The following is a 260,780-nucleotide window of genomic DNA, read 5'->3' on the forward strand; positions in this document are numbered from 1 at the left end:
AAATAGCAGAATATGCAAAGTACAAGTAAAACTTTGGCAATCATAACATGTATCCTTGAATTCAATGAAACGCTAGACCTGATCTGCGCTGCAATAAGCAGACTGTGTTTTGTAGATTTGGCTGAGCAAAAGATCAAATACGGTGTGTGAACCATGACACTACCTCAGACATTTTGGCCTAATGATGCTTTTTTGACTCTTTCTTTTCATAAAGTAATTTGGGTATTGTATATCCGTCAGAAAATGTAAATAAAGCTTGGGGACGGAGCCCGTATATGAACTACTGTACTGTAGAAGTGTTTAGAACACTCCATGATGGTTGTTTAGGTTTTGGCAGCCTGCTCCTGGGTCCCAGGTGATAGTTTTTGGTACCTGCCGTCATGAAGGTACGCCATAAAACATCTCGGCTCTAACTTTAGCTTCCCGCTGTGTTTTTTTTATGTTTGTCTGTCTCACTCGCAGCTGACATCTGAACCCTGAGAAATGTCTGTGTTTGACCACAAGCCCGCCTCAGTACCATCTTACAAGGCCCGAGCATCAAAGATGGCTGTAAATGTCTTATAGATGGGTGAGAATATGTGGGGGGCAAAGGAATGTAACATGTCAAAAATAGATACACAGGCGAAGGGACATATTTCTGAGGATCCCCTCATACGCCCTCCCCATCCACACACACACCTCCCCACTCGTTGTAATCCATTCGTTTTTTCCCACACTCTAATGATCCTTTTTTGAATGATTTTTTAAAATGGTTGTTATGGCTGTGTGTTTACACAATGACATTTAAATTTGCCATGAGTACAGGGGTCATCAGTTTATGGTAATGTTCCATTAATACTACTGCAACTCAAATTTTTATGTAAATTGGAGTCTATTATCACTAACATATGGTCACTGTCGCGTGAAAAACACTTATGTCCATTTTTTAAAATTGTCTTATTTTTACGTGAATGGTGTTTCCACGTTACAGACAACGTGGAAATTAAAAAAATTTCAAAAACTGGACATAAGTGTTTTTCACACGACAGTGACGACATGCAAGTTAGTTAACTCATTAACTGCCAGACATTTTCAGACCCCCTTTTACCATAACGTTTGAAAAAAAATTGAAAAATAATGTAAATAAGGTCCTGGGATTGAATGGCTGGACTGTGAAAAGATATATAAAAACGTTTTTGGTAGTGAATGACTTTAATTGATGGACGGCAGATATTGGCCCACATCACTCATGAAACAATGGCACTGAAAAGATAATGGGCTATATTTTTGTGTGCAGGGGTGGGCCAGACTAAAGTTCTGGCATTTTTGCAGACCCGTGCAGGGCCTTTTTCGCTGTGATGGGTGTGAACACACCAAAGCACTTTGAGTGCTATGGCAGGTCAAGGTGTGTAAAGTACATCTATAAAGGAACTGCAAGCAGACCTTCACAGGCAGATATAAAGTTGCCCAGGGAGATCACAGATACAATGTAGCAGAAATGTATTTTTAACTTTGGTTGTTAGGTTAACAATGTCTATGCTTATCTATTGCCCTATTTTTTTTTCCTGGCTGTGCTCCATGCTCTTCTTTGCTTGGGGCCCGCAGGAGGTGTTATGGTCGATGTTTTTGTTGACTTTCTTGAATTTAAGTTTTCTTTCATGTTTTTGTCATTTTCTCCCTGTGTCTACCAATCAGCTCAAGCCACTCGTGTCTCGTCCGGGTGTGCCTTATTGTCTCATTAGTTTGCTTGTATTTAATTCCCTGATTTCTTTTTTCTCTGTCAGTTCATTGTTGCTTTTGCTAGTCATGTTAATCTAGCGTTTCCTTTTATGGTGAGTGTATTCCCTCTGTTCATTTGTTACTTTGTTGATTTAGTCTTTTGATTGTATTACTGACCTTGTTTGCCTTTGGATTTTTTTGGTTTCATATAAATACTTTTTTCAGATTTCTGCACTCACACCTTGGCTCTTTGCTTCCCTGCATTTGGGCCCTCCAATTTTTAGACAAGGGGTCTACAAATGCACCTGGTCATGATAAATTTTGTCGCTGTCAGTCGTTGTAAAGCGTCTGAATGAAAAACAGCAAGCATGGTGGTAACCAGCAGGCCTTTTAATGCCGCATGACGGCTCATATCTACGTCGCTGCACAAATGATTTAATTCTATGCCGTACGTCACCTCAAAACCTCCTATGTTGGTACCATAGTAAACCGAGGACCCCCGAATGACCCTCATAATGCTACAGCAGGCTTATATGTAAAAGAATGCACTTTTATTTATACTACGTATACAGTATATAAAATAAATAGGCTTCTTGCCTTGATTCTAAAAACATGCATACTTCACATTCAGCAAATACTGTGTTTTAAAAAAAACACTCCCATTACTATATGTTTTTTTTTTTTCAGTTTAGAGTTAATGCCAATAAAAAAAGCAATCATCACTTTTGCCTTCATCCAGGCTGTTTGCTATGACATCAGTGGGCCTGTTTTTCTTGGACACGTCTTATCAGAACCATTCAAGCCTTATTGGGCTCTGTGTTGTCTAAAAGTGATGGATTTAAAGTTACGATGAAGAAGAAGTCCCCGTGGATTGCTTGAAGTCACATTTTGGCCCCATGTCCTCGTCATTCCCGCCAGTGGATTTTGTGTTTCCCAGCTTCTCCAAAGTGCGTCAGAAACGACTGGCCAAAGACTCACATTTTGCTCAATAATAATCAATTAATGGCGTAAACCGACTTGCTATGGTAAGCAGTAAAGGTTTTGACATGAACATGAACCCAGTGGGATTTTATGAGTGAACCTTGCCAGGAAACTCAAATGTGGGCAGTCATACGTATAGTAGTAGGCTGGCTTCAACATGAGGTTACACCTGAAAAGAGGCGGTGTTTTATTGCAAAGTACGCATTGGTAAAGTTGCTTAGTTAGTTGGCCCTCGTCGCTCTTCACTCACTGCTCTTCCTCACGCTTGTTTTTTCCTCAAAAAAAGGTGAGCTCACATGTTTTGCAATGCGCGCCCTTATTTTAGTGGGTCTGGAACCCGTTGCAGGAGGTGGCATCGCTTGTAAGAATTTACTAGCAAGGTTCTTCTGGTTCAATGCAAACATACCAGGTTTTATGGGGCAAATAAGGAAGGGGCCATGTTCCATCCTAAGGTTTGATTCCACTATCACGCAAGGAAGGAAATACAGTAGTTTTCTAATGAAAACATTGAAAGAGGATATTTATGCAAGAAAAAAAAACATTTTTGACACTGATATACTCCTGTAAGCAAAGGTAATTCCATCTAGGTGTATGTTGTGTTTTTTTTTGTTTTTTTTCACTGAAAACACTGTTATCAGTGCATTTTTTTTAGGAGCCTCACAGAGAGCAAACTTCACAGGCTGCATCCACCATTCAGAGTATGAAATACTTTTAGCATTTAGCCTACATTTGATCAATACGTTCGAACACACTTTTCTAATACATTCGAAGGAGTTTGCCGGTCAAGAATGTTTACTCCACCTTGGCAGTTCCACGCTTCCCTATGTAGGCTTGTGGTGTGTATCATAAAAAAAAGAGAGAACCAGTCAAGTGCGTGAAGTCATGAAAATCCCCCCCAATCGGTCAAGGCCCCCCGGGAGGGAAAAATCTTGGCCGGCCTGGCGTGCCTGCTTGTTTCAAAAGAACATATTTTTGCCCCACATGATTCCTGACAGAGCAGCTAATAGTCATTTCAAGAGAGTTGTGAGAGAGGATGTTTCCTCTTTCTTCTGAAATCAATCCAATTCAGTCCTTGCGTTTTTGTTGTCGTGTTTGTCTTTCTCAAATGTAAAGGAGTGTGAGCTGAACAGCACGTCATCAGCATCAAGTTGAACCAAGCTTCTAAAGTCCAATAATGAGCACCATTCAAAACATTACATCACTCCAGGAATGTTTTGGAATCCCATCCTGCCAAATCTTTCCCCATAGTAAACTTTCGACTTCTTTCAATAAAACGTTGACCCTGTGGCCTAAATAAGGTGTGCATCCGATTGATTAGTTGTTTATACTCTGCATCACTTTATTTTGTCTTGTCTATTTCTTACTTTTTCATTTTCTCCACAACAATTTGACATTTTCTCCACAACAATATTTTCTACATGGCAGTTGTCACACTTACACTATACATAAGATGTCTCTTAATTATTAACATACAATTGTTTAAAGTTAGAAAAGAGCATACAAAATAACCTTGGGCAATGAGCCACATGCTGCTTCGCCAATTTTGAAGACAAGGACATTATCTGATGACATGGAGCAGCTTGCTCTGGTAAAAATCCCATTGCAGTGACGTTTCCATAGTGTCATTAATATCGGTTTCCTCAGTATGGCATTGCCGTGGGCTTCTTTTGATTACGGGTGTCACTACCGGGTGGTAATTTGACAAGCTTCTGTCGATCTGACGTCTTCATTTTATCGTATTGCCTAGCCACATTTCTCCGAGAATGAAGATTTCAGCTGTAGACACGTCTGGACCCTGGGAAGAAATGCATTGAAAGTAGTTTTGTCCATATCCTACATCTGCAGAAGACAGCTGTTTTAAAGCTCCTACAAGCCAAATTGAATTTACCTGTTCATGTGCTAATCCTGTAAAAATAAAAAAATCTACAAAAAGGAATTGTGATCCATTTTCCCAAAACCTTTGGTGCTTGTTGAGACAGAACTCGGTTGTTATCAACCAGGAAATTTGTCTGAGTCTTACTGGACTCGGGGCCAAAACAAATGCTACCAGCTGGTGCCTTCTACTCAGTCTCGCGGGACGGTGAGCGCACACGTATCGCATCATTCTTAAGCCGATGCGCATTTCCCGTCCTCGCCTTCGGATGAAAAAGTGCTACGGAAACATAGCAACACATGGTTACAATTAGCATCAGGCATTTACTTGTCTTACTGTCTGTTTTTGTTACCTCTAAGCAGATGAGCAAGGGAGATGTTAGACTGGGGCCACAAGAGGAATGGCAACAGCAGATACTTTACTGTCTGGGATCAACTGAAAAACCAACAAAACTCTGACATCCAACAATTTTCACTTCCATTACCAAATGATTTGTTTGAGCTTTTTCAACCAGTTATGAAGCCCATCACAGTCCATAAAATGCCTTGTGCTGTGGCATACTTCATATTGAGTGACCTCTCAAAACCTGAACAAAAACAGTTTCAGGTGGCTTCGATTTATTCAGCTTTTCATGAGTTAAGGAAATACTGTGGAACCTCCAAACTTAAGTGCCCCAAAACTTGTACAGTTCTAACCATCAGTAAATGGAAAATTGTGAACAGGCACATGCACAGACATCAAGCCCCCCAAAAAGGGCACTCATGGCAAACATTCGTACAATCAAGAAAAGCAATTAGATTGTATTATGGTAATTTCTGTTAACAGCATTCAACACAGGCGATCAACCTATTTACAAATAGTTTGAACTGTGGCGGTGAATGGAAGCCACAGTGGATATGAAAAGTCTACACGCCTCTTTTCAAATGGCAAAAGCTTGTGCGCATTGTACAGCAAAGGGCAGAGCATCTATCTGATATCGAGACATTTGGGGGATTTGATGACTGAGAGGTTTTTTTTTGCTCAGCGGGACATAGATCTGACTGTCATCCGCATAGCAGTGGAAGGAAATACCATGTTTTCGTAGGATGGAACCTAGGAGCAGCGAATACAATGAAAACAGCAAGGGTCCCAAATAAGAACCCTGTGGAACACCATACAACAGAGTGGCAGAGCGGGACTCAGAGCAACCGAGGCTAACCAAAAGGTTACTGAGATGGGAAAGGGTCCGACTGCTCTGTACAATGTCTTTTGGGCATCTTCAGAGACTTGCCTTTATTTTTGTTTCGTTTTATTTTAAAGAAGTTAACTTGTCTTGACCGTTAAGATTTTTAAAATATTCATAAAATCTTTAGCTGTACAGTAGTGATGGAGTGAGCTGATGTTGCATTTTTAGGTTTATGATTGTCCAAAATATAACTTTGCACTAATTCACACGTCAAATAAAGGTAGTCTGACCATATGTCGGGCCTTAGGAACTCTGAAGTAAACATTCCTGCCTTTGATTTGTTGAATTCAGTGATACTGTACATACAGTATATACTCAGATTTGAGCACTTTTAAATTGTGATTCTGGTTAAGATGTATGCTTGGGCCACCTGCCTTCAGGTGACGTCACGAAATCTATCTTTGATGTGGTGTTTCACTTGGCCTCATCTGATGGTTTCATCTTTTGTTTTGTTGTTCTACGTGACTTTCCCCATGTAATCTTCCAATTAGCCAAGATGATGCAATCTTTTCTTACTGATTCCAGTTTTCCCCTTGAGGTTAGAAACAACAAGGCAAATGCAAGCATCTCCAATGACAGATGCATGAATATTTCTGTTTTCGGACACCGAAAGTTGGCTCAGTATATTTTTTAATCATCCATTTTCTATCGTGCCTGTCTCTCAGTCCCTCAGTAGGGTCGCAAGTGAACTGGAAGCTCTACCACCTGATTTGGGGCAAGAGGCAAAGTTCACAGTGGACTGATCACCAGCCAATTGCAGGGATTCTTAACCAGTGAATAACATTTTCCAGAGGTGGGCATTCCATCCCTTGGACGTAACGATCCGTCCGTGTGGGACCCATTTTGTGGATGTTTGGATGGAGGATGAGAATTCCTTTAAAAAGGACGGACCAAGCAAAGGACGGAGGTAGGTTTTCATCGGTCCCTCTAATCGTCCCTAAACAGGTCAAGTACCGGCTGACGTGTTATGTTGGGTTCTTTTGAAAAGAAAGACTGCCTTTCTTGCTAAGCCTGCACAACACCGGAGTTCTCCTTTTCATGTGTGTTCCCTCCTTGCAGCATTGTTCTCATAGACATAGTCTGCCCTCTAGTGGATGCCTATTTCACTGACCAGGAAGTAATGTAAGGATGGAAGCGCTTGCAAAGGACGAGGACGGACAGGGTTGGAGGACGATCATTTTTATGAATAAGGACGGAGGGTACCCAGGTCGTGGACGGAGGATGGAGGATGGACCGGCAAAAAAGTGTCCAGCTCTGCAATTTTCCAGTACGTCTGCTCTTGTTATGGGATTGTTCAGCATCCTCTCACCTCTTTCACCTCTGACCCACAGAATCAGGAGAGTGATTCCAGATGGAGTCAGTCTGTGTTGATGCAGCATCATCACCAATATTGCGGTGATTCAGTCTCATTTCGTTTTTGGCAAACTGTGGAGGGTATATTCTCTTGAAGTCTTTTTTTTTTTTTTTCAAATTGACCTCTGTCGTCTATGCAGATTTGTTATCAGAGCTGCCAACTGTTACGGATTGTCCGTATTTCGCTCGGGAAATCACTGGACCCAATCGCTCCACACGTAATACGGATTGTTACGGATATTTTCAAAAGTCTTGGGTCACATAATTGCACAAATAGGTTGAAAATAGGCCAAAAGAGTTAATAGATAATTGCTATTTATGTTTGACAATACACCAATTGCAGACGCGGTGTCATTCCGCTGGTAGGCTCCAGTGATGTAGTGCTCACGCATTCACAGTGGAAGCTAGCAGACAAGCCCGACGTTAACCAAAATTTTGTGGAAAGCATTTGTCACCATTAGAAAGAAATTTGATAGAAGTTTGTCACGTGTTTTATGGGCCAAATTATTGTGAGTTATTGTCAAATGCTATGAGGACACATTATGAATATATTAGTAAAATAATTGCTCATCGAGACTACCAAGGCAGCACTCTGTCTTCTTCCTCACAGTTCTAACGTTTGGGGTTTGAATCTTGGATCCTCCTAGCGTCCCATGGTAGTAGTTGTGTGTGTATAAATAAGTAATTTACCACTTATTTCCAAGGGCCAAGTTGAAGGTTTATGCCAAATGCTCCACACATTAACGTTGATCTCTCAAACACGCTGCAAAGTTTGGATGGACACCAAAGTGTATAGACACAACTCCAGTGGACATAAATATCTCAACTTCACATTCAGCCGCATCTAAGTGCCATCTAAGTGGGAATCCAAGAGCTAGCACGTTCTGTTTTAGCTGCGGATTCACTTCACTTCCATTCCAATTGGTCACGATTAGGGCTGAAGAATTGCTACTTGATTGTTTTTCCACTCTTTAAAGGCAACCCAGACATTTTATTTACAAGAAAATGTTCTATGCAGCCCCGCTAGTCCAAACACAGCATTCTGATTAATATTCTGTTTGTGGAATATGAGTCAAGCAGCAAAATCAGCAAAATCCACCCATTTTTGTCCATTTTGCCACTTTCTGTCGACTGATAATGACATCACAGTTGCTCAGGGCTCAGGTAACGACCAATCGTGGCTCACCTTCAAAATACAGGTGAGCTGTGATTGGTAGTTACCTGAGCCCTGAGCAACAGTGATGTCATTTTCTGTCGACGGAAGTGACAAAATGGCCCGCCCCCAGCAATGGCTAAAAACAGGTGGATTAACTCCAACTCCAACCACAAATGCAATATTTATCAGAATGCCTTGTTTCAACTAGTGGGCTTGCATCTTTTACATATTGTAAAGAAAATGTTTGAGTTGACTTCTGATTTTGCACAAAATGGGGTACGCATATACCAATTTCAGTATTATCTTCACATGAGACCCCCACGATGATTGCACCAGGTGTGTCTGAAATGTTGGCCAATCACGGAGCAGCTTGTATGGAGACGGGACACTTCTGTAGATTCCAAAGAGTGTTTGCGTCCAGTTAAATCTGGATTTCTGCTCGTCGTGTTTAAATGACAAGGGATCTGGATGTGATTTTCTCAAACAAGAAATATTGTGGCTGTTTCACACCACGTAGCAGCTCCCCCTTTTTCCCCCTGATATTCGGTAACATGAAATCTGTAAATTTATGGTTCATAAATCAAAAAAATAACCATGAAAATGAGCCGAAATCCTAAATTATCACTTAACAGCACTTAAAACCAATCCAGCACAGGGATGTCGGTCCAGCTCTTCCCAGCATGTGCGGTGTCAATATGATGACCCGTGTCATCAAGAACAGGCTAAGGAAACACATTCCTGCAAGGCAACCATATGGAGAGGAAAAGCAGTGGGTGGCAGTGACGTAAAACACGCTCAAATGAACAGAGTAGTAAGACCCTCGAAACAACATTCTCTTCTTTTCTGCCGTCGCTGTCCTTACAGCTTGCTCAATATCAGCCATTAGTCATTCAAAGGAATGATGATTTAAAAGCTTTCCACTTGTTTTTGTTTGCTCAGCACAAGATGTATTAGCGCTCATGTCTTTACATCTACTTCGTGGAAACAACTCGGACGTCATCGATGTGGAAGTTAGCGTGTCTCGCTCAGATGTTCTTTTGACTTTTCTGCGTCACATTACTGTTGAAGCTACACGTAATCTAATTGATGGGACAGTTTCTCCTGAGGGGGTTGTTTGATTCTGAACAGATGCATCCATAGCTGATGCTTTTTTTGTAATTAAGCATATCTGGATGACTGTTATTACAAACAATCTACTGCTTTCTGTTCCTAAGTGGTACAAATTAGAAGAGCTCTTTGTCCATAATGTGCAAAATATCTTTTCTCAGAATATTTGGAATGGTTTTAAAGGGCACTTTCATTGGATTCCAAACTAATATTTCTTAAGCAAGACATTTTGTATCATGCTTAAATTGTCTTTAATTGTTTTTTGTGTGTGGTGGCAAAGAAAAAAGGTTTGTTGATAACCATAGTCACAAAGCATATGTCTAATGGCTTTATGATGCTGGTCAACTTCAGATCTTCCCAAAAAGAGTCATGGGAATTGAATAATATATGATATATAAGATACCAAACCATATTGAGTCCACAACTTACAATGTATATTTTCCATCTGTTTTTTTTGTTTTGGAAGGAATGTTGCAAAAAAAAAAAATTAAATAAAATATATATGTAAAAAAAAAATATATATATATATATATATATATATGTGTGCGTGTGTGTGTGCCTGCTGTTACATTTTTTAAACTAATTAATTGCAAAACTTTCCATAATTGATCGCAATTAATCGCATTTTTCAACTACAATTTTTTACAAAGCTTGGAACCGATATTTACTTGAATAAAATCTTGGAATGACTGTGGAGAAAAAAAAAGTATATTTCGATTCAAAAGACTGCTCTAAAAGCTTTCTTTGATCCTTGAATACGATTCTTTTCCTGTAAAATACAACAGTTGAACGATACACCAAAGACGTACAACTAATATGGTATTTGAATTTGGCTGTGCAAAGTGTGCAAATTATTTTGGATTTCTCCATTGAGCCGTTGAGCAACTTTTTAAAGTAAAACTACGTAAAAGTCCATCTTTACGACAGTGACTCTCCTCTAAGTTTGGCTCACTGCTACAGGAAGTAAATAAAACTGAGTTAACTGAGTTAATTTTTTTTAGTGCGCAATGAAATTTAATTTAATCTCCATAGTTAATGCTTTATATATATATATAAAAGCAAGGCACATGAGCAGAGTTAGTCCGTTGATGCTCGGTGACATTGGTTTGAACTTTGAATTACAGTTGGTAGAACACAAAAACATGATCTAATATTTCACATTGTCGACCTCAAGTAGCTACCAACCATCCCATCTAACGATTGCACTAGTTCAAATGGGTTCTTGCTCCGAATTGGAGGAAATCCCTAATTTCATGGACATTTCTGCTATTTCAGCTAAACCGCCTCTTCTCAGAAACGGAATAATGCCCTCAATTGACACACATGTTCATGTTATGGTATTGAAATGGATTATTGTTTGGCACTTGGACTGGTAAGGAAAACGATTTAGATTATATCATTCTCACAACATTAGAGGCATCATTGCGATTTTTCATTTGCAGACTGAGTTTGACAGAAAGTTAAACTGTGGTTTTATTTGTACAGTAATGCTCCGTTTTGCTTGTGTGCAATGGAAATAAAATTATCCATCATAATACATCACCCACCCCAAAATCCAAATATCGGTCACCCACAAGTGAGGCCAAATAAAGCCAAACATGAATTTAATTGCTTGACACATAATCCTTCCTCTTACCTCATTTGACCTGTTGGTTATTCGTTTTTTCTTCCCTCAATAAGAGGAGACAAAAATAATATACTTTTCCAGTGGTTTGGGCTTTTTTCTTTTGCTTATGTGGAACCTCATTGAGTTAATGATGGGATTGATGGGATTGGCTTTGGCCGGATGAGACCCAGCCCACCGCTTTGGCTGTGTAGGTGAGCTGCTACGTGGAACTGGTGGTGGAGTAAACGAGGGGGCTCGAGGGCATTTGTGGTCATAGCAGATGTTGGGCTCATACAATTTAGGAAAGCGTCTGGCTTTTCATGACCTATACCAGCCAATTAATTGAATAACACAAGGTTTAGAAATACTTATAAATTGTACTTGTAACCAGGCAACATTACTACTCTACACACATTTGCGTTTTCTCTCCAGTTTTAATCTGATCAGAGTCCGGATCAAAATTATGAGCGGATGCAGTGTTTTCATGGACACTAAAAATGTTCATCTGATTAGGGCTTGCATGTTCATGCATCACACTTTCGAGCGGAACAAATTATTTGGACATGCGCAGATTGACCAAATATGCCAGAAATATTAGTAGAAGAAGAAGCCATAGCGACTTCTGTGTCAACAAAAAATCGCTCCATCCATTTCTATGTTATATGTTAGCGTTATTTTGCATATTTTTCACATTTGCTATGCTACTTTAAGTTAACACTTCTTAATGGAGCTGAAAATGTACCAGTTCAGCCTTATGCCCGCGATGACTTTTGCTCGCTCTGCTTCTACTAGCTTCCGGGAATAACTGTTACGCGTATACTGACGTTCCAAAAATGCACGGTAAAAACGCTTTGTTCCGCAATGTTGGAATAGGTGTTTTCATGCCCTCTGATCGGATTAAAAATCGACATAAACTGTCGTTGTTTTGGAAGGAGTGTTGCAAAATATATTGTTCGGAATAAAATTTTGATCGGAATGGGCTTGATCGGGTCGGAATATTTCCAATGGGGTGTGTACATGAAGCATTTTTTTTACAATCGGGCATTTAATCCGAATAAATGTGTCCATGTAAACGTAGCCATTGTGTTTCTGCATTTTGTCCTCGAGGTCAGAATGTAGCAAGGAATGACGGATGGGTAGAATATGTCCTTGTTTTTTTTGTTCACATCTGACCTTGGACTGAGCAAGATGAGTCGGCACATTCCAAGTTCAGCCTCGAAAAGGATGACACAGAGACACACTTTTCACACACTGCTTCATTCACATTATTAACCGCAAAGATCTCACGGGATTCTCCTAAGGCGTCCATATCCATGGAGAAAATATTTAAGTTTGGTGCCGTGCGACATTTTCAGAGAAGTCTGACGCACTCGCTCCGAAACACAGGAAGCACAGTTTTTAGCTTGACGAGTTGTTCCATATCAGTGCAAGTGTTTGTTAGTACAGTGCTGCCATCCAGAAATGGAGCCCTCACACCAAACCTCCAAAAGCATAAAGCTCCCAATGTGGCCTTCTCACCCTCAATGCCATGGTAATGTAACACGGCAAAACATGATGATCTCATTTGACTGACTGCTACTGGCTGGAAAAAAAAAAAAGACTTGGTGTTTCACTCTTCATTGTTGCCATGTCATTTAATTTATGCCATCTCCACAGTGTGTAGTGTAATCATATGTCAATTTAACTGCAAAGAAAATTCTCAGTGTTTTGACTTACCTGAATCAACCCAAATCCGGACAAGCGGCATATTAAAGTAACACTGTACTGTTAAATGCTATTTTAAGCCAGAAAAGTAAAGACTCGCTGTCATCCATGATGGAGCACGAGGCAAACGGACACTCGTGCCAGCTTGTCACTTAGCGATGAATGAATGGTGACAAATGAATGAGAAGAAATTCATCTTACCTTGGCAACTCACTCCGCCACTTTGCTGTGTTGCTTTTCTGCTGAAGTGATATATGAACTGTCAAATACTGTACATGGATGCCAGTGTGTGCAGCTCGTGTCTCTGTCCTTCAATGTTTGAGCAGCCCTGCTCAAACTAACTCACTTCCTGCCATTACATTTCGCTTAAAAACCAATCCCATAAATGTAGTTTCATCTCACACGTACACAATCTGTGATACCTGTGTCACAATAGTTTGTGAGTGGATGAAAAATCATTATTGTCCTATGATGAGAGAAACAAACAAACCCTTAATGGATGGAGAAATCAGCTTCTTTAATTGTCAATGGATTTGGAAAAAGTCAACCCAAAACATATATTTTTCAAGAATATGTTCTATGCAAGGCCACTAGTTGAAACAACGCATTCTGATAAATATTGCTTTTGTGGAATAAGAGTTAATCCACCCGTTTTTAGCCAGCTCAAGGGGCGGCCGTTTTGTCACTTCTGTCCACTGAAAGTGACATCACAACTACTCAGGTGTCAGGTAACGACCAGTCACTGCTGAGCTGTTTTCTGAAGCTGAGCCATGATTGATTGTTATTTGAGCCCTGAGCATTTGTGATGTCATTTTCAGTGGACAGAAGTGACAAAATGGCCGCCCCCTGAGATGGCTAAAAACGGGTGGATTTCTCATATTGCACAAACACAATATTAATCGGAAAGGCGTGTTTCAACTAGTGGGCCTGCTGGGAACATATTCTTGAAAAAAATATGTTTGGGTTGATTTCCACTTTAAATAACCTGTTAGGGACGAGAAAATATTGGTGCCATACACATCCAGTCTAATTGAGACTAGAGCGGTGATATTTAGCTCATGTGTTTAGTGTATATTTTCCCCAAAACATTTGGTCCCAAACCACAATCAAATGCCCCTGAGGTCATAAAATTGTAAATTCAACCAACATTTTCTGGAAAAACACACCTGGCCATCCCTCACATTAACAGGGGTTTACTTGTTTGTACATGTGCATAACTGTTAAGAAGGTTAAGAACGTCGTACAGTTCATTTCTATGATGGCAACAGTTTGACATATTATTTTTATTTCCATTTGCTCACAATTTGTTATTAACAATCTGTATGAGTAACAATTAGTATTGTTGTAATATTACTCTGTGGGCATCTTTCCTTTACTTTCATATGTTATCCTATATCTCGGACATCTATTGGACTAAATAAGACAGGATAATATTTACAGTAAACAAATCAGGCAAAAAAAATTCTGGGGAAGCATTACTTGACGTCATTGATTCACTGTTTTGTTTTTTACTGCAGACTACAATACTGCACTCGTGCTACATACTGCACTTCTCTGGCTAGCGTCTCCATGGCCGATGCTGTATGGGAATATCTGAGTGGCTTTGGGCCAAAGCCACCAAACATAATCAATGACCATGTTAAACACAGTAAAACATGCGCAGGCTCCCCCTGCTTGAGGGCTGTGTGGACGACTGGATGGTTCATTCTGAGGAACAAGTGTTTCTCATTATGCTGACTATTGTACTTGGCAAAGAGGCTATGCGATCTTGCCAATGGCAAAATCTGCTTCCCAGTGCCTGCTTGGAATACCATATATAGTTTCACCTGTTAGCCTGCTCACATAATCCAGTCACAGTCTCTGTTTTTGAGCTGCGTTCTACCCTGTGAATGAAATAATGGCTTTAAAGTGGACAGATTACGGAAAATTGACTTTTTGTTGTTTGTGTACAAATAGTTGGATCCACCGATCAAGTCTGCCCCTAAATGAGCAAATCTCACCGTGGCAAAAAAAGATATCTAGAATTCTTGATCTGTGTGGTATTTCCAACAAAGCATACACAGACACCACTCACGTCTTATACGTCTCCTTTCAAGTGTGGTAATGATGAATTACACGACTGAAAGGATTTCAATTTATTGCTGGCTTCTCAATAAACTTTGGATTTGGGTATATCGCAGGTAATGGATTATGAATGAAACGAATTACAACTATTTACCGATAGCACTTTTTATGTATGGCATAAATGGCATTATATTGATACAGTCCAAAAAATTTAGGGTGAATGCTGCAAAATTTGGACAATTTGGGGCTAACAAAACTATTGAGCAACATCATAATCAATGAAAAGACTTTGCAATAAGTTTAAGGGCCCTATTTAGAGGTGTACATGCGATCGGAGCAACAACTTGCTCACCTTCATTGTTATGCCGGGCGGACCGCGCCCCACCTCGCTGGATGTTCCGTCAGACCGAGGGCGTCCATTACACTCTCCCGGCACACCTGACAACTTGGTGACTGAAAGTAGACTAGACTTTAGACCAGGTGAAACCAGGTCTAGGTGATGTAATAAGATTTTGCTGGATTTGATCCAGGCGCAGGGAGACAGATTCTGCCCCTATACCACTGAGCAGCAAACAATTGCGAGTGTTTTCGAAGGCAGCGAATGTTGCGTTCAAGTCAGAGTGTGCCAGGGTTCATTCAATGTCGAAAATGTTCGCAAAACGTTTGCCAACAATTTTAGTGATTTTTCTTGTCGCGAATTTTTTTTTAACATATTCAAAATTTCCTTGCGACAAGAAAAGCACAGGCGAACGTCTGCCGGACGTCTGACGACAGTTTGCCGGACATTTGCGACCGTTACGAACCCTGACAAGAAAGCGCATTTTTCTACCTTCCCCAAAAGTCGGAAATGTTCGCCCCTCGGTGGGTTAGCATTTTAAGGCCTAGATACACCAATCCGACGTCGGTAAGTGTCGGGGCATCGGATTGCGCCGTCTGATTGATGTACCGTTGTAACATCGGAGCCCGTCAAGAAACGTCTGGTGGGCGTTTCAACATGTTGAATCGGCTTTGTGAGTCGGGACGTTTGGTCACTCTGATTGACTGTTAGCTAGCAAATCAGCGCACTTGGCAAGAACAGGAAATGACAAATGCGAATAAACAGTGAACACGCCTTTGCTGCCTTAATCTTCTTACAAGCCTGGGCCTGGAAAAATCAGCGTGGGCCTGAATATTTCTCTCACTGAGCACAATCCTCCTGTCCCGAAACATCGCATATTCAAATAAAATGACAAACTGAAGAATATGAAGTTCGGACAACCACAATTATGCCATTTTTAATATTCAATCAAATAAAAAACACAACAAAACACTAATTCAAAAATACTTAAATAATAATTTACTAACCATTAAAACAAAATTTTTTTTCATGAATCCCACTGGGTGGGCAGTCTGTCAATCTGGGTGGGCCTGTGCACACCCAGGCCCACCCATGGCTCCGCCTCTGCTTACAAGTACAAGAGCGAGGGTTGACAATGTAAGTATTTCACGATACCGTGTCAAGAACAGGAGGGTTTGCTTCGTGTGGGAGTTCATCGTGAGAGAAAAATATAGCTGAATACATTGTTTACGTTTTTCTAATCCGCCCTCAGTCAATAGCTTTCCAGTTGGCTTTTTTTAACCATGACGAATAGTGACTACCGCCGCCGATGGTATGGAGGGGTATTACATCTCACACATGCGCAGAAGGTACTTTAATGGTCAGCGTCGCTGTCTGTCCTTGCGGTATGTTTTTACAGCACGACGTGCCGACAGTGCCCTCATTTTACATTATCCGAAAGTGGAGATCGTCTTGCAGTTCCTTATACACGTACTTTGCACATGCTGATCTCCTGCACGTACTCCAGCGAGTCCATTATGAATCTGCCCTTAGACCGCACCCCTTTCCCACATTGCATTTAAATCGAATGAGGGGAGCCGCTTCAATTGGCCAGGAATCAAGTCGACTGTGTTCACTCCCACCATGGCACAAACGCCCATTCTTAACTGCGGCCGTCTACAAAAATACTCAAAGAAAGAAAACTCACAAGAGCTTATGGCTGCTCAGTACAATATCAGAAATTCAATGAATTACTTACATACATAAATTAATACAAATTAAAATGTATACTTTCCTGTTCCCTTCTGTTACATATCTGTCAGGTGTCTTCAAGGGTGAGAAATTTTACGTAGTTAAATTTGGTTTAATGCTTCAGTGGGAGTGTATGAATGCCATGGTTTAACAATCAAGTCACGACATAACCATTAGACGATGGGGAAAATTCATTAGCACAATGAAGAAATCGGATTGTGTGTGTGTGACTTGGCCACGCCGTGATTTGTAACGCAACAGGTTCACTCTGAGCGCTGTTTATGTAGGGCCAGGTTCAATATTTGAGGAGCACATGTGGGGATGAATGGTGGCACAGGATTTCATCACAAAGCTGTGAGGGGCGAGCCACCGGGGGGTCATTTTAACAGTAGTGTCAACACGGTCAGCTCCCACCTCTGTCGACTCAGCAAACAGTACGTGGCAGGCGTTCTGAAAGAGCCCGGTGGGTTTTTCTCAGAAGACCATTTGACGGTGCCAAACGGGCTTTGGACGAGGCCTCCTCTAATCGATTCTGGCGGCGGTGTCCAAAGTCGCCGTGTGGGGAGTGAGATCTGACAATAACGATGTTCACAAGGACGAGAGCGAAACAGCTGCTGCTGCTCACTTCAGCGAGGGTGGATTTAATTTGACATCTCAGTCCTGCAAAGGACAGTGAGATTACATAACGAAGCTGTAGACACGAACCATCTCTTCTTTGACGAGCCTTTTTAACCCCCGAGCTGAAGTTTCCACGCTGCCACTCAGGCCCACTCAGTTGTGAGCTGCAAGGTTGAGTCCAACGTGTACCATCAAGTGGCTTGGGCTGTCAGCTACTGCTGTGTGGGTTTGTGTTTGCCCAGCCTGCCTGTCTGTGGACATCCAACAAAGCTCGCACCACTCCTCTAACCATTCGCCTCGTTGTCTACAAACAAACACTTTCTATTCAGCAAGAACATTTTTGTCTCTTCTTCTGCAGTTCCTTGACACATGATGAGGGTTTTACTGCCTCTTGCTTCTCTTTTGAGACGCTGAACTTGACCCAGAAATTGCACTTCCCTCAGAAATTTGTCGAGGAATCCTAAAGAGAGAACTTCATTGCTACTGTTGTGCTGACTTCAGACCTCACAGTTGACACAATCTCACACAATATTTTTTTTTTAATCAAAAAACATCTCATCAGAATCTAAAGCATGATTGCGATGATAAGTGAATTCACATCCAATTAGGACGTAACCTGAAGCTTGCCTGGTTGACTATACCACACATTATACTGGGCAATAAGGGCAGTAAGAACACACTTGCTTTTTTTTTTTGTATGTGTAGGGTCTCTCGCATATTTAAAAGATGCTGAAAAAGTTTAAAGTCGGTTAGTGTGTTCCTGCTTAAGATACACAACTGGGTTGGTGTAAATCATATTTTTCTTGCCTTATCATTTAACTCAACAAAGCATTCACGTTCAAGTCATTGCCATTTTTTCTGGTGTTCCCCAAGGTTCTATCCTCTGCACCCATTTGTTCATCATCTTTCTCCACCCTCTCTGCCTTATATTCCATAAATGCAACATCCAGTTCCACTGCAATGCGGAGAAGAGCCAGCTTTACCTATTTACCACAGATGACATTCGAGCAATCCTTTCGTGGCTGACGTGTTGCGATCTTACAGCAATGCTGTGACATCATCTCCATATCATTTGAACTATGATCTGGAGAAGAGTTTCACAAACCTTTTCATCTTAATACTTTAATAACTTTCTTTCCCTACATGTAAATATCCATCACGTGTTACCATAACATCAGCATATCGTCACTGTCTGATGAAAATCTCATCCTCTCCACGTGCCATTTCAATTGGTTGAGTTAGTTAGTTTAGGTATCCTGTCTTTTGTCAACATGTCATGTCATGTCATCTTCCAAACCGCTTATCCTATATAGGGTCGCGGGGAGTTGCTGGAGCCCATCCCAGCCGTCAATGGGCGAAGGCAGACTACACCCCGAACTGGTCGCCAGCCAGTCGCAGGGCACACATAGACACTGTCACTGAGCGGGAATCGATCCCACGCTGCCCGCACACAACTCAGGCGTGTGTACCACTACACTATCAGCGGACATCTTTTGTCAACATGCTTTTCCAAATTATACGTTAAGGTCAAGTTTTGCTCTTGACCTTTTACTTTACCCTCCATTCACCCCCGCCCCCATCTCCACCTTGTCTCGGTCTGCTGGGGGTTTAATGCAAGCCATGTCAACCAAACACAGAGACACAGACACACCTACTGTTTACTACTCAAAACTTCCAACACACAAACTGAACATAGCTATATTAGATCAAATGCATTCAAAGTAACAGTTTAAGCGAAAATTCAAGATTAAAATGAATTGTTCATGGCTTTGCTATGATTTGCAAGACTTCAGCTCAGTGTGCATGGTATTAACACTAGGAGTACGAGAGCAGTCATTTTGACTGTTTTCAAACTTTTATGTGTTATTACTCCTGGCTCCTGGCTTCTTGACTTTTCCTAATTCTGTATATATTTCTTTACCATGGTGCAATTTTATGGTATTAAACAATATAAAAATTGTTAGGAGTCACTATTCCTTTAATTATGGCATGCCGGTCAATTTGACGGATGTACTTACTCGTTGCGCTGGGATGGCACCGCCGGGTTACTATAGCAACCAGCCGTTGCTTTGACTAACTCTGCTGGTCACCATGATTGATTAAAAAACAAATCTTATAGAGTAGAGGAGGCGTTACATCTGCTTCAAAATATTGACGAGTCTGAGGATGAATTGCCCGTCTGACACACAGCGAGTCAGAGTAACAAAAGTGCCCCTGCGCCGGCCCCTCGAGGAGCCGTGTCTCGTGTAGTATAAAAGGCTGTTAGATGTGATTGTCATGACGTTGTGGGTAGTGCATGCCAGACAATCGAAATAAATAAATGGATGAGCTTATGTGGTGCTTGTTGACATAATTAACCCCCCCAAAAAATAGTTCAGGTGTGCGATTGGGACGGAGTTGTTTTGAGTGCCGTACTTTGGATTTACTTCCACTTCTTCAAAGTGAAGTGCAGTAAAGCTGTTTGTGACATGCGTCTTTTTTCCTTCGGCTACAAACCAGATGTGTTTTATAACAGCTGACACGAACGAGAGAAAAACGCGAGAGCCATCATTTGTTTCTCATTCAGTTATATGACATAATTTACATTAAATTATACTCACAAAAGAATTTTAATAAATAAAATACCTTTATTAGACACTCAAGCAGTGAGTACTCATCATTTATGTCGATGAAATCATTGCTAGAGTGCACCAGAGCGCGTTCCGTCAAATTGACGGGTCTCGTACTTCTTGAAGTGTCAAAATCTTGGTGTTAAGATTTAAGTCGCGTTAAGTCAGCAAGTGTTTCATTCTCCTTCTGGTTTCATGATTACCAAGATGGAAAAGTGTGATGATGACCATAGAGCCAGAAATGGAACTTAATGCACTGTGACACATGAAAGGATCTGGCTGCTCAGAACAATATTTTACCAAGCAGATGTTAACCAATTGCTAGAACTGCGAGTGACTAGAGTACCTTGCCAACAGACGGAACATTTTTATTTTGCTTAGAACATTTAGTTTTCTTATTTCACAACCTGTTCCGTATCACTTTCTCAAACTGTGCAACGCAGCTACAAATTTCAAGAGGTGTTCTTATACTGCCTTCCAACATGCATCCAACTAGACTTTATTAATCTCAGCTACACTTAAAAAAAAACACATAGTCACAGTACGGGTCCGCAAACACCTTCCTGTACCCTCTTATGTGGGTTAAGTTTTCTTTATACTTGAATGAAGAAGAATGTTAAAATGTTACTTAAAACATTGGCTCAAAATGTATGTACGGTTTCCATGATGGCAGCAAATTGGCCCTAGAATTAATTCATTCAATTTACATTGCTGTGTACCCTCGGTGAAAATTTGTGCGGAAGTCAACCAGTGTCACGCATCTGTTATTATTAAGGATGTTGAGAGTGTCCAAGTGTAAATGTAAAACTATTCTACAGCTAGATTTAGGACAGGAGAAGCTTGAATGCATTGTAAGACCTCAAAGTCGGTTTCAGACTAATTCGAAACACCCAGAATTGATCCAAAATGGCTTTTTGGACAGTGAAGAACAAACAAGGTCCTTTCCAAATTGTTGTGACAAAGAATAGAACCCATTGATGGATTGATTGATGGTTTAATAGCTGTTTTTCCTACAAGAAGCTAAGAGCAAGCAAGTTTTAAGAGAAACTGTACCCACACCTGCTTCAGCCCCCCTTCCACATTCAAATAAGCGTCTATTTTCTGTTTATTTACTCAACATTGGTCTCATTCTTTACCCACAGACTTAGCCCAGGGCAGGTTTTCCAACTCTTCATAAAATTGGGTGAGCATGCATAAACACTCAGATGGCACTTTGCTTGAAGCCAGTATGCACAGTACTCCATTATTTATGACACACACATTTTTAACCTTCCCAAACCCTCTCAGCTTCTTATTTCTTTAATGTCCAGAGGAAAGTTTTGTCCTTCAATCCGTAAAATTATTTCTTTCACGTGGATTGATTTTCACCTCATTCAATTAAGAGTTGTATTAAAACTTTCAACCAAATTCCAAGGCCTTTTTCCCAAACATATATATGGTCCATGCATAAGTTATTTGAGTCGTCATCATATTTCCAAAAAATACCACTTGTCGCAATGTCAAAGCTAAATGAGAAAACACTGCTCCCTTGTGGAACCGTGCACGTATGCACACCATTCGGTACGCTTGCAAAGCTAAACATGTCTCCGTTTCTTCATCCGCGAAGATATTCATGCTCTGATTTTGATTGTTAGTTAGAGAGATATTATGTTTAATTTGCGGATTTTGCCCCCAAAAACATCACCAAAAATGTAGAATACAGTTTTGATACAGCTCTTGTTTTGAATCACAATTGAGTAAAAAAAATCAAATGTTTTCAATGACAAGAACATTTGACATCAAATAGGAATGAATGCATTTGTATTGCTCCTTTCCTCAAAACAGCATCAGTGCAAGTTTGGCCTTTTTTTTACAATTGTGACTTGTGTGGTCATGAGCCAGTGTTCGTGTGCTGAGTGTCACCGGGTGACTCTGTCCTAAACCTGACACCAGATTGAAGCCTCAACTGGTTAAAGCAGCACTGGGCGAGAATTCAACCTTAATAAAAAAAGATTCACAACTCTTTTCTTGAAACATTAACTTACAAGTAGTTGAATGGGACTTCTGTCATGCCCTTATGGGATCTGTATCATTTTTACTGGCACTAAGCAACTTTGGGGAGGATGGGAGCAACCCTGGCACACACAAAAAACACAAATGTCACTTCCTCCTTTTGCTACAAGGACGGAAGTCGATTTTCGCGCTATTGCCTGGGCCATGGCAGGAGCCCCAAAACAAACAAAAAAAACAAAAGTATTATTTAAAGAAAATTAGATCCATTACCTCAATGCTATTCATCTTACACAGCCACTGGAAATAAAATGTAATTCAGCCCAACTTGCAGGCCAGCGAGAGCTCAGGATTGGTTGACTTTTGTCAAAACACTACCACTTTTGTCCACATGGCGCCGCCATAATCAACAAAAACTGACATATGACACAGCGATGCTTTAACTGCACTCCTAGATTCCAAGCCCGAGGCCATAATTGACAGATTGAGCGACAATGATAAACCCCAACCAAACACAGGTGCGCAGCCTGGGCTGAGGGCTGTGATTGGAGGACAGGGGATATGAGTTGTGCTTTTAAACAATTCTCTCTAAGTCTGACAGTGAATTCAGCATGGGTGTGACTTGTCGTTGGAGAGCTCTGGAAGAACCGGGCTGTGCTACAAATGGAAGAGGATTGATTGACTTTGGACTGGCGGCCAAATGCTCCATGAGCTAAGTAGACCCAGAGAGAGGATTGGAGGGTTGAAACCCCCGTACTCGACTGTTTAATGGACTCCTTTCTCATTTCCTACATGATCATATCAGAATCTATAGAATTTTAAAGCTGATTCTTTTCAAACCTTCTTAAAGCGTTTGGCTGTTCAGTAAATGAGACCTTGCCAACCTGCTTGCTCTTCTCCCCCTCCCTGACCTACTGCCCATCTGCCATCCCTTGAAGCAAATTCCTGTCTTTTGTGTGGATTCTGATTTTTAATTATTCCTCACGTGAACCCTTTTTTTTTTTTTTCATTAACTTTTTTTATTTTATTTGTTTTTTAAACAAAGTGGCGCTGAGCACAGTTGCCAGCTGGACTGTCAGGACCCTAAAGCAAAGCAGTGGTCATTGAGTAGGTCTGTGAGGACAAATGTGGCACCCAAGAGCCCGGTCAAGATACCCCCATCATGCTAAATAGCGCCCCATTTCTAAAAGACTGGTTTTATTAAAACATCTTTTACACACAGGCTGTGGGCGTCTAACCTGTGTGTGCTCACGTGAGTGTTCTTTGCATACGTTCCAAACTTCCATGAGAGTCTACGGAGAGAGCTGACGTGTAATAATGGGATTGTTAGTTTGTGGGTATGTGTTCCCAGGGGGACTGTTGATTTGTTGCGCAACGCTCGAGGCGGGCGGAAGCACAGTGTAAGAGCTCAACCGTCCAATTGTATAGTTAGAATAGAATGAAACAACATGCATCCACAGTCTGGGAATATTTTGTCATTTTCCATGTGAGATGTCGCAAAATCAATGATATAGAGCAGGGGTGTCAGACTCATTTCTGTTACAGGCCACATTGTGATTATGTTTTCCCTTTGGAAGGCCAAAATGGCAGTGAACCTATATAAATCTATGATCATCTAATATTACTCATAATTTGGAAATCAGAAGCCAGTACAAAAAAAAATGGTGGTTCTACTGCTTTTTGATGTATTTTAAAAGGGGAGTTGCTAATTAAAAATGCTCAATGTTATTAAAAGTTTTTTTGTATTTTATCAAGAGACTTGAAGTCGACACGCATGGTTGTCTCGGCGGGCCACAAAAAATGACATGATGGGCCGGGTCTGGCCCCCGGGCTTTGAGTTTGACACCGGTGATATAGAGTATGAAGAGCTCATTGCAATATGACCAGCTGGAAATTTTTCTCGCTGGTCTCAGTTACGTTGGGGTGGCAGAGGAGACACTGTCTGGAGAGTGTTTTGAAGAAAGTTTATTTCAGACAATTGCTTCTGGAAAGGACATACTGTAAGTGATTGGGCATTTACATCCAATTTGTGCTGGAATTTCAGAGCACAATGATGTAGTAATGAGAGCGTGACGATGCATTCAAATGCATTGTTGCGGTTTCAAAAATGCTCAGCTTGAAGTTGACCCAGAAACAAATATCCTTGGCTACTAATGCAAGAAGCAGCCAAACTACATACATGCTTGTCCTATGACCAACCACAATTTGGCTTGTGGTATTTTATTTCTTTTTTTTTAAATGCTGATTTGAGCTATACGTTTCTTCAACATAGACGACTCAGACATCTTTGCAAATGATGGATTGTTTTTTTTACAATATGTGCAAGTACCACCTGTAGCTTTGTTTTTCTTTACCAATGCTATGATGAGCTGAATTGACATCTGGAATGTCACTCAGTGCAGCGCAGACATCCACCGAAGCCAAACTGTTAACATAAGGGAAAAAATTAAATTGCGTAGCCATGTTACTCAACCGCCATTGTAATTAACATTTACTTTGACACTTTCAATGCAACATGTCTGGCCTTTACTGAGTTTTTTTACAACAAGGTGGAATTCATTTTGGCTGAAACTGGACAACTTTATGTGAAATATTTAAATGGATACAATTTGAGTTTTTAGTTTGAAATACGCAGGATTTGTGCCATCTCTTAAATTCAGCTCCAGCTTCCCCAACTGGAGAGAGTCAACCTCCTCCTCATGTAAAGAAAGGCCAGGTATGTAGCTCCGCCCAAAAGGCCGATCAACAGCGTGGTGCCGGCGATAACCGGCGCATTCTTGCGGGCCACGCGGAAGGCCACCGGAAGCACGGCCGAGATCAGGATATTGTTGACGTGGCCCAGCACTCTCCTGAAGGCCGGCCGCTCCAGCACACGCTCGTAGTAGGCCTCCAGGTTGGCGCGGCTGCCGTTGCCCCAGTAGCGGCGGGACAGGCCCAGGAACTTGAGGCGGTGCAGGGTGACGGCCAGCGAGACGTCGGCCATGCTGAAGAACTGCCCGCACAGCCACGACTGTTGACTGTTTTCTTCTGAGAAACAAGATTCCCCTTCACTCACTTGAACGTCGGCGTCATTGCGCCGGAAGAAAATGAATGCTACCTGGTGTTTCTTCCTCTCTCCTCTGCAGTTCCGTCTCAACCTGATCCATCACGTTCTCCAGTTCATCCAGAAGCTTCTTCAGGTACTTCATGTTGTCATGGTCAAACAACTTGGACTGTAGACACCAATTCAACCACATTGTATAGATTAGCATGCATCTGACGATTACACAACTTTTATGACTCACCTTCAAGCGCCTCTGTTTAGCTATATAAGCATCTTTGAGCTCTGGGTTCTCCTCTGCCAGTTTCTTCAGCTCTGATTCTGTGTTTAGGATTTGCGCTGAAGTACAATAAAAAAAAAACAAATAAAAAACATTTCCGAAAAAGTAGTCGGAAGTAGCTACTTTGCATTAGGGGCAAAGGGCAGTACCAAACACATCCAGTAGATGATGCTGGTTTTCTGGTACACTCATTTGTACATGTTTATGGTCAACTTTTAAAACGCATATCAGGCAGTAAAAGAGATGACTTTAATCCCGGCCATTGTGGCTTACTTCGTATGCTTGTGGCAGCATAAGCCGGTATGTGCGAGTCCACGGTGATCTCGGGGTGGAGGATGCAGCCATGCGTGTAGGCGTCCATCTGGAGTGAGTCCAGCAGCTCTCTGTAGTGCTGCACTCTGTGGTAGTATGTGCTTCCCTCTTCTGGTATCAGCCTGGGAGTGCCCTCTGCAGGTGAACAATAAGAAAGTGAAACAGAAGAGAAAAATAATATGGAAAGCCGCTTGAGCATTTCTTGATGTCCAGCGTAAGGTCCATATACGGGGAGGCTGCATAAAGCCGGTTTAATTACTTGTACTAGTAAGGATAGGATATTGAATAAATGCTCCGACGGTTTTCCATAAAACACTGCAAGTTTGTCTTACGTAGAATAAACATGTGAGATGATTCCATGCTTACCAGATTTTTTTTTTCTCCACTTAAGCCATCAGGATAAAGCTATCACGGGTCGATACATGCCAAAAGGAAATGATTGAAAAATTAACAAATGTAACTCAAACTGAAAGGGGACATATTATGAAAAATGTACTTTTTATTAGGGCTGTCAAAGTTAAAGCGTTAACTATGAGATTAATTAATATTTCATAACGCACTAAAAAAAAATTAACTCAGTTTTATTTATTTGCTGTGGCAGCTTCCCTTTGCTTAGAGGAGAGTCACTGTCACAAAGACGGACTTTTGCGTAGTTGCTCGATGGCACATTGGAGGAATCCAAAATAATTTGCGCACTTTGCAAAGCCAAATTCAAATACCCTATTAGTTGTACGTCTTTAGTGCATTATTCAACTGGTGTATTTTACAGGAAAATGATCGTATTCAAGGATCAAAGAAAGCTATTAGAACAGTGTTTGAATCTAAATATACTTTAAATTTGTTTCCATATTAATTCCAAGATAAATATCGGTTCCAAGATTTGTAAAAAAATGTAGTTGAAAAATACGATTAATCGCGATTAATTATGTAAAAATGTCGCAATTAATTAGTTTTAAAAAAGTAATCGTTTGACAGCACTACTTTTTATTGTTTGTACAAAAACAGGAGTTGGGTTTCTGGATTGCCTGCGCACACATCAAGAAAAATTAAACAGCCAAGTCAATAAAGTAAAACAGTACATGTTGGCCCTGCGGTAGGTGCGGCAGGATAAGACGAGCGGCTTTAAAAAATAAAGCAAACTTTAATATAATTATTGCTCAATTGGGGTATTTTGTAAAGAAAAATGCATAATATGTCTCCTTTAACAAACATGAAATCAACATAAATGATGACAAAAAGTGCAACCCGGCATGACTTATATGAATGTGCGGTGGTGATTGTAATCTAACCGTCTGTGAAGTTGTGCTCGAGGTAGTCCGTGATCTGCGTGGGGTCACAGATGACGCTGTCTCCGTGAACCAGGACGGGCACCTCGCCAGTCGGATTGAGACGCATGAACCACGGCTCGTTGTGCTCGCTGAGTGGTAAACTCACGTCGTACTCTTCGCAACGCAAACCTTTTTCTGCGATGGCCAGACGCACCTGGGAAAAAAAGACGTTTTCATCTCTTAATGGAATCTGATGAGATCAGCGACACAAATTGACATTTTGGAAGGACAGAGCTCGATTTTGATAAACTGACATTTTAAGGTATTCATTGAACATCATTATTATTATGGTTGTTGGATAACTTGGCTGCATTTCTGATATTTCAGCAAAATGTCACATATTTAGTACCGAATGAATTAATATTTTAAAAACACTTATAGTCTGATGCAGTGCAGTTGTACAATGATCTACAGACAGGTCTCAGTTTATGACGGTCTTAATTTTCGATGGTGACAACGTAACACGGTTTTGTAAGTGGTCACACGCCCTCTAGTCTCTAACACAATAGTTAAGTCATAATTACAGCAATTATTTGTATGAAAATAACTCATCTAGGTCATAAACAAAACAAAATCAAAAGAGTAAGTGAGCTTGCTATCTTGTGCCACCTGACAACAGTCATATGCCGCTACGGAAACTAGCTTCGCTGCGCACCTCATTCCTAACCTCGAAAAGGCTCAATCACAATAAATATTTCCATGAAAAACACTTATAATCTATGAATATAAAATAAGCACATGTAAAATGTAGGGCTGTGGAAAAAAATCGAGTTGCCAATGTATCGCGATTTTCGGCCGCCAGATAGAATATCGATTTTTCAGCTTCTAATATCGATTTAATGATGGCAGTGTGTAACACTCCATTTTCTTTTTCTTTTTTTTCAGAGAAAATGTGCAAAAACACAAATAACAAATAGGATGTTTTGAAGCAAATGGTTTTGACTCAATTTGTCCTCTGATTAACATATACAGCAACTTTTCTCATCTCTACATGTAATTTTGATATTAACTGGGTAGAAAAAAATGACCCTATTTTGACAAATTAGTAGAGAGTTCAAGTATTTTTTTAATGCATACTCAAGTAAAGTACCTGCAAAAGCTACAGGCTACAGAAACAAAGTAGTACTGAACATCATTACTCCCACCACTGAATATTGTAAACAACATGGGAAATAATGACAAAACAAAAAGGCAACAACGCTGATGTTGGAATCAAACACTTTGAGTGGCAGAACACGATGACGAGTTCCATCCCGGAGGTCTGCGGAAATACCACACGGGCGTCTCCAATCTGGAGCTGTCCGTGGACGTTTGGTTCTGAAAAGGGACGCTTACCTTCTGTGAATTAAACGACTGCGTCCAGTGATAAAGTGTCAACTTTGGCTCGTTTGCTTTGGCGACGGCGTCACGCTGCTCGGGCTCGACCTCGCCCGAGTCCTTCTCCACAAGAGCCGTGTTCTCGTCTTGGTGTTGCGAGCTGTTCTCAGCCTCCATCTTTTCGGTTTGAGGGGCACAGGGGACAAGCGAGGATAAACAAGCGACAATGTGGAAGGTGACTCAAGACACCCTCTGCTGGTAGGGGGTGTTACTACACACCAAATTATTTTGTGTTTGTTTGCAATATATATTTTTTGATATTTTTAGTTTTTTTGAATGATTCAATAAAACAATACTGACTTTCAGTCATTACATGGCCAGATTTAATTTGTACTTGCACACTACAAGAACAATTGAACGAATTGTAACCTCACAAATATGCGGTTCGAACGTCAATCTCAGCTCCGGCCTTCATGTGTGGAGTTTGCTCGTTCTCATACTTCTGGGGATTTTCTGAAGTTGCTCCGGCTTCCTCTTGTATTCGAAAAACATACACACATCTTAGCACAGCTGTCCTCTTGTGCACAATTTTCCCTCACTAATAGTGAGTGTGTCAAAGTTGTCCTATTGTGCAGAATCAGTAGTGGAACGCAGTAATGGAAAAATAAAACGTTAGTCACAAGGTCAAATGTACTGGTGTGCTGAATTCTCCTTCTTTTGAGGACAAAGCGTACTTGCACATGGACGGACCTTAAAGCTGGCTATCAAGGAACCACGATGCAGTAAATACATATGACAGCAGATGTCGCTGTAGCCACCTGTAAGGGGCCCACATTCAGGTGACGTATTGAAAGCATACAGTACATAGTACTACGGTACTTATAATAATGCAATAAAAGACAAATAATCAGTCAGTATTTTTAAAGAAATTGTCCACGTATTTACTTTTAAACTTCTTAAATGTAGATATAATACATCTCACCATCGGACTTCATATACCGTCAAATAACATTTTGAGCGCAGTCATTGTACATTTAAATTCGGGAAATTAAATGGAAAAGCAAATTTAAAGCATGTGTGCACTTGGCCTGGATATGGCTTTGATATATTATTGTATAACATTTCAGTCAATCTTAGTGGAGGAGGGAGCGAGGCATCAGGGATGGGAGAGGAGGAGTGGGCGGGATCTTTGCGGTGACGTCGAGTGTGATTGGCTGTGTGACTCTGTCCAACGGGGGTATCTCTCTCTCCTCCCTCCCTCCCTCGGTGGCCAGTGGGCGAGAGTGGGGAGACCAGCCACACTCAACGAACAAGCCGGTGCGCGGATCCGGTAAATGACGCCCACCATTCATACCTTTACACTTCCGATGCCTATTTAAAAATATATATGTGAATATATGATGAGAGCACGTAAGAAGGAGGCTCACCTCGTCCTCACCATCATTCTCATCAATTTCATCTTCATCACCACTGTTTTCTCCTCCACCAGTCATCCTCTCCCATTGGTCCTGGACGCCCCTGCCTCGGCCGTGCCGTTCCCCCTCCAGCTTTGCATCTGAATGACGGGCGGAAGGTTCGACTTCGACGACGGCGGCACTTACTGCGGGGGTTGGGAGGATGGCAAAGCCCACGGACACGGCATCTGCACCGGACCCAAGGGCCAGGGCGAGTACGCGGGCTCTTGGTCGCACGGCTTCGAGATAGTCGGCGTGTACACCTGGCCCAGTGGCAACACCTACAAGGGCTACTGGTCCCAGGGCAAGAGGCATGGGCTGGGCGTGGAGAATAAAGGCAAATGGATCTACCGCGGGGAGTGGAGCCACGGCTTCAAGGGGCGCTACGGCGTCCGGCAGAGCCACAACACACCTGCGAGGTACGACGGCACCTGGAGCAACGGGCTCCAAGATGGATATGGCATTGAGACCTACGGCGATGGAGGTGAGGCAACGTGTTGCGTGAACGAGTGAATCCGGACATGATTGCGCATTGCACGATCGAACCGTTTGGCAGCAGGCATAGGCAAGTGGGGCCCGTTTGAAAACATTCGCAATATTGGGACTATTTTTCCCGTCAGGGGCTGTTTCGGTTTTTATGAAGTCCTCCGAGGTCTATCATATATATCTGAAAGAAAATCGGATGCAGCATACTAATCCATCGATGCATTTTCTATGTTGCGCTTGGGTTGACCTCATTAGGGTTGCAGGTGAGCAGGAGCTAATTTCAACTACTTTGGACTGGACTGGACAAAGAAACACAACAGCGCCCTGATTGAACAGTTTTCTATATCTAGAAACTTTCTAGATTTTTTTTTTTTTTGGCAGTGATTCCCAATCTGCCCTTGTTTTTTCTATGGCATCCGGTGTAAATAATAATAACTATAATGTTTAATACATTTAGTCATATTTATTAATTAATTAAGGGTTAGGCTCAGCAACAGGTGGATTTTTTTTCCTGAAATGTCATAGCTATAAATAATAACGCATGGAAAAATCCATATTGCGCAAGCTTTTATAGGTCAAACTTAAAAACAAAAATGGAAAATGTCTCCAAAATCAGGTGCTAAAAAGCACAACAACAAAAAAGGAAAAGACGGGTTTTATATCGTTCAAACAAACGTTTAGAGACACATAAAGCCATCTCTGACTAAAATTTGCTCTTGACCAGTGTAATTCTCTCTCTCTTTTTTTTAACATTCTCTCTTTTTAACATTTGTGTTACTGTAGATCTGTTTTCCCTACGCTAAAATAAAGAATTGCTGTGGACAAAAAAAAAAGCATAAATTGCTTTCTTGATGGTTCAGCTCAATCTACTGAGAGCCATTCAAGTTTAAAAGGAAAAAAGACTTCTTTAATCCATGCTTTTGATACGTTACAGATAGTCTCGCTCCAACATGTGTCAGGAATCATAAGAAAGCGCTTTAAGAATATAACTTTGTGTACAGGTTGCTGTTGCTGTCATTTCTGTCCGTACAACAACGGCCGTGGTGGTTTGTGAGCATCCACCTCCCAATCTGAAGCCGTATGTTGCGGAATGACGCCACTCTTATGACAGTGATAGTTCTGCGAGGGGCGGAGCTTGGGCAAGTCAGCTGATCCGCGTGGCTATAGAGAACATCTGGCTGTCTGACCCTCCCGCATCCTGATCACTTGATCTGCAGGGTCATCCGATTGAACCGCAGCACAGCGCCAGCCTTTTAATCTCGCTCTGTTTATCTAAATTCCAGTCCCGACCAGTAGATCGTTTTCGCCTCTGAAAGTGAACGTTATGGATTATTGCGTTGTATTTGTCGACAAGCTCCGGATCAGCAAGATTTTTCTTATTAGCGATTGGGTTTGTAATATGACGCCGCAGAGGAGCCACTAGTAGCCCATTGGGCTCGCAGCAACACCAAACGGGCTTAATGAAGCATTCCTCTCATTGTGTGTGACTCATAGCCTTTCCCTGTTGGTCGGAGACAAATGGGTAGCGGTGAATGCGCCCACTGTGAGTGGGGGAGTTACCGGCTGCCTGAAAATAGGCTCAGAGCTAAGTGATTCACATCCCGAGTGATCCTCAGTATCTTCATCCAACGACTTTGTTTGAGGTGGATGCTCAAGGAAACATTCCAGTTGGAAATAACTGTGCACAATCGCCGGCCACAACGTTGGGTGCACCTGCACAGTCTTTAAAGAAAAAGAAAACTTCCCTCAGTTTGGCATTTTATGCAATGTCTAAGTTTCGTTTGTTGCACTCTCTTTTCATGACAATATTGGTTCCGTTTAGTCAGTTGTTCATTGCAAGGAAATGACAGAAATGTAAAGCAAGTTTGGATTAACACTCTTTGAGAGGTAATAATTCCACACTTGTTTATTCTGACGGTCTCATGTGGCAAAAGAGTCAAAATACTAGTCTAAAAGTACAATGTGGTCAGGGGCGGAGCGAGACATATTTCAGTGGGGTGGCCAAGGTGAAACCACAGACAGAGTTACATGAAATTCACACATATCCAGAACAATAGACCCTTTTCGTTGACGTCATTTTACCCACAATGCTTAGCCTCCTGCCACCATATTCGAGGGTGTAAATTCTGATGTGTCAGTAATATTTAGGGATGTAACGATGAATCGAAAATCGATTTAAGATTGATTCGCCCCGATTGATCGATTCGATTAATCGAGAATCGAGTTGATTAGATGAATCCAGAAAATGATGTCATGAAACGTTTTGTCATTCCAGATGCATAGCACATTTTGAATGTGTAGATCAAATTATGCTTTTGTGGATGGCTGCAGAACCACACTAGTGCACAGAGACAAGAATGGTAGCAATCTTTAAAAAATCGAATCGAAAATCGTGAACGGAAAATCGCATATCGAATCGGGGCTTGAGTGAATCGTTACATCCCTAGTAATTGAGAGAAGAGATTTCAAAAATGCCTTTGTACAAATGAAGGCCTCCCTCGGATGGATGCCACTATTTTCTAGTGTCACTATTGGTGGAAATGCGCTACGCTTCCCTTTTAAAAGGTCAACAATTCAAAAGGGAATTAGTGTCATGTTATATAAGATCATGCAAAACGGATGGCTCCTTACACAGTCTGTGTACCTACTCCTCAGGCACCTATCAAGGCCAGTGGATGGGCGGCATGCGCCATGGCTACGGTGTGCGCCAGAGCGTTCCCTACGGGATGGCGACTGTTATCCGCTCGCCTCTACGCACATCCATGGCTTCCCTGCGCTCCGAGCAGAGCAACGGCACCGTCCTCCAGGACCTCTCCTCCCCGGCCGACACCCCCGCGGGCAACCGCGGCGGCTTCGTGCTCAACTTCCACTCGGACAGCGAGGTGGTGACGGGCAAGAAGAAGGGCCTCTTCCGCCGGGGTTCCCTCTTCGGGAGCCTGCGTCAGTTGCGTAAGTCCGACTCGCGGACCTCCATCTCCAGCAAGCGCAGCTCGGCGCGCAGCGACGCCACCATGAGCCGCATCAGCTCCAGCGACGCCAACTCCACCATATCCATCGGCGACGGCGAGCTGCAAGACGAGGACCTTCTCTTGGAGGACCACGTGGACGCCACCACCACCGAGACCTACATGGGCGAATGGAAGAACGACAAGCGCAACGGATTCGGCGTTTCCGAGCGATCCAACGGGATGAAGTACGAGGGCGAGTGGCTCAACAACAAGCGCCACGGTTACGGCTGCACAGTCTTCCCAGATGGCACCAAAGAAGAAGGGAAGTACAAAAACAACGTGCTGGTGCGTGGAATAAGGAAGCAGCTGATTCCTCTAAAGAACCCCAAAACCAAAGAGAAGGTGGATCGGGCGGTTGAGGGGGCGCAGAGGGCGGCCGCCATCGCCAGGAGTAAAGTGGAAATAGCAGCTTCCAGGTAGAGTGTTCTTCATTATTCCTACTTTTCCTCGTCATCGGCCGACAACCGAAAAGTCGGACCGGCCCAAGGCTGGCAACACTGCCTTGACCTTTATCCATCAGCGGCTTTTGTGTAGCCGCACCGATCATCCCTGCAAAAGGTTCTGTTTCTATTCTCTCCCCGTATCCCTCATCCCCGTTGTGTGAACTGTCCGCTCGTATCCACGACTGCGCCAATGGCGTCTCGTCGTGCCCGATGACACAAGTCGCACCCCCTGCCAAGTGTTGCTCTGATGCGGCATATGTGCTTTAACAGGTGGATGAGACGTGACCTTTTCATTTCAAAAAAGGGCCTCGCCCCCACTGGGACACGGTTCAATGTACATGCGCAGCATCGCTTTGGCATCCGCTGCCGTCACCGCATTGAGTTGTTAGGTTGAGGGCTCAAAGAGTGCAATTTGCGGAAAGGTATTGTTGTTGTTGTCGGTGCGCTTGCTGGTATCCATAATTGAGTTGCATATGCCGAGGATGAACCCATTCAATTTTGGTCTAGATTGAATGTTTTGGTTCCTCCTTTGTCACAACGGCAACGTCCCCTCCGAGCCCCGGAATTTTAAATAATGGCATGGTGCTGTCCTAACCAATTGACAGACAAACAAACATTAAAAAAATAAAAAATAAATAAATAATGCAAATTCAATGCAAAAAAATAAATATGTCAAGTCATGGCGAGCATCCATAGCATAAACTCATACTGTGTGCCGTATCAAATTGGGTCAAACTAAATGGAAATGTTCCACTTTCAAATCGAATAGTCCTTGAATCATTTTGCACCTCACGTATCGAAAATCGTATTATGTGGAGAGAGACACACCCCTAATATTTACTTTAATATGCTGAAAGCATAACGGCTAATGTCTAGAGTGAAAATGACCTGAAAAGTCTCCAGATGCTGAGTATTTCTACTTCATTTTAGTTTTCTTATCTTAAACAGCAGAATTTTAAAATATGACTTAATGGGGAAGTCAACCAAACATATTTTTTTTCCAAAATATGTTTTCTGCAGGCATTTGTGATGTCACATTCAGTGGACAAAGGTGACAAAATGGCCGCCCCCAGAGATGGCTAAAAACGGGTGGATTTTGTTGCTTAACTCATATTCCACAAACATAATAATACTCAGAATGCCATGTTTCAACTAGTGGGCCTGCATACAACATATTCTTAAAAAATATATGTTTGGGTTTACTTCCGCTTTAAATCATTGCTTGTGCCATTAATTTATATTTTAGGATACTTACTATTTGACCCTCGAACAGATTGATTTTTAAATGTGGCATTATTTCCTATGGGAAAATTTGTTTTGAAATTAGAACAGCGATCGAACGCTCAGATTTTGTTTGACATGTTTCACTTTATTTGTAATTAAACAGTAAATACAGACACTCACCAGCCACATTATTCCTTTCACCAATACAATTTGGCAATCGTCCTCCCTTTTCAATATATTGCTTATTGAACAAATACTTGATTTATACGTGCGTTATTTAAAAAAAAAATACTGAAGTCATGGTTGAAATAAAAACATTACACTCTGCACAGTTCTGCCGCCTCAGCCATTCTTTGCGAAATATAATTCACTTTGGCGAGTTCAGGGAGACATTATTCTGCAGATTTCAGGGATATAAGATGAGGGTTACATAATGCGGATTTAACATGCTGTTAATACCAAACCTTCCACATACTGTTTTTCCAAACAGCCAGGACTTTTTTGGATGATGTGTTGAGTATAACCTGCCAGAAAACTAGCAAAATAAACACCGCGCATTAGAATAAGGATGTAAAGCAGAAGCAGACACGTGACCCGATGCATGGCGTCAACACAGCAACAGTAGCAAGCCTTCGATCTGATGCTAAGTGTTTATGGCGGCTAGCAAGCGAGCTCCCTCTGTAGTGGAGTGAGTGAGTGAGTGAGTGAGTGAGTGAGTGAGTGAGTGAGTGAGTGAGTGAGTGAGTGAGTGAGTGAGTGATCAAATTACTGTGCATGTGCAGCTGCAAAACTCGATACGAGCTTTTGTTTTTTACCTTGTTGCGTTAGCTCATTTAAGAGGGGGATTGTATGGAGACGGGAAAAAAAGAGAAAAGAATAGAAAGACAGGCGGACAGACTGCGATGCTGTAAAGCTGTTACGTAAGACTCGTTATACGCCGCATGGCAGAGGATGCGCCCATATTGATCCATTTCTGGTCACGTGAACCTTTGACTATTTCCAGAGATTGTGGGTGGAGGGCATGGGAATGCAGCCGGACCACGGATTGATTGTCTTCTCAGAAAATATCGCCGATTTAAGGATGGCAGGTGGGGCGTTTGGAGAGCATGTCTGCCTCTCAGCAGTGGGTTTCAATTTTGGCTTGGGACTCTTTGTGTGGGGTTTGCATGTTTGCACCCTGCTTGCATCTTTTATTTGTATTAATTATTTTTTTGTCATTTTGAACAATCTTTTTTTTTCCCCTCAATATTGCAATTGCGATTTAATACACGATTATGTTTTTCAAGGTCCTCTTCCCCTTTCTTTTTATAAACATTAGCAACATAAAAATCTGTATTACAATTACTGATGTTGATATTGAGATTTATTTATTTATTTTTTTACATAAATGTTTTGGTCTTATCGGTTAACTTACGCTAAAACAAAACCAGTATACTTCAATTAAAGTTGTCAACCCTCTAAACACGTTGACTTAATGAAGAAACATATTTTTTGTATGTTCCCAGCAGGCCCTCTAAGTTGAGAAAAGCGGCATTCTGATTAATATTGCGTTTGTGGAATATGAGTTAAGCATTAAAATGCACCCCTTTTTAGCCATCTCAGGGGGCGGCCATTTTGTCCCTTCTGTCGACTAAAAATGACATCACAGTTGCTCAGGGCTTAGGTAACAACAAATCACAGCTCAACTGTTTTCTGAAGCTGAGCCGTGATTGGTTGTTACCTGAGCCCTGAGCAGTTGTGATGTCATTTTCAGTCGACAGAAGTGACAAAATGGCCGCCCCCTGAGATAACTAAAAACGGGTGCATTTTGCTGCTTAACTCAAATTCCACAAACGCAATATTAGTCAGAATTTCAACTCGTGGGCCTGCATAGAACATATTACTGACAAAAATATGTTCTGGTTGACTTCCCCTTAAAGTCTTTTAAGCGTTCACTACGACAACTTCAAAAATTCTACCAAAAGAGTGTGGCGTAAACACAAGTCAGTAAGTCATCAATCAGATTGCAGCAATAATACTCTAAACACATCTGTGTAGCTTTTCATGAAACAATGATATGTAAACATGGACTGCACTTTTGAACTTATCTAGACTCTTGTATAAATACACAGAAATTATAAAATTAAAACAGTTTTGCTTTTTTCTTCATATTGCTTTCTCCTACCGTACACTAGACTACTAGTTGTTTTTCCCCTTTGACATAACACAAGCATTGCCCACAAGGGTGAATGTGAGTTTGTCTTGTGAACGTTACCTAAGTGGGCATTCTAGGGATATTTTCCTTATTTTGTCAGATAAAGTAAAAAAAAAAAAAAAAGTCAGGGTACACGTGGTCCATCACTGTGTCCGTTCTGAAACAGGATGTGCATCCATTTGATTGCACTGTTTGCTTGGCAGCCTGGTGAAAGGTTAACCAGCAGCTCGCTTCTCCAGAGCATGAGCGGTATTTATATAAGGTTTATTTTGACCACCAAGTGCTCAACCAAAGGTTAGATTGTTGAAAAGCAGTCTGTGCAATGTTTTTAAAACGACCATGCCTTGACTTCTTAAAGTAGGTTGTAAGTCTTGTATATGACATGCCTGTCTTCTCTTTTGTGCTTTATACACAACTGACAGATGGTAATGTGAGACGACAACAAGTAACTAACAAAAAAAGGGCACTTAACATTAATTATTACAACTTTATACACTTTAAAAAATTGTATGTTGAATTTACAAAATTTTATTTCATCGAATGGCGTCACGAAATAAAATCATGTGGCTCCAGATAATTTTTTTTAAGTTCTGGATCCAGATGATTTTATTTTGCGGAACCACTTGACGAAATTAAATTGAGTAAATTCAACAAAAACTTTTTTCAGTGTAACACATACAATACGAATAAAAAAAAAATGTAAAGCAGATATTAAGCTTAAAAAATACAAATTAAATGTAAAACAAAAAGTGTAAAAATAATGTAGAAAAATAAAACAGAATATTAAATACACTGGAAAAAACTGTTGTGCTGAATTTACTCAAGTGTCAAGTGGTTGCACAAAATAAAATCATCTGGATCCAGATACATTTTTAAAGTAAATATATAGTCAGCTCATAAAATCTTTCACAAAATAAAATCATCTGGATCCAGATGATTTTATTTTGTGCAACCACTTGACGAAAATAAAATTGAGTAAATTCACCAAAAACGTTTTTCTGTGTAGCACATACAATACAAATAAAAAAATAATAAAAATCGGATATTAAGCTTAAAAAATACAAATAAAAAAAATTTAAATAAAAAAATGTATAAAAATAAAACAGAATATTAAATACGCTAGAAAAAACTGTTGTGCTGAATTTACTCAAATGTATTTTGTCAAGTGGTTGCACAAAATAAAATCACCTGGATCCAGATTCATTTTTAAAGTAAATATATAGTCTTGATTCAGATGATCTTATTTTGAGCAACCACTTGACGAAATAAAACTGTGTAACTGATGCATGGCATTTTTTTCAGCGTACAAACTGCTGATTAAATTCCAGTCATACATATTTACCAGTGAGTGCAGAGGAACCACAGTAGCTAAAGAGAAGGAAGACTGTAGAAATGTTCACTAAATAATTTACATGCAACTATAAAAAGTAAAACATTAAATAACTAATGATCTTGTTTATGCACCAGGTCAACAGACACAAAATGATAGTTTTGTTTTAAGAGTAAAACGCTTTCCAGTGTACTGGAACGTGTGAACTGTGAGAGACAAATGAGCTGGTCAAATAACCGCTTTAACATACTGTGTCAAGTCTGTTTCCAATCTTACACACACACACACACACACACACACGCACACATACGCAGCCTTGCAGTGTGTGTCAGCACAGTGTGTACTGACTAAATAAGGCAAGGCATCAGTTGACTTATCAGCACCAGCCAGGAATATATACACCACTGATATAACAGGCCGCCCTCTCTCTCTCTCGCTGTCATCTCTCCCAAATGTGATGTGCGTTAAGTACGTGTGTATGTTTCAACAAATATTTGGGAGATTGAATATAGAACAATGTAGCTCTTCTTTGTCGCCGCCTCTATATTTAACCATGCAAACGTCAGAGTTACATTAAGCCTCCATTTAGGCAGCGCTAACTTCTTCCTCTCCGAATAAGAGAGCGGTGAATACATTTTATCTTGGATGCAGAATGCGGTGTGAATGTGGCTTTAGAGCAGGTGTGGGCAAAGTATGGTCATATGCAGCCCACTACCTTCTTTAATTTGGTCCACCGAGCATTTACATGATGAAGTCCTGTAATGTGTTGCATGCATGGAGTGTTTTTTTTTTTCCCTAAAATGGTTTAATTAAAATGTGTTTATCCAAAATGTTCTATTCTCCATCTCATTAAATAATTTGATAATTTATTCACTGTACAGACTAACTCATTCACTGCCAGACATTTTCAGGCCCTCTTTTACCCTAATGTTTAAAATAAAATTGAAAAAAATATAAATAAATTCCTGGGATTGAATGGCTGGACTGTGAAAAGACGAGTAAATTTGTCAATGGCAGTGAATGAGTTTAATGAAAGATTTTGGTAAAAAAAATTTTACTTACTGTACATTGTAAATACAATACAATGAAATAAAATAAAAGAGTTGAGTTAACTCAAAATTCAAAGGTAAACAACTCTGATAAAGTTTTTAAGTTGGGCAATTCAGTAAAATATTTTAAGGTGTGCTGTGGTGAAAATTGGCTTTCCCGCATGTCACAACAAATTGTCCCCAAATTTAAAGATAGTAAAAACCAATCAGCTAATTGTTTCAGAGAAAATACTGTAATTTGCTTGCTTTGTTGTGCTAGCTAACAGTGTTGACATACATGTGGATAATTCATATTTTAAAGTTGTTACAACTTAAATTAGCCCCAAAAAATAGAAGTTGTGTTTCTTACACACTACATGCAACTCGTATGTTGTCGTGTTGTTTGATTTAAAAGTGCTTAAAAAAATACAATGAAAATGACAATTAGTATTTTAGTATTAAATTAAACTATTTTCCCTTTCTTTTTTAAATCACATCTACAAAGACTGATTAAAAAAAAATCATGTGTGGCGCTTGTGTACAAAATTTTGCCTCCTCCTGCTTTAAGAGGAATAGGCAGACTACATCCTGTAATAGTCGCCCGTCAGTCACCGTGATTGTGAACATTCAATCGAGTAGGAATTTATCGCATACCATCTGCACGACTAAAAAAAAAAACCCTCATTCAACTTTTTGGGTGAATTATATGGGGTCCTTTCCACCATTACTAGTGACAATCTGCAGCAAGTGTTGCAACAGAATTTTCTACCACATATTCATTGATATTCGGTTACAATATATGAAAGCTTCATTCCAGGAAGACTGCTGGGCTAGGTCGAGAGTGACGGTGATGGGGTTAGGTTTCACCAACATGCCATTACACTGAGTGGCTGTGGCTGGTCAATGTTCATAAGATAGTTCTTAGGGAATACTGGTGTGACTCAACCAGCCGCACGGGAGGATAATTGAAGGGCGAGTCATGTGGAGTCCAAGAGCGTTACAAACTGTTGTATAAGATTCCCTTGAAATTCCCCACGTGGCTCTTTCTTCTCTCTCTTTTTTTTTTTTTTTTAACCAGCTTTGATTAACGGCTTCCCCTCCTCTTTTCTCCGTCAAGCATGAAGCAGGAAGTTATGGTTTGTTATCAAAACCTGCTTCATGGTTGACATGTAATGTTACACTGAAAGAAATGGTGTGTTGAATTTACTCAATTTTAATATATATATTTATATATTTATATATTTTATATATATTTATATATATATATATATATATATATATATATATATATATATATATATATATATATATATATATATATATATATATATATAATTATTCTTTTTTTTTTTTTCATTTTCTTGGAGGCAAGAGAAGACCATTATAAAAATCTTTTTGCTTAAAGGGGGAAGTCAACCCAAAAATGTTCTTGACAATGATATGTTCTATGCAGCCCCCTAGTCTAAACACGGCATTCTGATTGACATTGTGTCATGTCATGTCATCTTCCAAACCGCTTATCCTATACAGGGTCGCGGGGAGTTGCTGGAGCCTATCCCAGCCGTCAATGGGCGAAGGCAGACTACACCCCGAACTGGTCGCCAGCCAGTCGCAGGGCACACATAGACACTGTCACTGAGCGGGAATCGATCCCACGCTGCCCGCACGCAACTCAGGCGTGTGTACCACTACACTATCAGTGGACTTATGTCAAATGTTGCACACAATAAAATCATTTGGATCTGGAGATTTTTTTTTTTATGTAGATCTATAGTCAACTTAAGCTTAGTGTAGCTGAGGGAAGTGAAGAAAGGACATTTCCCAATTATTTGTGAAAACCGCAGTAAGGTAGAAGAATAAGTATTGAAAAAGATGAATTGAAATGACACATTAGAAACACTTCTGAAGCGGTTGAAGACTTCTGTCACACTGGTGAACCACCACATTTTCTTTTTCAAGAATATGTTCTATGCAGGCCCACTAGTTGAAACAGGGCATTCTGATACATATTGCGTTTGTGGAATAAGTGAATAATCCACTCGCTTTTAGCCATCACCGGGGGCGGCCATTTTTGTCTTCTGTCGACTGAAAATGACATCACAACTGTTCACAACGACAAATTACAGCTCAGATTGAGAAAACAAGTGAGCCGTGATTGGTTGTTATCTGAGCCCTGAGGGTCTGTGATGTCATTTTCAGTTGACAGAAGCGACAAAATGGCCACCTCCAGAGATGGCTAAAAACGGATGGATTAACTCTTATTCCCCAAACGCAATATTCATCAGAAAGCCTTGTTTAAACTAGTTGGCCCGCATAGAACATATTCTTGAAAAAAATATGTTTGGGTTGCCTCCTTTAATAATGAAACAAAAAACAACAACAAGGAAATGCTAAATAATTATAATCAAATGTAAACGCTAAATGACGTTTAATGCCGACTTAGATATCCATCTTCCAGATATTCAACTATTCCCTGAGCCATTTTCTCTTAGGTACATTATTACACTAGCTCCTTGGCAGAGGTCGACACTCCACTAAGTGCTGTTGTTTTTAGTGATCTTGATCTTGTCTCTATTTTGGTGAGTTTCTCGGAAAAACGATTTTTACAAAGTAAATGTTCAGCACAATACAGGGTCATTTCTGGATTCCCGGTTTTATTTGAAGAATATGTTGCTCGTACAGACCAATAGCCCTTTATACAACAGCGCTTTTGCACCTATACAAATTGCAGGTTTATTTGGTACTGATCCAAATTCAGATTGTTTTGACCTGAACTGATGTTCCAGTTATGTAATGCACCTAATAGAAATAAATTAAAAGTTCAAGGTAAATGTTGTATAAATTGTGAGGTGCCGATGGTTTACTGTCAGACTCATTTTTATCACGGGCCTCATCATAGTTACAGTTTCTTTTGCACCGTGAACTATATAAACGTACGCCTTATATCATCCCATATACACAACAAATTGATGGATAACTAGTTTTGAAATGAGAAGCCAGTAAATCATTGTTTGTTCAGCTGTTTATAAGTTTATTTTAATCAATCAAACGTTATTCATACAACCCTTTTCATTCAAATAAAATGCAACACAAAGAGCTTTACATGAGTGAAAAACAAAGTGGGGATTGGTAACAATAAATGCATGCAATACTGACTTGCCTTTGCGGGCCAATTAAAATGCTGTTGCAGGCCGGGTTAGGATTTGACACCTGTAGTTTAAAGAAAGAAGCAAATTGCATGTCCTTCACATAGTAAGAATCCTTTTTAGTTGTTATTGCAATCCTAGAAAACGTCTCAAATGTTTACATCCAGATCAGATCGGATAATGAGCTTTTTCTTACTTGCATTTCAAAGCAAAATTCCTTTCAGTATATGCAGCCTCAAGCATCTGTTACATAATCTTTTTTGTTTGTTTGTTTGTTTGTTTTGTCTTTTTTTTTTTTTTTTTTGCACCTGCTCGCATGTTTCTGTTTATGCGTAACCCACCGGATTTGAACGCGGCCTGTCGATTCCCTTCAGCCACTCTGATTGGCTGGCTCGGCAGCCATCGCACCAGATGTTGCTGGATTGGATTATGGAGTTATTGCATCTCTTGCTGCTTCACAGTATTGCTTTCCCACATCCCTCCGTGATGCATGCGGCCCCTCTTGTAATCACACACACGCAGATTGTGCTCGGCAGATATAGTGAGTGCACGCGTGTGCATGCTCTGACCATGATTAAAACGTTCCTTAAACTCAAGTGGTTGCCTGGCAATGTGACCTTTCCTCTTCCAAGCAATGTAGCTAAGCAAGGTGCACGCTTGGGAGTGGCACTTGTTCAAATATAGACAATCAATGCTTGTGTGTGTGTGTGTGTGTGTGTGTGTGTGTGGGTGTGCGGGGGTGTGTGTGTGTGTGGGTGTGTTGCAAAGGCAGTGCACAACTGTAGACATACAGTAGGCTGTTGCGTGGGTTTTGTTCATTTGCAAATTCATTAATACACACCAGATGCCTGGTTGGCCCGCTTGCTCAAGTGTTGGTGCTGCTGGTTGCCATGGATACCCCATCGCTGTTGTCATTGTCGTTCACCAAATCACCATTTGTTGATTTGGTTCGTAAGTAGCAGAGTTGAGAGGAGTCTTTTTCCAAAACGCTGCTCATCTCCAAGCAGACGCGCGATGGAGATGAAAAATGAAGAAACAGTGAGATTGCTTATAATATCTCAATAACAACATAACGAGGTGCTGAGACTGGCCGGCACTGACTGTTTGCTACTTCATTTGACTCCCTCTTTAAATAGTTGAACTAAACACCATTGTTTTGTTGAAAACCTCGGTTCTCTTGCAGAATAAGCATCACAATTTCAAGTGATAAAATAACAGAAAAATACAGGCATCTTGCTTGAGCCCAATATGTCCCATTTGAAGCATGGAATTTACATTCTATTTCCTAAACACGTTCAGCAAACTTTACCCAAGCATATTTTTTTCAAGAATATGTTCTACGCAAGCCCACTAGTTGAAACAAGGCATTCTGATAGATATTGCGTTTGTGGAATATGAGTTAATCCACCCGTTTTTAGCCATCTCTCAGGGCGGCCATTTTGTCAGTTCTGTTGACTGACGACCAATCACGGCTCAGCTTCAGAAAACAGGTAGCCGTGATTGGTCCTTGTGAGCAGTTGTGAAGTCATTTTCAGTCAACAGAAGTGATAAAATGGCCGCCCCCTAAAATGACTAAAAACGAGTGGATTAACTCTTATTCCACAAACGCGATATTAATCTGAATGCCGTGTTTCAACTAGTGGGCCTGCTGGGAACACATTCTTGAAAAAAAATATGTTTGGGTTGATTTCCACTTTAAGCCTGTGGTCATCAATTTGCACTAACCAGACACAGCAACATGATGTCTTGCACAACATAATGAGATTCAATACACGAGCTGTATCATATTCTGCACAGCCATGCATTCATTTTCTGTTCCACTTGTCCTCATTAGTTTTGCTGCGGGATCTGAATCCTAATCCTAATACAGTCAATCGCTGGGCACATATCGACGAACATAGATTCACACCGGCAATTCAGAGTCTAGGTCGAAATTCAATGCCGCTTTTGAGTTTCTCAATTTGTCACGCAAGATAGTCCAAAATATTAGGAAGAGCTGTCAGTATGATGCAGCACAATTTGACTTCTACTTAGAGTTCGTTTGCATGGTTTACCCCTATCCTCTCGCAGTCGCCTCTTTCCCCTTCTGTGGTGTCATTAGCTGCATCAGCTGTGCTCATTTTTCACCAGCCGTGTTGACACAAAAGCAATGTGAATCTGTAAAGCTAGCAACATCCCTCCCCGATACGGTGTCGCCTTCTCAACAACACCGGCAGAGACCGGCATGTTTGCGAGCCTCGAACATGTGCCAATGGCGCCACGTAAAGACATGTGCGTCACACTCGCTTTGAGATCATTGACAGACATGCGGACATCTTTACTGAGCGGACATCACCATCAACAATCATAAATCTGTCTGATAGCTGTGTAGATGTTGATAGTTGTTGATTAATTTGAAGGCTAAATGGTTCAAGTGTGTAGTTGGGGTTGGAGGTGTTTTGTGCAAATACAAAAAAAAAAAACTAGATAAAAATGTCCATGCCTTGTTTAATTTCACACCAACAATGTTCTCCCTTTATTTAAGTTACCTTATCTCTTTGTAACAGCAATCGTCTCCCCCATTTAAATGTCTCATTTTACTACAGTGATCAGCCCATGTGCCCCTCTGCTCGTGTGGGACCTTATCACAGGAATAAATTAGGAATCATTTCAGTGCTGGTTTTGGTTAATCGCTAATAGCATTAGTGTGCTTTCGTAATCCTGAATTAGCATGAGATAATACCTCAATAATAGGCACGCATAGTATGCGGAAGAGACAGGGCATCTAATGAAGATTTACTACCGGGTTTCCAATTGTGTTGATTATGTAAACCACTGCTGGTCGGTCATTAGTTAAAAGGGAAGTCAACCCAAACATATTTTTTTCAAGAATATGTTCTATGCAGGCCCACTAGTTGAAACAAGGCATTCTGATTAATATTGCGTTTGTGGGATATGAGTTAAGCAGTAAAATCCACACGTTTTTAGCTAATTTAGGGGGCGGCCATTTTGTCACTTTTGTCGACTGAAAATGACATCACAGTTGCTCAGGGCTCAGGTAACAACCAATCATGGCTCAGCTTCAGGAAACAGATTTAGCTGCTTAACTCATATTCCACAAATGGCAATATTAATCAGAATGCCGTGTTGCAACTAGTGGGGAGGCTGGGAACATATTCTTGAAAAAAATATGTTTGGGTTGACTACCACTTTAAGCAGATCGTTATCATCAAGCCACTGTAAAATTTGAAGTGTGAATAAATTGACTCACATTTGATCCTTTTGTTGCAATATTGTACAGCAGTCTCCACTTGGCTCCAGCAGCCCATTTTCTTGCTAGCTCTTGCCTCCTCTGGAATAAAAATATGCCTGCTTACCCAGACCAATGCCAAGATAGAAAACTTCATTCTCCTCCATTGTTGATGTTCTGTACTGTATTTTCAATTGGAAAACTGTCCAGAGCTGTAACTGTTGAAATCTGAACAGTCCAGCCTAAAAAAATATGTGGAGACAGTAACATGGAGGGGCAAACAGAAGAACTCAGGCTGGAGTCTCTCAAAAATAGCAAACAAGTGTACGGGGTAGCAGGATCATAAAACTAGAAATACAAAGGCCCCAAAAAAACTGTAACAACAAGTACAAAGAACAGACTCACCACCACTCAGGTGGCAAGAACACTTGACAAGGATTAGACAAACAGACCAAATATAGGAGACACCATGACACACCTGGATAAGACAAGAGATGAAGGCTGATTGGTGGAGAAGGAGGGAAGGTACGAATAAAAGATAGGAAAGCACAGAACTCCAGATAACATGAAACAAAAGCAAATCCAAAATTTCAGAAGCACAAATCAAAAGCAGATCATGACATAAAATTGAAAGAAAATATGGAGTTGGTGTTCCCCTTTGCAACTACCACAACTTCCACTCACATTCTTGATCCTAGAAACAGAGGTGTGCCTACTCATGTCTGAAAATGTGAATCATTTTGTTTTAAAATGATATGCTCTGTTTATTCCTATTTAATTGTATCAATGTTCAAAAGCCTGTAATAACCAATGTAAAAAGCTTTCATTTTGTAGTTAGTTTGGGCAGCTTCCTGTACGACAATTATCAGTAAGGTTTAAATTATTGGTATGATCCTGTCACTTAATGCAAAAAGTGTATAATTATAGCAAAATCAGGTGGAAAAATTAGCTTTTTTCAAAAAATTAAATTTACAACTCCAATCCATGGACTCACTGTATTAAATTAGTAATCCTGCAGAAAATCATAGTGACTATTTCAATCTCCATCTCATGGTGCAACAGCACACCTTTATTTGATTTCTACAATAAGAAAATTTAAGTCATTCACTGCTAGACATTTTCAGACCCTCTTTTAACCATAGCGTTTGAAAAAATTTGAAACAAATATAAATTCCTGGGATCGAATGGCTGGACTGTGAAAAGACGAGTAAACTCGTCAATGGCAGAAAATGAGTTAAAAACGGTTGAGATGGCAGCTGTGACGTCAGTGGTCCTTAAAATGTATTATTTTCTTTCTTCGTGTGCTGTATTGATTGGTCGAGCGGGTCATGAAAGGGACAACAATGTTTTGAAAAGATATAGCCACCATGTCACTTCAAATCACATTATTTCAACATTATTATTTTTGTCCCTTTAGTGTATACTGGATGTGTCAATACCTTTGGGGTTTCTGATATCCTTTCACTCTTTTTCATGTCACTGAAACTTCAAGTGGTGTCTGTCCCTGAAATCTGGCGTCACGCTCTATGGAAATCCTTTTTTTTTTTTTTTTTTTTTTTAAATCTGAGGTGATGAAAGAGATTGATGGAAGTTAATGAAAGATTTTCGAGAGCTGATGTTTACCACGGTCCAGGTCAAGACTCATCTTCTGGCTTATTATACACCGGACCAGTCAGCATTCCACTTAGCATTCTGTACAGAGCGGAGATATGTGGGAAAGAAAATGAGATGGGAGAGGGAGGGGCTTCGGGGTGTAGAACTGTGTCAGCATGTGTGTGAGAAGAAGCATCTTCACATAGACCACAGTCCAGTTGATGAGTGATGGACTGAAGCTTAATGACATGCAAACTCATTGGGGCCACTTAAATATTTATGGGGGAATGCTCTGAGCAAGGACTGAAATGTAAGCGTAGAGTAAATTTAGAAATGCTCAGTGTGCGTGTGTGGGAGCTTGTGGACGTGTCCCGTGCGTGTGTGCCTAACATTGAAATGCTGCACCTTCGTTTGCTTGGAACCAACACCGGCGCACAAGCGGAGGGTGCAAGGTGCCTGCGGAGCTCAAAAGAAGACGGGAACAGGTGGCGCTTCATGTGCAGAAGCAAACTGGCTTCGGAATTCCGAGTGTACCCAGATTGTACAAGTTATTTTTTAGGCTTTCAATTTGTGCTTGAAGTTACGACATATCTAATGGGATTTCTATAGAGCGGTATACACTTAGCTTCATTTGTCAATTAGCATGGCTTCTCCGTCTTTCCTCGTTGTCCCTTCGTGAGAATGATTCTTGTCCGAAATGAAGCTTTTCGCCATTATGGAGGCGATGATTAGTGACTTAGCAACGACTCCACAAAGTCTTTAGCTGGACTAGGAGCCGGCTGAAGCTCGTTACCAGCTAGCTGGTAGCTTTTGGGGACGGCTCAGTGGTTGATTTTGCTACTCGGTGTGTTTTGATGAGGCACAAAATTTGGCTTTTCAAACTGCAATGCAAAATCGCTTGTTTTGAGTCTTGATTTGTCTAGTATTTTCTGTCTTATGGATACTTAAAATGCACAGTTTTGGAATGCGGGAGGTAGCTTAAGCATGTTTAAATCCAACGCACAAGGCAGACATGCTAACATACATAGCATAGGTCTACATAGGTTTGATTCTAAATGTTTGCCGTCAATGTTATACATTAATGGCCACATTATGCCGCCGCCCCTGTGTGACCTATATCTTTGCTACTGTAACAATGAAAATTTCCCCACTGTGGGATCAATAAAGGCATTCTTATCTTATTCTTATCTTAACCAATAATACACCACGCTGCAGAGATGGATGGATGGATAGATAGATAGATAGGTGGATAAATAAATTGATTGATTAAAGTCCATTTGAAACCATCATTTATTTGCATAAGTGAAGGCAACACCTTATGGCGATAGATAGATAGATAGATAGATAGATAGATAGATAGATAGATAGATAGATAGATAGATAGATAGATAGATAGATAGATAGATAGATAGATAGATAGATGGATAGACAACAATGGCAAAAAATGTTTTTTATTTTTATGTTTTTTTTTTCCTTGATAAATTTAGCAGATTATATTGGTAATATCAAATGGCGTTCAAATAGTAAAGTGGTGCGTGGTCCAAAATTAGCGAAGTATTTACTTACAAGTTGCTGGCCAGCCTGCTAGCGCTCCTCCATGCACCAGTCCAGATTTTTACATTTCTTTGGAAATGTATTTTAAAATGAATGAATCTTCCTGTGGATACGATAGAAAACAGCTAGAATCCATTCCCTTCATGTCACGTAGCCTATCCAGCCGGTGGCTGTATATTGTTAGCGGTTATCCACTTAAATCCAGGAAAGCTTGTTTGGCCAACTTTGAGAGCGGGCGAGTACTCGACTGGGCCGTCTCTCTCTCCCTGCATTAAAAATGTAATCCTGCAAAATAATCCAAATTTTTTACAAATGCACCTATAATCAGATTTTATTTTACTTTTTCTATAACTTAACAAATTAGCTACTTTTTTTTTTTGTATCCTGAATATATAACGCCGGTACATGTATTATCTCCAACGTCAATCATGAGTCGTCCCGCCTAAACTAGTCTGCTTTAGCACTGACACTGACATGTATGAGGCAGTAATTTGCAACAGGGCATCCAGACGACTCGAAAATACAAAAAGGGAGAAAGAATATTAGAAGAAGAAACTAGCTAGCTATGAGCCAGTCTGCTAACTACATTGCGGTCAACACACATAATGATCGGTGATTGAAAAATGAACAGTTTTAAGATTGACTATTATCAGGCTCAACCGAGTTTTCTTATCAGATCAAATAGGAATAATCACTCTTAACATGCACCACACTCACAGGATAATCGGTCCGCATAATCTTTCAGAGACCTCTGACAATCAGATGTTTGCTATTTTTTTTTTATTATTAGTGCGTTCTGACCAAAACGAAATGGAATTAAATTCAGTGATTCCTTTTCTTGTATTTAAAAAAACCAACAGGTCGCACATATCAGCTGATTGGAAAAAAATAAATCAGCGATAATGTAATTCTTTATCTGTGGTGTCGTACTTCTGGTTCCAGAATTTTACATCAAGTGTTGCTATTAGGGATGTCACAATATCGGCAATGTCGTGATATCGCAATATTAAAATTGCCACAATGTATCGTTCTCGTCATGTCAGATATTAATAGCAGCAAATATGTTTAAATGCCCAAGTTGTTTTCCATTTTGTGCGGTCCCAGCATCCTCTGGTGGTTAGTTTATTAGTGCAGTTTAATTTGATGCCACCTTTGTTTTTGTTTTTTTAATATGAGCTCTTTCTTTTTTTTTTTTACAATATTGTGATCTTTTATACAGTATCGTGAGCTTTATATATATCACCAGCCTCCCCATAATATCGTGATAATTATCATACCGTGAGGTTCATATCGTGATATTATCTTATCCTGACATTTGGATATCGTGACATCTCTAGTTGCCATGCGCCCAAATGGATGAACTTGTTTATTCCAAAACATCCATCGTGGGATACGAAGCATCGCCAGGGATACAACTAGCCAAACGTCATCATCCCTACTCTCCAAGTGTTCATGTTTTCTCACCTTCCGAGTCACTCTGCTCCACTGTGACTCCCATCGTTCTCTGCCTGTCACCTCCCACCCGCAGACATCCCGTCTGGGAGCCGTCTGTGTTGCTTCCGGCACTTTAAGACGCTCTACCTAAAGGGAACTGTTTCGGTCCTGTATGGATATATCACAGCCATGCTGTGTACACTCATAACACATTCATGCCTGCTCTTATACAGGCGCACATTTCAGAAATAGATATGAACATGTCCTTCGGCTAACATGTATGGCGGATGCTTAGTTGTGATGTAACCGCAGACATGTCTTCATTTTATTGAGCCTATTTTGCATTTAGTACAGAGCAGTGATTCAATTAACATGAACTAACTGGCATTCATTGGTTTCAATGGCATTCCCTGTGATTTTATTCATGGGGCGGTTGTAACTGAACCCCAAGAACAAGCGGATTGCGTTTGGTTATTGATGTGCCACTGTGTGTAGTCTAAGTGGTTGTTTCCCCTCCAGTCTTTCATCAGAAAAAAATAAATAAATGCCAGTTCTCCCAGCGTATAGCATGGCTGCGCGTGCTTCACAGCAACAAATAAAGCACTGCATGTTAAAAGGGCGGGTCAGTCAGACAGCGCTAAATTCTTTGGGAATGTATTTTTACATTTTCATCTGCAGCTGGTCAGTGGCGAGCTTCTCGAGAGACCCTTGAGTCCGTCTGTAAATACAGCCCGTGTGTCCTCTGTCTGTGGGTCATGCACCGACTTATTTCTGGGGAGGAAAGCGAGACCTTGGCATATGGCTCCTCATGCATTTTAATAAAGTGCTGCTCACAAACAGGACGTCCCTCAGTACAGCAAGTCTGAAATAGTCATCCGTCCATTAAGATCACTCTGACCCAATGATGATAGAGGGAGGGACCTGTGTGTGGAAATTAAATGACATATTGTATCGGTGCAGTTTATAGTTAAATACTTGATGATTTGTCCAGCTATTTTCCTCCACTTATCCTGATTTAGAGTCTTCAATGAGTCTCACGTATGTTTTTGGATTGTGGAAGAAAACTGAAGTAAACCCAAATGCTTAAGCATGGAGAGAGTATATACAGTACAATGCACACAGAAAAGCCAAAGCTGAGGTTGTAACTCAAAATGCTTCAATGTGAAGCAGATGCGCTAACCCCATTAGCAATAATTGCTTTTATTATTGTCATTATTTATTTGTGGATTGTTGTTATTGGACAACAAAGGACTCATGCTGAGAGGAAGATGGATGAGGGAGTTTAAGCAGGCTAGCCGGCACAGCTGCTTCCAGTGATACAAGTCTCCAGTGCACGATGACTCTCAAATCCACAGGCTTTAATTGACGCACTCTGTGATTAGGCCCCATCTTGGAGGAATTCCCGTGACACACGTGCTGCATTTTTGCACAGTGGCATCTCGCGGAGGAGTTTTGTTAAGATGGTCACGTTACGATACCTTTCAGTGCTAATACTAAGCTTGCATTGACCCCCAAAGATAATACTCTTCTGCCATTTTGGCAGTTTTGAGCATGGCCATAGCACAGTAGACACAAGCCAGGTTTATGTGATGGTTTTAGCCAGAGGATTTGCTACCACTCTTTAATGTTGGCATTAGGATAGATGTCTATTTTTTCCCTTCCATCAATGCCCACTGTAGAACATTTAGGAATTTGTCACATGCGTAGTACACGTTGCTGCAGACTGGATTACAGTTGGAGCATCCGCTCACTACATTTGGGGAGAAAAGCGCAAGGGATCGTGTTCGATAAAGTTGAGTTGGAATGAAACGAAAGAGCGAAATAGAGTAGCGCTGTTTTATTATAGCTTTTCATTGGACAACACGGGAGGAAAGTCAAAGTCAAGTAGTCAGGGTAGAGCTTGTATAAAAGTGTTCATGCTGGCAACAAAAGTGAGCGCACCCCTTCATGAAAATGTCCAAATTGGGACCAATTAGTTGTTTTCCCTCGCTGGTTTCATGTAACCCGACATTGTTACAGGGTATCATATGTGAATGGTGAGCAAGGTGTGTTAACATTAGCGTTACCCCTCTCACATGTTCGCATACTGGCCACTGGAAGGTCAACATGGCACCGAATGGCAAAGAAGTCTCTGATGCTTCTTGCGCTTCATAAAGATAGGCCAGGCTATGAGATGGTATTTACAAAAATGTGAGGGGTGTACTCACTTTTGTGAGGTACTGCATAAGGATGTATTGTGTAATGTTATTTAAACAACAATGCTGCGCTTCCTCTTAGGACGGCCCACGCCAGGACTAAGAGCGAGGCCGCAGACCAGGCCGCCATCTCTGCGGTACAAGATGCCGAAATCGCCAGAGCGGTTGCTAGGGAGCTTGCACCAAACTTCTACCAACCAGGTAACCTTTGAGAGCCTCTCTAAAAAGTATAGTATGATACATGCACGGTTGCCAAGTGTTAAAAAATAGTTTCCCTCATTATTTATTGTTTGTTTTAAACTCCAATTTCACTGATAGACACCCACCCCATCTGCAGATGACAAACACAAGCATTCACTTTTTGTGGAAATACGTTATGCACATTTTCAAGGAGATTTTAAAATAGCTAGATTGAGAGACTAGGCGGCAGTAACACAAGCAAGGACGCTCTCACTGTGCCATGACTTTACTTTTCATGAACGTTTTTCAAATAAACAGTCTTTATTTAGGTTTACAGTGCCTTTTTTACTGTGCGGTTTTGACTCCTTGTAATGGGAGCACAAAAGTGTCAGCTTCTGTGTTCCAGCACTGAAATGGCTGACAAGAAGTAATGAGGAGGGTTACAAATGTGCCACAATGTAGGGCTGTGCTTGTGCCAAAGACAAAGCTGAATTGTGCATGGAGGCCTTGTCTGTGCTCTCTAAGGCTTGTTCTTACCAGCTAGGGGATTAGTTGTTTAAATCTGTAGTCATCTAACCTGCCAAAAAATAAGTGTGAAAGGTTGTCGTTTTATATATATATATATATATATATATATATATATATATATATATATATATATATATATATATATATATATATATATATATATATATATATATATATATATAATTATTCTTTTTTTTTTTCATTTTCTTGGAGGCAAGAGAAGACCATTATAAAAATCTTTTTGCTTAAAGGGGGAAGTCAACCCAAAAATGTTCTTGACAATGATATGTTCTATGCAGCCCCCTAGTCTAAACACGGCATTCTGATTGACATTGTGTCATGTCATGTCATCTTCCAAACCGCTTATCCTATACAGGGTCGCGGGGAGTTGCTGGAGCCCATCCCAGCCGTCAATGGGCGAAGGCAGACTACACCCCGAACTGGTCGCCAGCCAGTCGCAGGGCACACATAGACACTGTCACTGAGCGGGAATCGATCCCACGCTGCCCGCACACAACTCAGGCGTGTGTACCACTACACTATCAGTGGACTGATTGACATTGTGTTTGTGGAATATGAGTTAAAGCGGAAGTCAACGCAAACATGTTTTTTTCAATAATATGTCGTATGCAAGCCCACTAGTTGAAATAAGGCATTCTGATAAATATTGCATTTGTGGAATAAGTGTTAATCCACTCGTTTTTAACTATCTCATGGGGCGGCCATTTGTCTTCTGTCGACTGAAAATGACACCACAACTGCTCACAATGACCAATCACGGCTCAGGTTCAGAAGACAGGTCAGCTGTGATTGGACTGAGATGGCATTTTGCTGCTTAATTTATATTCCACAAACGCAAATGTAATCAGAATGCCGTGTTTCAACTAGTGGGCCTGCTGTGAACATATTCTTGAAAAAAATATGTTTGGGTTGACTTCCACTTTAAGTAATAAAATGCACCCGTTTTTTGTCCATCACGGGCGGCAGCCATTTTGTCACTTGCTGTCGACTGAAAATGACAGTTGCTCAGGGCTGAGATAACAACCAATCATGGCTCCGCTTCAGAAAACAGGTGAGCTGTGATTGGTCGTTAGCTGAGCCCTGTGATGCCATTTTCAGTTGACATTAAGCGGCAAAATGGCCGCCCCCAGAGATGGCTAAAAACGGCTGGACTTCGCTGATTAACTCATATTCCACAAATTCAATATTAATCAGAATGCCCTGTATTTTTCCGAAAGCACTCGAGAGGGCATCCACAGGTCTGCTGCCATCTGGTGGTCAAATATAAGATAGCTTTTTTAACAGGCCACTCATTAACTTTATGCCAGAGGCTGCGGGCCCGTAGAAATTTGAACGCAGGCCTCATTTGGCCGCATTTCATACTGTGGCTGATGAGCTAAAAAAATCATGATCACTTGCACACTACAAGGTCTATATCAAATATTTTTTAGTAAGCCTATAATGATTAAAAAAAACAAAAACATACTACTAATAATGTTAAATGAATATTTTTTTAAGGTTTGGTTACAAAGGCACTCTTAGTTTCCGCTGTACTTACTGATTTTCATTAGATTGTTTTATATTCATGGCTTATGAGTATTTCTTCATACGAAAATTTACTGTAATTCTGATTTTGCGTTAAACCGAGGACCCCTGTCTTATCTTTTAATCCGTTTATGTTTCGCTACAACTCTTTAACTTCAAACATTATATTGTGCATGTTTCCCAGAAGTGACCAGTGAGTCCACATTGAGTTATGTATGTATCCCGTGCTGAATGCACATGTAAGAAAACAAGCCCATTCATTACACAGCGACTCATAGCTGTGTGTTGTCTGATGTGTAGCAGCGAGGTGTGTCTTCCCTACTCCCACTGTGGAAGTATATTTAGGCCTATGAGCTGCATGACCTTGGGGTTTTGCCAGAAGGCACCACAAAATAGTGAGTGACCAACACATTGACAATGGTACTCATTTGAGCGCGTCCCCTCCACTAAGCCGCCGAGATGCTTCGCTCTGGCCACAAACACTGTGGAGCCATTTGTTGTGTTGTGGAAACTGGTGGTCATGCCACGGCCGCAGAATGATCCACACATTTCCACAAGTCTATGCAGAGGGTGTCCTTGTCTTTTAAATGAGATCATGAATGAGAAGAGCGGACAATGTCATCATCATAGTGTGCAGAGCATCACAGAGGCCAAGAACCAAGAATGGCCTTCTGCTTTGCTGTTGGTTCACTTTGTCCTTTGGCTGCATGTTTGAGTGCAAACACACTCCCCTATTCTTTGTGTGCTTATATGACAATCACCTCAAAGGGAACACGCACGCTGGCCAAGCAAATAGAAACCAGTGAATATTCACTGTTCTTTCTTCAGTGGTGGTGTCATTGTCAGTTAATGTCATCTCAGGACAAGCTTTTTGTAGTAGCACTTAAAGTGGAAATCAACTCAAACATATTTTTTTCAAGAATATGTTCCCAGCAGGCCCACCAGTTGAAACACGGCATTCTGATTAATATTGTGTTTGGGGAATATGAGTTAAGCAGCAAAATCCACCCCTTTTTAGCCATCTCATGGGGCGGCCATTTTGCGAGTTCTGTTGACTGAAAATGACATCACAACTACTCATGGCTCAGCTTCAGAAAACAGGTGAGCCATGATTGGTCGTTACCTGAGCCCTGAGTAGTTGTGATGTCATTTTCAGTCGACGGAAGTGACAAAATGGCCGCCCCCTAAAATGGCTCTACCAAGTATCGGCATAGTTTTGGTCTCTTTTTGAAGGTAACACTTTGAATTTTTCTCCTCAAATGTCAGAATCTTTTTAAGTGCTACCGGCACTGAATTATGGAAGTTTGAATACATAAAAGAAGGCCAACCCACGGACGACCCACGACCTTCTATCGTCCGTGGGTTGGTCTTCTTTGATGTATTCAAACTTCCATCATTCAGTGCCAGTAGCACTTAAAAAGATTCTGACATTTGAGGAGAAAAATTCAAAGTCCAAAATCCAAAGCTATGCCGATACTCCAAATGGTTCAAGTACAGCATCAAATTTACTTTGGTGCACCTTTCGTTCAGGTAAAACTGCCAGGTGGAATGGCAAAGGGTTGATATTTCCACAAGGATGCACATTTAACTACATTTCCGGAAATTTGTGCCATTGTGGTCGTGTAGCACAACTTTCCTGCGAATTCTTTATATTTTATGTCGTTAACAGCTACTTTTGAGTGGAAATGTTCTCACTTTCCTCAGTCCCTCAGCTTTTAATGCTCAATCCTCTCGGGTAGCAACCAGGGCTCTAAACCCCTTGTTGTTTGTAATTGACATTTCAGACTCATGGCAGATTATCACCCACATTGGGAGTGTCCACTTCAAAAGGGAAAATAGGGTCACAGGGAACAGAACCCTGACCTTTATGATTGGTTCACACACAGCACCCTGGAGGGGAGCGGTGAGGGTGAGGGCGGGCCCTCGCAGTGACGTTAATTGGGCTATATTTGTTGCCAACGTGTGTTTGCCGCCGTCTGATGGAGACATAGCTGGCGTCCTTGTACGCTCAAGAGGACCACACTCCCCCCCCGCCCCACCCTCTGCACGGCTGACGCGGCACAGCTGTCCCTTCCTTCAGCCGGTCACCAGGGGTGGGGGGTGCCCGGGGTTGGGGGGGATCACGCTCCACCTTGTTTGACCCAGTCAAGGTACACTCAGCAATCAGGTGGCGGCATAAAAGATGGAAGATTACGAGCGGTTGCTGCTTAGGAGTCCAAGCAGCAGGTGTCACGTCTCAAATTGCGTGCACGTTGACGTTTGAGGATACCACGTGGACAAAAGTATCGGTCCACATTCAAAAGAAATAAAAACCAAAAGGAGATAATGAGTTCCTACATGAGTGACCGGATGTCCTCCTTTTCTTGGCATCCCAAAAATGAGATATTAAATGTATTAAGTGACACAGCAGTGGTTCTTCCATTGTCTGTGAGCTGGAGCCTATCCCGGCTGACTTTATGTGAGTGGGGGGGAAGGGTCGGACCCTAGACTGGTTCATATCTATCAACCCCGGGCTGTGCTGAAACTTACAAAAGTTGTAATTTGCCCGTACATTTCTGTATATAATCTTACACATTATCTATTTTTAATCTCACACAGTATTTATCGCTCAGCGGGAGAGGTGGGGGAAACGGAACGGATATTTCTATATAGAATCTTAAACAGTGTTTATCGCTCAACGGGAGTGGGTAAGTTTGCAGTCGGAATCGCTAACGGACGCTCCGGATTAGAGCCGAAATGGGCAAGACGAGATCGGTCTAACAAAAAACGAGTTTTTATTATTTTTTTCCCGTACAAAAATTGTTATACGGCGTACACGATTTGAAATGATCAAAAAACGTATAAAATACAGGGAAAACATATAAATTGACAGGTATGATGGTTATTAATAAATCAAAGACCACATATATACAAAACTACCACTCACACTGACAATGACATCTCCGGACAATTAGGCTGTTCCACTGACCTGACATGATGCCCTCCACAAGTCTACGGTGACAACTCTTGTAGCACGTCTCTCCAAACTGTATTCTAGTTCATTCCAAATGTTTTTGATGGGATGATAAAACCAAGTTCTTCCACATCAAATTCATCCAAGCACCCCTCTGTGTATCTTGCTTCGTGCTCTGGGGCACAATCACGCTGGAAGGATCGATTGTCCTCAATGTCTTGGTAGAGTGCGCAGTTAATGTGTACATGGCTCCTTTTTATAGATATGTATTCTATATGTATTCAGTCAGACGAACTGTAATTTTAGCAAATTAGATGGCTCAAGATCAGCAGTGAATGGCTTCATTTGCATGTGCAAATATATGTGTACAGGAGAATTATCCTGCCGGACAATGACATGTGCTCATCCGCCTATCCCCCATGCCCATCTGCCAGAGTGAAAAGGAAGAAGAGAAAAACTGAATCAGAAACACCGATTGCGATAATAGACAATAATATCAAAACCAATTTAAGATTTTCAAACCATATAATACAAGTAATGGGGGAGTGTTTGTTGAAATGGAAGTCAACCCAAACAGATTTTTTTTCAAAAATATCTTATAAATATTGAGTATTGCGTAATAAGAGTTAATCCTCACATTTTTAGCCATCTCCGGGGGCCGCCATTTTTTCACTTCTGTCGACTGAAAATGACATCACAAATGCTCAGGGCTCAGGTAAGGAAGGACCAATCACGTCAGACCTGTTTTCTGAAGCTGTGATTGGTTGTTACCTGAGCCCTGAGCAGTTGTGATGTAATTTTCAGTCGACAGAATTGAGATGGCTAAAAGCGGTTGGATTTTGCTTCTTAACTGATATTCCACAAACGCAATACAGTATTAATCAGAATGCCGTGTTTCAACTAGCGGGCCTGCTGGGAACATATTCTTGGGAAAAAAAATGTGATTGCGTTGATTTCCGCTTTAAGACTTTCAAACCGTATAAAAGCAATGGGGGAGTCTTTGTTAACAGTGAAGCTAAATTGATCTACATTGGTGTGTGGGATTAACCCCTTTTTCAACCCTAATTAATAATTCAATACAATGCGAAATGCACTAACATTAAAAACACAACACATACAATCACCTCACTGTGCACTTATATGATTGCCTTATACAGTACATTAAATGGACTTTAAATCAACAAGTAAAGGCCTGAATCTGTTGATTCAAACAATAGTTCCTTGTGTACTCAGCACAGAGCAACCGTGTATTATTTTGATTTTATTGATTTGACAATGTAAATAATATTATTCAGGCAAAGTAGCATTGTCCATGTCCTATTGTCACTTTAACACTGACTAATTTAAGCGGGAGGACGTCATGCAACAAGCCTGCTCTCTCGGGCTAACATGAAAGCAGCACAGTACAAGGTGACAAATTAAGTGTGATTTTTCACACATGCAGGTGGACATTTACATTCAGTTTCGGAGTTTATTCAAGGACACAATAAATGAAAATTCTCAACAAGTAGACTATTATGTGTTTGTGTGAAGGGGAGCATCAGTCGGAAATATAACAACTTTTACTGTAGGTTAACGCTGCATCATCCATATTAATACAATCATGTTTTTTATTGTCAAAATACAATCTCAATGTCAAAGACTGCCTGAGAAATGTCAACAACTTTGAGACATCACCGTTTTATTTAAGCGTAACAATGATCAGCCACAGTTTGCAGTTTTTTCTGTATATTTACAGTTAAACACTTGCATGAGGCAGGAGGAGTTAGATAAGAGGCCGCTGCTCTCCCAGTGTGAGTTCTTGGACACTAGATAACATGTTTTTTTTTTAAATAGAACTGGCATCAGTTCAAAGTTTGGTTATCTCCCAAGCCATCAGTGAAGTGTTCCGATTTGATGTTTCATTTTTTTGCTGCCGGTATTGGTGTTACACGTCTTATATTTCATTTTAGCTTGTGGAGAAAAAAAACATAATAGCAGTTATGTAACTACAAATGCATGGCTAAAGAATCACCAGTGGAAAATGAATCTCGGCAGATATCTTCTGGAGGTTCACCAGCACTTCATTAGACAAATGGAGAAAACCATGATTAGAGTGTATTTGCTCTCCTTAGTGAGAAAATTAGGACATTACTGTCAATCAAATGTTATTTGTATAGCACTTTTCACACATAAAAATGCAACTTGTGCTGTGCAATAAAAAACATCCAAAATACAACTTAAAGAGTGTAATCAACTCAAACTTATTTTTTTTCAAGAATATGTTCCCAGCAGCCCCACCAGTTGAAACGCGGCATTCTGATAAATATTGAGTTTGTGGAATATGAGTTAAGCAGCAAAATCCACCCATTTTTAGCCATCTCAAGGGCGTCCATTTTGTCATCTCAGCTCAGCTTTAGAAAACAGGTCAGCCGTGATTGGTCGTTACCTGAGCAGTAGTAGCAGTTGTTGTGATGTCATATTCAGTCGACAGAAGTGACAAAATGGCCGCCCCCAGAGATGGCTAAAAACGAGTGGATTAACTCTTATTCCACTAACGCAATATTTTTCAGAATGCCATGTTTCAACTAGAGGGCTTGAAAAAAATATATTTGGGTTGACTTCCTCTTAAAGTTTTTGCACAGGACTGTAATTACCCAACTATTCGATTTGTTGTTTAAGAAATTATACAATGACGATACGTAACTACAATAGAACTCAGTGGAACAAAATGCTGAAATGTAATGGTGGGGGATTTATCGTGTTTCAGTTCTTTCCGCCATCTTTTTGTGAATTTGCAAGCTATCTTCTAGTTCATGGAGGATGACCTTTTTATACAGTAGGGTGGATTGTTACACAGTTGCCATATTACAAAAAAAATACTTTAAATCGTCAGAACAAGTTAAATGAGTTTCTACACATAACCACATGCAAGATAACCATTTTTTCAATTCTTCGGACAGAGATGTCATCACCTTACGGATCAATGCCTTCAAGAAAATCCTTAGTATACCCTTCATGTTGCCAAATAAACACACCTGGCCTTTATTTCAGAAAACAGGGCTGACAAATGTGATTTGCATAAGCGTATACAGTATGCATATGTGGATGATGTTGTACGGAATCACCTTTGTCACTTGTGCAGGGCCTGACTACATAAAACAGCAGTTCAAAGAGCCCGTGGAGATTAAGGAAGTGCCCGTTGTAAAGAAAGACGACTCGCCAAGCGATTCTCCCCATTTCTACCGCAAAGGTACCACCCCTCCCCATTCCCCGTTGAATAGTCCTGTGGGCTCGCCTCCGCACTCGCCTCACTCCAACAAGAAGAAAGGCCATCACGCCAACAGCAACAGCCGCAAAACCAGCAAAGAGGAGCAGCCTTGCCGAAAAATAAGCAAGGAGGAGAAATCCGCTCATAAAACCAGCAAAGATGAACGCTCTAGCAGGAAGCCGAACAAAGAGGAGAGAACGTCCGTCCCCGACGGCCCCAAAGCTGCTCATATGCACATCGAGGCACCCCCTAAACCTGCAAAAGTTCAACAGCCGAGCCCTCCGTCCAATGCCCCCGCACATCCTCCTTCAGTGCCGGTCAATGGCCAGCTCCACACAGAGTACCACAGTTACTACGTCAAGGCGCCTGTAAAGGCACCCCCGCCCCCCGATCCAGAGGAGGACCCAGAGGAAGAGCCGAGCGCACAGGCCCTGGCACGCTTGCCGCCACAACCCAGGTCGATTAGTACCCCGACCCCGAAGCCGGCCTCCATACGGGACAGCAAGGGCGAACCCAAACTCAGGAAGCAAGATTCCCTAAAGCCAAAGAGCCTCGCAGACACAAAGAAAGCCAGTATGGAGATTGCAGAAACCGCGGAAGAAACAGTGAGTAGACACATTTCTAAAGGAGCATTCTTACTGTCTTCTTGCAGTACATCGATTTTGTACTTAACATCAAGGACTACTCAATAAACACACGTAATAATTGAATTGCAAAATTGTGTGTGCATACCTGTCTTGTATTTGTTCAGTGCTGATTTTGGAGTGATTTCCTTCCTATATGTGATTTCCTGTTTCCCATCTTTAGCATTTATACAGCCTCATGATTATTTCATTTCTTATTGTTGAACTATGACCTCTGCCTAGTAACAAGTGACCAGGAAAACATGGGGTGTGACCAGGAATATGTATATATATATATATATATATATATATATATATATATATATTCCTGGTCACACCCCATGTTATGATGTCAGACTTTCATGATAATTTGCATTTGCTGTAATGTGTTCACATAATTTATTTAATTTCATGTTGTTTTATAGGGTCCTAACTCCATCCTTGTCGCTATGGTAATGCTGTTGAATATCGGCCTTGCAATTATATTTGTCCATTTCCTGACATGATAGTGCTCGTTCTTCGGTAAGTTCGTTTTGACACAATATACCGGTGAAGCCGCCAAAGTGTTACAAAGATTTGAAGCGGAAGTCAACCCAAAAATAATTTTTTCAAGGCCATTTTGTCTTCTGTCGACTGAAAATGACTTCACAACTGCTCAAAACGACCAATCACGGCTCAGATTCAGAAAACAGGTCAGCCGTGATTGGTCATTGTGAGCAGTTGTGATGTCATTTTCAGTCGACAGAAGACAAAATGGCCGCCCCCAGAGATGGCTAATAGCGAGTGCATTTTGCTGCTTAATTCATATTCCACAAACACAAAATTAATCAGAATGCCGTGTTTCAACTAGTGGGCCTGCTGGGAACATATTCTTGAAAAAAAAATGTTTGGGTTGACTTCTGCTTTAAGAGAATGACAACATTATGGGAAGTTCATTTCACGCTGCTGTAATGTTTGTGGAACTTCCAGTCAAAGGGAATAAACCCCGGTGAAGTGTTGTAGTTCTATCAATTTGGAATTAAACCAGCATCACAGTTTTGAGTTTGACTTTGGAGGTTTCACTGTATGCCTTTTTTTTGCAACCCAGGTGTCAAATGCACATTGTAAATACTTTCTAAAAATGTGTTTGCAGTGAAAAGACGGCGAGCTATGCAGTTGCATCGCCAGCCTTGAAAAAAGAAAATGGCGCCGACGAGTCACGGTGGCAGCCGGAGGTGTTTGGTTAACAGCGTGACACCGCGGAGAATCAGGAGGAAGGCGTCACTAGCACCGACCTGTCACAGGCCCCGCGTGGACCACCCCTGCCAATTAGCACTCCTTTGGGCTTCTGGAAAATCTGAGGTGAAATGTTGTGTCTATTGAGTTCTAATAAACCAATCCAACGTAGTGGAAGTCATTTCAACCCGCTGGCGCTGAGGCCAGCAGCGGCCCCTGCAGCCGGAGGAGGCGGCGGGCTGACGGACTTTGCTGCTGAGAGAAAGCGGAGCTGCACTTTTAGATGACGGGAGCAAACAGCTGCCTTTCTATTTTGCCATCGTGAGGAGGTGACGATGGCGGGGCGGGAGTGAGGTGTGGAACAGTCGCAGTGAGAGCATGCGGGGAGTTTTTCACGGGTGTGGGGGGGGAGTTCCCGCCGCTTTATACAACAGCAAGCTGGCCCGGGCCTGTTGCTAACAAGTCAGTGCTAGCACGGTCACTCGCCAGTCTTACTGTTTTTAAAAGCTCTTCATGTTTGTCCAGCTCTCCATCCAGCACTGCTCAGAATGACCCCCGTTTGCATGGTACTGTTTTGGCATTTTCTTTTTATTGTATTTTTTTTCTTTGTTGTTCTTGGGATGGTGGTAACCCTTTTATTTTTGAATTCCCACTCCGATTGAGTTGTATTTTATTGTAAATGCAAGTGTAATATGTTCTATTTTTTTCAAAAGCGCTTGGAGTAGATTTTGGCCGAAAATAAATTCTATCGTTATTGTTAAAGTATAATTTATTGCAGGGGTGGGGAACCCATCGCTTGTTGGCTGTTACACTGTTCAGAAGAGCATTTGATTTGGCCCAGGATTTCAATTTGAAAAAATAAAAAACCTTATTGTTATAAAAATCCCAATAACATTCAAACACAAATGCTCACAATATCTAATAATAATAAGCATTTATTCTCTCATTACATCATATTCCAACATTAATTTAAGTATAGCCTTTCAGAAGACTAAAATGACCCCATATAAACCTGATGTTGATTGACAGCTTGCAAAGGAAGTTTATTGACGCCGGCTGCCGAGAGTAGCGTGAACAAAGGTCTTATTGTTATTTATTGAAATCCAAATCAAATGTTTGAATATGTATTGCAACATATGCCTACACTACACCACTGGGCTAGAATTCCGTGTGTGTTCTCTCCACTGTCCTCCGTTGTTTTACTCTAGGATGCAAAGGCTGCTGCGACAGTGAGCGAAACGCTATCGGGGAGGACGGGAAGTTGGAATTATTCATTTAGACGCTTGGGGGGGATGTGGCGGCCTGGGGGGGGGGGGGGGGGGTTGGGGGGCGGGTGACGATGCCTTGAAAAGTCTTTAACAGTACTACTGTTTACCTTATTCAAAGATGAGGATGTTGAGAGGTGCCATCCTTGTCTTAATATTGTGCAGGATACTCGTGACTGTTGTCATCTGCTGAGTCATGCTTTTTAATGAGTTAACTCTCCTCACAGGAACTGTCTGTCATCTCCATTGCAGCTAAGGCATGACTTTTTTAGACTTAAAAAAAAAAAAAAGGTTATTTATATGGTTTACTATCATGACTAAAGATTAAATGTTTTTTTTTGTGTCTCTTAGCACTGGTAATCATTAGACAAGGGCATTTAAATTCCCTTCATCGACTTTTGGCGAAATTAATGGTGAATTGGTTATTTTGGATTTTCTACATGTATTTTGTATTAGTTAGCAGTAAACAAAAGAAATGGTTATTTATTGAAAGGATACGTATTATGCAATTTTTCACAATTTAAATTAGCTCCCAGGTGTCTTAATGAAAAGTTTTAATATTCTTCCGTCACAATACACAAAGGATCAAGAAATACAGCACACTCCAGATCTAGCTTTCAAACTAGTTTAAATCCCTCAGTTTTGGGAGGGTTGATCTGAGCTTTTGTTACCATGACAACCGGGGGCGGAGCTATGAGCCCGCGACAAAGCAAGCAGCTTCCGCTATTGCCAAATTAGTGACTTTTTGGAAACTCTGCAACTCCCTCCAGAGCAAGAGATGTTCACCGCTGACTAATTTAACCATAACCACCCACTACTGCTAGCTTAGGCTCACCTGTGCTAACACTGCAGCTCTGCTTACCTTTTGGCTTTGACATGATAGTGCTTCCGTGATGTCTGGCTGCCGGATTCTGGGCATCGCTTGGTAATGGTGACTCTAGGGCAGGTGTTGTGTAAAATTAGTTGACTTGTGAAGTAGTTTGTCCAAATTCAGAATGGCTTGCTCACAGTCACATTTTCAAAATTAGGCAACATTTACGTTTAATTGCACACTTGATCGGAGGGCGGGCACTCCAGAGACTCAAATGTTTTTCATGCAAAAAATGCAAAATGAATTTGACCCCTTTAAAAACTCAAGAGCACCTTCATAGTATATTAGTTGATCCTGAATCAGAATTGTTGCAGCCAAGTAACAATAGTCAGTAGGTAATTACAAAAGTAATGCACTCCATCTACACGTATTAACAAACAGCTCCACACAAGAATCCTTAATGATCTAATAATCGATTATAATGCCCATGTCTAGTCATCATAAAAAAAGGGCTTTAATACTGATTAGTGTTCATTGCTTCAAACCCATTACAAAGTCTTAATCTAACATTAATCCATACAATTTATTACATTTGAAGGAACGCTTTGCACGTACACACACAAAAAATGCAAACTTATAGCACAACTATGTAAAAGCATTCAAATATGATGTGTTAAAATTGAAATAATCTTTAAATTCTACAAGAAACAGGGCGAGTCAGCCAGCATCTTCTCAAACAGCGTCACATATGATTATTTATTCACTTTTTCTTTTGTCCGGCTTTTTTCTCCAGAACCACGAAGACGCGAGTTTTGGGTTAATTGAGCAGTCTGTTTTTGGAAACTTTCTTTTTTTTTTTAAATGCAACATTGCATCTTGGAGACATTTATACATAGACAATCTATACTATTTCTAAGGATTTTTACAGAGCACAATACAGAATCTGGTATGAGTATGGGTATTTTTCTAACAATTTGCACACCTGTATTTTGACAGTGGCTATAACTTGTTTGTAATTGGTAACGTAATGCACATATTCTAATGTTTGACAGTGAGATGAAAAAAAAATAAAGATTTCTAACTGTATGTATCATTTGAGGATGTGAAAGGCGGATAGATGTTTCCTTATGAGTATTTTTGGAAAATGTTGGAGACTTTTGAGACCTCAAGGCTCATGATTTGTGCAAAGTCTATGGAGATGAATTTATGTGTATAACAATAAAAATGACGTTATGCCTTGGTTAATGTTTTTCTTGTCTGATATTTGACTTGTTTTACATTTCATCATGTTTGTGAAACTAAAATTGCATTTAATAGTCTGATACAAAAGAACATTAGGGTATATGTACACGATACATACATACTGTATGTTTTTTACTGAATATAATAACAATGTAAGATATATTATTGACATTATAGTGATCATATATTTTGTGATAAAGGTAATATACTGCTATCTAATCCAGCTGTCTAAAATGTAACTTTTTAAATAACATTGTTTGTTGATTGGCTGGAAGAGATCACGAGGTTCTACTGTCTTACAGTAAGGTATGAGGCATCCATTTTGACTCCAGTTCCAAATGTGTTTCCTTGTCCTATAAAGGTCTCCTAAATCCAGCCTGGAAATGGCTTCCAACTGTTTAAAACGTTTTAAATTCTGTTCCAGTGTTCACTTGTGGGTCTCTCCTGTGTTGAGAATGTGCATGTATCCTACAAGCAATGAAAGTCCTCCCGGTGACCTTCTCATAATGAGGTCTCAAGGGATGACGCTGAGGCTTGTAATCAAAGTGTCTTTGTCAGACTGTTGCATTAGTGGTGCGAGAACAGGCAGGTGCCTCCGTTTTTCACTGCTTTCCATTGCAGATTAGCCTGGGATTTGTGTTGTGGTGCATCTGCCTCCCTCATCTGCATGTGAGTCACTCGTATTCACGCTGTATGTTTTTTTTTTCTTGCAGTACTTCTTGAAACTACCTGTTGTCAAAGCATTGGTAAAAAGTTGTTGCATCACAGATTTTGTATGATGAGATAACTGTAAACTGATAACACTGTGTTCGTCCTCTCCAGAGTGTAAAACACAAATGTGACGCCCGGCTTGTCAGTAATGGTATTCAATATCTCTGTTACTATTCTCATATGTGCAGGGTGCCCGCCAAGATTTAAGTGCAGTGCACAAATATAAACTGAAACCCTGTAGGTCTTTAGTGTCACCGAAGAGGCCGTTTAACACATTCCAATGACAGCTAATGTCATGGAGGGCAATCATCTATTTGTATTGGGACAAGCATCTCTTGCCATTATAAATTTTATATATTTATATATATATATATATATATATATATATATATATATATATATATATATATATATATATATATATATATATATATATATATATATATATATATATATATATATATATATATATATATATATATATATACATCCATTCTCTATACCGCTTATCCTCACAAAGGTCGCGGGGACTTCGGGCAGTAGGCGGGGGGCACATTTCTATAGCAGCAGAAAATTTAAACATGCAATATCAAACTGTCAAAGTATAATGTATTTGATTTGCATATATTTACTATAGGCACGGTGATCGACTGGTTAGCACGTCCGCCTCACAGTTCAGAGGTCGTGGGTTCGATCCCGGCTCCGGCCTCCCTGTGTGGAGTTTGCATGTTCTCCCCGTGCCTGCGTGGGTTTTCTCCGGGTACTCCGGTTTCCTCCCACATTCCAAAACATGCATGGTAAGTTGATTGGACACTCTAAATTGCCCCTAGGTGTGATTGTGAGTGCGGATGTTTGTCTCTGTGTGCCCTGCGATTGGCTGGCAACCAATTCAGGGTGTCCCCCGTCTACTGCCCGAAGACAGCTGGGATAGGCTCCAGCACGCCCCGCGACCCTTGTGAGGATAAGCGGTATCGATAATGGATGGATGGATGGATATTTACTATGACAGTGCAAACAGAAAGCATTTGAAGCACTTCATTTTTTCCACATTTTGTTACGTTTCATATTGAAAAATTTAATGAATTAATTTTTTCTCAAAATTCTACACACAGCAGACAATGTTGAGAACATGAAAATAGGTGTTTTTTAATTATTATTTATTGAAAATAGAAAACTAATAAATATAATAAATGTACATAGTACATACAGTAAGTATTCACAGCATTTTCTAAATACGTGGTTGATACACCTTTCATAATTACGTAAAATTTTGTCATGCAAAAATTACAGCTTCAAGAATATTCACAATGTTGTCCTTTGATAGTTTGGCTATGTGCTTATAGGCTCCTTTTTACTCTGGACCATCATCCCCACTGGGGTCAAGAGCGCACTGGAGTAGGTATTTATCCAGGGTGTCTCTGTACATTGCTGCATTAATCTTTCCCTCAACCCTGACTAATCTCCCACTTCCTGCGACTGAAAGATGCCCCCACATCATGATGCTCCCACTACCATGCTTCACTGTCGAGATGGCATTCATGTCAAGGAGTCCTATCTTTGTCTCATCAGACCAGAGAATTTTGAGTCTAATTATCTAAGAGACCTTTAGGTTCATTTGGGCAAATGCCAGGTGAGCTGCCGTGTAGTTTTTACAATACAGGCCTGGTTTGTGGATTGCAGCAGAGATAGTGGTATTTGTAAAAATCAAAGCACCAACATCCCCAGCCCCACCACGTCCCACCCCTCCAAATACTGTAAAAGTCTCACCGCTAAGAAACTTGCTTCTAAAATTGGACTGAGTCTCCTAAGCGCCTTGGCATTTTTTTTCCTTTTCAAACTTGTGCTAAGCCATCAGCATGAACTAGAGTCGCTTTCCGTGCCTTGCATAGCTAGCTTAGCTTAGTTTAGCTTAGCTGTTAAATTTACATAGGCAAAGCTCAGTTATAAAACCCTAAGCCAACCAAAGGCTTCTTGTTACCCGCACCTGATATGGGCGCAGTCCAAGTTATTTTTAAAAATACACGAATTTGATCAAATGCCATTTAGATGTTTATCTTCTGTGGCAGGGATTTTACCACAGCGATACTGTGTTGAGTGATTCCTTGTTGTAAATTACGTCGTAAACATTGCGTTGGCCCGGAGCTATTACATGCTAAGCGGTTGTCACATCTGCTCATGTGTCATTTATGCCATTTAAAGCCTGATGAAATGTTAAGTAAGCTGTCAGTACACTATAGATGGATGGATGGATGGATGGATGGATGGATGGATGGATGGATGGATGGATGGATGGATGGATGGATGGATGGATGGATAGATAGATAGATAGATAGATAGATAGATAGATAGATAGATAGATAGATAGATAGATAGATAGATAGATAGATAGATAGATAGATAGATAGATAGATAGATAGATAGATAGATAAATAGATAGATAGATAGATAGATAGATAATTAAATAGCAGGCCACTCTGAATGGCTGCAGGCTAAGAAAGTGATGGGGGAAGTAGCCTCCAATTCATTGTGACAAGCCTTAGCCTCTTTTAACTGAAGAAATGCCCACAGACATTCCTCCCCCCATCCTTTCCTACACCACCACTAGACATTCTGACCTGGTTTACAATGCACAAGGACCTGTAAAAAAGTTATTGTGGCATTCATATTTGAGGCTTCAATGTAGTATGCACGGTACTGGCATTTGACTCATTCTCTCGTGGTGTAGCCTAATAAATAGAACATCAATAAAATAAATACGGCATACTTGATATATAAGTACAGCAAAGAGGACTCACTGTGACGTCCATATACTCGCTGTACACTTAATTAGGTACACTTGCCCGTAGGGATATTGTATCAATTGGATCTTTGCTGCACAATACTTCCGGTATGGCAAGGCAAGGCAGTTTTATTTATATAGCACGCTTCATACACAAGCCAACTCAATGTGCTTCACACACCACGTACAAGTAAAATTGTTTAGAGGACCTTAATCAAAGGTATGAGAAAATAAGCAACGTTTTTAACCTGGATTTGAAAGCATTTAAACTTCAGAGTTGTCTTCACTTCTGTTGGCAATTTATTCCAATTGTGTGCAGCATAAGAGCTAAATGCAGCTTCACCATGTTTACCTTGAACTCTGAGCTTCACTAATTGACCCAAATCTGCAGATCTCAGAGCCCTACAGGGTTTATATTCAATCAGCATTTCATTTATGTATTCAGGACCCAAACCATTCAGTGCTTTAAAGACCAGTAGCAACATTTTCAAATCTATTCCACGTTTAATTGGGAGCCAGTGTAAAGTCTTTAGGACTGGAGTAATATGTTCCGATCTCTTTTGTTCTGATAAGAACCCGAGCTGCAGTGTTCTGAATGAGCTGCAGCTGTTGGATGCTCCTTTGAGGGAGACCAGTAAGAAGACCGTTACAATAATCAAGTCTACTGGAGATGAAAGCATGGATACATTTCTCCTGGTCTGCTTGCAGCATGCAACCCTTCAGTCTGGATATGTTTTTCAGCTGGTGAAAGGCTGTTTTAGTGATTGATTTGATGTATTGCTGAAAGTCAGGTCTGGGTCGATCAAATTACCTCTGTTTTGTTTTGGTTTAGCTGAAGGAAATTTTGCTTCATCTAGTTGTTAATTTGCTCTAGACAGTGACACGATACGCTGATTGAATACACAGTTTTAACATCCATGACGAAATGTGTGTTTTTTTTAACACTGCAAATTCTACCTGTAAACACAACGAAACCATATTAATTCCTAAAACAAAAGTCAGCTATCTTAAATATAAAGTCAACCCCCCATAAATCTTTGCAACAATATGTTCTATGCACCTTAACTAGTCTAAACATGGCGTTCTGATTAATATTGTGTTTGTGGAATATGAGTTAAGCAGCAAGATCCATCTGTTTTTAGCCATCTCATGAGGCGGCCATTTTGTCACTTTCTGTCGACCGAAAATGACATCACTGTTGCTCAGGGCTCAAGTAACAACCAATCATGGCTGAGCTTCAGAAAACAGGTAAGCTGTGATTGGTTGTTACCTCAGCCAAGAGCATCTGTGATGTCTTTTTCAGTCGACAGCAAGTGGCAAAATGGCCGCCCCCTGAGATGGGCAAAAACGAGTGGATTTCACAGCTTTTTTTTACTGCCATTAATTCATATTCCACAAACGCAAATTTAATCAGAATACCGTGTTTTGACCAGTGGGGCTGCATAGAACATTTTTATTGTCAAGAAAATTTGGGGTTTGACTTCCTCTTAATACTAAAACATTTTAAAAAACTCATAGAATTTCCTATAGGAAATTCGCTTAGATGTTACAGTAATTATAAACCTTCAAAAAACTGATACTGCAACACATACTAACCAAACATACAACACTACTCACAGGCATTCATTCTCTCGAGTATGTTTACGAAGGCCCTTCTTTAACTCTTTGTCTTTACGCTGTCTGAAATTGAAAAACTCTTAAATTATGACTTGCTATTATACTGTAGAAATCCATTTTAAAAAATGATGGCTTAAAAATGCATGTTATATGCGCTAACGATGAACCGCAATAAAGTGAGGTACCGTATCACTGTATATTGGACAAACTAGGCAAAATCCTGACATTCTCATTACGGAGTACTGAAGAGAAAGTGTGTTCATGATCTCCATGGGAGGGAGTAGATCACTTGCCTTGGCATGACAGAATATGTTGTATATTGTGCTTGCAAGTGCATGTGTAAGCTGTATGTTTGTGTGTGTCAAGGAAGCCTCCCTAAAATAGAGCATCGAGCAGCTGCAGTGGGGCGGGGTCATATCAGAGGGACATGAAAGAGGCCGCCGCCACCCGCCTGCTCTGATCAGAAGCACTAATGGTGTAATGGGGCGGGGGACTGGAAGGTCAATGATTGCTTTTTTTGGGTGTAGGGGTGTGCATGTGCCTGTAGGGTTGTGCTTGAGTGCGTGTGTGCGTGTGCGCGCGTGCATGAGCCAACAGAACTTGGAACACAGTGAAAGCCAGGCCTTACTATAAAACAAATTCCAGGTCAGCGGCGTCACTTCTGTAGCATCTGTGTGTTTCATTGCTTTATTTTTGCGGCACAAAGACACACCATCCTCACTCTGTGGACTATCTTAAGTGTTATAGCTCCCGGTTGCCTCATATTTCACCAGTCATCGCTTTTTGGGCACGCAACGACACCAAATCAATGTCACATTCTGAACCTGACCGTGACTATCAGCCCACTTCTCAACTGTCTGATCTCTGAGCTCATAAGCGCCAAACACCAAAAATGAGTAGCTTTGCATCGTCAACCATAAGGGTGTTCCCAGGTCACGCCTTAAAGTTTGACATCAGTGGCAGAAGTGGTTCTTTTTTGGAAAGTGTACGCAGTGCGCATGCTTCTTAACTCACTCATTCTATCTTGAATGTAGATTTATGGGCCTGCAAAATGTCACTGTCACATTCAATGCGCACCTGCTCTTTCCCATCACAGCCCAGGGAGACCATCAGCAGGGGGCGATTCTGCTACACACACGACCTCTACAGGATGAAAAGTGAAATTTCAATTATCATCTGAAATATGAATATTTAAACAGATATGCACCACATATGTCTATAAAATATGATAATAATAATAATAATAATAACAATAATAATAATAATAATAATAATAAATTAACCACATTATATATTGCAAATGATGTCATTATAAATTTCACTTTCAGTTGCACTTCCCTCTGCAACTGCCTGCTAGATTTCATCAAAGACAACTCAAGCAGTGCGTGTGGGCAGCTACACCTTGAGGAGCATAACTCTATATTACATACTACAGTCAAAATACAGTATGTATACAAAATACAGTACAATACAATACAAAAAACTAAAAGATGATGCTTAGTTTTTCTTCTAATTAGGTTCCAATCAGCCCAAATAGCAAAATGAAATTCAAAAAAATGCATGTAAAAAAACAGTTTGGGCCTTAGGAGGTTAAAAATTTACTAAAAATGTAAAAGTATATTTCCATGAATCTCACTGAGTGGGCAGTGTGTCAATCTGGTTGGTCCTGTGCACACCCAGGTCCACCCATGGCTCCGCCCCTGCTGCAGGCCAACAGAGGCAAATGAGGCACTCAGAAGTGGGCGGACCGCAGAACCAGAAATCAAGAGGAGGGCACAACAGTCCTGCTCACCTTTATAGGGAAACCTCAATTGCTAATTGATTAGGTCAGGGCTGTGCACTTACCACCAGGGGGCAAATGCATCTCATCCTGCCACACATACACACGCACACACACACACTCACCCCCACACGCACACACACACACCCTTTTGCACAGCTCTGTTGCACAGCTCTGTTGCACTGTATTTGCACTATGCAGTTTGCACATCTCCGCTGGACTGCCTTTGTTGCCTTACCTTTGCTGCAATATTGACATTGACTTTGCCATCTCTTGCTGTCATTTGTGCCTAACAATACCTCAAGATGCATACACCTTACATGATATTATTTTTATATTCTCGGTGGCTAAATTTAGGTTTTCTGTCATTACTTGCTGTTGCTGTGTTTGACTCTGCAAATAGTAGTCATGCACCTTACATATTAGTTGTTTTTATATTCCTGTTATCTATCGTACCCATTGTGCCTGTCTGTGCATGTTAATTACTGTTGAATGTCTCGTCTTGTTGTTTGTCCGTCTTTTCTACACCTGGGAAAGCGAAATTAGTTTGTAATTTCGATTACTTTGTATGAAGCACAAGTGAAAGTAATTTAAAATAAAGCTTTGACTTTGAAATTCGCGCATATGTTTGTGCATCTCAAAAACACGTGAAAATCACAGATGTATTTGTGTGAATCATTTTGGGAAAAATCTCTCACCGTATTTCTACTGGGGGTTAATGTTCTCTACTGACGATTACTAACAGAGCCGTTCAAAGATTACGCATATCGTCAACGTCACTACTTGAAAGGTTTCTCTTCAGACTAATCATGGCTGTATTCACCCAGAAAGCCGCAAATGAAACTCAATGAATTTAAGGAGGAAATTATTGCATGTTCTTGCGTTTTCTTTTGTTTTTCTTGTGTGTGTGTTTTTGGGGGGCACTTTCGGTTAGCAATTTCAGGTATGTAATTGCTACAAATATTACCGTAAAACGAGTACAAATGGAATTATTGTTATGTCCGTGTGAATCGCTTACCTACAACACTTCCAGTACATTAAAACAAAATACTGTATATGCACTACAAAGGGAGGGAAAAAGTTATAAAAGTGTTCATTTGCAAAAAAGGAACACTTGTCATTGCCACGGGAGCACCGCGGAATAGTTTAACTCACGTACATTAGGGAACTATTTCCGGTTGTCAACATCCCGGCTGTTAAAGTAAGGTGAAGCACTATTGCTACTCCACCGTCTACCGACAAGTGGTAAGGCTTATTAATATGTTTTAGTATTTTTACTTCACGTTTCGTGTTTTTTAAGGTCATGATGATCGTTTGAGCTTTAAATACCTTGTCGTAAACGTGTCTTATTGAGTAAACGCGAGTTGTCCCGGCATTAGCATGATAGCAGTTTAGCATGAGACAGCTACACGAACTGCGGCGAACTCGGTTGGTGATTTTGGTCGAAGATTTCAATACCGAGGGTCGCCCAAACGAAGGACACACTTCTAACGTAGTTTTGTTAGCTCGCCAAAATGGGGTTTGAAGAAATATCTCGGTTTGAAGCGATGTTTGTCCAACATTCACTTAAAGGGCCCGTAATGGAACCAGCGTCTCGGCACACATCGCCACTCCCGTTTCATTACTCGCGGAGAATGTGCATATATGTTTATACAAACGCTTTTATGCCATTTTCTTGTCTTCATAGGAACAGACCCCCTGCATCGGCATGGGTGAGTTATCGTGCTTTCTTTACGGTAGATAGAAATAGGTGTTAAGAACGCGGTGTGCATACACCACTATGAGCATAAATATTTGGTTTACAGCTGTCAGAAACTCTGCCTGTGTGTCATAGATGGTGAAGAAAGGACCTATGGCGGCTGTGAAGGACCAGAAGCCATGTATGTGAAATTGATATCTTCAGATGGCCATGAGTTCATTGTGAAAAGAGAACATGCACTGACATCGGGTACTATCAAGGCTATGCTGAGTGGTCCAGGTGAGGATTCACACATTGTGTACCATATGGTTCAATAGGTATTGTGGATGACTGCCTCTTGCCCAAATTCACCTCTTGCTCATCCATGACTATAATGATGAAAAGCGGTATAGTTGGTGTATAGATATAACAAATAAATTGATGTCTGCACCACACACAAGGACACATAAATGCTGCACCCACTCAGAAACAGGTGGTAACATTTGGTGGCTGTAATAAAACTAACATCTGATACCAGTAGGTGTTGCAGCAGCATCGCCACAAAGCGCACTTGGAGAGGCATCATGGCATCAAGAAAGTAAAGTGCTTCATTATGCAGCAACAGTTGTGAAACGTTCCAACATTTACTTGAGTGTATTTGGGAGGGGAAAACAAAAAAAACATGTTAATATTTGTTAACAATAGCAGAGCGTGTAGGTGGCTTCGTTCACTCAGTGGAATAAACACAACGGAGCAGTCTCGATAAAATTGCTGAGATTGAAAGTGACAGATATAGAGGGCCTTGTGAAAGTATTATCCCCCCCTTAAACTTTTTGACCCTTTGCCACATTTCAGGTTTCAAAGTAAGGCTGGGCGATATGACTGAAAAGTATACATGTATTGTGTTTCATACAGGTGTTTCATATTGGTCGATATTGTTATATTGCTTTTTTTTTTTTTTTTTTTTTTTTTATCCATTGAAAATAATGACCTGGTGAAAAATGTATTTAGGTTATTTTATTTTAACATAATACTTAACGTTTAATAAGAGATCAATGTAACTATGAATGGGTGACATAAACTGGTCTATATAAAGATTAAATAAATGCTATATGTCTGAAAAACTGTCACAATCTAAGTATTTCATATCAGTCAATTTAGATAATTGTTGATTTTGTTTTAAACCCATTTAAAAAACAGTTAACTGTTTTTGGGTACATCGTTATGTAGCGGAATGTTCCGTTTCTCCTCCACCAATGCATTTTAAATGCTTATTTGCATTAGGTGCTTCCCCAAGCAGTATTGTTGATACACATACATTAGTCTTCATTCAATGTTCATACAACTAATACTCTCTTGCAGTGCATACATTATCGTTGACCAACCGTCTTAGGACTACTTTCTCTTTTTAGCGGGCTCATTATTGCCATAGTCCATTAATATTTTACTTGCTTGATTTTAACTTGAGTGTGATGCCAATGGTTGGACACGACTAACTGGCGCTAGCATGTCAAAGACAGGGAAGCCCTTTATGTGTACACCACGTCTCCATCCGGAGGTGTTTAATCGGGTAATCATGCATAATATTTTATTGTAAGAGTCGCACTGAGCTGACTAGTCATTTATTTCAACGTTATTTCCAAGTTATGTCGCTCGAAGCGAGTATGGCGCACGGCCGCCGTGCCCGCACGCATGCTCCGTTGGGTTAGCTGCTGCTTCTTCGTTAGTTTAAATACTTCTTTTGTGTTTTTTTAACTTCTTTGTTTTTGGAGGCGGCTGCGTGCTGCCTACATCATACACCATCCGCGATTGGGTTTGTTTGCTAGTTTTTTTCTATCAAACATTTTATCAAAGGCATTTTGTATTGATATCGATCACGTGTCTATCACGATCCGTATTGATATTGAATTATCTTTCAAAGAAAGAACCTTTTTTTTTTGTGAATAATCAACACTTAAGTGGGGCACTCAAAGTAGAATGAAATTTATACAATGATTTTTTTTAACACAAATTAAAAAAACAAACTGAAAAGTGAGATGTGTGAAAATAATCATCGCCCCTCAGTACTCTTGCAGCACATCTCGAGACTGAAATTTTTGTCCACTCTTTCTTGCAAAACAGCTGCAGGTAGATTAGATGGAGAATGTTTGTGCAGAACAGTAATTTTTAGGTCTTCCACAGATTCTGAATTGGATTTCAGGTCGGAACTTTTACTTGGCCATTCTAACACCTGGATATGTTTAGTTTTGAACAATTCCATTGTAGATTTTCCTATATGTTTAAAAGTCATTGTCTTATTAGAAGATAAATCTCAGTACTTTTGCAGACTTCCAACAGGTTTTCTTCCAAAATTGCACTGTATTTGGCTCCAACCATCTTCCCAACAATATGATTTCCCAGTCCCTGCTGAAGATAAGCAGTCCCAGACCATGATGCAGCCACCACCATGTTTTACAGTGGGGATGGTGTTTTCAGGGCGATGTGGAGTGTTACTTTTGCACTTAACATACCATTTGGCATTTAGCCCAAAAAGTTCATTTTTGGTCTCATCTGACCAGAGCACCTTCTTCCATGTTTGTTGTGGCTAGTGGCAAACTTCAAGTGGGACCATTTATGGCTTTCTTTTTTCCACTCTTCCCTTAAGGCCAGATGTGTGCAGTGTGTACCCAATAGTTGCCCTATGGAACGACCCCCCCCCCACCCCAATTTTAGCCGTGGATCTCTGCATGAAAGAAAACATTTTTCAAGGCAACCACGACAGTCTTCTTTTTAAAAATTACGTTGATCGTTATATTAATTTTACCATTATGGCTGAATGATAGGAGTGAGGTTGCTTTGACTTCTTTCGTCCACTAGATGTCCCACATGTTGCTTTCACCGAAGCACCAACGTTCTGGATCTGTTTCGGCACAATTTGGAAAGGAAAGAAAGACTCAACACTTCATTCTTTACCCGCCCATGTCTGCAGATAATAGTGTGATCACCCATCCAAAATATAATCTTTCCTTTCGTGATTGTGTTGAAATACTGGCCATTATTACACCTGAGTCATGGTCCTCTTTTATGTTCCGGCGGCTTCTGTTGTCTGTTGACGACCCGTGGCTGTGTTACAGCACCACTTCAGACTTGGCATCTATATTACAGCCTCACAGCGTCTTCTTGTGGATGTACACATTTCCTGAAGCGCTTCCCTGTTTATGGGATTACTTTAAGCATGGGTCCCCAAACTTTTTCCTTCTTCGATGGGGGGCCGGTGACAGTTTGTAAAAGGAAAAGTGTGACGATTCCTGGGGTGCCTAAATATAATCATTTATTGGGAGGCCTGTCGCGATCATACATTTTTGCAGATCACAAAATATCTTGGATAAATACAAATTAAAGTCTCAGGCTCTGTTAATAATCAACAAGTGTCAACACACACCACGTACATCTCTAGTGGCAGAGAAAAATTGTCTTATTTCCTTCCTTTCCTCCTTCCTTCCTGAAAAAATTACCATTTAATTTTCCTGTTTTTTTATAATTCTGTCAGGAAAATTACAGGACTGCACGTGTTTTACTGTATATAAATATTTATTAATGCTTCAAAGTATAAATCACTCACAGAATGATTTACTTAGCAAATGATTTACTTAGCAGCAGTGTTGGGGGTAATGCGGGACAGTAATATTACATTTTGGCAGTTACGAGGTAATATAGGTAGTTACCCTTAAAATTCTTGTAATATTACAGTTACTGAGCCTCGGAACATGTGACAAATTCGGGAACACAACACACATAATGGCATTATTTAAACAGAGCAGATTAATACTTCACTTTTAAGATGAGGTATTTACTTATCCAACCATGAGAATGAGTACCGGTAGTTCTTAACTCACTGGGAACATAAGTTATTGTTTGTGACACCGCTCACTATCATGGTTTCATAAAATAAAATACAAAACATTTACCGGTACTCAAAATACAAGCAGCAACAAACCTAAGTAAAAATCTGTGAATAAATTGCAAAGAAATAAGTCATTATGCATTTTAGATATGATTTTAATTATGTGCCGTCAATTGCAGTATGCAAAACAGTGATCATTCTGAGTGGTTGTTAGCAATCAAATGCAAATCCATCTGCGTCTAAGCCGATGAGAGTGGCCGATGACATCACGCTACGGCAATTCTCATCGGACAAACTATTGTCTCCATTTAGTAAAGAGAATTACAACTAACTGAACTTTTCAGTTATTTAAAAAAAAAATTAAATGAAAAAGAAAAAAACTGTCAGTCCATTTTTGACAAGATCAATAAATATTTTTGCTTGTGTCTGTCTGTGTGTTAGATCAATTATCAATTATAAGTCAAACATCACTATTAGTTGTGTGTGAATTAATTTTGAGTATGTTGATGATTTTCATTTTATTTATGGTTTACACTTTGGGATTATTTATTTCCTGGACAAAATATCAGTTCCAATATTTATATTAAATAAATCTTATAATTATTGATCAAAGGTAGTGATCTCCCACTGTAGAGTTGAAACATATGATATTATAGCCCATCTTTTTATCGTTAAATTTCCTCATTAAAAGTTAACTTTACCAGCTATAGTGTGGTAACCAATTTCCATTTTCCTTTTACAGTGTCGAAATGACTATTAAATAAATGAATCCCTGTTTTATGAAAAAAATAAAACAAAACTTCAACTCAAAACTTTAAAAGATATTGTAAAGAAACTTATTACTTTCACCTGGAAGTAATATGTAATAAATTACATTTTGGAAGTAACTTGCCCGCCACAACGCATGCACATTTGACAAAGTAACCACTAGTGTGCACACATACTTTTAAATGAAAATTATTTTTTGTACTAATGGTCATTTTCATTTGAAAACATTTTAAATAACCAAATAAAACAGATGATTAAGAATATCACTTGCCATATAGCTGCGCTTCAAGCCCTGGCCATTTGTATTCTAAGAAGTATTAATTACTACTAGGACAGTAATGACACAGTGCAGTGTCATAGCGTTTGCTATTCATCCACCCATTTTCTGAACCACTTTTGCTCACCAGGGCCGCATGCGTGCAAAAAGTTGTCATCAGTTGTAGTCTGCGCATTAGGACATCATAATCTGACGACGAAACTTTGTGTTGCGGTTAGCCTGAAGTACAGTTGCACTGAAGAGGTGGTAAATCTGAGCATATAGCCAGAGGTTTCCGTGCTTAACAAGTGCAACAGCTCCAAACTTAGCGATTTCCCACTAGTTGTTGCTCCAGATCACCCGTTCTGTGTGGTACATATCTGGCGTCGGATGTGGAGAGGAGCCTCGGCAGCAGAGTTTGAGTGGTTAGCATTTACCCTAGCCTAGCCGCATAGCCCATCTCGGCAGCCCCGCTTTTGTTTACGTTGCGTCCACCACCTACGGTGCCTGACAGGCCCGAAAATAATCCACACAGCTCCCGCTCTCTATGTGCGGTTAAAAGTCGCTCGAACTCATACATTTGTACCGTAATCCAATGTTGATTAAATCCACACGATTATAGTATTCAGCAGCGAATGTAATATTACAGTTAAAGAGGTAAATACACAGCTCGTACGTTCACGCTCCGGCGGCTGCCTGATGCTGCTTTCCCCAAGGCGGGGCCACGACCAACGGGCTGGGTGACCGTCGAGGTAGCCTCGGCCGTGGCTCTCAAGCTTCAGTTGGAATAGAATGCCACCTTCTATGCGTGTATTAGTCTCAATCGCGTCGCCAGACTGAAAAAAAAAATCATAACGCGTCTCTGGTATTGTTGAGAGGGCCAGGCCAAAGGTGAGCCCGTGGGCTGTAGTTTGGGGACCCCTGATTTTAGTGAACAAAGTTTTGTGTACACATGGCCTGAGACTAAGTTACACACAGGTGGACTCTATTTATCATAATCAGTCATTAGGGTCAACATTGGACTTCTCCAATACCAATACCGTGATCATACCAATAATTAATTCTAATAATTTTGGTTTTGACAATCAGGATACATAATGTTTACTTTAATTTCTAATAAATGGCCATCATTGCTACTGGAGCAGTGAGGCGAATTCCTTTTATCAATGTTGCAGCCTGAAACTGTTTGGGCTTGACATCAAAATATGAATTTGACACAAGACAAAAGGTTGTTTTTTTGTGTATTTGCAGCTCTGGTATTAATCTTTTGACAACTCTCTCTTCTTCATGCAGGTCAGTTTGCCGAGAATGAAACCAACGAAGTCAACTTCAGGGAGATTCCCTCTCATGTCCTGTCCAAGGTCTGCATGTACTTCACTTACAAGGTCCGCTACACCAACAGCTCCACGGAAATCCCTGAATTCCCCATCGCTCCCGAGATTGCACTGGAACTGCTCATGGCGGCTAACTTCCTGGATTGCTAAAGTTACTGTGTTTATGCAGTAGCATATAAAACACTTTTAGATGCTTTTGACTATTTAACTTGTTTTGCCATAAAACCATGTAAAACATTATGATTTTGCATCAGAATATCAATCATTGTTTTGAGTATTAAAGGATTTCATTTTAATATAATGTATGAATTCGACAGGCGGCGTTTATTCAGATGTGACAAACGTGCCTGTTTGACCCACCATCTTCCCTACCCCCTGTCTTAGTAAAAAGCTATTTGAACTGAGTCTCGAGTATTTGTCACTTTATTTTATTTCAAAGTCTTCGAAATGCTACACCAAGTATAGAAAAATAATAGGCTTTTGGACAAACACCTGTTTTCTAATGACAACGCAAGTCAAAATCAAGAATTGAAATTGAAAAAAAGATGGGAAGTAAGGATGAGCCTGAAATGGCTTGACAAAAAATACTCTTTACACACCTAATGCAAATTTGAAATCAACATATTTCCATAGTGAATGTACATTAAAACCACTCTAGTAAACGTAAAAGTACTTATTTAACTCCTATACTTGACGATTATTTGCTGAAAGGCACCTAAGTAGAATATATATATATATATATATCCATCCATCCATTATCTGTACCGCTTCTCCTCACAAGGGTCGCGGGGCGTGCTGGAGCCTATCCCAGCTGTCTTTGGGCAGTAGGCGGGGGACACCCTGAACTGGTTGATATATATATATATATATATATATATACCTTGTCCTGTCAATTACAACAACGAATCCGATATCAATGTTACATAGTGGTTCACGTTCCTCCATGTCCCGCTGCCTGTCTTTAAGTACAGTAACTGAGTTATTTGTACTTCTATTCACTCTAAGTATGTTTTTTTTATAACGTTTTAGTTTGGTTATTAACATTTCCTTTGGATGATTACATGTAATATTTTGTTTTGGGAAAGTAGAGGGCAGTTGTCCTTTTTGGGTTTTGTTTTTAATTGACAAAATACATCATACAAATATCAGGCAATCCAATTTACATACTTTACATACATACACAACAAAAAAAAAAAAAATGAATTTAGATAAAAGAAAAATAATCAAATAAGAGAAAAAATAAAGAAATAATACAAGGTGACCCAAAAAACGGGAATTTTCCGAATGCATTCGTACAGGACGCAATCGAGGAACAGGACATGATTTGAAAAAAAAAAAAAGGTTCTTGAATGGCATATTTTAAGGTTTATATTACTATGAAATATTTTTCTTCCAGCACTCTTGTTTTGTTGGACTGTTGAAACGTTCCCATTTTTTTTGTGTCACCCTGTGTAAATTTATTCAAACGTCAAACAAGGATATCTGTGAGCTACTCTTTAAATATTTCTCATGTAGATCGATAATTGCTATACATTCATAAATACCAAATATCGATCTAATTGTTATCAAAGCAAGAGACAGTAAATACATATAAATATCAATAAAATGAAAAACTACTTGTACATTTTTTATGTTTACATTAATTCGAAAAGAGTGATAATTTTTCCCCATCCAATGTAATCCTGTATTGTTTTGCATATTCAGCTTCATCTTTACAAAAAGAACAAGTGTTATCAATATCAAGAAAACATGAAACATACATGTTAGTTGCGTATATCGTGTAGTACTATTCTCTAACTTTATTTGTAATGAAGAACTTAAAAGGAACAAGACACGCCATACTCCAACTAATATTCCTAAATTCATTTTTCGCATTTCATTAATTCAATTATTACACTAGGGATGGCGTTATTACAGTTTGAAATTTAAGAGGACATTGAAATGCCTTTTCAGTTAGAAAATCGACCAGATTAACTGCAGTTGACCATTACTGTTAAATAAATCCTTCGCGAAAACAATGTTTTTATCAATCACATTTTGTAAATGTGGTGATTTATTACTTTTAAGAATACAATTATAGTTCCAAATAATAGACTTATATGGGAAAAATTACGGGAGGGCAAACTGTCAACAACTTGTGCTGTCACGTGTCCCTCTGACGTCATCACCAGAGCACTGTGCGCTTACTGGTGCGTGGGGGCGGGAGGGGGGTTCCATCATGGCGTCGATGCAGGTAAGAGCACAAATGACAGCGGCCCCAAGTTGATCGTGTACCTCCTTTTGTCCACACTCTTTGGGCCTTTTTTGTTCACCGCGTCATGAGCGACATACGGCTTTAATTGAAGTGGCGATGACGTCAATGTCAATGCGGTGACACATTTCGACTTCAACTGTCCAAGTCCGGAGCTTGGCTTGTGCTAGCATTACTAACGTTAGCACATTATCATCAACAGCAGCAGCAAGTGAAGGCTAGCGCAGAAACCAGTTAGCCAGGACGAAAATATCCTATCCATGCCCTGTCATGTAGTTTTCCGACTCCCACTCTGATACCTCAACTAATATGATGTAACAAGTTCAGATTTCAGGTTCGTTCAGTTAAACGACGGCCGAACGTTTGCTGTTCGGCTGAGTTAGCTTGTGAGGCGGTGCGCAGGTTGACCTGTTCTAGTTTCCTCTTGAGCTGGGCAGGTGCATCGCTTCCATAGGAAAACTACACAAGAGTGGAAACAACCGAATAAACACCAGGATACACAGAATGACGATGCTTGTATGTGTGGAATCTGATTATGTTTCAAAGCGAATCCTTGTCAACATAGTTGTTCAAGTTATGGGGCAGTAGCGCGGTAGAAACCCAGCCAATATACATTTAAGTATTCTTGCTCACAATTGTGAGGTATCAAAATTTTGTATATTTCTCACGTTCTTGTAAGACTGGAATTTGCCGTAAGTGGGACTCATGTTTTTGTTAAAAATGATGAGTGAATGTAGCCTAGATTTTCAGTAGTATTGTTTTGTAAATTGTTTTTTTTATATATATATATGTACAGAAACGGCTACAAAAGGAATTATTAGCCCTGCAAAATGATCCACCCCCAGGAATGACGCTGAATGAAAAAAGTGTACAGAACACCATAACTCAGTGAGTATTTTTGTATTTTTTTTTAAACCTCAAATTTCCCTAACCCTAACAGATGTTCTTCCTTTGAATCAAAGTTGTAGTAATATAACTGAGTATGAATTAATTTGTATTCTCAGCAGGAAGCAATAGGGTCATTGTAGCAAATGACAGTGTTGTGCCCTCTCTCAGGTACACTTGTGCAGTATTACCTTCCACTTTAAAATACTGAACATTCAAAGTGGAAGACTTGGGCTGTAACAGCAAGGACGTAGTGATACTTAACTGACCTTTCCTTCCATTAGCCATATAAATGTTGAGTAGTATTAAATGTATTCAGTTGTTTTAAATTTCTTCAAGCATTACTACATTGTAATGCTTGAAACATTGTTATTGTTTCAGCTTTCACAGAAATGCTTCAACTTTATTCCATGGTCGGACCGAAAAGGTGTTGTGTTTTGTCTGACAGACAAGTATTCCAACCAGTTAGGCTGGCTTCTGCATTGTATACACATTTTAGAGTTTCAATGGGTGTGTCTTTTAATTTCAACCTTTATAATGAGCCCTTCCGAGGTGCTGTGCATTGACTTTTGAATGAATTTCCATGTTCATTAAGCAAGTCCCCAGGGAGTCAAATATTTTTTTGGTTGGGCGCGAAGGTCAAGACAATTCCTTTCTAAGAAGCAAATGTGGAAGATTGCATACTTTGTGGGTTTGTGTGTGTGACTGAGATAAGGTGCCCACTTGTTTTTGTCTGTTTACAGTGTATAGAACACGCTGGCTACTGTTAAGAGTATGATAGAGCAGATGGTTTGACTTTAAAAATGTAATGCTAGGAGTCAACTAGTTCAAACAGGAAACTCCTACGACAAATATATGCTCAGCTGGCCCTTGTCTTTTTCTCATATGGTTCACTGGACTTGCACACATAAATGCAAGGATAATGGAATCTTAATATGCTTGATGTAAATATGCTGTGGAGCCTCTAGGTCATACACACACATTCAGGAAGGTTTGTCCAGTTGCGTTCTGATATTGGGAAAAAATACTCCCACTGGAAATAATTGCATTGCACATTCCTCCCGATAACGTTTGGTAGACTTCTAAATTGTACAAGATTTGGCGCATTCGTCTTTATTTGGCTGTAACATTTACAGTGATGCAACGCACTCTTTAAAGTTAATAAAATTTGGAGTTTGGCCAAAATCTGTCTTAAAATTTTGGGTGTCCAACTTTCATAATGTGTCACGTCAGCATTTGAGGTGTTATAATTAATCGATGACTAACAACTAATCGATTATCAATTTAAGAGACATCTGTTTTAGTAAGTAACCATTTAGAGGTATTTTTTAACTTATAATTGTCCAAATCCTCTGATTTCAGCCTCTTCACAATAATTCGGTGATTTTTAGTCCCTCATGAAAGCAGACTGATTACCTTTAGTATTTAATATAATAGTAACTGAATTCGTTTCAAAAAGGTTGGTGAGTACATCATTTCCTCATGTGTGATATTTCTTAATTGTTGCTTAATCGTTTTTTTTTTAATCTCCAAACAATAGCAAATAAACAAAAATAAATGCTTAGCAAACAGTAATCATGGGAAAATGGTTTTGTAATAGACATTCATGCAAAATAAAATTGTATTTGATTAATCGATGGAATAAGTGATTGAATAATTGATAGTGACAGCCCTAGTCAGCATATCCTATGAGACTCCATATTAAAATGTTTCAACATTCCTCCTTTAAATTTTGTTTCAAACCTAACAGTTAAAGAGGTGCGATATGCCATCGTTTATAAATACATGTTGCTTAAAACATTTCCTGCACAGTCGATAAAGGTCTTGTGATGGTGACAGTTTGTGCTCTGGAACAAACTATTGATCTGAATGGGAAATTTTTGGGAGGTGACAAGTGTTACCAGCGGATAGTGGCTGAGCTACACGATACCTCCGCACTTCCTGGAGCTATTTTTGAACACTGAAGTGTAAACGTTAGGCCTTCTCAGAGAAAAGCACTGACCTGATTGTCATATGGCCTGAATGGTTGTTCACACTAGGACTGAGCGGAAAGCTCCCCAAGGCCGTAAACCAAAGCCACAAATTCTTGATGTTCTATCAGCTTCGCTCACTGGAAGAAAATTAGGCCAGCGATTATGATGCTACTATCAATGACCCCTTTTTCTTATCCTTGGAGCTTTATACTATGAGCAGGCAATCCTTCGTGTTCTGTGCTGGACTGATTTAAAGGCATTCAATCATCTCTTGATAAACAGCAAATTTAGTTTAATGGAGCTGTACACGCTGAGAACCTTTTACAGGGTATATTGTGCATTAATCCCTGCGTACTTGTGGTTTGCTGAATTTAACTATCCATGTTGTTTTTCTTCTCTGTCAACATTTTAAAATGAGTGTGATTGATGATAAACTGTTTTGGGATAAACACGGCTGGCCACTATTTGAGGAAATAGTGCACAGTTTTTCTGTAACACCGTACTTTTCTTCAGGTGGATCGTAGACATGGAGGGGGCCCCCGGCACACTGTACGAAGGAGAAAAATTTCAGTTGCTCTTCAAATTTAGTAGTCGATATCCTTTCGATTCACCTCAGGTAAGCACTGTGCGACCATGTCATTAAGCCAAACTTTAGGCGCCTGAGAATTTTGTCAACTTTCTATGCGTAGCGCCTTTGGAATTAGTTGACGTGAGGTAACTGATTTGTCCTTCTGCGTCATTGTTGCAGGTAATGTTCACAGGGGACAATGTACCTATCCACCCTCACGTGTATAGCAACGGTCACATCTGTCTATCCATCCTGACGGAAGACTGGTCGCCAGCCCTCTCAGTGCAATCTGTTTGTCTTAGCATTATTAGCATGTTGTCCAGCTGCAAAGAAAAGGTAAGGAGGGTAAGGGAAAGGTCAATTTAGGGATGAGCTTTGTAGAGATTTCATAGAAAATTACAAACAGAGCTGGGCATTTTACTAAAAATTGAGCGTCCGTTATTCGTCATCTCACTGCAGCGTGGGTACCCTTCCGTCGTCCATTCGCCTTTTTTTTTTCGAGGGGGAAAAAAATAGTACCTGCATACAGGCTGGTCCACCTCTGATTTTAAACGGGCTTCCGTCAGCGATTCCGACGGCAAACTTCTAGTTACTCACAAAATGACTTACCCGGTATGGAATATGGGCCAATTAGGCTGATTTACTTGCAGGAAGCCATCACTTATTTTGTTGTATGTATGGCAACAGATGGAAAGCCGGGTTAATTGTACCCTCTGCCACCTGATGTAAGCATTTATTTGCTGTGCCAAGCTACTTGGGACTAAATTAACGGCTCCCTCTGCCAGACAGCGAAATCCACCACACATAACTTGACGGTGTCCTCGGTTTCCAACATGTCAAGGTTACAGTACCCGGCGTATGACGTCCTCATTCGCAGAAGGCACACTCAGATACTGCCGTACTCACTTTTTTTTCCCCATTTGATTTGATAGGTGTGCTTTTCATACAAATATTTACTGCAATTAAGATATTTTGAAAGGATGAACAGTGTACTGAACTGAGAATGTCATCATGGGGGACTCCATCCGTGTAGGTTAGTGATGGATCATAGCGTGTCTGACTAGTACTCATTCAGGTTATATCATCGCAATATGAACGAAAGTGTCGTAAACCGAGCACCCTCTGTATAGAATCTTCAAATTCTACACAATCGACAAAGGGATGAATTTATTATGCCCAAGTATTTGGTCACATTGAATGTCTTGTGAAGTCAAGCTGTAACATACAGCCATGTTTTTTTTTGTCCCTCAGAGACGACCACCTGACAACTCCTTTTATGTAAGAACGTGTAACAAAAATCCAAAGAAGACAAAATGGTGGTATCACGGTGAGTGCTTTGCCAAGGATGATGAATTGAAACCCAGCACTGATGTCTCTTAAAATTGCCGTTTGTTTGCCATTCTCTTCACAGATGATACTTGCTAATGTACAAAAAGTTTGTAATAATCACAGAAGAAAAGAAGTCCTACTGACCTACGTAAAGCACTTTTTAATCATTCAGTCTCTGAACTCTGACCTTTGACTGGAACAATGGACAGACACCAATGCGCTGGAGACTCCTGACTGCATTCCCCTCACCTGCTGGGCAGTTTCATGCATGTTTTAGTTGGTAATAACGAAGAATGGAAAAACGTTTAGATGCACCCAAGATGGATGTTTTTTGGGGAGAGGGTGGAATGATAGTAATGCAGTATGCAAGGTGTATTTTTTTTTTCCCTGTATTTCCTGTTTTTCAAATGATTGTTACATTTTTGCGTGTGTGTGTGGACTTTAAGGTCCTTGTGTGGACTTTAAGGTCCTTGTGTTGTGCAATAATAACCAACCGATGGACGCATGCTTGGGCTGACAAGTTATCCGAAAGGATTTCTTGAAGGGACCTGACCATCATGCACCCAAGAAAATGCTTCATCTATTCTTTCTTTTTTTTTTTTTTTAAATATATATATATACATTATATGCACTGTGAGTATGTAGTTAAGTGGCACTGTCAGTACATCATCATTCCCAAAACTAAGCAGCCTCCACTCTGGTTTTAGTTCAAGCGTCAATACAATGCTCATTCCCCTGGAGACTGACTGGTCGTGGTAACAAAACAAGTGTGGCATTAGGTCAAAGTCGAAGCTCTCAAACTGTTTCGCTCGGTGTCCAGCCTAAATTATAAACAGGGCCCTTTTTCATTTTAAGAATGTCTGTTGCGTTTTTCTTTTAAAACTCTTTCATGCTTTGAAAATGTCTAGTTCTTGTACTGTTGTGGGTGGGGCTGTTTGGATCGCTGACTACATTTTTTTTTTTTGTAATATATTTGTATTTACACAAAGGTGGAGGGTGGGGGGGAGTCGTCCCAGGAGTAAGAACATAATGGTTTTGTGATTCTGCCTGGTCAGCGTTATGGCTCAGGTACTTTTTTCCAATAAAGATACCTATCAGATGTTTTAACTATATTTTCACCAAAAGAGACTGTTATATTGTAAAATTATAACACGTCTGGAGCTATTGTATAGAGGGCTTTAATTTTGGGGGGGGGAGAAGGATGTTGGGGGAGATAGATTAACTTCATAGCCTAATGAATAGGAGTTGACCTGTAACGTTTGACTAATTACGATGTGTACAGCCAGCATCAAGGGATACTATACAAATCTCAAGTAGTTTTAGAGTGGCATTGCATGCACATTTTTTTTGTTATTTTTATTTGCTTAGTGGCATCAAACATTGTGACAGCTATAAAAAAAAAATTCTCCACAACTGACACAGTGAGTTTAATGGGAATTACGAAGTTCACCTGAGGGGCTTGGTCATTGAAAGTAATCACCGTTCCTCAAGAAACCAATGAGAGATACTTGAATTTTCCATCTTGGTTTGTTTTGTGTTGCATTTGCAAACCCCAGGTTTAGCTAGTTTATCTTGAGTGATGATACTCCTGCTGTAGAGATCACAGCACTGCTATGGTATGTTAAGTATATCAATAACTTTATAGACAAATATTTAACAGTATGTTTTTTTCATTATAAATGTTCTCATCCGCTGTCAGAGATGATGGTACTGAAATGATTGTGTTAACAAAGCAGCCATAACAGGATTTGTGAGGGGACTTTGCAAAAGCCTTCACAGAAGAACTTGCAGGTTAATAAATTACGTGGGTCATTGGTTTTTCATTTTCAATGTGGTTTGAACTCCCTAGTTGCAGATTTTATTTTATTATTTGAGCGAAGCTAATGAGGGTTTCATATTTATTTTTGAAAACACTTCTGGGATGTTCAAGCTCTGTGTAATAGGTGCCTGTTCATTTTCATAATCGATAATAAAAGCGAAGATTCACTTTTGTTTAACTGGTGTTGTTAAAGTGGTGTTTTGTTTAACAAACTTTTATTCAGCACTATAATGAGTGAACCGAGTTTTACCAAAACTGCTATTCGTTTAATAGTTGTCATGGTAACGGTTACACGCTCCCTAACTTCCGCATCTTTGAATGCTGGCAACAACACAGCCAGATATGAAATAAAATAACCAAGTGTAAGACAAGCATTCATTTTTATGTACTTAAAGTTTGAAAGTGCACTCTTGTGCGCGGCAGCGAAAAGTCAATCTACCTAGTATTTTCCCGTTTTAAGTGGCGGCACTTGGACAAAATATGTGCGCTTTCTCAAACTTACATATTAAAAGCTTTATTTTTACATTCATAAACGGAATTTACAGTAAATCGTGTCTAGAATCGACGCTGCTAGAGAGGAAAACTGGGACTGAACCATTCGTTCACCGCGGGGGTGTCAAAATCATTCGAGCTTTGCCTCAATCTCTTCGGACGCTATAGAGGCAATACAGAGCATTCAATAGCGTCGAAATACACAAGACACTCTCTTCGTACACACTTTAATGTGAATAATCTGAATTTACCAGTGGTTTGATGTACTTTCATTTTCATTACCCACACTTATTAAATGGTGTGTTTCAACTGCCTCCAGTTCTCTTTAGTGTTTGCCAATGTTGGAGGTGTAACTGGGGTCTGGCCCTGAACAAAGGTAAAAAAAATGCACATGCATATTCGTCACTTTGTTAAGGTTGTCTTTGGTTCATTTGTAATGCTGCTGTCACTCCGCTTATGTTGCTGATGTGCGCTGTAAGAGCCGAGACTTTGGTGGTAGATGGAGCGCTATGGTGATGCTAACAAGAGGGGTGCTCGGCCGACCTGCCATGATGAGCTTGAAACCAGCTGAAGCAACAATAACATGACATTATATTGCTTAATAGGAGATAGTTACCAATTACAGACTCCATAATCGCCCCGGAGTCCTTGCACATCACGACCATTTGTTCTGGGAAGCTGCCACGCAGAGGAAAGGTTGATTTTTCTGCTTGGCAACGTTAGCTTCCTGCTAAAGTGGACACAGTCGGAGCCTTCATGAATGCATGTTGGGGTCGTAGACAGCCTGCAACATAACACCCATCCCCATATTTGAGGCAAGAACTGATGTGCTTACGGGTGGTTCTTAGGCATTGTAATTTTGCATAATGTAACGGAAGCATGTGTCGCAGCGAGAACGCAATGTCGAGCAGAAATTCGAAATGTTATGATCGGTGCTAGTTTTTCAGCCATTATACTGCCGGTACGTACAATTAATTTAAGCAATAATGCATAATAATCCGCAGATTCTAAACAACTTGTTAATGTAGTTTTGTTGCGAAAGAAATAAATATTCAGAGTAGTTCTTGGCCCATAAAATTTGCACAATTCAACCTAAGGATTCAAACTGTACCTCTATATTGATGCTACTATTAAAGATGCAATTCAACACCTGAAGGCAACAGATCCAATAACTAGCTTATTACAGGGGTCTCAAACTGGTCCCCAAGGGCTGCTTTCCTGCATGTTTTCCATTTCTCCCATTTGCAACACACCTGATTCAAATGATCAGCCCATCAGCAAGCTCTGCAGGAGCCGAATAACGATCCTGATCATTTGATTCAGGTGTGTTGCAGCAGGGAGAGATGGGAAAACATGCAGGAAAGCGGCACTTGAGGACCGATGTTTGTTACCCATTTAGCATGTCCTTGCAGCGGTACATTGAGTTTTCTGCACACCCACCAGCTTCCCTTTTTAAGTTTGACCACTTGTTCTGATTTACAGATGTGGTCATTGACTTAACCTGGCAAAATAATGAAATATTGACAGTTCTTGGAAAAATATGACAAATAGTTTGTTTAATGGTTGTGCAATTCTGAAATGGCTTATAATATATTATAATTTGAACCTATATAACCTGTGTTATACAGTGTGTGAAGAGTGATTTATTTTTTTCCCACCCCCAATTTGCTTGGAAATAATGCTTATTAAATGCTTACCCTCACCCTATCGAATATTTTTTTGTTTGAATATCCTACTAGAAATCTTATGGAATATTCAAATATTCGGTCAAACCAGGGGGCCCAGGTAAGACTAATGCCCACCCACATCTGGCATCCTGGTAACGCCACTGGGTCTAACTATATTTTTGGTATGTTAAAGAGCAATTATGCCTGTTTTCCATCTCTCCCTGCTACACCACACCTGATTCAAATGATCAGGATCGTTACAGCTTCTACAGGTCTTGCTGATTATCTGATCATTTGAATCAGCTGTGTTGCAGTAGGAAGAGATGGAAAACAAGCCGGACACCGGCCCTCGAGGAACAGGATTGAAGACCCCTGATTTAAAGGGAGTCGGAAGTCAAACCGGAAGTCAATGCAATTTTCCATTGGCATGTCAATAGGATTTAACCTTGACTTTATCATTATCACGGGTGATGTTTTTAAAATGTAGCATGTCTTGGATTTCAATATACAATGTGTTTAATTATTTTTGTTGTGTGTTTAGTAGGGGTGTAACGGTACGCTAAATCACGTTTCGGTTCGTTTTTTGGGAAACTTCGGTTCGATATGTCTTTGGTCCCAAAAAAACAGATTTTTTTTTTTTCTAAAAATGTTTATTTTGAAAAGTAAACTGTACTTTTTTTTTCGAAAAAGAAATAAAAGCGAACCATTCAGGTGATATTCTAAGAAATTACACCAGAATAAAAAATCCACTAACAAGAAAGATCTCTTAATTTTGTAAATTATTAAGACACTGAAATCTTTAAACACTCAGCAGCAACAGTCTATGACACATCTAAGTATTCAAGTTAAAGCCAAGTTGTCATTACAGTACATATATACACTTTTTGTGATGAAAAAAATAAAACATACAATAACAGTTACAATTATTGCTAACTATATTGAAACTATTTATAAAAAATATGAAATTTATGAAAAAATACATTAACTTTATGAAATTGTATACACTTTTTAGGCATTGAAATCTTTGAATGTTCAACAGCATATTGTAACGAATTGGGTTATCTGTGTTGTGGTTGGATTTGTGTGTTGCTGAGTTGTGATGTTTCCGAGGTTCTTGAATGCATCGTACGGCAAGCGAGTGAAGCAGCGGCGAAAGAAGAGCGCGAGCAGTTGTTCTTGGATTAATAAAAACGTGATAATTAAACTACGTCTGACGGCGTGTTCCTGGAAGACGCTACAATATGATAAATCTCGCTATTTAAGTTTGGCGTTTTTTCTCCCTCGTCTAAGAAACATTCACAGTCGGATGATTCTGTGCATGTTAGACGTACTACCTGCCGCCCATCTCATGTAGCAATATCGGCACACAACTTTTGGACTCAACCACGTACCTTTCCCCATCTGCGATTTGAACAGGACAGCCAGAATGTTCCCAAACAACCTTCGAGCTCTGGCTCTTTTCTGGCTCTCACTGTTGTGTACGCCACTCTCCTCTCCCGCATGCAACGGTCAATAGCGCCCGTGCGTAAGCTCGCACTTATGAGTGGACCGAACCGAACGCAAGTGGACCGAACCGAACATGCCATACCGAAACGTATTAATACACCCGAGTGTACCGTTACACACCTAGTGTTTAGTGTTACAGGTAACTCCAACTGGGGTTTCATTAAATAAGTTAAAGCACACTCAGGGAGAGCAGAATCACATACACATCACACGCTTGCTGCACAAGCAACACGGTACATTCAGGGTGCTTTCACGTCGTCGGGAACTTGCAAACACACCGCGCCAATCGGCACATTAATCGTTTTTCTTTGATGTTTTCACGGTCTCGAGAAGCCGAAATCAAAATCACAACAGGAAAGTGTTTGCAGAGTCATGTAGATAGGGATCAAATTAAAAGGGTTGTCAGCAGGCCACTTAGGAAAACCTTTTCAGCTTTCTGGTTGTTTTGTCTGTATTTACTTTTTAAGGTATTTAAGGTACACATTTGTAAATAGCAAAAGGCCAAGCATTTAGAATGAATCCTTTTGATGCTGTTTTAGGTGAAGTCTTGTACGATTTCTTATGTCATGCATCATGATGGTAGTGATCGAAATTTCGTTTTAACTCCATATTACTGTGGTGGGCTATATCAACTTTGTAGGTGTCACCGGTTTATGTACTTTCAATACAACAACTTTAAGCATCTGGAATGAGAAAAAGAAGGCATTGTTATTATTAAAGGTGAAGTCAACCCCAAAACATTTTCAAGAACATGTTCTATGAAGGCCGACTAGTTGAAAGGCATTTTGATTAATATTGACTTTGTGGAATATGAGTTAAAGGGGAGGTCAACCGAAACATATTTTTTTCAAGGATATGTTATATGCAGGCCCAGTAGTTGAAACATGGCATTCTGATAAATATTGCGTTTGTGCAATAAGAGTTAATCCGCCCATTTTTAGCCATGTCTGGGTGGGGCCATTTTGTCACTTCTGGCGACTGAATATGACCGCAGATGCTCAGGGTTCAAATAAAGACATATCATGGCTCCGCTTCAGAAAACAGGTGAGCTGTGATTGGTCATTACCTGTGCCCCGAGCAACTCCGATGTAATTTTCAGTTGACAGAATTGACAAAATGGCTGCCCCCAGAGATGGTTTAAAACGGCTGGATTAAATCTTATTCCACAAGCGCAATATTTATCAGAATACCTTGTTTCAACTAGTGGGCCTGCATAAAACATTGTTGAAAAAAGTATGTTTGGGTTGACTTACCCCTTTAAGCAGCAAAATCTAGCCATGTCAGAGGGCGGCCATTTTGTCACTTATGTCTATTGAAAATGACATCACAGTTGCTCAGATAACGACCAATCATGCGTCATGCCTCAGATTTAAAAAAAAAAACAAAAAAAAACAGGTGAGCTGTGATTGGTCGTTACTTGAACCCGGAGCAACTGTGATATTCATATGTCATATTCAGTCGACAGAAGTGGCAACATGGCCGCCCCCAGCAATGGCTAAAAACGGGTGGATTAACTCTTATTCCACAAACAGAATATATCAGAATACCTTGTTTCAACCATTGGGTGTGCATAGAACATATTCTTAAAAAAATATGTTTGAGTTGACTTCCCACTTTAACTTTGGCCTGTGTTGACTGTTTGACAGTTTCTACTCCATGAGAGTTGACTTCAAAATGTGAGTGCAAGGCCACTGTGGCATTCACGATTCCCCCTTTTTCCGGTGGAGTTTAGTAGCAGTAACATAAGCAAAGATCCTTCAAATAAAGCTTCATTGTCTGTGTGAAATGGCTACCAGGGCATCAGGATGTGTGCTACACTTGAGCGCCTCAGTTTTAAGTCGGGAGTTAGTTTTGCTTGAGTACTGTACTTTGGTGATTTGAATGTTCAGAATTTCCAGAGAGACAGTACATCTATGGCCAAACATTGTCTCTTTCAGGGTGCCTATTTGTTTGGATTAAAAAAAAAAAAAAAATCATAGGAATGTATGTAAATCTGCTTCAGGAGTGAAACTGTCACTCTTATTTAGCTTTTATCAATGTTTTATGTTAATGATACTGGTCATTTTTCAGGAATAGAGTATGGCTCAAGTAAAAGTACAGACCTCAGCACCCCAGGCTGGCCCTGGCCTCTCCTCCGGAGCTCCTCTGGCGGCCATGGCCAGCCCAGGATCCCTGGGTCTGCAGTCCTCTGTCAACGGCACAGGTCCGTCCCCCACACCCGCCTGCCCCGCTCCTGCAGCTGGATATGGGGACGCTCCTGTGTCTGCCACACCGCCAGGTAGGAATGGGCAAGTACTGATACCAGGTCTCACTTTCTGTATGTGACTGACTGATAGCGGCCTTATTTCTAGGTACCAGATATATGTGAAGGCTGCCGATACCAGCGACCGATACTTAAAAGGGGAACCCAAACATATTTTTTTCAAGAATATGTTCTATGCGGGCCCACTAGTTTAAACACAGCATTCTGATTAATATTGTTTGTTGAATATGAGATAAGAAGCAAAACCCACCCGTTTCTAGCCTTCTCAGGGGGCGGCCATTTTGTCACCTCTGTCGACTGAAAATGACATCATAGTTGCTTGGGGCTCAGATAACGGCCAATCATGGCTCAGCTTCAGAAAACAGGTGAGCTGTGATTTGTTGTTACCTGAGCAGTTGTGATGTCATTTTCAGTCGACAAAGTGACAAAATGGCCGCCCCCAGAGATGGCTAAAAACGGGTGGAATAGCTCTTATTCCACAAATGCAATATTTATCAGAATGCCTTGTTTCAATTAGTGGGCCTGGATAGAACATATTATTGTAAAAAACTATGTTTGGGTTGACCCCTTTAAAGATTAAAATCCACCTTGTGCTGAATGACACTTATAAACACATTTTATTTTACATAATTAAGGATAAACGTTGAATGCATAGACTTATGTGTAATTAATAATGAAACCAGGGTTACTTCTGTGCAACTGCTGTAAATGGTTAGAGTACAATGGGGAGAGTGGGGTGATTTGTGCCAAGTTATTTAGAAAACCATAGAACAGGGGTATCAGCTCCGGTCCTCAAGTGCCGCTTTCCTGCCTGTTTTCCATCTCTCCTTGCTGCAACGCACCTGATGATCGTTATCAAGCTTCTTCAGAGCTTGGTAACGATCATCAGGTGCGTTGCAGCAAGGAGAGCAAGCTCTGAAGAAGCTTGATAACGATCATCAGGTGCGTTGCAGCAAGGAGAGATGGAAAACAGGCAGGACACCGGCCCTTGAGGACCGAGTTTGGACACCCCTGCCATAGAAGAAAGGTCATGTGACCACATATTTTTGAAGGGGCATCCCATCTCACTCATCCTGTAAAGAAGGGATACACATAGCTTTATAGGTAAGCACATTTAAGTTCCAAAAACATTTTTTGCCCTCCAAAGTAAAATTTGATGATGTTTTTTTTTTTATTGCTGTGTTTGAACAATTATAGAAAGCTTTGAAAACAGTTCACACATCAGTTAGCATGATGCTAGCTCAAAACAGCTGGGGGGATGCATTTCTTTCAAAATGGTGGGCTTGGGGTAATTTGTGCCAAAGGACCTGGGTCAAGTTCTGCCAATTACATACCTTCCCCCAATTTATGATTATTTATTATATATTACTTTATTGTATTTTATTGTTATTGTACATTCTCTTCTTACATTTGATCACTAAAACTATGCGCCATTCTTAATTTTAGATCAATATTCATCATGACACGGCGATACAAAAGGAAGACAGATAGGGTTTCAACTCCTTTTTCGGAGTTGGAAAGAGCAGTGAAAGCGGTGCAACTGGGGAAAACCGTACGTCAGGTTAGAAAGGTGATGAAGATCTGCAGTATCACCATAAAAAGATATATGGATAAGAAAAAAAATGACTTTGTGGTACAGCTAGAAGGGAGCACAGGTTCACATTCGCGTGCAGCATTGACAAGTGGAATGTCCCGTAGTAGGCCGAATCTGTGAAGTTATTCAGATGCAGCTGGGTGCTCTGTATTGAATTTGTCTTGCTTTTATACAGCATTATCGTTTGTGGGATTAAAATGATCTTTTTTTACTTCAGTTATCAACGGCACGATTTACCCCAGTGACTTTTGACTCATGGCACAATTTACCCCGCACTAGGGCAAGTTGTGCCACAAAACCACTTTTTTTTTCTAAAGCTGTATTTCTTAAACCGTTTATTTAAGATCCAAAGTGATTGCTTCCAGGGATGCACAACATCCTCAACTATATGTACATATTTTAGTCGGAGGCAATCCTGTGATCCCCTTGCGTAAAAGGCACTTTATGTAAAAATTACTACTTACCCCACTCTGATGATGCAATTTATTCACTGAAGTGAAGGTCTGGAAAAAGTATGGAATATAGAAATTTCAAATGTGGATAAATCTTGTTTTGAAACTGGTATTTTCCCCCAACAAGTCTTGGGGACTCATCGCCCTCTGGTCACACTTATTAGCCCCCTACATTAAAAAAATGAAAAGCACGCTCTCTGCACCCCAGTAATCAGTGGTGTGTTTCCCTATGTACTTTTGTCAGGTTCACCCGAGGAGAACATGGCAAACCCTAAAGAGAAAACTCCAATGTGTTTGGTGAATGAGTTAGCCCGTTTCAATCGGATCCAGCCACAGTACAAGCTCCTCAATGAGAGAGGCCCTGCACACGCTAAGGTGAGGACAGGAATTTATTATCATTAGTCGCAATATTATTACAGTAATATTGACATCCAAACATCTAACAACAGTGCCAGTTGAATGGCTTCATTTGGATTGAAAAGTGATTATACCATGGCGTCACCTCCGGATGTCGCTGTTGCAGATCTTCACAGTGCAGTTGACTCTTGGGGAGCAAATTTGGGAGGCAGAGGGCTCTAGCATTAAAAAGGCCCAACATTCTACAGCCTCCAAAGCTCTGGATGAGAGTGTCCTTCCCAGGCCAATGCCCCGCTCACCAAAAGTGGACATCAACAGCAATCCAGGTACTGGAAGCAAAGAGAAAACATCTTGCCGTGGGATTTTTTTTTTTTTTTTGGGTGGGGGGGGGCATTCGCATGAAAGATGGGTACAAACTGCAAAGCAACATTGGCCCTATATTTCCATGACAATGAATATACAGTATGTAAACCTCCCCCAAAAAAAGAAAAATTGGTGTAAATTTACACTATATGAATGAAGTCATAACGTTAGATGAATGAAGATATATTAGCAGCAAAAAGTGTTAATTTTCCTTGAATAAAGTAGTACATGTTGTTGAAATACAGCTGGGATAGGCTCCACACGCCCCACGACCCTTGTGAGGATAAGCGGTATCGATAATGAATGGATGGATGTTGTTGAAATAATGTCACAATTTCTATACAAACGAATGATTATGAAAAGTAATTAAAAAAAAAAAAAAATCCTAAAAATTGCAATTGCGATGTCAGCGATTAAAATCAATAAGCAATAACAAACAGTGTTCGGGGTAACGCGTGACAAAAGTAACGCAGTACAGTAATATATTACATTTAGGCAGTAAACTACAATAGACGCCATTATTAGAGTCTGATGCGCTCGTTTCTTATTTACCTTTTTTTTTTTTTCTCAAATCACCTCGAAACTTTGTCTCCATGTAGTAAAAGAAAATTAGAACTAACTGAACTTTCACTTATTATAAATAGAAAAAATAATAATGAAAAAGGAAAAATCATTTAGTCAGGTCAGTTTTGACTTCAATACATATTTTTGCTTTTATTACACATGCCCTGTCTGTGTGTTTCTATCTATCTATCTATCTATCTTGTTAGACCAATTATCGATTATATGTTATGCATCACTATTATTTGTGTGTAAATGGCAAATGGACTGTCACTTGTATAGCACTTTTCTACCTTTGGTACTCAAAGCGCTTCACACTGTACCTCATCTACCTCCTGATGACGCAGCATAGGGAGCAACTGGGGGTTCAGTATCTTGCTCAAGGATACTTCAACATGGCCACAATGGCCGGGGATTGAACCCACAACCTGCCGGTTGGGAAAGGACCACTCTACCACTGAGCCATGCCGCCCCCAGTGTGTAAATTAATTTGAGAATAATGATAATTTCATTTGTGGTTTACAGTCTGTGATTATTTATTTACTGGACAAATTATCAGTTCCAATATTTATATTTAAAAAATAAATCTTATTGATACAAATATTGATCAAAGGTAGTGATGTCCCACCACACCATAGAGTCGAAACGTTTAATATTATAGACCACACTATATAGTTAAATATGCTCATAAGTTAACTTTACCAGCTAGAGTATGGCAGCAAATTCTTGAAATTATTAAATAAATTAACCCCGATTTAAAAAAAAAAAAAAAAAAAAAAAAAAAAAAAAAAAAAAGTAACTTAAACTTGACTAACGCATTACTCTACAAATAGAGTAATATTGTAAAGAAACATATTACTTTCACATGCAAGTAACTAGCAATATGTAATATATTACATTTTGGAAGTAACTTGCTCAACACTGATAACAAACTATCTGATCTAATATGGATGATAGGATATTCAGATAAAGGCAAGTGAAGCATTAAAGGAGAAATCAACCCCATCAATTCTTTGCAATATTATGTTCTATGCAATGTAATATTGCGTTTGCCGGAATATGAGTTTAGCAGTAAAATCCACCTGTTTTTGTCCATCTCACGGGGCGGCCATTTTACCACTTTCTGTCAACTGAAAATGACATCACAGTTTCTCAGAGCTCAGGTAATGACCAATCATGACCCAGCTTCAGAAAACAGGTGAGCCGTGGTTGGTCGTTACCTGAGCCCTGAGCAGTTGTGATGTCATTTTCAGTCGACAGCAAGTGACAAAATGTCCGCCCCCTTAGATGGCTAAAAACGGGTGGCTTTGGCTCTTTAACTCATATTTCACAAACGCAATTTTAATCGGAATGCCATGTTTACATTTGTGAAAGTGCATGGAACAATGTTGCAAAGAATTTTTGGGGGGGTTTACTTTATCTTTAATTAATATGAAAGATAGTTTATTTCTCCCTTACAATTAAAGGTTTAAACTTACTAAATACTTTGACATAGTATTATAAGCGTTCACCATGACAACATAAATCTGCCACACGTGTCATGTAAACATTCATTCATTCATTCATTATCCATACCGCTTATCCTCACAAGGGTCGTATATACTGTAAGTCAGTAAGAAATCAAAGAAAATAAAGCGCAGATTATAACAATAATGCTAGCAAATCTCTGGCTTTACCACTTCAACTTCCAATTTTTCATGTTTCATGAAACATGATTTGATTGATATCATTGATATGTAAACAAGTGGACTGCACTTTTTGAACACTGAACTCATCTACATTAATAAATAAATACAATGTACATAGCCTTTATTAAAAAATAATACAATTTGGCAGTCTCCAGGCAGTGACATCACACATCATAGCCGCTTGACGTATCATTTTCCGATTTCCAAAACCAGCAGCGTGCATTGCAAGCGGCAACGACACCTCATCGATGTAAACACGAGCAATAAGTCATTTTATCTGTCTTCATTTTCATTCATGAAATCATACGGTGCAACATATGACCACTTACAGATGTATTTATCCTCCACATATATGACAACTTAGGAGGGCTCTATCATTTTCAAATCATTTGACCGGAGGAGTCAAATTCTGCTCGTTTGTTAATGAATAAATGTTTTATAGTCAAATCACATTTATTCCCCTCGCCTTTCCTTCCTTGCTTGGGCCATTGCAAAGATTGCTTAACATTAGCAAAAAATTCTTTAGAATACTTCTGTTGATGTTCAGTAAACGGTACACACGTATACTTAAAAACGGCCAAATAACTACAGTGGAGAGTAGCCACCGACTATAATGTCTTATTTACATGTACATTTTCAGTAATATACACTGTCCACTTTAAAATAAAATAAATAAATGCTAAAAATATATGTACAGTAAATAAGCTATTTAATTAGACATATTTCTCCAGCTTGTGATGGGATCTGTGATCAGTTATTGTTTTTCTTTTCTTTTTTTAAACTGGCTTATCGGCCCAAAATCCTGTAAAGCTGTACTTGTAAGAGTGCTTACTCGTCATCCTCTCAAACGAGGAAAATAAAAATATTTTTTAAAAGACAGTATGATTCTTGATCCTTGCGGTATTTTGATAGTGTGTCACAGATATGTTATTAAGACATCTAGGAACTGCTTAAATTGTGGTGAGAAAATGCTCAAAGGCTCCTTAACTCATTCACTGCCATTGACTTATCTTTTCACAGTCCAGCCATTCAATCCCAGGAACTTATTTATATATATTTTTCCAATTTTTTTTTCAAACGTTAGGGTAAAAGACGGTTTGAAAATGTCTGGCAGTGAATGAGTTAAGAAATAGTTGTGGTTGATAACGGAAAGACAGCTGGGATAGGCTCCAGCACGCATGTGACCCTAGTGAGGATCAGCTGTTCGGACAATGAACGAATGAATGAATTGAGACGTTTTCCTACGTGTACTCATTGCGATTGATTCTTTCATTATGTAAACTTCACCATATTGTTGCACATGTACTTTCTCACATAGGCAGCATAACACCAACAGTGGAGCTCAATGGTTTGGCTATGAAGAGAGGCGAGCCGGCTATCTACAGGCCTTTAGATCCCAAGCCCATGCCCAACTACAGAGCTTGCTACAACTTCAGAGGCATGTTTAACCAAAGGTAAGCTATTTTATGGGATTTTGGGGTTGCAGATAAACCTCAGACAACAATTGTGAGCTGGAGCCTCCACTGAAAAAAAACATGGTTGAATTTACTCAATTTGATTTTGTCAAGTGGTTGCACAAAATAAAATCATCTGTATCCAGATACATTTTTTACAGTGGATATATAGTCTGCTTAAAAATCTGGATTCATCCATCCATCCATTATCGATACCGCTTATCCTCACAAGGGTCGCGGGGCGTGCTGGAGCCTATCCCAGCTGTCTTCGGGCAGTACGCGGGGGACACCCTGAATTGGTTGCCAGCCAATCGCAGGGCACACAGAGACAAACATCCGCACTCACAATCACACCTAGGGGCAATTTAGAGTGTCCAATTAACCTACTATGCATGGAATGTGGGAGGAAACCGGAGTACCCGGAGAAAACCCACGCAGGCACGGGGAGAACTTGCAAACTCCACACAGGGAGGCCGGAGCCGGGATCGAACCCACGACCTCTGAACTGTGAGGCGGACGTGCTAACCAGTCGTCCACCGTGCCGCCCTATCTGGATTCAGATGATTTTATTTTGTGCTACCACTTGATGAAATGAAAATGTTATTAGACAACTTACTGACAATTTAAAGTCGTCAAAAACTGCATGTTTTTGGAATGTGGGAAGAAGCCAGCGTAACTGTAAATGTAAAGCTGCACAAGCGCAGGGACAACATGAGGAAAGGGCCCCTTGTAAAATATTTTAAAAGTTGGGATTCAGAAAAATAGACCAGTGTACTGATACAATTTTGGATGCTATTGTAAAGTAAAGTTAATACTACGGCTGCACAATATACCGAAAAAAAATATCGATCGCAATATCGGCTGATGCATTATTCATTTCGTAAAGACATGCAATCATTTTCTTATGGAATTGTGTGCTTTTATGTGAATTTGACCAGTCAGACGCAAACTTAAATGTGCATCACTACCCAATAGTTAAACATTATCTAGGGTAATTACAATTCATTAGCTAAGAATAAACTGAGCTCATTTATTTTGCTGTATGATAAACATGTATTTCTTTTATTAGCTAATAAAAATGTATTTTTTTAGGACCATGTTCAATATCGCAATAATATCGATATTGCTATAGTCAACAACCGTATTGCATATTGCATAATACATAGGTACCTCTACTTACAAAATGAATTGGTTCTGCAAGAAATTTCTTAAGTAGAAGATTTTGTAAGTAAAGACGTGTTTTCTATGTAAATGCCGTAATACGTTCCAAGCCCCCAATATTCAGACATAAACGTTTTATAAAGCATAAAAATGCATCAACACATGAAACAAATACATGTTACAATTAGATTATTGCACAATAAATGAGAGTTGTGCATAATGTAAAAAACAAAGAATAGAGTAAAGAATAAAAATGATGATTGTTTACCTTTCAATTCCTGTCATCGCTTTTTCCACTCTTTGGTTCATGTTCTCTCTCAGAAGTGATTTTTGCCTGGCGTTTTGTAAAGAACTGACTTAATAACGTGGCAACTGTCGATACATTACGGTCATATTCTTTGGCGAGATCAACCAAGCGCATCCCTTTTTCATACTTTTCTATTATCTCTTGCTTTGTTTGTATGGACAAAAAAAACGATTTTCTCCTTTTTTTTTTTTCTTTTCCTCGTTTCTAATTCACGTCAAACTATCGGAACACCTCATGGCCTGTGGGGCGAATGACGAGGACGCTGCATAGACATATCTATCACATATCTATATCTACCTGTCTATCTACAAACACAGACACATACGGTAGAGGTCCCTCTTAGCCAATGGGATGGCAGGAAGATGCTAGGTAGTAGCCAATGGCAGAGCAGCTATGAGTATGTTGCATTCAGGAAACTCTGAAGCAGCGAGTAGCAGCCCCTACTTTTACCTTTCGTACCCTGAAATTTGAAAGAGGCAATATTTTCCTGTTGATACGTTTCGGTACTTGAAAATTTCGTATGAAGAGACGTAAGTAGAGGTGCCACTGTATCGTGCTGCCCTAGTTAATACAACTTAAAGTTGTATACTACAGTATGACCATCCAAAGAGCAAAATGCCATCCATTGACATGTTCCCTCCAGATGGCAGTGTTTCCTAATTTTTAAATATTTGAATAGCCACTGTTCAGTGGCCTCAACACCCATTTTGAGGCTTCCCAGCCAGAAATGTAATTTAGGTTTACACACAGCATGTCATGATTTGATGATGAACAAGTTGGAAAACGAAAATCCTGCGGTTCGTAGTACTTTGGAGTGTAATTTTAAAATGTCTAAACAGCTCCGGGAATAAAGAGTGATTGAGTGGCATTGTTGCTTACATGATGAGCCAGGCAGTTTGGCATCTGGTGCACATCTTCTTTTTGATCCATGCCGTAACAAACAAGACAAATGTCTGCAATGTTGAGGGGAAAATCTGTGCCAATGTTTTGTCTGTCAGTGTGACAGTGAGTTTAAATACGGAAAGGTGCGCGCCTCCTCGTCTCTTTGCTTCTTTTGTGCCACTTTTCAAGTGAGCCCGAGTGGTGCTGAGGACATGCACGCAGGCTGAAAAAGAGTATCCATTACCATAAGGTCATTTATGTTTTCACAAGGTCTCTTTCTTTCAGTGAGATTAATGAAAGCGAGACCTTGTGAGTGTGAATTCTCTTCCTCCGATGACGGACTGCGTGGCGGAGTGGCAGGCCGTAGCCGCAATCGCTCATCGTAATGACGCCGCGGTGAAACGAAGGTTTCCATATGCCCATGTCCTTACCTATTATGATGAATAAGAGTGATCTGGAATCATGTTGATGGAGAATCTTCTCATTAAAAGGCCAGTCTGGCTCGGATCCATCAGCGCTCTAATCGCCACCAGGACCCATATTGATTCATTCAGAAAGTGCTTTGATGAGAAAATATGGCGATAATATGTAATGAGCATTTATCAGCGTCTTAATGAATCTTATTTATGGCGAAGGGCCTGTGAATAATTTCTGACCATCCCCGTCCACTTTAAAATCAGCAATTGATCTTTTGTGGCGTCGTAACCGGCCCATTGTTCATTCTCAAATACTGCATTGGAGAACACCCCGCTGGATGTGAGTCAACCGGTGTGGAAATCCACTCTGAATCAGTAAAAAAAAAAAAAATGGTTACGTCAACATGTTCTTGTGAATAATATATGAAAATCATGTTATCATAAAAGCACTCAATTCCTATGAATCAGCCAAGGCCAAAAGTAATTGTTCCCAAAACGACGATTGAATGTTTTACTCTTGAAATTCAAAAAGGGTCCCAAGGTGTTTGGCCCCCTGACTTGTCCTGAGCTTCTTCTTGAGTTGCTCCATGTTTTCCCGACTTTTACATCCATCGCGCTACTCCCCTCTTTGCCCCAGTAGGTGTTCTGTCAGAATTTGGATTTGGGACAGGATTTCCCCCCCTTAGGGGAAAGGCTGAGCAGCCTTTGACCACCCACCCTCTCCCACACCTAATTTGGTTATGTCAGTAACATTTTGTCAGCTGGAGGAATGAACGTCTGGGGGTTCTCTGCCCTGTGACATTTCCTCATGTGAACACGCTGACATACTGAACGAGCCATTACTGTTTTTATGTCAGAAACGAAGGAGAAGACACTTTTCTCAACTGGGCGTCCGGCCAGCATTTTAGTTTCTCAAATCTTAAATTTAAAAAAAAAAAAAAAATTAAAAACAGCAATACAGAGAACCTCACATGTTCCAGGCTACAATTTGACTTCCGATTTGTTTACGTTTCAAAGTATTTATTATTAATTTTTTTTTGTGTAGGAAATAATCAAGAGAAGTAAATTGCTCCAGAATCAAACTCTCATTGTTCTCAAAAATGTGTCAACATAAATGAATTACTATTAAAGCGGAAGTCAACCCATGCATATTTTTTTCCAGAATATGTTCCCAGCAGGCCCACTAGTTGAAACACGGCATTCTGATTCATTTTGCGTTTGTGGAATATAAGTTAAGCAGCAAAATGCACTCGTTTTTAGCCATCTCCGTGGGCGGTCATTTTGTCATCTGTCCACAGAAAATGACATCACAATTGCTCAGAACGACCGATCACGGCTGACCTGTTTTCTGAATCTGAGCCGTGATTGGTCGACAGAAGACAAAATGGCTGCCACGGCGATGGCTAAAAACGAGTGGATTAACACTTATTCCACAAACGCAATATTTATAACAGAATGCCCTGTTTCAACTAGTGGGCTTGCATAGAACATATTCTTGAAAAAAAAAATATTTGCGTTGACTTCCACTTTAAGCTGTTAACTTTGCAAAACATCCAGTGTACAGTATATTCTTCTTTTCTTATGTTCTCTTAATGTCATGTATGAATGCAGTTTAATGCGAGTCTTAATTTTCCTTTAAAAAATATGGTCAATTTCAGGGACATTTGAATAGCTTTCACGTTAATTGTATAGAATTTTGATATTAATTTCCAAGAGCTCGAGTAGTCTTAGGCTACGTTCACACTGCAGGGCATGATGCCCAATTCAGATTTTTTGTTAAATCCAATCTTTCACATTACAAAAAAATACAATTTCCAATGTGAACAGAATGCCTCCGTGACGTGACACACATGCGTACAAAGCACAACGTCTCGTGGCACAGCGTTTACGGAAGTAAATGTGGTCCCACGTGTAGTGGCTCATTTCAGAATGACAGAGAAGCTAGGCGGGAGGAGGTAGAAATAACTTGGGGGAAATGAGATGACACTTTTCGATTTCTTCGTTTCATGGAGATGTCAACTAAAGGTGACCTCACGTCATTGCTGCACGTAACGATGAATTATTACAATCACCACAAACGTCCACTTTATGCTTCATGTTTCAGGTGCGATTAAATTACAGTCAAATATAAAAGTAACACTGTTTACTCCAAGCAACTTTGTAGAGTCACGGACGATTGTCAGCAGTCTCCCAAGCAGGCTCCCCTGCTCACGCAGAGCGCAGATATTGTTTTTAATGACGTAAAAGTCGGACGCATCGGATACATATCCAATTTATATCCACATATGAAGGAGGCCCGGCTCGAATTTGAACAAAAATTTAATTTTACTGTTCACATTGCATGAAAAAAATGTATGGGCATATGGGCAAAAAAATCTGAACATAGCCGTAGCCGTAAGGCCGTTCTCATTAGAAGTTGCATTTACGTAATGTGAATGAGTACAGTACAAATCGGATTTAACAAAATGCCCTGCAGTGTGAACGTAACCTTATCATTATTGCATCTTATCCCAAGCAACCGTTGAAAATCAGTTTTATTCATTTATTGTTGAGATATACCCTTAATGAAAGGAAAGCCTTCAAAAGTATGGTGCTGACTGTTGACTGAGGCACACGCTTTAGTGTCTTTTCTGTCAACTCAAGGACACACTGTACATGCGCACGCGCGTGTGTGTTCAATTGTTATGTAAGGAATGCAAAGAGCATTGCAGTGGATGTACTTCTCCTTGAAAAATGAATCTCCCTGTCATGCCCGCAGGGCTCAGACAACCAGTGAGTGCTCACAGACATCAAGTATGTTGCCCGGCCTTGCTTGACATCTAAACCGTCTACTAAAATAAATCTGCTCATGAGCAATTTACTGTATTCAATAGTTTCTATCATCTTCTTTTCCATGCAAGGTATCCAATAAAGATAGACCGATCTGATTTTTTTCAGGGCCGATACCGATAATTAGTAGCCAAGGAGGCCAATAGCCGAAATATGGAGCCGATATTCATTTTTTAAAAAAAGGAAAATATTAGCATCAAAATGTAAAGAAAATTTACTCTTAACTTTGTTGCAACGTCTTTAAGCATGTTTATTGAACTATGTTTCAGGTTTGCATAATGATTTTTTATTTTTTTTATTTGAACTAATTTTTGACAAAATACATCTCTCTTGTAAAATTCTAACAAAAAGTTCAGGGAGCATCCGGGGTTGTCAGCATGTCTTAAAAAGGATAAATGAAAACCTAAAACAATAAGACAATAGCTCCATGATTTTTTTCTACAGCAAATGAAAATTTCAAAATGACAAATGTTAAACTTTCACATATCTTTGTTTTGATTTACACAGTTTTAAATTGATTTATTATCGGCCAGCAGAGTTTTAAAAAAGGCAGATGCTGATATTCGGATAATCGGCGTGGCCGATAATCAGTCTATCGCTAGTATCCAATATTGTCGGAGTTCCTCCCCTCGCACACATCCTTAATGTAACTTTTCTTTTTTTTTTTTTTTCTTTTTTTTTTTTTTAACTAAAGCCCATTAATTTTCTAGCATTTGATTAGTCAGTGTGTATAAGGAATAAACGTGCAAACATCAATGGCATCTGATTTCCTGAAAGAATGTTGAAGCGATTAAGTATCAAAACAATGACATACCCTGTACGCATCCATATTGGACATTTTGGACCGCTTCACGTAATCCCTGTGACGTATGACGTGCTGTACACTAGACTAGACTTATTTCTGACTTGTTTACCAGTCTTTTGTGCTTTCAAAATGCCGATGGTCAGGTTTCATGTTGTTTTCATGTTCTTCCTAGGAGAAAAAAAAGGGGGGGGACATTAACAGTGCAATGCAACTTCTATCACAACTCAACGTTCGTAAAACAACCAATTATCACCCAAATTTCTGTGCACAAGTGTATGCATGTTATGATCATTGTCTGAAAAAATTAGAACATAACTCGCAATATTTTGCATGATAGTCGCGCCGTAAGATTGCCTGTCCAAATTTTCCTCGTAGAGTGGCAACCTTCCGTCACTTATTGAACAAAAAACATGACAGATTGTTACTAAAATGTATGTTGACATATGTACAAATCTGGAAATATTAGAACAAAATCTAGTATTTTGGAAGATAGTCGCATCGGAAGCGTTACCAAGCATATGTATATTAATGAGGCAATGCTTTCAATGCTATGCTTTCTCCTCGGAAGAACATGAAACCAGACGGTTTCAGTGATGTCTAAAGTATGGGAATTAATACTTGATGATATTCAGCGTTTGCTTGGGTTATCTTTGTCTGATGTTTACGTGTGTTTGATGATCTTAAAATTGAAGTGGGGGAAAAGATGCAACAAAAGAAAAAAGAATTCGAAAAGGGGGCAAATACTTTTTTCGCTGTAGTCATTATGCATTGTTTTCATAGCTGATCCAAAAACAAAAGGGAGTAGCCAAAGGCTTGTTGGAGAGGAGTAGTGTTTCATTGCTATTTTTTTATTTTATTTTTTAAAGATAAACATCACAACATGTATTCATTGATTAGTAAATCAGATTCATATCGTCGTGTATAACTTAACATTAACCACGGGAGACACACCTGACCAAAGTATGATGTGTTCAAATTGTACAAATGGGTGTAAACTCGTAAAACAATATTTTATTTAGGAGATGAGGCGTGGAGGGATCAGAATCGGCGTCCAAAATAAACAATTATTTGGAAAGATTTGCACTCACTATCACTGCGGCCAGTTTCTTCTTTCATGTCCATTGAGCTGAGACGACTCGAGTTTCATGTTCATGTTTGTGCAAGTCGTCATGTCCACAGCTCCACCTTTGACTCAGTGTTTTTCAGTGTGAAAGTCATCCGATGATGACAACTCACAGAGAGCGAGCAAGCTTACGTCAGCTGAAGTTCCTTTCGTAATGGCGCGTCTCTGTACGTTTGACAGCGTGAGTCCGACCGCCACGCTGGACCTCTGCCGCTACCCAGGACGTTGGCCCACTCAATGTATTGTGACTTTGGTGGTTGCTCACTTGAGCTTTTAAGCTCAATCAAGTCAAACAAATGTTGCTCTTTGAACTTGGAATTAGTGGTGGAAAATGTGAGCGCAACATCAGAGTGTGTGACCACACCAATGAGTTCAGTTCAGTAACGATAGTGTTTGTAGTTCATTTTCCCACTGTCGAAAGCTGCCATTTTTCAGTTTTAAACCAGAGGGGAGGTTCAACAACCAGTAGGATTCAAACTCAAAGAGGAGTCCACCCACACATATTTTTTTCAAGAATATGTTCCCAGCAGGCCCACTAGTTCAAACACGGCATTCTAATTGATTTTGCGTTTGTGGAATATAAATTAAGCAGCAAAATGCACTCGTTTTTAGCCATCTCTGGGGGCGGCCATTTTGTCTTCTGTCGACTAAAAATGAGATCACAACTGCTCACAAAGACCAATCACGGCTGACCCGTTTTCTGAATCTGAGCCGTGATTGGTCGTTGTGAACAGTTGCGATCTCATTGTCAGTCGACAGAAGACACAATGGCCGCCCCCAGAGATGGCTAAAAACGGGGGGATTAACACTTATTCCACAAACGCAGTATTTATCAGAATGCCTTATTTCAACTAATGGGCTCACATAGAACATATTCTTTAAAAAAAAACTTTCCCCTTATTCCACAAAATGGCCGCCCCAAGAGATGGCTTAAAACAAGTGCATTTTGCTGCTTAATTTATATTCCACAAACGCAAAATGAATCAGAATGCCGTGTTTCAACTAGTGGGCGTGCTGGGAACATATTCTTGAAAAAAAATATGCTTGGGTTGGCTTCCGCTTTAAGACCTTCTGATCCCAAAGCCAAGTCCTTGGTATTGCATAACCTACCAATGCTTTTTGTGTCCCATGATCGGTCAACAGAAAATTGTCCCTTGTAATTGCGTAGAACAAGCACACCACAGCAAAAATACAGTGGCTTAGTTTTACAAACTGAAGCATCTATAAGGAATTCAAATGATCAATAGGTGTTGTCCTCACACCACTCATCTCTATTACTCATTCACACTCACATCAAAACGTGTTTATGGGAGGAAGCCAGTGTACCCAACGAAAGCCCACATACAAACAAAAGGCAAATAATTTGCAGCTTGAAAGGCGTCATCAAGGCACGAAAACCAAATAAAGTAAATCTTACAATGGCACCGCAATGTTTGTTGTCCTTTATTTATTTTTTTAAACAAAGGAACTAATTTTCCCTCTTCATGACAGTGAACATAAAACAGCAGGTCACAATGTAATACTTTTAATGAGGACAGCAGGATCTGATTTTTGACCGATCCCCAGATAGCTATTCCTCTCAGACAGCCAAGTTGGCACTCAAAGGGCACAAAGGTTCATTTTATTTTTTGTGCTATGTGGTATAAATGTACGTAATCATATTCTCATAGATTGGGGTTTTATGCAATACCTGCTTTTAGTGAGCTCATCAAATATTATTTTCAAGCAGCTGGTATTACTTCCATGGTGAATTAATCCGTATTGTATGTATTTTTTTTCGTCTACCTAGTAACCAAATCCTTTTTGTTTTAGCCCGTTCCCTCTGAGTAATACTATTGTAAATTTTTCATATTTGGAAGTGATACACGATGTGTCACCATTAGTCAGCCATTACGAGAGCCCTGGGGTAATTTTATTGGGGGCTCTGATTTCTCCTGAGCCAAGCATGGAAGGAGGGCCCCGAGACTGATTACAGCACTTTGCACAAGGGCGCTTTAATCTCATGTTCAAAATTGAAACCACAACAAGCCAGTGGGAACAATGGATGCTCTCAGTTTTGACACTCGGATTGAAAAAAAGCAACAAAGCATCGCTCATGGGCGCTGTTTGGATCTAAAACACTGTCGGTAAAGATGGGTATATTAGAGGTCCGTTTATGAAACAGCTGTTTGTAGGAGAGGTTTATAACAAGCATGTGAGCGAGTAATTTAACTTTTCGTTACTAATGACTTTAATGATAACATATGAGTTGCTACATACTGTAACATACAATTTTAACGTTGGAAGATTTGAACATAAAAACCTGTTCTCATGAGAATGTAGGGTGTTGTAAAATGTAATGTACTGTATAAGATACAAAAACACTTCCACATTTTCAATGGACGAATATCATGAAAATAATATGACCTAACACTGCAATTAATGTAAATTCGTATTCACAGCAAAATAGAACATTTTCAGCACGTCATTTTGGCTATGATATGGATGGAATGGTTATGGAACCTCCAATTTGTTCAGATTACAAAAGAACAGTTTTCCCTAAAATGAAATAATGGGAAATTATTGCTATGTCTCCTTTTTATACTTCATCCTCATCATCATCATCATCATTAAAATGGGAGTGTTTAGAGTCTTTTATGGTTTTCAGAACAACATTGACTTAAAGTGGAAATCAACCAGAACATATTTTTTTCAAGAATATGTTCCCAGCAGGCCCACTAGTTGAAACACAGCATTCTGATTAATATTGCTTTTGTGGAGTATGAGTTAAGCAGCAAAATCCACCCCTTTTTTAGCCTTCTTTTTAGCCATTTTGTTGACTAAAAATGACATCACAACTACTCAGGACTCAGGTAATGACCAATCACGGCTCAGTTTCAGAAAACATGTGGGCCGTGATTGGTCGTTACCTGAGCCCTGAGCAACTGTGATGTCATTTTCAGTCAACAGAAGTGACAAAATGGCCGCCGCCAGAGATGGCTAAAAACGGGTGGATTAACTCTTTTTCCACAAACGTAATATTTATCAGAATGCCTTGTTTCAACTAGTGGGCTTGCATACACCATAATCTTGAAACATATGTTTGGGTTGACTTCTCTTTAAACAAAGCATCATTAATGGTGTGTTTGTGTTCCAACAAAGTTATCAGTAACCAGTAATGTTTAGTTCTTTAATTATTAAGTAGTAGGATACCCTACCTGGACATCGCTTCAGCCTCACAATCTTCACTATGCTCACTGACCCTTGTGGCTACAAACTGGATGTCCCAAGGTTTTGCGTGACTTTAGTGCCATATGTTTACTGAATGTTTTTGCCATACTTTACAACAACCTTCAGAATATTCAAATTGAGAGATTTCATTGTATTGTATTTTTTTTTTCTTGGACATGGGATTTGTGGGGTAATATACTGCATTACAAATGTTAGTGACCACTACTATTTACATTTTCGGATCATTCCAAAATGTTTGCGTACTATTTTTAACTAGTCGCTGATGGTGTAGTGATACACTCACCTGAGTTGTGTGCGGGCAGCGTGGGATCGGTACCCACTCAGTGTCTAGTTGCGCCCTGCGACTGGCTGGCGACCAGTTTGGGGGGTAGTCTGCCTTTCGCCCATAGTTATCTGGGATAGGCTCCAGCACCTCAATGTGATCCTGTGCAGGATAATTAACTCTACTATTAATTCAGTCAAGCAGTGTACTAGACTAAATTGATCTTAGAAATTCTTCAGTTTTGGCATCAGTTCTGCTGACACCACTTTCTACACTCTAAAAACAGTTGGGTTAAAAATAACACAATTTTGGGGCAAAAATGGACTGATTTACAAATTGGGTCAATTTAACCCGCAGAACAAAGGAAGTTGGGTCCAATTGACCCAAGTAGTGGATCGATCCATTTTTGACCTAAAATTGTGTTATTTTTAACCCAACTGTTTTTAGAGTGTAATCAAGTGAACCTTTAGGGCCTGATTTTACTAAGATCCCCAAAAGCGGGCGCTAAATTGCGTTTTCACTTTAACAGATTGCGTACGCTGTCGTTGGACGTGTTGTTCTTCCGATCTTTGTAAGATCCTAATTAGCAGGTGTCATTTTTTTCCCATGACCCACAGAATATTGTGGTCTATCATACACACTACAAAAAGGAATAGACACTATTTGAGAAAAAAGTTTGAACCAATGTCATGAGAATGAAGAATGTCATTCTTTAAAGTCTACAAGTATCCACTTTGTCCTAGTGGAGTAGACCTTGTCCTTAGGACTTATAAATCCTGAGGACAGCGTTTGTTGTTGTTGTTGTCTTTTTTTTTTTTAATGTCACATCATTATGTGGTATTTAGTGCATTAGCAGTTGCGTGAGGCAAAAAGGAAGAAAATCAATTAATGATGGACACAGGGAATTAAGTATGAGGAAAGGAGGGAGGGAAAACCAGTACATGTCTGGCAAGAGATTGGAAGAAAGTGCAGCTGGAGGAAGAACAAGCGCTTCCAAGTTTTTTTGTTTTTTTTCCTCTCCACAAAGGCTCTGTCACTCTTTTGCTCTCAGAGCAGCACCGTTCCATTTATGTTGCTCTGGCTGTGTTGCGTTATGTTCATGTTTGTGCGTGACTGTATTGAAAGCCTCCCAACTGCTAGCCGCTCGCCTTTATGGTGATGCGAAGAAAGCCACTGCATGTCATGTTGTTTTTCCTCTCTTTGGCTAGGCCACTGTATGTTACTGAATGCAAATGTTTTTTTTTTGTTTTTTTTAATCCAAAAGCCAACAACAGACACACATGCATTTTCCACAAAATGTTTCGTAATAGTTTAACATGTACCCTCAACTAGTTGCCTCTTCTGTAACAGATGTTTTGCCTTGATTTATGCCCGGGTGCAAATACAGAGCTAACCTCAAATTGACAACTCATTTTCACCCTCAAGAACCTAACCGTGGTGGCGCTAGGGATACAAGACTTTCATCTGAAGACCAACCAAGACATTAGCAGTTAGTTGAAACGAAACCTCGAGATATTATAATTGTTTTCCCACAATGCCAGTTACGAGAAGCTAACTCTGTTACTGCAGCTCTGCTTACCTTTTACATTTTGACTTTTATGTGATAGTCCTTCCATATCAGCCATCGCTTAAAATTGATGCATCTGTATTCATCCTAGCTGCCAAGTCATGAGCGTATCAACTCTGTATGGGCAGTATTATGTAAATTAGCTGCACTGTTACATCACAAAGATTGACAACAAGTACTTAACAGATGGAACAATTTTTGAATACACAGCCAACAAAAGATTTAGTTGGGTGTTTCACTGGGTAGGCAAGCACTCCAGAGAACCAAATATTTGTATACAAGCAATAGAAAGTCAACTTTTCATGTTTATCCTGTTATGCAATAGAAAGTCAACTTTTAATTTTTATCCTATTGAGATGGTAAAAAATATGACAAACAAAATTCACATCAGTGTGGAGTTGTTGCCATGAATAATAACTTGGCCGTAATATTCGCGTGTGTCTGTTTCAGCCACGCTGTTCAGTCAGTGTGGAATTGTTGGAAACAATCAAAAAAGAGGGGGATGGGGGGGGGGGGGAACTGGAGCAGTCACTTGTTCTGTTGTTTGTCTTCAAACAAACACCACCAGCCACTTTTTCAAGGGGAAGTCGAGTCCAAAATATTCTTCACAATATGTTGTATCCGGCCTGACTTTTCGAAACACGGCATTCTGATTAATATTGCATTTGTGGAATATGAACCAAGCTGCAAAATCCCCCCCGTTTTTATCCATCCCAGGGGGGGCGGCCATTTTGCCACTTGACTGTCGTTTGAAAATGATGTCACAGTTGCTCAGGTAACAACCAATCATGGCTCAGTTTGCAAACGTAACATGACCAAACTCTGAAAACAGGTGAGCCATGATTGGCCGTTACCTGAACCCTGAGCAACTGTGATGTCATCTTCAGTTGACAGCAAGTGGCAAAATGGCCGCCCAATGGCAAAGGGGGAGGCGCATTAGAACATATTGTGAAGGAAATTTTTCACTTGACTTCCACTTAGGGATGTGTTTTTTTCCATTCTTTTCTTTTTTATTTATCTTTAGTTTTTATAGATCCTCCATACTCGTCGACTAACTGTCCAAAAACAATTTTACAATTTTACTATCACCAAATTACACTTTAAGAGTATAAAGAGGTCATTTTTAAGTGCCTTGATCAACTACCAGGACAAGAGAAGCATCTACAGCGACATTATTTACGGCTGTTGATGCTGATAAAACCAGTCTGGCATATCTGGATTAGTAGAGAACGTGTGGTGGTGGCGCTGGTTTTCAAAGGTTTTCCTTCCACATTAGGAAGGTTACAAACTAAGTTTCGCTTGCCACAACAAAAACGGCATCCACACTAAATGTCACCTTGTCATTTGCAGAGGTAATTGAATGGCCGTATCTCTCATTTCCCATTTTGACTGTTTGAGGAATCAAAGACAGCACAATGTGTGGCGTGTGTCTGTGTGTGTGATGTGTGAGTGTGAAATACTGATATTATGAGTCATACCTTACATATGCATTCACACGCGCGCATACAGACACACACACATCATCATTAAATACAGTGGGTTGTTTTGTTTTTTTCTCCAATTATTATTTAAATGTATTTTCTCCCTTTTCAGCAGTATCCACACCCTCCCTACAAGTGTCCTGGCCAGACTCCTGCTTTGTAGTAACAATAATAATAAAAATAATAATTGATAACACATACATGCAGAGGAAGCCAGCAGGCACTGATGCGATGTGCTTGCCTTTCTTGCACGCGTGATTTTGCTGTGCGTACGTGTGCTCTCCCGTGTTCTTGGCTTGCTCGCTTGCGTTGAAGCCACTACTTTCCCACGTTGTAGATTAGGGTCTCCCACCGGCCTCCCCTTCCTCTCGCTTTCTCTGTTTTCTTCTTTCCTTCCAGCCCTTCGGTCTCCTTTCTCCTTCTCCGCGTTATCCCTCAATCTCTTCCTCTCTGCACCTGTACTCCATGTTCCAGCCCCAGCTGCTCCCATCTCGGCTCGGCGCTGTTGGCCAGAGCCCATGTTGCACTTGGCATATCCTCTGAGACCCCGGGGCTGATCTTGACGTGCGAGGGCCAGGCAAGCCCCCGCCCAGGGAAGGCTCCAGTGGCCTGGAGGAGCTGAGAGCAGATGGATGAGAAGGACGGCTGTGGGCTGAGGAAAGACCTCCTGCCATTCAGAGAATAAAATGCTTTTTCGAAGGCCTGCTGTGCAGGAGATTAGGGGAATACATGAAAAGATGGTCAGAGCAGGAAAAAAAAAATGACATTTGTGTTTTTCGGAGTAACTTGTCAGTTAAGAAGCAATATTATGATAGTCTGGAGGAAACCATGTGATTCTCTTTCTTTATCATTGACTTTGACTGGATTACACTACTTGGCTGCAACCAACAGAGATGCTGCTGATGGTGTAAAGACTCAATGACAAAAGTACAGTTTTAACACGTCAATGAAAATATCTTGCTGATGGGAATAAGCAGGGACATCCCGGAAAATGTGCCTGGACGTCAGCATACTGTCTGTTGCTCCAAAACCTGTTTGTACTTTTCAGCATTAATGACGTCTTCACCGTAAGCCATGCCATGCGCACTAACACACCGCCATACCAACACAGATGCCGGCTTTTGAAATTTGCGCTGATAAAAATCCAGACGGTCCTTTTCATTTTTGGCCCGGAAGAGTCGATGTTCATGATTTCCAAAAACAATTTGAAATGTGGACTCGTCAGACCACAGGACACTTTTCCACTCTGCGGCAGGCCATCTCCGATGAGGTCGGGATCAGAGAAGCCGACCATGTTTCCATGTGTGGTTGAGTTGAGTTTTGCTTTGCATGGTCGCATTTTAACGTACATTTGAAGATGTAGTGTTAACTGACAATGGTTTGTGAAGTGTTCCTGAGCGCAGATGGCAATATCCATTGCACAATGGTGCCATATTTTGAATGCACTGTTGGATTTCCGCCGTGCCGCTTATGTGCAGAGATTTCCCGAGATTTTCAAAAATTTTTTTAATCTTATGACCCATAGATGGTGAACTCCCCAAATTCCTTGCGAATTTACATTGACAAATGTTCACGAATCAGTGAACCTCGCTCCATCCTTGGTTGTGCACAATGAACTGTTCTGGGATGGTCTTTTTATACCCAATCATGACACTCACCTGTTTCCAATCAACCTGTTCACCTGAGGAATGTTGCAAACATATTTGGAGCTTTCTTCAACTTTCCCAGTGTTTTGCTGCCCCTGTCCTATCTTTTTTCGGTCTGTCATCAGATTGAACATGAAATATATTGTCTTTGTCGTGTCTTAAATTGATTATATAGTTTGAAAAGTATTTGCAAATCATTGTCTTCTATTTTAGATCTCAAATACCCAAAGATTCTGACAAACCAGGTTTGCTTAAGCTGCTGTTAATGAGAGATATGCATATATGGAAACTATGTGTATGGTTAGAAAGATTAGCATTGACTCCTGGAATGCTTGTTTTGGTTGACTCGAAGTTCCTCTAGCATGACTGTGTTTCTTCAAATAAAAGTGGTCATGTATGTACAAAGTATTCACCTCATATGGGACCTGTACATTCTCATAAATTGAAGTGTATGTACTGGCAGAGAAGAAACCAGAAGACAGGGAAAAGGATATTAAAAACGTTGGATTCCTCCCACCTCTTGTTAGCTTTCCCACTATTTCTCTTTCATGCCCTCCATTCTGCAGACACTCTCCCCCCCTGGCCCAGGAGGGGGGATCACCACATGGACTTGCAGACCGCTCTGTCAATTCGTTGACAGCTCAGTCCCACTCTGTCAGGACTCAATGAAAGAGAACAAAATCTATGTTGAGGATCAGAAGAAAGAGGAGAGGATATATGTGTCCCGGTGCTTTGTTTGGCAAGCCCAAACTGAGAAATAAAAGTAAGACATTAGTTAGGTGATTGGCCAACACGGTATTGTGCGGTAATTGACCCTAATGTAGTGCATGACCTTTTTATTTTTACTGGTGTTGGTCATGTGTTTTTGAGTTGGATAAAGATGTTCTCTTTGGGGACATAAACAACTCCTAATTTGATTTATTTACTCATAATGAAAATCTGTCTCTTGTTTGTGTCTTTCCAGGTACCATTATCCAATTCCCAAGATCTTCTATGTACAGCTCTCTGTGGGGAGTCACGAGTTCATTGGGGAGGGTCGCACTCGCCAAGCGGCCAGACACAACGCTGCCATGAAGGCCCTACAAGCCCTCCGCAATGAGCCCATCCCTGAAAGACCACCACAGGTGACCTCACGCAATCTTCTCATATAAACATCACAGAAATATTACCATGACTACTAAGTATGCAGTACTGTGCTACTTAAATTCGATGTTTGAGGATTTGTGGGGAAAAGTGTATGACTTGCGATCCAGAGTCCAATTCTCTTGCTTGACGGTCATTAAATCCGTTTATAGGTCTTAAAACTGTTCACTCCTAGCAAACCACTTCTTCCTTGAACAGTTGCATCATGTTGTTTGTTGTTCAATTGAAAAAAAAAAAAAAGGTAAATTATATCTGGCGCCTTAAAATGTAGAACGCCGGAGGTTGCACTTTTTCAGTTTGATCGAGTTTGTACATGTATGCGGGGTCATTTGCCTGAGGTGCGGGTGTTATTTGCCGGGTGAATTTTTTATCACGATTATCCAGTTCAGTCGCTTGTGGCCGCAGGGTGCGGTAGGCTCTACTCCATGGGTAGTGTTCTGCCCTTTTATGCGATTAACGAGATGCATACGTAACCAGATTCCATCAGATTGATTCCAAACCCACCTCAGTGCCAATTACTTTAATGTATAATTAATCTGGTTTTAGTTTGCGCCTGTCAGAAATAGTTTTTTATCACCTTTTTGTCTCTCGGTGTGTCTCTACCTTTCCATGGTTTCCTTTGAGGCACATTTTCCAACTGTTATTGTCTCGTACGGCAAATCAAATTACCCCAGATGCTCACAACTTGCTAATTGGCAGTAATTTGCTTTTGTTACAGTTTGTTTCTGTTATTTGCCTGACCCGTTTTGTTGTTGCATCACTAAATGAGCTGTTTTGTTTTTTGCTTTTACTGACTCATGTTGTGCAATTTGTTGCACATTGTGGTTGTTTTGGAAATGTCTATGATTCCGACTCCAAATAAAACATTATGAAATGTCATCAATTCATTCTCAAACCAGTACAACGTACCATATTACAGTGTTTAAGTCTTTTACCGTTGCAAGTGTTCTTAAAGCGGAAGTCAACGCAAACATATTTTTTTCAAGAATATGTTTTATGCAAGCCCACTAGTTGAAACAGGGCATTCTGATAAATATTGCGTTTGTGGAATAAGTGTTAATCCTCTCCTTTTTAGCCATCTCTGGGGGCGGCCATTTTGTCTTCTGTCGACTGAAAATGACATCACAACTACTCACAACGACCAATCACGGCTCAGATTCAGAGTACAGGTCAGCTGTGATTGGTCGTTGTAAGCAGTTGTGATGTCATTTTCAGTCGACAGAATACAAAATGGCCACCCCCAGAGATGGCTAAAAACAAGTGCATTTTGCTACTTAACTTATATTCCACAAACACAAAATTAATCAGAATGCCGTGTTTCAACTAGTGGGCCTGCTGGGAACATATTCTTGAAGAAAATATGCTTGGGTTGACTTCCGCTTTAAATGCATGGGATTATTTTTTAAATCAGTTTCAATAATTGAATTAGAAGGTTCACAAGCTAAATGAAACCCTGTAAGCCGCAATCCGTCGTCTTTCATTTGTTGGATAGCACTGTAGTTCAGTGACCATTGAGTAATCATGGGAAGTATGTACTGTAGATGAAATACGTACGTGATGACAGCATCATTAATATGCATCACAATCATTTTAAAAGACTTTGTATGCTTGTAGTAAGCCATTGCTATTCGGAAGTTGAATCCTCCTGAATCACTCAGTTTTACTGTTATGTCGAATAACAATTTACTGCATGTTACTAAGAGAAATAAAACCTCAAATCATGATATCTGCAGTATTATCATTACAGAATCGTGTGATCTAATTTGAGACGTTCCATTTCACTCGCTTTCACTTGCTGCATTTTTTCCCACAATTTGCTCATCTTAGCAGAAGCACTAAATCAAATCTATTTGTATTTGTCATCGCAAGGTTGCCGATCTGCTTGGTCATTCCAATTTACACATCCAGTGACACATGCATCCATCATTATACCTCTTGCAACACTCTCAGCAGAATAGACGTATGCATGACTCATATCAAAGTGCTTTAAAAAGGGATATATGACCAAAACGAATACTTTATATAATATAATACCAAAACAGTGTGTACTCGCTGTCGTTGTTCACATAAATCAAAGCCCAGTTCATAAACATAGCATGTTCACATCTCATGATCTGCTCAGGCTGATCTCCCACTGTTGACTGTGGCCTGTTAATACAAGCTAATTAGTTCACGTTAAATTTCAGTACTTAAAGTGGAAATCAACCCAAACACCCAGCAGGCCCACTAGTTGAAACACGGCATTCTGATTAATATTGCGTTTGTGAAATATGAGTTTAGCAACAAAACGCACCCGTTTTAGCCATCTCAGGGGGCGGCCATTTTGTCACTTCTTTCGACTGAAGATGACGTCAAAGTTGATCAGAGCTCAGTTATCTGAGCAATCGCGGCTCACCTGTTTTCTGAAGCTGAGCCATGATTGGTCGTTATCTGAGCCCTGAGCAACTTCAATGTCGTCTTCAGTTGACAGAAGCGACAAAATGGCCGCCCCCTGCACTAGCTAAAATGTGTGGATTTCTCATTTTCCACAAACGCAATATTAATCAGAATGGCATGTTTAGACCTAGTGGGCCTGCATAGAACATATTCTGGAAAAACTATGTTTGGGTTGGCTTCCCCTTTAAAAAAATTTGTTTGGATTTAGCCTTTGAGCTATCCAGAATTTATTCACTGCTAAAATAAACATGATGCATTTGTTGTGAACGGTACTGTCCTTATTAAATTCCCATGGACCCACCAATACACATATTTGACAAACTCAAGTTCTTATCTAATTTCTGCTTTTAGGAGAAAATTGTTCATGATGTTTACAGAGATTAATTTGTCTCGTGGGAATAAAGCGTTGAGTGGTTCTCTAGTATGGTGAGCCATTCTTCAGTCATCAGATGAGAATCACAAGCAGGGAACACACATGCCTCACTTTCCAACATCTTGGCTGACATGCACCTCCTAAATTTGTAATTTTATGACATGGTTGGATACAGTTCTCGAACAGTCATGGACAATTATTTTTTAAGTGTCAGCATTTACTGGTGAATCATTTATCACTTTTTTTCCTCAAATTTGAGATATGCTTATCAGTTATGAGAAAATAAATGCCTCTGTATTATTCCATCTTTTAACTATTTCAATGTTAGTTGCCCGAAAGACCCCTATTCTATATGTACTCTGTCCACGCACTTAAATGGCATTGCGCTATTGATTAAATCAATATACACTACTAATTTCCTCCTAAAGTGCCGTTTCAGAAGCTAATTTTCTCAAATGTTCACGTTCTTCCGTCATATGTAATTCCCTTTCTCGATCCTTTTTATTAGGACCCAGAAGAAAAGGTGGAGAGCGAGGAAGGTGCTGATGCCAGCAAATCAGAGATCAGCCTGGTCTATGAAATTGCCCTGAAGAGGAACTTGAGTGTCAACTTTGAGGTGAGAAGACTGTGCAGATTATTTGAAAGTGACAGATATCAAATATCCTCTGTCAGTATGATATATTATCAGTGTTGTCTTGTCTTATTGTATTCTAATTCGTATTGCATTTGTAATTTTATTTATTTATTTTTTGGGGGCAAATGCTCATGTTGTTATGACTGTTTACTGAAAAATACCTACATGTTGACATAAGTCCAAATGAAGTTGCTGTTACACAGCTCACAAATTGCATCCGGTATTAGAAGATGAATGTTTTAATTAGTCTCAAAAGTACATTGGCTTAAATTTTGACTGTAATTTCTGTCCTAAATGAAATATTACGCAGAGTTGCGTGCACCCGTTTTTGAACTTCTTGACTTTGACTGACCATGAGTTTCCTAAAAATCAATGATGTCCTTAAACGACCCGCTCCGTCTGTTCTCTTTGGCTTTTCACCATATCTCAGCTGACGTATCCAATAGTCTTTCCCTCATCGCCCTTTCTCCTTCTCAACACTTCAAGGTGCCAAAAACAAGGGAGGCTCGGTTTATTCTGTGTGCCCCCACCCTTCCGCCATTGAATCCTTCCTTTCCCCTCCTCAGACCATCACTCCCCAAAAAACACAGAAGAATGAGATTTGTCAAAGCAAGGGTATATGGGTGAATGCGGGGTGATAGGAAATGGAGACAAGGAAGCGACATACCAAATTCTCTGTTGGCTTTGTGTGCTAATGAGTTTACACAATTTTGGAAAGTTATCCGGAACGCTGTCCAGCCCTCCCCCATTTTTCTGTTGGAAACACATTTGCTCATCAGACCATGACATAGCCGTTCTTCCTGGAACGGCTATTAATACATGACGATGGCTAAATATGTGTGAGTGTGATTCATTATCCGTCACTGTGTGAAATTAGGCTACTTTCATTTTCATCCTCTCCCATTTCGATGCCTTGAGTTTTCAGCATAGTATTCCCTTCTCTTCTTTGCAGCCACTTCCTCATTTCAGTTGACTGATTTACTGTCTCTCTGTGTGCATTTTCTCCAACTTCTGTATTGAGTTCCCTTTCCAAATTGAGATTCGTATGGTTGCTTGCCAGCTAAATCATCTTTCTTCTCACAAGATATTGATATGTGCCATCCAGTGACAGTTGTGTTGCTCTTGGATTGCTCTGACTTTAAATGTGCCAGGGAATGTTGATGCATGTCAGCATCTGCCTTTTCTCACAACATTCATTTTCCTGTCTTGTAAGAACAAAAGACTAGTCTACTTTGAAGCAAACAGTGACTCTTTTTACGGGCATATATATTTTTTTGCAGTATGTATTCACTTACAGTACCGGCTTGACTTGTCAGTTATATTAACTACACAGTGAAACTGACTTGTCTAACGTCTATCTCTTTAATAGTCATCTTAAACCCCTCATCCCATCCACTGCACTTCTGTCCATTTTCATTGCACACTACTTACTCTGCTCAACACGACTCTATTCATTATTGATACCTTTCCACAATGCCGCGTATTACAACAGGAGAGACCATTTTTCTTAACTCTGTTGTCATTTTTTAGTACCGCTGTCTAATAATGCATTCAACATGGAAGATGAACAAATTCACACTTGACATACAAAAGTCTGATTTAATTTGAAGCAATATCAAGTGGAAACTAATAAAGGCATTTGGTTTTTTTTGCAGTTTCACGACTATAGTATTTAGAATTGTGCTTAAAGGGAAGTCAACCCAAACATTTTATATATATTTTATATTTTTTCAATATGTTCTATGCAAGACCACTAGTTGAAACAAGGCAGTCTGATAAATATTGCTTTTGTGGAATAAAAGTTAATCCACCTGTTTTTAGCCATCTCTGGGGACGGCCGTTTTCTCACTTCTGTCGACTGAAACTCACATCACAACTGCTCAGGGCTCAGGTAACGACCAATCACGGCTCACCTGTTTTCTGAAGCTGAAGGGGAAGTCATCCCAAAAATGTTTTTGACAATAATATGTTCTACATGCCTTCAGTAGTTTAAACACAACATTCTGATTGTGTTTGTGGAATATGATTTAAGCAGCAAAATCCACCGTTTTTTAAAATCTTTCTCAGGGGGTGGCCATTTTGTCACTTTCTGTCAACTGAAAATGACATCACAGTTGCTCAGGGCTCAGGTAACGACCAATCATGGCTCACCTTGGCAACTGTGATGTCATTTTTAGTCGACAAAGTGGCAAAATGGCCGCCATGGCTCAGCTTCAGAAAACAGGTGAACTGGTCGTTCGTTATTGGTCGTTAAGTGAGCCCTAAGCAACTGTGATGTCATTTCCAGTCGACAGAAGTGAGAAAATGGCCGCCCCCTGAGATGAACAAAAACGGGTGGATTTTGCTGTTCAACTCATATTCCACAAACGCAATATTAATCAGAATGCCGCGTTTAATGGGACAACATGACGTAAAGACATTTTTGGGGTGACTTCCTCTTTAACACATTGGGGCGGCACAATTTCTTTTTCATATATTCACCAAACTGTCATGGTCATCTCTCAGGTGAACACCTCTCACAGCAGTGCCCATGTGTTCACTTCTCATTCCTCCCCTCTCTGGGGCCTGAAATTAGCAATGAGTCACTGCTAGCGAGCGCCTGCTTTCCCATCCCTCCGCGACGATGAGGGTCTCGCCACCCTCCGAGCCAGTTGGCTCATTTAATCCTCCTGTCAGGCAATATCAAGCAGATGTCAGCATCAAAGAGGAACCAATCTATAAATCACAGCTTGTTTGTTGGATTGGAGGCTCCTTTTCCGAGGAGGGACACAAGAGAAGAAAGTCTGAGCCAAGAACCACCCATCTTACAAGAAGCTACTTCCCCCCCCCCCCCCCCCCCAAGGGCTTGTCCATCTACCAGACATCACACAAAAGACCCTTTCTTCATTGCGCCGGACCCCTACTTTTGTCTTAGCTTTGTATCTGTGCCGTATTTCTCTTCTAGTGTACCTGAGGACCTTGGGCTGGTGATGTTTATGAGGGAAGTATTACTGACCATATTTTTGCATCAGTCCGTTTTTTTTTTTGTTGTTGTTTTTTTTCTAAATCAGAGCATTGATTAATTTTTTCCCCTCATTGCAAATCTAAACTCTGTTGTAATTGTTTATTTTCTTGGGTAGCTTCCCATCTCGTTCAGTGATAAAAGCTGCAAGGCTTGCGTATGTTATAAGGCAGCCTGTGATGGAAAAAGAGACAAGGCTTGAGCTTGAAGTCATAAAGTGAGGAAGAAGTTTTAGAGCAGTGATGGGCCAAGAGCATGATGCCCTATCTGTGCCAATATTCCCTTTCCTAGCAGGAGTTGCCAACATTCTATTGCAGATTATAAATTCTCAAGTGTGGCATCATGACTAATATGCATGTATTTCTTAGCGTGACAAGCATTACCGCTATGAGCGAACAAGCTATCAGCTTTGACATTTGTGCTCCAAGGCCTCCGTGCAACATGCTTCTTCACATAAAGTGTATTCATTGTACAGGAATGCTGACAGGAAAAAAAACAACAAAAAACCTCAGAGTAAGCGTTGGCCATGCACACGAGTGCTTGGCAGTCACACCGTTTTGAATAGATATAAGAGGTATTTTGTAAGTATAACCACATTGAGTCAGAATTAAAGATGAAAAGTAAGCAATTGCACACTTAAGGATGAATGTTCTGTTCATATGCCTGAAGATACGTCTCAAACTTTTTTTTTTTTTTTTTTGGTAACTTTTTGACATATTTTCCAAGTCCAGCTGGTGTGATAGCCACCATTAGCGTTATTTTAAACAAACAGCATGCAGTTATTATTGACTGGGTAATAATGGGGACATTTCCTCAATTCCTGTAATGGTGTAGAATTAGCCAGTGCTGTGTTGTTGTGTCAAGTATTTCTGGAATGCTCATGGTTCCACTTATCGGTTTTAATCAGTTCACAGAGTTGAAATTAGCCGTTTTGCCGTTTGTTTGATTGCAGCAATTTGCACTCTGAGCACCACAAATTGTGCTCTGATCAAGGAGTTGTTGACATACCAGTTAATGAACACTGCTTGAAAAAAACCCAAAAGAATACCGATTAGGTGAACTGTACTGTCGTGCTAGAGTGTAAAACTCACTTTTTGTATGTTTTCCCTCAATATTTCCGAGAGCCACACCTGTCACTCTCTCTCTCTCTCTCTCTCTCCCCCTCACACACTCACACACACGCACTGTACTCGCACAAACCCTGCTCTCGTACTTCACAGGAAGTAGATGTGATTGCAGAAGCATGACCTAACGCCAGCCGGTGTTTGTTTTAGGTCTCCCAGGTGACCAGAGGCTAGAGGAAGGAAACTGAGCCCTCATCACTAGAGACTGTCATCTAGGAGCATGTTACTCTTAATGTGTTCTTGTACGTCAGTGCCTGTGTGTGTCTTGTATATGAATAACATGAGTATATGGGCGGGTAGCATTTTGACCATTGAGAGCAGATGTTTTAGACCACCTGGTGTAGCTGCTTGCAGAGTGCGCTGCACACGCTTCCCAACACACACCATGAGCGAAAAAGACACAAACACGCATTCGCATGGCTCTGCAGAAGCGCTCTCTGTACACATGCAGGCACACAAGCCTCGGTCCTGTTTCATGTATCTGTCCAGGAAAATCTGGAACGGAATCAACATTTTCATTTGCGGAACTCCCTTTCCACTTGTGTATATGCAATAGGTGTTGAAGGAGAGTGGACCCCCGCACATGAAAAGCTTCCTGACCCGCGTCACCGTTGGGGAGTTCTCAGCTGAGGGCGAGGGCAACAGTAAAAAGCTGTCCAAGAAGCGTGCCGCTCTGTCCGTTCTGCAGGACCTGAAGAAGTTGCCTTTCATTCCGGTTGTGGAGAAACCCAAAACACACTACAAGAAACGCACTAAGACCATCCTCAAGGTACTCCAGCCAGTGTGGGGTGGTCTCATTTTAATCCATGGTAATCCCTGTATTTGGAGTTCAGTGGCCACCCTACATTTTACCAATTTGAACAGGGATTGAAAATTATATGATCCGAAATCACGGTATTTTCAGATTAGCGGCATCGGGTGAAAACTTTTTTTTTTTGTTGCCCCTTAATTTTAAAACGGTCTTTAATTCAAGTGACACATTGATCCGGAGGCTCAAAGACATTGCCAAATGGAACAGAAATAGTTAAATTTTCTATTACATAATATCAGGTTTCCAGGTCATGTGGTGGCATGCAAAAGAAGAGGCAAAAAAGTAAATCCTGCAAAAATGCTTGATGTTTAGACCCTGTATACAGCACCTATTTGTTCGTATCAGAATTTTTAAAAAAGGACAACACATAGTACCTAGCATTACGGGTTGAGTTGATTTACGAAAGAAAGGGGGGAAAAAAAATCATCTGTTAACCGGCATGCTCATCAAACGGCACCCTATACAAAGGCCCTGCCCGATGATGTTACATCTAGCCGACACACAGCAACAGAACTACATCACCTAAATAACTGTTACAACAATCGGTAAATTACGACTGTCCCAATTTAAGGCATTTTGAGTTTATATATGGGGATATATACTGTTTTACATTTTCTCCATAGCGCTCAGCACTACTTAGCCCATTGTTAACATTTTGATGGAATTTAGCTCATCATACATAATTTGATTTAGTTCTTGATTTAAAAAAATATATTGTTGTTTGAATCCTTTCTAGTAGTGTTTGTTAGTTTTATCTTAAACACTTGACAAAATCTGAAAGTTCATGAGAGATGCTGAGAATATGGTGATTTGTACAGTATGTTTAAATCGATATTAAACAGCAAATACATTTGAGTTGACTCACCGGTTGAATTTTTGTAGAATACCAGCAGGTATCTGGGTAAGTATTTCACCTTTAAACTAATGCATTTTCCATGAATTCATTAGAAGTAAGACATACTTGTCCCAGCACCGCTGCTTTGCGGCACTCGCTTGCCGTTGTCACTGGAAGCCATCATGTTTCCCGCTCTCTGTCACTTTCGTCCTCTAGACGGAACCGGACTACGGCCAGGGCATGAACCCTATCAGCCGCCTGGCCCAGATCCAGCAGGCCAAGAAGGAGAAAGAGCCTGAGTATTTGCTGCTTTCGGAGAGGGGGATGCCTCGACGCAGGGAATTTATCATGCAGGTACGCAGCGGTTTTGCATTCCATTAAAGACTGTTACAGCGGCTGATAGCAATCTGTGTTTTATTCTTATGGATTAGTGAAAGGTTAGCGGCCAGGGCCCAACCTACAGTCATTGTGTCTTAATGCGCATATGTGAGGATGGAGAGGGATATATTTTCTACCGAATAACATTCTGTCAGCCATGCAGACAGTCATCACAACACCAAAATTGAGTTAGGAAATGTATAACCTTTGGTAGCAACATAAGCATTCATATAAATCGTATCAACATATCAACAATATATGCTTTGAGACATCACATCAAAATTGGCATATGAGGAGGAGAAGGTTGTAATTCCATGTCCTTTGCTACTGAACGGCATTTACTGTTTGTTTGGAAAGCAACATTACTGTAGATCTGTGTTTAATTGGGAACGCTCCGGCTGATTATTATTTTGAAAAGACCTGATCGATATAATCAGTCAGATGATTAACCGTCATGTCACGTCCTCATCAAGTGTTAATCCTTGCGTAGCTTAGCTCAGCTTTGTTTACAACAGACAAATCAAGTGTAACACATATGTGTCTTAATAATTTCGTTTTTTCTTTCTATCAGCCTCGCTTTTTTTCCGTGCGTCTAAGTCACATATTCTTTTTCCATAGTCTTTCATAAATGGAACCGAGCTTCTCTTCTAATTCAACCTCAAACCTATTCTCCATGCCTCTTTGATACGCACATCAGGCCCCGTGAATGTATGTGCGTTTCTTTTGTGTAGTCCGCTCGCTCTTCTTAAATTTCCTCATTGTTCTCTGCCGTAAGTAAGCACAGGGAGTGAAACGAGTCTCTGTTTACCTCTTCTCTTTTGTTGTGTTCCAACTACTAGTTACAGAAAAATGTTTCACCTTGTCTCAAGTGCCGTTTAATAGACTGGTTGTATTTATTATTTTAAGAATTATTGCGTTTATTCTACAAGTCATTTACTGGGCTTCTCCTCATTATGGCTTGCCCGTGGCCCATGTGATGCATTTGAACAAGGACTTAATGAGCATGTCAGAACACTTTGAGTAAGTGCACCGAAGCCTGGCGTTTCACAGGCTCCGTCCGCCCTAATGTTATTTGTACAGCGTAATTGTCTGTTTGCATAACATAACGACGTCTGATATTCTCTGCTTACATTATGAGTCGACAGATTTAATGTTTCAGGATCACTGAAAAACAAACACTTCACTTTGGCTTTTTTTTTTTTTTTTGCTAAGTGTAAATTATGTGGCTGGCTCGGTCTGGAGAAGGAGACTGAAGCGTTCCTGGCTACAAGTGAATGAAAGTGGAAAGTCCGACTTCTGCTCAAGTGATGCCTTGCAGCCAGCCTTTTTTTTTTATTTTTTAGAGATTGTGAATAATTGAAGTCAACTGTGTTCTTCATTCCAGGTGAAGGTAAACAGCGAGGTTGCCTCGGGAACAGGGCCGAACAAAAAGGTGGCTAAACGGAATGCTGCTGAGGCAATGCTGCTGCAGCTGGGATACAAAGCATCTACCGTCCCCCAAAATCCAACAGAGGTATTTCTTTTTGTTTTAACTTCACTTTTAGAGTTTTTCATATATTTTTTTTCTACTAAGACATGCTCATTTTCCTTCTGACGCTGGTTGATGTTCAACCATTTTAAAAGGGTGCATTTTTTCCATGGGGAAAACATGTGAAGTGCGTCGATTCCTAGTAGGCTCAAACTATCACCATGCTAAAATGTTTATTAACTTCAGGGGGTCCTCGGTTTAAGACAGTCCCGACTTAACACATTTCAAGTTTATACGTCATCGACCGACACAAGAAGACTGCCGTGCTTAATGTGTCTCATTTGACTGTTTGTTGAGTAATTATGGCAGAGTCACTACTGCATTTTGCTATGAATAGTGATAGACTACCGCACCTTCTGACTTATGTTGAAATTCAGACTAGTGTGTAGTGTAACTGGTTTTTATTTTTGGCTGTGATTGGTATTTAATAAATTGTACTGTTCACATTGTACTTGACAGCCAGAATCCTTCCTATTTCACAGTAAGCTCTATTCCAGTTTCTGTGGTTATCATAGGACTACTGATAATGTCTTAGATTCATATAGCATCTTTCAAAAGACCCAAGGACATTTTCCTCTTTGCTATCACTGGTACAGTGGTACCTCTACTTACGAAATGAATTGGTTCTGGAAGAAATTTCTTAAGTAGAAAATTTTGGAAGTAGACGCGTTTTCCATGTAAATGCCCATTCCAAGACCCCCAATATTCAGACATAAATGTTTTATAAAGCATAAAAATGCATCAAAACATGTAACAAATACATGTTACAATTAGATTATTGCACAATAAATGAGAGTTGTGCAAAATTAAAAAAAAGAATAGAGTAAAGAATAAAAATGATGGTTATTTACCTTTTAATTGCTGTCCTCATCGCTTTTTGCCCTATTTGGTTCATGTTCTCTCTCAGAAGTGGTTTTTGCCTAACGTTTTGTAAAGAACTGACTTAATAACGTGGCAACTGTCGATACATTACGGTCATATTCTTTGACGAGATCAACCAAGCGCATCCCTTTTTCATACTTTTCTATTTGCTTTGTATGGACAAAAAAAACGATTTTCTCCTTTTTCTCTTTTCCTCGTTTCTAATTCACGTCAAACTATCGGAACACCTCATGGCCCGAGGGGCGAATGATGAGGACGCTGCATAGACCTGTCTACCTATCTACCTCTCTATCTACACACATGACACATACGGTAGAGGTCCCTCTTAGCCAATGGGATGCCAGGAAGATGCTAGGTAATAGCCAATGGCAGAGCAGCTATGCGTATGTTGCGTTCAGGAAACTCTGGAGCTGCGAGTAGCAGCCCATACTGTATTTTTACCTCTCGTATCCTGAAATTTCTTTCGTAACAAGAGGCAATATTTTCCTGTTGAGGCGTTTCCTAACTTGAAAATGTCGTAAGAAGAGACGTTCGTAAGTAGAGGTACCACTGTACTTGTAATGTGGTGGCATTGCAAAATTAAAAGCTTAACGCATTTGTGGAGTGAGCTGGTGTCCCACTTGGGGGATGACTTGTCTCTTGAGGGTTTGTTTGTCCAATGGGGTTCTTGATTGAAATCTAAATTGTATCACTTTTGGGCCATTAGACGGTGAAGGTTCCACTGGATTCGCGAACTCATCCAAATGAGTTGTGTTCCTGTTTTCTTCAGGGGATCACCATTTCTTCCTCTTTTCTAATCTCAGTTGTCACACCAAGCCAGAATAGTTGGGCTCAGTGTTGTACACACGTGTGTTTGCGACTGTGTGTGTTTGTGTAAGCAGACATGCATACCACTACAGCAGCAGCACACTGAATAGGCACCTTTGAGGGTGCTGAACATTGACAGCCCCCCCCCCCCCCCCCCGATTAAATAGCTGGCCTAGACGGACACTAGGCTCCTTAAGCGTTCTCGCATGTGAGCGCTCGTCTCTTTGTGGTCCAAACAGTAGGAAGGAACTTGTCTGACATGCGTGGAAAAAGCTGTCTGTTCAAGAATACATCTCTCTTATTTCGCCCCCTCCCTCTGCATCACCACAGATGGACAACAAAGGCTGGAATGGACAAAAGGCGTCTTTTACCGAAGCAACGAGTAACAGTGAGTATCGGCACGTCTCTCCGCCTCTCTTTCCATTTCCTTCTCCTCCCCTTTCCCCGCGTCTCCATCGCCGCCTCTATCCCCAGGTGGTTTTAGTTGCCGAGATGGCCCGGCGTTTAATCTCTGTGACTGGTCAATGGGCATCTGACTGTCAGTTTAATCGGCCGTGCGTCCTCGTGGGGAGCCTGCGAATTCAGGCCCATTCACTCAGGCTTACAGGGCCCGCACACTGAGGCCCACTGGGGAGTCCCCCCGCTGGCTTCCTGTGCACAAAACATCACATTTCACTCAGGATTAGCGCACAAGCGCACATTCACATAATCCTATACGCTACAGACGCATAACCGCAAGACGATGCAGGGCATATATGATCAAGTTACTGAAGGCGGCGATGATTTCAAAACTGTTGACAAAATAAGATAAAGACAGCAAAATCTTTAAGAAAAAAAATTTAAAAGTTATGTATTTCACCATAATAGTGTATCGTCATCATCAGATCATTTTCTTGCTTGCATTGACTTCACGTGCTTCAGTGTTATATTTCAGCAAGTTTGCTTTGTAAAGAATTTTCTAATCCTAAAACCGAATGAGATGTGAAGCACAGCTTCAGCATTCAAACAATGCATTATCTTTAGTTGTAAAAAGGAAAAATTATGCCAAGATTTTTCTGTATTGTTTGCATGGCAATGTGGTGACTCAGCATGCCTTTTCGTTTTACAGTGGGAGGTACAACTCGATACATTAAAAGCATGACGATGCAGTTCTGTAGAAAGCAGCTGCTCTCTGTCAGCTGTGTATCTGTTAAATTGGCCATTGTCTGGAATGAAAATAAAAAGGTTGCTTGTCATTAAGTCAAAAATGTCTCCTCATATGTTTTATCTGCCTGCAGTTTACCCTTTTCCCCATTGCACAGTGTATGTGAAAACATTGCAAACAACATCACTGAAGACACAAGCAACTTAAATGCCAGCAGCTGGAGAAATAAATAGAGCTCATGTGATGTGGTACAGACAACAAACAGATCGGTATTTTAAATTGGAATGCGCTGTCATCACCCTTATCCAATTGAGGTCTTTGGCAGTGCTGCCATGTCCTGACACGAATACACAGCCACAGTTTGGAAACAGGAATGAATGGGATGCTTGAACTTTATTATGAGCTATACAAAACCGGCTCACCACTGAATGTTGTTGTTTCCTCTGTTTACACAATATTGTATCTACAAAGGAGATGACAACAGAGCCGGGATAAAGTTAACCCAAACCTATTTTTTTCCAGAATATGTTCTGTGCAGGCCCACTAGTTGAGACAAGACATTCTGATTAATATTGCGTTTGTGGAATGTGAGTTAAGCAAAATCCACCCGCTTTTAGCCGTCTTAGGGGGCGGCCATTTTGTTATTTCTGTCGACTGAAAATCACGTCACAGTGTCTTAGGGCTCAGATAACGACCAATCATGGCTTCAGAAAACAGGTGAGCTGTGATTGCCTGTTACCTGAGCGCTGAGCAGTTGCCAATGTCATTTTCAGCCAACAGAAAGAGACAAAATGGCCGCCCCCACAAATGGCTAAAAAGGGGTGGATTAACTCTTATTCCACAAATGCGATATTTATCGGAATGCCTTGTTTCAACTAGTGGGCCTGAATAGAACATATTCTTGAAAAAAATATGTTTTTGTTGACTTCCCTTTAATGACGTTCACGTTTGTGATTTGGCCCAATTTGTCAAGAGATAAATTATTAAAATCACATTCATGGAGAGTTGTTTGTTCTTTTGTGTAAACGATATCTTGTGGTTGTGATTGATTTGTACTGTAGCTTTTGCACTAGGCATTGCCTGTCACATAACTCCAGAGCAGAACCTAGTGGGAAATTCCCCTCATTTGGTTATGATGTCTGCAGCCATTGCCATTCATAGTTTGCCCCTTACTCAATATCAGGCTTAAGTCTCTGCTAATTAGCTTGTTCTAGTCTCCCAAACCACACACAGCACACGATACGTTTTAAATATTTGTTGCACAAACATTTACCACTCACTAAAAAACTTGTCTGTTTTTGTTGCGTGTTGTCCTGATTGTGTGTGCAAACTGCAAGCTGTTTTCATAGCTCACTTCATTCTACTGAATATTTTTTTACAAGGATTTAGACATTGTAGTCTATAAGCTTATAAATCGTGGTTTTGACGCGTGACGCAACTTGAATTGCAAGGTTGACATGGCATTTCCTTCAAATTAAGAATCATATAGCAATTGGTTTTTTTTGGGGGGGGGGCGGTTGGAGTATTTTATTTTTTTATCTTCTATTGCAGTGGCTCCCAATCACTAGGTCGTAGATTTAATAATTAGTTTTTTGTTTGTTTCTATGCTGGCCTGTCAAAACATTGCTTTTTGGTAGTTGCGTATGCTCTTCTTTTGGACTTTTTTTTTTTCCAAACTTTGAGAAATTTAGAAGCCTTTGCTGGCTGACATTGTGGGTGTTGATGTTCCGTATACCATTGCATCCAATTAATTCAGTTCCTCGGGTAATTGCTGGGTTCATCCATTTTGCGCCACTCACCTTGTCTGTGGAGAAAACCCACGCAAGAATGGAGAGAACATGTAAACTTCACACAGAAAGTTCAGTTCTAAGATTCAAACATAGAACTGGCATGCTGGTTACGTCCCACTGTGACTCCTCAGAGGTCTCATTGTTCACTTAAATGACACCGTATCTTAAATAGACACCTCCCATCAGTACCATTTTGTTTCCTACGCTACTCCATGATTTGGTTAGCTTTTCCATTGTACGTGTGTAGGCAGGAAACCAGTGACATCATGCCAACAGGTCAGCCAGTATAGAAGTTGCCAGTGGAGTCGACTAAGACCAAAAAATGAGACAGAACAGTACAACTGTGGATATTCTCTGTACTAACAGATAACTTTGTTATAACTATTTTAAACAGCAATACACATCCTCATTGCCATTGTAACACAGATCTAACAACTATCCTTTGACCAAACGATGGACAGCTAGCACCATCCACGCACACGCCTCCTCTAAAATACCTGTCTGTCTTCAAATAAATGCCTGACACTCACTGCAGTTAAGTAAACAAAAGCCCCTGGCAAATAAATCCATCCATCCATCCATTATCTACCACTTATCCGGAGTCGGGTCGTTGAGGCAGCAGCTTGATCAGGGAAGCCCAGACGTCCATCCACCCGATGGACCCTCCTCTCCAGCACCCCCAAATAGACCTTACCAGGAAGCGTTATTCCTCTGTAGTGGCAACACACCCTCTAATCCCCCTTCTTAAAAAGTGGCGACCACCAACCCGGTCTGCCAATCCAGAGGCACTATCTCCGATGTCCATGCGATGTTGTAGACCAGGACAGCCCCACAACATCCAGAGCCTTTAGGAATTCCTGGCAGTTATCATCCTCTCACGGGGCTTTGCCACCGAGGAGCTTTTTAACCACCTTGGTTACTTCAACCTCAGAGATAGGAAAGCCCACCTCAGTGTCTCAAGGCTCTTTTTCCTCAGTAGAAGGTGTGTCAGTGGAATTGAGGAGGTCTTCGAAGTATTCCGACGCACAACATCCCGAGTCAAGGTCATGAGCACTCCATATCCACTATAAACAGTGTTATTGGTGCACTGCTTCCCCCTCCTGAGACGCCAGATGGTGGACCACAATTTCTTCTAAGCCGTCCAGAAGTCATTTTCCATGGCCTCGCCGAACTCCTCCCACACCCGAGTTTTTGCCTCAACGACCGCCGAAGCTGCATTCCGCTTAGCCAGCCGGTATCTGTCAGCTGCCTCCAGAGTCCCACAGGCCAAATGGACCCGATAGGACTCTTTCTTTAGCTTAATAGCATCCCTTATTGCCGGTGTCCACCAGCAGGTTTGAGGATTGCTGCCACGACAGGCACAGACCACCTTTTGGCCACAGCTCCGATCGACCGCCTCAACAATGGAGGCATGAAACATGGGACATGGGCAAAGTTCTGCTGGAGGTGGGAGTTGAAACTTTCAGACAGGGCATTCTGCCAGACGTTCCCAGCCATCCCGCACAATAATTTGTAATCTGCCAGGTCCGACCAGCATCTTCCCCCACCATCGGAGCCAACACACCACCAGGTGGTGATCAGTTGACAGCGCCGCCCCTGTCTTCACCAGAGTGTCCAAAACGTGGCTGCAAATCCGATGACACTACAAAGCCGATCATCAAACTGCTGCTTAGACCTGGTGATAAGTGCACACCCTTATGTTTGAACATGGTGTTCATTATGGCCAATCCGTGATGAGCACAAAAGTCCAGTAACAGAACACAACTTGGACTCAGATCGGGAGGGCCGTTCCTTCCAATTAGCCCTTCAAGGTCTCACTGTCATTGCCCATGTGAGCATTGAAGTCCCCCAGGAAAATTATGTAGTCCCTGGTGGAGTGATCTCCAGCACACCATCTAAGAACTCCCAATAAGGGTGGGTACTCTGAACTGCTGTTTGGTGCATAGACACAAACAACAGTCAGAAACACCTCCCCCCACCCGAAGGCGAAGGGAGGCTATCCTCTCACCTTGGGCTACTCCAGAGTGGAAGAGTGTCCAACCCCTCTCGAGACGACTGGTACCTAAGCCTCAGCTGCATGTGAAGGTGAGCCCGACTAGATCTAGTTGGAAGTTATCAGCCTCGCACACCAGTTTGGGCTCCTTCCCTGCCAGAAAGGTGACATTCCATGTCCCTAGAGCTAGTTTCCGTAGCTGGGGATTGGACCGCCAAAGTTCCCTGTCTTTTGCCGCCTCCCAGCTCACAGAGCACCCGACCCCTTTGCCCCCTTCCACAGGCGGTTAGCCCATGCGAAGGGGGACCCACGTTGACCCATGGGTGCAGGGCCGGCCACCAGGTGCTCACCAGCAAGCTCCGCATCCAGGCTTGGCTCCAGAGGGGGTCCCGCGTCCGGGCAAGGGAAATTGCAGTCCAATTTTGTTGTTCATCACAAGGGGTTTGTGAGCTGTGCTTTGTCTGGTCCCTCACCTAGCACCTATTTGACATGGCATAAAGCCCCAGACAACTTCGCTCCAAGGATCATTGGAACACGCAAACCCCTCCACCACGGTAAGGTGATGGCTCATGGAGGGCCCCCCGGCAACTGTTTCAGGAAATACGGTAAATCCAAAGCAGGCTATCGCTTTTGTTTTACCAAACATAACCTGCACCTCTTTGTGTGTATATGCATGTGTGCTTCTGTCCTTTGGCCTGTGTGAGCTTGGGATGCTGCGCTACTACTAACAGTGGCTTAGAGACTGGAAGGGAGCGTTAAAAGAAAGACTAGTAAGAGGAGTGATTTTTCTCTCGTCTATTCCCATGGGTCCTGCAGCCAGGCTTTTCACTCAAGTTGCCACATTTCATTTCCTGCTGTGCATATGTGTGTGCGTCTGTGTGTCCACGCATTGTGTGCATGTGTGAACTATGCGAAGGTCTCGCTCAGCCATGGTGATTTATAGCAGCGGGCTATGGCCCTATCTGTTTTCGATCAGTCTCATGCTTGGCTCTGGCTTCGCTCCAGCGCTCCCCTGGCCCGCCGGACGCCGAACATGGGCGGGACCCCTCCAAAACTGCCTAGAAACTTGCACCGCTCTCCTTTCGTTCTCTCCTTTACTTCTCACTTTTACAGCATCTTTTGCCCATCCTCTGCTTTTTCTCGTTTACTCCTTCTTCATGCACGCAATTTCTAAGTGCTTAGTCGTCTAATGGCAGCTTCAAATCAACGCTCCCCATCGCAAACATCCTTACACCCACACATGCTCCGGCAGACCAGCACTCACATGGCTTACATTCTCTGCCCCCTCTGAGCCCCCACATAATACGCTTTGTCCACTGCTGATGTCATGTTGGCCAGCATCTTTCATTTTTTACGACGCTGCATGCGGAATTCGCAGGCAAGTTTGTGTAAATCCAAATGAAAATTGCCCTTCCGACTGGAAAGAAGGGTTTAGCAGTAAAAGTTGTGTCATTACTGACGTGGTGGAGATTGTTATAGTATGAGTAATGGCGCCTGGGTTTCATCTCAGCCTTCAATGCCCACTTCAGTTGTTAACATTGGGCAATAGTGTCTGGATTCCCAGAAAGCTCCAAGTGAAGTGCAAGTGCGCAAATCCCTCTCTTGTCTGTGTATGTGTGATGGCCATAGTAACTCAAACAGGAAGTATGCTGTCAGTCATGCGCTCGCTCCAACACTTTCTTCCCAGCTGTTGGTCTGTACACACACAAACAAGCACAAAGACACACACACACACACACACGAACACAGCTGGTCTTCCTGTCTCTGGTGACCTTGGCTGGATTTAGGAGGCTCCGCATGGTTTTCACATCCACTCCTCCACACCCAGCTCCTCTCCCATCTAAAAACTGGCTCCTTCACTTTTATCATCTTTACCCCAAGTCACATCTTCCCCCTGTTGGTCTTTCACGCCTCATGTTCTTTCAGTCTTGCTTTTAATCTGAGCCACAAAGTGACAAAAGTAGCCCGGCCCATTGGCGTTTTCCTCAGTCCACCTGTCGCAGCCATTTTAGGATAATGATGTTAAAGCGCCATGGAGCGCCAAGATAAACACTTGAGATTTACCTAAGCGATGTGGATCAGAAGAGTCTCAAAGTTCTGTCTTGCTCATCTGGATGTTAAAAGAGAAGCAGGTCAGACAAAACAGATGCCTTGGCCTGTTAAATGCAAATCACATGGGCCATTTCTTTGGGCCACCGAAAACTACTTGCAGGAAGTGAAACACAAGAACCTGCTTCATAATTTGGCGGTTAGCATTTTTACAGACTTGGTTTGAGCATGCCTTGTGACTTGGTTGACTAGTCAGAGTGCATGGATTCCTAATAAAGGAATTATATATTTTCAAATCACTGGTCCAGATTCACTCATCATATGTTTATTATAATTTCATTTTAAGGGCCAAATGCCCAATTCACCCCGACAAAACGCTGTGCTTCTGAAGTGCTCTTGGAAGGTTCAAATCTCAGTGAAGGCTCATGAACCAAATCACATCCCTGTTCTTCCCCCCGTTGCGTTCAAAGTGATACATGATTCCAGGCGGCCGACTGTGCCGTTTCTCATCGCTGATGCAATGCTAGCTGTTGTGTTGATGTTGGTTGATGTGTCTGTGTTTGCGTTTCCGAGTGAGAAGGAAGCTGCACTTCTATCCCAGCGGATGCATTGGTCGAGATCAGAACTGCCAAACCACACAAAGTGATGGAATGACACTTTGGAAGCCAAACTACACAGACAAATAGTGACACACGCAAATGTGCGAATGAAGTTGTACGGCTGTCATTTCAGTGGTTAATGTATGAAATTTCACTTCTTCATCAAAGTCAGGGTGGTCCTTCACTTTTTCCTCCACTTGCAATACCTAAAGACCCGAAACAAAAACAGAATGTAGGAGCACTGTAGTTCTGATTCAGTTACGACTGTAAAACTCAATCAGTAAACATGACAATATACAACTTAGCATTCTTCTCATCTCTCTCAGCCCAGAAAGGTCTACTCCACCTCAGTCCTGATGTCTACCAGGAGATGGAAGCCAGCAGAAAACAGGGGGGTGGTTCCCCAGGCTCCAACGGCAGCAGTGGCGGGTCCATTAACTACATGGCCTCCAAAGACATGGGTCCCTGCGCCACCCCACTAACCCCAGGACACACTCCATACTTCAGCAGTCCATCTCCAACTCCCAGCCCGACGGCCACCATGGCGAGGGAGCTGCTGCTAAACGGCGGCCAGTCTCCCATGGCAGATGCCACGCAGCCAGGAAAGGGGAAGAGCCCCCCCTTGGCCTGTGGTGTCTCGGTGCAACCTGCACAGCAGCTGGAGTATCTGGCCCGCATCCAGGGATTCCAGGTAAGCTTCAAAAAGACTTTTCTCTGATGTTGGTGGAAACGCTATGGTAAGATCAGTACGAAACAGAAGTGTTCCCGCTCGTTGACTTATATAGTAATGGTAAGCGGATCTTATAAACACAAGATAGGTATTAGGTATTGGGGGGGTTAATTTAAAGAAGTCAATCCAAACATATTTTTTCCAAGAATATGTTCTATGCAGCCCCACTAGCTGAAACAATGCATTCTGATTAATATTGTGTTTGTAGAATATAGGTTAAGCAGCAAAATCCACAGGTTTTTAGCCATGTCAGGGGGCGGCCATTTTGTCACCTCTGATGACTGAAAATGACATCACAGTTGCTCAGGGCTCAGATAACGACCAATCATGGCTCAGCTTCAGAAAACAGATAAGCTGTGATTGGTCGTTACCTGAGCCCTGAATAACTGTGATGTCATTTTCAGTGGACAGAAGTGACAAAATGGCCGCTCCCAGAGATGGCTAAAAACGGGTGGATTAACTCTTATTCCACAAATGCAATATTTATCAAAATGCCTTGTTTCAACTATTGGGTCTGCATAGGACATATTCTTGAAAAAAATACGTCTGGGTTGACTTCCCTTTAAGCATCAAAATCCATTCATTTTTAGCCATGTCAGGGTGCGGCCATATTATCACCTCTGGCAACTGAAAATCACATCACAGTTGCACAGGGCTCCGATAACGACCAATCATGGCTCAGCCTCAGAGAACAGGTGAGCTGTGATTGGTAGTCATCTGAGCCCTAAGCAACTGTGATGTCATTTTCAGTTGACAAAAGCGACAATATGGCCGCCCCCTGAGATGGCTAAAAACGGGTGGATTAACTCTTATCCCACAAACGCAATATTTAGCAGAATGCATTGTTTCAACTAGTGGGCCTGCATAGAACATATTCTTAAAAAAATATGTTTGGGTTGACTTGTGCCCTGATGCTCCACCCGCTTTGTGGTCTTGGCCAGCCTGTGTACTTATGACAAAGGAAACTTGTCCATATACAGACTAACCATTCAAAAACTGTAGGGCCCGCAGGTTTGTGTGGAAATGCAGTGTCAAATCACTCAGCATCACCTTATCTGATTTTTGTTTCTCACACTGTGGACTTTATTGGCAAGCTATAGATTTAGAGCAAGTAAGGGTGCGTCATTACTAAGCAGGAGGCATATACACACACACACTACTAACGTGCATACATTCACATTCCAGTGGTAGCATACTGTATTTCAGCTGCAGATGCTTTTTATCAGTTGGCAAAAAAAAAAGGAAAAACATTTTGTCTTAACCTGCTGAGGGTTCTTTTGATAGGCCATTGTTTTTGCGCTGAGCCTTCCTGTGTGTGCATGTGCATGTGTGTGTAACCCGAGAGAGCTGTGCAGCCTGGCAAAGCCCAAACACACAAGCACTTATGCACAAAACACACACATGCACACAGCAGGTTCTGTTTAGCGGAATTGAAGAATCAGGATAAGCCTCTGTGTTTGCGTGTGCGTTAAGTTTGAGCCTGTCTTGTTCTCTGAATGTACAAGCCCCAATCCACATTATTGACACGGGACTTTAATCTTTCCCTGTGAAACCCTCAATGCATTAATGCGCGGTAATAAACACATCAGAATATGAGCATTTTTTCTGAGCCAGGCTGTAATTGAAACATGCAGGCAATCGTGTGTATGTTTCATTGAGAGGATGTTTCATATATTGGATTGTAATGAATCTAAACCTGAATGAAACACTTTGGCTTAAGGCTTTTGTACTGTACTTATGTGTTTCTGTGGTCCAAACACACCGCAGAATTTAAATGTAGCCAAAAAATGCACTTTTCTTGTTTGTTTTTTTTTACACGATACAGACATCACTTTGCGTCACACTGTTAATGACATCAAGCAACAAATGCATATTTTGGTGTGGTGTGATGATAACATCCTGGTCTGATTGTAACGTAATTATGTTATCCAAGTGAGCGGATTGCGGTGGCCACTCCACAATGAAATGAAAGCAACTTAAAAAGGAGTGCAGCAAACTAGCTAGTGTGCATTTCACTCATCCAGCTCCAAAAGACAAAGGCAAGGCTGTGTACCTGCTAGGCCCAACTTTTGATTTAAGCCTCCGATAGAAGCTCAGAGCTGGATGAGCAACAGTGTGTTGTTGTACTCACGCCAGCTTGGAGCAATGATGCTGGCATTTGATCCAGTGTGCTTGTATGTGTGTGTGTGTGTGTATGTGTGTATTTTCTATTAATTTGGCTGGCGTGTTGTTGGCACCACGGGTATGTGTGCTGGAAGTAGGACAGAAACAAAGAAGCAAATGGTAATAGACAACATGTGGACCAAGGAAGAAGTACTAAGAGTCACATTGTGCCGTTATCTCATTGCTTTCTTTTTTATTTTTCGCTTACCTCTGTGTCAGTGAGTCTAATTGTCCCATATTGCTGCTCGTTGTGTTGTTTGAATATATTGAAGTCTTTGACCCTTCCATTGCCGCCACCAGCTGCCATAATGACTTAATAGCACCGTCATTAATTGCAACATCTTCACTTTAGGAACCTGTACCTAATTTTAAAATAAATGCAGCACTTTGATATAGACAATCTATTAATGGAAAGGTAGTGGCTAATTATTTATACCATTGAATTGCAATAAAGCCATAGTATCACATTTGGACGTATAGTGTACGATTATTCTATCTTCCTCTTCTCGCTGGATAGTTACACAAGTTATACTGGCCCATTTTATTGAGGTTCAAACAAAGACTATAAAGGCCACTAACTAAAATGTACACCCCAAAGAGATTCCAATCCCCTGCATATACTGTATAGTCCCCTCACCATTACTTTATAAACTTACCATTTGCATTTGTAGTAAAAATAGAAATAATAATGTCGTTAATGTAATTTTAACTCGCTCAGTTTTTGATGCAGAAGGATCAATTTAGCTTCTTTTTTTGTTTGTTTGAATTGTGGTTTTATCCTATCGTGGTTTAGAACCACACTGATTCCTAATGTTTTTTTTTTCTTTCCCTTACCTCAACACGACAGATAAATCACTACCTCTCTGACCATGTCAACTCAAACTCAGCATTTTGTTGGTCTCTTTATATTGTATATTGTGGATGGTGTTTCAGCGGGGCAGTTTAACGGGCGATCAGTTTAGTAATGGAAACTAGGTTAGACGTAACGCTTTTAGATTGTGGTCACCATTTATATCCATCTACAGAGTTCTGATTGGAGGCAAGAAGCAAAGTCTATTCGGTTGCTTTTCCACTAGCACCTTTAAGTTTAGGTACGGTTTCTTTAAAACAAAGTGTAGTTCGATTGCTATGTGGTTTGCAGAGCTGGGCAGTCCGTCCCTGGGCCGGACCGGTCGGACCCTCCTGCCCGGAAATTTAAAAAAATGGCTGGACTAAGCATGGCCGGAAGTGGATTTTAGTCCGTCCCACTAATCGGCCCTCATACTTTTGACGTGGTCGCGAGGCGGCCAAATTTCATCTCAGCCTAGGCAGTGAAAGGCTTCTTTTTAGGCTTCTTTCTACTCCCGCGTCGGCACGAGCAACAACTGCCGCATTGATTCACGTGACCGATGCAATGTGTTGTTGGCGACAGCTCTGCAACACATGCCACGCACCCATCAGGAATTGTTGCTGCGGTGACCGGTCCATTATGTCACATGTTGCGATGACATACAGTTTCCCACACGGAGAGGAGAGAGAGGATGCAGCACTCAGCTCATTGATGCTGCAAAAGCAAACTAGTTTGGCAATAAAATTAAATGCATAGTCTAGTCATCTCGGTACCTTTATGGTTGTGGCAGGTACGATATCCATTGTTGTCTCTGTCTTTTTGAAGTGACGTCCCCCGACTTGGAACTTAACAGTTTCAAAACAACTTGTGTGGCGTCAATCACGGACACTTTTTTGGGGGGGGACGTAACAGGGCGGGGGACGAACAATGTGTCTGAATATGGCCGGAGGGTCGCAGCCAGACCGGTAAAAAAGGCTCAAGTGCCCAACTCTGGTGGTTTGTTTGCTTAAGTGTGAACGCTAGGGCCGGGAAATAAAGTTAACCAACTCGGTTGTGTCGACCATAAAACTGTATGCCTCGAAACTATGAATTAATTTATTATCATTTTTATTATTTTTCATGGCCCGTAACCAACGGTCTGTGTGTTCGCACAAACATTTGTTGGACACTTTCCGCAACAGAGTATCCAGGCATTATGCCCATTGTTTTCATTCTTTAGTGAGGCCTGTCATGAAATTATTTTTGTTGAGGTTTTTGATCATAAATATGCATTCCCCCAGCCTGACTAAGTCCCCAAAGTTGTGAGAAAAACGACCCGTGTTTCCCTTGCCTATAAATGTTTGTATCAACGTAGCTTAGCATTATCAAATGAGCTGTTTTAGCAGACCCGTTTTATACTGTCACTAACAGCACCTTTTTCGATTTTATACATCACTAACGCAGCACGAACTCCGCCCTCACCGACAAACAACTGCGCAGTTGCAGCAGGTCAACATGGAAGCAAGAAAAAAACCATAGGAACTGCTCTGTACCGGAGTGTACAAAAGACAACAAAAACCTTTTTCTTCTTCCTACTTCCAAGCCACAGCAAGGCTTATGGTTGGAGTTTATTTACGCATCGAATATGCCCAAACAACTCCCAAAACCTATGTTATTTTGTGGCAAATATTTTGCTGGCTGTTTCAGCAATTTGGGACAGTACAAACGCGGATTAGCAGGACATCTTCCACTTACCCCGGGATCAATACCAACTCTCTCTGGGACAGCAAGTAACCCTGTCCAATTAAGCCTATTCGCGGAGTAATTTCCGCCAGCATGTGATATATTGTGGCCTTATTTGAGTTGTTAGCTTCACAGCTAACAGCCCGGTTGATGCAACATCGATGATAGCTCAAAACATGTGAGTAAGTGACACGTGTTGTGCAACTCTTTCCAGTTATAAACGAAATAGAATGCTATTTGTAATTTAGCGTTATACAATGTCTCTTTCCCATTCTTGAAATGAGCGAACTGAGATGCTTCTTTGCAAATGTATCGTGCTGCTATCGGCATTTGTGTGTAGTCATTCATAGCGGCTTTTCTTTATGTACAAGTACAGAAGTGAAAGACTCAGTGTGTAAACAACCCAACCTAACCAGTGTTTTTAAGAACATGTTCTATGCAGGCCCATTCGTTGTTGGTCAATTCCCAGAGTATTCGATGAAATAAAAAATCGATTCCAAAAAGATTCATTTGTGACAGCCCTAGTGAACGCTATCATCCAAACCTTAGAGCACACCCAGTAAAACGCTCCAGTGAGCTATGGTGCGATCCGATTCACTTCAGCGATATGTGAATACTGAACGGACCAAACACATGGACATGCGCAAAAATGACAGCAGTGCATAGGGAAATCGTCATGATTTAACATGAAGCGAACCAGACTTCTGTACCATAATTCTTTCAACTTGGGTTGGGGCCAATATACCAGTCTACAAAATGTGGACGCATCCTTAAGCGAGTTTGAGGTGCTTTTTCCTTTGGCTTATAATACATTGGTAAAGCGTAAACACTAGGGATGTGCGCGACTAGTCCTTTAACCGTTTAACCGTCTACGATTTATTAAACGTATTTTACTAGTCAGTTAAACGCGGCATTAAGTATCACGCATCTTGCTCCACACGTCTCTGCCTCGGCCTCTGTAAACATGCTGAGCACCAAGAGTGAGAATTGCTCCCTCCCCCCTAACAAATCCTATTTATTTGTGTAAGCGTTCATATTACATTAAAAATGCGACCTCTGTCTTGTCTGCTGAATGAAAACATGATTAGGTAACAGGTAGAAATAAATACAGTATTTGGTGGAAATTACGAGGCGAGGCTTTATTGTCTCATTTCATGGAGACAGCACTAACGATGACGTCACGTCATAACCGTGCGTAAAAAATCAATCCATCTGAGCCGTGGCTGAATTACTACGATCGCCATAAATGTCCACTTTATGCTTCACGTTTCAAGTGGTATTAAATTAAAGTAAAATATAAAGTCAATCATGTTACTCAAAACAACTTTGCAGATTCGATCCCCCTGTTGCCAGCACTGTCTCTCCGCCTGCGCGGAGCGCATCTTGGGAGCGTCAATGTCGTATACAGTATATGCGACCTGGCCGTTCAGACCACGAACGCATTGGAAAAGATTGGATACATATCCGATCTAGGACCACATATGAAAGCGGCCCAGGTCGCATTTGAAAAAATCGGAATTGAGCCGTTCGGACTGTCATAAAAAAATCAGATACAGGTCGCATATGGCCAAAAAAATCTAATCTGCGTCGCATTTGCCTGCGGTGTGAACCTAGCCTAACATGGTGCTAGCGAATGAGACCCTGCTGGACTGGGAGTCGGTACCATTACTCATTACATTATTCATAATAAATGCCATGTATTGCATTGGAAAATGTTTCAGAAATGTATTTCTCTTTCAATTGTTCACCTTTATTTAGTCAGTTGTTGTTACATCAATAGAATTTAAATTAGCAAACTGTCCTGAATGTTTGGGCTAAAATAGCTCCTAAATACACACAACATTTGCATTTTAAACTTTGAATTCAATATGTATTGAAATTCAAGTGTTCTTCCTTATAGACTAGTCGGGCAAATTAGTCGAAATTCCCATCCCTAGTATTATCAAACTTAAGTGTGGACCAAACCAACTGGTTATGCACAAGTTGCTCTTGTTAAGGATCCTTACAAACAGCACTATTTGGTTTAGGTTACCTCTATCCACTTCAAATGGCAGATCAAATAATTAACTACTACCCAAAACAACAAAAAGGGACTGACTACTTTCTCTTGTTGTAGCGTATTATGAGGTTTATTTGGATTGGGACAGCAGTTGTCCAGGATCCTCACTCGAAGCCAAAGAATCTGAAATACTGTTGACTCCTAGTGGAAACGGATATAAACGTTTTAGATGTATAATCTATAGTGGATAACATCCTCCCTGTTATCCACCATCAGATCAGCACATTGTTCAGTGACACTCCCAGTTAGTGTCTGAATGGATCACATCATCTTTCCACCTGCACGATCCATCAGCAATAACACAACCCAGATAGCGATCACTTCTGGTATCCAGCCAGCTTTGTTAAATTAACTGGGAGTGTGGGAGAACAGTGCGTTTTGCAATACTAGACATTGACAGAAAAGCGCATATTAATAAAAACACATCCTTGGCGGGTGGCTTGTTTGATAAATTCAGTCCGCTTGCAGGATTTCTCACACCCTTGCCTTGTTTGTTCTTCTGTCCCTCCGCTTCCTTCTTTGGCCGTGTTGAGAACCCACTTCAAATGGTGCCGACTACTTTTTCTGCCTGCTTCGCACTCAAATAATTTCCCCCTCTTTTCGTCGTCATCTTCTTGATCTCCAAGGCTCTCTCTCATTTCTCTGTATCAACATCAAACGACGATCTTGTCCAAAGACTCCAGAACAGCACCCTTCTTGTCATCACCTCACTCCTCGTCTCTCTGTTTACTTTGGAAATTCATCCATCCATTATCTGTACCGCTTCTCCTCACAAGGGTCGCGGGGCGTGCTGGAGCCTATCCCAGCTGTCTTTGGGCAGTAGGCGGGGGACACCCTGAACTGGTTGCCAGCCAATCGCAGGGCACACAGAGACAAACAACCGCACTCACAATCACACCTAGGGGCAATTTAGAGTATCCAATCAACTTACCATGCATGTTTTTGGAATGTGGGAGGAAACCGGAGTGCCCGGAGAAAACCCACGCAGGCACGGGGAGAACATGCAAACTCCACACAGGGAGGCCGGAGCCGGGATCGAACCCGCGACCTCTGAACTGTGAGGCGGACGTGCTAACCAGTCGACCACCGTGCCGCCACTTTGGAAATTGTTTTAGAAAATACATTTTGGGAAGAAGGCTTATCCTACCCCATTAGTAGGTGATGGCTTCCAGCTGCGCAGTGTAGCATATTACTGTGAATAGCAATCTTCGAAAACAACTTTTGTCTGTGATATAAATCAGACAGTTAATGCACTGTTGGCTGCGTGTGCAGTCGTGCTGCCTACATGGTGGCCTTGGGTGTGTGTGTGTGTGTGTGTGTGTGTGTGTGTGGAAAAACTGAGGGATGATGTTTTTACACCACAATCAAGCCCATTTGCAAACATTTAAATCAAAACCTCCCAAACGCCAGAACGGCATTTTGCGGATTTCCATAACGCAGCATATTTTTTCTCTTGCTTTTGTTCAACACTAAGCACATGCCAGGTCTCCACATCCATTTTCAACCTGTTAGTTCGCTTAGAATACCGTATTTTTTTTCTTTAGTTTTTCATTATTTGCACACACTGGCCACAGGCTCTTTTCTGGCTTGCGTTCTTCCACTAGAATTAATTTTTTTCAGCAAACATTCCCCCCAGCGCTTTCATGATAATTGAATGATTGAATGAATAATAACGGTTGTCCCTGCCCAATCTATCTGGACATAGAACAAGACCAGCCGTAAAAGAAGGCAAAGTTATGATTAATGGCTTTAATCTTTAGTTTTTTTTTCTCCTACTAACAAAACCTAATGTTCCACCAAGAACTGATTAGTGCAGTGTCATGCATGACTCTGTGGTCCAAACGAACAAAAAAATTCTTCTGCCAAAAATATCATGACCTTACTACTAGGCAACCATTGGAAACTCTAACAGATAAAAGATGTAAATTGTAAATTAGTGCGATTCACAGGCGTACTGATGAACTCCTAAAAACGGCCTAGAGAGACAAATAGAATTGCTTTTTAGTTACCACCATCAAGCACAAGCTTTAAATCACAAAAGCTTGATTTCCTCATTATTCCTTGTTGTTGTTTTTTTTTTTCAATTACAGTGATTCCAAAGAAAACTTATTTTTTTCCCGTAAGTGTAACATAAGTGACAAAAAGTGTAACATATATCCAGCATGTCAAACAACAGATGCCCAAATCGAACATAATAAGTATAAAGGTTTTTATAACAGAAAGAGACCACAACAACAATAACCAATAAATTATACAACTATTAAACGTTACATAACTTTTTGTTGGCTTTGTCTGGCTTAAAATGACAATTGTTTCACTTGACCCTTGTATGCTTTTCACTGCATAGTGAAGTCTTAAGTGTCCAATTCCGTTTTTTTTAAACTGCCTTCAAGTTAGCCATATTTGATTTGCTGTGTTGACTTTTACTGAGCACCTGCATGCAAACAAAATGCCAACATTGGCCAGCAACAAAACAGAAGAAACCAACACAGTATTTACTCCATTGGCTTCCAATATTTTCCATATTTCTTGATCTATTCACTTCTTATCTACCATATTAACACCATATTTAATGTTACTTTTTTAAATTAGCATTATTATTACATGCGAGGTGGGATGACCCACACATTTCGCCCTCCTCTAGCTCAAACAAACGTATGTGGTTGATTGTCACGGGCCGGCTGCCATCAGCCAGACGTCAGCGCACCTCATTGGGAGGCCGGTCTGCGTCCATCTTGGAGCACAGCCACCTCCGCCATCATTCGGCACCCCTTTGCGTGTTTAAACTCTTAATGGAATTACAAATTGGCACGCCGTGGTTTGATTTGGCGCAGTCAACCCCCACCCAGCCGCCCTTTAGTGGTGCTAGTCAGTAGAATATCTTTGCTGTGAGCAAAATCTGTCACTGTATGGTAGACAAGTGCGAGAACACATTATTATATACGTCAGCCGCTGTTGTTAATCTTCCATTCATCCATTTTCTATTGCACTTACCCTGATTAGGGTTGCGGGTGAGCTGGCACGTATCTCTTTTGGGTGAGAGACAGTGACTACGGTGACACACAGTCAATATTGGGGTTAAGGTCAAAATTCCGATTTTTGAAACATTCAGTAAAATCCGTTTACGTGCGTGAGTAGACAGAGGTACGCCCGCATTTGAATAAACCGATTGAAACGGCGACCCGCGGACGTCGTGACGCAAATAGACATCATTTCCGCTTGTTACTTGCTACCGTCAAGAAAACATATATTCATGTCACGCACCACGGGAATAAAGCTTGAATAAACCGATTGAAACGGCGACCCGCGGACGTCGTGACGCAAATAGACATCATTTCCGCTTGTTACTTGCTACCGTCAAAAAAACATATATTCATGTCACGCACCACAGGAATAAAGCAGTCGCTTTCCTCCTCTCTGCTTTTGTATTTCTGGCGAATTGCGCACCAGACAATACGGACTTATACACACGTACATATGTGTCCATATACACACGGTGTCATTTTTGCCATAGAGACAGAAACTGCTGTGAAAACGCAGCAAAGGAATTATTGTATTCAAGTTGGGCTACAGCGAAGATGCCGCGTATACAAGCACTTCCTGTACTACAAAGACCAAGATTCCTTGCGGTTGCGCATGCACAGAGTGTCCCGTGCATTCGGAATATTCCGATAGACGTCTACATGCGCACATATTCGGATCAGAAACGGAGTATCCCAGCCGTGATATTCAGAATTTGAAAAAAAACAGAAGAAGGGCATATTCGGTTATTGCGCACTTTTACATGGCTTTTAAAAACCCGAATACTGCCAATATTCGGGTTTTAAAAGGTTTATTGGCTGCATGTAAATGTAGTCAGTTTAAAACCTGGATCGGTGGTCAGGGCATCACAGGGCACCTTAAAACGACCATTCATGCTCACATGAACTCCTATGGACAGTTTTCACTGAAGCTAACATGCATGTTTTTTGGAATGTGGGAGGAGGACCGAGTACCTAGGAAAACTAACGCAAGCACGGTGGGAGCATACTCCACACTCGTACGCCACACTGGCAGGCTAGCATCGAGTTTTGAACCTCAACTTCCAAACGTGCTAACCGCTTGTGCAGCCGCTGTTAATCTTGCGGCTAGTTAACGTTGTACATACCTCATCCAGCATGCATAATAACTATATCTGTAGGATTATTGTACGTATGTTTTGCTTTTATTAAAAATTCAACCATAATAATAGGGTCACTTTTACTTTTTAAAATTGCTAGTTTTAGCATTTTCAACTGCGGCATTGCTTTACAATGTACACAGTTCTTCCAATTGACTACCCTCATCACTTCTATAAATCCACTAAGTTAAGGGAGCACAGTTTCTCATTTAATTGAGACACTTTTTTTTTTTTTCTTCCTCAAGTACCAGCTGTGTTTACCCTCAAACTGCTACCATTAGGCATAGTGAAAGGTATATTAACAGTGTGCTTAAAACACTCTTGACCCCCGAGGTCTCGTCTGAAGTGGTTCGGCGAGGATCTCTAATTGCTCCTCACCAACAATGACAGCATTCCTCCAGCGAGAAGGCTCGTTTATTACATGTTGTATAGTCAAAAGATATTTCTTTTTATCTCGACTCTGCTCAGTTTGCCCCAGCTACTTAGTCCTGTATGTACAGTATGTGATGGATGGTTCTCCGTGTGCATATCAGTGCACCTAATACAGTGTACAGTTTTTGCATGGCATATGGGCACTGTCATTGCATTTCATTTCCTGCATGCTCTTCAGAGGAAGAGGCGCATTTGAGGTGGAGCCAGCTTTTGAGGCCAAATGTCAGAGGTCGTTCCACATTAGTGCTGCCGATCAATCGCGGGCCTTGCGTAACTCTCCTCCTCCTTTTGTCTATAAAGGAAGTGGATTAGAGACTGGGACCTGGGATGATTAGTTAGGCCTGTTTAAAATGCATGCACTCGCAGATGCCTCCGAACATGCACTCCAACACACAGGTTTGTTGTTGATGCTCGTTAGTTCCGTTTATACCAAATCATTACAAATAAGCCGATGCCATGGTCCCTCACGGTGACATATCCAAATGCGGGCGTGGAAATAATCAGGCACTTGAAAGTATTCCGTCAGCAAGACACCATGAAAGCAAGACCTCCAGGTGTTGATTGGTGACCTGCCAAATTTTGCTGTTTTCTAATCCAGAATTTGGCTGGTAGCTGGAGCCATGTGATGTTTATTTATACAGTCAAACATCACATAGTGTGTCAGTTGGCACTACGGACCCACAACAGCAATGTTCCCAGATTAAATTCACTTAATGAGCCAAATGGTGCTGACAAAAAGCATAGGAAATGAAGACCTTGACTGCTTTGTGATTTGTGAAGGGTGGGCAAAAAGAAAGCAAATAACAGGTGACAGTTTAATAGTAAGGTTAAGAAATTTGGTGAAATAAACTTAAAGGGGAAGTCAACGCAAAATTATTTTTTTCAAGAATATGTTCCATGCAAGCCCACTAGTTGAAACACAGCATTCTGAAAAATGTTCGTTTGTGGAATAAGTGTTAATCCACTCGTTTTTAGCCATCTCTGGGGGCGGCCATATTGTCTTCTGTCGACTGAAAATGACATCACAACTGCTCACAGCGACCAATCACGGCTCAGATTCAGAAAACAGGTCAGCCGTGATTGGTCGTTGTGAGCAGTTGTGATGTCACCTTCAGTCGACAGAAGACAAAATGGCCGCCCCCAGAGATGGCTAAAAATGAGTGCATTTTGCTGCTTAACTTATATTCCACAAACGCAAAATTAATCAGAATGACATGTTTCAACTAGTGGGCCTGCTGCGAACAAAAAAAATCTTTGGGTTGACTTTTCACTTTAAAGAATTATTGTTTCTGTGAGTTGAACATCTCAACGGTCCATTTTTTTTTTTAGCATTTTCCAATTAAGAAGATGCATATCTGTGCTGTCTATATGTAACTCTCTGGTTATCTCTTGATCATGCTCCTCAAGAAGCCAGGATAATTTATTCCATATTAAGCTGTCAGGAAAGTCTTTCTCTGCAGTAACGTTTTACAGTATTCATGCCTTGCTTGTTCAACACGTAGCATTCCACAGTTTAGCACTCTTGGCCAGTCTTCCCCTCAACTCTACGTGTCCGCACACTCATGCATGCAGGTGTGGCTGCTATGGCCTGTCTCATGTTCTGCACGTACCATTGCTTCCCATCTCACATCTCAACTATTTCTTTATCATCTAATGAGCCCGTGTGTCTTCTTGCGTAAATGGCTGTGTGTCAGTCCGGGTGCATTCCGGGTACTTTTCCACTTATGCTCACTCAACTCAATCACACATAAAATACCTCTGGAAGCCTTCAGCCACAGATCATATACTGTACACCCACCTGTACGGCCGTGGGGGGGTGTCAGACATTTCTTGACTGAAGGCGGTAATATATTTTAATTCCCAAGCCAGTGAGAATATAAATAAATATGCTCACACTGCATATAAATCTTTTTTTTTTTTTTTGCGCCACAAATGTGTTTCCACATTAATGTACAAATGTCATAATAGTAAATGTGGATGTGGAGCCGGTTCATCTCGTCACTGTGCACAATCCTAAAAATCTGAAATTCTGCCACGCTGAGCCAAGGCATTACATAATTTCCAACTGGCTATATTTTTATAAACCTGCTATCACTTATATTTTTTTTTATTACTTTTACTTTTTCACACTTAGTAAATCCTTGTCGTCATATAAATGTACCTGCCAAAGTAACGTGTAGCTCTTGTCTATTATGACTACTGCTACACTCTAAAAACAATTGGGTTAAAAATAACACAATTTTGGGTCAAAAATGGACCAATCCACTTTTTGGGTGATTTTGAGCCACTTTCTTGCATTTGTTTTGTACAAAACAGCCCAATTTTTGAGGTTGTTTTGTACAAAACTACCATTTTTGGGGTGTTGTTTTAGAAACTTGGTTTGGGGTTAGGGTTGATTGACCCAACTAGTGGATAGGTCCATTTTTGACCCAGAATTGGATTATTTTTAACCCAACTGTTAGAGTGTATGCTTGGTGTCCGAGGTTTCAGATTCCTCATCGTTAATTCTGCTTTGTATTAAGATGCGTGCAGCTTTACTGTGCACGTAGACCCAAAACACACAAGAGAAATCCATTGGGAAGTTAGGGCGGCAGCGAAGCAGGCGGTTTTTCCAAAGCACTTGATCTCGGGAGCAGACTTCCCCAGAGGAGCATCCTGTCATAACACTCCTGATTGCACAGTATTCAGAATTAACCTTTCAATGATGGGTCGCCAGTGATGTCATACCCGCTCAGTCAACCACCCGCATACACATCCTTACACGCAATGCCATCTATGTATGGATATGCGTGCAAGAGTGCGTCGCAAGCATGTTTTCCCGCCAACCGATGCTACTGCTTCATCCTTTTGTCTTTGAAATGTTGCAGGTGCAGTACAGCGATGCGCAGAGCGGCAAGGACTTTGTTACCTATCTGACCCTCTCTCCTGTGCAAATGACTTTCCACGGCACCGGGAGCACCCTCCAAGCTAGCCATGACCAGGTTTGTTACGCTAATTTGCAAAAAAGTAACACTTGCTCATAAAAAGCTAATCAAGTAATGATAAAACACAAAATACTGCGTCATTGTCAAGTCATTTCTTTTCAACCCATTTTTTTCCCTTTAGAATATTATGTTCACCTGTTTTGTGAAGCTGAGCCATGATTGGTCGTTAGCTGAGCCCTGAGCAACTGTGATGTCGTTTTCAGTTGACCGCAAGTGACAAAAATGGCCGCCCCCTGAGATAGACAAAACCGGGTGGATTTTACTACGTAACTCATATTCCCCAAACACAATATCTACCGGAATGCCATGTTTAACCTAGTGGGCTGCATAGAACATAATATTAAAAAGAAAATGTTTGGTTTCACTTCCCTTTAAGATGTTAAATATTATAGTCATTTACCATTATTTACAAAACACTGATACACTTACATTAAGGAAACTTAATTATATTTGCACTGACTGGCCACAACATTATGAGCACCTGCACACTCTAATGATCTGGATATTATTATTATTATTAATATTATTATTATTGTTATTATGGTTATTATTATTTACAGTAATTATAAAGGAAGAGCTGATAGAAAAGGTCTGCCTTTATTATCTTAATAATGCTCATTTTTTAAATACAGTGGTATTTTTGCAATCTGTATTTACGTGATTTAGTAATTTGCATGGATGTAGAACTGCACTGCATCGTACTATGTGGTATATTTAACATATTACGAACATGTCTCAGTCCACCATTGCAACTTGTTAAATGAATACTTTAGTGACAACCTCAATCCAATTAAACATTTTTATCGTTGTACCACCAGCATTTTTTATACAGCTTTTGTCTCATTCGCTTCTATGCCAGTAGTGCTAATTTTATGACTGTTCAACACATAATCAAAGTTGATAGAAAGTTAAGATGAATATGTTAATCTTGAATTATCAACTCGTTCACCCCCATTGACGTATTTATTTGTCTTTTCACAGTCCGGCCATTCAATCCCACAAATGTATTTATATTTTTTTCAATCGTTTGGGTAAACGAGCGTCTGAAAATGTCTGGCAATGAATGAGTTAAAAACACACATTTGTAATAATATTCTTCAAATTTCAGTACTAATAATCGGTAAATGCTAATTGTCTGTATATGTGTCGCTATATCTAATTTACAAATGTAGTTTACATTGCTATTTAGTTACATTCCTTTTTGTGCCAGTAAGACTGTCGTTTTTTGTGTGTGTGTGTGTGTGTGTGAACTTTATTGGGGAAAAAAATGTAAAGAACGTCTTCACTTGCGGTGTGCCCTCCACATTTTCCCTCCTTTTTTGGTTTTCTCACTGCAACACTCTCCTTGTATTCAAAAATGGAAGTCTTTGTCTTGTGTTGCCCAAGCAGAAAACCACTTGCTTACATTCTATCATCTAAACATGGGACGCCCCTTTGTTCGGCAGTCTTCAAAGCTTTAATAAAGGGCCGGCCCTGTTCTGAATGGGACAGCTGACAGGGGGCTAGTGCCGCCGCCGCTAAGAGAGAGCCGAGCCAATATAGGCCAGGCAGGTCTGCGTCCTCTGGACCTGTTGTTGCCAGGAGCACTGGGGCATGACCGACTGTTAGCGAAAGCCTTTTCTTTTCCTCTTCTCTGTACAGTGAAGAGTGCGGCCACAAAGGGAGGACCCAACAATGAGGGGTCAGCATCAGCAGCCCCCCGAAACATTGACACTTGAACAAAGTAGGCGTCAAAGATTTTGTCCGTTTTCCAAGATGGCCGCGTATGCTTGCCGCCAGCAACGGTCGTCGGTCGGCTGGAGACAGGAAGCTGCCGAGCGGGTCGTAAATCTGATGCAACAGGTTCTTATCGCCACATTTACGTGTATTTTCCCAGGGAGAGAATTATTTCAGCCAATGACTTTTATTGGACTGCTCTGGAACATGTGCGTGTAATAATGGCTGGCAGTAACGAACAGATCCTGACAAACCGCAAGTCTCCGCTTTTAACATTGGATTGAGAAAACATGTTTGCACAAATGTCACGGTGTCATCAAAGCCTTGCATTGATGTGTTACTCTGGCATTAGCATATTTCATCATTTAATGGCTAATTTAGAAATCGGATTTTGACGCGAATGCCAATGTGTTTAACACACGTCTACCGACCAGTGGCGATACCCGTTAAAAAAAAAAAAAAAGGTCTTATAAAAATAACTTTTCCAAGTATAATGTTTTGATGGACACTCTTAACTTTGTGTGTGGTGGCATAGACGCAATGGGTCAGATACAATCAAAGAATTAAGTTAAGGAAGCCTGAATCCGCCCGGCGCTGTGTGAATGCACATCGATCTGTCTGGTTTGCAAATTAATCGTGTCCACGTGTTTCCTGTGCCACGTGTTGGCCTTGGCATGCACTCTTCTTTCTCACACACAAACACACATTTTGCACTTTTGCCCGCACGATTAGATCGTATGAATTTGATTGAGCTTGGGCTCTGTGAGATAAAACCAGTAATGCGTGTCTTTGGATGCCGTTATCTCAATTATAGAAGTCATACCGGCATCTTTTTTCTATACTGAATGCAAATAACACCCCACTGGCCGGAGAAAAAAAAAGTACGCTCCTTAATTTGTTAATAACGCAACAAATCCCTTTCGATGTTAATTCTTCACTTTGTGGGAACGGTTAGCGGAAGCCTGCTCGAATGAGTTTGGTGTGGAGGAATTGGAGGGCTCATACTCCAACCAGATAAATAACTAAATGAATGAATCAATGACCCTCACAAATTCTTTTCTGGATGATTCAGCGACCAACTCCATATTTTATCCATTTTTCAGTCCCTGTAGGATTGAGCAGTTATTGATGGCATCTGAAGTGATTTTTGTCACGATGTAGAGTTATTCCAGGAGAAAAACAACTCTTGTACAAGACATTCGTCCATTATTGCGAAAGCTGTGGCCACGGGTGTTGATTAAATGCAGATATGTCATTTTAACAATGCGGCTATTTATCTACCGCAGATAAGCATCTACAGCCAAAGACATCACCGTGCTTGAATGCCATGATTCCGAGCTTTTTGCAGACATTCTTGAAGGCAATAGTATTTGTTTGGGTGTATTAGAGAGGGTTACATAGCTGAGTCTTCCTGGCCTCGTATGCCATCCGCTCATTACCATCTGCCAAACACATGTGAGCCTGAATCGCGACACTGGCGGAGGCTCGCTTGAAGCCAAAGACTTGTCAACTAGTTTGACATTTTTTAATTCAGCCTGTCTGTGCATTTTAATTATGTTGGTATCTTGGCTTAGGAGTGTCCTAGCTTAAAAGTTTTTCAAGTTACGAGCCATCACTTGGTCTTTTGTTTGTTTTGCTTTGTGTTGCTGGCACACATTTTTGTTGAGAGTGATTTTCAGATACACAACCACACGAGTAATGTGAAAAAAAAATTAGTTTGCAGTAGTGTGTAGCCAGGTGGGTACTGAGCCCTGGGACTAAAACGTCCCCACAGGGCGTAATTATTAAAAACCGGGGTATCGATAATTTTCTATTAACTCATTCACTGCCATTGACGAATTTATTTGTCTTTTCACAGTCCAGCTATTCAATCCCAGGAATTCATTTATATTTTTTTCTATTTTTTTCAAACGTTAGGGTAAAAGAGGGTCTGAAAATGCCTGGCAGCGAATGAGTTAACGGTCTTGAAGAAATTACTCAAATTAATTTTCGATTTGGAATTATCTTCCTCTGCCAGTGTAGCACTGTGCAATCATTTTACGATATGATTCAAAGTATTGTAGAAAAACGTCCATCATGCTATTAATTCGGTACCAGACTTTTTCAGACCCTCAGTGAAATGAAATATAAATATGTCATTGGGATGGAATGAGTTGAATAAAAATGTCCATCATGCCGTATAACCGTATAGTTTTTATACTTTTTTTTTGATGCGTGAGTTTGGTATTGACGTAACGGTGGCAACTCCCACGCCATCCGAGCCTAGGACTGCTCGATTATGAACAAAATATTAATCACGATTGTTTTGGTAATAATTGAAAGCACGATTATTCAAATGATCATTTATTGTTTGGTACAAAGCAAGAAAAATGTTTAAATGTAACAAATATAAAGACAAATACATTTCTTTAAAACACTTATTATGTAAGTTCCTTTTGGACCAAACACAATTTATAAAATTTGTTATAAAATTTTTAAAAAAGGTTCAAGTATGATTTCCTTGTGTATACAAACATAGTGTGTTGAATGTAAATGCATATTGGTTATTGTTTTTTTACGATTATTCCAATTTTGTAATCGTGGAATGTAATAATCGTAATTGTAATTGAATTTCGATTAATTGCACAGCCTTATCTTCATTTGAGTTTTTGGAAAGGAATAACTGTGGTATAAATGTTAATGTTGTGTAGCTGTTTATTGCTCTCATATATTTTAACTTGACCTCTGATTTAAAAGTTCAGGATTTTTTTTTTTTTTAGGCTGATCATATAATCGCCATTTGTACACCATCACAGAACGTCTGTCTCCATAGACATTCTTTATCAGTTGTGTTAAGAACAACATTGGTCGAGCCCATGGCAAGCAGTCATATTTTGATGTCATTTTAACTTTTTTTTTTTTTTTTTTTTTTTAAACAAGGCTCATTTCTGTTTGTTCTCCAGAGCTGAAGTAAGTCTCTGGCAGTCAGTCTGTGGCGGCAGTGGGACACCAGGGGGGCTGAGGCCCACTGGGCTGTATATGAGGTGTCGCTGATGCAACATGAGCGGCCTGCAATCGAAAATGACAGGGGTGACTGTTGTCTCCCACCAGCCTCTCTCTCTCTCGACGTATTTGTGTGTACGGGCTTCTCGTTGCATGCAATAATGTCCTCAGCTGAGCCTCCGCCATCCCTGGGGTCCTGTCTCCCAAATTGTCAGCTGTGGCTGATCAAATTTTCTGCCGCATGAGCAAATCTAGTTGATTTCATTTGACACATTAACGTTGTGTATTTGGGTAGAAAAAAAAAAAAACAACTGCTATCATGCATTCATGTAATGGGGTACGTTTTTGGAGAGTATTTGCTTGGTTTACCCGTGTCACTTGAAATGTTCATCTCGCCAAATGCATCAATTAGCCAGGCAAAGGCTTGGTACTTCATGTAGTGAATTTAAGTCTGTGGAAACTATTGTCCAAATTTAGTTGGGGAGTTTTTAGAAGTCAGGAAACCTACTTTCTGGAACTACGAGTACCAACAATTAGGGATTGACCAATTATCGGCCGGGCCGATTATCGGGGCCGATATTTGGCATTTTGGCAATTATCGGCATCTGCCTTTTTTTTTTTCATTTTAAGGCCGATAAATTAAAAACAGCTTTATTCGTGCTTGCTGCAGCGTGCTTCTCTCTCTTTCTGTTTGCGAGAGGCCCTACCTGCATAGGCAGATTGGCCCGCCCAAAGCACCATCTGATTGGTTACTTGTGCAGTGCGTAATCAGCGTAAAGCTGCGTATGTGCTCCCTGCTCGCTCGCTCTCTGTGTCTCCTGGACGAGCCAGGCACATACACGACGGGAGTCGGCGAGTTAGCAGTTCAAGGTAACGCAATAGACTTTGCCGAAATTTTAGTAAATGTCAGTCTACTATAACTCACTTGTAACATTACTATGAGCCCTTCTATGTCATATAAACACAAGGGACAGTTCTGATCGCCACAGTAAGCTGCCTTGTGGCTCAAGCTAGCCACTCCCCCAGTTTCACAACAGGTCTTGGAAACATGCTTATTTTTCTGGCTAGTAGCTGCGTTGAGGATTCACTTTTATGTTTTTGAACTTTAAAACAAAGATGTGTGAAAGATAAAAATTTCAGTTATAGTGCATTTTTAGAAAACAATTTACTGTAAGGAGATGTTTGTTTTCATTGACCTATAAGACATGCAGCTGAGCCTGGGAGCTCCCTGCACTTTTTTGTGAGACTTTAAACAAAGTTGTCTATTTTTTAAGATCTAGAAAAGCTTTAACATCTAGTAAATCACTAAATTTGTTTAGTAACCATGGGCTCCAAGGCATTTAAACAAAGTCAAGTGTTGGAGTTTTTATTTTTCAGAATTTTGACACCATTTTACCCCATTTTTCCTACCGCCTTGACTACTAATAATCGGTATCGGCCCTGAAAAAAGCATATAGGTCTATCCCTACCAACAATTAACTCTTGGTGCCTATAAAAGAAATGCCAGCTAACCAAAGTCAGCATGATAAATGATCATTTTGAAATCTATAATGGTATAGCATAAAGCTGAAATGGCATTTAAATTTCATATCACCATTACAGTGACGAAAATGACCTCAGCCCAGGATATTGAACAGGGCTCAGCATTAATTATGGCCCGGGGCACTACCAGACTACGGCGGGCCACCCTAAGTTCACTGACCCGAGCCTGACCCGGCCAAAACGAATTTCAGAAATAAATATGATGGAATCTGCATGTTCTTGCTTTTTTTAAAAATCATTTTATATATATATATATATATATATATATATATATATATATATATATATATATACACAATAATTTATTATACTTATTTTCTATAGTCGATTTTACACATATATTCCATTGGGATGGAATAAGTTAAATAAAAAATTATATATATATATATATATATATATATATATATATATATATATATATATATATATATATATATATATATATATATATACTCACATGAAATGTACATGAAACGACACCTGTGGAATCCCTTTTTTTTTTTTTTTTACTTCATGATCTGCTGTTACCCACCGCCTAATTTACCTGGCAACAGTCACATAAGGGCAGTACCGGGACTTTTTTTCTTTCCACTTAAAGCACTGCCTGTAGGTGTTGGTAGCATGTGTTGTTAAGTGAACTTCTACAACACTTTTTTTTTTAATGCAGGAACAAAATACTGTGCTGCTATCAATTGTCAAAACTACTCGTGAATAAGACAACTTTTCAGCCAGCCGGACTTCAAATTCAAGTGTTAACAGCACAGCTTCCATAGTTGTGTATGTCTTGATCTGTGCTGAAAACTCACATGAAATATACATGAAATGACACCTGTTGAAGCCCATTGTTTTTGCTTTGTATATTTTTGTTTATTATTCCTCCAACCACTAAGGGGCGGTGTTTGATTGTGCAATGACCTGAGCCGAAATGGGGGTGGTGGCCAGACAGGTTAAACTTGGGGTGTCACCGATAAGAGAAGGAAGCAAACCATTTTTCCGACGAGCATGTCTTGTATTCTGCCGTTTTTGAATTGGTTGTTGGATTGGTTTTACTTTTGAAGAAATTAAGTCGATCGTTATTTTATTCTGATGAGCGTTCTGTTGTTTTTCATTTTTCCGTCGAGTACAAGAAGTCAAAATTGAGCTAATCACTGCTCTAAAGTGTTGTGGACAAGTCCCTACTGCATCCTTACAGAAACTGTCTCAAAGTTGTAGCCATGAATCGGCAACTGTGTGACATCACTGTCACTGAATTCCTCATACTTAAGAAATCCTTCTGAATGACTGGTCACTTCTCGTTTCCCCGGCACCGTAGACTGGCCTAATGACGATGAGAGCTTGAAGAGTTATTTCTCCAGTCGGTTGTAACGGTCGGCCATGTTTGTGGAGAGTGTTGCCATAATGGATGTCCACCATGTTTGTGGAGGCTTTTTTAGCAGGACGTGACATTTGTCGAAATGTCTCACTGGAAGCATTTGCACAGAGCTTGTGACCTTCATGTTGATCTAAAATGGTCCCACTGGAACATTTTTCTTGCTGTACTCATGTTCCCTTGAGAACATTGCTGAATCTTTCCTTTAAGAGGAAGTCAACGCAAACAATTTTTTTTTCAAGAATGTGTTCAATGCAGTTGAAACAGGGCATTCTGATAAATATTACGTTTGTGGAATAAGTGTTATCACTCGTTTTTAGCCATCTCAGCGGGCGGCCATTTTGTCACTTTCTGTCGACTGAAAATGACATCACAACTGCTCACAACGACCAATCACGGCTCAGATTCAGAAAACAGGTCAGCCGTGATTGTCATTTTCAGTCGACAGAAGACAAAACGGCCGCCCCCAGAGATGGCTAAAAGCGAGTGCGTTTTGCTGCTTAACTTAAATTCCACAAACGCAAAATTAATCAGAATGCCGTGTTTCAACTAGTGAGCCTGCTGGGAACATATTCTTGAAAAAAATATATGTTTGGGTTGACTTCCGCTTTAAGGACAAGACTGGAAGGCTCCACCAAAAGGACCTGGTTGACTCTATGACTTACTTGACATGTTCAAATGGGTCAAGTGATGACGCAGTAGCGTAGAGGTGTGTGCTAGCAGCCGGATTATCCACGGGACCGATGTCTTGGTGTGATGACTACTGCGATGGTCTTCTCAGATCCCCCGTGGAGCACGGGAGAACAGCAGGTGAGCTTGTGTTTGATGTCCTCCTTCCCGACTGGAGTGCAGACGTTACCCCAGGCTGGGCTCCTCTCAGGGGGTCCCGCTCAAGTGTTACCCAACCAGGCAGGCAGCTGTCGGACAGCCTCTCCTCACTGCTTATCTGTCTTCTCTGTCTACACTTTATATGCCCAAACACTGCACCTGGATGGATCCTAAATCATTATACGTGATGAAAGAGCGGTCCCCGTTCTGCAGTGACTGTTCGTGGACATTTTTTGACGTTGGGAGTCACCAATTATCAAAGTAAAATCTTGGAAACACATCTTTTTTGAACATGGTTGTTGATACCACTTTTTGTCTGACCGATACCATGAGTATCGATTCTTTGCATATGCGCCGATACCTCTTGTACTTTGGATCTATAAAACGTCATTTAATACAAAGACAGAAAATGTTGAATCTTTCTTTCTGACGTAGTTGATGATTAGCTGATGTTTTCAAATTGCTGAAGTGTAATGCCAACTACTGCGGAGTAGGACTTACTCATTGTTGGATTTTTTTTTTTTTTTTTTTTTTTTGCCGTAAGTATTGATGGCTGGTATCAGCAGCCTCCATGACTACCTGATAGGATACTGATACCTGATAATTGGTCCTCGCCCATCCCTAGCGTTGAGGAATTCACGCCATTCTCACACATCACTTACACACAAGTTACACATACACATTTAAAAGTTATTCAAATGATAATTATTTCGTAAGGTTATGGACAATAAGTAGCCATTTAGCCGGTCCGATTTACTGTGTTGTTAAATAACAAAGCAAAATAGCATTCGTGTGGTGTGATGGTGGCTTTGCTAAACATGTTTTCAATGCTCACTGTGGCATTGACACTGAGGCGACAGGACAATTGTAGGAATGTTTTGTTAAATCGGTATAAAATCGAATCTCTCTGGATGAAGGTCCATGTGCCCTCTGCGTCTACCTCATCAAAACAACGGGAGACTTTGTTATGGCTGCTTTTGCGGAGAGAAAACGGCACTCCAAAACTGTTACGTTGATTTTCACCCCGGGAGGCTAATCGTGCCAACCCTGTTCAGACCTGCCGCGCCCACTTTTAGTTGAGGATTATGAATGTTTTGGACGTAGCCTGTTTTTTGTTATTTCCAAATTCCCCGCCGTGATGCATGGGTCAAGTTTAAATTTAATGAAGGCGCTCATAGATTTTGGGAGGCGGCAGCTCCCCATCCTTCATCCTAATTAGCTCACATCACACAGGCCCTGAGTGAGCGCTACACCTCCCATGTACTCCCTCAAAGAAGCTAGTTACCTCTCCTCCCTCGCAAGCACCTCCTCACCCAGGGACCTCCACTGTCAGAGCCTCCGAAGAGGGAACTAAGTCAAGCATGCGCTGCACCATCCATCACTCACGTGTGTCTGCGCACATGCCCTCCTCAGGAAACACCCTTCAGACCAGAAGATTAGGGAGTGGATAGGAGCAGTGAAAGAATGATGGAGGAGTAAGGAGATGGGTTACCGATCCAGAAAGGGGCGCGAAAAGGGAGAGGGGGAACTAAGAAAGGAGAAAAAAAAAAAAGTGGAGAGAAATTGATTGAGTGGGGATACGAGAGATTGATTGAGACAGCGGATGATAAAAGGGGAGATTCGAGTGAGTCTTTTTTTTCCCCCAAGTGGGAGAAGAGAATAAACATGAACTTGCCCATTAGGAGACTTGTTGATAGCTCCCAGTGGCCCTTTGGAAGCATTAGCATGTCTATTAAGCGTTGACATCGTGGGCAAGTGAATAAACACACGTTACACACTTGAGTTGAATTGAGCTGGATAGACTGTTAAAGGCAGGCTAACACTGCAAAAATCAGTTGTCTAACCAAGACTTAGGCCTTGTCTACATGTAGCCGGGCTTTTTTAACAACCCGATATTATTTCTTCTTTAGTTTGTAGATCCTAAAATTGGCCCCAGAAATTACGGTGCAGAGGTCGAGGGTTTGAATCCGACCCCAACCTTCCTGTGTGGAGTTTGCATGTTCTCCCTGTGCCTGCATGGTTTTTCTCAGGGTACTCTGACCGCCTACCCCCCCCCCCCCCATTCCAAAAATGTGCTTGGTAGGTTAGTTTCAACCTTATTTTACCTAATACAGGGCTTGAAATGAGTGTTTCACCACTTATTTCAAGGTATTTCTCTCCTTTCAAAAGCCAAGATAATTTTTCTTATTTCAAGAAATCTTACTACACTGGCAGATAATTTCACTTGTTTTTAGTGTGAATCCTCTCAAAACAAGTATTTATTTCTTAAATTTAGACAGTTCATTTTTGCTGTATTGTGCATATAGTGTCTTTATGTCATAATTTATTCAGAGCATTTCTTACGGGTTTGAGCCCTGAGCAGTTGTGATGTCATTTTCAATCGACAGAAGTGACAAAATGGCCGCCCCCAGAGATGGTTAAACCGGGTGGATTAACTCTTTTTCCACAAACGCAATATTAATCTGAATGCCTTGTTTCAACTAGTGGGCCTGCATAGGAGATATTCTCCCCAAAAATATGTTTGGGATGACATCTCCTTTAAGCATTCTGTTGCTTGTGCGGGATTGTGAATAGTTGAGGCGAAATGAAGTGTGCTACCAGTCGAAACGCTGTTGATATAGTCTCAACTATAACTAGAACAACAACATGACATCAGCTATGGGAATTTGAGCTAAATCTCCGACGATTTGTTTTGGCAACTCCCCTGGGCTGCTCAATTCAACACTTGAATCAACACGGGAGCTCGGAACTTGAAAAGTTGAAAAAATCTTTTTTTTTTTTGTTTTTTAATTTCAATAAAAATGTTGATCATTAATTTTCCCCATTGACAATTAGAGATGTAGTCAGATATTTGTAATTTGCACAGATGGTTTGTCAATCATTGTTTCAGTGAACAAAAGCTACAGTATATAGATAACTATGCCGTATCATACGGATGCAGTGTGATAGTTATTCACAATTATGCATCTACAGTACCATTCACAATGAAAACGTTTCATAAACAAGTGATTAAAAACTGTGGTTTTACTTGTGTATTACCAATGCTGTTTGTGCAAGTAGTATATTTGGGGGACAGCAAGTGGCGATGCTTAGATTAACATATGTGAGCATACAAATGAATTGTTCTCCCTCTCTGTTGGCTTTGTAGCAGCCACACCTCCGCGATGGCGCAACGGTAACAAAAGTGTTTCCATTCATTAACACCTGTGTGCCAAGAAGAGCCAAGAAAATGTTTGGGCAGCAGCCTCCCAACCATCAGCCACGTTTTACTCAATGTGTGATTTCCCACACACCCCATTTTAACATAGATAAAGCTTTCTTAGGCCATCGCACCTCCTTTTAATCATCACCCCGATGGGAGGCTGATGCCAGCCAGGTGTTGAACTGCCAACCTACCTACTGCCTTTTCTAGCATCTTTGCCTCATTAGACTAATGTCATTTGACACTGAGTGATAGCGGGACTCGCTGAAAAGGTCTCGGAGATAAAGGCCGCCTTTCTAATCTTTGCTTTGCGATCTCCCAGTGACAATGTGTGATGTATGTCACCTGTGGAGAAAACACCTTTTCTACCACCCACACATTAAGCGTTTTGCGCTGCAAATGTTAATATTGCCTGCTTTGATTTGGCATTATGTAAAGCGCGAAGGTGTCTCTTATTCTAATTCCTCCCACTCGATATACAAATGTGACTTTTGTGGCCATCAAGGGTAAGTAAAATTCAGACGGACCATAATACGCGTAGAAGAGTTTCACAACTCAGTGAGTCAGTAAATTGGAATAATTATTAAATTATTAACAATAATTAGTCGGTTTTCGCAATGGACAAAATGTAAGAGTATAGGCCTGTGAGTATTGTCACACCATATGATTACTACTAATCGTCGCTGGCCTGTGAAAAACACTTATCTCCAATTTTGGAAACTTTTTTAATTTTCACTTTAATGCGATGTTCATAACGCGGAAACATGATTCATGTAAAAATAAGAAAATGGAAAAAAATGGAGCTAAGTGTTTTTCACATGACAGCGACGATATATACTCTATGGCGTTTTGCATCGTGTGTTAGAATTAAGCTAGCAAACTTTCATGAGTTTGTGGTTTGTTTAATTACGCGTGTAATTCTCTGTATTTTTGGGGGGGTAAACTTCATCTGGGGATGTCGAACAGCTTGAAGCAAGACATTGGCCTCCTCTATGAAGGATTATTGACTATATGCTGTTTGTTGCAACGTTTGCTGCCGCCATTTAGCGTTTACCGTAAATCAAATATTTGCTCACAAATCAGAGATTAAAAGACAAAAAGAGATTATCTTGTACTTCGAAAAACGAAGTGAATTTCCCTCTCTGGATTTATAATCTATTTCTGTCTATCCCTGGCTGCATATGTACCGCGTTCAATGGTCCGGTCATAGACTTTATCAAGGATGTGGACTTTGCCACTATTATTTCCACCTTTACTTTATGGGGCACCTTTTTAGGTCGTAACACTGTGTTTACTCTTCAAGCAGTCAGTGATCATTTGATATTTTACTCAAAATAGATTCACACTGACTCGTGTGGAAGGGGTACAAACAAATACATGATCTAAGTGGAATTGGTGACACTTGTTCAAATCTTCTCCCTCCACTTTGCAACGCGAGTTTATTTGTACCGGCCGTTATTGGTATGCAAGTGTGCAATTTTAAATAATTTTGTGTTACAATTCTTTATCATTGACACTCATCCCTTCCATTTCTTGAAAAAAATTGCGATGCAGTAAACTATTTAATGTGAACTTCGTCCCCTCCACTTCATAAATGTCGATTTTTGTAACTATTATATTTTGTGACAAAAATGACATAATTGAAAGACAACAGCTGTGCTTTGATTGTAGCAAACGTGTAACGTGAGCCCTCTGAAAGGAACAAAAGAATATCTCCTCATGGAACGTAGTAAAAGAGGTGTGTCCAATGTAGAGAGCCTCTATTAAAAAGTGATGCAGTTGCAGACAAACCAAGTGGAACCGAATCTGCTTGGACAGCAGTGTACTAAGAGCTGTACCACTCATAAACTGAGTTTAGGTGTGAAAGTACATATTGCAAGTCCTGATCTAAAACGTGAATAAAAGAGAAGACCACAAATCAGCAGCGACATCAAATGCCATCAGCGTCATGGACTCTGTCAAGTAAAAGTCCCTTATCACTCGTGGTTCAGAACTCAAAGCGGAAGGCAACCCAAAGATATTTTTTTCAAGAATATGTTCCCATCAGGCCCACTAGTTGAAACACGGCATTCTGATTAATTTTGCGTTTGTGGAATATAAGTTAAGCAGCAAAATGCGCTCGTTTTTAGCCATCTCTGGGGGCGGCCATTTTGTCACTTCTGTCGACTGAATATGACATCACAAGTACAACTACATTTCCAGCTCAGGTAACGACCAATCACGGCTGACCTGTTTTCTGAATCTGAGCCGTGATTGGTCGTTGTGAGCAGTTGTGATGTCATTTTCAGTCGACAGAAGACAAAATGGCCGCCCCCAGAGATGGCTAAAAACGAGTGGATTAACACTTGTGCCACGAACGCATTATTTATCAGAATGCCCTGTTTTAACTAGTGGGCTTGCATAGAACATATTTTTGAAAAAAAAAATGTTTGCGTTGACTTTCCCTTTAAAAGAATTCATGACATTGTTTCTTAAGAAAATCAAACATTGACAGTAATTTAAGCTCTCTAAATTTCCGCGTTAGACATGAATGCAAGAAACATGCAAAATTGGTAGCACAACAATCACACAGTAACCACTGTCGGTGTTTGCCATTTCTTCTGGCCAAGGACGTTGTTTCGCATGAGCTTTGCCTGCCCATCAGCAGGATTACACAAGTAGCCAGTATGTGACGACCAAGCTGTCTTTTTATGGACAAATGTGGACTGTAGTGAGGTCACTGGCCTTGGAGTGTCCTTTTTTTGTGGTTTAGCTCCGAATTTGAAGGCTATCACTCAAATTTTTACAGCCTTGTAAGTTGCCTCCCACCTAGAAAGGTGTAAATCTTATTCTTTCCACTCAATATAAGTTAAAGGATGCTATCTGTAGCCATGAATCAGGCCCAAAGTGACTCTCACTGTTGAGCAGCAGGTAACAGCGCTTATAGTGGTGGGAGTCCAGTCATTAAAGTCCCGCGTTGGGATCAGTGCTTTGTGGCAGCGTACTGAGTTATGGAGATGAGCGTAACGACTGGGGAATGTTTTTCTGTCTGTCTGAGACAGCCCTCTACCTCCACCTCCAAAAGCCCCCCCCCCTCCCCTCCCCTCGCAGCTCCCCCGCTGCCACCGCCTTGCTCTCATCTGGATGTTAACGCATTCTCAGGCCTCAAACGGCAGACATTTTGAAACACTCAAAAACAACAGCCACGTCGGGGGTTAACACTAGTTACGACTGAGGTGTCACACACTCCTGCGGTTTGTGTAAACACTGCGTGCGTGCATGCGTGCGTGTCTGCCCGCCTGTCTCATAACAGAATCTTCATGGTATTGGGCATCTGCGGGAATGTGAGAATGGAAGATTTTGGAAGACGCAGTGATTGAATCACATAGTCGTGATTGAATATTAGTTGAGATTTGCTCAAGTGTACCTAACTTTTTGTGTCGAGGATTGAGTTGCAATTACATCACAAAACCAAACAATGGGATGTTTGCATGTATAACACTACTCCAGACTTTGTTGACATAGGGTTGGCGCTTGAGCAAATTCACACAAAATTCCTTTTCATTGCTACTTGAATGTCGTTCTGCATCTTGCAAAAAGGAAATCATTTTTACATTAAGTTTTAAGATGATTTGAGCAATTATTAACTGAAATTAGACTGCAAAATGATGTCTATTTTTAGAACTCAGGGGTGCCTCAAGGTTCTGTGCAAAGCCCTCTGGTAGTACTGGCTTTTTGCAAACCGTTTTTGTTTTCATTTTCTCTCACTTTGCTGGCTTTGTTAGATTCCCTCAACATCAGTCACATGATTGTATTGTGGTGCTTGTAAAAAGTTATGAAAGGCCAAACCACGAGTGAAGAATGCATCCATATGTATGTAATGAAATCTGGCTTTGTTGTCAGTGTACATTCAAGGCCACAGAATGTCACTATATCAACGCTCGCTTACCCTTTTTACCGCAGTCATCGGGAAATGATGTGCATATTTTAAAAAGCTGAGGCGTGCCACTTAATCTGCAATAATTCCAAATAGGGGCGCGCACACACACACACACACAATCACTATTGTAAGGTGATGGTGTAATGATTTTGCTGAAATTCCAGGGTGGGCTCTATTGTGGCATGGTTACTAAATAAACACTTGTCGTACAGGGCCTCCTTTTCCCTTGGGGCATTTTCTCTATTCCAAAATTTCCTCAAATCACATATCTTTCTTTCACCGTCTCACTCCCACACACACACACACATTTCTCTCCTGTGCCCGCAGAGTAAATGTGGAACCGTGTGAGCCTTCAGGAGGACTTTGAAATGAAACATGGCTGGGACATCAGAGGATTCTGCCATTCTCAATGAAGCCGGCTTGATTTATAAGAGAGACAGGACTGGGGTGGGGGGGGTTGTTTCTAGAAGCACACAAGGCTATGAGGTCTTCCATTAGTACCCTGACCTCTGTTTCATGCGACCAACCACCGCATGAGAGGAGAAGAATGGAGGCATGGATGGTGGACATAGGGGGGAGTCTCTCCCTTTTTTTTTTTTTTTTTTGACCGTAGAAAGTCTGCTATTTGCATTTTCAAGTCAGGCAGCAGAAATGAGAAACCCAAGCTCGATCATTTGTCAGCGGCCTGGGGTGTCCTGATCCCTCTCTCAGGCCTAGCCCGTCTCCCGTTCGCTTTTACGGTCCTCCTTACAGTTTTACCATCTGCAATCCAATTAGTTGGCTCTTAATCACGTGTTAAAGTGCAGCACCTTCCTGGTGTTTACTGTCTGTTTGCAATGCTGTAAAATGGTGTGAGGTGTCTCATAAAAAAAAAAAAAAAAAAATGTGCCCACAAAGGATTAAATACTCCGCTCCCACTAACAGCATCAGTAGCTAAAAATGTGGTTTATAGACCCTTCAGAGCATCTGTCGATTTTTCTTGAATTTTAGTGTAGGGCAAATTGAGGATGCTACTTGCTGTTTGGTTTTGAACTAATTTCATTTTTGTACAAATTAAAATTGAGATTAGAACATGTTCAAAATGCTGATCCATCTTGCGTTTTGATTTCTTCATACCCTCAATTCGTTCAGTACAAAACAGGCAAAACAGCTGTCGTTAAAATGGTGCCTTTACAAATCTGTAAATGCTCCATTTTGCTTTTGGAGCAGTATTCATTTAACAGCATAGGGTAATGTGATTGAGTTTTAACCGCATCGGTGCATGCATGCAAAGAGAGAGGTGTTTGTAATAGCTTTGAGGCCTCTGCTGTTACTAAATAACGTAACCAAAATATTTATTCCAAACGCTCCTTGGTAGCAGTGCATCACTACAACCGCAACAAAAAAATATTGTTAAATAAATTCCTCTGACAGTTTGATATCTGTTTTGCCTTGGGTGTTATTATGTATGGCATATGCAGCGGTAGAGAGTTTGTGTGCGTTTTTATTCTGAGCCTGAGGCCTAAACATGTCCATGTCGGTTAGCTTGCTCATCACGTCAGCCTCTCCATGTTTTCAGACTTAATCCATAATATTGTTTAGCTCCTACTGGGATTTCTCCCTGTTGTTTATTATCCTTTCTTGAAACCCCCTGCTTTCTTTGAACCAGCATGGCAACAGAACTGCCCTAACATACAAAGTCAGACATGTGATTTTAGTATGCATTACATTCCAATTTTCCTCATCCCGGTCCTGGATGTATTTGTCAGAAAGCTTCATCGCGAGGAGTTATACCTGGCAACGCCTTCCTCTTGAGTTAAGCGTAACGGAATTTATTGTTTTCAGTAAACATGGTTGATATATAATCTGTGTCTGCAGTGCACAGTGCCAGTTGCTATAGAAACATGCAAGGCTTTTCATAACATTTCAGGCGCGCGCTCCCTTACGCGCAGTGGGTCTCAACCTACCCCTGTCACACAGTAAGCAGGCCTACCAAGGATTTGACAGGGTTTCAAGATGCAACATATATTGAGTACACGGAGTAATGAGAAACAGTCTCAGGTCTGGTGCCAATCCATAGGAAATGATAAAACACCACAACAGGTTTTACAGGCGTGTCCCTTGTGTGTACGAGGCGATTAAACGCAAACACGGAGCGGAGGGAGCTACAGGAAGAGATGAAAGGAAGAGAGTGTAAAACGCTGACTGGCTGTGCGTCCTCTCTTGTTACCGGATGTCCTTGTCTAGCAGACATGCACTCTCGCTGTTGTCCCCGACATGGGAAATACAGCATTTTGGACGGGGAGTTTTAGGATTATTGCATGCAGATGGCAGTAAAACACTTAGCTCCTCTCACCTTACCCTTTATCTTAACTTCCCGTAGACGGCATTCCCAAGTTGCTCTTTTTCCACACCTGTAAGTCACCCCGTTAAATCTTGTCGCCCGTTTTTGTCAGTCTGACAAGTGACGATTTCACGCAAATGGTGTATTGTAGGCTGAAATCCCTTAAAGAGTTTGAAGACCTGCACCAAGTTTGACGGTACAACACAGTAGCCTTCGTCCCTCAAAGTGGAAGTCAACGCAATCTTTTTTTTTTTTTTCAAGAATATATTCTGTGCAAGACCCTAGTTGAAACAGGGCATTCTGATGAATATTGCGTTTGTGTTTGTGTTAATCCACTCCTTTTTAGTCATCTCAGGGGGCGGCCATTTTGTCTTCTGTCGACTGAAAATGACCTCACAATTGCTCACGACGACCAATCACGGCTCAGATTCAGAAATCGGGTCAGCCGTGATTGGTCGGTGTGAGCAGTTGTGATGTCATTTTCAGTCGACAGAAGACAAAATGGATAAAAACGAGTGCATTTTCCTCCTTAACTTATATTCCACAAACGCAAAATTGATCAGAATGCCGTGTTTCAACTAGTGGGCCTGCTGGGAACATTTTCTCAAAAAAAAAATGTTTGTGCTAACTTTGGCTTTAAGACTTGGTTCAGGCTATTGTAAGTTGTGTTTTGACCTAATTGCAAAGCAATAACCAGATTCTCTATTTAGGTGAAGTTGTGATTACAGCCCACCATACAATTTGAAGCGACAGATTTTGATACAGCTGGCTACAGTCTTTCTTGATTCTGCCTGCAGATGGAAGGAAGTCATTATGGTATGACAACTTAGTAACAACAAGAACATACATATTTTTTCAGAGATGGGCATTTTACTCAATTTTGCTGGTCCCTCATTCGTTAACAGTCAGTGGCCCGGGTACCCGTCCGTCATTCGTCAGTCTGTCATATTTTGTGACGAACTGAATTGTAATTATCAGTCCGTCAGTTGCTCCGTCAGTTGGTCCCCCCCAAAAAAACATCAGAAAAACGGGCAGTGAACGGTGACGATTACACTGACGGATGAAAACTCACTTCCGTCAATCGTCAGCCCGTTATTTTTAAAAGGGTCGTCGGAAAAACGGGCGTCCGTCTGCGACAGACGGACGGCCCGGTCCGTCTGTCTGACGGAATGCCCACCTCTGTATTTTTTATTTCACATATAGACCAGGTGTGCTCCGAGAAATTATTCAATTACCGGCCAATACATCCCGAGCCTACACTTGCAACAAGGTTGTCTTTTGGTGCCCCCGAGAGATTAAAAAAAGAGAGAGAGCGAGAAGTCACCAGGTTGAAGATCATTCTCTACCCTGCCTCACCCATTGACGTTTGGATTTCGGCCTGTTTTACTGCCACTTCTCCATTTTTGTTTGCTGGTGTTGAGTGAGTTTTTCTAGTGAAAGATTTCAGTATCACTCTGCTGAAAAGTGTGTCTAAAAGCCGGCTGTTCTTCCCACAGCTTTCTGTCTGTCCCCAAGGGCAATTTGAGTCTTAATAGTCCAGCATTGTACATAGACGATTCTCCCTGTGGCATAGATAACACATTGATCGCTGCAGGTGGATGTGATGTGATGTAATATTAATTTGGAGTCGCCGAGGAAACCTAATAAAAAGAGAGCAGTCATAAAGCCGAATCCAGAACCTCCCACGATAAATGAAATATTTTTGTGAACACTTCCCATCCTCTCATAACACCTTACATCACTGTTTCCCAACTTTTACTGAGCAAAGGCAGACATGATACCTTTGGAACATGTCACGGCACACCAACAAACAATAATGTAACAAAACGTATAACAACTGAAACAATGGTTTCATCTGACAGTATACTTACTTTTGTGTCAAATCTGGGCCTTTCTAATTGAATAAGAAAGCTGATATACTTGCCTTGACTTATTTTGTTGTCTGAATGGCAACAGGTGGATACACAGGTTTATTGTGCCTTATGCCATTTAATGGAAGAGTATTTGATTGCTCTGCCTGTCACTGCACATCGCTGACATACAAAGATGTATTTGTAATTGATGAATAATCATTTCTGACAAATGAAGTTAAATTGTGTAGTTTCCCACTGCAGCCCTGATGAAGTCTCACGGCACACTAGTGTGCCAAGGCACCCGGGTTGGGAAGCATCATGCTTCTCTGTTTGAGATGATTTGGTGTAGGAAATGTTGGTGACACATTGGCCTTGAGGCACTTTGCACAGCCTTTCTCAAGTTCGTTTTTCCGTCTCATCTCTTGCTTAATGTAGACACTGATTCATCAGCTAACACGGGTTTAGTTTGCAATATTGAAAGTGGATAGAGACTTCCCAGCCTGACTCGCTGTGGGTGTGGGATCCTATTTTGGATCAAAAGTTCTTTCTTTACATAACAAAAAAGAACGGTATCCTTTGTTCCTTTGAACAGGTTTCGTAATGATAGGTCTCTAGCAAATTCAAGTCATCCTAAATTTTAAAAAAAAGCCTTATATAAACATATTTCCAATGGGTTGGACAAGTTGGAATGTTGTGTTAAACAAATATATAAAAACATAATACAATCATTTGAAACTCATGTTTAAACTATATTTAATTGAAGACACTACAAAGGCAAGATATTTAATGTTCAAACCGATTAACTTTGTTTTTATCAAATAGTCAAGAACGTAGCACTTTATGGCTGCAATATTGAACATTGTGAGCTTTTCAAAGGCTTTTTGCACAGTGGTGGCTTCACATGATTGCAGACTTTGAAGTATTCGGCATGTTTGTACTATCTTAATTAATGCCAGAAACAATGCCTCAAATAAGATGGCATTTTTTTTGTTCCCCTCTCTCTATAGCTGTAATTTTGACAGTACGAGGATTCCGCCAGAAAGTGATGCTATATAAGTGTATGTGTGTATGTACATGTATGAATGTATATATAAGTGTATATATACATCGATTTCAAGCTTTGTAAAAAAAAATTGTAGTTGAAAAATATGATTAATCACGATTAATTATGGAAAATTTTGCGATTAATTAGTTTAAAAAATGTTAATCGTTTGACAGCACTAATGTGTAAGTATTAGTGCTGTCAAAGTTATAGCATTAACTATGGAGATTAATTTAAATTTAATAAAGTGTTAAAAAAAATTACTCAGTTACCTCAGTTTTATGTACTTCTTGTGGCAGCTGACCTTTGCTCACTTTGCAGCCAAACTTAGAGGAGAGTCACACTGTCTCAACGATGGACTTTTACGCAGTTTTAATTTAAAAAGTTGCTTGACGGCTCATTGGAGAAATATAAAATAATTTGCGCACTTTGCAAAGCCAAATTCAAATACCATATTAGTTGTACGTCTTTGGTTTATCTTTCAACAGTTGTATTTTACAGGAATGGAATTGTATTCAAAGATCAAAGAAAGCTATTAGAGCAGTCTTTGAATTGAGCTATACTTTAATTTTTTGTCCACATTAATTCCAAGATTTTACTCAAGTAAATATCTTTTCCAAGCTTCGTGAAAAATTGTAGTTAAAAATACGATTAATCTCGATCAATTATGGAATGTTTTGCGATTAATTAATTTTAAAAAATGAATCGATTGACAGCACTAATATATATATATAGATAGATAGATTAGAACAAATTGTAGGGAGTATATTTGCACTGTGTGTAGCTTACTGTTGATCTTCATCGAAGGTGTTGTGTATGCTTCATTGTCTGTGTACCAGAGCAGTACTCTCGCTTCGCATATTTGCGAATGGTCTTACATATTTTGACACACAAAAAGGATCTGTTCGTCATCAAATCCGTTCATATTAACTTGAATTGCATGTAGTGTTTTATTTGAATTTTTCAACCACAAAGACTCATAGCGTTGCCACTCTCTTATCATGAAGGCTGACTTGAGATGTATCTGTGTATCATCTCAGATGCTATGCTGATAAAGCTTGAGTGTGGTATGTGCTTCTACCTTCGGCCTTTGCCCATATGTTCTGAATTACGCCCTAGGAGGTGCCATGCTCAGCAGCTCAATGATGGGAGGGGATAAAGCAGGCCTCTCCGGCCCAAATGACGCATGACACGGCGCTTCGCCCCAGGCCCTTATTTATGGCTTCCCATGTCAGCGAAGGCTTGCTCCCCTGGGGAGCCTCAAGGACCCACTGGCTAAGCTCGGCCGGCCTGCGAGCAGAGCAGAAGCTTGCGCGCAAATACGCATGCATCCCCTCTGGGATTTCTCATCACTGTAATGTGGCAGCGTCCACACATAACTGCAATGTATGCTGGAATCAAATACATTTCCTCATTGAGAAGTTTGTTCAGCTGTACCAAAGCCACGGGTAATCCGCAGAGGGAGAAAAAAAATGTGCGGCGGCACATGTGAAGGGCTTCAGAGGAATTAACGTCATGTCAGGCTGTGGCACACACTGCCTCTTTTATCAATGCCTCTGATGTGGGAGAGGATGTGAAATCTGGAGCAAGAGTGAGGAAGCGATTTTGGTGAGACGTTCTGAATACATTTTCTCTGTAGTTGCTCAAGAGTCCATGTACATATTGCACCATATTAACAAATAGATGCGTACTCTGCCAGCACTTATGCACACACAGGTGTTCCCCATGAGCTGTCGTGGAAGTTCTCTGTGATCCCAGTCCAGGCTCTAAATGTGGGCTGAGGCAAAGCAAAGGAATTTGGAGGAAATGAAAGCCAAGGGATGAGAAGAAGCTCAAGGAGCTCATGACAAAAGGAGAACTCACTAAAGCGATGATAAAGAAATAACGAACATGATCGTGTGATATGAAGGCTTGGTCCTGGCTACAGTCGATGACTGGGATCCCTCCTCCCTGGTATCTATTTCTTTGCGGTCGTGGGCGGAAACATCATTGTCATGGTTTTTATGTGGCCTTTTTGAAAGAGCACAATATATCCAGCTTTAGATGTCTGACAAAGCCACTCATTTTCCACCTTTCCAGCTCCTGTCTGCTGCCTGTAAAGCACCCTGTTTGAAATCCACTCTGGTCATTGTTTAGTCTAGCGGACATCCCTTAGATCATTCTCATCAGAAGCCGTCCGAGATGCTTTTCATGTTGAAGAGTCCTCCCACTTTACTGCAAGGCTCTGTAATCACAACTGTCCGTAACAACTCTTAGAATAATAGAAGAGTATGAAGATTGATTTTTAATTTGAATGACAAAAGACAGCAGTTGTTCATGTCGCCGTGTCACTTGACTGTCCAGCATTAATGACGACAAATGCTCATTCATCAGTACGTACAACCGCACCGCTGAAGCCTACTTCCGTTTTTTGGGGGTTTTTTTTGCATTTACTTTTGACTTGAGTGCACCTGCATCGCTGTTTAGTCAATCCCCCAAAATACTCTTGATGTCTCTGATGTCTGGCGTCACTTCCAGGTGCTAAGTCAGCAGCCTGTTACAGCAGCACCGACGCGCTCTCCCTTACATTTCTTTGTTCGTTTGTGTTTTTTTTAACACCTGGATTATGATTCACATGATGGGAGCCTTCCACTGACAGTCTTGGCCTGGATCTAAAAATAAGCGATGGGTTTTATGAGATCAAATTCTTGTGGATCTGCAGCTTTTTAGTAAAGGTAGAAATGTAGCTCATCAAAGGTTGGGTCGGTGGGTTAAACCTTGGCCCGGTCGGTGTCTGCAACTCGATAAAAGTGGCAGCAGAGTCTTAACTGGAAGGGAACTGCAGACCAGAATAATAGAAGCGGCTAAATTTCCACCGATCGGTGCAATTCAGTTCGATAACACTTTCAAATATTTGCAATCAAAGGTGTTTTTCTCTTCTGTCCCGATCCTGTGTTGTTCTTCCCATCTCCTCAGGCAGCCATACTTCTCCTTATGCTTCACTAGAACCCAGCGGTCCTGCAGTGAGAACTGACACAGGAGTCCGATTTGTCTGGGTCAATGTGATCTAACAATCCATTAGATCCATCAGGCCGACGCATCGGACTCCTGGGAGACTGGGCTTTTGTTTGGCTAAGCCGTTGATGGAATCAAAGCCTCTGTTGGGGAAGCCATTAACAGAGCAGCAGGCCCAGAAAAATGAGCCGCTCTTGTCACTCGGCATCAGAAACCCGGCTATGGTTGCACATCGTCCTCAGACGGCGGCGGCCCATTTGACTGCTGCTTGTCCAAGCCTTTGAACTACGACAAACTAAATAGATGGATGAATGAGCCAATGTGTGAGGTGGGCACGGGGGTGAATGCCGGTTTGTTATCTGAAGTTGGGGTGTGGAAGGAGACTAGGTGGAGACGGACTAATGGGGCTGACTTCAGTACTTTACGGGTTTCACACATCCAACTGAGTGAGCCAGTATTCTTGTTTCAGGGTATTCCACAAAAGTCATAGATCATATAAAAGTATCTTAACAATTGTTAGCATCAAGAAGGTTGCATTTGATCAGTCAAAGGATCACGGCTAACTCAAACCCAACTTGTCTGCTGACTAGACAGGCTGCTGTAGGGATTTATTTAGAAAGCGAGAGGGAAAGAGATCAAAGTTTGGTTATAATGAAGTTTATCGCGAAATTAGCCATCTGAAATCCACCCATCCATTTCCAATAGCGCTTAATCCTGTTCAGGGTCACAGGTGAGCTCGAGCCTGTCCCAGCTGACTTTGGGTGAGAGATGGTGTAGTCTCCAATTAACTAGACAGAAGCTGGAGTACCTGAAGAAAATCTATGCTGTCCGAAGTCGAGATACGAACGAAGAAACTATGCAGCGTACTCTACGTTGCCACCACTATCCAAACTGAATTCCTAAAACTTGTGTAAAATCATTTTTGGGAGTCACCGGTTGTCAGAGTCACATGCTGTAAGCATGTATGCATGCAATTCCTTGGCAAAGAGATTTTAAGTCATGTTTGCTTTTGTATATTGTATCTTCCGTGTTCTTTGTCATTAGTCTTTTTAGGCCCCAGGCATAACACCGATTTCTCACGTTTGTCCTCATCTGAAAAACGTATCTATTCCAAGACATACTTTTTAGTCCACATGATACGGTGACAGGAATACGGAACATATCCCCTGCACATATCGCAGCCTCAGACGCAACACACTTTGTTAGTGTTGATGCATTAATCAAATGTCTGCTTCTGACGATGGCCAACTTATCTCACTAGAACAATAATGGGATGATTGGCTTCCATTCCCACAGATAGGCCCAGTATTTGTCTTGGGCTCTGTTGAGCTTCTGGGCCATAGACTGACTGCCTTGGCCCTTATGCCTGCCTGTCGTATATCAGCAGCTCTGCCACCGTCAAACCTCTGATTTATGGTTGTTTATCTCCACACACCCCCGCACACCCCAAAACAGATGGGCCGCAGCTATTTACCCAAGGAGAAAAAGGCCCCAAACCTGATTAAATAAATACAACAAACAAGAAGTGAATTGTGATTACAATTAATTGTTCACTTGCTAGATAATTGGTATATCTTCTGGACTGGTTCATTGTTGAAATGCAAGCCTCAAAAAATTGTGGAGAAAAACAAAACGTTCTGGTAGTGAATTCCATTGATTTCTTTTTCATAACAATAAAAAAATAAATCCCAACAGTACAATTCCTCAAACCTGTCCTGCTATGTTTTTGCAAGCATCGCAGATTTTGTTTCCTCAGTTTGATGGATAAAATCCAGATTTTGACCTTTGCTTCTTTCGGTCATAAATTCTGATTCCTGCTTTAGGTTTCTCATAATCTGAAGTCAAAGACATTTTTTTTTTTTTTTTTGTGGTTTTCTTACTCAAGCTTTACGGATGATATTGGTGTTATCCTCCCTCGTTGCATGCCCCTAGTTGCATTGCATTCCATTGAGCCACAATAATGCACCCTCTTACTCTCTATGGGATTTGGATATCATATAGCTCATATCTTTTAAATCAGAATTGAAGTGGGCTTCATATTGAGAAACCATTTTTGCAGGACCATACATTAAGATTGTATTCTAACTAGGGCTGTCAAAATTAAAGCATTAACTATGGAGATTAATTTCATTTTCATAACGCACAAAAAAAATTAACTCAGTTAACTCAGTTTTATTTACTTCCCGTAGCAGCTGACCTCTGCTCGCTGTGCAGCCAAAACTTAGAGGAGGGTCACTGTCGCAAAGATGGACTTTTACGTAGTTTTAATTTAAAAAGTTGCTTGACGGCTCATTGGAGAAATATAAAATAATTTGCACATTTTGCAAAGCCAAATTCAAATACCATAGCGTATCTTTCAACTGTTGTATTTTACAGGAAAAGAATCGTATTCAAGGATCAAAGACAGCTATTAGAACAGTCTTTCAATCAAAATACACTTTTATCTTTTTTTCCACTTTGATTCTAAGATTTTACTCAAGTAAATAACGGTTCCAAGCTTCATGAAAAAATTGTAGTTGAAAAATACGATTAATCACGATTAATTATGGAACATTTTGCAATGAATTAATTTAAAAAAATGTAATAGTTTGACCGCACTAATTCTAACTTAATGTGGGTGGTCTGTATGCTTGGCTCATCCATATGTCACTCGTCCACTCATCTGTTGAGCATAGCCACTAATTTCTTATCTCAAATCTGATCCAACAGTGACGAGTATAAATGATCCAAGCTGTGTCATCACGACTGCTACTTTTTGTAGACTTAAATAGCCGCCTGAAGCTCCCGATCCGATGTCAAAAGGGAAAACGTGAAAACAAGAGTGTTGAAAGGACCTTGAAATGGGTGCTGTTAACATACATTTCATCTCCTACCCCACTGATGTGTATGTAATGCAAGTACAAGTAGGACAGATGTTAAAATGTGCTCCACCGTGCCCAGATCCTGTGGTGTCAGCTCAACTGGGAGATATATTCCTTAACTACACCGACTCAGCCCACACTCGGTGTTGGGAACTGGGAAAATGCGAGCTCATCTGGACCTGTTCATTGGGGGAGAGAGAGAGAGGATGTGTGTCATGACAGAACCTGGACAACATCAGATGGGCCCGTTTATCTTGGCACACTTAAAGAGCCCGTTTCTACAAGTGGCCCTCAAGTGGTTTCAATTTGTGGTTCAACTCAGTGGCTGGCCCATAAGGCGCGCTGTCAATCCAAGAGTAGAGGAATTGGTTTCAATCACTCAAGTTTTGATCCAAATCTTTTTTACACACCTTGAACACTGTATGGACTCTGCAAAAGTTAGTTTGCATTGACACGTTAGAGATGACACTGTATTTTAGTATGCTTCTTTGGGATGTATGTTACTAATGTTACTTTGATAATACTGAAGGCAATAGTGGTTCAGTAGCATTGTAAGTACAAATGCTAAAGCTGAGCTGTGTTTCACCATTGCTGCTTTGGCTGTGATGTACCGTATTTTCTGGACTATAAGCCGCACCTTTATCTAAGCCGCATCCACTCTATTTTTAAAAAAAGAATGAAAAAAAGATATATAAGCCGCAGATATCTGTGTTGAAAATTTTGATATTTACTGCATTTACAGAACGATTTTGAACTGTAAATGCACATGTATGTTTCTGAACAGATTCTTTCCTAACAGTGCCTTTTAAGATGGGCAGCAACTTTGCTGCTAGCAAGATCGATGGCTTTCAATTTAAAACTTGCATCATACGAACTTCTTCATGTGGCTTCCATGAAGGGTTGAGGATTTGAAAACGTTTGGTAATTTGTCGTCCGTGTTCGATCTGCTCAAGAAAAAGTAGCGTATTCTTCTTCCCATTGATTTTTTTTTTTCTTAGTTTTGATTCGAATTCTGGTTAGAGCGCCCCTATCGGTGGAAGAAAAATCCACAGAATAGCCGCACCTTTATATAAGCCTCATGCTTCAAAACCTATGAAAAAAGTAGTGGTTTATAGTCTGGAAAATACGGTACTTGTTTAAGACAGACAGAATACTTATATTACACATATACCTTGCCTTTCAAAAACACTTCCAAAATCTTCCACATTACGACCCGTTTTGAAATGTTTGTATTCAAAATTTAATCGTCATAAAAACATATTGGCAAAACCACATAGTTGTATGTCCATTGTCAGTTATAAACGGTAGTGTACGGATAGTCCGATTATTGACCCGGCCGATTATCGGCGCAGATATTTGGCATTTTGGCAAATATCGGCATCTGCCTTTTTTACAAATACGAAGGCCGGTAAAGCTGGTATCTCACTGAGCGGCGAACGCTTGTTAACAGCAAATTTGGGGTTTTCTGTTTTTTGGGGGGTTCGTAAAAGGTTGCGGAGATGTTCACAGACGTTTTTTGCTTGTTGCAAATTGATTTTTTTTGGGGTTGTTTTTTTTGTCGCAAAGAAATCTTGAACATGTTCAGTTTTTCACTCTGTGAACATCTTTGCCACATTTTGCAACCTTTTATGAACCCTGACGAAAAAAACCTAAATTCGCTACGTTCGCCAGCATTCACCGCTCAGTGAGATACCGCTAAAGCGATCAATTTAAAAAAGGGTTAGCTTTCTGTCTATCTCAGGGTTATCTAGTTTTATGTATGTATTTAAATTTCCACCTTAACATTACAATATATGCTGCTGATACTGGTAACTCCCCGCACTTTTTATTTTTGTTAAAAATTAAAAAAATAAGTGAATGTTTAACATTAACTGTTTAACAACAGTTATTTTGAAATTTTGGAAAACTATTTACTTAAGAAAACTTTGAGAAGCTATATACTGTTTTAGTTTTTCATTTAGCTTAAGACATGGTGACGAAAGCTCACTGAACTTTTTGTTGGAATTTTAAACCAAAGCCGTTTTTTTCTCTAGGTGTAAAATGTGTAAAAGAAAACCTTCAACATGTTGAAAATTTGAAAAATTGTTTTAACAAATATAGTTAAAACTCATTTACTGCCATTGACGACTTTACTTGTCTTTTGACAGTCCAGACATTCAATCCCAGGAATTTATATATTTTTCAAATGTTTTCAAACATTTGGGTAAAAGAGGGTCTGAAAATGTCTGGCAGTGAATGAATTAATGGCATTTCAACAAAGTTCCTTTTTAAAATTTTGATGCTAATATTTTCACTTTTGCAGAAAATAAATATCGGCTCCAAATATCATTTATCGTCCCCATTCACTACTAATAATCGGCCCTGAAAAAGACATAACGGTCCATCACTAGTGTTAATGTCCTCTGTGTTGTTTCCCACAAAAAGTATCACGCCAGCAGCGCTTGGCACAGGCGTTAGCGATGAAATCAGTGTTTATGGCAGTTTCTGACAAGAACTTGATACAGTAAATTAATTATATCTGCTGCATAGTGTCAATTCATGGAAACGCAGATAAGATAGCTGGCTGCACACAACTAGACATTCACCGAGTAATGACCCCTTCAGGTTCATGGTTGATAAAGTTGCAGTTCAAGATATTCAACACAGAAAGGTTTTTTTTTTTTCACAATTCGATTCAAATGTCTATCATTCTTTTTTTACGAAGAGACATGTTTCAACAAAAAAATGTAAATTATCCAACAACCTATGGGATACGCAGCCAGGTTAGTGTGGTAGTTAAAAAATGCAAATAAGAATACCATTTTTACCTGCAAGTTAGCTTTTTAAACTTGAAAATGACTTTTTTTTTACATAGGCGTTAGCAATTTCTGCTTGAGGCTCTGCTATGTTTTTTATAATCACATCTTTCAGCACAAGCCATGGCCCGCAAAGAGCTTCGAGGGCATCTTTTTGTTCAAAGCATACAAAAAAAATTCCAAGATATTAAATCGGCAGTCATCATCAATTCATCAACAGCCAATTGATAAACTGAAGAAAACTGGCCCGGGAGACCATTTATCCCCCACGATAAATGAGGGTTTGCTGTACAACAAAGTCGATCGTTATTAATTATTCAAACGATGTTAAATTCTTCTAGAGCGGCAACCAAATTTGACATTTTACAGGTCCTTTAGCTGCTGCTGTTTATTTAGGTGTGACTTTCAGGAATACAGATGTCACTTGCTCATATTGACTTGGCAGCAAGAACATCAAGTGGAAATGTTAAGCCAATAACGCTAGACAAATAATGAATGAGAAGTGAGGAGCCAAAGACAACACGGAGCGAAGGGAAAGTGTCCTGCTGGCATTGTCTTTCCCAGAGTTAAGTGTTATTTGAAAAGCAGCTGAAGGGTGACACTCACTCTCCTCCCACTCAATGGCGCTCTTCCTCCCTGCACGTTCACTCGACCATCTGTTCTTCCCTCTCTTCTCAGGCTGCTCTAAGTGCCTTGAAACAGCTGTCCGAGCAGGGACTGGACCCGGTGGACGGCCCAGTCAAGGTACGGGGCATCACTCGCCCGCCGTTCCCGGCTTCCACCCATCAGTGCGGCTCTGCTCTAGCCAAGTGTCAGTCCACTTCCCATCCACATCCCGTCGTCATTCTTCCATAGGAAAGAGGCATTGACGCTAACAGACGCGTGCACTTAGCGCAAATTCTCCGCGTAACTTCCCCGGTTGCCAAACCCTTCTGCGATGAGCATGTTAGGAAAGGAAAGAGGATGAGGAAATCCCTGTCCATCATTTCTGAAATATTTTCCTTAGTAGGTGTGCCCTGGGAAAAAAACAAATGAAAAGCTGGGGCCGGGGCTGTTCCCTTGCAACTCCCGTCTCGGAGCAGAAGAGAGAAACAAAGAGAAAGCGAGGAAAGACAATTTCATTTACGTCACCACCACGGGAGAAAAATGCAAAATAGGACTGCAATTACTCGTCACTCACTTATTTCTCACCCTCTCCAGGATTTACTGACCCAGATCACGTTGTTGGTCACTGGGCTCGCAAAACTGCAACTATCAGAAAACAAGAGAGAGTGGAACCTCTGAGGTCTCACTCATAAGATTTTCCCATTTCCCAAAATAGACATGATAAACAGCCAAAGTTTTGCACACATGTGAGACCCAACAAAATTTACTTAAAGGGAAGTCAGCCCAACATATTTTTTTTTCAAGAATATGTTCTATGCAGGCCCACTAATTAAAACAAGGCATTCTGATTAATATTGCATTTGTGGAATATGAGAAATCCACCCGTTTTTAGCCATATCAGGGGGCGGCCATTTTGTCATTTCTGTCGACTGAAAATGACATCACAACAGCTCAGGGCTCTGGTAACGACCAATCACGGCTGACCAGTTTTCTGAAGTTGAGCCATGATTGGTCGTTACCTCATCCCTGAGCAGTTGCGATGTCATTTTCAGTCGACAGAAATGACAATATGGCCGCCCCCTGAGATGGACAAAAACGGGTGGATTTTGCTGCTTAACTCTTATTCCACAAACGCAGTATTCATCAGAATGCCGTGTTTCAACTCATGGGCCTGCCTAGAACGTATTCTTGAAAAAAAAAAAACGTTTGGGTTGACTTCCTCTTCCTCTAAAATGCCAAAGACTGTGACTTTGTTTTTTCCCCCCAAACTTCGGCTCGACCTATATGGCCTCAGGGGTGACTCTCGACGTTCCGCTGTACACCTTTTCCCTTTCGCGTATCAATCCCGGCACCCACTTGTGACATCTTTGTTTTCATTTCCATTCGAAGCTGAAGCACTTGGGAGGGCACACAAGGGCAGGTCGGACAAATTCTGGAGGCCGCCAGACAGTAACGCAATTTGCTTTTTGTTCGTAGAGCACCGAAGCCTGCGGGAGGGACGACGGACATTAAACAGACTAACTCAGGCACCACCACTCAGGTCTGCACGGATTCAAAGGCTGTCGTCCAGGAGCTGACATCCCCTTTCTCTCTCTCGGTCACAGAGCCCCTAACCGCCCCCCTGCCTGAGCCCAAAATGTTAACTAATCCCCTCCTCCCACACACAGCAAACCCAGCCAAGCTTTTCCTTGACCCTTACCCCACGATGGCCACTGTATCCTGCATAACCTGTCAACATGCAATTGGGTGGATGTGCACCATGAAGCAAGCGACTAAAAGCCCCATTAGCAGAGTCTATGTGAAGACAACACTATCTCCACACATTAGTGACGAGTTGAGTCTTGGTTTAAAAAAAAAAAACACACACAAAAAAAAACAAAAAAGAATAACAAGCGATATGCATGGTATTAATTGAAGGGAAATTCAACACTGACAATTCCCACAAGATTCATGTTTGTTGGTATGGTTAACACAAATATGAACATCATTCCATTGAAATACAAAAGAAACATTTTAGACGAGCGAAACCAACTTGTAGCTTATTTGTTTCGGGGGTATTATGTTTGTTTTTTTTAATTCCTTTTTTTTTTTCTAAATCTAACAATGCTTGAGTACTGTATTTAAAATTAACCAATGCCAGTGCTGTGAAAGTTCTAGTCGTTGTCTTCATATATAGTCACCTAGCTTACCTTGTATGCTGACTTAAAAAAAAAAAAAAAAAAAGTTAATCTATCTATATGGACGTGTATGACTTGCAAGAATATCATATTCTGAAAATTAACACAAACGTTTTTTTTTTTTGTTTTTTTTTTTTTCATGTGGACAAAAGGACAAAAGTGGTGTTAGCGGAGGAAAGGAGACCACCGAGTCGCGAAGGTCTGACCGGCCTTGTCCGTTTGTCCCGTTTGAACTTGTCCCCACCCTGGCGTGGCATCACGGCAGTGACAGACAGGCTATTATGTGTGCCAGTATAATTGTCCAGTTGGTAGAAGTACCTGCAGTGATTCTGTGCCAGTGGACCACCCCCACCACAGTTTCGTCGATCACATCTACGCCCATTGTGTGTGTCGTATTGACCCGCCTCCAACATCAACTGGGTGCTTTTATTGCCTGTGTTGGTTGGTATGAGATTGTCCAGGACGGCGTGAGTGCAGTGTGTAAAAGGCAGGCTTGTTATGTTATTGAAATGCAGTAAAAACACCTCGGTTCATGTGGAAAAAAAAAATGTCTTTGTCTTCTTTTGCCTCAAATGGCAGTTTAAGAATTCAGTGGAACCTCTCCAGTGTTGTCATTGGCTCAGAAAGCGGAACCTGAACTCAAGCTCAGCTTTTGCCGTACTTACAGTTTTTCGTTTGATGGTTTGATATTCACGGCCTCAAGGTGTTTCTCAGACAAATAGTTCCCGCAATTAGCACTTGGGCACTGCGTTAGCGTTCGATTGTGTCACAAATTTGAGCTACCAAGGACCCCCTGTACACCACCCAATAAAATTCTTAAAAGGTAAGTCAACTCAAACATTTTTTTTTTCGTTCTATGCAGGCCCACTAGTTAAAACACTGCATTCTGAATAAATATTGCGTTTGTGGAATATGAGTTAAGCGGCAAAATCCACCCATCTTTTCCCATCTCAGGGGGCGGCCATTTTGTCACTTCTGTCGACTGAAAATGACATCACAGTTGCTCAGATAACGACCAATCATGGCTGAGCTTCAGAAAACAGGTATATCGGTAAATAGGTAACGATATGTGAGCCCTGAGGGTCTGTGATGTCATTTTCAGTCGACAGAAGTGACAAATTTGCCGCCTCCTGAGATGGCTAAAAACAGGTGGATTAACTCTTATTCCACAAATGCAATATTGATCTGTTTCAACGAGTGGGCATTTAACATCTTGAAAAGAAATTGTTTCGGTTGACTTCCCCCTGGCCTTGTGAGTGCGGATGTTTGTCTCTGTGTGCCCTGCGATGAATGAATGATTTATTTGAACATGCAACATAAACAATAATTACAATAACAATGAAAATGAAATATGAAAAATAGAAATAAAAACAACAATCCAAACTTGCCAAAGCACACACCTAACAAAAGTCTTCCATGCTCAAAAGGGAGTGGGAAGAAGTCTCGACTTATTAAATCCCACCCCTTCTCCATTTTTTGTTAATTTATTCCTCTATTCATCATCTATGGCAAAATGATACTGAAGATAATAATAGTTCTAATAATAAGAATAATAAGAATAATAATGAACCACATATAAATTCATACTTATCAGGTACATCATTAAAAAAAACACATAGACAAGGTCCAAAACCCATCAGTCAACAACATCTAAATACAAATTTCTCTTATACACTTAGTGAGTCTCTCCCACTCCCGTTCCCTTTATATGCCATGAATATATGACATTTATATTTTATTTTAAATTGATTTACGTTTGTACATTGTTTTAATCCCTCCCTCCATAGTTTCACCCCACAAAATGAAATACAGAATCTTTTTTATATTGGTGCGAATGACATTCATTTTTAAATTGTATTTCCCTCTTAATTTATAACCCCCTTCTCTCTCTCTAAACATTTTTTTTAATGTTTTGTGGTATTATATCATATTTTACTTTATACCTAAATTGTGCTCTTTGAAATTTTACTAAATGCACAAATTCTAATAGTTTTGACTGCAAGAAAAGTAAATGAGTGTGACGGCGAAAGCCTACTTTATTGATTGTTCTTATTGATCATTCTTATTAATGAAGTGACGGCACTTATGTAATTATCACCCCAAATCTCTATGCAGTAACTAAAACATGGAAAAATGATGCAACAGTACAGAATGCGGAGGGAAGTGTAATCAAGTGTCCATTTAACTTTATTGAATATTTGCGATTGGCTGGCAACCAATTCGGGGTGTCCCCCGCCTACTGCCCGAAGAGAACTGGGATAGACTCCAGCACGCCCCGCGACCCTTGTGAGGAGAAGCGGTATCGATAATGGATGGATGGATGACTTCCCCCTTTAACTGTCATACAATTGTAAAAAGGTTAAACACTGTTGATAGTAAAAGGTAAAAACATAAAACACTTAACTTTAAGATGAAATACAAGAAATTCCTCATTATTACAATTCATTTTTATAGCAGCCTGCAACATGTGGAGGCGTTATGAAGCCCCTCCCCACTACTATGACTGCTACTAATAATAATGGTATTAAACTAAAGAGCTTTTTGAGATGTAAAGAGATACAAATAGATGATTTACAACAAAAATAGTGACAAAATTCCACTTCACAACGCCAAATTCAAAAGTATTCCAAAAAACATTTCCTGCAGCCTTCTGCTCCGCTTCGTTGTCGGATTTGTGAGCAAGTTTTAAAAATTGTCATCTTGTTTTTGCCCTTCTTCTGAATGTCGATCAATCAGCTCAGTGCAGGTGCGGATCTATTCTAATAGGATAATGGGTCGTGCGCCACCCCAAAATTCGGAAAAATCCCAAACTATTTGCTTCATCACCTTTAACAAAAAGCTAGCAAGTTTTTCTTTGCAACGACACTACTGTATATAAACAATAAATGGCTTGATGTGAGCTCATTTAATCAATTAAAGCCAAAGAATTTCATTTCTCTGGCAGATTTTCTTTTTTTTTTCTTCTATTGATCTCTGATGATGATGTGCAGCATCCTTCCCATCGTGCCACCTGTGCCCCCCCCCACAGCACCTCGACAGCCTCTGCCTCTCCTCATGGACCAGATATAGAAACGAAGGGGGCGGCGGCAGCGCTGCTCTGAATTCAGCCACATTGACTAATGGACTCAGCTGGCAGCTACATCTGCTCGCCATTGAGTAGCGCCAAGGCTGTTCACACACATTAGTGGCACATCTCTATTCCAGAAGCTTGCTCACATGCGCCGGCAGAGCTGCTTGAGGCCACGTTAAGGCCCCAGATGAATTGCTGGGCTCGGCGGAGCCAATATAGGAAGTGAACCTCGATGCCCAGAATAGAAGAAAATCAATGTGACAGCCAGTCCAGGCTGTCTGATCGCAAATGTTGGGATCATCGATTTTTTTTTTTTCCCAACGGAGTTATATGCCATCGACCCACTTGAAGGCCTCTTAATTAGTGCTGGTCTTAACAGCAGGAGAATCCTATACATGCCCACAGAACTAACGATTCTGGCCCAAATCCTTAAAGGGTTCGCTATGTAGCAGTTCTTGAATGGTTCTCTCCTTCTTGGAATTCATTAGACCCTCTTCAACAACTTCATCCGGTGATTGTGATCTGTCAAAGGAGCTCTGCTTCCAGTATCTCTGAAGCGGAAGGGCGGAGGAGAACCGTCAGTATGGATTACTACGCCTGTGATGTAAGTTGGGAGGGTTTCCATACTTGACAAATTGATTTAAAATAAAAAAATTAAAATCTCCCGCCGGGAACCAATCACGCGCCTTATATGAGTGCCCGTGGGTATGTACAAAACATCCGAGTCAACTCATCTCTTTGTTTGGCATGCTGGGAAACCTTTTTAAATTGGTAATATTATACATGAATATTTCCATGTCGATTCAAATTCATGAGTAGTTTCAATTATCTTAACTCATTCACTACCGGACATTTTCAGACTCTCTTTTACCCTAATGTTTGAAAAGATTTGGAGGAAAATATAATTAAATTCCTGGGATTTAATGACTGGACTGTGAAAAGACATCTACATTCGTCTTTGGCTGTGAATGAGTTAATGTGGCTTTTGACATCTATGTTTTAGATGTGTGTGTGTGTCTCTAGATAGAGATACATACATACTTTCTTTTTCAGTTTGTGTTACTTAGCCCAATGGCTAAACCACCGATTTTGTTTTTATAAGCCATAAACCTGATCATTTCCCATTGTCATGTTTCCTAACAAAAGACAACAGGCTCATACCCCATGAGGCCAACACCCAAGGTTGACTCAGTTGGTGTGGCACACAGGCGAGGAGAACACCTCAACAAAAGGGAAAACCGAGAAGACAGAAGTTTTCTTGCGGGTGAGTCACGCCGTTCTGAGGAAGCGCACACGCTTGTCACACGTTGTGTAATGCGGAAGGAGTACCAAAACACCACCTCATAATAATCTAAATCACTTTATTAATTTAAGTTAGGTAGAGACACTAAACATCGGAACCACACTTTGCTTTGCTATGGAGCAGTCTCCAGAAAACTACAAAAAAATAGGCTTATGTCATACTGTCCAAAAAAAAAAAAAAAAAGGCAAAATAAAGAGGTAGAGAATCGAGGCTCATCACTGTGACTGAAGGAATGACGCCTATTGGAATGTCTTTTAAAACGGTGTCCTCCCCATATTGCAAATATCCATTTGACACACAGTATAGGGAGACATTTGGGTTACTGGGGCTACTAACAACATTTACAACACATTTTCAATTGGACAACCTGACAGCACAGTGTTACTTTTTTTTTTTTAAGGGGTAGGGGGTGAAAAAAAGAAAGAACATAAAGAAATCTTTTCATACGTTTTCCTCCAGCGATCGCCTAGTAACAGATACACCATGAACATGTACATTCTCCATTTGAGAGGTGACTGGACTGTTTGATGAAGGGCAACTTGAGGGCTCCTTTTAAATATGCTTGTAACTTAAATGTGGATTTCAGAGTAGGCAGTGTAGAGAAAGCTTAGAAAATTACAGTGCAGGTCTACAAAAAAAAAAAAAAAAAAAAAAAGTGAAGAAAGGTTTGTTGTTTTTACTGTCTGTACAGTAACATACTGTATATTTCCACAATGACACTAGATAAGGCTGGTGACTAAATAGTGAATTATTGGATACCGCTTCAAAACTAGTGACACAGTATATAGATGTCTCTTTTAAAAAAAAAAAACACACACACACACACACACACACACACACACACACACACAAAAAAAAACGACAAATAAATCCATTGTGTAGTACACAGCTTTCTTTGTCCCAGAGGAACAATATGGTAAACCTTTGCATTTGCTCAATGCAAGTGCACCAGCCCAGATTCAGTCTTTCCCCCTTGCCGCCATTTCGCACAAATCCCCCCCCCTCCCCCTCCCTCCACCCCAGCCCCCTCCCTCTCTCAGTGGTCATCTCCTCGTGCGTGCAGCATTCTGCGCACCCCCGCCTTGTTCCTGTTGTGGACGGCGCCCCCTAGATCCCGTTCTTGGCCTCGTTGTTGTTCATGGCCTCCTTCCGCTGCGCCAGGAAAGGGTACATGCACTTGTCGGCACCGAGGAAGCGGTACATGCACACGATGGCCTCAAAGGGCAGGATGCTGCGGAGGCGGTACACAGGCGGTTAGTGGTGCCGTTCGCTGCGGCGACGCGTCGGGGGCTCACCTTTTCATGAAGTTGACCATGTAGACGATGCGGGGCGTGCAGATCATGGGCTGGTCGGTGAGAATGGCACGCATGGCTTGCTTGACGCAGAATTCGGGTTTCAAGGGAGGCAGAAACGGTTCAATCTCCTTCCTGAGTGCACGGGAGAAAAGCAAACGTTAACCCTCAACGTTTTTTTCCGAGAAGTGAATAAGCCTGTTTGTCACTCCAGTCCCACACACAATAGGTGAAAATATGCCATATAGGGACTAGGGATAGACCGATTATGGGCCTGGCCGATGATATCGGCGTTCTGACGGATATCGGCATCAGCCTTTTTTTAAAATCTGTTGGCCGATAAATCAATTTAAAACTCTGTTCGAATAAAACAAAGATATGTGAAAAGTTGAACTTTTCTGTCATTTTGAAATTTTGGAGGATTTCATTTACTGTCAAAAATAAATATCTATATATAATCAAGCTCTTTTTTAAATTTTTAAGACATGCTGATGACTCTGCTCCCTGAACCTTTTGTTAGAATTTGATAGATTATATATATATATATATATTGTTTTTTTATTATCACAATACATTTTTGACAATAGACTATCAAATTTGCATAATGAATATATATATATTAAAAAAAAATTAAATCTACATTGTGCAAATCGGAAAAATTGTTCAATAATCATATCGTCACTGTCCTGTGAAAAACACTTATGTCCAATTTTTTATCAGAATGCCTTGTTTCAACAAGTGGGCCTGCTGGGAATATATTCTTGAACAAAATATGTTTGGGTTGATTTGCGCTTGTAAAACTGCAATAAATAAATAAATATTCAGACAGTCACTTTAAAGCTGCCCCGCCCGTCCCCAATTTTTCACCCATTAAAATTCTAGGATATTTTTCCAAACCATGATCACTTAACATGTATGCCGTTTATTTCGTAAGGAAATTGGATCCAATTCAAGTGTCTTTTCAGGGCCTGCTGACTGAATTGGGAGGCGGGACGGGTTGGATGACAGGACAGGCGGAGCTTTTAGCGCCAGGTGCACGTACCGGCGAGGCTCCCCTGGGAAAGTGTTGCTCTCTTTGTGGGCAACTACGAGGCACAAAAGAGGCAACTCTGACCGCTACTTTGAAGATCAAACGCTATTCGTCAGCCCTTTTTTATTAGGTGAAAATCAGAGCGCGCCAACCCTTGCCAGGTGCCCCAAAAAAGCAAACCCAAAAAGACTCGCCTTATCCTGCAGCCTTTGAACATGCCCGTGTCCACCAGGTAAGGACACACCAGCGTCATGTTGATGCCGTCCTTCTCCGAGGCCTTCAGTTCGTGGCTTAGGGACTCGTGGAATCCGATGGCGCCGAATTTACTGGCGCAGTAATCCTGGGGGAGGGGGGGAAAAAAAAAAAAAGAAAAATCCCTGTCAGGTTAGCCCGGAGCCCGCACAGAACAGAACAAGCTAGCAGGGGGGTTCATTAGCATTCTTCTGCCAGAGTTTCACATGTTTTGATGTGGTACCCGATGTTGGGTTGAGTGTACAGTATGTTGACGCGTCACCACATGACAGCTGTTTCTTAAACGTTACCCTCAAGGCAAGGGTGGATCTTATAACATATTGGGGGAAGAAAAGGAAAAAAAAAAAAAAAAAAAGTATTTCATTGGTCAACATAGCGGTTAGCACGTGTGTCTCAAAGTTTGCACCCACATTTCAAATGATAAGATTTAATATTGCTTATATATCCCGTAGATGTTTTCAATTGCAATAATTTGATTCGGTTCAATTGAGTGGGATTACGATTTGATATAGGATAGCTTAGTTCCAGAGGGTATCATGCAGTGAGTCTCGTTAGTTTACAATAGGAATACATTTGTCAGTAAATGTGGCGTTTCCTTCAAATATGGCTCTCCAATAAAAAGACGACTCCATGCGGATCTCGCCGATACACGCTCTAGGGATATATTGCACCGTGGAATATTTGAAATTTAATATGCAATTTAGTGTTGTGACGATACCAAAATTTGGACTTCGATACTACACCTGCAGAAAATACCTCGATAAAAATGTCACATCAGCGAAAGTAGCAAGATTGAAACTGACAAAAGAACTTCCAAATTTTTAAAATGTGTTATGAATTCAAATTAGGATATGCTTGAGAAGAAAATAACTTAGCGAGGAGCAGAGGCGGGGCAGCGGGCGCTTCGTCTTCCTCTCCACATGCAGAAGGAGGAGTGTCACTTAAAAACACTTCTCACATCAGTAAACAGGCGCTGTTGCGCTTATGTGTACTTGCCTTTAAAAAGGAAGTCAACCCAAACGTTTTCCTTTTCAAGAATATGTTCCCAGCAGGCCCACTAGTTGAAACACGACATTCTGGTGAATATTGCCTTTGTGCGATATGCGTTAATAAGAGTTAATCTACCTGTTTTTAGCCATCTCGGGAGGCGGACATTTTGTCACTTTTGTCGACTGAAAATGACATCACAGTTGCTCAGGTAACGGCTAATCATGGGCTTCAAGCTTCAGAAAACAGGTGAGCTGTGATTGGTCGTTACCCGAGCAACTTCGATGTCATTTTCAGTCGACAGAAGTGACAAAATGGCCGCAATATTACTCAGAATGCCGTGTTTCAACTAGTGGGCCTGCTGGCAACATCTTCTTGAACAAAATATGTTTGGGTTGACTTCCGCTTTATGTTTTATTTCCATTTATTATTGTATTTCTTTAATCATCGCAGTGTTTTGTGGCTTGGTTCGGTATTTTAAAACATTAAAAAAAAAAAAAAAAAAAAAAAAAGGACACTATGGAATAAAAAGCCAGAGTTGTCCCGTGGAAATCTGCAGTGACATGAATACCGAGTGAGCCGCGATGAAGATGTCTCCGTCGTTTGGGGAGCTGTCAGCTCATTCTGGAGCGCCCCTCACACCCCTGTACTCCCCCCACTTCTACACATAGAAGAATCTATAAGAGGCTCCCTAATGCTCATCCGTGTCCCTTAATTTAACGGGTGCAGGGGAACAAGGGGGGGGGGGGGTTTAGTCTTCTCGGATTTGGTGTAAAAGGCAGTGTGTTTTGTTTTGGTTTTTGGGAATGGTGGGAACCATGAATGTGCATGTGCTGTGTTGTGATACTAACCTCCACTCCAGCTGTGCTGAACAAACCCAAGGAACTGGCAACTGTCACAATGTGGCCATGGTTCAGCTCCAGCATCTTGGGGAGAAACGCCTTGGTGGTCTGCCGATGGGGGCGGGGGGGGGGGGGGGGGGTGTTGGATGGGCAACAGAGGACAGTGGAAAATAAAGTAAGTTCACTTGTGCCAAAGCCCTTTGATCGCCCTTTCTTTCCGTCTTACTTCTCCATGGTGATGCACAAAGAGGTGTCTGAATTCAAACAATTGAATTGAAATGAAAAGTGGAATGTGAAAAAGTTGATTCTGTTTTTGGCAGGTGTGAAAAGAAAAGAATGGGAAGTGTCAGCCCACCCCTCTGCGCCCCTCCCTCCACCCGTCAGGTATTCACTGGCCAAGCAGGTATGTGATGCCACGTGTGTGTTCCACTGCAATGTGTTCTTTTCCCACACAGATCTGATGGCCATTGTTGAAGCCGACACTAAAGAGCTGGTGACAGCGCCAATCACAAAACGCCTCACGCGATTCATGCGTCGAGTCAGCCTACACAACAACGAAACAATCCATTTTTGAAATTTCAATCATTTCCCCCCCCCCCCAAAAAGATCGCATGGATTTTCTCTGAATTTATGTTCCGGCCCCCCGGTGGCCATCAGACAAAATGCAGAAGGCGTTTTAAAAATCGACCTGGAGGTAATAAGACAATCATTCAACATCAAAAATTAATTGAAAGCCTGTCCTCATTTTATATATATTGGTGTGGCACACCATATACGGTTGTTAAAAAAGGCCTAACTTCCATCCGAGGCCCCCCTAGCGGGAGCCAATCAGCAGGTGTGACATGTGACTGCCATCATAGGAACTGACCAATCACTCTCCCGGCAGGGGGTCCCAAAAACAACCAGCAGGCCTTTTGTTGGGCGCCATGCTTGATCTCAAGGCAGATATGCGCCGGCATAGCGAACAACAATAATTGTGGAAGGCCTGCTCTCGAACTCGCTGCAAACTAAAAACATCACCAAAAGATCTGATGGTGATAAAAGGAATGAATTTATCTTTGCGAGCACGCAGAGAATTAACCCTTTCGATTCATGCCACTACATTTCCAGTAAGTGTGTCTTCATAGAAAAGGTTACAGTTTTATGACGTTGGAGCAGCAGGGGAGTCTTGCGGGGGGGGGGAAAGAAAAAAGCGCCTTCTCGGTAAACGGAACCAGAGGGAGCGTGGTACCAGATAGCGCGCTTGTGAATCCACGTGAGGGGGAGGGAAGGCCTTGTTAAAGCTGCGTCAGACCAGACGCCGCATCTGCTGACGTCTCGCTTCATTTTTCCAGGTAATGAAACTTGGAAGCAATAAAAAGGAGGACTTCACCGTTTTGGACGGCCAGGTAGAAGCGTTTTGGACGCACCTCCAGACATCTGCGCTAGTCCAAGATATAAATTTTACGCTGCTAATCGAAAATCTGAGGGGGAGGTGGTGCGAGCGAGCCAGAATGGCGGCGGGCGAGGGAGGGAGGATGTTGCGTGCAAATGAAGCATTAACTTAAGATATGTCCCGATGCGACTTGAGCCAAACTTTCCCACTCCCACTGTAAACGTTCAGAAAGGAGAGGATGGATCACTCTGGCAAGCGGTTCCCGGACGCGGGCCAACACTATGAACGCTTTCTGTGGAATACAGTGAACCCCCGTTTATCGCAGAGGATACCGCATGAGATGGGTGAACCACCGCAATGTATTTTCACATTCTTTAAATATAATATACTGTAGTATACTATTGAGTTGTACCCTTGCCACCCGCTTTAATTTTTATTAGAAGGTTACTTTGTAAAGTAGTCCTTGCTAGCAATAATAAAGTATGTGTAGTACTTTTTTAAAGTATTCCTTTGTTCTAAGTCGCTTGCCGTTTCTGTTTTTGTCACTCCCAGTTGAATTTTAATGTCAAACTGACACAAACACAAGACAATTCAACTTTTTTTAAACAGCAAAATGTTCAACCTAACCATATATATTAACAAAGGTCTGTTAGCTTAATGCTAGCAACATCAAACGAACGAGACAACAAAATGTTTGTTCTAACTCTTGCAGTTTCACACCAAAAATAAATAAATAAACAAACATTGTTTATTTAAACACCAAAATGTTCAACTTAAAAGAATAAGAAAGGTATGTTAGCTTAATGCTAACAACACAAAACGAACGAGACAGGCTAACAAATACTGGCCTAAAGACAGTCACTGATGATTGATGAATGACGGTACACCTTTTAAAAATGGCGGACCAAACACTGATAGAAGTGGAGTAATCATCAGTAACTAGGTCAAGTAGAGACTGACGGATGTTTTTTTGTTGTTGTTTTTTTGGGGGGGTGGGTGGGAGTGATGGAATGACGGACCGACTGACTTCTGACGGACTAACTGACGATTACAATTCGGATCGTCTTAAAAAATGACAGACAGTTACCTAGGCTGACCGATGACGAATGACAGACCGATAACATTTTGAAAAATGACCCGCCTCTGGTAATTATAAGCCTTATAACAACTTGAACATACTTGGAGTAGTATCACCTACTTCCAAGGAAAATTAACATTTTATACTCAAAATTGTTCAACCAAATCAAACAGTGATATACAGTATATTTTCTCTGCCCTGTGGAAATGTAGCTTAGCTAAGGCTGGCTCAGCTTCTTCTCTGACGCTGCATCGAGAGCTCAGTGCAGTTACTCTAAACTCCGATTTTACTGTAAAACAGCACAGCTTAAAAAATCTGCATTATAGCAGGGGCGCAAACGAGGAACCGCGATATTGCTGGCGTGCTCTGTAACTTGACGACACGGGAGAGAGGCTCATCCCCTCGCTAAAAACGGCCGTCCCGCCTCTCATGGCAGCTCCCGGCATGCGGCCGTGACCCCTGCTGACCTATCGGACACAAAATGTGTGAAGGCAACCGGGGGGCTCGTGTCTTACATCAGAGCCGGCCGTAATTGGGCCTCGGCGTTCCCTTGTTCCGCTAAATTACTCGCTGACACAGGCCTACGTGGAGTGGCCCCTGCCCCGCCGCTCCACCTAATTGCAGCGGGGGAAGCACTGGGGGTCCGCACAAAAGCCTCTTGCACCTGGGATGTCAGGCTGCATTAGCGCCTCACTGATACGAATACGAACAAAATATTGGCCCCTCCGAGTCGGGCCAGATGGCCTCTTAATTAGGCTGACAGACAGACAGGATGAAGCCGGAGACGGCCGATCTGACAGCAAATCGCGGAATTTGATTGGGCGGCTGGCAGTTACAACTCACACTCCAAAACGACGGGTACCGAGAAGCGGTACCATTCATGTCATTATAGTCCCATTCAGCACTTTTTCACTGAAAACGGGAAACAATTGTGTCCCAAACGAGACTGCCGGCCGCAACGTGAACACCCAACGCCCATTCCCAAAAATACGCCTGTAAAAGTTGCTGCTTTGGAGTTTCAACCGCTGTAAGTGATGTCAACAGAGACTTCAGTTCAAGAAGATGCCATTTGATTGGACAGTCACACCATTTCAACGAACATCGTATAGCATCATAATTTGTGTTAAATGTTGCTCACTCGACATCCTTTTGCAGCCTGATTATTCTGAAAGGGGGATTGCCCCATCTGCGGTCCCTTCTCAAGGTTTCTCATTTTTCCCGAGCTGGGGATTTTTGAGGTTTTTTTTTCTTGCCCACCTTGAGGTTAAGATTAGGCCATGTCATTAATATTTGTCAACTGTGGGCATGTGACGTCTTTTGAGACCTTCTCGTGATTAAGGGCCATCTATATAGATAAATTGAACTTCAGTGTACCTCAAGAGTGCGTCAAAGGCTTAACTCTGCACCTATTATGCTTTTTTCACACAATGAATCGAAATATGAATTCAAAGCAGTGATTTTGCAGTGACATTTTTTTCCCCCATTTTTTACGATATTACCATCGTACGATGTTTTGAGGTTGCAATGAACTAGCTTGTGCGTCATTGTAGGAATACGTCATGCGGCAAAAGAAAGCACCCTCGGTTACAGCTGTACTTACTCTTTGTCATTAGTTTCAATTACGGCCGCCATTTTTTTTTTTTTTTCATCCAAACGTTTACTGTATTTATGATGCGCTAGCATAGCTTAATGGCGCGTTCTGACTTTGGGTTACATCACCACCATAGAAACGGAACTTGGTTAAAAACAGAGGACCGTCTGTAGTTCTAAAAGCATTCTCGTGGAAAGTAGCGATCTGTCAAAAAAAAAAACATGGCTCTTTTCAATGCCTGAGACATGAGCAGGTATCCAGTAGAGTAACCACGTCTGGTTTTACACAGGCATACAGGTGCATTGGGCCAGAGGAGCACCCCCCCCACGCACCCCCCATATAAAACCAGTCAAGTAGGACCCTTCTGCCTGGCTGCCTCTATTCTCTGGCTACAGAAGGAATGCAGCCTGCGGAACTTGGCTCCTGTCGCCTGGCATCTCGTCAAGCGGATCCGCAGACAAGAAACCAATTGTCAGATAAAGTGGGTCAATAGCGGCTTACCATTACCCTCTCATCTCGCCCACCCCGCGGCCCGATGCTGCCTCCTTTGCCCTGCTCTTTTCCCGCCACAACACACCCCACGTATCGTTCAGGAAAACAAAAAACATCTTAACCGGCTCGAGATGCTGTGGAAGGTAATCGGTATCGGGATTAAATGCCTGATCGCAATAAAAAAATGTTTCACGTACACATTCGGAATATTCTGACCCGATCAAGCCCATTCCGATCAAGATTTTATTCCGAACGAGAGAGGTAGTTAATGTCGATTGTTAATCCGATCGGCGTGCATGGAAACACTTTTTCCGATATTTTGGAACAAACCGTCTTCACCGCGTATGTCTGTGACGTCAGTATACGCGTTTCCCGGGAACGAGTAGAAGCAGAGCGAGTGTTAGATTTTTTCTTGTTGTTTGATTCAATAAAGTTTGAAAAATAAGGAAGCAGAGACAAGACATGGAGGCCGCAAGACAAGAACTGGTACATTTGCAGCTCGACGTAACGGCGCAAACGGGAAAAATAAGAGAAATAATGCTAACGTTTATAGTGCAAATGGGCGGAGCGATGTTTTGTTGACACGGAGGTTGCTACGGCTTCTTCTTCTACTACTAATTCCGGTATATTTGGTCAATCTGCACCTCAAAAGTGTGATGCATGAACACGCAAGTCCTAATCGGATCAAAATTTGTAGTGTCCATGAAAATAGTGCAGAATTTTAATCCAAACTCTGATCGGATTAAAGAAAACAGTAGCCACTGTCTCACAGAGAATTAACTCAAGTGACTTTACCGATCCCAAATCTGATTCACTGCTTCGAGAAGCCGGTGTGACATATGGACACACTCTTTAACCATCCACATTTCCATTCCTCCAAGCTTCCCTCCCTGCAACACGATGTGACAAGTATAGAAACAAATCTTGGGTCTCCCTCGAGGGACAAAAAGAGTTATTATCGGCATCTTGGCATGACGACTTTGCTCGTTAAATTAAATTTGCTGCGTCCTAAATCAGGCTCGCTTGGCTACTCTTTACCCCGGGGGTGCCTTTTAGGTGACGACCGTGTTGTAAACCCGCTGTCATGATTTTGTGGGACCCCTCGCCTTGCGTTGCGTTTGGACACCACATGCACGCCAAATTGTGTGCACTTCAACCTTGAAGTTTCAAAGCATGAGGTCCCCACATTGCCTTCATATGCATGCGTGTGTTGGCATAATGAATACCTACAGGCGAGTGATGCTATTTGTAGCTATTCTTATTAACATTTGCATGCAGCGCACCGCCTTAATGTGTTGACGTAGGAAAGGATGGTGGTTGGTCTGAGCTTGTGTTTTTAATGAACCACATCCTCTACTCAGGCTGTCTCCATTCATTAAGACATTCTTTCATCAGGAGCGTACACACACACTCACGCACGTTTGTGTATTTGTACTTGAAATCCCATTGCATGTTTTACTCACAGATTCGATGACATTCGAAAAATGCGCACTTGAGCACTGAGATTATTTTGACTGACCTCATGCCACCAAATAAAAATGTCACGAACAGTGCACACAGGTTCATTATGTGCCAATTGCGGTTATTGGTTTTTTTTTTTAATTCAGACCAATTAAGTGAAATTGGATCATTTCTGGCTGACGCATTTCCATCTTTTCCTCATAAACACTCCATTTACAGCACACACAGTGATGGGTGCAGGCAATCATCTCTGACTGAAGCCGCCAGAGACCAGAACAAGTCTGTGATTTCCCTCTTGTGGCATTCTAAAAATGCATAAACAACAATTTGAGGGTTTTTCCTATTCTCCACGCACGATTCCGGAACCATCACGCAAGTGCCAACGCAAATCGGATTCTCCAGGTCAGCCCGTGAGACGGACGAGATTAATCGTAGGCATTCATGTCAGAGTGGAAACGATTCAGAGAAGCCAGCGTGGGTTCTGAGCATATGGACACGATAATTGTTTGTTTCAGCTCACCCAGAAGTGTGCGTGGCAGTTGACCACCATGGTGCGCTCGATCAGCTCATCGGGGCACTCCAGGAGGTGGTGGCCCGACACCACGCCGGCGTTGTTGATGAGTATGTCCACCTCGCCCACCTCTCGACGCACCTTCTCCGCCGTGGAGTAGACGCTCTCGCGCTTGCCCACGTCGCACGCGTACGTGTACACCTGGGGCTGGAATGGGGGCACTTCTTCAACGCCGCCTGAAGGAGTTGCAGTGGATCAATGGGTTGATTTTTTTTTTTTTAATTTCCCAGTCCATCAACATTAGTGACCAACTATATGAGAAACGTAAACATTTAATTGCAGGATTTTGTATAACCTTTTTTTGACCAATTATATAGTGATTTGTGAATCTTAGTGACAGAAGAGGTGGGCATGCCATCTAAGTGTGAAAGTGTAAATTAGGATTTTGGGGCCTTGGCACAGTTGCCATTCAACTTAAATCCGAAGGTTGCAACACATTTGTGCGCAACGTATGCTGTTCACAGATGTATCATCAAAGTGCCGAAACGTCAGGCGAGTTGGATTACATAACGTGCGCATTTCAGTGTGCAATGCATGGAATACACATTTCTCAGTGCAAATGCAGGACAGAATGTGAGGATAACGTGCTTTAACACGTTTCTGATTTCTGCTAGGATTAAATATTTAATAATAATCATATGTAATAGATGGTTAGATAAGATAGATAAATGCCGTCATTAAATAACGCCACTCACCATCTTTGGACGTCGGCGTGTCCACCTCGTGGTAAATTTGCCGCACCATCTCTGCCGTCTCCTCGTTGCTTTGGCTGTTAATGTCCCACAGCACCAGGATGGCTCTCCGCCTGGCGAATTCCTTGGCGAAGAGCCGCCCGAGGCCACTTCCAGCACCGGTGATTACGCACACCTGTCCGGCCACGCTCTTCTCCTTGGGCCGCACCACCCACTTCGCCCCGGCTGTTACGAAAGCCCACAACACCTTCAGGATGACCACGAAGAACTCCGCGATGATGATCATCATGTTGAACAATTAAGTAAGCAAAACAAAAATAAGCGAGCGAGCGCGAGGTTGACCACTCTTTAAGCAAACCGGTGACGAGAAGACGGCGACTACTTCACGGACCTCAACGATAATGGGAAACGAGAAGCTCGAGCAGGGCCAACAAGCGGAGAGTAGCCTATAAGTTGAGTTAAAAGTTGCAGTGGGTGCACACTTTGAGCGCACAAGCTGCACACTTGGAGGCTTCCTGCTCGCCTTCTCTGCTCCGTCTCATCCTGAAGCGCATCTGGGCTCGCTATTTATTCGGTCCTCCCATCAACACCGGACCCAATCGGACTGAGCCTTTTAGCGCCAGTTACGATGAAGTGTCAGGAGCGCACAATGCACTCAATGGGGGTGAAACCACACAGCTTTTACTCAACACTAATCACATGACTTTTTTTATGTTCGATAAGTAATTGCGGCGTCACCACTCTTACTTTTATCCGTATATCTATCTTTCTATTTATCATACTAATCATTTTATGGTCATAACGCTCAAACAAGAAAATATAGTGCACATACTTGTTTCGTAAGCATTCCTCTCTTGCAGTATTATTATCGGATACGCTGACATCCACTAATTGGTTCGTTGCAATGCGCGCATTGCGCAGCGTAAAAGTGGATCGATCGCCTCTGAGAGACCCAAATGGAAACGCTATGTGGGTATACGACAGTCTGTGTTTGAATGCAAATGCCATCAAGATAATTATTATTTAACGAGGGCTGCAGCGTGCGACCTAGACTAAACCAATGTACCCGCACCACCAGATAAGTGGCACACCTGGAGTGCGTTCAAAGTCCTCCTCCTCCTCCTCTTTAAATTGTGCAACGGATTGCAGCAGGCACGCTTGCCCCTAAGCGTGTGGAGGGCGTGTTAGGGCACCAACCATAAACCTCAGTTTTATTCACACAGTTACTTGAAAAACAAATACTATGATTAAAGTGCACGTTTTCCATTATCACGCTGCATATTTGCTATTTAAAGAGAATTTGTTTAAGATATATAGTAATATATCTTTAATAATTCAAACGCGGCAAATATAATTTGGCCAAATGTTGGCAGAGCTATGAATGTACAAACTACAAGTATTTTTCTCAGAAATTACATTGTCATGTTTTCAAATTGCATTATCTATAAATTTACCTATCGTTGAAAACGCTCCTCCAGAAGCTCTCCGGTGCAGCATGTGCCTGTAAAATACAGCGAGAGCGCCTCCCTCCGGAAAACATGTGCAGCTGCCACATGTCTTTTTCGTTTGTTTATTTCACTGATTATAACTTACGAAAGTGAAATTCAGTTTACACTCTGCTGTATATAGATTGTGTGGCACACCACACAAGAGAACAGGAACACGCATGTGGGTATGCAAAACGTGATGTCGTAGTGATTTATTATTATTATTATTATCATTGTCCATCCATCCATCCATTATCTGTACCGCTTCTCCTCACAAGGGTCGCGGGGCGTGCTGGAGCCTATCCCAGCTGTCTTTGGGCAGTAGGCGGGGGACACCCTGAACTGGTTGCCAGCCAATCGCAGGGCACACAGAGACAAACATCCGCACTCACAATCACACCTAGGGGCAATTTAGAGAGTCCAATCAACTTACCATGCATGTTTTTGGAATGTGGGAGGAAACCGGAGTGCCCGGAGAAAACCCACGCAGGCACGGGGAGAACATGCAAACTCCACACAGGGAGGCCGGAGCCGGGATCGAACCCACGACCTCTGAACTGTGAGGCGGACGTGCTAACCAGTAGACCACCGTGCCGCCATTATCATTGTTATTATTATTATTATTATTTGATAACAGAATACTAACAACATACATTCTGGGAACATATATATGCAAAAGTGTATACGATTGATAATAAATGATAAAGAACGAAGTAATTCACAAAGTAGCAAGTTCTGTCTTCACGAATGGGTTAATAAATAATTAATTGGTCTGCTGATGTAAAGAAACGTGTATTTACCATGCAAGCTAATGATTCTTTAATGAACGTTTCAGAATTCACAGTTTTAGATGATTAATACAGGACAAGTAAATACATACAGAATGTTTATAATGATGACGCTTTTCAAAGTTTAACCAAAATAATCAGCACAATAATTGTCAACTGCAAAACAAAATCTGAATTATTAAATATGAGTTAAAATAATGACGTTCACAAACATCATTAAAATGTATGTACAGTATACGCTAGAGTCTAGATAGTGTTACAGCATCTGTTAATAACAGAATTGAAATGTGTTATCCGGGAAAGAGTATGAATTTATAGCATAGTTTTGAAACACGACTTTGCCAAAATTATGCACGAAGGGTCCATTTTAGATTCACATGATAAAGTACAGTTACGTATTACATTATTAATCAGGCAGCTGAGGGAACAGCTTTATTGGGTCCTGAAATCTTTAAACTGCACATGCGCATCATGAATTTTCTCTTTCTCGGTGGACGCAATGGCGGACGCAGAGTGAGTGTCTACAGCAAAATCGAATCTTAATGAATCTTGTGTTAAAATAAGTATTACAACTATTTTTATTCTTTGGATGTATTATATAGTTTGTGTACAATGTTGTCTTGTTTGTATTGTCGACGATAGATGCATTACATTGCCATTTGGTCAACGATGTACACACCGCGGTACACAGAGTACAATATGGCTGTCTTATAAATCGTACATGAAATGTGGCAAAATTCTCACCGAGAAAAACTTTTATTGGATAGCTATTGAAAATGGTTTACGTACTATTACGTTCGCTTGGTTAATGATTAAAGATAGCCAACGTGCAGTACTTATTGAAGCGTTTCAGTCATGAAGCCGGTTAGCATCGCTGGCTTGCAAGTTAGCGTCATGCGGACGCTAAGTTGAGACTCTTCTCTAACTACCTTCAGTACTCACGTCCCGTTTTTCATATCCAGTCTGACTCAAAAATGTTAATTTGTTACAGAAAAAAGGTTCCGTCGGTCCCTGAGAGCCTATTGAAAAGGCGAAAGGCCTACGCCGCCAGCAAGGCCTTTCGCGTAAAGCGGATGCTGGCAGTTAAAAAGGTAAATGGCAATGATCACACCAGGTGATTCTGACGCTAGTGTTATGCTGTCAATGTGATCTGCAAATACTGACCGACCTTATTTTCGTTCTAGGCCCGTAAAGTTGAAAGAAAGCTCATCTTCAAGAGGGCTCAGCAGTACCACAAAGAGTACAGGCAGATGTACAGGCGTGAGATCCGCCTTTCGCGCACTGCCCGCAAAGTGGGAAACTACTATGTGCCAGCTGAGCCTAAATTGGCATTTGTCATCAGGATCAGAGGGTAAGTGAAGGCTGATCATCATAACTTGAATTGTTGGGTGTTTGCTATCATGAGAATGTTAATATTACAAGTTCGTAGTGTTTGTGTTACAGCTGTTAAAAGTTGAATTGCTTTTGGTAAACCTGTTCAAATTGTGATTCTGCAAAATTTACAAGTCTTAGAATGTATATGACAACCAGTGATCCATGTTGCGATGTTGGTCCTGTGTGGTTAATGATGTATGCTCTTTCCCCGACATATCGACTATGGTGATACAGCCATTACATTAAGCCAAATTTTGTCTGAAACCACACAGAAAATTCAATTAAATTAGTCACGTGTTGCACTACCTATACATTTGCTAAGTTAATGTACCTTGCTTTGCAGTATCAACGGCGTCAGCCCAAAGGTCCGCAAAGTTCTGCAGTTGATGCGTCTCCGTCAGATCTTCAATGGTGTGTTCGTCAAGCTTAACAAGGCTTCAATTAACATGCTCAGAATCGCAGAACCTTACATTGCGTGGGGGTAAGTTCACTGCAGCTGATTGTCTAAGTAAATCTTGTTACTTGGCCATCTGCCATATACTCGGCTTGTTTACTAACGCTACGTAAAAAAAAAGGGGGGGGGGATGTGCTGACATCCGTATTGGTGCAGATACACGTTCATGTATAAATGCACAGATTCTGACACCACTTCACCGTCTGTGTGGAGAAATAATACTTTTAGGTTAACACGAAGGACAGCACTAAGCAGACTGCAAATTATGCTCTGCTTGTTGAGGCAGCCATCCTAGAAGTTCAAGTAATAAGTTGTTATTCTAAATAGAAAATATGGTTTTACTCTTAATATTCGGTAACACTAAAATTAATTTATCAAAATTGCAAGATGTATTGGTACCTGGTATTGAGTACTCAATTAGTACTTGTATGACAACTGTCAGAAGTTCTATTGGTGCATGGAATGTGGTTAATGATGCAGAACTTTTTTCCCCGTCTTATCGACCGTGGTGAAAACAAACTGAAACAAAGCCAGTTTTGTCTGAAATCACATTCACGTATAAAGAAAAATTTCTGTGATCAGTGGAAACAATTGAAAATGGAATTTATGCTCAAGTGAAATTGCTGTTGCGTTATTCCTTTTTTTTATTTTTATTGTTTCACCTTGAAACTTGACAGATATCCCAACCTGAAATCTGTGCGTGAGCTCATCTACAAACGCGGCCATGGCAAGATCCGGAAACAACGTATTGCCCTCACAGACAACGCTTTGGTGAAGAGGAACCTTGGTAATGCACACACTTTGTGTGACTGAGTTTGAATGGATTCGCTACAGCTGCTGCAACAGTTCAATCTGTGTGAGAATAAAACTGTCGTGGTTAATGATGCACACTTTTTTCCCCGTCTTATCGACAATGGTGAATGAAAATTCAAACTAGCCAGTTGTGTCTGAAAACCACATTGAGTGCACCAGCGATATGTCATCACTTTTAGAATGGCAACTTTTCCTGCGTTTGCACCTTACATCATGCTTAAATGTTCACCTACAGGCAGTTACGGAATCCTCTGCGTGGAGGACCTCATCCACGAGATTTACACTGTTGGCAAGAACTTCAAATCTGCCAACAACTTCCTGTGGCCCTTCAAGCTGTCGTCGCCTCGTGGTGGCATGAACAAGAAGACCACCCACTTTGTGGAAGGAGGTGACGCTGGCAACAGGGAGGATCAGATCAACAGAATGATCAGGAGGATGAACTAGATCAATAGTAAGTTGCAACAGATGCTTGCAGATGGTCAAGTTTTCTCATATGTGGTTAAGGATGCAATATTTTTTCCCCGTCTTATCGACTGTGGTGATAACCAGCTAAAGATAAGCCAACTTTGTCTGAAACCACATTTACCTGTGAAGACACTTAAACGGTATCCATATGTTTTCCACTCAAACTCATATTTGTTTTTCCTTTCAGGTTTGTACAAGACTCAATGTTCAATAAAAACAAAACTGTTTTTGTGTTGACTGTTTTGTTCTCAATGTGTTCAAATTTGTGTTATGGGCTGCTAGACCATGAGAGTAGTTGCAGAAGTAATTGATTCCTCAATATCAGTGGCCCCCAACCTTTTTTTCTGCCATGGACCGGTTCATACAAGTCTACCATTCGTGGGCCCCTATTCGCCGCAAGTGGTGCCCAATACGTTTGTCCTACTCATTTGCTAGCGATATAGCGTTACGTGGCGGAGTTGCTAGCTTGTGTGTGTTATAACATTTTATGTTAATAACGTTAGCCGATCTAACACACGGCATGCTGCCAACTGTACTGCTTTATTAAACTTCTCTATATCAAATACTGCATCTCACATCGAACAACAACATATCACTCACCTGTCAGCCAATCTGCGGCTCGGTGGTTGGTGGCCCCTGCTATATATGCAATAAAGACAAAATATTGTGTACTAGTTACTTCAAATGATTGCTTGGGGGGGGGGGATAATAGCATCTATTCAGTCTTGTAAAGAGCTGTTATTGTTTGACACTGTTGAGACCTTGATGTTCCGCTTGTTTGCTTGTGGACTGTTCAATATCACTGATGTTGGGCCAAAACCTAAGTCACATTTTAGTGAATTTCATATTTCTTCAAAAATCTGTACTATTGGTCAGTCCACACGAGTGGGGGTTATTTTTACACATTGTCCAATTTAGTGTTGAAAATGGCTTGCTCTCTCACGATGCAATGCTAATGCTTTCGCAAACCTGCCGTTTTGGGGGTCTTCTAAAAAGCAACAATTTTGGCGACCATTGTGGGTCCGGCTCAGGTCCTTGTCTGACTTCGGGTTGGTAATGGGAGCGAGACAAGCATCTTTCAGCAACCAATTCGGTACTTAATAGCCAGTGTACTGAAATTCCTTCCCACCCGTCGAGACGTCATACCAATGTCGCATGCTCAAGCGCGCTACGCCAATAAGTGTTTTCGTGGGAGTTATGTAACATTTTGTCCTACCTGTCGTACGTTTGGTTACTGTTTTCCTTTTTAAGTCTTATTTGACTTTAATTGCCTCAAAAATACTTCCGCCGTGTGTTTTCCGTCATAGCTTTTAAGCATTGTGTGATTTCTTGTAGTAGCATTTGAGCAACACGTTGATTTGTTGACCACATTCATCACACAGTGCATGTATACCACGCATTTGTTTCATTCAATTGTCAGGATGTCCTACCTTGCGCCTCTGTGTGAACATTTTCAGGTATTTTTTTCAGCTTTGCAAAGGGTAGGACATTTTGGCAGAATTAAATAGATTCAACCTTTCAGCCTCCTATTCCTCTGTGCTGATTGGGTAGTCCGACATGTCTAATAATTACTTAATTTAATGATCAATTTGCCGTTTTCGCGTTGAAACTGCAGAGCAGAACTTGACTGGGTGTAACTTGTTACACCGACTTGTAGGTGGTGCTGTTAACTACAATTAAAATAGGTGTTCTGAAATTCCTTTCGACCCATCGAGATGTCCTACCACTGTCCAGTGCGCTTGCGCACAACGCTGATAAGTGTTTTCGAGGGAATTTTATAAGTTTTTGTTTTACATTCGGTTAAAAGCTGTGAGTACTTACTATTTCGTTTTTACTGAGTTTTATTAGGCTTTTTCATTGCCTCTAAAATACTTTTGGTGTGTGATTTGTGTGAAAGCTTTTAAGCATCGTGTGTTTTCTTGAGCACAGTGACCACATTCATTGTAGTGTATGTATATTAGACTGTCAGGACGTACTACCTGCTTTCACCTCTCAAGTATTTTCTTAAGGGATTTTTTAAGAGTCATTAGTGCATGTCCACTTCAGGCTGTGACATTGAACATTTGTTTTTTACACACCCAGCAACTCAAGCACTAGCCCCACGCATCCAAATGGATCTCATCATACAGAAACAGTAAAGTTAGCGAATAAAATTTGGAATAATACGATAAAGAAGAAACTATCAAGATGATTATTTGATTCATTGTTACTTGGCTTTATCTATACCCGTTGCCTTTATTCAGAGTGTTTAAATGAATGAATTTATTTGAACATGGAGACAACACAAGACATCAAAGAAAAAACAGCACTAAGGCTGTTCTTAAAACTATTTTTTTTAAAAATCACAAGGTTTCCCACGTAGTACACTTTCAAATTTGAATTAACATGTTCAAAAAAGGGGGCGGCACGGTGTTCGACCGGTTAGCACGTCCGCCTCACAGTTCAGAGGTCGTGGGTTCGATCCTGGCTCCAGCCTCCCTGTGTGGAGTTTGCATGTTCTCCCCGTGCCTGCGTGGGTTTCCTCCGGGTCCTCCGGTTTCCTCCCACATTCCAAAAGCATGCATGGTAAGTTGATTGGATACTCTAAATTGCCCCTAGGTGTGATTGTGAGTGCGGATGTTTGTCTCTGTGTGCCCTGCGATTGGCTGGCAACCAATTCAGGGTGTCCCCCGCCTACTGCCCAAAGACAGCTGGGATAGGCTCCAGCACGCCCGCGACCCTTGTGAGGATAAGCGGTATGGATAATGAATGAATGAATGTTCAAAAAAGAGTGGGAAGAAGCAGTGGTCCTGACTTGATAAGCAAAGGAATCACTGTAAGTAGGCAGTATCACATTTCAAATGTCATGTCCTGTCATCTTCCAAACTGCTTATCCTATACAGGGTCGCAGGGAGTTGCTGGAGCCTATCCCAGCCGTCAATGGGCGAAGGCAGACTACACCCCGAACTGGTCGCCAGCCAGTCGCAGGGCACACATAGACACTGTCACTGAGCGGGAATCGATCCCACGCTGCCCGCACACAACTCAGGCGTGTGTACCACTACACTATCAGTGGACCACATTTCAAATGATAAATAAGAAATATACTGCCAAATTAGTGAGCAGACCATGTACCTTGAACTTTCCAGCAATACAGTGAGGCTTACTGCAGTGCTGTGAGCCTTACAAGTAAAACACTTTTAATAATTAACACTTTTTTTAATTAACTGATTTTTGGTGAATATTTCTGTCAATACAGTTTGATATTGGGGCGGCACGGTGGTGGTCGACTGGTTAGCTAGTCCGCCTCACAGTTCAGAGGTTGTGGGTTCGATCTGGCCTCCCTGTGAGGAGTTTGCATGTTCTCCCCGTGCCTGCGTGGGTTTACTCCGGGTACTCCGGTTTCCTCCCACATTCCAAAAACATGCATGGTAAGTTGATTGGACTCTCTAAATTGCCCCTAGGTATGATTGTGAGTGCGGATGTTTGTCTCTGTGTGCCCTGCGATTGGCTAGCAACCAATTCAGGGTGTTCCCCTGCCTACTGCCCGAAGACAGCTGGGATAGGCTCCAGCACGCCCGCGACCCTTGTGAGGAGAAGCAGTATGGATAATGAATGGATGAATGAGTTTGATATTGGTCCTTGAATTGGCTCCAACGTCTCCAAAATGACCTATATAACAAACATTTAAGTTGTAACAGTTAGATGCCTCCCTTTGCCATGCATCTACTACAGGAATCAGAATGACAAAATGTTTATTAACTGATTTGTGGTGAATATTTATATCAATTTATGACACCCTCAAACATGAAATTTGTGGACGGTCCCTAACTCGTGAATATCGAGCGTCGAACGTCAGGGAAACTTTTTCTCTCTCAACCAGCGTGCCTCGGAGGCTGGGCTGGCGGGCGAGCGGACTGGCGGCTGTGGTGGCGGCCGGCCCGACAGGCTAGGCACACGCTGGCGCGCGGCCTCTGCCATGGTGGCTGCTGCCGGAGCGGAGCGGATCGGATGCCGGCTGGGGCTGGCCGTCCTTGCTCAGAGGGTGTAAGAAACGCGGCGCTCGCCGGAATGCCGGTGGATGCCGATGCGGAGAGCGAGAGCAACCCGCGGGTTGTACGAAGGAGCCGCCGGTCCGAATGCCGGCGTAATGATTTAATTTGTTCTTCTTTTGGTATCCTGTAGAAAGCTCGTCCCTTCTTTTGCTTCTTTTCCCGTCTACCATTGTCAAAGAGTGGTGTTTCCTTAAATTAGTGACAAGTTTTCTACCCTGCCAAAATTATCTTGTTTGTATTGGCGCAGAGCATTGTGGGATGCGTGATGCCAGCGTCCGGAGCTCTATATTGTGTTTTGTACGTTTTTGTACTTTTATTACTTTTTACATATACTATTGTGATCCGAGCAAGTATTGTAGGCGCAAGTGTGCACTACCTATGCTAATTTCGTTAAAGCGAAGTCAACCCAAACAGATGTTTTCAAGAATATGTTCTATGCAAGACCACTAGTTGAAACAAGACATTCTGATAAATATTGCGTTTGTGGAATAAGAGTTAATCCACCCGTTTTTAGCCATCTGCGGGGGCGGCCATTTTATCACTTCTATTGACTGACGACCAATCACGGCTCAGCTTCAGAAAACAGGTCAGCCGTGATTGGTCGTTACCTGAGCAGTTGTGATGTAATTTTCAGTCGACAGAAGTGACAAAATGGCCGACCCCAATGATCACTAAAAAGGGGTGTATTTTGCTGCTTAACTCATATTCCACAAACGCAATATTAATCTGAATGCCGTGTTTCAATTCGTGGGCCTGCTGGGGACATATTCTTGAAAAAAATGTGTTTTGGTTGATTTCCCCTTTAAGTGTAGTTGTTTGTTATATCAAAGCAATACTATTAATACTCCCTGTGTGGAGTTTGCATGTTCTCCCCGTGCCTGTGTGGGTTTTCTCCGGGTACTCCGGTTTCCTCCCACATTCCAAAAACATGCATGGTAAGTTGATTGGACACTCTAAATTGCCCCTAGTTGTGATTGTGAGTGCGGATGTTTGTTGTCTCTGTGTGCCCTGCGATTGGCTGGCAACCATTTTGGGGTGTCCCCCGCCTACTGCCCGAAGACAGCTGGGATAGGCTCCAGCACGCCTGCGATCCTTGTGAGGATAAGCGGTATAGATAATGGCTGGATGGATGGACTTAACTACTACTATCCTGGTTCTACCAAAGTCTTTGGATTTATACAATAGTCTTGCTCCTTCAACTAGCCCTTAAAATAAAGTCACACAGTGTTTGTCTGTACTCCTAGTTGGCCACTCATATGGACATGACAACCCGTCCAGAGGAAGTGGACATTCAGCTTTTCATGAACAACAACAGGAAAATGTTGAAGGTCCAAATAATGTTAGATCCACAATCCTACCCAAAGTCATCCCATGCCATCAATTTACTTCAATTGTAGTACTGTAGAGAAATTTAGATGAAAAATGTATGTAGAGGGGGGAAAAAAACATCTGGACCAACATATATGAAAAAGAAATGGCCCCCTCGGAAAATTAAATTAACTGTGATATAACCACAATTTTTGAAAACTGAGTTTGATTTCACTGGCCACTCAGGCCTTGTCTACACGTAGCCGGGGTTTTTTTAACAACCGTATATCCTCCCCCCGCCTGCGTTGGAATACACATAAAAAAAACGCATCCACACGAAACCGCGGAAGTGCGTTTTCAAATGCACGCCAAGCCTCTAGGTTGGCAGTAGTTAGCCAAATACTGTCGATTCAGAAGGAACTTCCGTCCTTTGACGTCACTTCTACGAAACCAAAAACACGGCGCCAAACTCGCTCGGGAGAACCGACAAGAGATCAGAATTGCTTTTAAACCTTTCAACGAGAAGCAGATGTTGGTTGCGGACAAATAAGTAAGGAAAAAGCGCATCGAGAATGGCTATAACCAACGCAGCACCGCGAGAATCCATGTAGACTTGCATGAAAAGTTTTGACGTCAAAGCATTGTTGTCGCACGGTGACGACGTACATCTCTGGGTGTAACCGTCCACACCAAAATGCGGATCGGAGATATATATATATATATATATATACATATACATACATATATATATATATATATATATATATATACATACATATATATACATATATATATACATATACGGACATATATGTATATATATACATACATATATATTTATACATATATATATATACATATATATACATATATATATATATACATATTTATGTACATATAATATATATATATATGTACATATAATATATATACATACATATATATATACATATATATATATATACATATATATACATATTTATGTACATATAATATATATATATGTACATATAATATATATATTATATATATATAATATATACATATATTATATATGTATGTATGTAATATGTATATAATGCGCGGTCGCATTAGTGTTTTTGATTGTCATATTTTTATTCCAATTAAAATCATGCATTTGATTTGGCACCCGGAAAAAGCTACTCCATCAACCAATACAAATGTGCTGTGGAATAAAGAGGCTGGCCCCATTCGTCCAATAGCAAATGGGATTGTCTCATACGTCCGCAGTGGCACTTTGCTCCGCCTCCGGCCTCCATTTCTGAAAAGAGGGTCCGCCGCCGATCTCATGTCTTCGCCCGTGTGTGTTTTTTTTAAACAGAGTTAATTCATTCAACTCGGCTATCTGACGGGATTTCGGGCGACTATCTGGAGGTTGAGGTTCAAACACAACTACTTGTTTTACGTTTATACGCTATTCAAACGGGGGCTGCATCGTAGCTAGCTTTTTATTTCACCTTTTAACTTTACTCGGCGTATTCCGCCTCCCCCCCTCTCTTGACCGCCCCACTCACTTCCCCCCCTCGTGTGTGAGTTGGGGCCTGCTACGTTGGTTTGGCCACGAGGCGCATTTACACTTGGTCGAGACGATGGCGGAGTTTGGAAATGGGCTGGCCGAGGAATCGCTACTTGATTCTGACCCTGGACACCCCGAGTTGGAAGACCCAGGAGTTGGTGACGAGGAGCCGGGATTAGAAGAGGGAGAGGCGGCAATTGAAGACCCGGTAAGTGAAGGGCATTGTTTCAGTCGTTGCACGCCGACGTGAATAGTCATGCTCATTAATGGCGATTTCCTAGCCATTGCGAAGCACTCTATGATCACGTATAGCGCGGCTATCGAATGCTATCAATTCCTCACAAAGATTTATGTCACATGTCGTGTGCGTTGCTATTACCGCCTGCTCGGTCTTAACCGCCATTATGGTTCGCGCAGTGCAGTAGAATTGGGTGGTGACATGCGCGATATCGGCAGCCATCTTGGCGCAAGAGGGGCGCTAGTTTCTGCGCCAGGCGGCGAGACCGAGCCTCTGAATACAAATCGCCGCAAAGACGTAACACTGGGATGTTTGAGCTAGTCGGGGGCGAGGGTAGGACACACCGCAGCCACTGTACACCGCCTCGTCAGTCTCCTTGATTGCGAAGCCGCCCTCTTTGACGGTAATGGCACGTTTTTTGTGTCGCCTTTCCACTTCACAGCTTCATCGCTGCGGCATTTCAAGCACCAATGTCGGGACGTGGAAATGACCTAGCGACAACCGGCTAATGTTAGCTTACATTGGTCCCCGTAACACAATACAGTCCTCGTGCTAGAACTAGAACCGGACTCGGTCGCCGGTGAAGAGATAAAACGCGCCCGCGTTTTTTGGGCCGACACGTATGACGCGTTTTGATGGTTCACAGACGAAATTTGTGTCTGGCCATGCAAAGCTCGCCGACTACACGAGATCACAAGGGTGGAGATGGCAGCCGCGCTTGTCTCTCAGTTTTTACCGTGCTGGGTGGCGAGCGTCTTTTTAATTCAACGACCTGTCGTGTTTCGCGTGAGGTGGAAAGATACAAATTTTCATTTAAAACACGCGTGAATCCTCAGTCCACGCGACACCTTGGTCTTTAAGGCGTGTCTGCCAGCATGCCTTAATGCAATCGTTATTTTATTACAGGGTCGTTCCTTCGTCTGCTATATGTCTCGGTTCTAATGAGACCTGGTACTGGCAAGCAAGCACGTGCCATAAGTCAGTGTGTGCACATGCGTTTACTATGACTGTTTATTGTGGGTCATTGCATTTGGTTTGTGCTGGTTTCGGTGTGTGTGTGTGTGTGTGTGACAGCATTGCCCAGAATGGAATTGGAATGCCTCCCACTGCAATGCACCACTCTCCAGGATGGTCCACATTCACACGGGGACAGTGCCGTCTGTGTTCCATGTCTTATTTATTTATTTTGTTTAATTATACAGCAGGTGTTGAGGACCTCCTGTGTATGGTAATTTTTATTAACTGTATAAACTGTCAGTGGGCCCAAAATCTTGGCGGTGAGATTTTTTTGGGGGCCAAAATCTGATCTCATAAAATTGAAGTCGACCGCCGTTGAGTCTTCATTGGCACAATCTGTGACTTCTCAGTATTAAAACATTAGAGGAGCACCTCACGTGACTATTTAACTAGCTGTATAATGGAGGAAAACGGGAATAAAATAGGCGTTATTTGGGAAGATGATCAAATTAAGTTGAAGGCGGTACGCCCAAGGACATTTTATATTATTTATAGTTTTAATGTTACTTAGAGGCTGAGTTTTTAGAAAATTATGGCGTGTCGGACCAAATGGTTCCCCACCCTTTCAAGTCTTAGGAGTAGCTATTACCACAATTTTTCTGCATTGAGTCAATCAACAAGTCTTGGACAACAACCAAACATTAACACCCTGTAAAACTTGATAGTCCGCACTCGTCAACCCAGTATGGCGATAGCTCGTAATTGTGATAGCTCGTAATTGTTACTTCTGTGTACACCCAAAAGGCTTCACCGATATTTGTGCATATTTGTCAGGAACTGGAGGCGATCAAAGCCCGTGTGAGAGAGATGGAGGAAGAGGCAGAGAAACTGAAGGAGCTGCAGAACGAGGTGGAGAAACAAATGAATCTAAGCCCCCCACCAGGTAAATTTTACATTTATTTTTTAAGAGCCCTTCAGATGCTTGAAAATATGCATTTGACACAAAAGTTGAGTCTGTGGTCCCCAATTAGTAGCACTAGATACACTAGGTCTTTGGCTGTTATAGGAAATGGCTTTGAACCACAGACAAAACAAAGCATGGTCACCTAAATGTGACAGTTTCCAGTAGATCTTTTTAAATACATAAAAAAAAGACAAATGCATTACTTGATTAGTAATTGTTTTACATTTTTGAGTACTCCCAATTTGATGTCTCGCCTTTTGTAGTCGGCCCAGTCATCATGTCATTTGAGGAAAAAATGGAAGCAGATGGCCGATCGATATATGTTGGAAACGTGAGTAGCTTTTTCTTAGTTGTCATGCACATGGACACAAATGCAAGCTATTGTTGTGAGTGTCGTTTTGTCACAAAAGAGACAGCTCCTACTTTTGTTGATGCCTGGAAGAGTGTCTCTTAGCAGAACTGCTTCTGTCATAGACAGCTTGTTTACAACAGATAAATAAAATCTCAGTTTGAAACAAATTCTGATGGACTATTATAGTGCTTGCTTTTGACTTTAGGTGGATTATGGCGCAACTGCAGAGGAGCTTGAGGCACACTTCCATGGCTGTGGTTCAGTAAATAGAGTCACCATCTTGTGTGACAAATACACGGGGCACCCCAAAGGGTAAAGTATCTAAGATTAGATTGATATAAGTGGACAAATTGATTTCTGGTATGTGCTATGTATGGTCAAATATTTGCCATAACATCATTATTCCATAGGTTTGCATATATCGAGTTTGCAGACAAAGAGTCAGTCAGGACAGCGATGGCTTTGGATGAGTCTCTGTTTAGAGGAAGACAGATAAAGGTAACGTTTATTATAGGAAATGTTATTCCGCATGGTTTTGTACGATCGCGACAGGATGCTTTGACAATTATGTCGACTCACTACTAAAAGTAGTTGTTAAATGTCCAAATGTCACTTTTTCAGGTTGGCGCAAAGAGAACAAACAGACCCGGCATCAGCACCACAGATCGCGGATTTTCCCGGGCCCGATTCCGATCACGGGGAGGAAACTTCTCTTCACGCGCTCGCTACTACAGTGGCTACACACCACCCAGAGGTAGAGGGCGGGCCTTCAGGTTAGTGGACACTTTGGGAGGTCAATGCACCCGCATGAATATCATCTTCACCCGTCGCACTCATAGAATGGTTGGGAAGACTGGTTTCCCCTCGGTGAGCGGCCATACTCGCATCTTCTCACATACCAAATGGTGGCAAGTTGTAATCATGCATCACAAAATTCCTGTTTGCTTATCTTGAGATATGGTAATGAAATCAAATAAGATTGGCTTGACTCAACTCACCAAAAGCATACTTCTTGCTTGTCAGGAATCTGAATAAATACTTGGTCATTGTTTTAGATGACATCTTATTCCTCTCATCCGGGAAAGATGAGATTAAAGAACCTAATATATGTACACTACTGTTCAAAAGTTTAGGGGCTCTTAGAAAAGTTTTTTTTTTTATTATTATTTTTTTTATTTAAAAAAAAAATTTTGCAAGAAAACATCCACCACAAACAGAGTAAACTGCATTTCTGATAGTCTTTAGTGGAAAAGGAAGATGCTTTTATTTAGTCGAAAATAAATGTCTTCTAAATCTTTCACACCAAAGAGACTGTGTTGCTAATAGGCATGAGCCCATTACCATGTTGAAGGTATACCGTGGTAAAGGGAGTTTGGAGCTCTTCAGATTGCCCACAATGCGTTGCCGGCGGACATATTGGTTGGCAAGCCCCGCTAACATGTGTGTCATTTGCCATTGTTCATGTCTTGTGCGCGTCGTTGTTGGCCGTTATAGGCGGGGAGGAGCGGTTTTTATTCTTCAGATATTAACTTTGATAAGCATGTCTGCCTTGCTGCGATGTATTTATTGTATCGATGTATTTAGCTAGCGGACATTTGTTGCCTAGAACAACAGCCTGGACAAACGATTTGAAGTGACAACTTTTGCATATTGTTTGTAGAAGTGGTTGGAAAGTGCCTTACCCTGAGGTACTCTTGAATCAAGTAGATTGATGAGAACACGTTAAGTTCCTACACATGACTACAGTCTTGAATATGATGAAAAGAAATATATCTGTTTGGGTTCTTTTCACCCTGCATTTAGCACCGTGCAGCATGCTGTCAACAAACCCATTCAGAGTTTTGCCACAACTGCCACACGCCTCCAAGTAAATTTTCCATTTAAGAGCAGCGTCATGGTGATGTCAGAAAGCGCCTCCAATAGGAGAAGGCCTGGAACATTGCTTTCTGAGTGCTATTCTGGTGGGCTTTAAGAGTAAACGGCATGATGAAACCCTCCAATTTCCTGCTGAGCAAGTAGCATGGCTCCTCCTTAAGATGAGCAAAGCCATCGCTTTCTTTTCCAACAATGACGGATGCATCTTGCTGAGGTGCAGCCTACTTCTCATCCATACGAGCGGGAAAAGCACTCCCTGTTTACTTTGTGGTTGGCTGGAGTGGTGCAATGGATCATCTTTGTATGCATGTATGGAAGCATTTTGGCAACTATGGGTGAAATGAGTCCATGAGTAATTCGGGTACCTCCCCCCAAAAAATGAGAGGATTTTTTTTTTTCTGCCTCGGGTAACCGTTTATTTGGGGTGTGTGCTGTCATCAGACATGCCATGGAAGCTGCAAACATTCTCAGAAAAGTAACACGCTGCCAACCCAAAGGCTACCTTCAAATCTTATAAAATCTTACCAAATGATACATTGATGTCAATTAGGGCTGCACGATGTTGGAAAAAGATGATATTGCGATTTTTTTTTGGGGGGGGGGGTTGCAATATATTGCGATGTTAAAAATAGAATTTTCACCGAATGACTTGAATAGATTTGTTTGGGAATAATTTGTTTGACTCACCATGACATTCATTGTATTCATATAATATCGTTTAGTCCAGACTAAGGGGGTTCATCTGTGAATGATGATTGCTGTACATAAAAGGGATCACAGCGGTCATGTGTCTGTAACATAATAGATTTAACATTGTATTCCACACTTCAATGTAAAAAATCTTAAGCATATTTTAAACAAAAAATAAAGAGCAGATGCACTAGACCCTTGAGTCATTTAAAAGAATAGAAGAAAATAAAAACCTCTAAAGCAGCAGCAGAGTTATAAACACCTTTAAACTAAACTAGAAAATATTAAACAATCAAAAAGCAGATGTAATAGCGCCTAAGTTGTTTACAAAAATATAACATTAAGATAAAAAAAAACTGTGAAACTGCAGCAAAGTTGTGAACAAAAATATTAAAACTTAAAGAGCTGGTGCATTAGTCCCCTGAGTTGTTCACAAAAATATAACAACAACTAAAATGGTCTGTAAAACATATTGCATCCGTGATTTGTCGCTTTATGCTTCATGTTTCAAGTGGGAATAAATTAAAGTAAAATATAAAGTCTATAGTGTTACTCAAAACAACTTTGCACATTCGATCCCCTGCTGCCAGCAATGTCCCTCTGGCGGTGCGGAAGCACATTTTGGGCTCCGGATGACGGTAATGTCGGATATATGCGACCTGGTCGTTCAGACCGCAAACGCATTGGAAAAGATCGGATACGTATCCGATCTAGGACCACATACCAAAGCGACCCAGGTCGCATTTGAAAAAATCCAAATCGAGCCGTTCAGTCTGTCCTAAAAAAAATCAGATACAGGTTGCACATGGGTAAAAAGAAATCCGATCTGGGTCACATTTTCCTGCGGTGTGAACCTAGCCTTAGTTTGAACTGCTCATACAGGGGCTTGTGATGGCGATTGCAGCAACAACGGCGAGGCACTGTTGGCAAAGGATGTCTTGTTGTTCTGAATCTGCCTCTTTATAGCCGAAATACTTTCATATTTTGGATGTTGACTTTCTTTTGGGACTAAATCCACTGCCGCTTCTTCGCTGTCATCTCCATGTCGCCTGTGTTTTCAGAGCAGACGGTCACAGCAGAGTGGGGGGGGGGTGACTGATTGGCAGGAGTGGGGGGGTGAGCGAGACAGGCTGTGTAAAAGCACGGAGTAAGCTTGCTGCTTTTTTGAAGCAAAACAAAAGTTTGCGTGTTCTAGGAAAAAAAAAAGTTAAAACATCGCACATCCTACGATGTGACTATCGCGCATGCGCACATCGCAATCACGATGTTCGAAAGACACATCGTGGAGGCCTAATGGAGCCTATCACAATCCAAGAATTTCATATCAATCAATATTGCTAATTATGGAATTTGTTTTAAACATATTTTGAAAAAAAAAAAAGTGAACTGTTTTAGTGTACATTGCTATGTAGCATAATGTGCAGTTTGTCCTCCATCAGTTCATTCGAAATGCTTATTTGCATTAGGCGCTACCCCAAAGCAATAATGTTGATGCACATACATTAGCCTGGATTGAATATTCATACAATGAAAGTCAACTTATACTCTCTTTCAATGCATACATTGTCGTTGACAAAACTACTTACTCTTTTTAGCGGACTCATTATTTGCCATATTCCATTCATATTTTACTTGCTTGATTTTAACTTGAGTGCAATACCGAGGGACGGATATGGCTAACTGGTGCTAGCATGTCAAAGACAGGTAACCCCTTTACTTGTACACCACGTCTCCAGTGTTTAATCGGGTTATCATGCATAATATAATTTTTTTGTAAAAGTTGTACTGAGTTGACTGGTCATTTATTTGAATGAAGTTACGCCGCTCGCTCGACCCAAGTATTGCCGCCGGGCCTGCACGCATCCTCCGTTGGATTAGATACTTCTTAATTTTTTTCACCACTCCTGGCGCTTCCACCGCCACAATGTATGTGCCCTTCAGGGGTCACACCAGGCGGAGTCCTGGTCCATACGCTGACTGTCAGACTTTTCTTCCCCCAACCTCCTAATTTCCGCATGCAAGTAATACAGTAAGTAGAAAAATTTGTAAGTAGAGGCGAATTTTCCATGTAAATGCCCTAATCTGTTCCAAGCCCCCCAATATTCAGACATAAATGATTCATAAAGCATAAAAATGCATCAAAACATGTAACAACTACATGTTACAATTAGATAATTGCACAATAAATGAAAGTTGTGCAAAATGCAAAAAAAGAATAGAGTAAAGAATAAAAATGATGGTCTGTTACCTTTTAATTGCTGTCCTCATCGCTTTTTGCCCTCTTCGGTTCATGTTCTCTCTCAGAAGTGGTTTTTGCCTTTCGTTTTGTAAACAACTGATTTAATAACGTGGCGACTGTCGATACATTACGGTCATATTCTTTGGCGAGATCTACCAAACGCATCCCTTTTTCATACTTTTCTATTATTATCTCTTGCTTTGTTTGGATGGACAAAAAAACAATTTTCTCCTTTTTTTTTCTTTTCCACCTTTCTAATTCACGCCAAACTATCAGAACACCTCATGGTTTCAGGGGCGAATGACGAGGACGCTGCATAGACCTATCTATCACATATCTATATCTACCTGTCTATCTACACACACGGACACATACGGTAACGGTCCCTCTTAGCCAATGGGATGGCAGGAAGATATTTATATTTTTATTTATATATATATATATATATATATATATATATATATATATATATATCTATATCTCTCTCTCTCTCCATATCCATATCCATCCATTATCTGTACCGCTTCTCCTCACAAGGGTCGCGGGCGTGCTGGAGCCTATCCCAGCTGTCTTTGGGCAGTAGGCGGGGGACACCCTGAACTGGTTGCCAGCCAATCGCAGGGCACACAGAGACAAACATCCGCACTCACAATCACACCTAGGGGCAATTTAGAGTATCCAATCAACTTACCGTGCATGTTTTTGGAATGTGGGAGGAAACCGGAGTGCCCGGAGAAAACCCACATAATATATATATATATATATATATATATATAAAATAACAACACATTTTTGCCAGTCAGGCAACACTTTGGCAATGTCATGACATGGCCATTTCAGTAAACACAAAGACTTTGTACACACGCTGTTTGTGTTCCTCTCAGATTCAGTCACTGTATTTGGATCTGAGCTCGATATACTTGTGATCAGCTCCTGAGACGTCATTTATTCATAATAGCGTGTGACCAGCATGTTTCTGCCCTCTCCTTCCAGCCCCGTGAAAACCATGTGTTCATTACTCCAGTTCATCAGTTGTGTTAGCTTGTTGCAGATGGCGATCAAGTGTTTAAATCTGTAGAATTTGGACTGAGATCTCGGACTTACTATATAGCATTGTTCCTTTGCTGGCATTCTGCTTGCTGGTCTTGATACGATACTGACTCTTGAGTGTGAGTTCTTTGTCACTTAAATGGTTTAGGTCCGTCCGTAAGGCCATCTTGGTATCTGGTGTCTTCTGAGACATGCAGATTAAATGCAATTTTCCAGTAGGTTACGCCTTGTCTGTACAGGCTAACCTCAATCAGTTGTCACACTTTGATTGTGTTCGTAACTGTTGTTTTGGACACAAAATGGTCCTGGGAGCTGTGCTCAAAGGTCATAACGTTACCGCACATGTTCATTTAAAGGCTGTTATATCACTTTGAGGGACAATCGTGTAGATTTAGAGTAGAACAGCGCACTAGATAAAACAGAAGTTGGAAGGGAATGATTCCACACCAACACAGAAAATTTCATGTTCGGCCTCGATTTCCAATCATTGATCGGGACAACTTTAGTAAAAAGACAAAAGCTTAAAAATGTTGCTGAATTTATTAACATTGTTTATGCTCCCTGCACACTGACAATGAGAGCACCACTGCCACCTACTGTAGTGGATGTGCAATTACAGAAGGAAAGAAGAAAATTAAAATGCCCGCAGCTGTAACATGTCACCCTAAACCACTTTCCCTACAGTAGTACCGAAATAAATGCATTTAAAATCAACCATGAAAGCTTCGTGCGTGAAATGAAATGCCAAAGATGAAAACAAAAGATATTCGCACTGAAATTTGTTGGCTTTAGTTCGTTGTGGAAATGTAAATCATCGTATTAGATAGATTTTCAAAAGTATTTGTTTTTCTTTCCTTTACGAAATTAAAAAGTTGTTTTCTTAGTTGTCATTAACCTTTGGGCAATAGGGAGCAGTTGTGAAGCCTTGTTTTGTGGGGGATGCGCCAATAGTGAACATGACCCCCCCGTTAACAATCTGAGAAGTTCCCACGGTACGCGACTGTTGTATGTTGATGCAGAGGCAAAGTGAAAGCACATTATTTGGGGTGTGTTGAATGCAAGTGTGTGCCATTTGATTGCATGCATAACATCATGTTATCATGTTCCCAAGTCAACCCAGAGAAGAAATCTGGCCTGGTTTTTGTTGTTGTTGTTAATGGTACTCATCCAAAGGTAAAACGTGTCTCTTTGTGCATAACTTTGGTGTACACGAGCAAACGTGGATAAGCCAAGCTTTAAGTTAATGTGCACTCCCAGAGGCAAAGGTGCATTACTGCAGCCTGATCTCAGCATCAGTCCACTGGTGTCTGCCTGCAAGTGTGTGTGTGCTCTGTTTTGTGTGTGTGTGTGTGATCAGCCGCGTGCGCGTTGAAGGGGCTACCTACCCCCGTTGGGCTTTTGTAATAGTGTGCTTGGCTTGAATGTGAGTTTCTTGAGTGATCATGCTGTGGTGCGTGCGTGCGTTGTTTCTTTTTTTTTTTTTAGGTTTTTCTCCCACAGTGACCCCAATGGTGGCGCTCGCACAAATGGAAGCCCCCTTTTGCACAGCTGGTTCATAGGGGGAAATATTTGTTGCGTCTCACATAAAATCAGTAAAAACCCGCCCCCCGCCCCAAACATTTGCTCTTGATTTGTGAAGATCAGAGTGGCACCATAGTGGGGGTCATTCTTCAAGGGCTGTTGTGCAATCTGTAAAAAGAGGCTAGAGAGAGAGAAAGAGGGAGTGTGTGTCTTTGCTACCCCTCTTACAGCCAGCCACACACACACACTCACACTCACTCACCTACCGTTTGAAATTAAACACTCGTCCTTCCTTGGCAAAGCTGATTTCAGCTTTTCACTGTACTTCATTCCTCCGCACTCAATTGTTGTGTTACTACAAAGGCAAAGAAAAAAAAAAAAAAAAGCAAATGCACAAGATGTTACGTCTATTAAATTATTAAACGCCGTCCATGTTGTCTTCGGCACACATTTTGTAAAGCACCTCTGCCTACAAGCGCATACACCAAATTGAATACCACCCCAGCAAATTGGTGTCCATCTTCTCAAGCCAACCAGAAAGAAACTCACCCTCTTTTTCTCTCTCTCTTCCAGGGGCCGAGGGCGAACATCGTGGTATTGCCCTTACTAAACACTCCAACCCCTCCCCTCCTTTTACTATCAACCCCTTTCCCTTCTCTGTTCCAAACACAAACATATACACACAGACCACAAACATATACACACACACACACACACACACACACACACACTTTAAAATTGCCCTCCCTTTCCCCAACAAAAAAAGAAGAGTTCCAGAAGAGAGAAACAAAAAGGAAAAAAAGGAGAAAAAAAAGCCTTCTGGACAGAGAGACTGACTGTCTGCAGTGTGCATTTGTATGTGAGCGTGCGTGTGCGGAGGTTGGTGCGGCCCCCCTGGTAAGGTATACGCTGGCCTTTGGGTGCAAGAAGTATGTTGGCACGTTCTTTTTTGTTCTTGTGGGATGTTGATGATGTTGATGGTGATGACATCTCAGGCTGCAGGCGTGTCTCCTTTGGTCTGGCTGTGACATCCTGCTTCCACACCATCCACAGCCCACCCATTCACACCATTCACCTACCACCACCGAAAAAAAGCAACAAAAAAAGGGGCGGGGGGGTGTACATGAAGATTTTTTTTTTTTTTTTTTATACATATATTGTGTTCAAATGTGAAATGTGGGTTAGCCAGGTTCTTGATGTGTTTTAAGTCTGTTTGCTGTACCACCCCCTCCCGCTCCCTCTCTCCATTTCTTCTAACTCCTCTCACCTTATAGCCTCCCCAGATCAACACCACATGAATTTTTTGTTTTGTTTGTGTGTGTGTCTTCACCACACGACGTTTTGGAAAGCGACTGACCTTGCAGTGGAAAATACAGAAATGTGTGTTTCTTTGATTATTCTGGAAGGTGGAGCTCTTCCCTGTATGGCCATCTCCCCACCATACGTTCATGCCTGTCTCCTGCTCGACAACCATTGTTTTCTTTTTTTCGGCAGACAATGTTTTTATTTGGTGCAACCCCCCCCCTACCCCCCACACCCCGTGTGTCTCCTTCCTTCCTCTCACCCCCCTCCTCTCTCTGTATATTAGACCACTTCTTGTCGTTTCAGGTTTCAGGACCAGTGGAGGCTGACGACCCCTCCGCAGGTGGCGCCGCCGCCCCCCACTGTCTCCGCAGCGTCTCTCTCTCTCTCTGCTCCCACTATGCACACTCACCCCATTCTGTCCGTGTGGGGGGGAGGGGGGCAGGGCGACCACAGGCCGGCCACGGGGGGAATTTACTACAACAGCAAACGCTGATGATGCGTTTCGGATTTTTTTTTCCCCCACACTTTGACACACGTACACAAACAAACGCACACACACACACACGTTTAATTCGCACGACAGCACACTGCAGTACAGACGCCACTAAAGTCGCTGGCCCAACATGTGATTTGCATACATCGCCAACATAGTTGAAAGGCAGGCAGGTTTTTCAGGAGTAAGGAAGGCCAAGGCAAGATGTTTTTTGTGTGTATGTGTGTGGGGTAGGGGGAGTGTTCAGTTGGGCCCCACTTCATTCTGACGTTGCGCAGTGCACTCACGGCTTGTCAGTTCGCGGTATTGATTAGGTTAACAAATGGAGTGGGCTGTTATTTTAAGCAGGTTGAGCGGTGGGCGATGGGAGTTGTGTGTTGACATTTCTTTTCTTGGGCAGAAAAAGAAGAGGGACGCAGGGGGTCAACAAAAAAAAATGTTTTTTGATTTTTTTTTTTTTTTTTTTTAAATAACTTTTTTTCTTAATTCATGGTTCTGTAATTACAAACAAAATAAAGATCTGTAAAAAGTATGTCTGTTTGATGTGAATCATTAACACAGTATCACACATGATTAGCCATTTGAGTCAAACCAATCACATTTTGAAATGAATTTATTAGTTTCTGCCAAAAAGAAATTAAACAATGGGACTCATTTAGAGCTGGCGAAGTGTAATAAACACGCGAGAAACCACGCTGTTGTACTTTTCTGACAATGGGAGGGGTCCGCGTCCCTTACGGTCGGTCATTGGATGTCATGTTTGGAAGCAGATTTTTAAAATGTAAAAAACGACTGGTTTCATTTCCATTTTATAATGGGAATGCCAGATTTGAAATAGCTTCATTTGTTGTTCGTTTGCTGTCTGGAAGGGTTAAGGAAAGTCTAATAACAGTTTGACTTTATTTTTTTATCCCCACAACGAAAGTAAAATACAGCACGGCTCGTCTTTTTATTTTGGGTTCCCGGAAGTTGTCAACGACAGCATTTCTCCTACTGACCAGGAGATGGCGACAATGTGGCGCCTGAAGACGATGTAGTGTTGTTTAATGATAGCCTGATTGCCGGATGTGATTCACTTGCAAGGGTATGCGCGGCGTGTGTAAAGTATGTAGGTTACTCGAGTAAGGAAGAGACGAGCCAAACAGTGACTGTTGTCAGTCCAGGCTGCAGCGCTGTCTGTTTATTGTTGCGCTTCCGTGACTTGCTCCCGCTCAGTGCGGCAAGCGAGATAGATACTGCCATAAACAATTGCGAACAGTGAACTCAACTCATAATATACATTACAGTGTGTGGCTATCTCCACTCTCACGGCGAACCTCGATGAGCGGAAGCTCGATGAACGGAAGCTGTCGAAAGTGCCAGCAGGAGTCGCATTTGTTTTTAGAGATAAGAATGTGAAGTCGCAGCCGGTAAATTACGTTATTCATGAGTATCTGCAAAAGTAGGCAATAAATAATATTAACAAACGTTATCTTGTCATGTTAGCAAGTGAATTAAAATAACAGTATGGAGTCATGCTTAAATTGGGGTAATCTGCAACCGTGCAGCTCCAAGTGTAGACTTTAGGTAATATTAGTTTACGTTAGTTAGCCATGTTAGCCTCTAAATATTAATAATCTGTTCCTAAAATGCATCAAACATACTTATTTCGTGTTCGCTGATTTACATTTCTCAGCACCTAGATATTATGGAATAAAATACATTATATACACGGACAAAAAACGTTGTTTAATCTCTATTGTTTCTGAATAACATTATTTGGTCAGAGTTTTATTCCAAATGGCTCATTTTTAACACACCAAGAATTCCTCTTGATATAGTTTTAAATGCAATCTCTGAGTCATTGTGTTGTTTAGAAGTTTGACAGGGTACAACCCAGTATATATTTTTCTTATTTATTCATCAAAGAAAATTTGAAGTAGGTGAGATTTATATAGCTTTAAAACAACAGTATAATCATTACCTACATTGTTTCAGAAGGATGTTGCATGCACCCCACGTGGTTGGAATTTACCAACAAAATCTTGGTGGAAAGTGTCACTTAAAATAACGCATAATGTATTACCCATACAAGTTTATTTTTCCTTTTTACAACGGATCAAAATAGACATTGACACTGTCTGCTAAATTCTGGAAAGATTTAAAATGGATTTTTATTTTATAGAACCACATCATCCCTTTTGCATTGAAAATGGATTGTTTGACTTCAGCAACTATGCAGCAGACAGTGAATAAAAACAATTTTATTAATTTAATGATACTATTGTCTGAATAGCATGTTCACAAATGTCATTGACTCATTACACTAAAAATCAAAAATCTCTTTTTTTACATAATTGAAAATTAAGCCATATACAGTCTAATACTTTTTTTTGTTTTGGCATTTTTTAAATGATTATTTATTATTATTATACCTTACCTCAAAACATGAATTATTATCCATATTTAAAACATGAATAATAATTCATGTTTTAAATTTAATGAATAATAATTTAATGAATAATAATTCATGTTTTAAATATATAAATAACATGAATAATAATTCATGTTTTAAGGTATACATGCAGCAAAGCAGCAAGGACCACACTATGACTACAGGTAGGAGGGTGAACAGTACTGAATATTTTTTTCTTAGGTAATGTTTGAACTATGAATGTATGATATATCGATCATGTCTCACATGTATCTCTTTGGCAGTGACATAGACAACAACTTGAAAAGGGTATGAATGAGGAGAGCATGGAAATGCAGAGGGAATCTGGAGAGAAACCCGGCAAGATTTTCTTGGAGAAGATCTTAGTGTGGGTTCTCAATAGAGCTGAACGATTAATTGCATTTGCAATATAATAGCTATTTGATAAAATGCAATTTTGTAATCGCAAAGACTGCAATTATTGCGTTTGTGGAATAAGAGTTAATCCATCCGTTTTTAGCCATCACTGGGGGTGGCCATTTTGTCACTTTTGTCGACCGAAAATGACATCATAGATGGTCAGGGCTCAGGTAACGACCATCACGGCTGACCTATTTTCTGAAGCTGAGCCGTGTTTGGTTGTTACCTGACCCCTGAGCAGTTGTGATGTCATTTTCAGTTGACAGAAGTGACAAAATGGCCGCCCCCTGAGATGGCTAAAAAGGGGTGGATTTTGCTGCTGCTTAACTCATATTCCACAAACGCGCTGTGTTTCAACTAGTGGGCCTGCTGGGACATATTCTTGAAAAAAAAAATGTTTGTGTTGATTGCACTTTAAGTTTGAATAAGAACATACACTTGTTTATTTTGTATCGATTCGTACTTGTGAGCTTTTGAAGGTACATTACCTTGAAAACATTTGGACTTGAATCTAGCGCGTTCCATTCGTTAATTTATGTTTAATAATGTTCATGATAACACTGATTTATTTATTTATGTTTGTTGAAAAGTAGAACAGGACCTAAAAAAATAATCACATAGGATATCACAATCGCAATATTTCGTAAAAAAAAAAATCACAATTAGATTATTTTCCATAATCGTTCAGCCCCAGTTCTAAAGCTGTGGAGTGTGTTTGTGGTTTAATAATGTGTTTTGTCTGACTTCATGCATTGTTGTCCACCGCTCAGACTACTGTTCTCTGCACAGTCCCCGTTTTAGGCAACAGTAAATGTACTGTACTGTACTTATATGCAACAATGTTTGTCAAGAAATTGCAAAGTAGTAGAAAATGTAGGCGCACACACTGTAATTCAAGTAGCAAAGATATCGCTGGACTCAGGTCAAAAACCTCCACTTATCTATACTTGTTAGAAAAGTTCTGGAGGTTAATGTTAAATGTCATTATAATTGGTGTTTTTGTATTATGAGTATAGTTGCGCCACTTTAACTCTCGCGGGAAGTGCAATGCATACCTGTTGCACATTATGCGCAGCAGTTATTGTGCATTCTGCCGCCATTGTGAATTATAAAAAGCACTTCTGCGTTCGATGACGTAAGGCACCGAAGCTTCCAGTGCAGGGTAGACGCTGTAGCAAAGCTCGCTGTTTATGTGACGCAACTCTAGCCCAAGTCCGTAACGGGGACAGGGCCCGTTCAAAAACAAAAAAAACAAAAAAAAAGACAAGAACCATTCCTTTAACACTAGGACCACCCGAATTCTAAAACTTCGTAATTTCCTAGAGCCGTCATTTTTCTTTGGTGGGACCGTTTTAAAACAACGCCAGCCCCCCTCCTTTTAAATCACACACCGGAAACAATCAATATTATTATTAAATCCACTCATATTAAAATTGTCATGATCTCCAGTACATTGAACAATTTTCTTTTTATTTTTGCAATGCACTAGTTGCTGTATAGACAGACAGTGGGAGGCTTCTCTCTGTGTTTGTCATTCAGAAGTACTCAAGCTCGTCATCTTGTGCCTTGGACTCCTGGATGCTGACCAGCTCTGGCCCCTCTTGTGACAGACTTTGAAAGACGCGAAGGTGAACATAGGCGTCTCCTCCCACGTGCACCTGCAACAAAAGAGTGATAACCCAAAAATTAAAAAAAAAAAAACTACTCATCTGCCACTAAAAGGCTCAGGCTGTGCTACGCATTGCGAAGAAGTTTTCCCCAAATGACAAATGGACACAAGCATACTCAGAAAGAAATGAACATACAGAAACACCACCCAAAATAGATCTGTGTGGATTATTTTTGCCATTTTAACAATTCAAATATATATTTTAATTAGAACAAATTCTTGAATAATAAAAGAAACAAAATAGATTGACGTATATATTTAAATTTTATAAATTGTAAGGAGTCATTTTATACACATCCATGTAATTCATCAAGTTGACCGTTATGTGTCATTATTGTATTTGTTTTCAAACCTATTTAAGTTGGAAGTAATCATTTGCAGGTGTGCACTCTGCGCATGTTTGTGGGTATGGGCAGGAGTGTTTGCAGTTGAAATGAATTTTAGTTGTTTCATATTTTGTGTCTCATAATTGCATTCAAGGCTTTGACTTACTAACCTCACGAAAATAAAGCCATTGCATTTACATACATCATTAATATTAATGCTTCAAATAACAACTCAATGACAACAGGATTACAATATTTTCACAATATCGTGATATGATCGTATCGTGACATTTGCATATCGTGACATCTCTACAATATTTACATTGCACTAACATTCCAACAATGTAAAAGCACAACTTAGAGTTTGTTGTTGTATGAATCGAGAAGCGAACGGTGAGCTTGTGCCTGTCGCGTTTTTTTTTCTTGCGCCACAACATCTTGTTTATGCCAGCGTTGTTTTGATGATGAACTTCTTTTGATCCAAAATGTGGAGCAGAAGTGTGTCAGCACCCAAAAATGTTTCATTAAAACAAAAAAAACAAAAAAAGCGGTCGCACTTGGCCGAGTGGATGAAAAAATTGACTCTCGTATTTTACGGGCAAAATGCGACCATTTAGGCGCAGTGTGGAGCCCTGCTCTACGTATATCATTTTGGATTCATTGGAAATGAGTATGTTATGTATATTTCTGTATGTGTTGTAGTAATAGTAATAATAATAATCCCACAAAACAAACTGCAATAAAATGAGTCAATGACTAATGCTGTGCTTACCTTGATGAAGTAGTTGGTCCCTGACACAATTTGTGTTAGGTACATTTTGGCGACATAATCTTTGTAAGCCTTCCCAGTTTTTTTCTCGGCTTGAGACTTCACCTGGAAAAAAAAAATAATAAAAAAAAAAAAAAAAATATATATATATATATATATATATATATATATATATATATATATATATATATATATATATATATATATATTTTTTTTTTTTTAGCTGTTCTTTGACTTTCAAAGCAAGCAACAATAAATGTGTCAAGTTTCCATACTCACGTTGTCACAAATTTTCTGAATCCGTTCGTCGGCCTTTGTAGGACCCGAAAGATTTCCCACCATCGGGCAGATGACTGTTATGTTCTCAGACATGATGGAGCAGAAGAACTAAACTGCAGTGGGTCGGATACGGTTCAACACTAGACTTGAGTAACAAATGACCTTTTTATAACAGCGGATAAAGGGGAGGGCTCGATTCTTATTCTGTTCGATCTCAGTGCTGATTTCAACACACAATTAGTCAGTGACCGGTTTAGTCACTGGGTGGGGATCAGAGACTGATTTTATTCCTCTAATTTAGAGCAGACCTTTGCTTTCACCATAGGCAACCTCGACTCATCTGCCTCTACCGTTATCTATGGAGTACCGCAAGGTTGTTTAGGATGTTTTGTATTTCTCATTTCCATGCTGCCCCTTGGCCCAAAACAATCGAGTGCCACAAAGTCTTGGTTCGCTGCTACGAGGACGACACAGATAACGTCCACTGAGACCAGAAGACCTTCGAAGCCTTAGCTTCAGCTAGCTAACAGCTAAGTCGCATTAACTGTAAAAGAACGCCGTTCCGACATCAGTTGCTGGATGGCAACAAAAAAAAAAAAGTCATGCTTCTTCCACATCTTCCAAGTACTATGGCAAAGTAGATTGTGGTGTATTTTCTACATTACCTGTGCTGTTTTGAATTCAACTGAGTCATAAAATATGAACGTATTCATGTTGATAAATGGTGCATTGATTGGTTCTATGTAGACAGCTCCATTCTTAATTCTCTTTGCATTTTTTGTTTCTTAAAGGTTGGGTGAGTGTTGTTTTTATATGTTGTCCGATATCTCCACATAGTAAATCTCACTTTTACTGGCTGGCTTTTGTAGATGTTGTCTTCCCCCCCTTTTTTTCTATTTCTCAGAACCCACTTTGACAGATGAATAATTATTATTATTTAGTTGTTTCTTTTATTGTTTATAATTTATAATGTATTATTATCATTATTTTCATTATTATTATTATCAGTGTCTTTAAAATCTATTTATTGAATTCCTCAGCCCCCTTGGTCTCTTTTGGGTCTGTTGTGTTCTGTTCTTGCGTTTCCTGGGTTTCTCTATTTTTTTCTTCTTTCATTGTTGCTGCTCTTCTGTTTTATTTATGTTGTATAAGGACGAGGATCTCATCGGATCTTCTGTCTGTGTGCTATGTAAATACAGCTTTTATTATCATTAAGAAATGGAAATGCGCTAGACTCTTTAGCGCTTAGGCTAAATTGGAATATTTTTTGTGTTGTTTTATGAAATTATATTTTATTTTGTAACATATTTGTCTTTGTGCCCCCTTTTATAAAAAAAAAAAAAATAACGAAAGTGTCCGAGGAGTGGCCGTGTTGCGGTTTCTGTCCAGTAAGTGTGAGTAGAATGTGGTTGATATGAAATATATTATTTCCTCATTTGCAGCCACCCGCCCCAGACCCCCCACGCTTGCAAGTGCAATCAGGCTAGCCTCTACTCAAAAAGAAGACCAAGTCAAGCCAGCCGGCGCCATTTTGGTTCAAATTTTGCGAAATAAGCATATCAATTCCTCTGTTCTTTGGGTACATATGAGTGACATTTTATTTTTTTCAGATTTTCGCTTTTCTCCCATCACATTGCTTGTGGCACCAGAATCAATCAGCATTTTCAACCCTACGCCCCCGACAGAAAATGTATGTTTCTCATTTTCATTCTCATCATTTACAGTACATGCATAATCATCTTGTTCAACAACATTCACCTTTTGCTTCTTTTGTCCTTTTGTACGATGCATTTTTTGAAAATTGGTCCTTACCATTGCACTTGTGAAATGTTTTGTCCTCGTGCTGGGCATTTGGGATCTCTGCCCACGTGGTCAGTGTAGCCACACCTTTAACACTGTCTGTCCATTTTATTTCCATCTTATTTTCATTTTGGTTTCACATACTTTCCTTGAGTTGCTGTTGAAATCCGGTTGACCGTGTCCTCTCCTTTTTTTTCTCCACGGTGACGCTCGTCTCCGCCAACACGTTCACCTTGCGAAGCCACCTCCAAATGTACCAGCCAGTGTCAAAACTGGAAACTTCCTCGAGTTCATTGCATAAATCTTTCCATGCAAAACGGTTTAAAAAAGTGTCATAATGTATCAAGCATATTTTGATTAGACTTTTCACTGGGCACTTTTCCCCAAGTGAATCTTGACTTTCCTGAATGAACAGTTTTCTGTCAACTTCTGTCAACTTCAACTTTAATCACGGCATTGGGACGGTACGGGACAAAAAGTTCATAGGAGAAGATGTACACTAAGAAAAAAAATGCACGATGTAGTGAGAGTCCATGAGGAGAAAAGGAGTGACAAACATTTTAATAGAGTGAAAGTCATTTTTTTTTAGCTGTAGCTGACCTCAAAAATGTGAACGGGACAGGATGGGAGTGGGACAGGACATGATTTTTTTTTACTATGATCCTGTACTGCACAGGTACCAACCTCAAGGCCCGGGGGCCAAATCTGGCCCGCCACATCATTTTACGCGAAATCAAGCATGTCAACTTCCACGATGCCTGCTAAAAAAAATCAGTACCAAAATTTCAAACTTTCATATGTAATAAATGATAACATTGAGATATTGTGAGCATTTTCTTGTTACCAAACCCCTTATTACAGTAACTTGAGCAATATTTGAACTATTATTCATGACTTCTGATTTCAAAACTAGTTATCCATCAACGTATTGTGTACTGCATATGTAATAATATGAGCAAGATCTGAAACATTGATATGATTTCACAGTCATAACAGAAATCCAAAGGAAACTGTAACTACAATGTAGCCTGCCACAAAAATGATTTTGACAGTATGATACTGTAAATTTACATCCAGTTAATTAATGTATTTTTGACAGCTCATTACAGTATTTTACTGGATCACTGCTGCCAGTAAATTTCTGTAATTTATGATGGTACAGTAAAATACTGTGATTTTTTAAAATAAAATATGTATTTTGACTATCGATATATTTGAGTTTTTATTAAAATTTTTCCTTTTTTAAAATTCAGAATTTCAAAATAAAAGCCCAATTAGGATTATTTGTTAGTTTTTCCGCTGTAATTTCTACATTTTTTGACCGATTATTTAAACTGTTCAGTTTATCGCAAATCCCCCGCCCCCAAATTTCAAAATAAAAGCCCCAAATTCTTTTTTTTTTTTTAAATCCTCTAATTTCTTCATTTTTTGACCAATTCAAACCATTCCAACTTCACCAGCATCACCATCATTGACAATAAAGACAAAAGACAATGTATTAGTTCTTTTTCAACTTTTCTTGATGGTTAACAATGTTTCAAGAAAAAAAAAACATTGCGGGAACCCATATGTCATGTAACCCAAGCTCCCACACATTACCGTAGCAACCAAACACCAAGTGACATATGCACACAGTTACTTGATGATAGCTTTGACAATTTTAGTTGCCATGCTATCTGCTGTCATACCATATACAACATGTCAAGCTTTTGAATCACACACCACAATAGCAATCACTGTATTTACTAAACCAACTCATTAAAATGCTCATGATCTACAGTAGCTAGCGCATTCTTAGTTTGTATTTTCTGCAATCGGCGAGGCTTCTCTCAGTTTTTGTCATTCAGAAATACTCAATGCCGTCAGCGTGTGTCTTGTACTCCTGTATGTCGGTCAGCTCCAAGCCCGCCCCGGCGTATGGCAGCCTTTTGTAGACGCGAATGTGGACGTAGTCGTCTCCACCCACGTGCACCTGCAACAAGTATGAGAACACCGACGTTTAGCAGCCCAGCCCGTTGGCCCCAGACTTTCTAGTTTTAATCAAGATATAAAGTCCGGGGGGAAGAAAATCTGTGCATTGTCACGTTCACAGCTAGCTACCCTAACTACTGGTATTTTCTTTTTATTCAGGAGAGTGTGGCTATTAGGGGATGATAAAAAGATCAATGATTAATCAGTTTAAGTGGATAAAATTCAAAATATTGAATATTAAATTTAAGCGGAAGTCAACCCAAACATATTTTTTTCCAGAATATGTTCTATGCAGGCCCACTAGCCTAAACACGGCATTGTGATTAATATTGCGTTTGTGGAATATGAGAAGTCCACGCGTTTTTAGCTAGCTCAGGGGGCGGCCATTTTGTCACTTCTGTCGACAGAAAATGACATCACAACTGCTAGGGGCTAAGGTAATGACCAATTACCTTTTTGGATAGGCTTCAGAAAACAGGTGAGCCGTGATTGGTCGTTATGAGCCCTGAGGTGTTGTGATGTCATTTTCAGTTGACAGAAGTGACAAAATGGCTGCCCCCAGTGATGGCTAAAAACGGGTGGATTAACTCTTATTCCACAAATGTCAATATTTATCAGAATGCCTTGCATTGTGGGCTTGCATAGTACATGTTCATGAAACAAATGTTTGGGTTGACTTCCGCTCAAATTGAACTCATTTAAATTAAGCAGGGTGTCTTGAATGTGTGCAGGGTACACTGAACTCTCAATGCTGTTTATTCTCGAGAGAAATGTGCTGCTCTGTGTCAGAAAGCTTACTTTCAGTTGCATAATGACCCAAAATACAGCTACAGCGTTGAGAATGGATTTACTGTCACCACGTCACACGCAGGTGCCGCACACCTGACAGCCAGCCAAATTAATAAAAACTGAAACAGTCTTGTCTACCTTTCAGTCCCACAGGCCTCAATGACGTTTTTATTTCACCTTTCGCCACACTGCGAGTGTGTATGGCTGTTGTTGTTGGTTTTTATTTCTTTATTTGTCTGCTTGTGCGACGCCTGCGTTTGACGTGGAGATTATGTTCTTGACGCTGATTGGCTGTCGCCGACGACAGCCGCAGCAGGCCAGCCCAGCAACGCTGGAGGCGGCAACGTTCCTTTCAAAAGCAATGCATGTGCATTGAAGGTAAATCGTAAATTGCTCATTTCTCAACAGATTTTCATGAAGCTTACTTTTTTTGTACACACGTATGTAAGTGTCCTTAGCTATTATCTGCCATACACTAATGTTTTATTAATGTTTTGCACGACAATATGGAGTGAAAGATATTGTGTAGAAATCGATAACTTCTCAGCATAATAAATTGTCATACTAGTAAAACAAAAATTTGAAAATATGTTCTTACATGTTGCCCCCTTTACATTTTTTGTCTGCCTCCTCATGTATGCCTGCTTAGAAGTAGAACTAACTTAACAGTATGTTTATTATTGTGGTTGTAGTTTCTGGTGGAGTAGGACTGTACTATTATTTTTACTGTGATTGTTTATGATTTTTATTATGATTGATAACACCACAAAACAAACTGGTATAAAATGACCAATTCTCTACTTACCTTGATGAAGTAGTTGGTCCCAGCCACAAGCTGTGATTTGTAACTCTTAGCGATGAAGACGTCATAAGTCTTGCCAGTTTGTTCCTCAGCTTGAGACTTCACCTGAAAGTCATTTGTTTTCGTTTGGTTTGTGCCAGTTTGTGTCACTTTTAAAGCAAGCAACAACAGTTTTATATATATATATATATACATACATACATACATACATACATACATATATGATATATATATATATATATGTATGTATATAATATGTATATAAGTGTATGTATATTTATATATACATACACACACACACACAGTGGGTATGGAAAGTATTGAAACCCTTTGAACTTTTTCACTTTCTGTGCCATTGTAGCCATTTGCCAAAATCAAAAAAGTTCATTTTATTTCTCATTACTGTGCACTCAGCACCCCATCTTGACAGCAAAAAAAAAACAGAAATGTAGACTTGTTTGCAAATTTATGAAAAAAATCTCTATATATATAAAAACTATTATTTATATATATATATATATATATATATATATATATATATATATATATATATATATATACATACATATATGTATGTGTGTATATATATATATATACATACATATACATACATATATGTATATATATATATATATATATACATACATATATGTATGTGTGTATATATATATATATACATACATATATGTATGTGTGTATATATAATGTATGTGTGCATATGTGCAAACATATACTCACAATGTTGCAGATGTTCTGAATCTCGTCATGGGCATTTCGAACGTCTGTCAGGCCTCCAAGCCTCATCTCGATGCCTATGAAATAGAGAGATAAGGAAGAACTAAACTACAGTGCATCTGTTACGGATCGACACCACCGCTTCATCATGTGGCGATGGCTACTGGGCCAATTCGTATACGGAGGTGGGTGGTCGTTAATTAAACCTAGACGGAAAAGCGTTACATTATTGTTTTCAAACATACAGTATTCGGCTCCTTTTTTACTCATCTTTTGCAACCATTCTCACCCGAAACCCCCACGCTCAGAGTGCATATTTGTCGTCACTGGTAAAAATGTATCATACTATATAATATCACTGCCAGGTGGTTTTGATGACCAAATAAAGCCTATTGACCCTTTCCATTCAATTGGCTCACAAAAGGGTGAATTTCTTGAGATTTAATGTGCACACAAACGCACTTGCTGGCCAAAACCTTGATAGTCATGATGGCTTTTTTGCAGTCTTGCAACATGGGAATAATCCATGAAATTAAAACACCATCATTAAATTTTGTGGGTTTCATGTACTGGTAACCCTGATTGATGATGATTGTTATTGCTGCAGTTAAATGAAATCAATCCAATAGGAAATGTTAAAACTAGGATCCGACCAATATGCATTTTTTGAGACCGATGCCAAATCCAATATTCGGCAGAATAAAATTCGGATAACATTCATTGGCCAATTGATTAAAAATATATATCTAATTACAATAATAATTTTGTTCAGTCCCTGAACAAAGACAGGGATAATAGGCAGAAAATTTGACTGTTTTACCATACTTTTTCCTTTGAGTACTGTATTTTGTTTTACTTTCCAGTAGAGAGAAAAATGAGCAAAGATCAGATGACTTTTTTGTTTGTTTGACTGTCATGTGTCATTATCTTAGTCGTACGTTGTAATGCGTTAATGTGGGGGTGAAAAATCAGCAAAAAGAATCGGCCGATTTTCGACAATTTGAAAAATCGATCCTTTAAAGTTAGTTCAATAAATTTCAAACTGTTACAGTCATGTTTACAAAAGATGGGATATATTGATTCCGGGACAGCAAGAGGTCATTGAATCAATGTTGATATTTCATCTGAACCGTCAGATTGTTTATCAATTTCTTAATGATACATTAAATATTGACTCAGTCAACATTGCAATGTCAGTGGTACTTGATGTTGATGAATATGACATGAATATGAATATTTCCTTGAAAAAAACAAACAAACATTTTTTCACTCTGAAATTTGAATGAAATGTTATGGTTTTTTTTTTTAATTATTTTTTATTAGTAAATTCAGGCCCCTTACCACGGATGGGCTATAAGGGGTCCGTGCCCCCCCCCCCCCATTTGAGGCACAGATGTATTATTTTATTTGATCATAGAGGCTATTTGTGTGCCCTGTGATTGGCTGGCAACCAGTTCAGGTGTACCCCGCCTACTGCCCGAAGACTGCTGGGATAGGCTCCAGCACGCCCGTGACCCTCGTGAGGAGAAGCGGTTCAGATATTGGATGGATCACTCATTTATTTTCTCATCGTTCTTTTGAGTTACTTTAAAGTTGAGTTTTCAAGGAGTCAAGGAGTGTTCCTTACATCAAAATTCCAGGATACAAAGTGAATCTCAAAATTTTAATTTTCATCTCATGAGGATTGGTTTTTGTAATAAAAATAATTAATAATTTCAGATAAACAGTATGTTGAATGTATATATCCGTCTTGTGTCTTTTATCTTTCCATTACAACAACAAAAATTACAGAAAAATATGTCATATTTTGGAGATAGTTCGAATTGCGATTAATTATGATTGATTATTTTTTAAGATGTGATTAACTCACAGTTAATGTGATTAACTCGATTAAAATGTGTAATCGTTTGACAACCCTAATATATATATATATATATATATATATATATGTTTTCCAATATGTATAGCATGCTATATTATAAATACAATGATACCACACACACAAAAAAAACCTGAGTCATGATGCGTGCGTGGTTAAAGTCAAACAATCAGATTCTCATCCCCGAATGTGAGTGAACTCACTTGTGACAGCATTTGAGTAGAGAAAGACGAGTATCAGCGCCAGAGATGCTGTTGTCCATTTTGTGGTCAGCATTTTGTGTTCAATTCCACAGAGTTTGTATGATCCAGTTGAGCTGTGTCTTCTGTACTTTGTTATTAGTGGTTGTGTTGTGTTCGTAGTGTATACGGTTGCCGACACAACTGTTCCCTTCTATTTACGCTGGTGTGACTATTTGACTGTACTTTGTACAATCCTTGACATTGCACTGAGATTGCATAAATCCCGCCTTGAGTGGGCTGGCTCATCGTTGGGACACGTAAGCGCGTCCACCATATTGAATGTGTGAGATTTGCCACGCAAACCAAAAAGCATGTCAATGACCTGAAGTTCATAAAGTGACAACTTACAAAGTGCACAAAGTTACGGCCTCTCACTCATTTATGAATGCGCGCACGCACACACACACACACACGCACGCAGATAAATATGTTTGTGAAACAGATCAGCTTCAAAAACACATGTAACCTTAAAGAGGAAGTCAACCTAAACATATTTTTTAAAGAATATTTTCTATGCAAGCCCACTAGTTAATACAAGGCAATATGATTAATATGAAATGAGTTAAGCAGCAAATTCCACCCGGTTTTAGCCATCTCTGAGGGCGGCCATTTTGTCACTTCTGTTGACTGAAAATGACATCACAACTACTGAGGGCTCAGGTAACGACCAATCATGGCGCTATATGTATATATGTATATACATATATATATATATATATATATATATATATATATATATATATATATATATATATATATATATATATATATATATATATATATATATACATATATACACATATATATATACACATATATATATATATATATATATATATATATATATATATATATATATATATATATATATATATATATATATGTATATACATATATATATATATATATATATACATATATATATATATCACAACTACTGAGGGCTCAGGTAACGACCAATCATGGCGCTATAAGTATATATGTATATACATATATATATATATATATATGTATATACATATATATATATATATATATATATATATATATATATATGTATATACATATATATATATATATATATATATATATATATGTATATACATATATATATATATATATATATACACATATATATATGTATATATATATATATATATATATATATATATATATATATATATATATATATATATATATATATATATATATATATATATATATATATATATATATATATAAAAAAGCTTTTGAATAATTTCTTAGTATATTTAAAATATATATATATACAGTATATGACACTAAATGTGCAATCAAACAATGCAAAATAAAACCCAAACGTAATGATATTCAGTGGATATCAAAAGGGGAAAAAGAAAAACCCATTAAATAGGGAATCATTAAAAATATGAAATACACAACTAAAAGAAGCAGAAAGCAAACTACTACTAAGTAAGACACATAAAAATAAATGAACTAGTATGATGAGAACATGCAAAAAAAAATACCATACCAAACTATTAGAAAATAAAAGAAACAACATTAAAGGTATTTGGAATATATTAAATAATGTGATTGGGAATGACGCTAGACAGGATAACTATCCGCCCTATTTTATTGACAATGATAAACACATTAACCATATGGATGACGTCATGGATACGTTCAACAATTTTTTAGTGAATGTTGGAAGAGACTGTAGCAGAAAGAAATCCTGATATTGATACTGCAAACAATATTAACAGTCATGTAATTGGAAGAAACTAAAGTTGTCTAAAACCTGTCAAATAAAGGGAAGAAAGTAATATTGTAATTAGTAAAACATCTTACGATTGTTATCAAATTGATATGAAAACAGTGTCATTCTGAAAATCTTTAAAGCACTACATACGTCACCAATTCATCATTTCAAATTGGGCAATTTGCGAAAAAAGAAAACTTCAAAAATCACTCAGATTTTCAAAAGGCCTGTCTCTCTTCCACCACAATTCTCCCAAACTCCTGAAAAACTCTCCAATAATAGACTCGATATATTCATAGAGAAACAAAATACTCCGTGCCAGTCAATATGGATTAAGAGCAAATCAGTCAACTGCATTAGCTTGAACAGAATTTAGTGAAGAAATGACAGATTTCATAGATAAAAGTAGATTCACAATATAGGGCTCTTTGTTGATCTACAGAAAGCATTTGATAGCAAAAATCATGATATATTGATCATAAAATTGGACCGTTATGCTACTATGTCTACAGCCTTGAAGTGGCTTAGAAGCTATTTAAAAGAAAGGCAACGGTTTGTGGCGTCGCCCAGGGGTCAGTGTTGTATGGAAGCCCATTCCCGCCAGTTAAAAAAAAAAAAAAATCCGTCAGTAAAAAAAAAAAAAAAAAAAAAAGGGTTTTTTTCCTTTGGAAGAAGCCCATTCCCATCAGTAAAAAAAAAACAATTATTATTTTTTATTACTTTGGAAGAAGCCCGTTCCTATGGAAGCCCATTGCCGCCAGTTAAAAAAAAAAATCCCCCAGTAAAAAAAAAAAAAAGGTTTTTTTTACTTTGGAAGAAGCCCATTCCCGCCAGTAAAAACCAAAACAAATGTTTTTTGTTACTTTGGAAGAAAAATTTTGTGACCAAAATTGTTTATATTTTACAATCAATTATTTATGCAATGTCTCTCACCTATTGAAATGGCTTGAAACATGGCTTAATAACAAGTTAAGATTAAATCTAAATTAGACAAAAATAATTGTGTTTGGGAATGTCAAAACAGCAAAGGATTTAAGATTACAAATAGAAAGTGAAGATATAGAAAGACTAGAAGAGATTAAATACTTGACAATAAAATCTGCTGGAAACTCCATATTAAACATGTCGTATCCAAACTTTCAAAAAGCATTTCCATCTTGGAAGTAAAACATTTCCTCCACCAGAAGTCATTGCGCATTTTGTACTGCTCTCTCGTATTGCCATGTTGAAATTATTGTTCAGACGTTTGGGGGAAACATAAGAATTCACCGCAACCTCTGATTATTTTATGCAAAAAAAAGAACATTAAGAGCAATTCATAATGTTGGACACCTTCACCACACATTGTTTCTACAATCCAAAATTTTAAAATTGGAATTTAAAACCGCACAATTACTGTTTAAATCGAGAAATAACTTAAGTCCGGGCAAGCGCCAAGATATGTTTTCAGAGAGAGAGGTTGGCTATGGTTTGAGGGGACTATACAACTTTAAGACAAAGTACTCAAGGACAACTATGAAAAACGTTTGTATATCGAGTGGACGTTTGGACTAGATTAAATATTGACTTATAACAATGTCCAAACATACGGTTCAAAAAGAAATATCAAATCAACATTTCCGAGAAATGTAGGGAGGAGGAAGGTTTTCAAAATGAGCTGTAACAACACTGGCTATGTTATATTATTATCATTATCATCAGAATATTATTCTTGTTCGGTGTTTTTTTTTTTTAGATTAAAGTTGAAATGCCTGTTTAAAGCGGACTTAATCAAAGGAGCTCCAGTTTTTTTGTGAAAAATGTTATAAGAGTTTTATTAAGCAGTCAGAGGGGTTTTTTTTCTATTTTTAAAAAAATCCTACTATTTATTTACATTACTTACAGTATTTATTTTCAAGGCAGCATTCGTTTTTATGTTTAATTTGAGTTAAAAAAAAAAAAAAAAAAGACAATGCCTAAGAAATGAACGTTGAAATCAAGGAAACAAAATAAAACGATTTTCATTGAATTATCAGTTGTGTTAGGTTCTACTTTTGGAGCATCATCAGCACATGAGTGAGAGGATACTCATGATGTGACAAAAAGGATCCGGGATACACAAACCACTCGTTTAGAGGGCGTTGCTCGGTTGTGAGTAAGAGAAAGCCTTGCAAAAATGTCTGAATGTGGTGGGGTGTACTGCAAGGGTGTGTGTGGGAGGGATGGGGTGCAATGGAGGTTCATGTATAGTACAAAACAAAAAAAAAAGTCAGCCACAATGCGTGAACTTTTCGATGCATGAAGTTGAATTAAATGTACATGGACCGAACTTATTGCTCATCAACTGGCCATCATGCCCTGGCATGCAGTGTGAACGTAGCCTCACTGACTCACTGAAAATTCCAAGCCAAATGCCTAACATTTTTTAATTGTGTTTTTTCAACAATGACACTGGAAAATCAGTTTGAATCTACGGAGAAAGAAAATGCAGTGAATTCAATTTAATATATATTGGCTTGATTCCGCGATGGATGACTGGTTAGCACCTCTACTACTTCATAGTTGAGAGATTGTGAGTTGAAATCCAGGTTCTGGCCTTCCTGTGTGCAGTTGGCACTTGACTTGATCGTTTCAAGTGGAGGCTGACCTGACTGCAGATGCGAACGTGGGCTGTCTGGCTCGGGTGGTTGCAAAAGAGGAAATGATATCTCATCTTGACCACATTCCACTTACACTTACTGGAAGGAGGAGTTTTTCACTTTTTATAAAAGGGGGTACAAAGATGAAAATATATTTGAAAAATAATAATAACAAAAATATGTATGTCCTACTCCTACAGAACATGTACATTTGTATCAAAGGACAAAATCCACTGCCACCTTTCTTTTCTTTTATTGTAATGATTTTATTTTGTGTTATATCATATCTTGTTTTTTGGTTTTTTTTATATGTGTGGTTCTGGGAAAGTATGGTCCAACCAGATGGTCAAAGGCTGACCCACTTTGAGAGTCAATATTCTCTATTTTCTATTTTATTGACAATGAAAATAAATATGCTGATCCATCCATTATGTTGGCACGGACGCCAACATACAGTTAATCAAAAGCTAGCTACTGATCCATCTTTCGATGATGGTAAGGACATCAAAGCGCGAGGGTCAAGTCCAGCAAATGAAGATCCTCAAACACAAGATGGATATTGGAAAGATTTTTGGATTCTGAGCTTCACCAGATGGTCTGTTGTATGACATAGACTTGTACAGTTATGGTTTGCTCCATATCACTGAAAATAACACACCCAAAAGTCTTTTCCACAGCACTGAGTAAGAAACAGCAGGCAGTTTTCTGTTTTAACCTTCGATGGGGGAAATTAGCATTCGTAGACATCTTCCAATTTTGAGTTAAAGAATACAACGTAAGCCGCTTGAGATATTTTTTCTTTACTTGAAATACTCAAAGAAATTAACATGAGTCATTTATCTCATTCATTGCCAGACATTTTCAGGCCCTCTTTTACCCTATCGTTTGAAAAAATTTGAAAAAAAGAAAAAATTCCTGGGATTGAATGGCTGGGCTGTGAAAAGACAAATACATTTGTCTTTTGCAGTGAATGAGTTTTAATAATTTAATAATTTAGTATTAATAATTATATTGATTATATTAATATTGTGAATTTGAATGTTTTTTTTGTGTTTTTTAAGAGTTAAAGGGGAAGTCAACCCAAACACATTTTTTTTCCAAGAACATGTTCCCAGCAGGTCCACGAGTTGAAACACGGCATTCTGATTGATTTTGCGTTTGTGGAATATAAATTAAGCAGCAAAATGCACTCGTTTTTAGCCATCTCTGGGGACTGCCATTTTGTCTTCTGGCGACTGAAATGACATCACAACTGCTCATGACAACCAATCAAGTTTGACCTGTTTTCTGAATCTGAGCCGTGATTGGTCGCCCAGAGATGGCTAAAAACGAGTGGATTAACACTTATTCCACAAACGCAATATCTATCAGAATGCCCTGTTTCAACTAGTGGGCTTGCATAGAACATATTCTCGAGAAAAAAAAAATGTTTGCGTTACCTTCCTCTTTAAATATATTTTGTGATTGAGAGCAGTTATTTCAACATTTATATACAATAATTCATGAAAATGAGTATTGAAGATGTTACATCAATTTATGTAACAAGTGCTTCTTGCAAGTTAACTAAGCAGCCAGCAACAAAAAAGCATTTGTGAAAAAATCTGCTGCAGTGGCAAGGGTATTATTTTCCCTAGCAATCTATTTTTTAAAATTCACTTAATGCATCTACTCTGACTTGAGGCAGCTTTTGTGATATGATCAATTATCTCTAGAGGGTCCAAAAAAATTCCATACAGCCATGAAATGAAGCCAAGTCAAACCAGTGTAAAATGTAAACTCCTTTTCATCACGTCTGAAATCATCAACAGAGAACCTGTTTCTCCTGTGTAGCGACATTTTTACTTTTACACTTAGAGCGTTCATTTTTCAGAACCAGTTTCAACTTTAGCATTTCATCAGTTTCGCCGGTTTTGTCCAGCATATTGATGCTGTGTTGATTGGGCAGGACTTGGGAAGTAAAACCTGAAAAATACATTTAAAACACAATTTGAACCCGTCTAGTATTAAAAGACACATTTTTGTAACAATGCATGTGATTGTGTCAACATTGATTTGACGGATTTTACTTTGCTGATGGCGAGTCGTCCTTTTGTAATTTTTCACTGTCGCTTCAAGCAGTGTCTCCATTTCTTAAAGTTCTTTACTTTTGCGGGCCATTTCTCCACCTATTAGCAAGATAACAAAAATCACATAAGATTCTCATTTGATCCAAAAAAACATTTAGCCTAGCCTAACATTTGGCCTAGTTACTTTTGTGAACAAAATGGTTGGATGACACAGATCAGTCACACTGACAGACTAGTATGTCAAAGACAGAGGTACAGTGTTGCCAATATTTATATTCAAATAGAGGAACGTAACGTTTTCATGATCCAGTTTAGTGATTATGAATTTTATTTGGGCTGTGGCTGTGGAAGAAGCACGACTGGACCACTTTGTTAATATGCGTTTTGAAGGTGGAAAGGGACTCAAGTTTCTGGCTGTGCGTGTGATATTGTCTGCGATGATGCCATGTTGGTTATTTCAAATTTTCAATTATTGAGTGGCAGAATTATTTTTGCCATTCAGCAACTGATGTCGGAAAGGAATTCTTTTACAGTTGCTAGTTAGCCGTTAGCTAGCTGAAGCTAAGGCTTCGAGGGTCTTCTGGGTTCAGCGGAGGTTACAGTGTATCTGCGTGTCATCTTCATAGCAGTGAACAGACTTTGTGGCGCTTGTTTTTTTTTGGGGGGGGTCAAAAACCTAAACGACCTTGCAGTACACCACAGACAACGGTAGAGTTAGATGAGTAGAGATTGCCTATGATGAAAGCGACGGTCTGCTCAGAAATCAACTCAGGGGAGTGTCTCTGATCCCCACCCAGTGACGAAGCCGCTCGCTGACTAATTGTGTGTCGAAAGCAGCGCTGAGATCGAACAGAAGAAGCATCGAGCCCTCCCCTTGATCTGCTGTTATAGGGAAGGTAATTTGTTACTCTGTGTCAACGTTAAAAGCGCGTCTACTCTCTTGCAATCAATCTTCTACATACCCTAAAGTGTAACTTAACAATTTTGAATAACGCTCATCAAACTTTAGCTGCAGGTTCAGAGGTGTCAAGTAATGAAGTAAAAACACATTCATTAAAGCGGAAGTCAACCCAAACATATTTTTTTCCAAGAATATGTTCTCTCACTTGTTGAAACAAGGCATTCTGATAAATATTGTATTTGTGGAATAAGAGTTAATCCCCCTGTTTTTAGCCATCTCTGGAGGGCGGCCATTTTGTCACTTCTGTCAACTGAAAATGACATCACAACTGCTCAGGGCTCAGATAACGACCAATCATGGCTCAGCTTCAGAAAACAGATGAGCTGTAGCGAAATATCGAGGGGTTGCTATCCTGAACCTGAATTTCAATGACTACTGACCTTAACTTGTAATTGTTGTCAATGCAATTGTTTTTTTTTTTTAAATCACAAGTGCCATCATTAATGATGATGAACAACCTTTCAATAAAGATTTGTTGGCATTATAATTGCTCAGGAATACACATACGACGTCGAGAATGCCAAACTATAACGCAATTTCTTAAATATACACGCGCCGCACCCCAGATATTGATTTTCTCTGTAATTAAGCTGTGCAGTTAAACTCTCGTGAGAAATTATGTTAACCAACACAGGGGACCAGCGCACGGATTTAAACCACAAAAAACAAATTACCACACAATAATTACTTTTGAAAACTGAAGTCCAACGGTGTCCATGAGATACATTTATGCTAGCTCGCTTGTTAGCCAAATTCTGATTACCATTACAAGTAACCAGCGCACAAACTACTGTATTTTTGAAAGAATAATGGTGCGACTGTTGTCTTCCCACTCCCAGTAAAAGCCAACAACACCTGCTGTGACTTGAGTTATTTATGAGCAGTTTTATTGTTTAAAGGGAGAAAATAACAACATAACAAACAAAACACTCTAAATAAACCGTACCTTCCTTAAACACAAGGGTTAAATAAAAGTGAACAAATTTAACCTACCTCCCATCGATCAAAAACAGGGGGAAAAAGTGTCAAAACAAAAGGGCTACTCCCAACTGCTCTGCTTACCTGATTTTACAGATATTTACAGGTATTTTCATCGCTTGTACTACAGCTTTTGAGATATACCAACAGAGTCTTCACAAAGTAGCAAACTATCAGTTTGCTACTGGAAAACAGTTCAAAACTACAAATCAGTTTTAGTGGGATTTGGGGGGCAAAAGTCACATGTCGGTACAGCAAGAGCAAAAACGCTGACTCCTAGTGGCGACTTCTTCGACTACAAGAAATTATCAACGACGTTGAAGGTGTGCCCTGCACAACGCATTGAAGCTCACCCATGTCGTGTTCTACAACGTTAGCGCCGTTGTTGTGGGACACATCCTTGTTGTCGCTGCTGGAATATATGATTGTCTTCATACTTCATACTTTTGTCAGGAAAATTGTCGATGGAAGCACATACATAAAATAGAAAGTTATCATTGAAATTAAAACCAACATCCTCCAACCATGCTCAGTGGTCACATGTCTGTGACTATCATATTTTAAAATGCTTTTTTTGTTTGTTTGTTTGTTTGTTTTGGCGGTTTGGGGCTACATCTTAGTGGTTTAGCAGCGGCAGTTATTGGTCATTCATTTTTTTCCCCGGCCTACATAAAAAATGTGTACAGCTAGCTGTAAGACGGTCAATCTTACAAGCCATCACACAAATTAGTAAGACCCCTGTAGCTATATATTGTTCGTTTCTATCATATTTATTAAAAATACTTCTATATATTTTTATATTAGCAGCGCTTATTGAGTCACCGTCTGCCTGCTAGCTACGGTACGAGGCTACTGTGTACGCGGCTTTGCGTGTGTGTGATTGACGGGGAGAAAATATGAGGGGCGACACCTGCTGCTTTCCTGTTGAAGAAAGACACCGCAGAGTGACAGAAGAGAGTTGGAGGTGTGCCCCGATTGTAAACAGATTACTGCAACAATTGTATTGCATATCTACGGAATCAAACATATAGGGGAGAAAGAATGTCTTGTAGAGGGTGTTGCTCTATGGTTGTGAGTATAAGAGAATGCCTGACACAATGGCTGGGTGTGGGGTGTGTGTACAGCAAGGGTGTGTGGGGGGGCAGGGGGGGTAGACAGGGTGTAGGCCTATTGTTGATTCAAATATACATACTAAGCATGGAAAGCATCTTTTGTTGAAGCTGAACAGAAAAAAAAAAATCCGCATTCAACATAACTACTTAATATTATGCATTTTAACAACAGTTGGGGATTTTGAAGTTTAGTAGGGGTTAATGTTTAGCATTAGATACTCTCAGAAATAGAACAGACACTAATATGTACAGTGGACGACTGCATGCCAGTGGTTCGGCACTCGTGAATTTACCTATTCGCGGATTTTTAAAACTTATTTAAAAAAAAAAAAAAGAATAATAATAATCATTCTTTTAGGGGGATAATACCTGTTTTTGATGGAAAATGCTTAGTGCCGGTATGTTCCCACACTCAAAAACTTTTTCAGGTTAAAAAAATAAGTCAATTCAGGTGTAATTATATGCAGATTTTCGCTATTCTCGGGCAAGCCCGGTAACTATCTTCCACGAATAGCGGGGGCCCACTGTATACTTAAACTAAAATATTGAAGAAATGGTAACAAATAAAAAGAAACTGATGAATTTGAAGTCATGTTCCGTTTACGATTCAGCTGTTACGCAGACATTTTTATATATTGCTTGAGAACAGAAGTAAACGTAGAGTCAAGAGTGAAATATTCATCTTTGACATGTAATGTTGAAATAACAATAATAATAATAAAGTCCTCATTCAAAATGAACACTGTTGGACATAAAGGTATATCAAGAAATATTTCTGTGTGTCTGTGTGTGTTCTTTTTTTTTTTTTTTCTTGCTACTGAACACACGCAGGGACGATACCCGGATTTTTTCCCCTCCCCCCGAGGATAAAGGGGTGCTTGGCCGATACATAGTAGGGCTGACAAAATAATTACAAGAATCATAAATATATTTTAGAATATCAAATAAAATTCTGTAGGGGCTTAACTGGGGCTACTGTTGCTACACATATTTCTGACGGGCCAGGAAAGAGCACGTGTCACGGTTGAGCCCCCCCCGCTATGACGTACACTGGCTGAGATTGGAGGGGGGAAAAAAGAACATGCACCAGAAGGGAGCATGCCAATCTACGACTTTAGCCATCACAAAAAAAGACAGATTCTTTTAGTGGGGTGAATTGTACTCATTTTTACATACAGACCTATTACTGTATAGAAGTGGTGATGTTCAGGCCAATCAAGTGTCAAGCTTTTCAAATCACACATCAGAAGATCTTTTATTTTATTTTTTTAATGACTGAACTCCAGTACATAGCAGATTATTTTGTATTTACAGTGGTACCCCTACTTACGAAGTATCTTCACACGAAATTTTCAAGTTACTGAACGCCTCAACAGGAAAATATTGCCTCTTGTTACGAAAGAACAAGCTGCTCTGCCATTGGCTAGCCTAGCATCTTCCTGGCACCCCATTGGCGAAGAGGGACCTCTACCGTATGTGTCTATGTGTGTAGATAGACAGGTAGATAGATAGATATGTGATAGATATGTCTGTGCAGCGTCCTCGTCATTCGCCCCTAGGGCCATGAGGTGTTCCGATAGTTTGACGTGAATTAGAAACGATGAAAAGAAAAAAAAAAAAAAAAAAAAAAAGGGGGAAAAACGTTTTTTTGGTCCATACAAACAAAGCAAGAGATAATAGAAGAGTATGAAAAAGGGATGCGTTTGGTAGATCTCGCCAAAGAATATGGCCGTAATGTATCGACAGTCGCCACGTTATTAAATCAAGTCTTTACAAAACGCCAGGCAAAAAAGACTTCTGAGAGAGAACATGAACCAAAGAGGGAAAAAAGCGAGGAGGACAGCAATTAAAAGGTAAACGACCATCATTTTTATTCTTTATTCTTTGTTTTTTGCATTGTACACAACTCTCATTTATTGTGCAATTATCTAATTGTAACATGTTTTGCTGCATTATGCTTTATAAAACATTTATGTCAGAATTTTGGGGGTCTTGGAACAGACATTTACATGGAAAACACGTCTCTACTTACAGAATTTTCTACTTAAGAAATTTCTTCCAGAACCAATTAATTTCGTAAGTAGAGGTACCACTGTATTTGCAATACACGAGTTACTGTAAAGACAAACGAGAAGGCTACTGCCAGTACAGTATTTGTCATTCAGAAGAACTCAATGGCATCGGCATGCGTCTTGGACTCCTGGATGTCGGCCAGCTGCAGCACTGAGCCAGCGTATGGCAGACTTTGGAAGACGCGAATGTGGATGTGGTCGTCTCCTCCCACGTGCACCTAACAACAAAAGTAGAAGAGCGCCAACGTTTAGGAGAGCTTCTCACTTATCTTTCTCCAAATGACAAATGTAACCAAATATACTCAAATGCTCTAGATCGGGCCTGGTCAAAGCAAGGCCCGGGGGCCACATTCGGCCCGCCCACAGTCTCTGATCAGTCCTCATAGTGACCATCCATGAAGTCAAAATAGCCCTCAGGCAGCGCACCCAGTATACAAATGTGATGTCACACAGTGGGGGTCTATAAGAATTACTGAATATATTTTACATGTATAAAGGTTACACCTTGCTTTATTACAAATGCACATTCATGTGAATATGTAGCTCATGTCTCACTCTCACCAGCACAAAGAGCTATGAAAATAGCAGAGCTGGGCATTCCGCCTAGCCGACGGACTGGTCCGTCCATCCGCCCATTGACGGACCATTTTACCGGTGATAAACGGGAAACTTTTTTTTAAAAAAAAAGGATGGATTAAGCATAAGCGGAAGTGGATTTTCGCCCGTCTATGGTCTTTGTACGTAATTATTGCACAAACAAATGTTCATCTCCCATCGAGGGTTTTGCACATTGTAATGTGTGAATAAAGGTTACCAGAGATTGTATGCCCATTTTGTGGATAGATGGATGGACAAAGACTTTTAAAAAGGACGGAAGTGGGTTTTCGTCCGTCCCTCTAATCGTCCCTAACCGGGTCAAGTACCGAATTGAGTGTTGTGTTCTTTTAAAAAGCAAGACCACTATTCTCTTCTGGCATACCGCGGAGCCGCCTTAACTCATTAAGTGCCAGACATTTTCAGACCCTCTTTTACCCTAACGTTTGAAACATTTAAAAAATATATATGAATAAATTCCTGGAATTGAATGGCTGGACTACGAAAAGACAAATAAATAAGTCAATGGCAGTGAATGAGTTAATGATCTGCACAACACTTAATTGTGCGTTCCCCGCAGTAACACTGCACAGGCATAGTCTGCCCTCTAGTGGTTCAACACATGTAATTCCGCCGCATTGGCTTCTGATGAAAAAAGTTAATTTACAACCCCTAAATTGTAATACTTGCTTAAAATAAAATGCAAAACATGCACTCAAAATATAAGTAGGAACAAGCCTAGGTAAAAGGTAGAGAATAAATTGCGAAGAAATAAGAGTCATTGTACTTTTTAAGATATGATTTTCATGAATTTTGTGTCATCAATTGTAGTAAAAAAACACGGTGGTATTCCGATTGGTTGTTAGCAATCAAATGCAAATCGTCTGCCCCAATCGGACAAACTACAATACGCCCCATTAAAATAGTCTGATTGCACTCGTTAATTTCAATTTTTTTGTTCAATTCCCCTCGAACCTTTGTCCCCAATGTAGTAAAGAGAATTACAACTAACTGAACTTTGAATTATTTACCCTTTTTTTTTTTAATGAAAAAGAAAAAAAACTCAAAATAAAATAAGAGCATAACAAAAATCTGAAGTTTAACACAGGACGTTTTAACCGTTTTTGTTGAATATAATGGCAACCACACGAAAAAACAACAACAAAAAAAACAAAAAATCTTTATGTGCGCCCATATGTATATTGTGGCTCTTTGCAGAAATACAAAATTGTGGCTCTAGTTTTAATAAATGAATGAGTTATTCTTATTGAAACTCTTGTAAAAGAAAGTGAGTCATCTGAATTTACAGAATACATGCACGTCATGGCACATGGTCTGGATTGTACGACAACTACCTCAATTTGAGCCAGGAAAAACACTGGTTAACATTTAGAACATATACCTTATCCCATTGCATTTCAAGTATGTCCTTGTGTGGGACATATTTAGACCGTAAAAATGTCTGCCAGCGCCGATATAAAGTGGAAGTGGAAGTCTTTCGTTTCCTCATAAAATAATCTTGCGTTACTTTGCAACAATTATTCTATTGTGAAATACCACAAAACCTGAGGTCTGACTTTTTTCCAGATAAATTAGAGGAGGAGAAATCATCTTGGAGCAAACACTTCAAAAACTTTTGCTCCTCATTAAAAAAGCATGAATTAATCCATATTTAGTGTGTTATTTCATATGATTGAACATTCTGGTTAACAAAATCCCATACATAACTTCCACATGTTATGTCTGAATCTTATTAGACAAATTATATCACGTGCCAACTCATTTGAGCATTTACAGAAACAATTTCACTCAACAAACAAATGGAGCAAATAAAATTATACAAAGATCATATTGGAAGTAAAACACTAGCAACTGAATAAAGCTTGAATATTATTTCACGGGCTAATGTTAGGTCAGCATGCACTTTGTTCTATCATAGTTTCATGTTGTTTACCTGCAATGATTTTACATCTACAGCAGAGGTCACTAATGAGTGACCAACACAGTGTCAATATACAGTGTCAACACAGTTTGTTAAATGTGTCAATACACTCCTTGAGGCATCAATATCCCATCACTAGCAGCAGTCGCTGCTCGGACCCTAATAATAATAATAATAATAATAATAATAATAATAATAATAATAACAACAAAGAAACAATAGGGACTTTGCCGCGGTCACTGCTCGGGCCCGTATAACACAAATCAAACTTGAATAAAATGCGTTCTTACCTTGATAAAGTAGTTGGTCCCACCCACAACCTGTGATTTGTAACACTTGGCGACGAAGGCATCGTAAGTCTTGTTAGTTTTTTGTTCAGCTTGACTCTTTACCTGTAAGTTATTTGGTTTGATTTAGTTTAGTTAGTTTTCATGTGTGCAATGTTTACTTCAAAAGCAAGCAACAATAAAAGTAAGTGTCAAATTTCCATACTCACTCCGTCGCAGATTTTCTGAATATCTTCGTCTGCATTTTTAACACCTGCAAGCCCTCCGCAAATCATCTTGCGTCTAAACAAGTACTTGAAGAGGCCAAGGAACAGAAAAAGGAAACGACTGTCCGTCTTCCCAGTTGAACACTACCGCTTTATCATGTGACGATGACTCATGGACCGTACCATTCCCATGTGGAGGTGGGGGTGGGAAGTTTTAATTAAACCTAAACGGAAAAGCGTAACATTATTCAATCTGCAGATTCAAGTAGTACCGTTTAGGTTTTACACTTAGTTATAGTCTAACATTATTTTTGTTAAGCGTAACATGTTTCTTTTTAAAAATATATTTGTCTGAACGACTGCCTTTTATAAAATAGTGAAAGGTTCCGAGGTGTGGCTGGTAGGCTGTTTTCGGTGGACTCCAACATTCCATAATATTTTAAGAAGAAATAGGTACCCCCTGTACTGGCTGGGATATATTGAACCTCTGTATCTCCCAGTACTGAAGGGGATCATTACCAGTTATTTTTTTCCCCATGAATTGTTCATTTGTTGCATTCGTAAAAGAGCATTTAGGTAATGTTGAGTTCTGTGAGGTGTGGCTGCACTTCCAAAGCTTAAAGGGACCGTGGGGCCGGGATGGCCATGTTTTCACTAACAAGTTCATTTAATATATTTTTTGATCAGGAAAATGAAAAGAGTTGTAATTTTCTATTTTATCAATACATTCGGGAGGAATTAGGAAATAAGTGACGCCATGAACAACGGCTCTTGATAATGAGGAGAATGGCCGCGTCCCCTAGCGTTCCATCCCTGTTCGGCAGGTGTCACGGGAGTAACTGATTCCAAACTCTCCATTCGAAATCATTGTACTTTCATTGCTTATGACGTCCAAAAATGGTGATCAATTGGCACCAAAATGTATGTGGACATCTTTACTAATGCCCACTTCAACATATCAAAAGGATTAACCTCTCCGTGGCTGACTTATTGCATGAGAATGAGGAAATGTGGAAAAAAAACCCACTGCGTCTTTGCTGATCACGGTTAGGACGAGCGAGGCATTTAACACCATTCAGGATATTTACAAAGTGGAAATGAGTAGACATGCACATTTATTTGGATGAGGAATGGCCCCATTTACTCGACCGACAACAGCCGAAAAGGTACGTTCCAATGCGGCCACACTCGGTTGTGGAGTCAGCCTCGCTGGAGCTTTTTGTTCGCTGAACATTGACGCTTGTTCGATGAGGGCTTACCACTAGAACACCCAAAAGGCGGTCATTTGACTACTTATGCTTTACATTTGATGATGTCACCTCGCCATATCACCTGCTATTTTGGCAAGGAATGGCCAATTTAAAAATTAAAGTCATCCACTTGTAGCCAGCAGAGTTGTTTGTCAAATATCACCCAATTGTCTTTGCACAAAAAAGTTGTAAAAACCCCTGGGCGTTCTCACTCACTGGCGGCTCTCTGTTTGACAACGCACGCGACTGCTTGGGAGGCAACCTCGCGACTTGAAGATCGACGCAGGCTGGACGCAGAGTAAGGAGCTAATGTTGTTGTGCTAACACCTTTTGTTTTAATGACCTGAAGCTAGTTGTTGCTATTAGCCGTCCCATTATCCTACCTTTAGCCGGGGAGGGAAGAGGGGGGCGTAAAGCTCCAATCTGCCTGCTGCTGCTGCAAGCCGCCGTCTCTCTCCTGAGTTGAGTCGAGTTTAGCGTCGCTAAATGTCCGAAATATAACCGGTCGGGGTTCATGTGCGCATTCATGCTCTTGTTCGCTTCAGCTTGTGAAAGTGGAGGAACAATCTACACGGTATTTTTGATTTTGTGGAGGTGATCATGATGAGATCGCGTTTTATGTCAATAAATCCAAACTATTGTGCAGAACACTTTTATACTTTCACAGGTTGAAGTGGACAAGAGTAGTAATGTGTATTTGCATTTTGGTGGCGATCGGTCGCCATTTTAGACAGAACAGAACTGACAAAGCGAGCAATATTACCACGCTTGGCTCCCTCCCATGACGTGGACAGCTGAGACCGAAAACATAACATAAGCCACGCCCCAAAAAGGCGCGGGGAAATTTGTCATAAACCTAATCACAAAAAAGCCCTTAAATCACTACAGTCTTTTGAGGTGGGCATTTTAGTACTAATGTCATTTTTACATGCAAACCTATTATATAAGTGCCAATGTCAAACTCACCCAAGTGTCACTTTAAGCCAGAGAATATATATATGTTAAATTTGTAGTTTTTTTTTTTTTTAAATGACCTCGTAACTCCGGAGAACAACAAAAACTTTGAATTGGACTGAAAAAAAAAATCTCAATTCTGAGAAACAACTTTTCGAAGCAGAAAAGCAAGGCTTAAAACTGAATTGAAATCACAGAAGTAATACTTCATCCATCCATTATCTATACCGCTTATCCTCACAAGGGTCGCGGGGCATGCTGGAGCCTATCCCAGCTGTCTTCGGGCAGTGGGCGGGGGACACCCCGAATTGGTTGCCAGCCAATCGCAGGGCACACAGAAACAAACATCCGCACTCACAATCATACCTAGGGGCAATTTAGAGTGTCCAATCAACTTACCATGCATGTTTTTGGAATGTGGGAGGAAACCGGAGTTCCCGGAGAAAACCCACGCAGGCACGGGGAGAACATGCAAACTCCACACAGGGAGGCCAGAGCCGGGATCGAACCCACGACCTGAACTGTGAGGCGGACGTGCTAACCAGTCGACCACCGTGCAGTAATAATTACTTCCGGGATTTTTGCTTTTAAATAAACAGCCAGGCATTCAAGAAAAACGATTTGAATAAAAGGAATTGGAATTATTTTCACACATAATATTTGACCATAAGGAACCTTATCTCTCACCAGAGAGAGAGAGAGAGAGAGAGAAAGAGAGAGACGCAAAAAATCGTAAAAAAAAATAGAATAACAAAAATTTGATTCAAGTTCTTTTTGATTTGACTTTTGCATTTTACAACAAATTTAAGAACAAAAATGTGTTACCATCCTGTACAAGAATTTTCATTTTTGTTATTTTTTTTTAATCTTCACATGTAGGCGAGGCTCTGCCTCTCCACTCCACCACACATCCTATAGTGTTGATTGTGTGTTTACGTCAATGGCAAAAAAAAAAGAAACATTGTATAACTATCAAGACTTATTTTGTTGATGTGGCCAAATGCATTTGACAAAATTACATTGGATTCATGATGAATATTCATTGCGTTGGAACCAAGAGACAGTATATTTCAGTTTTTCAACATCTGTCGTCCCTTGCTCCGCGATTTTTCGATCGCGACTTTAAAATTGCTCTCACTCCGCCATTTTAATCAGCATATCCGTTGCCTTAAATGTGCATCGAGGCGCCGTGGATTGAGGAAGTTCAACAGAAAAGCTGAAATCGAGGAACCACTGATGTTTGCTTTGAGCTACTCGACATGAAAATTGGCAGAGCAGGGCATTTTACAAAAAATTAAGCGTCCGTTATTCGTCATCCGTCTGCAGCGTGGGTCCCCTTCCGTCGTCGGTGATTCGCCTTTTTTTTCCGGGAGTGAAAAAATGGTACCCGTCTATCGGCCGGTCCGCCTCAGATTTTAAACGTCAAGTCCGACTAAACTTTCATTCGCAATATGCCCAATGGCTGCGTGAATGCCGGTGTTTCACGCTACATTCTAGAGTGCAACCAGTGCGAGAAACAAACAGAGGTAGTGTGAGGGAGGGAGATAAATACAGTGGAGCTTATGTTTAATAAAAATGGCTGGTGGAAATTCTGATAGGCTGGTAACTAGAGTCGCCGGCCTCATTAGCTGCTGATCAAAAAAGTGAATTTCGAACTCTCAATCCTAAATTATAATACTTGACATTAGTACTGCAGAATGTGGATACTATTTTGCTTGCTGGAGACATAAAACATGCTTGACATTCCATTTTGTTTAAGTACATCTGAATGTATACTCACGCATATCACCCCATGACCCCCACCCCACCCCACAGACACACCCTTGGTGTACACACACCCCACATCCATCCATTATGTCAGGCGTCCTGCTTTTTACAACCATCAAGCAACGCCTCCTAAACTCCATTCTTCCTCCCTTACATACCATACACAAGGTAAACACTGCAGCCCGACCATGCAAGTGCTCTTTCAACAATCAGAAGAAAACAACCTTTCACCTCGTGTCAATAAAGCCACATCGGATGATTGGCAAAACACACGATACATGTATAGCTAGACGTGTTTGTTGAAAATATTGAGATTTCCCTTCATTTGTTTGTCACAGCAGCGACTGCACTAATGTATACTAGAAGCATATTGATTCCCCCCTGTTGTGATCCCTGATTGTAACACTAGATGGCACTGTTGACATGCAGATACCATTGAGATGAGAGACGCGAAGAAGCAGATTTGTATAATGGCGACGGAAGGGAAGCTTTTTTTTCTTTCTTTTTTAATTAGCATGACTTGGTGGTGTAGGACAGTGTTTTCCAACTTTTACCGAGCCAAGATGCTCATTTTACATAAGAAAAATGTCAGAGCACACAACCTAACAAAAAGGTCACCAAAAATATGAATACTGAAATAATTACAATCTCACCTTAATTTACTCACAGATTTACTTCAGGTGAAATCTGTACCCGTTTAATTGATTTACTTGCAGGAAGCCATGATTTTATTCTGTTTGAATTGCAACAGTGAATGGATACATAAGTCCTTTCAGTCTAAGTAATAGTTCTGGCTGTCACTATCTCACTGGCTTAGCTAGATGAAGAGATTTGTGTTTAATGAATCATTTTCAGACAAATTAGGTAAAATTGAAAAATTTCCCATGTCCCACTAGTGTACCATGGCACCCTAGATGGGAATCACTGGCATAGGAAGAGCTGATTGACAGTGGAAAAGCATACCAGAAGTCTTGTGTTGAGCTGTCTGATGGTGTGCTTGATAAAATGTATCGTCACGCTCACTACGATTGTCTGAAAACATTTCAGTATGTTGTTTTGAGAGCAAAAAAACTTTTTTGTACAATATTTGTCATCAAATCACACACTCTTAGGAAGAAGGATGGCCGTTTAAAACACACAATCACCGACGGGAATGAGTGAATAGGAGGAGGGGAGAGAGACATCCGAGCAGTCATTCCGGAGCCAAGAAGGCGGTGGCGTGGTCACAGTTTCTGGTTCGGTCTCAGTCATTTGGATGGAACTTAGCATCATTTCACCTTGGGAGGCGTGTAGTGTATTCGGCACCTTTCGTTAAAAACCTGAAACAAGTGAAGACGAGAGTGAAGAT

At 40.6% G+C, this 260,780-nt stretch overlaps 12 protein-coding genes, 4 long non-coding RNA genes and 4 other non-coding genes across 31 annotated transcripts in view; 12 read left to right on the forward strand and 8 right to left on the reverse strand.

Moving 5' to 3' along the window:
- Positions 1-24,001: 24,001 nt before the first annotated feature.
- gdap1 (ganglioside induced differentiation associated protein 1) lies at positions 24,002-28,544 on the reverse strand. Its single transcript, XM_086021624.1, has 6 exons — positions 28,347-28,544; positions 26,973-27,165; positions 25,645-25,818; positions 25,336-25,430; positions 25,149-25,263; positions 24,002-25,078 (listed from the first exon to the last, which is right to left on the reverse strand). The coding sequence occupies exons 1-6, from the start codon at positions 28,503-28,505 to the stop codon at positions 24,708-24,710; spliced, it is 1,107 nt and encodes a 368-aa protein (XP_085877750.1). The 5' UTR covers positions 28,506-28,544; the 3' UTR covers positions 24,002-24,707.
- Positions 28,545-29,511: 967 nt separating this feature from the next.
- On the forward strand, positions 29,512-63,702 carry jph1a (junctophilin 1a). 2 transcript variants are annotated; one of them, XM_086021474.1, is made up of 7 exons: positions 29,512-29,658; positions 29,818-30,266; positions 32,924-33,692; positions 52,729-52,847; positions 60,977-61,707; positions 62,151-62,247; positions 62,858-63,702. In XM_086021474.1, the coding sequence occupies exons 2-6, from the start codon at positions 29,888-29,890 to the stop codon at positions 62,229-62,231; spliced, it is 2,079 nt and encodes a 692-aa protein (XP_085877600.1). In that variant the 5' UTR covers positions 29,512-29,658; positions 29,818-29,887; the 3' UTR covers positions 62,232-62,247; positions 62,858-63,702. The 2 variants fall into 2 exon arrangements, with proteins under 2 accessions (XP_085877600.1, XP_085877601.1); XM_086021475.1 differs by lacking the exon at positions 29,512-29,658 and having other exon boundaries at positions 29,679-30,266.
- A 10,254-nt stretch (positions 63,703-73,956) lies between these two features.
- Positions 73,957-81,468, forward strand: LOC147127683 (elongin-C). Of its 2 annotated transcripts, none has more exons than XM_086021507.1 (4): positions 73,957-74,088; positions 74,833-74,857; positions 74,980-75,123; positions 81,024-81,468. In XM_086021507.1, exons 2-4 carry the CDS (start codon positions 74,854-74,856, stop codon positions 81,212-81,214), a joined length of 339 nt encoding a protein of 112 aa, XP_085877633.1. In that variant the 5' UTR covers positions 73,957-74,088; positions 74,833-74,853; the 3' UTR covers positions 81,215-81,468. The 2 variants fall into 2 exon arrangements, with proteins under 2 accessions (XP_085877633.1, XP_085877632.1); XM_086021506.1 differs by lacking the exon at positions 73,957-74,088 and adding an exon at positions 74,248-74,390.
- Positions 81,469-82,185: 717 nt separating this feature from the next.
- LOC147127684 (uncharacterized) lies at positions 82,186-115,029 on the reverse strand. Of its 4 annotated transcripts, none has more exons than XR_015084154.1 (5): positions 114,882-115,029; positions 113,324-113,464; positions 108,696-108,854; positions 98,355-98,549; positions 82,186-83,774 (listed from the first exon to the last, which is right to left on the reverse strand). It is a non-coding gene; the product is annotated as an uncharacterized LOC147127684 (long non-coding RNA). The 4 variants fall into 4 exon arrangements; XR_015084155.1 differs by lacking the exon at positions 82,186-83,774 and adding an exon at positions 97,900-97,914; XR_015084156.1 differs by lacking the exon at positions 82,186-83,774 and having other exon boundaries at positions 98,235-98,549; positions 108,796-108,854.
- Positions 83,215-90,067, forward strand: LOC147127685 (ubiquitin-conjugating enzyme E2 W). 3 transcript variants are annotated; one of them, XM_086020306.1, is made up of 6 exons: positions 83,215-83,297; positions 84,112-84,203; positions 86,687-86,789; positions 86,922-87,077; positions 87,993-88,068; positions 88,153-90,067. In XM_086020306.1, the coding sequence occupies exons 1-6, from the start codon at positions 83,283-83,285 to the stop codon at positions 88,164-88,166; spliced, it is 456 nt and encodes a 151-aa protein (XP_085876432.1). In that variant the 5' UTR covers positions 83,215-83,282; the 3' UTR covers positions 88,167-90,067. The 3 variants fall into 3 exon arrangements, with proteins under 3 accessions (XP_085876432.1, XP_085876433.1, XP_085876434.1); XM_086020307.1 differs by lacking the exon at positions 83,215-83,297 and adding an exon at positions 83,324-83,831; XM_086020308.1 differs by lacking the exon at positions 83,215-83,297 and adding an exon at positions 83,896-84,007.
- On the forward strand, positions 90,600-187,358 carry stau2 (staufen double-stranded RNA binding protein 2). 2 transcript variants are annotated; one of them, XM_086020304.1, is made up of 16 exons: positions 90,600-90,757; positions 95,625-95,832; positions 98,108-98,238; positions 98,387-98,546; positions 102,151-102,286; positions 118,961-119,120; positions 122,457-122,564; positions 127,264-127,476; positions 128,570-128,707; positions 130,116-130,244; positions 132,279-132,336; positions 139,850-140,214; positions 154,485-154,598; positions 184,706-184,771; positions 186,110-186,173; positions 186,963-187,358. In XM_086020304.1, exons 2-15 carry the CDS (start codon positions 95,634-95,636, stop codon positions 186,143-186,145), a joined length of 2,013 nt encoding a protein of 670 aa, XP_085876430.1. In that variant the 5' UTR covers positions 90,600-90,757; positions 95,625-95,633; the 3' UTR covers positions 186,146-186,173; positions 186,963-187,358. The 2 variants fall into 2 exon arrangements, with proteins under 2 accessions (XP_085876430.1, XP_085876431.1); XM_086020305.1 differs by lacking the exons at positions 184,706-184,771; positions 186,110-186,173; positions 186,963-187,358 and adding an exon at positions 162,825-162,941.
- A 2,832-nt stretch (positions 187,359-190,190) lies between these two features.
- LOC147127687 (uncharacterized) lies at positions 190,191-197,065 on the forward strand. Its single transcript, XR_015084463.1, has 4 exons — positions 190,191-190,484; positions 191,027-191,144; positions 195,907-195,970; positions 196,042-197,065. It is a non-coding gene; the product is annotated as an uncharacterized LOC147127687 (long non-coding RNA).
- rdh10a (retinol dehydrogenase 10a) lies at positions 191,225-203,936 on the reverse strand. Of its 2 annotated transcripts, XM_086021219.1 has the most exons (7): positions 203,679-203,936; positions 202,850-203,071; positions 202,104-202,330; positions 195,596-195,694; positions 193,700-193,845; positions 192,479-192,610; positions 191,225-192,414 (listed from the first exon to the last, which is right to left on the reverse strand). In XM_086021219.1, the coding sequence occupies exons 1-7, from the start codon at positions 203,728-203,730 to the stop codon at positions 192,291-192,293; spliced, it is 1,002 nt and encodes a 333-aa protein (XP_085877345.1). In that variant the 5' UTR covers positions 203,731-203,936; the 3' UTR covers positions 191,225-192,290. The 2 variants fall into 2 exon arrangements, with proteins under 2 accessions (XP_085877345.1, XP_085877343.1); XM_086021217.1 differs by lacking the exon at positions 203,679-203,936 and having other exon boundaries at positions 202,850-203,498.
- Positions 199,061-203,517, forward strand: LOC147127689 (uncharacterized). The gene is made up of 3 exons (XR_015084464.1): positions 199,061-200,111; positions 201,803-201,985; positions 202,099-203,517. It is a non-coding gene; the product is annotated as an uncharacterized LOC147127689 (long non-coding RNA).
- Positions 203,937-205,550: 1,614 nt separating the features above from the next.
- On the forward strand, positions 205,551-208,454 carry rpl7 (ribosomal protein L7). The gene is made up of 7 exons (XM_086021383.1): positions 205,551-205,634; positions 206,113-206,212; positions 206,306-206,472; positions 206,839-206,976; positions 207,627-207,736; positions 207,998-208,213; positions 208,415-208,454. The coding sequence occupies exons 1-6, from the start codon at positions 205,621-205,623 to the stop codon at positions 208,204-208,206; spliced, it is 738 nt and encodes a 245-aa protein (XP_085877509.1). The 5' UTR covers positions 205,551-205,620; the 3' UTR covers positions 208,207-208,213; positions 208,415-208,454.
- LOC147127691 (small nucleolar SNORD12/SNORD106) lies at positions 206,676-206,766 on the forward strand. Its single transcript, XR_015084590.1, has one exon. It is a non-coding gene; the product is annotated as a small nucleolar SNORD12/SNORD106 (small nucleolar RNA).
- On the forward strand, positions 207,411-207,502 carry LOC147127692 (small nucleolar SNORD12/SNORD106). Its single transcript, XR_015084589.1, has one exon. It is a non-coding gene; the product is annotated as a small nucleolar SNORD12/SNORD106 (small nucleolar RNA).
- LOC147127693 (small nucleolar SNORD12/SNORD106) lies at positions 207,820-207,910 on the forward strand. The gene has a single exon (XR_015084591.1). It is a non-coding gene; the product is annotated as a small nucleolar SNORD12/SNORD106 (small nucleolar RNA).
- Positions 208,255-208,345, forward strand: LOC147127694 (small nucleolar SNORD12/SNORD106). Its single transcript, XR_015084592.1, has one exon. It is a non-coding gene; the product is annotated as a small nucleolar SNORD12/SNORD106 (small nucleolar RNA).
- A 6,375-nt stretch (positions 208,455-214,829) lies between the features above and the next one.
- pabpn1 (poly(A) binding protein, nuclear 1) lies at positions 214,830-227,322 on the forward strand. 3 transcript variants are annotated; one of them, XM_086020943.1, is made up of 7 exons: positions 214,830-215,314; positions 217,136-217,244; positions 217,529-217,596; positions 217,823-217,929; positions 218,028-218,115; positions 218,239-218,390; positions 226,601-227,322. In XM_086020943.1, exons 1-7 carry the CDS (start codon positions 215,180-215,182, stop codon positions 226,788-226,790), a joined length of 849 nt encoding a protein of 282 aa, XP_085877069.1. In that variant the 5' UTR covers positions 214,830-215,179; the 3' UTR covers positions 226,791-227,322. The 3 variants fall into 3 exon arrangements, with proteins under 3 accessions (XP_085877069.1, XP_085877070.1, XP_085877071.1); XM_086020944.1 differs by having other exon boundaries at positions 214,833-215,314; positions 225,566-226,756; XM_086020945.1 differs by lacking the exon at positions 214,830-215,314 and adding an exon at positions 215,553-215,747.
- A 3,756-nt stretch (positions 227,323-231,078) lies between these two features.
- Positions 231,079-232,786, reverse strand: LOC147127696 (cystatin-B-like). The gene is made up of 3 exons (XM_086021206.1): positions 232,667-232,786; positions 232,391-232,492; positions 231,079-231,281 (listed from the first exon to the last, which is right to left on the reverse strand). The coding sequence occupies exons 1-3, from the start codon at positions 232,757-232,759 to the stop codon at positions 231,159-231,161; spliced, it is 318 nt and encodes a 105-aa protein (XP_085877332.1). The 5' UTR covers positions 232,760-232,786; the 3' UTR covers positions 231,079-231,158.
- A 3,178-nt stretch (positions 232,787-235,964) lies between these two features.
- On the reverse strand, positions 235,965-241,056 carry LOC147127697 (cystatin-B-like). The gene is made up of 4 exons (XM_086021490.1): positions 240,846-241,056; positions 238,767-238,840; positions 238,032-238,133; positions 235,965-236,438 (listed from the first exon to the last, which is right to left on the reverse strand). Exons 1-4 carry the CDS (start codon positions 240,916-240,918, stop codon positions 236,310-236,312), a joined length of 378 nt encoding a protein of 125 aa, XP_085877616.1. The 5' UTR covers positions 240,919-241,056; the 3' UTR covers positions 235,965-236,309.
- Positions 241,057-246,707: 5,651 nt separating this feature from the next.
- On the reverse strand, positions 246,708-249,485 carry LOC147127698 (uncharacterized). Its single transcript, XR_015084570.1, has 3 exons — positions 249,333-249,485; positions 247,310-247,408; positions 246,708-247,205 (listed from the first exon to the last, which is right to left on the reverse strand). It is a non-coding gene; the product is annotated as an uncharacterized LOC147127698 (long non-coding RNA).
- A 2,721-nt stretch (positions 249,486-252,206) lies between these two features.
- Positions 252,207-255,622, reverse strand: LOC147127699 (cystatin-B-like). Its single transcript, XM_086021522.1, has 3 exons — positions 255,465-255,622; positions 255,259-255,360; positions 252,207-252,650 (listed from the first exon to the last, which is right to left on the reverse strand). Exons 1-3 carry the CDS (start codon positions 255,528-255,530, stop codon positions 252,522-252,524), a joined length of 297 nt encoding a protein of 98 aa, XP_085877648.1. The 5' UTR covers positions 255,531-255,622; the 3' UTR covers positions 252,207-252,521.
- A 4,266-nt stretch (positions 255,623-259,888) lies between these two features.
- The window catches only part of mix23 (mitochondrial matrix import factor 23), a 6,819-nt gene continuing 5,927 nt past the window's right edge, over positions 259,889-260,780 (reverse strand). The window contains exon 5 of the mRNA XM_086021104.1: positions 259,889-260,751. Coding sequence (XP_085877230.1) covers positions 260,701-260,751 — 51 coding nt within the window. The 3' untranslated portion in view covers positions 259,889-260,700. The remainder of the gene's footprint in view (positions 260,752-260,780) is intronic.

This window comes from Filicampus tigris, chromosome 21 (assembly GCF_054856515.1).
Source record: "Filicampus tigris isolate MCC_2025a chromosome 21, RoL_Ftig_1.0, whole genome shotgun sequence".
NCBI classification, from domain to species: Eukaryota; Metazoa; Chordata; class Actinopteri; order Syngnathiformes; family Syngnathidae; genus Filicampus; species Filicampus tigris.

Coding starts and splice junctions, on each gene's coding strand:
- LOC147127685 (XM_086020306.1), top strand. Junction 84,204..86,686: donor GTACAGAACACCATAACTCA/GTGAGTATTTTT, acceptor ACTTTTCTTCAG/GTGGATCGTAGACATGGAGG. Junction 86,790..86,921: donor ATCCTTTCGATTCACCTCAG/GTAAGCACTGTG, acceptor TCATTGTTGCAG/GTAATGTTCACAGGGGACAA.
- LOC147127696 (XM_086021206.1), bottom strand. CDS start 232,759: ATGTCTGAGAACATAACAGTCATCTGCCCGATGGTGGGAAATCTTTCG. Junction 232,493..232,666: donor TTCAGAAAATTTGTGACAAC/GTGAGTATGGAA, acceptor TTTTTTTTCCAG/GTGAAGTCTCAAGCCGAGAA. Junction 231,282..232,390: donor GGACCAACTACTTCATCAAG/GTAAGCACAGCA, acceptor CTTTTGTTGCAG/GTGCACGTGGGAGGAGACGC.
- pabpn1 (XM_086020943.1), top strand. CDS start 215,180: ATGGCGGAGTTTGGAAATGGGCTGGCCGAGGAATCGCTACTTGATTCT. Junction 217,245..217,528: donor GAATCTAAGCCCCCCACCAG/GTAAATTTTACA, acceptor CGCCTTTTGTAG/TCGGCCCAGTCATCATGTCA. Junction 217,597..217,822: donor GATCGATATATGTTGGAAAC/GTGAGTAGCTTT, acceptor TTTTGACTTTAG/GTGGATTATGGCGCAACTGC.
- rdh10a (XM_086021217.1), bottom strand. CDS start 203,135: ATGATGATCATCATCGCGGAGTTCTTCGTGGTCATCCTGAAGGTGTTG. Junction 202,331..202,849: donor CACGCCGACGTCCAAAGATG/GTGAGTGGCGTT, acceptor CAACTCCTTCAG/GCGGCGTTGAAGAAGTGCCC. Junction 192,611..193,699: donor TTCAAAGGCTGCAGGATAAG/GCGAGTCTTTTT, acceptor CCGTGCACTCAG/GAAGGAGATTGAACCGTTTC.
- stau2 (XM_086020304.1), top strand. CDS start 95,634: ATGGCTCAAGTAAAAGTACAGACCTCAGCACCCCAGGCTGGCCCTGGC. Junction 102,287..118,960: donor AGAGGCATGTTTAACCAAAG/GTAAGCTATTTT, acceptor GTGTCTTTCCAG/GTACCATTATCCAATTCCCA. Junction 184,772..186,109: donor CGGTGGACGGCCCAGTCAAG/GTACGGGGCATC, acceptor TTTTGTTCGTAG/AGCACCGAAGCCTGCGGGAG.
- LOC147127699 (XM_086021522.1), bottom strand. CDS start 255,530: ATGATTTGCGGAGGGCTTGCAGGTGTTAAAAATGCAGACGAAGATATT. Junction 255,361..255,464: donor TTCAGAAAATCTGCGACGGA/GTGAGTATGGAA, acceptor AATAACTTACAG/GTAAAGAGTCAAGCTGAACA. Junction 252,651..255,258: donor GGACCAACTACTTTATCAAG/GTAAGAACGCAT, acceptor TTTTGTTGTTAG/GTGCACGTGGGAGGAGACGA.
- LOC147127697 (XM_086021490.1), bottom strand. CDS start 240,918: ATGCTGACCACAAAATGGACAACAGCATCTCTGGCGCTGATACTCGTC. Junction 238,841..240,845: donor CTACTCAAATGCTGTCACAA/GTGAGTTCACTC, acceptor TCTATTTCATAG/GCATCGAGATGAGGCTTGGA. Junction 238,134..238,766: donor TTCAGAACATCTGCAACATT/GTGAGTATATGT, acceptor AATGACTTTCAG/GTGAAGTCTCAAGCTGAGGA.
- jph1a (XM_086021474.1), top strand. CDS start 29,888: ATGACGGGCGGAAGGTTCGACTTCGACGACGGCGGCACTTACTGCGGG. Junction 52,848..60,976: donor ACCAAACTTCTACCAACCAG/GTAACCTTTGAG, acceptor TCACTTGTGCAG/GGCCTGACTACATAAAACAG. Junction 61,708..62,150: donor CAGAAACCGCGGAAGAAACA/GTGAGTAGACAC, acceptor GTTGTTTTATAG/GGTCCTAACTCCATCCTTGT.
- gdap1 (XM_086021624.1), bottom strand. CDS start 28,505: ATGGAGGCTGAGAACAGCTCGCAACACCAAGACGAGAACACGGCTCTT. Junction 25,819..26,972: donor CGAGCACAACTTCACAGACG/GTTAGATTACAA, acceptor GTTCACCTGCAG/AGGGCACTCCCAGGCTGATA. Junction 25,431..25,644: donor TGCTGCCACAAGCATACGAA/GTAAGCCACAAT, acceptor ATTGTACTTCAG/CGCAAATCCTAAACACAGAA.
- rpl7 (XM_086021383.1), top strand. Junction 206,473..206,838: donor TTTGTCATCAGGATCAGAGG/GTAAGTGAAGGC, acceptor CTTGCTTTGCAG/TATCAACGGCGTCAGCCCAA. Junction 206,977..207,626: donor GAACCTTACATTGCGTGGGG/GTAAGTTCACTG, acceptor GAAACTTGACAG/ATATCCCAACCTGAAATCTG.
- LOC147127683 (XM_086021507.1), top strand. Junction 75,124..81,023: donor GGCTATGCTGAGTGGTCCAG/GTGAGGATTCAC, acceptor TTCTTCATGCAG/GTCAGTTTGCCGAGAATGAA.